Below are 229,930 nucleotides of genomic sequence, written 5' to 3' on the forward strand. Positions count from 1 at the left end.
CTTCACAATGACATCTTCTGCAAAGACAGGAACTGAGAACATGTCAAGCAACTCAGGAACAGGAAGTGATATGGAATGATTGATTGCTGAACTGCTCATATTCCAGGTTTGAATTTATGACATGTACACTCAAAGGTTTACTATGAGTTACTGCTGCGTAAAACAAATACTATTGCTTGATAAAAAAAAAAGACAATCTCTCATTGTTACCTTAATTATTTCTTTCCTGGCTAATATCATGTCTAAATTAAGTGTTTTGTTGTATTCATTTTCTCCCACACAAGAGTCATTATAGGCCGTTACAACCGCTGAACCACATTCCTTTGAGTTTCCATCGTCTGCTGAGTAACTTAATTAACTCTCGTTAAACTCAATCTGCACCAGATATTGCTGTGATTTCCATAAAAAGAAAAAGTTATACTTAAATTGCTATAAAACCCATATCAAGGCCATACTTTTGTCTTTGTTTTTGCAGAGCTATTACTGCGCTATTCCCACGTTTCTTTGTCATAATCCTTGATCTTTTTAGGTCATTCAGCCTCTTACATTAAACCCTGATAAACTCATTTCCAGCTTTTTGTTGACACAGATATGAAGGCAAAATAATGGTTTGCCAAATGATGTATTTGGTCTGTTGGGTGATATAAAGACTGGAGGATGCCAAATGTTCTGTTTAGTCTTTACTGCCAGATAAGAAGTTCTAGCTTGTACTTACAACTAAGCATACATAAGGTGCAGTAAACTGACACGCATGAGAGTATTATCTGAAAGTACATTTCAGGCAGAGAAGTCTAGTGTTGACTTGACAAGATTTTCTTGTTTTTTGTTTGTTGGAGTAAAACTTTGTCTACACTATTTACACAAGCTTCCTACCTGTGAAATACAACACTACACCCACCCAGGGTCCTCTACTACATGAGCCAAATTGGCCAGAAGGGAGTGCTTTTGCTGAGAGCCAAGCCACATCTTACACACCAAATGGTCATATGAGCATAAATCTGTGTGTGTGTGTGTGTGTGTGTGTGTGTGTGTGTGTGTGTGTGTCTGTGTATCAGTGTTTTTTGTTCTACGCACCTTTTGAATTTGTACAGCATCCAAATTCTCAACACTGGATCAGTGTTAAGACTCAATGTTGCCAGCAGCAGTGACTGACAAAGCCACAAAATATTTTAAGAACCTATGTGTAGAAATTGTCTTTGAATTAAAGTTGTCAATTACATTGATTTATCAACACATATTGATACCGAATATTTTAAACTGTTTCAATACTCATTTTCTGCAGTATCGCTACACTGGCACCAGATGTGCTTTCTCGCTCTCTCTTATTATTGTGTACAGTCTGCAGCTACCTGAGAAAAGAGGAGTTGTTGTTGTTGATGTGTTATATATACTATTTAATTTTTTTTTCAAATTGTATACCTTTGGTGCCAATTTTTTTCCAGTGGTATCAAAAATGGTATCTGTGTTTTTCAAGGTATTGAATCAAAGTTAGAAATTCTAATACTGGAAGTCAACACTACTTTAGATTGTAAGCAATCAGCATCATTATAAAGTTGTTGTTATCTATGAAAATACAAAGCAAGAACCTCTGAGGCTGAAAAGTGAAGCCAACATGACACTCTTTGAATGACCATTCGAAGTGTTCTCCAGAAGTGAGTCAATCCCCACAGACCCCCCATGTTAAAATGCCCAATTTAACAGCAAAAATAAACATGTTCATAGCTAAGTGCAGAAAATATTTGTGGTCTCTGTGGTTAATGTCCCCACATATGACTGTATGCGGGTGGTTTGATACATTTTAAATATAATTCACCCATTTACATTTTATTATGACTTAAAGCTACGCATATTTAAGGGAGTGGTCACTTTGAGTGAGCCGCTGTCTGCAAAAAGTGTTTTTGGCCTCTCAGTCAGATCCATCCCTCGCTCCTCCCCCATGCCAAATATGGCCACTTCTGGCCCCAAATAAACAAAATAGCTATGGCCGAAATGCCGCACTTAAGGCTTCAAAACGGGAGTCCACAAACCAATGAGTTACGTCACAGTAACTACATCTATTATTTTATAAAGTCTATAGAAAATACTACACTTATGGGGCTTTAAAGACAAATCTAATTTTTACTGCTAACTAGGGGTCAACAGATTATCAGCCTGGCAGGTTATTGGGGTAGGTATTTGGCATTCAGCAGGTTTTTTTTTTAATTGAAAAAAAAGTGTCAGCATGGGACAAACTTTTACTTTTGTAAAACCTCAGGGAGCTATTTGTATTTATTCATTTTTTAATTTAAATTGTCGCTTGACTTAATAATAAAAAGTTGCTGGGAACTTATGATGGTGAAAGTTTCAGTTTTGATTAAACATTTGCAAAAGGCATTTAAACAAAGTTTTACGTTGGAGTTTGTTAAATTCCAAATTCTAATTTTGACATAAATATTTTCATTTTTATTGTATGTTTATATAGGTTCCAAATATCTGTTATTGGTCTCATTAACTACTAATAATCTGCATCGGTATTGGCTCTGGAAAACCCACATCGGTCGACCTCTACTGCTAACCTCTATTAGTTGAAGTTCTCACATTACTACGATGACATAGAGGCGTACCCAGGAAGTGGTTGGTACACCCTTACATCTGCTGTGTGTTGTTACACGTGAAACAGAGCACCTCTCACAACGCAACAGACTAGAAACTTTGTAACTAAATTAGAAAATTGGCTCAATTTTTAAACTAGGCCTTCCACATATCCGAATATGAGCTGATTCATTCATTATTCTGCTTGATATATGATCCTTAAGTATGAGTAAACCAAAGAAAATGCAACTCAAACATGGCTAATTTATCTGTCTGCACCTTCTCATTGGGTCAGTAAGGTAGCTACAGTGCAGTATGGATTTATAAAGGTGTCATTGTGAATGAATTAGCCTGACCTACACAAATGTTTAAGCTCCTTGCCAGAGTGAAAGTTATGTTTTTGCATATGTTTGCATAATTTCCGTGATCTTTCCTTACTGTAGCCTTTAAATACATTGGCTGCTGAACAAAATCCATGGCACAAAGACTCGGAAATGTACAACCAAGTGACAGGATCTGGATTATGTGTCACAAATTCCTACATGACTAAAACAACAGTGCTGAGTCAACTCTTGCCTGCGCTGGTGCCCATCGGATTTCCCCAAAACTGCACAATAATCGCCTAAAATAGAAATTCTTCCAGACTGAACATTATTAACCCACTGCAGTACACACACGCGATGACAGATAAACTATCGCAGCATGTTTTAAGATACAATTTTGGAGATAAGGACGCACTTTTTCCTCTTCTCTGACAGTTGTTAGCAGTTTGTATGTGGTTATAGCCTGCGGCGTGCTTCTGCTCCATCTAAACACATTATCTTCAGCGTACATTAAAATGTATATGCGACACTTTCTCCATTTACACCACCGAAGCAGTCACTTGAAGTCTCCGGGTATTGTTCTTTGGCTGAACATGCTGAAAGCTAAGTTTTGTCGTCTCCACCCATACCCTGCTTTCCTACAGCGCCGCGTCCTTGTAACAAACTACACCTCAGTTTATAAAAACTACGCCACAAATGTCACCTGGAGGAAACGTCCACGACAGCTACACATCACAGCGACGGTTTCAGCTGGTTATAAGAGCCCCGGTGGCGTAAAATCCGCATCTGGATAACCTTACATCGGCAATGCAGCGACTGCTCTGACAGAGGAGTGAAATATGCCTCTAACTTAGGCCTTAAAGGATACTTACTTCAGCTCAAACACCGTCGCGAGTCAGCACACACAGCTATTCCACACGCGCGAGACAAGCCTAACATATACATTCAGACTGAAGTTACTGTTTCATCGTCTCACCAGTGTTTTCACAGAGAGTTCATTTGTATTCCCCGTAGGTGATGCAGTTTAGTCCCTCCCATAGGGTGTCCAGCGGGACACAGTGTATGGAGGAAAAAAAAGAAAAGGAAATAACTTCATATGTGGCACATTTGTAGCAAGATACAGGTTGAGCACTTTAGCGCTTTTATTTTAAATCGGATTTTTTTGTTTGTCACAAAATCATAATGTATGTTAAGAAGACAGACAGCGTGCATGTTTACCACGTTTGTGTCTTTCTAGTAAACAAACATGCACGAAGAAAGTGGACTGAACTGTTTTTTGGGAGGTCGGAGCTGCTATTTGTAAAACATGGACTTTAAAGGACAGGGCAAGACCAGACTGGTCACCGTCATGGGGGGAGATACACGCAGGAATGCAGGTCGACAGGGATAATTGGGACTGTCGTGAAGCTAACGTGGTATTTGTTTTTCACTTAAATCACATACTTCGAGAGTTCCGGTCAGCATTTTCGTAATAAAATACTTACTAACAAAAATCCGACACGGAGTTTTTGTCAAAACACCAAACGCATTTCTTATACCCGTTTTAGAAGCAGCTGTGTATTGCATTCGTGAATTACTCATTAACTACCTGAAAATTGACGGATGAAAAAACGACACAAGCACATCAAGCTTTTAACTTCACAGAAGAATGCAATTACCGGAAGTAGATGCCGCGCCAGTTTCAGATGATTTAACAATCATAAGACTTGAGGCGATGTTGAAGACGAGCTAAAACCCAGCCAACATTTGTGTAAGGGCCCCTCGCAGAGAGTAGATGTGATTGTCAACACGTTTCATAATGGAAATGGTCAAAATCATTTAAAGTTTTGAAAAAGTCACGGACCTTTGCTGTGTATAAAGAAATGATTACAATAATCTTCTGTGCATAACCTTCCATGTAATGTTACATAACAGCAAATTATTTTTTGGAAGCTAAAAACGTAACTAGCTCTTTCATTTGTTGATATGTGACAATGTTTTGTTTACCATTGTGTATGTTGCATTATTTTCTCTCTAGGTTCATCTCTCACTTCCTGTAGGCCAGCTGAAATTATGTTTGAATAGAGTTTGAATCTGATATGTTTAAAAAATGCTGTGCAAGTTGGGTAAAGAAAAAAACCTAACTTTATTATGTGTCCTTGAAAAGTCATGAAAAAGTTTGGAAATATTGTCCATGAAGATGAGTGAGGACCCGGCATATAGGGCCCATTTTTTAGCTCATAACTACCCTCATGGGCCCCACATACAAATGATCGCCGGGAAAAGATACTTAGCTTTTTTGAATTGACTATATAACCATATAATTTTTTTTGAAATATTTGACTATTACAGTTAAGATTTATCTGCACACATGAAGGCCTAACAGGCTAATATTTTAAACATCTCCATGTACAAATGGGAGAAGCAGACAAATACTCTGTCAGTGATGTGATTCTCTTTATAATTACATCCATGGTGATGACATGCAAACTGACCAATAGTATCTGTAAAGTGATTATCACTGACACTACAAAACATACAACCTCACTCTTATCAACAAAGTTGATGAGATTAACATTACTACAAGGGATTTAGGAACCTTTCCCCACATGGGTTTTTTTGGAGCATTGCCCCGTCTGTGTGACAAGATAAGGCCTAATTAGAAGCTTCAGACAACTACCGCTTATTGTGCATTGGTTCACTTCAGCTCACTGCAATGTTTGTTTCACAAGTTCCAAGAAAATAAAGCATTCCTGTCACATCTATATGTCGCTCTTTGATTGCATTAGTAGCCAAATACTAGTGATTTCTCCCTATGTCCCCTACAGATATGAATAAATCAAGATTTATGTAAAAACTGAACAAAGTGGTGACAGTTTGAGAGCCCTAGATTATTTGCAATCATGCCAGCTATTGTCAGTAGTGGCACCGTTACTGGGAAATAAGCCCTCTACTTTACTGTAGTACATTTTCAAACCACATGGAGGTGTTCAACCACATTTACATCAAAGGTCTAACCAAGAATTTAAGTGACTTAATAACCTATGTTTTAATTTAGATGTTTGTTAAGCATCCATCGGATATATACATGATAAAAATAATATACCCCGATTACAAATCCAACCTTCAATGACTGTATGCCTTTGTGTTTCAGAGCAATTTACTGTAAATAGCACTTTTTCTCTCAAATACCCACTGACGTAACTTTGAACACAACTAGATATAAAGAGAGCGGACATGATGAACGTGAAAAGTTCGTAGTTTAAGTGATTAAACGCACTGGATAGGACATGTGTATTATACCATGGCTTTACAAATTATTCAAAAAAATTCTGGGCCAAATGTTTCTGTAGATTTCTTGTTGTAATGTGTGAATTTTCGAGCAGTTTTGCATTATATTTACATTTCCAGGTGAGCATACTCAGGTTTCAAGTCCTCTGAAGAACAGCAGACATACAGAGTTGGTGACTGCTTATTATCCGATTTCTCTTAAATGCACATGACCCAATGGGATGTTTGAAAGACTACATACAAAACTGCTTTAACATCGAGTTCAAAATTAAACTGCATTTCTTTAATTTTATGTCTTTTAGTGGTTTTCACACATTGTAATAAATTGAATAGGTCACAAAGCACAAAAATGATATATTTATTTAAAAAACATTGCACAATAAATCAAGACAAGTCCTTCTGAGCCATCTACCCCTAACAAGACTTTCTAATGAATAATTTATAGGAAGAATAAGGCTTTTTCTCCACATAAGACATAGTACATGCAGGGAATCTTATCCAGACTTTTTGCAGATATGTTTTAAAATGTGCAACATGGTTGAGTCTTGTCACTTGAGCTCACTGTGTGTGTATATAAAATCTGTTTAACAGTTAATGAACCTTCTTTATTGTTATTTATGAGTACACTTCTAGACATTGCCTTTGGCCACACAGACATCTCATAATGCCATTGAAATTTTAATTTGAAAGGTATTTGGCTGCAAAAGAAATAACCTCCTCAGCACAGTGGTGAATAAGCATTTTCCTTCAAGTAAACCCCTGATCTGAAGTCTGATCTTGCTTAAACTCACACTTTTGCTATTGTCTTTTATTCCAAAAAGCAGAGATTAATTGTACTTGATGATAATTATGACTTAAAACATCCTTTTTTTAAGTAGACCTGAATCACCCATTTAATGTATACATCCAAAGAACTTACACTAAGATGAAGAACTCAAAACGAAGTTGTAAGTTAGAATGGAAAACCCTCCGCTGCCTGACAAGTGTTCACAAAGATAAGTATGAGCTGTGAACATGATCACAGACAGAATTGTTTTTAAATCTCTGATATAAAGCCCTGCTAACTCAACCCTGAATCTGGTCCTGGGACTCAATGAGCAAGATCGCTCATCCTTATAGACAGCATGAGGTACAGTGACCCTTGGAAAGGTTTCATCAAAGCAAAAAGGGTTGTTTTTAAAATTATTTTAACTTGGACTATATTTTTTGCTCTCCCCTGGAAATGGAAATTCAGGCACCTGGTTGAAGTGTCCTTGTAAGAAGATCCCCACTGTACCAATGGTGAAGAGGAGGATGGCAGCCCAGAAACACACCTTGTCGATCATCTTCCCGATCAGTACCCAGCTTTCAATTTCCTGTATTTAGAAATAAAGTGAAGAGGGATTAAATAACCAAAGTAAGAGTTTAACAGTTGCTCAAATTGCTAAAAAAAATCATAGACCAGAAGACATGTAATAAATAGACACATCCAAAACATATACAAACTGCTGATGTTAGATGAAGTGTAAAGTGACACTCACAGATCCAATGTTACTTTGTTGTCTCGTGCTCTCAGCAATGAAGTTGCAGGCATCCACACATTGCTTGATCTCAGGAGCAGCTTGAGCCAGACTCTTATACAGGTTGGCCGTGCTGCTGACATCAATATTATCCACTAGGGGGAAGAAGACACTGAGAGTTAACGTAGTCACAAGTATGACTCATGAGGCAAAAATACAGGGGTTGAATGACATATAGTACACCTGTAATAAAAGAGATATGAATACATGGGATACAAAGTACACAGAAAACATCATCTGTGTCGTAATACTTATACCAACCTATACAAAAAATGTCGATGTGTTCGAAAATCAGACTGGGGACCTTAAGGTTGGTCAGATTTTAGCAGTGGTGGAAGAAATACTCAGATCTTTTACTTACGGAAAAGTAGCGCGCGCGCACACACACACACAGAGTACAATACTAGTGATACAAACGGTCTATATCACATTGAGATTGCATTTATTGATATTTTATATATAATATTATACTGGATAGCTTGTGATTTTCACCCTGCAGAGTTTTATGTACATGTGGTAATAATATAATTTATTTAATGATTCTACTTTTTTATTGTCATCTAAATCTAGAAAGTAAGTAAACATTTGAAATGCACATAGTGGAGTAAAAAGTATAGTATTTCCCTCTGACATGTACACATGTAGTACAAATATAAAGTAGCATAACATGTAAATAGGGTCAATTTAGCTACTTTCCACAGCTGGATTTTTTTATTTTTATTTGTTTATTGTTTTCAATTTAACCTTTATTTAACCAGGAATAGTCCCACTGAGATTCAAAAACTTTTTTTCAGGGGAGTCCTGGCCAAGACAGCAGCATGACTAATTTCACATAAAAGAACATCAGATTAAAAACACAACAGCAAAAAGTTAAAAACAAACAGCATAAAAGATTTTGGAGCTGGGTCAGTTTTGGACTAGACGTCTTACCAATTGTTCCTTTGAGACCATGCCTCTCTCTTTGTTTGTCAAACATCATTTCACTGCGAGGTTGTTTCAGCACATATTCCTCTGCTCTCTGCATGAGGCCAAAGGAGCTGCGCCGCCGCTCCCTCACTCCGTTTACCTCTGCTGTCATATCGCTGTCATCCACCAGTGGGGACATGCCCAGGAAGCGTGGGACCATTTCCAGGAACAGCTGGCAGAAAAGGTAACGGTAGTGAGTTTGCATAAAATCACTCTTGAAAAGACAAATGTGACCCAGCTGCAGAGGATGCACTCACATGTTTGATAGAGTGGGACATGGTGTGAGTGCTGGGGCTGCGCAGGGAGAAGTTCAGCACCACAATTTGATTAGTGGCAATGAGTGTAGTGACAGACATAACAAAGATCAGGTACCTGAGAAAGACAAAATATGTGTTGAAGACTCAAACTGTATGCATTAAAGAAAAAATAACCAGCAGAGGTCAGCAGAGAACACACACTGACTTACTTGCCGATGAGGGGCACTGAGAGAGAAGTCTCAGGGACCTTCTGGGCAATAAGAAAAAGGAAGACAGTCTGAGCCAGCAACACAGAGATGGACACAGTCAACTTTTGTCCTCCGGCTGTGAAGGAGACAACAGAATCTTAGCAGACACACCACATTAAAATGCCCGCGCTTTGGCTCCTGAAACATTCTCTGTGCTGAAACACTACATGCAATGCATTACAGTGATCCCAGATAGCCAAATGACCTGGCCCAGCATTGGCCCAAACTCAGCACGCTGGAAGAAAGAGCTGGGCCACATCTGGTTGCCTGACTTGGCTGAGACATTAAGCCAGAAAGCTGGCCCAATTCTGGCTGCCAACATTGCCATCACAGTGCCATTATAAAAAATGACCTGGCCCGGCATCGGCCCAAAGTCGGCAAGAAATAAGCTGAGCTGCGTGCAGGTGCCCAACTCAGCTGAGACCTGAGATGAATGACGCCACAAAACCAGGACAAATAAGCCCAACCCATTCCTGCTGCCAACTCTGCCATTACTCAACCATTATAAAAAAAAGTCGGCCCAAAGTCGGCTTGCTGGAAAATTTAAGTCAGGCTGTGCCCATGTTGACGCCCCAGAATAAGAACCAATGAATTGTTCCGAGTCCAGCTGCCAACACTGCCATCATCTGGCCATTACAAAAATGACCTGGCCCAGAATTGACCCAAACTCTGCTTGCCGGAAGAAACAAGTCAAGTCTTGTTCATGTTGTCCAACTTGGTTCAGGCTGGGGATGACTGACCTGCCATCACTGGGATGCTACAAAGCATATTTCATATATACAAATATATATAATATATATATATATATATATATTATATATATATATATATATATATATATATATATATATATATATATATTTTTTTTTTTTTTTAAATGCAGCAGTTACAATGAAACGTAATAGCATCTGACCGCAGTTAGAGAGACAACAATATGCTGAAAACAAATGCACAAAGGGATACCAGTGTTTGTTGAATGTTTTCAGAAAATAGAATCAGAAAGACAGAAAATACAATTTTTAATTATGTCTTAGAATAACCATTTTAATGCTTATAAAATAAAGCCAATCGAATTCTGGTCATTTTTATTATGGCCAGTATAGGAGAGAATAGAATATATTCGTTTTTTGTTTTATATCCAAGCTACAAAACATTATGTGACTCGGTATTTCATAAGATCCTTGCAATATTGCCCCGTTTGAAACAATAACAGTCTGTATAATAAATCCTGTAGGGAACTGGACAAGGGCATTACTGACCTTGTGCAGGAAGAAAGTAGGCCAGCACCACCAACGAGGAGATGAGTGAGCAGGGCAGGATGATGTTGATGATATAGAAGAGGGGTTTCCTTTTGATGATTATATTGAAAATGATCTCCTGATATTCAAGGTCATTTGGAGAATACCGTTTGTTGATAATCTTCCTGGCTGGACGATGGACGATGGCCCACTCACCATTCTCTGTGGGGTGAAAACATAGTAAGCTGGAGAGGAATTGTGTGTTTTGAACGTTGGACTACTGAATGCGGATGCACTCCACCTGTGAAAGCCTCGGGGTCGATGTCTACCCACTCAATAGTTTCGCCCGTGTCTTCAACAGCCAAGGAGAGGTCTACTTCATTGGCACTGTACGTCTGGGATCTAGTGGTCACGGCATTAAGTACAGAAGAGAAAATAGCTGGATGTAACCCCAGTTCTACGAGCATGCACGTCGCCCTGTGATGGATTTTCCATGCTTGTTTGACCCATCCAGGCTCTATCTCTGAACCCTCTGGCACATCTCCAAGGAAAACGCAGGAAATATTGATTCATTGTAGACCAGCAAAACTATATGAAAACATGAATTAAACTCTCACACAACTTGTGCAGTATAAATCAAAATCTTACTTATCCAGCTGTTTGCTCAGTTCTTCCAAAACACATGCATTTTCACTAAAATCTAACTACATAAAAGTGAAATTAAAGTGAAACTTATCTATGTTCTCTTTAAAGCCTGACTCCACTTCCAAGGTTTTGCTTTGTTTTTAACAAAAATGCATGTGTTTTTGAAGTAGGCAACTGAGCATATGACTGGGTAAATGAGACTTGGATTGTGCTTCATGAGTTGTGTGAGAATTCTGATATGATTTTGCTGTTGTTAAACATGTTCCACAATCACTAAATGAGTATGTGAGCCATTTTCAGTGGAGACATGCCAGTTTTCTTAATTAATTCAAGGCATGCCTAGTTGATATATAAATGTTCATTTTGAGGGTGAAGGACTCCTTTAAGTGTAACGATTTATTTTTCTAAAGATGATCCTAAGTTTTACAAATCACATGCGTGTTAAAACTGTAACAAAAAGAATTAATATCTAATTTAAAAAGTGGTATCGCTCATCCCTCCTGTGTGGGGAGTGCAAAGATTTGTCAAGCCTGTTAGAGGGCGCAGCACATATATATCTATATACACTATGTAAAATTGTTGATTTATTAGTAACTCTATTTTATATTTCAAAATGAGACAGTTTTACCACACCTGAATGCTAGCGTGCAGTTTTGATAATCAAATGGGAAGTAGGTAATCTCAATGGCGCAAGTGCTGCGATAGATAGCAGGAGGCAACCAGTACATATATCCACTGCTGTAGACCAACACATTGGCGTAGTAAGCCACATCAAATTTGCCGTCAATGCTGCAGAAATTGAGGATAAAGAACAGAAACAGTTGACATAAGACTTTACACAAAAAAGGATAACACTGAAAGCAGGGAAAAATGCAAAATTTCACTCCTTTTGTTACTGCCTTACTTGTTATCAAGAACAATGTCAGGAAGCCAAACAGAGCTGGATGGGATACGAATTACACCAATGCCATAGTATTGAGATTCGTTCCAGGCAAGGCGATAATCAGTCCAAGTCTGGAGATGACATTTGAATGAGAGGTCACCAGTGACATCAAAAACTAGACAAAAATGAGGACATAAGAGAGAAGGACCTAATCTGGTGGGCAAATGGATACTTACTACCAAAACTCCTGCACAAACAAAACAAAACATATGAAAAGGGGGAAAACTCACAATCAGGAGCCACACATTGGTCGTAAGAGTCTCATCCTTTTCATTCTACAGTAAAAGAGAAGAAGTGGAGGTGTCAACTAGTGTCCGTACTAATTTCTTAGAATCACTTATATTTTGGGTGTTTTGGGGTGCTGCAGCCAGGCTTTGTAGCAACAGGTAGGAAGAGTTAGCTCTCACCAGGGAGATAAGGTTTGTGAGGGTCAGCTTGATCTGAACATCCAACTTGTCCTCAGGTTTAACCACGGGGCGAATATTCTTGCTGTAGCCTTTGAACAAGTTGCTGATCAGCTCGGTCTCCTCATTACACTGCACTGCATGACAAAAAATAGATTGTTGCAGATACATTATACAGAGTTTATGTGCACATGTCTTGGAATTATGTCTGATTAGTATTTAACACTTTGAAACCTAAGAAAACTGCCTGATTGCTTTCAATTGAATGGGGGAAGGGCGATGAGCAACTTTAGAAACGGCCCAAAAGTTAGCATGACATTTGTGAAAGAAGAAACGTTTGTAAATCAGAAATTACCCAAAATTAAGCCAAAAAAGGAAAAATAAAAAAACAAACAAAAATAAAATAACCATAAAATAAGACAAAAAAAGAAGAAAAGTACCTGGAAAAAAGTTACTAGAAATTAAATTAAATAATTAATGTAATAATAACAATAATAATAATAAGCTTTATTTGTATAGCACCTTTCATACAGAAAATGCAGCTCAAAGTGCTTTACATACAAAATTTAAAACCTAACAATTTATGAGAAACGTGCAAGAGTAAAATTATAAAAGCACATTAAAAGAATAAAACATTTTTAAGAAAGTAAAACCATAATATGTGATTAAATGAATTAGACGACTGGACTAGTTAAAAGCATAGAAATGGGTCTTGAGCTGCTTCTTAAAACTATTTACTATCTACAATGTATTCATTTTCTGTGGCATAATTTTAAACATATTATTAGAAATAAAACATTTCCTTATTTTTTGAGAATCTTTAAATTTTCTTAATCTTTTTTTTTGCAGGACATTTCTTGCTCATTGCCTTTTTTCCCATTTTTCTAAGGAAATCACGCTAATTTGGTTAGATTTCGAAGGTTTAAATGCATCTGAATGCAGCGCAAGAAAACTTGAATGATGACAGGAGTGGGGGAAACATCAGAAACAGTCCTGGTAAACTATGTCCATCCATTAAAACAACAAAAACAACAGCAACAACAAATGGGTAGATATGTCTCAGATCATCATAGGGACCAAAAACACAGGTGACCAAAAATCAATGAAACTTTTCGAAGGCAAAAAGTTAACTTTATTTCAGTATAAACCTGAAGAGAGAGTAAGAGAGTAAGGCAGAGGTTATTTCCGACACATTGCCTCTTCCCTCCCAGCTGTCACTATCCATAGCTCCGATTACACAGCAGCTGGGAAACTCTAAACTGGAACTTTAAGTCACACTCAGGTCATCTACAATAATCATCAATACCATCGTTAGGCAGTAAATGTTGACAGTACCACATATTACAAAGCTGTAATGATCTCGTCCCCCGTGAGCGATTCATTCTTTGGATCGGTCTGCTCAAATCAGACACAAATATGTCACGTCCCTTTGAGACACAATTGCAACTCTCCCATGGGACCATCTGTGTTATAGGCAGAACAATGACAGTGGTGAGATGTCTCACCTCCCAAGGGTTTGTCAATTAGAAATTCTTAAATATTTTTAAATATTACACTTGACACATTGATGAGAAACACTTTATCCTGTGTTTCACTGTGGCATCCCTTTAGGCCAATATAGCTTTGAGTTTGTAAACAGATCCATAGTCTTACTCAAATTTCATCATAGAGGAAAACAAAGGCAGCTCTTCCACAGCAAGTTTGACAGCTTGACGAAAAGAAACTATGAAAAATCACTGCCAGGCCCTAATATTCCTATTTATGTGTAGTATGTGAAAATAAATATATACTGACCTTATGGCAGCCTGCCTACTGTATCAGGTTTTGGCATTACAACAATATTTCTATAATACTATTAACAGAATTGCATTAAATGTTTTTGTGTCCTTTTACAAAAAAAAAAAGTACCTTATAGGATAATAGGCAGTTTAATCAGTGTGCCGGACAAAGCCCCCCCCCCCAAAGTTCTTATCATTATTATTGTTGCATTCATAACAAACAAGAACAATAGCTAATGACACAAACAATTTCTCTAACGAACAATAACAGTAAAAAACAAACTATACAAGAATATGGCATGTGCAAGCTTGCAAACTTCTGTTTGCCCCAAATGGCTTTTGCCTTTCCACTTTCTCTTAAACATATTCTCTCTTAGGTTTGATTTTTTTATGTACAAAAGGAAAAATAAACAAAAATTGTTGCCGAAGGTCAGATCTGCCACTGCATATCTGCAAAAACAGTTTTTTGAAGCAATGTTGTGGTTGTAATACTGTAAACAGTAAGAAATGTCACTTCAGAGAAACAGTGAGAAAAACACACTGCATTTTTAACGTATGCCTTATGACTTGCGCACTATGTGTTTTACTTCTAAACACCGTTCGGTCAGCCAGCTCACGTGGATCAGTTATATTATCATGTGGAATACAAAGACCTGTTAATGTTTGGCATCTCCTCTTTGACCTGGTCACTTCAGGCAGCTGACCGAGAGAGAGACAGGAGAGTGGTGATGGTAAACGACAGGCAGAGCCTACAGGTGACTACTGAGGGGATGATCAAAAGGTCAAATGGGTTGAATGTCTTAAATAATAGTGGGATGATATTGCCAAAGTGAAAAGATGTTTTTTTTTATGATATGGCTGAGTTGACCATGTAAGGTGACCTGAGGGCAGGTGGTATTGTGGGTCAGAACAACATGGCCAGGCAGATAAACATTACAACATCATTGTTTGATAAAAGCAAGCACCCGATAAAGCTCACCCGAGTTGACCGTGTGTTATTGTCCAATGCACGTTCCTATTCACGGGACCATTTTAAACACGAAAGACAAAGGGATTTGATTTGATCTAGCAGGAGTTCATTCCTAATATCAGACCTAATTTCACACCTCGACTGAGTCTGAATTAATACCAAGTTTGTACTTGCAGCTGTTGCTCTTAGTGTATACAGATCAAATGGCTGACAACAGCCTCAACTCAAGTTCATCTCAAATTCTTCATATGATGATAGTAATAGTAGTCAATTTGATAAGTAACTTGCTACGATAATGTGTTTATCTGTAAGAGTGTAAAAAGCTTATCTAGGGAGCATAGTGCTGCTGGAGTGCACCATAACATGCCTCCGCCACTTTTATTCTCCAAGCGAGGATAGAGTATTCTTAGCTTACATCATCTTGAAATTCAGATACATCTATCAGAGACCCAATCAGCAAATGTCAAACGAGAGGGGCACTGAAAACAAAAGGAGTGGTCAAAGTTGTCATTTTTACATTTAAATTGTGTTGATTCATGACATCAAGTCATTCACTGAGTCATGAATCAAAAACATTTCACTTTAAAAGCTGCCAGAAGCTGCTGGTAGCCGTTGAATTGCATTATTCTTTGTCTATAGCTTAGTGTTAAATAGTAAAGATAAAAAGGCAGCAAAACGTTCTTTCATCTTTTGGAAGAGCTACAAAGGTAAAAGTTTATGATGCTGAACCGCTACAGCTACAGTTGATAACTTTCATGAAAAGAACGTTGTGTCATATTTGCTGAAACTGTCACTATATTCTGAAAGAAGTACATGAGATTAGATAATCAGTGAAAAGTCCCACCTCCCCTTCTCATGCCTCTCATGGCTTTCACTAGAATCAGGCCGCGGCACAATCAGCAATAATCAATCAGAGGAGTCTCCACCTCAGCTGTCAATCTTGTCAATCACTGATCAAATATAATTTAAGATTCACTGCCTGTTTATCACTAAAATGTTTTCATAAATATATTTCAGTGTACTGTTTAGCTGTAAAATGACAGTGTTTGTGAGCTGGCGGCCATGTTGGATATGGACCAACTTTCTAACTTCTACTAATGCTAGTTAGCTCATAGCATCAACGACAATACCATAGGCCTGGTTCCACAACAAAATGCATCTAAAATTAAAAAGGGTGTAGTAACTACAATACCGGCATGCAACAGCAATAAAAAAACAGTGCAAGTGTTACATGTCCCGAGGTTGGTTCCCAATGAACAGCTGTAAAGTTGTAAACAGTAGTAAGTTAATACAGCGTGTGCTCCTTTTTAGCACCTTACCCTTAAAACTTCAGTCCCCAGTAGAATCATGACTAAATTTGACAACTACCTACTGAGATAAAGAAGCATAAAATAACTTTTAAAAAGTTTAGTAATCTTAACAAGATGGAACTACTCATAAAAAACAGTTATCATTGTTAGTTAGCCAGTTACACTGGACTAATGTTTAACCGTGTTCATGTCTGCATGCCCACACATCATAGCAATACTAAACACTACAACCCTGTCTACGAGTCTGCATTTTTCCCCTTTTATGTCCTCAGTCTTATTTCCAGCATCCTAACGTAGTGTGAGCAGTGTATAGACATCAGTCCAACAGCACTGCTCCCAAATACTTGAGAAATGTGCTAACAATAATATAAGGCATCTACATTTCCGGATGAATCTTGTCTGTGCCAGCACCTTGTGCCTTGTGTGTTTAAAAACTACTCGAGTGACCTCTGCCAAGGAGATGGACTCGAGGAGCAGTTGTCCACAGCTGTTGAGAATTCACAACTTTCTTTCCCGAACGGCCAATTATATGTTTTTAAACTTTCATCACATCCAGTCTTTCAGTTCTGCCTCCACTGCAGCTGTAGCCTTTCTGGCCTGCTGCTTTTGCAGATTTCCATCAGTGACAACGAGAGCAGCTTCACACTTCTACCTTTATTGATGCTAACCCAATGTTTTGTGCCATCTGATAAGTTGCACTGACAATACCCAAAGTAATACTTTCATGGGTCGGGTTATGGAACAGAGGATCCATGTTGACACCAGTATTAAAAGTGCACTTTGTATATGGTTTGCCCTGCATGCCAAATTTTATACAAGTCATACAAGCTTCTAAATAAAGTGCGTGGTCTGATGTTCACAAAAAGCCAACTCGTATTCACTTTACAGCAGTTAGTAAAATACTATACGTTGTAGATATATTTAATTTATGCTTGCAGATGTGCTATCAACAGAAGAAAAACAATTCTTGGCTGGTTAGAAAATTATCATCTGCACCAATTTGACATTTACAACAGTGTATGTATAGAAGTTTTCGCAAGTTTTAAGGAGGTCTAAAATATGGAAACTTTTGTTTGTCATGCCGATCAGTGGTTGTCTCTCTGAACACTGATATTCTGCCTGCACGTGACAGCCAGAGATTTAATTTGATAGATAAGAAGGCAGCCAGCCAGTCAATGAGGATGTGCCAAAATTTTGCCACTGCGCCACTTACCCTGCACCATTAAAGTCCCGAGAATAGTTACAACTCCAAAAAGTATCCAAAACCTGCATGCTGCCATCATGTTCCAAGACCTCTCCGCTGCACGACACTGCACTATATTCAAATATTAAGTTTGAGAGAGAGAGAGTGAGAGTAAAGACAGAGAGAAAGAGCCCTAAATCCCCCCACAGAACGCCTCGACTCTCGCCCACCCCGGCTGTCGCTATCTGTAGCTCAGATTACACAGCAGCTGGGAACCACTAAACCAGGACTTCAAGTCACACTGCGGTCACCCACAATAACCATCAACATGATCATTAGACAATGACTATCTGTGGTGATGGCAGTAATAAATATTGAAGTATTTCTTTAACAAAATGTAGGCAAAAGCGCAACCTTATGCTGTTTATCTCCTACGTAATGAATCTCTAATAACCTTGTATTATTCCAATAAATTGTTAATAGTTTTGCTCTGATATTTGTTAGATATTATCAGATTCTTGTCATTTTTGATTGGAGAATCACCAGCAGCACATTTTTATAATGATGCTGACTCTTCATTGGTCCTGCATTTGCACCATGTGCTAATATGTTGCTGTGCACTTGTGTGTGTCAGAGAGCAAAGAAAGCAACAACAGAAATACATACACGCTTGGGTGCAACAAGGTGTGCAGACCTGCTCTCCCCTTGCTATGTGTCAGGGGTATTAATACATACAGCAGAGCCTTGTCACTTCAACAGCAGGACTTCAGTAGTGACAGCGTGTCTGCAGACCACAGTGTGGTGGGGTTAGAGGACTGTGGGCGGACAATGCTCGTAAAACTCATAAAACTCCACCAAGACAGAAACTTGGATCAAGATCTGTTGGATAACTTTTTGGATTTCTTACAGAAGTGGATCTTGCTACAAAGGTAATTTTAAAAAAGTACACACCAGACAATCAGGGCATTTCACTCATTTCAAATCCAGGGACTAAATTTGCTCTTATTATTAGTGCTGTGAGTAATATAAGTCGTGTCACTCTGCCGCGACAAGGGCAACAGACTGATTTTTGGAATGTGCCATGTGAGTTTCACAGTATGTGATGTACTTCTAAATATACAGTTAGGGAAACAGAGATGAGCTTCTTTAAGGTAACTAGAGCCTCCAGAAGGCAGATTGTGTGTCTCACACTCAGTTCAGAGTTCAGAGACAGAGGAGAGGCTGGATCTGTCCGGCCTCAAAGACACTCCGTCCACAGAGCAGAGCTGCAGAATAGTGCTGTAGCAAAATGTGCATTTTAGATTCATCCAAGCATTAGCAAATCAAAAGATCAGAGGGTCAAAGGTATTTTAGGGTTAGGGTTAGGGCATATTGAGAAAAAGGTATATTCTTAAAATATGTTTTCTGTGGATGTTTTCCCGCAACAACCAGCTTCCTAGCTTCCTCTGTACAGCTGAAGCCAAGAATTGTTCTCTCAACTCTACGTGATTATGTTTGGCAACTCTTTAACATGGCACAGGGGCCCGTTGGTGCAAAATGTCAGACAGGCGTGAGTCAAACAAGTGCTATAAATACAGCCACATCCAGTGAAGCCTCAGTTCAACCCATTAGAGAGTTAGAGAGTTAATGTGCTTGGACCAAGAGCTGTATTTGAATATGCCTCGACAACATTTTTTTAAATTGGCAGTGCCTTCTGTGCATCCACAGATAGAGTTGCAATAACAGTCATGCTCATATCAGTAAACGTATCATTCTCTCGTAGAATATAAACCTCTGTTACGGTATACTTGCTGCAACTCGAGGTCTGAAACTTCAGGGTTGTATCTACAGTAGCTGACAAGTGCAAACTCGTTACAACAGCCCCAAAAACATTTCCATTTGTATTTGTTTGGAAAATGGAAAGAAGAAAGAGGAGATCTTTGCAGTAAAACACTTTCTGATGCTAATCTGCACATCTTCAGTGATGCATCCTGAGGAAAGTGGGTGCTTCAGGTCTCTTGAGCATCAGACCCCCTCGCTCAAGCGACCCAAGGTTGATCAAGCCTCAGCTTGTGCCCTAGCTGCACTCGTTCACAGATCCGCTCTCCTAATCCAGAGCCGCCTGGAGGCTTTCTCTGCCGTCTCTGCGCTGTTACAGATGGTCCTCCTCCTCCTCTTGCCTGTAATGTCAAATACAGAGTAAACCCTGAAGACGGACTATCCTGCAAAGCCTCTGCACATTACCTCCACAGGCAAGCACCTTGCCGTCCAGCCTCGTCTGTGACAGTTGCTGACTAGATCCCCGTACTTTCCAACTTGCTCTCGAAAGCCTTCTCCACATGGTCCCTCAGAGGCACTGTTAGCTCCAGCAGGACTATGTTTTGGTTGCCTCTGAAACCAGGACAATGTCAAGTCTAAGGTTAGTCTTCACGATATGCTGATGGAACACTAAGCTGCCATTCCTGAGCCGAGCTGAAGAGCCCCTATGTTGCTTTAAATGTTAGTCATGCCTTCTCTCCATCTCTGATAAAGCTGATGGCCTGATTTTAATTTTTTTTTGCTTCCGGCAGCGACTGATGACAGCGCAGATGTTCTCAGCGATGGTCTTGAGCACCTGGTCATGCCGCCAGCAATATGCCCCCTCTCCCAGAGCCTTTGGACAGCAGCTCAAGATGTGTACGAGTATCTTCTTTATCTGGCAAAGAGAGCGTGTTGACATATCAACCACACCCCAGCAGTGCAGGTTGGACAGATGTCATAGATGGCCAAGACTAGGAACCTGATGCAGGTCTTTCCACGAGATCTTCTCTCCAACACCTTCTCCCATCTAGTTGACACCCTTGCTGCCTTATTCCCACTGCCCTGCTGGCCCTCTCCTCCTCAACCGGAGCTCTTACACCTTTTTCTGGACCAGCCGAGGTCGCTCCTTTCCCCAAGCTTTGTCATAATGGGGGGTTGCGACGATACCAAGCTCAGCCCATCCTCTGGCCAATGCTCCTACTGGGACTGCATGATCGAGGTCAACTGCAGCCTCCGCTCTCCACATCCTGCATAAAAAGGTATACATTGATATTGACATTTGGCTTAGCCTTTTACATTATTACAAAGAGCAACAGATTAACCTTGTATAGCGAGTGCTAGCATTCCCTCTCTGGCCTGAAATCAAGCTGTTCCACCAAGCACTTCTGCTAAAGGCCTGGAGAATCTCCTTTTTGTTTACTGGATATGCAGCGTCTCTTTGTCTTCAGCATTTCTTTGTTGTTTTTTTATCGTCTGTGTCTTTTTGACACTGAAATGTCCTGTATTTGCAGCATGTTTGCTTTGTTTTGGCTTTCTACAGCATGTTTTTTTCATTTTGCAGGACATTTTCGTTGTGGTCTTTGCTTTGGATTTTTTCGTATGCGAATTTAAATGAACAGTTCTGAAGCCACAGGACGTTTCGTTTGACGGAAATATTTGAGGCCGTTGTATGTTTGCCCATATTGGCCACTGAACACAAACCACTAGGGGTCACTGCCACAAGATTCAGTAGCAATGGAGTACTCCAAGGATGACATATTTCTGCAGGCTGATGTGAAAGTTAGCACTGCTTTGGTTCCCTCATCAGAAAGCATATGGGATTTTTCGGTAGGGTTTTGGACTTTTGCAGAAAATAAACTCTGGGGCAACCAAATGTTTATGATACTTCAATATTTGGTTCAGCAAGATAATCCTACTCACCAGAAGTAAAAAGCCAATGTTATACATGAACTATACCACAGTTACAGAACTTAACATCCCTACCACAACGAGACTGTGTTCAGCATGATGACATTCTGAGGTCTTATTTGGCCACTTAGTACATTAAGCTTCCAAATTTAAGAATGTAGTATTTAATGACATATTTTATGTCACAGAACAAAAAATGAAAGTCTCTTATGCGTGTGTTAACCAGAATAGTTATTTCAGCCAGCTTAGCAAACCAAAAAAAACCACTGACCTTAAGATGAGGGAACCAGGAGTGCTAAAACGCTAACTCATTTCTGGGGCTTTAAGAATCATTCTTGAAGCACTCTATTGCCATTACATCAAATCATCCTGCTCTGGGGATTTCTGTTCTAAAGTCATTTATACGTTTGCTGAACCCAAAAGACAATATTAACAAACTGCACCAAATGTTTGACTCTCCAGATGCGTTTCTATAACATAAGTGCACAAACTGGTGGAAAATCCAGTCTGGCAGTGACAAATACCTCCTTCCTGTTCTACTGAGCCCCTATACATAAACATACTTACACAGTGTGAAGTCATACCATGTGCTTTGGTCTGCCAGTACTGCGCAGTTGTGCATCCTGTCAAGAACAGACAGCTGCCTGCTTTTTTTCCCACAGACAAACATACATTTTTAGGTACTATATTTTAAAATGAATAGTATTTCATCAAAACATTAAGTCTGAGATTACCAGCCATGTGTACTCAAACAGTTCAAGTCTTCTGAAAGGGTCACATGCTTTCACAGGGGATTCACAGACTCCCCTTGTCAGTTGCTGCCTATTTCAGATGGGATCATTCATTGGTTGCAAAGAGGAAAAGCCCCATGACCGGCCCCTCCCAGCCAAGTAATTAATGCCCCTGCTTTCACTTTTTTTTCCCTCCGCTCCTCTGCTGCAAAATACCATTGTTAAGTCCTTCTTCACGAGCACACATGTGGTTTGGCTTGAGTGTGGAGTTCAATGTCTGTTCACCTCCCCCCACCGCAGGGACAGCAAACCCAGTGATAGCGACCAATCACCGGGTATCCCATGATTATCACTATCAGAGGTGATAATCATGGGAGCAGCTTTCGTACACTACATCATTCCTCCTTTTTTACTGACTAATGTCTCAGACTTTAGACTCCAATAATCAGTTTTATGTACAAATTAAAAGGATTTTTTTCATATTTATTTTTGTCCTACATAGATTTGCTTTGTTTTTGTCATACCTAGAATTAGATTATCATGAATGGACATCTTTGTTCGTTTGCTCGGCTAGGATAAACTTAGTTAGACTTTGTTATTCATTGACAAACACGGATTTGGTATCACGTTTCTCTCTGTACAGCCTCCAAAGACAAATTGTGGGAAAAGCAATCTCATTTTAAATTAATCAATACAAAGGTTTACTTTAGGTTGCAACAAAGATAAAAACTAAAAATCCTGGGAAATACATTTGTTTACTTTGAGGGAGTGTCCTGAGATACCCATATGTCTCTCATTTAAACCAGCATGTTTTGAGAAACGTGTGACAGCACTGCTGTAACATGTGGTATTTGCGGTGGTGCTCCTAATGGTGTCTGTGAATGAGTTAGAGAGGGAGAGGGAGCGGGGAGAGGGAGGAGGGAGGAGGGAGGCGGGAGAGTGGTGGGAGGAGAGGAAAGGGAGCAAGTGTTTACTCGAAACTGACCAGGAATATAGCTCATATATAGAAGATGAATCTGGAGGAGGAGGGTTACTGGCGGACAAGCTGCGTCGGCTCTGCATTATCAGCCAGTGGCCACACACTCGGCTGATCTCTGGACCCTCAGATTGAGCAACACACCAGGAGACAGGCAGCTTCAAAATCAATCAGAAACAAAGACAGCAGAGAGGAAAGACGTGATTCAGAGAAAGGAAAACTAAAAAAGAAAGAGCAACAGCAGGCTGACTTGTGACAGAGTGAGGAGGGAACACAGCTGTTGTAAAACAGAGTTAAACATTGATCGAGGCTCTGTGAGGTATAATGGCTGAGAGAACTTTTTATTTAAGGTTTTGGGGAGGAGTATGATTTAAGAAAACAGGGGGGTCAGGGGCAGGGGTCCGGCAGGGAGTAATTGTGGTGACAGCCAGTGCTAGGGGACAAGGACTCATGTGAGACACAGAGGAATTAAAATATAAAAGAGAAGGAAAAGAGAAGAACTGACAGACCCAAAACTGGAGTTCAGCATGGGCGTTAAGAGCAAGGCGGCTGCTGCTATCTTAGTCCTGCTGCTGTTCCTTGGCTCCCTGTGGCTCCGTGAGTATTTCTGTGTGTGTGTGTGTCTGTGTGTGTATTTTCTATGTTGCACTAATAAGCTATACAATCCCTCCCTTGTTTGAAATGCACACACTCCAGATCAGGAATGTGTCACATGGTGTGGTGACTGCAAATTCAAGCATGGTGGTCCCAACATTTTTTGCTCACTCTTTATGCTCAAAAAACATTTTAACATCACTGAAGTATTTTGTGATGTAAATGTGTGATTGACATGTTATTGGAATGTGAGATAATGCAGTTACTCTTTTTTTTTTATTGTTTTGCTTTCTTTTTTTTAAAACTTAGTTTCAGTCACATCAGATAAAACATAGCCTAAAATAAGACTTTAACATCACTTTATAGATGAAAATTCTTATAATGGTATAATGTCATCTAAAGGTTTATGATGCAAAACATCACCAAACTGTTACTTTTAGTATGAATCTTTGTCTATTTGAATATGTATGCAAGTATCTTGGCTTAAAATTATAATACACACAAGAATAGCACATGGATAAAGAATATTTTTAAATTTTTCATTACAAGAAAATAACTTGGTTCTTCCCATTTCCATCTAAAAAAAAGCCTACACGTTCTGTAAACATTTAATCATTTTGGGGAAAAATCTGGTAAGCTGTGTAACAATGCCGATACTGGGACCATGTGATCTTTTTGTCCAGCTTGGATTAAATTAAAGATTTTGGAGACATGGAAGGGAAGCTCAGTTGGAAGCACAAACAGCTGGCTTTGCATCTTCATACACATAACTCAGTTAGGAAACTTCATCTCATTATTTACATTTCTGGCAATATCTACAGTAGGTCACTGTCAAATCAGAAATACACTTTTGTTAAGCGGCCTTTTCGTTTAATTTGAGCTAAGAGAGTTTAGCTAACTAGCTGAGACATCTGACAGGAGGCTCAGCAGTGCAGCAGAGAGTTTCAGGGTCAGTTTGGAGGCTGATTTTTTGGGGATGTTTCTGTGATTGACTCTTGTGTAGGATCACTCTATGCTGGCAGCTTTTGTAAGGTTTCCGGATACACCGATCCCTAATGTGTGTGGTCTGGACATGTCTGAAAGGGCCTCTGAGGGAATGACAGGAGGTTCCAAATAAAACAGAGAAATAGTTTGACATCAGTAAGCTGACTTCACTTGAGAATATACCACAGTTGATTGAACAAGGGCATGCTGGGACACATCAAACAAACACAAATTAATGGCCCTGATATGAATTTGTAGATATACATTATATCACTGTGAAAAAGCTTTCATATAATATTAATTTTCATAACTGCTACTTATCTTTCTATATTGAACAATAATCAGTCAATCTGTCTGAACAGATCTCGTGGCTCAGTGAAGGCATGTTAGAGAATTCGCTATGGTCCGAAACTGACCCGAGCAACTTGCACACATGATTTGTGCTGAGGAAGTCAATGTTTAAGACGGTCGATTAAAATAACAGGGTTAGCTTTGTCACATGCTGGAATGAGCTCAATAAAGGATTACAACTCAACATTAAAATCTGCTGCCGGAAGAATGTTATTTGCTGCCTCATGAATGTCTGTTTTTGTCCAATATAATGTACAGGATGATCTCGAACGTAACTGGGACTAATCAAGAATGTAAGAAAAGCAGAGTCAGCCTTTTCATAATCAGTTTTTCATGTTAACAGGAAAACAGATCTGTCACATGAAAGTGATGCTTGTGAACAAAATACTTCAGCCCTTGAGTAATGATTTGTATGTCATTTACTCTCTATTTTATGCGTAATTTATAAAGAAGATTATTTTTCACTTATGCCTCCACAATGAATGAAGAATCCAAAAAAGGAATTTGAGAAATTGAAGTAAAGGCGGATTGTGTGTAACAATAGCAAAGCTATATCAAATCATCATTTACAAACTAACACAACTCATGCAGTAAAACCCAAGTGTCACTTATCCAGTTGTGTGAGAGTTTGCAAACAGATATTTTAATATATTTTTGCCTTTGTTAAATGTGGAGCCCTATGAATACAATTAATTAACAATGTTGCGTTTTTTGGATTCATCGTTCACTGCGGAGGCATGCGAGAAAAACAAGTTTCTTCAAAAATTCAACTTAACGGGTGAGTGACTGACATTTAAATTATTATTTGGGTAGTGAAGTATGCCTTTAATTAACCATCATAAAAAAGTATACTATCACGTAATGTACAACAGCTATAATCAATATTTTGAAAAAAAATGTATATCAATGGGAGTATAGAGAATTATATGGAGTCTGCAGCCTTCAGCTTCTGAGAGCTTTATAGTGAGTTTTAGCTCAGTGTCGAGTCAACTTAACCATTTCAGTACGCTCTCACGACATGGTTTTCAGCCATTGCAGGCAGCTGGTTTCGGTGGAACAGCTCTAAAAACCTACTGTAAGTCAAATAGACAAAGTTAGTGACTAGGTGGTAAACATTTTGGAGCATGAAGAAGCTAAAGAGCAAGATGTTTTCTTTAGGAGGGGGCAGAGACCAAAAACAGAGCTACTAAAGAGTGAATACATTTACCAAATGGCCAGAAACATGACTCCAACTGAATGATAATGATAATGGATGTGGAAATTAGCAGCTGTTCACTATATTACCTCTAAATCCAATGACATGTCAACATTGCGTTCAAAACTTCTTTCCAATGCCCCTAAGTGGCCACAAAGAAATTAGTTATTACGGGTTTAATGTGTGAAAATTGTGAGTCAACTGACCCATAATTCTTCATAATTAATATGGAAATGGACACCATACATATTTAATTTCGATGTGCTGAATGCACCCTGTATCAATGGGAAAGTCTCTGCAAACAAACACTAATCGTAGGATTATTTCTTTGTAATGTCTCACTGCAGAGGGGAGTTTGGATTACCACTGGGATTCTTGTTTAAAAGGATATAATCAGGGGAATACGGTAAGAGTAAACGCAGATTATAACACACTTATTGCATTTCCTCTATAAGGCAGATTTTTCTGGAGCAGATGGCTAATTTAAATGTGATGAATCACCTCCGCTTTCTCGCTCTTTCTTTGTCCCCCGTCAATCGCCCCTCACGCTCACAAACTTCCCATCCCCCACTGTCAGCTCCACCAGCTGTACAACAGCAGTGGGGCCGATGGGGCTGAGGGCCCACAGGTCATAGAGGGGTGCCCTGGTCAGAACTTCCAGGTGTCACTGCTGCTCTCCCACCTGGTGCTGGCTGCACCGGCTTCCTCCTCTGACGTGTTGCTGCAGCCGTATCTGTCCAGCTGGGACGAGCTTGTGAAGTAAGATAAAGCAGGAGATATAGATCTGTTTACAGCCGCAGGACAGAGTCAGGTCATTTATGGTTTAGGGTGTAATATGGACTCTGTAAAATGATTCATCCTGTTCTGTGTTACTCCTCCAGGTTTATGGAAGCTCTGGGCCCGATGGTGGGTCTGATATCCAAAGAGATAAAAACCAAGACCTCAATAATCCGCCAACTGGCCCTGCTGGCAGACGCGGACCCTGAAGCAGAGCTGGGCCCAGATGTACACTCGATAAACAGCGTGGGCACAGAAGCTGGAGCAAAGGACAAGCAGGAGCCTTTGCAGCACACTGGTGCCTACCACTCTGTGCGCTCCATGATCTGGGTAGAGCTGAAACGAGGACTGGTGGACTTCAAGCACCAGACGGACTCAGGATGCCGGACGCTTCTGCGTCTGCATCGCGCTCTGCTGTGGCTAAAGCTTTTCCTGGAGAAGCTGGCTGAGACACCAGTGGCCGGGCGGCTGAGGAGCCCCTCAGAGCTGTGTCGCGAGGCCTACAAGAGCACCCTCGCTGAACACCACACCTGGTTCGTCCGCACGGCCGCCGAGGTGGCCTTTACCGCCATGCCAGAGCGGGCTTTCTTCTTCAGGCTGGTGTGCGTGCAGAACCAAGAGGAGATGAGCGCAACGCTGAACAGAGTAGTCCAGGCTTTAGGAGAGGTTTATGACAGGACGCAGAAAGCCCTGGAGGAAAATGGCATGCTGGACTTGCCATAGAAAAGTGGACCATCAGATTTGACTTTATTTGCACTGTCCTCATGGTATCCTGGACATCACACATCAAGCTACAAATGTGGTGTAAACCTCCCAAGGAAACATGAATGGACCTTTTCAGCTAAAATACACATGTGCCATATTTTTCCTCCCAACCAAAGTGCTGCGTCAACAATCAACTGCTACTGAAAGTTAGTTTGCTTTTAGTCTGTAGACATTCCTAAACAAATTTTATGACAACATGACTTCTCTACTCAAAGCAGGGGCACCCCCCGGCAAAAACAGTTGGAGGCTGATATTTCTGTCTTTAAGAGGCTGTGGCACTCTCATTTTTAAATCTAGCATGAAGATAGCATTTTGTGAAACAAGACAACCTAAGGCATCAGCTGGTACCAACTATGTTGGCATAGCTTGTCCAAAAGGGTGCTAAATAATGCTCCAAACGTAGGCAAATTTTGAAAGGTAACAACTGGTATGGTCAGTTTTCAAAGGGGCCCCTAGATCTCTCACCTCACGATATCTGTATAAGAAAGGGTTCAGTAGATACCAACTCTCCCCTAAACTTGAGATTGCTTGTTCCCAGTAAGTATTTTCTTCCTTACAATCAATGTTCTCCTTCAAATTAAAGCTGTTTATTTGTCTTTTTAAGAAAAAGGACAACCAGCCTATTTGAAGAACAATGAATCGCACATTAAGACAAGATTGTTGTGAAAGTTGAGGTTGTCAAATACCACCACTTTTGCAGTGCTTTCAGAGTAAGATCCAAACGCCAAAAGCCACTTTTCATGTCCGAATTATATCCCACTGAACAGAACCTGTCTCGGTGTCAATATACGGTGGCGGATGACCAGACAGCACCTGCCACATCCGCATGATAAGCGGAAATCCAGCATCACTCGTCGCTCAAACATAACCACAGGTAGCATTCTCCCACCATGTGCTTGTGTTGACATCATGGTACTGACATCCCAGTGCGAAAATAGCTGACGCAAAAGAATAACTTGAGCATAATAATGTATGTAGATGCAGAAGTCCAATGCAAAGCAGCAATATGTGACTACTTGGGATTAGACCATGATGGCCACCCCAAGTTGCAACCTCGGAGGCAGAAAAATTAAGGCAATGCCAAAGAAACTATCAGTTTCTTGAATAGTCTCTGGTGGCAAAACAGATAAATCCCCATAGTGTTGAAATGACCAACTTAACAGTAGAAATAAACATGTTTACAGGCTGGTTCAAAAAAAAAAATGTTTTGGTCTCTACAGCTAATTCCAAGTTTTAAAGCTGCACCTATTTAAGAGCAGGGCCGCTTGAGTAACAGGCTGTCTGCAAGTTGTTGCAACAGTCTGTGAGTCAGATCCACCCCTGACTCCTCGACAGCTCCGACCTCTCATCCAAATATGGTCACTGCTGGCTCCAAAAAACCAAGATGACAAGGGCCAAAATGCCAAACTTGAGACTTCAAAACAGCCATCAACAAATCAGTGGGTGTTGTCATGGTAGCCACATGCATTATTTCATGCAGTCTACGATGTCACCCCAAGCCTCTCAGTGGCGCCATCTGCCCATCCCGTGAAAAATTTCTGGGGGCGCCTCTCCCTTAGAGAGGCATTTTTAAGGCAGCTGATGATATATTTAGGCTGGCTGAACACAGACTGTGACTTTTTTTAAGAAGGTGGACTCAATAAAATGAACAGAAACCCATTTCAATACCCTGCAATAAACACAGCATTTGATACGCTTATTATGTTGTGGAGACTGTATCAGGGGGAGGGGATTTTCTAATGGACTGTATGAGATTGTAAAGTTCACATTTTTGTGCCTACCTCTGCCCATATGTGATTTTTACATTCAGAATTCTATTGAAAATGACTGCTGTTTTAATTATATTGAATGCTTGTTGATTTAGTCTGCTACCTCAGAACTGGCTAGGTCTAGATGCCTCGTAGCCCTAAAATCTGGGACCAATCTATCCTGATTAAAGAGCTATTACACAAAAAAAAAAAAAAAAAAATCAACATTTGCTTAATGAAAGAAAATATGGTGCTTCACAGCAGCTGTTCTGTGAGTGTTGAGAATTAATTTCTCCGTTATACATTTTTTTTTTGTATCATGTTGAGAATGAATAAACATCTGTTAAAAAAAAGAGGGAAGAGAGAATCCAGTTGCCTCTTTTTCTGATGGCGTCTGCTCCGGTAATGTGATAACTCTGACATTTAAATGCCACTGAACTGTTGTGTAATGTTATCTACCATCCAGCAGAGGTTCCTGTGCTCTGCCACTGACTAGTCTCCACTCTGCTAACATGGAGGATTTAATCTGCTCTGTGTGGCACTCTTACCTGGACACATTTTGAGGAAATGGGAAGGTTTGCAACCAAATATAAAGTTTCTCCCACCTCATTTTATCCACGTTGTAAGAAAATATAAAATATAATGGTTTATATAATAGAAGAAGTCCTGATCTGAAGAATACCAAAAGGTTGTGGATTATTCAAGAGCACAATATATAAATTGTGTGTGTAACAAAGAGAACAGCATGTATAAGTATCAGTCACTGCTGCTTCTCTCAATGAGGCTATTTTAAACCCACAAATACCTCTAATGCCACGTAATCCTGGCTCTCTCCCTTTTCCTGGACTGTGCTCTCTCTTTCTGAGGAGGAGACAGTGAAGACGGGACAGATAAGGATTGATCCTGAAGCCACGGACTGAACAGTAGACGGGAGCCGGTTGAAGGTCAGTGGGCGGAAGTACACTTCGGTTGTAATCTTGTCAAGCGGTCGGCTGCAGACTTTATAAAAGCAACTCCCAAAGGAAAAAAAAAAACAAACCCTAAAAAAATGATTCACATATTTTTGAACTTGGTTCAAGGAATATTTAGGATTTTTTTTGAACAATTATGTGTTGTGCTAAAATCCAAGCCAAGACTTCAAAACTGTGACCTTTGACCTGTGAGGTGCGTAGGAGGATGACATGTTGCTGTTGGTATTTCCACTACGTACTCACTTTCCCTTAAGACTCCTGTGAAGATTTAATGCAGAGATTCTCACTAGTTCACATATATGAACATAACCTAACCTTTTTTGTTTTCTTTTTTGTTGTTTTTGATTTTCACTTGTTAGGGACCGTTGGTCATTTATGAGAGGGGACGGGTTGGTGCAAAATATGAGAGGCTTGGCAAATACTTTTTTGAGCTATACGGAGAGACTAATGTTTTTGGGGTTTTTTTTGCTCGGGGGAGGGACACATTTACAATATTATAAGGTTATTTATAGCATTAAGGTAATTTTTTTATTATTTATTTATAAGGTTATTCATTAAATTTGAATACATTCTGATCAATAAATCCTGTTAGCAGGCTTTAAATGCATATTTGTTTTGGGGTTTTTTTAAGCTAAAATTAGACCACTTATCACGACAAGAAACTGTAAACGCAGAAATTATCCTTTTTGATTTCCAACAACCCTTGAACATCTCATGCAATGAATGCCTCTGTCAGGAAAAAAAACAAAATTGAAGCTTGAAAGAGTGACATTTCAACAAAATCACTTCCTTCCACATGTGTCATTTAAAAATTCACCAGAAAATAAATCTTGCACTATGGACATAGAGGGTTTTAGTCCAGTGACTCAGGGAGGCTCAAGGAAAAAAACAACATAAAAAAAACTTGAGTCACACTTCAGCCGCCACCCTCTTCTAAGAAACAAGGCAGCGTCCCTCACCATGCATCAGCATGAGTGCACAGGTTGTCCACTGGTGCTGTAGGCTGTGAGGATTATGGTGAATGAGCTTACATTAGATTACACCCACTTGACACTACTTTTGACTCTGGCTTCTTTTTCTGTCCCTTACAAAGGCTATTCTGCACTTGACTACATTTTGATTGATAATAAACCACAATAAAGGAATCCACTTTGGCATTATGGCCAGTCCAGCGTAATCTTTACCGGGACTATATCATAACAGAGCGCCCCCATGAATGAGTCCTGAAACCTGGAAATGAGTTAGCATGTTTGCACCCCTGGTTGCCATGTCTTAAGGTCAATGGGTTTTTTTGAATTCGTTTCTGGTTAGATGCCTAAAATAAGGTCTGCGGTTAACTCAAGCTTAAGAGACTTTCACGTTTTGTTCTACAGCACAAATGATGTAAGTTAATAAAGTTTTTATGTGTCTTTAAAAAGGTGGTTGCTAACAAGAGGTTAAAAGATGACAGAACGTCATCACGCTAAATACTTATTACATCTTATTGCTTAGGTGTGGTATGGATGTAAAGTTGTGACCATGGTGTTATTACTTTATAGTAGTGATATTCACAATAAAAGTAAAGTAATTTACTGGGAATCGATTTTGTTCTTGTATACATAAAGTGCCAGAGTGCAGAAAACAAAATCAAAATAGAGCTTGTGTATCAAAAAAGTGCCAGTGGAGGATCCCTCGCACCCCCCGACAGAGTTCCTATCTAAGCCCCTAATGTCCTAAAATCCTAGAAATTCCCCAAAACCATAGAAATGCCCTAAAATCCAAGAAACATGCCAAAACCAAACAAAGACCCTAAAATCCAAAAAACATCCCAAAAATCCTAGAAACGTTTTAAAATCCTACAAATGTCCTGAAAACATTGTAAAAAAAAAAAAAAAAAAAAACTAGAAACAGGTATGGGGCTGCTGCAACTGGCCCCTGGCCTCCTTCATTTTGCAAATGTGGCCCCCCAAGCAAAGCATGTGAGTATCCCTGGTTTATAGTACAACATTAGTTTTTTTTTACTTTTGGCAATGCATTTGGCTTCAAACATAAGAAAAGTGGTGTCCATTTGTGAACATATTCAAAAGCTAAGGCTGGGGTTGGCAAACATTGCTATTGAAAGAGCCATATTTGGTTAAAAAAAAAAAAAAAAAAAAAAAAAAAAAGAAAGAAAAATTCTGTCTTACCTCTCATGATGGTGTGGTGGTTCGCACTGTTGCCTCTCTGTGATAATGACAGAAGGTAAACATGATCACTTCCCCATCGATGACTGAGCAACCAGAGTTCGTCATTCAGCAGTAACACATTCACATGATGGCTCTCAACCAAAAAAGAAGAAATGTAAACACAGCTGTGAGTTAATAAAGTGCAATACGACCTGACTATATACAACACGTCCAACTCGTGTTGTGAGTGTGATAGAGACAGGGGAAATCCAGCACTATAAACCAAAAGTTCTTAGCAGAATCATATAAAAACTCATCTTAAAACTATGAGTTTTAACATCAGAGGCCTTTACTGTGGGACCTGGAAACAACCCGGTACAAACAAGCTCCAGCTTTTATTAATAAGACAACTTGTTTCAAGAATTTTCAAGAATAAATCGCTTTCTTTGGTGCCTTACGTCCAACAAATCTCTCTCTTTTCTAGTTTTACGATCAGTTGCATGTCTGGAATAGAAGTGTGCAACCATGCAATGCATCTTTCAGACTTCTTGTTAACTTTCTTAGAAAAACATGATGGTCCGAGTCTCATCTAATGGATGCTTCTCGTTGTTTGCTAGTTCCTCGTAAATCAAACATACCGGAACAAACAGGAGCGCTTGTGGCGAAAGTAGCCGCCAAAGCACGGTTAAAGTCGCGGTTTTCCTCTGAGAGACCAGCCAGCTCATTTGGGGTTCAGAGACAACACCTGCGCCAGGTGCCATGGTGCCAGGCCCAGGCCAGGCCGCGTAAACTGGACGTCGTGCGCCTATGACGCACATTTTAGTTGACGAAATGTAAAACAAGTTTATTTTTAGTTTTTGGTTATACGTTTGAAAATTGGGGAATTCAAGAATCGTAGGGGGGTGGGGGGGTTTATTTAATTATGTATGTATGTATGTATGTATGTATGTATGTATGTATTATTATTATTATTATTACTTTGATGCTTTTTAATGCATTCGGCATTGTATTTACCCTCAAAACCATTGTTTTTAAATTTTCCAAATTAATAGTGATTTGAATTCTTTGCAACTGCTATTATTAAATTTAGAGAATGTCAAGGTACTTCTAAATAAATATTTAAATAATTTTTAATCTTTATATCATTTAAAGGGTTTTTTTCAGTAGACATTAAATTACAAAAAATATAAAAAGTTGCTCATATTGCATTTGCAGTATCTGTCAAAGTTAATGCAATGCAATGTGAACTTTTTACATAATGTGCAGCCCTAAATCTTCGTGTCAGAGACAGAGTCAAAAATGAGGTGTGAGTCTGAGTTCCCTTAAATGACATTTATTTATTTCTCTATCTTGGTTTGCAGTAAACATGAGCAAAAATATACATACAGTAAGAGCAAAAAATAAAGATCCAGAGTAGAATTATCATCCTTTTGGGGGTGAGAGCATCTCAACAAATGCTATGGATTTCTCTCTTGAACTATCCTTGCACCACAGTCTTAGGCAATAATACGATTTAAGACGAAAGGGGGATAGGTGGGAGTTGTGAGGTTTGCTGAAATTATTTGAAACATGATTATTAGACTCTCTGTGACATTTGTGTTGGACCGTGTTGAACTTGAAAGTTCTCTGACAGCTCTCTCTGATGTGTTCACTACCAACAAACATCTAATGACTGTTAATTCTGACACAATAGACCCCAGTGTTCAGAGAACTTTCATCAATTAAAGGAATTAGAAAGGACTCATGAGAAAATATGTTTCTACATTTAAAAAAAAAAAACAACCTTTTCCAACCAACATTTTGCCATTCTTAGAATTAAATGCTGAAAACCTACCAGGTAGCTCCCATGACACAATACAATCCAAGCCCATACATTCTCTCCTTTTTACAACAAAATAGCAGTAAAAATACTCTTTTTATGAATAAAACAACACTTTTTATAATACTCCATCGTGATAATGCACACTGGCAAAACTGCCTGACTGCAATATCTAAACGTTCTCTCCTATTTCTTCCTGATGACACACTGATTTTGTGACAGGCTTTCAAATCATTACATCATACAGCCACATAAGAAATAAATATATTGCTTTTTTTTTGAGGACATCTCCAAATTATCACAGAAAACATGGAGATAACAGGAAATAACATTCTGTGACACTGGGGAACAACACTGTCTGTCCACCAGGAGGCACTGTTATGTTGTAGTGAAACACCTTTTGTGCGTATGATTTCCATTATTATATAAGAGTAGGCCTTTTAATAACACAGGGTGTTTAACCCTCCACCTGGATCCTACATTATCTCTGCCGAGGATGTGTCAATGCAGTAAATTAACTTTAGACTGTCATGGAGATCTTTGGTTGAAGAACTAATCTTCACATGCACATGAGCAAAACAAGGATGTCCAATTAGGTGATGGAGCAGAATGTTTTATTTGCCTTGTTGTGGTCGATTTGAGAATGATTGGGGTAAAATAGGACTGAAAAATGAGCTTTGTTTTATACGTTTTGAAGACAGTGATTCACAGAGGAGGAGTGACAAAGTAGGGTAAAGAAGTTGAGCATGCCTGCTCTGGATTATCTGACCAGATTAAGAGATTACAGCGAAATTAAGTAAGTGTTGCAGGAATGCCAGAGGAGAAATACATGTGAACTTCTCAGTGGACGGTCATAAAAAGAAAGAAAGAAAAAAAAAAGCCTCAGATAACTGGTGGAGCACATCCTTCATTATGAATTACCTTTCGGATATAGATCAGAAACTCAAGATTCTCAAATCAGATAAATGAGGTCGATATTTGTGAGAGAAACACACGGCTCAGAGAGAAATTAAACAGTGGAGTCGAGCCAGACCTTAATGTGAGCGAACAGATGCTTGTGTTTTGCTGTGATGACATGGCAGCATCACAGTGGTACAATTTTGCAGCCGTGCCAGAGTAATACGCCTGAGATTTAAAAAAAAAAGAAAAAGAAAAATACAACTGTGACTCCACAGATTTCTCAACATTTACAGGTGTTCCTCACAACGCTGTGTGCCTTTACTGCACAGTGAATGCACGTTAAGTAAACAGCACCATACTCAGGCCTAATCTAGGATTTTTCAACAGGTTGGTTATTCAAACTCTAGTTATCGTGATGCCTTCTGATTGATTCATACAACAGTGGAACACTACGAGAAAACAACAAATTCAATGACATTTTTTTTCTATTTGGTCAAGGTCGCAATCTCCAGTTTTGTTCATCTTCCTACAGGACTCTAAAACAAAACTACCCACTCACATATTCTAGTCACCATTATGTAAACTATACATTTTGATTATCCTGGGTTAACATCTGAGAGGATGATAATGGGTGTAGATTAAAGAAAGGGAACAAACACAAACTTTCTACATCCTCCAAAAACTCCTCCAAAAACTGTACAGAAATATATTCAAAGCACACCTCCAGTGCAAATCAATACAAAATATAATATGACAATGGCATCTATTTCTGATACATATGAAATAGATGCAATGCACGCAAAAAAAAAAGAAAAACCTCTAAATAAAATGATTAAAAATTGAGACACAAGAAAATGGCTCTTGGTTCAGCTTTAGGAATACAATTATAGACACAATGACAGGGAACGTAACGCCATCGTGCAGCAGGAGGATCATTGTTGAGGTATTCATTTGATATTCAGATGGTTGGTTGGGAGCTGAATGGGAGTTTTGGTGTCGGTCAAACTCGGGAAATGTAAGTCATCTGAAACATGACTGATGTCTCCTTTCATAATTTATTTGACACCAGTGGCGTCGATTTGAACATTCCCAGCACGTGTGTTTCACCGGCTGCTCTCAGGTCCAACAACCAGCGTGAATATCAAATGATCCAAAATAATTATCATTTAATGGAAGTCTCCTCATCCGACAAATGGAATCAGGCATTCATAATGTATGCCACTTAATGAATATTGCACATTGCATGCAATTTCCCGACCTACAGTATGAAATGGGATCTGACAATGGATCACACGTGAAAACACACACACACACACACACACACACACACACACACATGCACAAACACACACACTCTTAAAGGTTTCAACCTCTGCTGTAACTCCTGTTTTTTTATAGATGTATGTGAAATGCACACTTGCTGTGTGTAGTAGATTACAGTGTGGCCCCTCCTGGTGGTCAGTGGTTTAACGAAACCTTATTTCACACTTAGCAGAGAGGTGGGACACGAGGGGCCTCCTGCCGTCATAGCACACGAAAGACGATACACACATGCAAAATGGCTTCATCTCTGCATCCATCCATCAAGATATACACGAGTCTGTTGGATTATTCTTTTAAGTGCAACAAAATAGACGTACTGATATAAGGTTATGATACCGTATAAATACTGTAGATATACACATTTTGTATTGTAATTTGTGTATATTCATATATAGAGGGAGACTCTGTAAGGAGGCGGCAGGAGGGGAGCAGCAGTAAAGTGTTAATGTTGCTGATCCTTGCAAACTCTGAAAACACATGTTCACGTCCTTTACATCCCCTAGTTTTGTCATGCAGTATAAATAGACGTCACCTCAAACTAATTTACAGAAAAGAATTTTGTCCCAAAGCTCACAGACAGAAATAATGACAGGATTGCCACCCTTTTTGTTCTTGCGCCATCTCATCGCACAACTGGACAAATATTGTCCCCCAAAATCTGGAGGGGTTGTAAACAAATCCTATGAAGGGTGTGAATACTGAAATTTGTTTCTGTGTATGTGCAATGTTGCAGAGAATGAAGAAAGTAGTTTTCAGGAGAGGAATAATGGTCAACCTAATTAACAGTGTTGATCCTCAGCTTGAAAGACACTCTTCCGGCAAACTTGTCTCTTTCATTTCCGAGGGGAATGTTGTTGGCGTTGATCTTGCACTCGATGTTGACATCTTGATTGGCAGTAATGTTAAGGAACTTGACGGCGACCAAAGGCTGGGAGTAGTTCACCTGCGAAAACACATCCAAGGATGTTTTCACACACAGGAAGGGATGTATTCTGTCTGGCACATCTTTAATAAACTGGAGATACATAATAGCTGCTTGATTATTAGCATACATGTTTACCAAATTAAAGCTACTGTTGGTAACTTTTGTGAAATTAACTGTCACATTTGCTAAAAATGTCACTGTATTCTGAGAGAAGTACATTAGACAGATAATCTGTGAAAGAGTCCCTTCTCCTCTTCGAACTGCTTCTAATGGCATTCACTAAAATTGATCACACCATCCCAAAAACAACCAATCAGAGACAGGGACTCTGTAATGCAGCTGTCAACCATGTCAATCACTGACTGTCCAACTGTCAAACTAGGCAGCATTGATCAATTATAATTTAAAAAATTCTCTTACTGTATTGCCTTTTTGCCACCTCAAATGTTTTCAGAAACATATTTTAGTACACTGTTTAGTTGTAAAATGAGAAAGTTTATCAGTGGTGGGTGGTGCTAGGTACCTGAGCCGACTGTTTCCAACATGGTGGCTAGGACACAACATTTCTTGTTTTACAACCAAACGGTACACTAAAATATGTCTCTGAAAGCTGTAAAACTGTAAAATGTGAATGTTTGTGACCCGGCAACCATGTTGGAGACAGTCGCCCAAAGTACCAAACACCAACCACAAACCACAAACTATCTCATTTTACAAATGAACAGTGCACTATGGCCATGTTGGAGACAGCTGACCAAAGTACTGAGTACTGCTCACCAGCCAGGTCACAAGCTTTATCATTTTACAGCTTAACTGTACACTAAAATATGTTTCTAAAATCTAGCTGCAAAATGATAAAGTTTGTGATCCAGACGCCATGTTGGAGATAGTCACCAAAAGTACCAAACATCGCCCACCACTGACCAAATTTTTCATTCTACAGCTAAACAGTGCACCAAAATAAGTTTCTGAAAACATTTGAGGTGAAAAATAATCAGTGCAGTCACAAAATCTTAATTTCTATATGATCAGCACTGCCTAGCATGACAGTTTGATCACAGTTCATGGAGCAATTGACATGTTTGACTCCTTGGCACTGATCGGTTGTTTTCCTTCTTTTGTGGTAGGCTATTAGAAGCGCCACAAGGCAATGGAGTACGCAACGGATCTGTTATTTTTAATTTTTTTTAAAGAGCATCTGTCTCATTTAGTGCTATGTGAATATAGTGACGGTTACCAAAAAGTTAACAACTGTAGCGTTAAGTCATTGATAATACTAATTTGATTAATACTGTTGCAATTTAAGACACCATTTTACCTGAGCTTTCTTGCCATAGTAAGGGTAGTACATAAGGTTGAAAGTGCCATTGGGAGGGAAGTACATCAATTCTCCAATTTTGTCAGAGTCTTCTTTCTGAAAGGGTGAAACAACTTCATCAGTTACAGCATGACAGATCACTTCATATATGTAAGAGAAGAGGAGGTGAGCCTTGTTAATCTCCTCCTCTTCTCTAAATCCAATTTCCCAACATGTCCACTTTCTACGTCTTCGGTCTATTTAATACAAAACCCATACTACTGATATATCTACAATCTACCCTGCCACTATGTATTTAAACATTATCTAAAGACTAGAAACACATTTTCTGTCCTGTTCTTACCCATTGATCTTTGCCAACTTTGTATCTCTGAGAGGGAGCAATTTAATGGAACCAGATGTAAAAAAAAAAAAAAAAAAGAATAGAAGGAACATACACAGGTGGTGTAAGTGGCATGCAAAGGATAGTTGAAAGGATACAAAAAGACATAAAAGGGAATGGAGATGAGCGATAGGTGGCATATTGCACATGAGAGTGAGGCACTATAGTCATGAATGGGCTGAAATCCAAATTGTTGTGTTACGCCTTTCAGTGTGGAAGACAAAAAAGGGATTACCTTTGCACCACAGGTGACATACGGAGCCTGTCCGTCCTTTCCTGGCAGCATCCCAATCACCTGGTAAGACACAAAGACAGCACAACTCCAGTGAAATTGCCATTTCACTTTCATTTCATTTCACTTTCACAGACAAATGGAACATCAATTGACATAAAATACCAGAAATGAAAGATAAAATAAAAAAATTAAAATAAAAAATAATAATGTCAACATCAAGATTACAGTTATTAGTTATTGCATACTAATAACTATAATCTTGATGTTGGCATTATTATTTTTCCTGGGATACTCTTTCTTTATTCCAAACCATTTTCATTATTTCAGTCACTCCATAGTCTCCTAGCAACACCATCCCTTTCCCTTCCCTCTTTCTTTTTCATACCCGATTCATCTTGATGATGATGCATGGCTTGCCGTCCTGGTATCCATAGTAACGGTCATTGATTCCAGAGCAGTCCTCCAGAATGGTGCGGTTGAACTGACAGGAGCGCTTGGGGTTGTTCTTGACATCGCCACTATCCTCCTGTACAAAGTACTTGTCCGGGGTGCACTCGTCATTTTTCTGGGCCTGGACGGAATTGTTGTAGGCTGCATGAGGAGATAGAGGGGGTGGGGTTTATTTGGTTTGTAAGGGCTTATGACTCAACTAAAACCCTGGTGCAAGGCAATCTCCTGCCCGCTGACTGTAAAGGAATTATCTCTTATTAGGTAAAAACAATTCATTCTAGATTGTTGGATAATCCCACAGCAGTAAGCTTTTTCAGTCACTGTACGAGAGGCGGGCAGCCAGACTTACGTGCCAGGAACCTGTCCAGGGCCTGAGCGTACATGTCCCAGCTCTCAGTGTTCTGGATCTTATAGACAATCTCGTAGGTCTCATCTGCTTTGGGTCTAATCACCATGCCTGTGAGTGACAGAGAGACAGCGGCGGGGTCACGACTCTGCGCCACAGACTGTGACCTGTGCTCACGCAGTTTGTATCATTAGATACTGCACCTGGTGTGGAGAGCCTGTCCTGCCAGGTGGGTTTGTGGTCGTCCAAAGTCTGCAGCATTACATACATAGTGAGTGCAAACAAGCCGGCCAGGAAGATGTAGAAAATTACATAGAAGAGAAGAATAAGACCTGCAGACAAAGAGAGAAGAGAGATGAATTAACTGTATGTAATACCAGTGAGAAATGCAGCACTGTCTTAGAAGCAATAGATAAAAATGTTCACTTTAATCAAAGTTATTTTGCAGATTTGACATTTAAAACATGTATCTTACACAAGCGGAAATAAGTAGGCCTACTTAGAAATGCTGAATCTAAAGATATAGCAATCATTTCAGATAAAATAAATCAAGCAAATATTCATTATTTCATTCAACACTACAGAAATACTAATGAAAACATATTAGAAGTATATATGTCTCACAAATCTTGTGTTCGTATTCTAAAGGAATATCTAACTAATCCTATTAAGCAAGCTGGTAGCTAGATAGCTAAACCGCCAACTGTCCCTGCTAAATTCAAGAAGTCGTGGTTGTTCCTCCCCAAATTATTAGCCAATTGTATGATTTTATAAATGATTGCTTTACTCCTAATATCACTATAAATATATATATATATTCATATCTGTAGCCGAGAGACAAAGACTTCACTGCAATCAAATATTATTCAGTTCAGTCCATTTTTAAATGTGTAAATAGACCTTTGTAGTAACTGCAATACATACATACATACAATACAAGAACATTGTAATGTACTGTAACACTAATAACTCGAGAATGCATTTATACTAAGTATTACACAAACAAGCAATGCTAATGTGTGCAATTTTCAAAACAGTTACTGTAAATGACAACATTTATGGCATGCATCATCTGCACTGCATCCATAATGCTGAGGAAATTAAAATAACTAACTGTAAAGATGTTTTATGGTAGCTTTTTTTGGACATTTAGTGTTATTTGTGAAATTACAGTGAAATTACAGCAAAGGCTAACAGTACATGTTGCAATTTCCACAGTTTTTGGCAAAGAAGCACTGAAAAACAACTCCCCTCGCCTCATAATTAAATTTGATCAATGTGAATACTGCAAAGGACACCAAGTCTACACATGATGTCACATTTCCTTTCTTTTATGGGTTGCAAGTCTGAAAGAGGCATGAACTACATACAGACAGAAAGTTAATTGTATTATTATGCAATGCCAGTCTGACATTCTTTTGCAATGACTGCTGGACTTCACAACAAACTTGTTGTGATACCGGCTATACATTACAGTACAATAAGCGCTTTTCTATTTATGCATGAAGAAAACTTTGTGTAAGTGCAGTCAATTTAATAATTACTGTAATGCACAATTTTAAGTATGAATAATATCTATATCTGAGTAGATAATGGAAACAGTTTATTTTAATTAAATGCTGCTGCCGTGCTGTGTCTGTGTGGTCACTTTCGGACCAAACATGTTCACAGGAGGCCGGTTAATCCTCATTAAACGCGAGGAGCTTTATTCCATCTGCCTCTCTCTTTCTCACTCATACAGAACGACTGTCCTTTAGATAGTTTAAACATTATTATTTGCAAAACATGGTCTGTCATGAGGTTAATTCAATCAACTCACTGGTCAAAACATAAACGGTTTATGGTTGCTTGCCTCACATTCTTGCATCTACTAAACCAAGATTGAAAGACTTGTCTCTGATCAATTTCATTATAGTGTTTCCCTGTTGACAGAGGAGGAGGAATGATGACAGAGGGAGATACAGGAGGAGGGAGAACAAGGACCCCCTGGAGACCGGGCCACAGGGTCAGGAGATTACAGGCCATCATAGACTAGGTCTACTTCATTAACAATGTAAGAAGAGCATAGTGATAATGTTACATCAGACAGAAAGGGCTGCAAATGTTGTTTTTCTTGTCAATTAATTTTTCTTTCTGACTGTCAGAGAGTAGTGACATCACAATTTCCTAGATCTCTGAGTGCAATCTTCTGTTTGCTTGTTCTGTCCGATAAAAAACTAATTATATTAAATTTGCATGACATTTGAGGAGCTGGAGCGCAATATGTGGCTGCATATTATTTTTCCGATGATTAAATGACTTGTTTCAGCATTGTCTAAGACACTGAAATAAAATAAAAAATCTGTGATATTGTACCACTCTGCTATATTCCATTCAATGCATAGATGTTGGATGTGAAAAGATCCAGTGATATAATGCTTCCTACTTGGAAAAACGATCAAATACTTTTGAAGCAGCTGTTTGCTCCCACCTCGGGCATTCCTGTCTACATAGAGAGCAAGAAAACATAAATAGCATTTTCTATGACACATCCCTCATATTAAGCATCAACACCTGAGGCCCGTGTTGTGTAGCAACTGAGTGCCCTGACCCTTGTGCCTCTGCTGGATGGCCCCCAGTGTGGAGCTCACTCGCTCTGTCAGCAGGCGCTGCATCTGCCTCCCCACACAGCCAGGCTTACAAGAATCCGTAACAAAATGTCAAGGGGAAGCTGCTCCTGGGGGGGGGGGGACAATTATAGAGGGGTGTCTTGATGATTTAGAGCTTGTGTGCATGTTTTGTTTTTTTTCCGCCAAATTGTTTCTAGAATTATCGGAATCCAAGGTGAAGAGAATGAATGGCTAAGAAGCTCTGAGCATCCCGTCTGTCGCATGGAAAAGACCCAAGCTGAGTCATTAAATATATACAGAGTCAGTAGTCCTCCAGGCCCCGGACCAAGCCAGAGGCACTAGAGCGAGAGAGAGAGAGAGAGAGAGAGAGAGAGAGAGAGAGAGAGAGAGAGAGAGAGAGAGAGAGAGAGAGAAGATGTGACAAAACAAAGTGTTTAAGTGTTTTTCTCTGTCATCCAGAGGGGAGATGACACCACCCAGGGGAGACTGGATGTGCACACGTGCATATGAGGGTCAGGCGTGCAGGCAGGGTGGCTTTCCCCCTGGCAAACAGGGTGTTAGGTTCACAGTCTGCCCTCTCAGTCCACGCTGATGATAGACAGTGAAGCATCTCTCTTTCACCCTGGGTTTTGTTTGCAGACGGCAGTTGAAAGCAGGGAACAAAAGGCCTGGGTGGGATGGTTCAGCATCCTGTTCTTTCTTCAATAATAATGACAGGAGAAGTCTCTTTTCTTTCAGAATTAATTAGGAGGACACGCTGCTCAATCGCTTTGTAAACTGGTGATCAAACAGATCTCTGAACTCAAAATTAAATGCTCCGGAGAGAGAATAAATAGCTATGTGCTGTGGTTGGTTTTAATGGTAAACCATTTATTATCTTGTGTATGCTGTGCAATCTTGCACTAAGATCAGCATCGTGGTTTTGTTTCATGTAAGACTCTTCCTAAACAGTCTTTTGTTGTTTTTGGAAGTAGGAGGTGCAGAACACTTAATGAGTCCTCTTTTAAATGGAGGTAGTTGTTGGACCATGTTCGCCTGGTGTCAGCTGGTGGCAATGTAACATCAAAATTGCAGGACTGTTCTTCTTCATCAAGGCTATTTCCATATCATTACAGCTCTTTACACAAAGCAGAACACACGAGCAAGTGTTCTGCGTTTCATCCTCAAAGAAGCCTTTGATGTGACGCACTGCACGTACATTATGCTGCATAATTATAACAACAAATTTGCCTTTTAAAAAGACTGGCAACCTGACTAGTGTGTTTTCTTGTCTTTTTTTTCCCCTCAGCGCATGTTGAGAGAGAGAAAATGGATGGATGGCAGTCAAACAAGTGGAGGTACAGTATGTACAGTGTGAGCATCATTAGGGAGAATGATGAAAGGTGAAATGCCAAGTTTAGCAGGCCTACATGAAGTGGCTAACGACAGAAATAGCCTAATTAACAAGCCTTAGAAAGCACAGCTTAAAAAGGCCACCAGACCTTAAAGCACCTGGGACGCACTGAGCTGGATTAAGTCGTACACTGCGGGAGGATTCCAGCAAAGGACGCTAGAGTCAATGATTCCCAACTCTGCACTGATATAACAATGTCCATTCACGAGGACATTATCACCACTGCAAGTCAAATGACTCCCAGCATTATTCCAAATATTAAAACTTCACTGCAATCATGTCCTAGGTGCAAAGATCAAATCTCAATTCCTGAAAGTGGTTTACTTTGCTAGATCCTACCCTCCTGAATTGATACCTTCCCCATCAGCCAATGAAGTCATTAGATTAGGATTAAATCCCTCACTGATTTACACTCACTGGGAGGGGCCGGGTTGGAGGTGATACAAATAGCATTTGGCCCTCGGCTTTACCCAGATTAAAACGCTCCAATGTCATTAGAACAGAGCCATATGCGCCCTATCATTTCATGAATCTTTGAAACAGTTGCAGGCTGGTTTTGTGTGGCAGGGGGAGGGAGAGTATGTGGCCATGCTCCTGTGTTTTACAGGCTGGAATTGCATCCTCAAAAATCTCAGGGGTGGGGGGAGAAAAGCCTGAAAATGAATGACATCATGTTGAATACTCATTAGACAAACCTGCAGGCAAACCTCTTTCTCAACTTCAGCAAACACATCACCCTGGAAAAAAAAAAGTATCCTCTGCAGCAGAATTCATGATGAAGCTAGCTAGGACAGGAGCTGATGATGTGCACTTTGCTGCAACAGAGTGGAACCTGTCTCAGCAGTGCTGCAGTAATCTGGTTAATTCAAATGTAAAATAAGAGCATATGCCTCCACCCTTATGCTGAGCGCATTGCGCAGTGAAACCAGTGCCATAAATTAATAAATAAAGAAAGAAACTAGGCAGAAGGATTTTTTTTTCTCCCCCCTCCACCGGCTTCCACAGGAGCGGTGCCGCATTCAGGTTTAAGCACCACACTGTAGTGGACAGCGACAGCCATCTCATTACCTGAAAGCAATATAACCAATTTGCATCAGACATTATACTCGTTCACCTCTGAAGGAATCTCCTCTTTACGCACCATGTTTTAAGCTTTTGGAGAGGCTTTAGAGACTATGACAGAGACCTGTTACAGAGCCGAGGGACAGTGTTTGCTGCATTGCTGTAGCTGGACAGTACTTACCCCAGCTGCTCGCCGTCCTGCCCAGAAACTCCCTCGTCCTCGGGTTCCATATAAATTCCTTCCAGCCGTTTTTTTCTCCATCCTTTGCCATTTTGTCATAAAAGTTAAGACCCTAGAGCTCTAATAAACGCGCACTAACGCGAAACAGAAACAATTAGCCAGACGGCAGAGATGGAGAGGAGAGAGGGAGGGAGAGAGAGTTACTGTACCACCGCGGCTAAGCGAGATGATAGGCAATCAACCAAGACGCACGAATGAATGAACGCGAAAGAAGTCAATCTGATAACACAAAGATGGATAGTTTTAGTCAGAGGTAGCAATCCTACACTCCAGCGCAGACCTAGTAGCCTATGTGCCCTCCCCCCCAGCTCTTGTCTGCATGCCGCAGAGTTTTGATGAGTGGTGCAGAAATCTAGTGATACTGCGGTAAAGCACTCACTCCGCCTCTCTCTACAAGCACCCCCACTATCTCCATCCCTCCCCCCGCCCATCCCCTCATCTGCCTCCATCCCCAGCAGAGCTGCTCCCGCCTCCTTCCTCCCAGCCTGACCAATCATCTGCACCGCATCCCCCCTTCCCTCATGCGCCCGACGCGTGAGCGACAAGGCTCGGAGCGAATCGCGCGGTGGCTGAGGGCATGCTTTTATTGGCTCCCAGGGCCCTATCGTCACGTCCCCAAAGAAAAAAACAAAATGATATTCCTCTGATATTCCTACAGGAGTCATAAATGATAAACTGGAGTCCCTATTGTTGAGATTAATCCTAAAAACAGCATCATATCTTAATCATAAAGGGACCTTATTCAATATATCATATTTCTTGTTAGGTTTGGCATGGATCTGGTGTCATAGGGGCCTGCAATAGGGTTTGGTTCTTTTTCGCAGTCACACAAAAAGAGATCCTTTGGATAATAATGTTCATTGTTTTTTTTCTTTTTAAAAAATATAATCTTGCATCTGAACACGTTGGATTACAATGTGATTTTTCTAAAACTCATATTTGGAGAATTGTGAGCATATTTCAGCACTGGATGTATAATGATAGCTGCATGTGACACACTATAGACACCATTCAAGTGAATTGCTTGCCACAATGATAGCCCAACAAATCCTGCAGCAGTGACTGTTTAAAATTCAAATTATGTAAAGGCCTGATGGATTAATTCTGATTCATTTGTGTGTGCTGTATTGACTGTAATGCATGGACTCACAGCAGCAGCATCAGCAGCAGCAGTGCAGGTGGCGCCCTCACGTGGACTTCAAAGGTGCTGCAACATCTGCTGCAGAAGTGCAGTGGGAACACAATGTCCACTTCCCCTCCATCTCCACTGTAAAACCACACAAGGCATGAAAACATGCGCAGATCCTGTTTGTTGTGTAAAGTTCATTATATAAAATTTATTTTTAATGACAATATCAATGCAAATATAGCACTACAGTGATTTCCAAGGTACACCGTATCTTACCATATCAATATAGTATGGCACTCATATAATGGCCACTGTTTTAGAAGACACACAAAAACCAACAGCTTCTGTAAACTATTTTTTTGGAAATGATACCTAGGGTTCCATATCAGTCTGTGAAAAGGAATCAAGGTGATTGACTTCTGGAATTAAAGTGGGCACAATAGTTAGTATCATTGGGGACATTTTTCAGTGTAAGGAATCTCTGCATGCATTGCACTTGCCCATTTCCTTCAACCTGACGTGTGTTTGCTTGAAAATGGACTTGGTAAGCTTGAAACAACCTGGACCCTCAAACACAAGCAGGTGGGAACTAAAAAACCGAAAAAGAAAGGCCAAGCAGTGACTCTCAAACATTTAGATTAGGTCTTCTTTTCACTGGGTGTACTGTACTGTACAGCTTGGTGCTAACTATCATAAAAACGACAACAACCAAGAGACATTCAAGTGCCTTAATACTATTACAGAAGGGCTTACTCTTCAAGGTACAAACTTCATTTCACGTGGCTTTCAGAAAGAAAACAAATATGTAACAATAACCACTATATTAATAATGTTTCTCATGGTCACACCATGTAGTTGAATGAACAACACCAGTAGTTCAAGATAGCAGCAAAGTATTCAAAAATGTCAAGACGACGAGCTGTTTGAAATCTGTACACAAATAAAAATGAACGTAGAAAAAAAAGGGTATAAATTAAACACAGCTTAAAGGGAGTCTTGCATAAATTTAAATAAACAACTGTTGGACTGTGCCTTTCTTTAGAGGGCTTACTGTTTATTAGTAGAACTATAAGTAATGCATGGACTGGCTGCAGCAGATAAAGTACTTAATTCTTTTAGAAAAAACAAGTGAACAAAGTTATGTTTATACAGTATATGCTACATAATATGTATTGATTACAAGTATGAAAATGGAAATAATTGCTACATTTTCAATACAGTTGTACATATCTATTTACAATACATTAGGGCTTAATTTCTCCTAAGCGTATACCATGTTTTGTGCAGATTGTTCCAGCATTCTGTTTGAGGTGATCAATACTCACAGTCTTATCAGTTGCACCATATTGTACAGTCTGTGTTGATGGGTGTCAGTGCTTGTTTTTCTGTGTGGTGGAACAATCACTAATGTGCATCTGTGGATAAGCATGAGCGATGAAGTTTTTGTACCATTGATCTGTACCTATATTTGGCTGGACTGCACAGTTTGTGCCATCTGTCGCACCGCCTTTCTCGAACTGTACCCCCAAAGCGATATATTCATCTTTTTTTTACACAACCACACATTATCATAGTGAAGATCTGCTGTATGTAAAAGTTGGACATGATCATCTCTACACATATTCTTTTACAATACTGTATGTCTATCGTGACATGCAGAGAATGACACAGTAAATATGACTTGTTCAAGTCTTAGATATGTATTTTAGGCTAGTTGACACAAGTTTTTCATTATGTTGCTCCACCGTCGGAAGCATATTGCTATAAAATTGCAGAAACGTTGAGAAAGTAAATAGATTTACATTACAAATATGCAAACAGATACAGTAGGTAGCTTTTACTCCTCGGTGATGATTATTTGCATCCACAATGACAATCTATTGATACCAACATATGCATTCACGATTTTCAAGAAACACTTCAATAACTTATCAATGAGTCTCGCCTTTCCTCATCCACAGAGTAGTTTCTATGCGCGTTGGAGAAAATATATGATTCCTTTATGTCTCAAGTAGTCAGGAGGAAATTTGGCAACACCAATCTAAGAAAACATCCCAAACGTTATTAAGTTGGGGTCTTCGCTTTGTGGCAATAATACTGGCGTTTAGTGGCAAAAAATCATTGGCAATTAGAACATATCAAGGACATAGTACAGAGCAAGTACAAATCACCCGGGTAAGAGATTAATTTAGTCTGATTGTAATAATTCCTTTCTTCACCTCTTTTTTTTTTTTATGTTGTTTTCCCAAATGGGTTCAAAGTCTCCAATAACCTTCATCACTGTTCTCAGATCAGTTTATCACACAAAACTCTCTCTTGTTCCTCTCTGGTTATTATGTGTTCCAGTTACTAAACCCATCTGACTCTCCTCCTCAACCATCTTCAACTCATCTGTGTGTTTAGTCTCCTCAGTGCTGTACTCACTGGCCTGTCCTCCCACCTCAGATTGCCGTGTCCCACACGACGGCCTGCGGCCTCTGGCAGGGTGGTGTGCCAGTCTTACGGGGCTCAGGTGTCCGTCTCCAGCTAGGGAGGATGGGCATGCTGTCCTGCTTGCACAGGCTTTTGTCAGGGCGCCTGTGGGCCTTGATCTCTTTGCACAGGCAGCGTTTACGCTCGATGACTTCCAGCAGCTTGCCGTCTCTCTGGCTCTGCGTTGCGGACGGGGTGGTGCCCCCACTGACAGGAGGCTGTCCCTGTGCCAGCTGGGCGAGCTGCTGGAACTGCAACTGCAGATGGTGCTGTTGCTGAAGCTGCTGGAGCTGCTGCTTTAACTGCAGCTGCTGCTGGTGGAGCTGAAGCTGCTGCTGCTGCCGAGACACACTGGGGCTGCTGGGACTGCAGGGCACTTGAGGCTGGGCCAGACCATGCAGCTGAACACATAGGGGGAAAAAGTCAAGTGAATTTATATTCTGTTTTATGTTACTGTCATATTTCAGTTTCTAAATGCATAATGACTGCAGTGCTGTCTGCAGTGACAGCCAACCCTGGCACATGTTGACTAAAACTGCAGTTCCTGTGGACAGCCACGAGGATGCAGCGCTGCTTCATCTATCACAGGTTGAGGGAGGGTCAACCAGCCGCATGAAGACAGTCTCTGCAGCACACTCAAACTGCGTCAGCACTTGCTATGCAGCCAGAATCTGGGCAAAAATGTGCTGCTAGAAGACTGCAGCTCATCACTCCAAAACATAGCACAGCATGTTCTCCCATCCACTATTCTCTCTCATTTCCTGATTACATATCAGCCTGCGTCATGTACCTTTGCGGCTCTGATTCTTTTGAGGCAGGCCAGAGCCTTATTCTGCTCAGTGGGCAAATCTACCAGCTATAAATAGATCTGCAGGAGCACTGTCTCTAGCAGAAGGGGAAGTAATAATGAGACCAATATTAATGTTCACTCCCAAATCTACCATGAATGAAGTTAATAGAGTCTAAAGTTATATGGCTGGGTGTTATATATTAACCTGATTCAGGGCTTCTCGTGCTGGTAGGCTGCTCTGTCTCTGGACATCTCCTCCACCCACCTGTCTCACTCCAGCAGCAGAGGAGGAGCGGCCCAGCCGCCCCACTTCTGCAAAGAAACAAACATTACACTGTGCGCCTGATAATGAGAACACTGGAATGTAACTTTTCATTTTAAGACACAGACGTCTAACTGCACTCATGTGAATTGAGACCGAGCTTTTGTACACTCTGTGCTCATTATAGTTTCTAGCTACTTGACAAGTTGACAAGTATAAAGTAACCTTAAGTGAACAAAGAGCAACACGATGTCATTTATACTAGTTTGCTTACTCAGAGGTTTGTTCCTGTTTCACTCTGTCAATCAGCTGCGGATCTCTAATTATCTTGTAAACAGATTTCCATTAAATGTACTGTGACAGGGAGACAGAATTGAATTTTAGTAGAGATCCTAATCTGTCACCTCCGCCATTTGACTTTTATTTTTTTTATCCGGACTAAACTTTTTTGTAAAAATGTTTTTCTGATGATACAAAAAATAAGTGTAACACTAAAGTGAAAAAAGTGATGTAATTAAATGAAAATTATATCTGATGGCAGACAGCATTGGTGACGTCTGCACACTCTGCCAGTTTTATCCTATGATATCCCTTTTATTACATTACTGGCAATATAACTTGCACCCTGTCTGTACATGTACTTAGCTCATATTATCTTACTAAACTCAATCCAATTATAAAGTGTTTTAAACAACCCAGGTTTGGGGCCCCATGGGGCCAGGGCTCATGAATTTATGTGCGCAGGGATGTGGGCCTGTTTATGGAACACTTCTTTTACTGGCTCTGCTTCAAGGTAAAAATCGCACTGATTCTCAAGGTAAGCAGCGTCTGTTTCTAGGGAAAGGCCTTGAATGCAGATGCAAAGAGGCACAGAGCGTCAAGGCCAACGTCAGTACAGGAGGATGCAGTGGAGAGGAGAGGAGAGGAGAGGAGAGGAGAGGAGAGGAGGGGAGGGGAGGAGAGATGAGGAGAGGAGAGGAGTCTCTTTTTCTAAATTTAAGATTGTCACCACCACAGAGCCAGCAGAAGAATCACCATGTAAATCCGCTGCGAGTTCCTTTCGAAATAGGATGTTGTGGTTCGAGGCTATGACTAAAAGATTATGAGCACTTAGTGTTTCCTTACCGCCATTGCGACAGGCAGGGAAAGTCTGGCAGGGAAGAGGCAGACCAACCCTGGGCAGCGCTCTGAAACCCGGGCTGCTATCCACACCAGCCAGCGACTCAGTGTGACCAAGCGCCCTGCTGGTGGCACCACTGAAGTGGACTGGGATGCCTGAGTGGCCTCCTCGGGACCCCATGCAGAGGTCGTCCTTATCCATTCTTAATAGGGCATCAGCACTGCCATTCCACGAACGCCCCTCATCCTCTGAGACACGGGAAGGAACAGGATGAATATTTCAAAAGCGTATTTAACTTAAAATTACTTCAAAAGCTTTTTTTGAACACTGTATTCAAAATGACCTCTGACTTACTCTCTGTCTCTCTGCTCCCATGGCTGAAGGACAATTTCCTCTGCATAGGCCAGTAAGATCCCTCATCTGCAGCTAAGCTGCCACTGCTGTCCCATGGCATGAAGCCAGCTTTTGAATGGAGGGATGACGACCCTCCGTTGCTCTTGAACGCCCCCTCACCTATACCAGTAAGACTCGAAGGCTGTTGTAGAGATGGTGTCTGAGAGCTTCCTCTCAGGCTCTCGTAAGCCGGCGGCCTCCGGAAGCCACCAGAGGGGTAGGTCCACAGCAGGGGACTGTCTGAGGAGGGAGGCTTGTACGCTGGCAGGCCGTGAGGTGTGTGAGAGCGAAGATGGGGGCGAGAATGTGGACGCTGGGATGAGGATAATGGCGTAGGGGTTGAGCTGGTGCTGCTTTGAGACGTGGAGGGAGTGTGATCCATCTGTAAGGAGTACGGCCCTCCATCCCTGTCCCTATCCCTGTCTCTTTCCCTGTCCCTATCCCTTTCTCTGTCTCGGTCCCTGTCTTTATCCCTATCTCTGTCCCTTTCTCTATCTCTGTCCTTGTCTTTCTCCTTGTCTCTACCCCTGTCTCTATCTCTTTCTCTATCTCTGTCCCTGTCCCTATCTTTGTCTCGGTCCCTGTCCCTATCCTTGTCCCTGTCCCTGTCCCTGTCCCTGTCCCTATCCTTATCCCTCTCTCCTTTATCGGACTTCAAAAGGAAGCTAACGGACTTGCCTTCCTTGCCTGTACTCGAGGTTTGGGTCTGAACCGTGGCCTGGCTCGAAGTCTGAGAACTACCCTTGATGGGAGCGGGGGAGTCTCCTCTGTCTGGCTTGCGATAGTGATGGTAGTGCGAGGGGCGATGGTGAGGGTGGTGGTGGTGATGGGAGAATGGGGAGGTGGATTTGGAGGAAGGAGGCAGGGGTGTGGAGTGGCTCCTTGCTCTCAGTCCAGGTGCGGGGCCTAACTGAGACTCTCTGCTGTGTTTGTCCTGCTGGGATGCACTTCCTCCCGATGAATCCTTGGAGCCTGATGAGGGAGCATTAGAGGTCGCGGAGGAGGTGCTGGCTTGAGTTGTCACGCTGGATGTTTGCGTTTTTGCCGAAGCAGACTTGTTTTGCACCCCGACCCCGCTGGAGGCGGCTGCTGGCTGAGGGAAGGCGAGCAGCGGGGGCCGGTGTTGTAGAAGATTGGGGAAAGGTGCTGGGATCTTCGTGTTGGACTCGGGTTCTGATTTACTCCCTTGCAGCAGGTAGGGAGTGGGAGCTCGCGGAGTGTGTGGACTGGCGGAGAGGACCTGGGGGACAGGGGTGGAGGATGCAGAAGAAGGCAGAGGAGACGAGTGGGAGATCGACACCGTAGCTTTGGGTTTGGAGTAGGAGGGCGAGGAAGAGGAGGGGCGTGGCAGAGAGGAGGAGCTGCTGGAGGAGGAAGGGGTGACATGGAAGTGTTTAGAGCTTTTCAGTTTCTCGTGTTTTGAAGGGAGGTGTCTCTGGGACTCTCTGTCCTCTTGCAGCGGATATTTCATCTCCTCATAGATGGCCTCGCTCTGGTCTGAGTCAGAGTCAGGCGTGGTGGCCACAGGGGTGACAGGGTGGGGTGTGGCCGTCTGGCTGTCTCTGGTAAACACTTGGCCTACCATCTCTATATAGACCGGCTCATCCTCCCCGTCTCCTGTCTGGATCTGAGAGTCTGCCGCCTGGAAAGGCATGGATGTGGCAGAGGCAGGCACACGTGGAGGAAGAGGGTCAAAGGAAAGCTGGGTGCTCGGACTTCTCTTGGGCTTTAAAGGAGGCACCTTCTTTCCTCCGATCTCTCCAGAGTCAGACTTCTTCATGGCTGTAGAGAAGGAAAATGAATGTCGAAGGGATAGTTTTATTGAAGCAGGGTTGTATGGGGTCCTTATGTTACATACAGTAATCGCCACTCGGTATGACTGTCAATTTGGCTGGCATACGACGTGGAGGCTAAGTAATGTGCTACTGTGGAGGGGTCATCAACAAAACGGATTTTAGCCACCCAATAAAGTCCCACCTAAAAAAATCAATATCAGTTTAAGTGTACACTATGTTGAGAGTATTTTCACTGTTTTACTTTAATGTCAAACAGCGATTTCCAACAGGAAAATTAAGCTGTTACATTGCTCTCTTCCAAAGCCAGATTCCTTTGAGGAAAATGATAATTTAACATCACTGAATACAGGCGCTGCTGGTCAGCTGCAGCCTCCATCAGTTAGTTACTTTGTATCATTGTGTGACTTTGGTGTCTAAAAGGGTTAGTTCAGATTTACCAAAATCACTTAGTGATATTAACTAACAAACTGATTGAGCCAGTGATACACCAGCAGCTCCAGTGTTCAGCAAGCTAAAATTACTGCTTTTGTAAATGGAGTCTGGTGGCTTTGACCAGAGCTTAGATGGGGAACTGAAGCCGTTAACAGCTTTCTCGTTGGAACGGGCTGTCTGACGGAAAAGTAAAGCTGACAATACAGATTTTCACCTGATTTTGACTTTTTTAAGTGGAACATTTTTATGGTGGCTGAAATACATTTTGACCCATGTCCACAGCAGTACATTGCTTCTCTTCTGTGTCGGACTCCAGTCTGCTTCTCCAAACTGGGCCATCCCAGACCAGCTTCAACTGTAAGTGACACACTGACTATGGGTAAGTACCCTATAAAACCCCAATAAAAAACTCTTAACTATCCCTTTAAGAAAAAAAAAGACCATTAACTCTGTAGAATATGCACTTAAAAATACATTTCTTACCATTTTTCTTCTCTGAGTGTTTGGACTGTGAGTGAGAGGATGAGGAAGGGGGCGGCGTATCAATAGGTCCTCTGCCGTCAGTGGATGAGGAGCTCAGACGGGTGCTGGGGTGACGTTTGGGTTTGGCCGGGGGGCAGCGGCCGCCATGTTGGGATTGGGTGTCAGAGTAATCTCCGTTCTCAAGACTTGTATCCCCGGCACCTACAGCATGGCAGGACTGCGAGCGAGGCGCCATGGCGGAGGCACAAGAGTGAGGGGACAGGTCCTGGGAGGCCGGCATGGTCATGAAACCCATCCGGAAGTGTCGCCGGAAAGAAGCCAGGTCTCTGACTTTGCCAACGGTGGCTGAGGGGTCGTTTTGGTTGGAGCTGCAGTTTGGAAATGAGATGGGAAAATGTTGATGGAAAAAAACATTGAAGCATAAAGAAATCATAGTTAAAGGTAAAAACATTCATGTACTCGCATTTATGTTGACCTCCCTCTTTCCTCACTCTCTCTCTCGTGTTCAAACATCGCCTGTGCAGTAAAGAAATGCCTGCAGGGCTTTCACTGCGAGAGGGAAAGCCCTGGAGGCTCCTTCATCTTTCGCATTCGCATATCTTTCCATCTAAATTCCTCCACATCTGCTTCCTCCTCTAACACGTTCAATTAGGAAATCAATACCCTGTCAAAAACAAAGTACTTGTAGTGTACACTGCGCTGCTGGAATTCCCTTATTCTTTATATCTTTGTATCCTCAGCCCACATCTGTAGTCTGCTCTCATGATCGCCAAGAGCATTTTCATCTGTTTCCATGGGAACAGTTGTGATTTTCATGTTTTTGATAGTTTGTCTTTGAAATCATCAATGATACGAGCTCCTGCAACGATAAATAAAACTGACAAAGGGAAAAGCCAGACAAAATATTGTAGCATTTTACTAAACTGAACTACAGGTGGAATGTATTCCTGGATTGTATGGAATGTGTCTATGTCTGTCTTTTTTTTTCTATTTTTCTTATCCCTAACTTATTTCCCTCCACTGTACTGTGAGCATTGCCAACCCGGAAAAAATTCCTTGTTCCTTATTTGTTGAACTTGGCCAATAAACGTGATTCTGATTCTGATTCTGAATTGCATTCCTTCTTTTTGCTGAAATACTTTATTTATAACTTCAGTGTATTAAATACCTGTTATTCCATGATTACCGTGGGATCCAGATGCTTAAAATGTATATAAAATATATATAAAATATTATCATGTCTATAGGATAAAATGGCATAATCTTGTTTGCAGTTTACAAGAGGCAAAATAAGTTACTTATAAACACACAGAAATATTAGTTTCATAAATAGGGGAGACCGGGGTTGGTTGGCACACAGCTATTTTCTGGTCCTTTTAAGGTCATAGAAAAAAAATTCAAAATTTTTGCTTTCTTCACCTGCACTCATCTACTATGTTAAACATCCAAAAGTCACTAACTTTTTTTGGTGAGAGTCACATATCAGTATTATAGTATTGAAAGTTAAAAAGTGGTCTGTGGATTAAACCTATTATAAAATTGTATTTAATAGAGATATTGGAAAAGTGTTACTTCTGGTTATCTGCACATTGATTTTCAGGTTGGTAGGCACCATAGACTGTATACACAAGAGACGTAGCCACCATGACGTCACCCATTTTGAGAGATTAAAACTACTTTGAAAGTTTAAAAAACAACAATTGGATTGTTAGTTAATCATTATTATTTTGAATTGTCAAAAGCAAAAGTAATTAGACATTCTTACTGAAGAGTTGCTTAAAAATGTTGTTTGTTTTTAAAAATGGGCAGATATTCTAATAAATGGTTTCTACTTCTTGTTTGAATTTAATGTTCACATTGTTTCTGTTGGTGGCTTCATTTTTTTGTTAACTGCAGCGTTTTAACCAACCCCATGATGAGGCTGGTTGGCACAAATGCACAACTTTTGTTTCAAATCACCTAATTTTAGGAAACATTTGTGTACAACAAAAGTTATTTATTCATACCTTAACCTTTCATTTGCTTCTGGTTAGAATATTTTAAATAAATTATGCCAGAGAAATACCGCAGACAGTGGGAAGTGTGCCAACCAACCCCAGTCTCCCCTACAGCCCAGGCCCTGAAATTAAGCAGAATAATTAATTTTTAAAATATGGACTGTGAACCAGAAAAAAAATCTCAAATGTGCTAAGTTGCTGACAGTTTGAAGTCGAGCACAGTTCAGGAGTCACTGTCAGTGGCTCAAGTTGCTGACATAAAACTGTGAGCTCTGGTGCCCCGCTGAGTTCATCAAAGGCTTACAAAATGGCTTCTGATAACCCTCTGCTTGCTCCTCTGCTTTAGAGATAGGTGCTGCAATGCTGTGGTGTCTCCGGGGGTGTTACGCTTCTTCACCTCACAGCAACACAAGATAAGTCCCTTTAAGCTAACTTTGATCGAACAGGGTAGAATTACTTTTCCCTGTACAACACATTTTTCATTAACAAGTCAACTGTGAAGTCACTGTACTTCCACAAAATGTCAGAGGAGAGAGAAAAAACATTCAGTGGTTGAAATACCATCACAGGGAGTCTAAAGATATTATAATTTACTGCAGCAATGCGGGGAAAAATCACAGCTTCATCAGGCTGATTCTTATTCCAGGTTTGTGTTGATCAGCCACAGGGAGCACATCTGGATATCCACATCTGTGTCTACACGTTTGAGGCTGCAAGAAATTGTGTTTGTGAGTGGGTAATTACACAGCTCAAATGCACCATTATTCTGTGATTTATTATTGTACATAATGGCGACACATGACTACGGGTCACGCAGCGCTCTCTTTTAGATCACTTGCGATTCCTGTGGGGCAGCGGAGCACGGAAGAGGACAATTGGAGCTTACAATTTGCAGTCAACATGGTAAGCAGCAGAAGCAGAACTGAGGCGGCTCATCACCGAGAACAGAGGCTCCTATTTTCTTCCTCGTCAAATCACCGTGTGAGGCAGTGTGTCTCTTTGTGTGTGTGTGACTGAATATGTGTTTTTATGTGTGTGTTTTGTAGCAACAAAGTGTGTTTGCATCTGCACAAGTATGTTTATGCCCTTGAATGCCTGTGGAGATGTACTTGTGACTCCTCACAATCGACATAGATACTACAGGGCCAAAATTAGCCCAGAGCACAGGCTGAGCAGCTCCTCCTGTTTTTTCTTACTTCTTCTTAGAGCAGAAGGAGCTGTCTTAAACCAAGACCAAAGACTAGGCATTTCAAAAACTAACCAGACTCTCACTTCTATTTACTTCTCCTTATTTCTGCTATACATTATGCGCCTAACCCATAATACTTAGCATTTAAAGCAGTTGCTTGGCATTTTGGGAAATACATTTACCGGCTTTCCTGCCAACAGTTAGATGACAGATGAGAGACTGATACCACTCTCATGTTTGTCAGCTTTTTATGACTTTGGAGCAAGCAGACAATTACTGAGCTTAACATAAAGACTGGAAATAGGGAAACCGGTCTAACATCACCTCTAATGCCCTCTTTACACCTGGTATTAACATGCATCCTGGGCGATCGGATCACAGATGGACCGCTCCAAGTCCAGGGGTGAATGCACCCAATGTGTCCTGCCTTCTATTGCTCAGACCACATTTGGAGGTGGTCTAGATCACATAAGGCCAAATTCTTTGAACAGTGTGTGTGCAATAGCGTTTAAGGCCACATAAAAGTGCCACTTACTCAGCTGCGGTCCTTTGCTTTTCCGACTTCCCACCAAATAAGCAAACTTGTGGATGCTGCTATTAACCGGGTTAGAACGTAGTGCTAAATGACTGTCTCCTGAGCTGCACTACTCCCAGCAAACAGTCTGATCAGCAGCCAGTTAGCATGTGCTTACACAGCAGCACCTGAAACAGTTCCAGTAAATTCACAGCAATGCCGAAACAACTCAACTTTGTTGTTAAACCTGTTAATAACCATTAGGTAACAGTTAGCCCTGTCACTGTGTGTACGGGCGGACTCTCACCAACTGTCCTCTGCACAGAGCTCACTCCTGCAGCAAGTATGGCACGACAATCCTCCCACCAGTTAAAATCAACATACTTGGTATTATATCATATTTGGTCTTTGCAAATGGAATTGGTGCACATATTTATTTGCATATAATGCGGGAAAGTGAGATCCAATCACAAGTGGTCACTTGACACACGCGGAGATGAATTCTACTGTAACAGCAAGTGTGAACACAGACATAGGCTCTGTCTACATGCATACACTGATTCTTATAAATTTATATTTTCCTCTACTTGTTGGTCTCTCGTCTACATGCAAAGAGATTTTTAGGTCAGTAAAACTGAGATGTTTCAAAACTGTGCGCCTACGATTTAAATTCCGTCAGAAACGACGGATTTGATTAGACCCTGTTAAACTAGTAGCTGGTGGGCCACTTTCTAGGGTGCTATTGCTGTCTCTAAGGAATCGATGGAAAACTTTTGCATGTCCAGACCATTAGTTGTATGTTTCATCATAACCATACCAACCAGTTATGATTAATCAATTACAATATTTCAAAGTTTCTTCCCATTTTTCTTTGTCCAAAGTCCTCACCACAGTTTATCGATCTGCATAAGTGTGAGGTATCTCCAAATCATTTCTAACTGATGTTAAAGTTCACTCAAGAACAAAAACCCTAATAGCAATCAACCTGCAAGAGGTCAGCTGTTGCTCTCCTGTCACCTCTTGAACAACAACCTTTGGTAGATTTATCTTTGGACAGACTCTTGAATACTACCTCCTCCTCAGAGTGTGAGATATTCCCAAAAGCTTTTAAGAGTGTGGCGATAAAGCTTCTACTGAAAAAAATCCATTTGAGATAATTCTGCCCCTAGCAGCTACCGTCCTATTTCTAATTTACCTTTTTTGGGGCAAAGTTTAAGAGTGGGTTATGTTTAAGCAGATGACTGAGATTAAAAAAATATATATATCTTTGACAACATCCTATCTGGTTTGAGGGCAAATCAGAGCAGCTAAGTCGGATCTTGTTCAAGTTTGTGACGGGTTAAGGTTGAGCAGCTGACATTGAGTGTGTAGCTGTCCCCATTCTGTTGGACCTTACTGACACATTTGACACGATACACGACACTTTAATTGATTGCCTTAAGTTATGGGTTGTCTCTAGCATGGATTTAAACTGATCTGATTCTTTGTCTGTCACCGGAAGAAAATTACATAAAAAGTGAAACTGCCTGGTGTTTGACTCAAAGCAATAAAGCAAAAGCTATGTCTATTGATTCTTCTAAGAGTATTACTGTAGTACTGTTTGCCAGACTGTGACACACACAGACGCCCGTGTAGGTGCACCTAAGCCTACCGATGACTAAAATAAGTTTTCCATTTACCTTTATTGTCACTGCATGCCCACAATGAATAAACACACAGATAAAAACTTACAGAAGCTACCGCAACAAGAAAATATTTTCTTTGTCTGTCTGAAACTCAAGAGTCATGTTAGACATCGATTTTAACTTTCAAGTTCTTTATTTATGTGACTTTTTCTCTGTTTATGAGGCTGCACTGACATAATGAGGAATACATTTTCATCCAGCTGCCATGACAGCTGCAATAAATTGTATTCATAACAAAACTGAATGAGCTCAAATCATTCAGAACATGTTTTTAATGGCCTGAAAGTGCTTTGAAACATGTGCTTAAGATGTTACGGTTTGGAAAACAGATGCCTCTCCTTCATGTGTCTGATGTATCCATAAAAGGAACATAACAGAGATGTGAATCTTGGACGGATTCCTTGTTTGTCTCAATCTATAGTTGGCAATACAATAGTGATTCAGGATTTAGAGTATTAGGTCAATGAGTTGATTCAACTGGAAATATGTATGGAAAAATATATATTTTGAATGTAAATATGTCCTTGTTTTCACTCTATTTTATGTCTACATCTAAACTATCTCCTGTTCTAGGCTATTTAACAATGTCCCACTTTCATAAGCACATCATGTGAACCCAGCATGAATACCAGTCACATTCAGACAGGGGTACCCAGCAGACATCAATAAACTCATGTATCCATAGAGGAAAAATATTATAGCCTAAATCATGACTTTGGACTCCACTTTGTACAGATGACTCGAGTGTTCCCACATAACATTTAAGAAGAATTATTACACTTATTTGTGTATTTCACCAGGAAGTTACCTTTAAGTACCCGTATAACCAGTAAAACAGAGATTCCACTGATTACTTAAAATATTACTCATTTTTTCTATAATTCTTAATTAAATGATACATTTCCTTTTAGTTCACAAACATCTAATAATATTTAAATTTTACTTTTATTCATCCCTCTTTCAACAGGATTATTTGTTAAATTGTGTCATCAAATATCAATTAGTAAATTGCTTTAAAGTGATTTGCAGAGCTTTTTTTTTTTTAGTGCTCCATATATCTGCACACAGACTGGCGATGTCAGGCTCCACCCAAGTCAGCCCATTCACCCTGGTCTCATAATTCTGTGCAAGAATTAATAAAACCTCAGCTGGCAGCGAGGTTTTCTTCCACCAGTCCCCACTACTGGGAATAGTCTGTCTGCCTGTATTAGTGCCATAAGAAACTCTATTTTTAAAACTCATATTGAAACTCACCTATTTACCATTTAGTATCTCTGCAGCCGTCTCTGCTTTATAAATGTGATTTCTCTCCTGAGGGCCTCAAGATCTCAAACTGTCTACCAGTGCCCTTCATACTGCTTCCTCTGTCCCTCCTCCACCCCCTCTGCATCCCTCACTCCCGCCAGCTCTGCAGTCGTTGCCGGTCTGGCCACCAGTCCATTTGGTTTCTATCCTTTTCCTCCCTATGTGGTTTCATCCCCTGACCCTGCCCTGTTCGGAATCATCACTGGTCATGTCCTGCTTCTCACCTCTGCTGCTCTGGCAAAGCTCGACTCTGCTTTCATCGCTCATCATGTCCCGCTGTCCCACTTGCTGCCCTACACCTCCACTGGCTTGATGCTACCATGACGTTGATCTCTGCTGCCAACACGAGGGCCTCCAATTACTGTTGTGAGTCAGAAGCACTGGACGACGCTTCTAAACAAACTGAGCTGTTGTCTTTCATATTCTCGCTCTCCTCTGCATATTTGGTGAATTATAGGTGACTCATATTTGAACAGTACATCTCTGCTCTGTCCCTGAAACACACGCAATCACTCACTCATAGGCAAGCACGCGCTTTTCAAAACAAAACTGTCACGACCAAGCTGTGGTTAAAAGTGTGATGTTGTTGACACCTTTTTTTTTTTTTTTTTCCCATTTTTGTAGAGTGCTTGAATTACTTCTATTATAATTGAATTTGTTTGTTTTGATGCTTTGGTGTCTTATAGCAAGTCTGTGGAAAATGCAGTTTAAATAAATTAGATTTCATTTGATCCTAAAATTACTTTTATCATTATTATTAATATTCTGCCTATTATTTTTGTCAGGCCATTATTATTATTAATAACGATAACATTATTGACAACACCAGCACTTAGTCTGTGTTGTGATTTATTATGATTGCCTTTCACTTCTGCTGGAGGGCGTCCAAAGAGAAAAGCTGTATCTGATGCATCAGCAACTAACTGTGTTGTAATGGTGGAGAAATTAGAGCCCTGAACACACAGACACACAAGCACACACACACACACACACACACACACACACACACACACACACACACACACACACACACATAACCTCATTTAATGAAATCTCTTCAATCCTACTGAAACAGGGCTGGCCAGCCGTGGGGAAACAAACATAATATATATAATAATATAATAATATTACATAATATAATATGTCTTGTCTAACATACCAATATGACAATCTCCATTACAGGTGAAAGTTCACAATTCCTACTTAATATAAGTATATAAGGAAATTTAAAGACGTATTATTAGCAAATTGTACTTAAGTATAAAAAGTAAACGCATTGAATTCTTAAAAAAATATACCCAAAGACTGCTATATTATATTATACAGTATGACCTTATTATATACAGATACATTAATGTGTAACTAGAATTTTACTGTTATGGAGTAGTTTGGTGATTCCCAACCTTTGAGTTGAGCCACCTCCAAAGGGTCACAAGATAAATGTGAGAGGTCTTGACATGCTTAACAAGGTAAAAACAAGGTTCTGCTACATAAATCTATTATTTATGATTTTTTAAAAACTTTTCTCTAATCTTTGTTTTTGTGAAATATTGGATGATTGGGCTTCAAACTCTTAGTTTAGAGGGAATTAATTTTATAATGGAACTGCTAAAAACTCAGACATCTGAATAAACTGGGAGCCAAAAGAGTGCCCTAGGGATGTTGTTTTTCTGTAGGCCAAAACCACGAAGTTAGTGTTGCCCTGGTGCCCTCGTCAAAAAGCCTATTTTTCCATTGGATTTTGGATCTTTGCAGAAAATAAACTCTGTGGTAAACCAACGTTCATGATATTTACACGTTTTGTTCAGCAAGATAATCTTCACAAATTGACACCATTTTCAGGATTTTTGTAGCCTACGCTATAAACAAACTAAACTACTGTATGGTACATTACATTACGAGGCTGAAAAGCCGTGTTCGATGTGGCTGAATGTGATGATGTTCTGTAGACTCCTTTAGCCACTTGTTAGCAACTGTTGTTCTTAAGACTCATAAAAGCTTCAAAGATAATGAGTGGGGTATTTACTGATTAGTCTTATGTCATAGAACAAAACATAGACATAAAATTCTCTTAATCCTGTATTTAACCACAGAAATTATTTCAGACATCTAACGAACAACCCATTCAATAAAAACATTGTCTTTAAAACGAGGGACGTGCTAAAATTATTATTTCCAGGATTTGGGGCTCATTACTGGGGCTCTGTATGGTTTAGTCCTTACAACACGTTCTTGTTGGAAGGATGGAAATTACAGGTCATTTTTTAGAGAGAGCAGCTGTCAGTCATGTCAGTCACAGCTTGTGGACTGCAGTCAGGCTGTCAGACTGGGCAGCGCTGATCAAGATTCTGTTACTGCATTGCCGAGTTTTTGTCTCAAAAGTTTTCTGAAAAATATTTAATTGTAATGTGTAGCTGTAAAATGAGAATGTTTGGGACCTGTCCGCCATGTTGAACTAAAACAAAGCAGTGGCCAACAACCGGACCAACCTTCTCATTTTACAGCTAAACAGTAAACTAAAATATGTTTCTGAAAACATCTGAGGTGAGAAACATTCAATGCAGTTACAGAATCTTTATTCATATTTAATCAATGCTGCCTAGTCTGACAGTTTGACCAGAGCTCATGACGAGTTTTTAAATGATTGACAGCTGCTTTAGAAACTCCTTGGTTCTGATTGGTTGTTGCTGCTGCACCTCTGATTCTAGTGGAAGTACCATTAGAGGCAATAGGAAGCAGGGGTGGTACCATTTGTTTTTTAATAGATCATCTGTCTCATGTCCTTTTTTTCAGAATATAGTGAGAGTTTCAGCAAATGTGGCACAGTTATTTTCATAAAAGTTACCAACTGTAGCTTTAAAACTGAATTAGGAAAACTGTAAGAGTGCATAACATTCATATGATTGATTGTTGAGTGAAAACAAATGGTCTCTCCGCAGCTTAAAGGTTAGAGCCTCTGATAAAAGTATGTAAAGAAAAACTTATCAAATATGTATTGAGACAAATTAGGCAACAGCTCTATTTAATTTTCCTTTTCATCTGTCTTGGCCCCTTTTGCCCCGTTGACATTTTAGCTGACATCATAGTAGTTTATCTCATTTACAGAACATATTAAGTTCATTATGAAGTTCTGCTATGCAAATTTGTCCAAGACTTTTCCAGCAAACCCCTGTGACTTCATGAACTGTGCTTGGAATTAAGATTTTGAAATTAAACTCATTCACGCCGGCTAAGAGGTTTATATCCCCGCTGAACTGAACCCTAATGTAATCCCATATATGCAAAGCTCCTGTGAGCTCATCCTCTCACCTCTTTTTACTTCCCTCTTGGTCCCTCTGCCTCCAGTCCAAACGGCTCTTACGATACAGCAGGTTCATGTCGCTGCAGGGTCGCTCCTCCTCGCAGCCTATCACAGCGCAGTGTAGCCGCTTGCTTCGCCTCTCTATGTCACGCAGGAAATGCTCGACTGCCACATCCTGGGCAGAGCCAGAGCTCATGGTATAGAAGAAGACTCGGGAGAGGGGGACGTATGTGACAGGCGGCCTCCTCCAACTCACCTAAACAAGAAGAAACAAGGGCAATGTTTGAGCTCATTAATCATTTAAAAAAAACATGTTTAACAGCTTCCCAGCCTACTTGCCGCAGACAAGATTGACAGTGATTGCTTTGCGATGGGGCGATGCACAATGAAACCCAAATAATCAAACCCAAATTACTGGCAGAACTTTAGGGGAGTCACAGCTTATCATGCTCACCGTGTCAGAGCAAACAATCCTGCCCATTACTCCAACTGGCAGCCTTCAAAGCAGAGACACAGTGATGCATGATGATGGAGGTTGCAGTTTTGTTTACCCCCAACCTCTAGTGTATCACATGAAAACTATTTATACTTTCATTATCCAGTTATGAATATTTGAGTAAGCATGGTAACTCAGCTGCAGAGCGTCTCTGGCTGCAGGCCCTGGGATGGCCTAGCTAAGCCTGTCTGCTAGCCAGACAGTAATGCGGTTTGTCATATGTAGCGCATGCATAGCTTCCTACTCACGCTCACCCCATGAGAAGTCAGGCTTGTTGTGGGGCAGATATCTGAGGGCCCAACGGTGTTTTTCACGTTGGAGAATGTGAGTGTGCAACGCAATTGGCTAAGAAAAGCACAGCTGTCAGCTGATGCATGCTCCCAGTGTTTTTCCATCATAAATAGCAACAGAGATTCAGTGTTTTTTAGCAGTGGTCAGTGTAGCATTATCATTGGTGCGTCTTGCATCGGTTTGTTCTGAGATGAACGGCACTGTTGCTGCACAAAACTGAATGGTCACCTCATAAAATATGCATTAAGCTTTACAAAAAGCTATGGAATTATTTTTCTTTGTATTTTTTTTTTTTGCTAACAAAAATCAATGTTTTTTTGGTTGTTTTTTTTTTAAATATATGCTTTTACCAAAGGGTTGAGATGTCCTTTCATGGTATTGATAAAATAGAAAGAAAAAAATCTAATGACAAACCTTGTACTGTCATTATGACTGTAATTTGTTATATCAATTTGTTAGGATGGCATTAGTAATGTTACCATTACAAGTTATATTTCCAAAACATCTCAAAAATGGTGAAAAATCACAGATGTTTTTCATCGAATATATAATGTAATAACAATACATATATGGTATTACAAAAGTGAATTCTCATCCTATATATTTCAGAAAAATAGCAAATTTATCATCTTAGCATACCTTTGCCATAAATGGACAATTCAACCATGCAACTAAGCATTGCTTGAGAAAATAAAAAAATCATACTTACAAATTTATTTCATCATATATATATTGGATGACACTAAATGTATCACTTAATTACAACGAATGATCTGAAGTTAATTTAATTATATTGGCTTTGTTTCTCTACCTTTACCATTAAGGGTCAAATTAACCATTTGGTAGAGAATGTTAGGTTAGTAATCTTTATCACTCACATTGTCAAGTCTTGTGTCTCACAATTAAGTGTGATATTATAAACAAAGGACACCCTTTTCTTTCCTAAAATCGCAGTTGTGCATTCACAACATGCTACAATGAAACTGCAAGTGTATCAAGTTTAATGAGCTCCTAATTTCGCTTTTACACTCTTGGACTGAAGATGCAAGCAGCATGAAAAGGGCAGAAAAAATACATGACATTTACACTCTCCAGCAGTGTTACAGCTCCTCTAATTCTGCGCATATCCAGGACCACTTAAAGCACAATTACCACCAACTGCACAACATCCTTACTGTTTGAACAACATCTCAAGCATCTCTCACTATAAAGGCAAAAAAAGCCAACAGTGGGAGCATCAGGCACTGTCACCTAGTCCAAGCAGCATGTTGAGCTGTATAGCTGTGTGTGATTCTTTTGTCACGGCCCAGTGTGTCATCCAGTGTGTCAGCGTGGCTACTGCTATTCTTGTACCCCACAGCCCTCGCCACAACCTCGACCGCTGCTGCTGCCATGCTTGCTGACTCAATGTTAATTAGGTTAGGGAGCTGCGACTGTAGGTTGGGCTTTTGTTAGCTGGAGCTTTGATTTGGGTTTTCGAGGATCTGGCAGCTGAGCGGGCAGCCCTGCAATTGCCGCATTACATGCTGTGGGTTGGTGTGCAATTAGCCGAGCTTAAAGAACCAGGAGAGCTTCATTTTACATACGCGCATCTTCGTCTGATCAAATTTGTGCTGCAATTATTGTTTTTACAGACCTGACACAAAACATGCGGTGCACTCATATAGGCTGGCAATCCCTGGAGTCACTTTAAATCCTGAATAAACTCAGAGCGTTTAGCAAGTTGTTTCAGGAGCATCTGTAGGGTCAGGAGTCGCTTGAATTCGTCTCATTAGAACTATGAGGCAGATGGAGCTATGATTCATTTAGCTGGATCTGCATGCAACACTGCAGACTACTCATTCATGCACATAAGCAAACAGATCACACACACAGATCTGCCATACATGCTAAACACACACGTGCGCACAGGGTGTGACGCGGTAATTGCAAATGCTAAGCAGCTGATTTGAATGTGAGTCAGTGATCACTGAATTTAGATCTTAAAAAAACAAACAAACTGAAAACTTGTTAAAAAGAGCCATGTTCTCGTCAAAGCAAGATTCTGCTTTGCAGTTTTACCGTATCTTCTGTCTCAAATCTTTTTGTCATTCCCTGCCACTGAATTTAACACTTCTGGAACGCTTTGTGCTGCAGCCCTCTGCCCTCCAGCCTCCTCCTCAGCAAGTGGCCCTGTAGTGTTGCTGCACCTCACTGTGAGAGAGGCAGTAAGGCTGCAGAGTGGAGGGACACATCACAGCACTGGCCTGGCCTTGACATACAGGTAATATTTCCAAGAGTACATATTTAAAACACACATTTGGAGTGTATTTTCCTTTTGTGTTTCCACAAAAAAAGTGATTTGAAACAAGATGCTGCTACTAGCCTGTCTCCTTTCTTAATTACAGAAAAATCATTCATAAAATATATTTGCCTTTGCAAAAGCTGCTTGAAAAGAAGCAATTAGGCTGACAGGGCAGGTAGCACAGAACATCTTGTTTGTCATCTTCTTTCGTCTGCACACCAAGTCCTGGGATGTGTCTGTTTGCATCCTTTGGAGGTTAAATAAAATTTGCACAAATAAACTTTGTTACTTAGTATGTGACAGTTAGGGAAGAAATCAGTAAGATTTTGTATTTCTATGTCTCATTTTATCAGTGGGGTCTGTATTTTATAAACACAAGATGCTTGAGTTTATTCAGCGTCTTCCAGACACCATAGCCATATCTGTCCCCACTGTAAAGCATCATAACCTAACCCCACAGCCACACTGTCCACCGCTGTCTCCACACTCCAGCCAGGCACATTGCTACAGCTCAGTCTGAGAAAAAAACAGGGAGCGAAGACGAGAGGCAGAGAGGAAGCAGGAGCGAAACGTTCAGGAGAAGAATGAGCAGCTAGAGCGAAGGCAGCGGGAGAGAGACAGAAGGGAGGGGGCTCAGTGAAAAATGGGGGAAGCCAATATGTAGAGAGTCACTGAGGGATCAAGCAGGCCGAAGATAAATATGATTAGGCGGGAAAAATTGGAGACAGGCTGATGGAAGGAAATATTGAGGAAGGGAACATGGGATTGGAGGGAATAAGCAAATGGAGGCGAGGAAAGAAAGGATAGAAAAACAGTGAAAGGCAGCCAGACTACAAGAATGGGGGAGGGAGGTGAAATCAAGCCTCTCACACTAGTCGCTGTGTGTGGTCTCCTAGCAACACTGTCAGCCATGCATCTCCTCCTTAGCCGCTGAATATGCAACAAAAGGAGGACGTCAGCCTCGTCATATGTGATGATTCCGGGGCTAAACTTCATTTATACCTAGTCCCCCCCTAGTAACAACATATCTCATGTATCTTAAATGGAGATAGAATCTGTTACCAATGGCAACCATACAGTCTTGCTGCTAACGTTGATGACGTTCTGAGCAACACAATGAAACACTCTCCAGGTGTTACAAAGGCGGCTGCTTCGACATGAATACTCTTTCCAAAATATCAGAGTAACACACTCAAAGGATGGACATGACATGTTTTTACTGAATGCTTTAAATTCTTTCAAGGTTCATTTGAAATATTTTCTTTGTCAGTTGAATCCATCCGCTCACATAAGCTGCAAGTCTGGATATTAAAAATCAAGTATAGGTTTTCACAGCATAGTAACAATTCATGACCTGTCACAATGGTAAAGAGGGCCTTGAAGCAACATACATATTAATGAGAGCTTGGAGAATAAAACATTAAAACCCCTTTTCCACCAAAATTAGCATGTGTATGCAGGCAAAACACTAAATATGTCCTTTATGGTCTTTTACCATTGCCAGTAGACCAGAGCTGTGTACACGGCTCTGCAGCAGATGAGTATGCCTTCCTGTGTGTGGTTTGTTTTTTGTTTGTTTTGTTTTTGGTGTTGCACATTTAACATCACGGTCAGGCTGGCAAAAAGGTTATAAAACAGGAGAAAGCGGCTTTACTTTGGTTACTTCATATTATACATCTTTTATTTATTCAGTCTCTCTCTCAAATTTGATGTGGATATTTAAGCTCTGCTCGGGCAGAGACAGACCGTATTTTGTAGTGGTGCGTCATCGCATCTTAGCTGTAAGGGGGCTAACATTAGCGTGTTCACCAGGGTGTTGTGTTTTCATCAATGCTGATAAGGGCTGAAGCTGATAAATACCTGTGGCTACCTCAAAGTCATTTGACCCAGGTGTGAATGCCGATCACTATCCCACTACATTAAAAAGCCAGATGTTAGCGGGTGTTAGCTGGTTTTCTGTGCAATGGGAAAGGGGCTAAGGACAAGAATGCTAAAAAAGGCGCCCCACGCACTCACACCTGGTTCCTCTCAGGAAACTGGTCGTGTTCACTGATCTCCGAACAAATGCCTCTTGTCAAACACCAACTTCCACGTGTGCTGGATGGTCTGAACTAAACAATGAGATAGATAATGAGTACATGATTCAGTTGGTAAAACATTCCCAGCCACTTGTTTCTAATCTTTGTTTTCCTTTATCAAACATACCTCCGGAGCAGAGGCGTGTGTGACGTGAGAAAATGAGTCATTTCATCACCGTTTAACAGTTGGTAAAGCAAAACCAGCTTTCAGAAGATAAATACTGAGTAGCACCAGGAATTAAGGTCCACAGAGGATTCACTGTCTTTCTTTTTGTGAACATCTGGTTGGTGCTTTTTTTCAAGTATAAATGCAAAACTAATTTGTTTCAAACTTTTCATCTTGGGTGGTGGCTGTGATTATGGGTCATGGTAGCAAGGTTGTGCTCATGATATCTGTCCACTGATGTTATTAATAACAAAGGCATAATAATGAAGTTTTTAGGATGCATAGAAATAGATGGAGACCTAAAAATAGTGTTACGAACAATTTATGTGACTGAATTATATCTTTAAAGCAATGGTTCGATATTCTGAAAAAGGGACTTTCTTGTCAAGCAGAAATCTCCAGGCCTATAAAAATTAAGCCAATGTGAAGGGCCAAAAACTTGAATGGCCATTTGAGGCTGGCAGCAGAAATACACTTTTTTACATCCTGATACAAAAAAAACAAACAAACAATTGGGTCTATAGCAATTTCCCCAGTTCATGACAGGAGGGTGAGTTTTTATGTAACTCACCCATTTCAATTCTTGTAAGGTATAAAGCCTGGGTAGATGGTTTAATTTTGACGTCACTGGGCATAAATCCCATAAAGTTTAAGCATACTGTAATTCAAGTGGTCTGAGAGAACACCAGACACATTTGGCTCTGATTTCATGCTTTAGCACATCTAGCCCTTGATGGAAGACTCTGGCCAATCACGGGCCATTTTCAGAAAGAGCAGCTGTCAATCATGTCAATCACTGCTTGCTAACTGTGGTCAAACTGTCAAACTAGGCAGCACAGATCAAATATGAGTCAAGACTCATGACTGCATTGTCTATTTCTCACCTCAAATGTTTTCAGAAACACATTTTAGTGTATTGTTTAGCTGTAAAATGAGAAAGTTTGTAACCCAGCTGAACCAAGCTGAAAACGCAGCACTGCCCCCCGGACAGAGCAAACTCCCTAAGCCTGTTAGCTTAGCTTAGCACAAAGACTGGATGCAGGGGAAACAGTTAGCCTGGCTCTCTCCAAAGGCAGCGAAATCTGTTGCTTGATATCAGATAGAATTGCCAATTCGTTACAACTCGGTGAAGTGGGTGGATTCACAGGTCTGGACCCAGGCAACCAAATCTGCCCACCAGCACCTCTTCTGAATCTCACTAATTAACACTTTATATCTCTTTTGTGCAGTCTGTACAAATCAAGGCTGCGGCGGTACAGGGCTCGTTATGTGCCGGACTATTTCTTGGCCAGTTCCAGTAACTTAGTCTTTGCTGGTTGCCTGGCAACCTCAACAAGACTTAATGTACAGATTAATCAAACAAGAAATAACAGGTCAATTAGTGTTAATTAGTGAGCTTTTGAAGTGCTGGCGGGTGGATTTTTTTACCACCACAAAAAGCCAGCCTTTTTTCAGTCTTTGTGCTAAGCTAAGCTAACAGGCTGCTGGCTATAGCTTCATATTCAGTGTACAGACACGAGTTACATCAATCTCCTCATCTAGCTCTCGGCAAGAAAGAGAATCAGCGCATTTCACATAATGCTTAACTATTCCTCTCTGACAAAGTGACAAAGACTAGTTAATATTCCAAAAGTTAACTTTGTGCTGACAAAGTACAAACATGCTTGCAAAAATATTAATGGCCAGATGTCTCACACTCTCTGTTCACAGAAGCTCAACTTGCACTGAGAGATACTGTCCTGAACATTTAGTCAGTCGGATCATTTATGCTGTATCACACCACTGACCGTTAACATTTAGCAGAAGTGTTCTGATGTGGACAGGATATCCTTCAACACTGACACACTCAAACCTTTCATAACATCATCTACCTACTGTCAGTGACAGTGAGGTGTCATGATCCACATATCTGCCTGCAGCTTTTTAAGGACACATGAGTTGCTCCTGTCAAAATTTTAATAAATAAATTAAGTGTGATCACCCTGCTAAAGAGTAACTACGGTATTTTTCAACCTGGACTCCTATCTTCCCATGTTTTTGTGCCTAACTAATGGAGATAACAATTTTTTCAGTTGGTCCAGTATTGAGACAGAGCGCTGCAGATGGCAGCTGCCAAACAGACTGCAATGTAACCACTTGGAGCAGGTGTGCCCCCTCAATTTATGCCAATTTAAGGTGCTTTTTGTCACTAACATGCTCAGATTGTCATTATGAGTGTCTTACAACATTATAGACAGGATTGTAAAGAGAAAGTAAACGTACTTGCTTCCTGCAACAAGTCACCTCTCGTGAGATTTCAGAATTCTCCTTTAATGAGACTTAAAGGTGCAGAAAACTGTTAATTTCTCTTTTTGTATGTTTGTCAGACAATTCTAATAACGATAGGACCTGTATGTGGCAAAAACAAACACATTTAGTGGATATAAATTGACAGGCACACCTGCTCGAATGGTGACATTGCAGCGTGTTTCCCCGCTGACGACTACAGCGATCTCTCTAAATATTGAACTAATTTCAGACATTGTTGTTTCTACCAGTCACTTAGACACAGAAACATGGTAAAATGGGGTCCAGGTTGAAAAAATATCACTTGAGTTCCCCTTCAAGTGTTTGAATCTCCACTTTTCTTACAATACACTACAATCTTCAAATACTGTGTTTGATGTTTAAGTCTATTTGGGGATCAAAAGGAGTGTCTGTCTATCTGGAGTGCTAAGTTAGAGTGTATGAAAAATGATCATTGACCTCAGCTCAACTTAATAAAACATACCTTTCACACATGCAATTGCTCCCAAAGAGAAGCTAAACTGTTAAAAAAAGTGGTTCAGACAGGCACACAAGATGCTGCAATCGTCTGACAGCCGTATTGCAAAGGCAGACTTACAGACATGTCAGCCTTTAAACCAAAATCCTTGAAAAGCTTGTGCTCTGCCAGGTCAACCTACAGGCCAGAAACCCTTTCAAGCAGCATCCATTGCTTTGTGGGCTTTTGCACACAAGTTAGGACAAAAACAAAAATCACAAAATCAATCTAACCCACCTTGACAACAAATCAGTCACCTGAGGTAAGAGTTTGCTCCAAAATCCAAACAACCAGACAGGCGCTACACATAGTTTGACCCCTCTTCTGTTTGTATTTGTTACAACGGGAGTCCTCCTTTCCCTCTTGTGTCTTGTTTTCCTCACTATCTGCTGTGGTGCGCTCCTCCAATCTCCTAAAAATTGTTCACATGCTGGATATTCTGATCTGCTCAGCAGGCTCAAAGGCTTTGTATGAATTTAAAATATGGGGAAGAAAAACCTGGGAGCACATAGAGCCTAATTAATATGTATTTTGAAGTGTGTCTGTGGTATGAAAGAAAATGAGATTATTCAAATAATTCCCTCATTGTGCATCACTAAACCAGAAGTCACCATTTTCACCCCTGGGTTATGTGGCGCTCTTTGCTGCTATAGAACATCGCCTCAACTTCTCTTCTCCTCTTCCTGTTGTGTGCTGAATGCTCTACAATATTGCATTGTGTAGTGAAATGCCTGTGGCTGATGAGAATGGACAGGAGGAGGAGGAGGAGGAGGAGGAGGAGGAGGAGGAGGAGGAAGATACAGAGGCTGATGTACCACTCCAAGCCAAGGATGGAAGGCACATGAGAGGCGTAGAGGAATTTTGCTGATTTTTTTCTCTTGACCTCTTTTCTGATGTTTTGGATTTGAAATAAAAAAAAAACAAAAAGCATTTTATAAGTGTGGTCACATGGTGTAAATCGTTACGTCATTCTTTTTGGGGTCAAAACCCAAATACACTCAATGAAATATACATGCACAAGACACTTCGCACTCCTTAGTGTTGTACAACCTGAATGACCACTAAATTTTTCATTGACTGCAACCAAAAATACCCAACAAAAAAGCTTTCCCTGTTCCCTCTTGCCCTGTGCTACCAGGACACAGCCCTGAGCCACAACAAAGTTGTGGAGATTGTCTCAACTATGCGCCTTTCCTGCCAACAAATGAATGTTATTGTCAGTGTGTGTGGGTAAGTAAACATCTGTAGTGTACTATCATGAATAGCTCAAAATATGAAGAGTTGAAATTTAAGTAAATAAAGAAAATCTCAAATAATGCAACACTCATTATTAAAGATATATTTCAGTGATATAAAGAGGGTCCTCACATAAAACTAGGACATTTATGCAGGAGAAAGACACAAATAGTTTTGAAACTGGTGCTGCGTGACCAGAGAAAACAGAGAAAAAGGACAGCGGCATTCACATTTTTCAAAAGGTAAAAAACACCTAACTACCTAAATGCACTGCACCATACAATATCAATAAAAGGTTTCCAGTAGGTGATGTAATGTGACGTCATCTGTTTGACACAATGGAAGCCAGCTGGTAACAAACAATCTCATATTACAGGTAAATTGCGAGCCAAAACATGTTTCTGAAAATAAAGTTCATCTACACATACTATCCACATTGTCTTAATACAAAGCTGGTTGAAAATCAGTGAAGTACCCCTTTAACTCTCAGGTCAAAAACAGACGGCCAGTATATGACCTAACGATTTCCCACCTCAGCTTGCCCTTGACTTCATCATCTTCTGCTAGAATCTGCAGTAACCAAGGTGACCCCATGCACTTAGCATACATGAACACCTACAGATCCACTAGCCCTCATGCAACACTGGACATGTTTTCATTCAGTCTGTGTTGTTTATTTTCTCCGCTGCACACATATAGGTTTTAAATGTGGAAATGTCATATCATATCACAGAAAAAAAAAAAAAGTATCGTGGAGAGAGAAGAACAATGAAATCAGAAGAAAGCTTTGGGATGCTCCAAATGCGTGCAACATGAGCACCGTCACTAGACGTGGCGTGACGAAAGAGTGCAAAATCACTGTGTTCGCATTTTTCTGCAGGGTTCCCTCTAGATAATCTTTTTTTGTGAGACATTATTCAGCACTGTACATGAATAAGCTCGTATGTCCATCACATTAGGGAAAGAAAAAAGAAAGAGAGAAAGCACAGGAGAGATCACATCATAAACAAAGTCTCTATTTTGTTTGCTCTTTGTATTTGGCTGCTAAAAACCCAGACTTGTGAGGTATGGTGCTGCAGGGAAAAGAGTGAGAACTGAAAAAACCCCTCTGTGCTCGTGTCCGTGCACGGAGGGGAAGAGCTCCACTCTGCAGCTGCACACGCTTCACTGAGCCAGCATCCCTCTCTAACCAAGATCAGACTTATTTTAGATGTGGATTACCCAGCAATATTGCCTGCCTCCCTGTTAGTTTGCTCAGTTTGAAGTCTCTTTTTTTCCCTTTGATATTTATTAGAAAATTCAGATCATAAAAAAATAACCTCAGACAGTCTGTCAGATATAAGTGATGGTGCATGTTTGACACCAAATCTTTCCACGGTACATGATGTTCTTATCTCTTATATGGCAGTGAGAAATGTCTTGTGTGCTCCGAATATGCTCGACACAGACTACGGACGACATGGATGATCTCTGCGAGTCAAATCCGACCTGCTTGAACCGAAGCTTAAACTATTTTATGATCCAGAGCAGCCATGTGCTTACTGAGGACTGATTCAAATCCCACTGTTGTGATCAGTTCAACTCACCTATGAAAAAAAAAGTTAAAAACACCATAGCCTAAATTGCTTCAGGCTGTCCCTACCTAAACAAGACAAACCTCATAAACTATTCAGCAACAATTAAGCAAAGCCCACTTGCCCAAAGCAAAACAGGGATCAGCTGAACATCACTGTAAACCTGACATATGATTTGCCTCCCAGCAGCTTGTAGTGGGTTTGACTCATATCATGTGAGAGCTGGTAGTTTTAAATTGCTTTAGAAAGCCTTGTTTTCAGTGCAATATTTAGTGAGAAGCTAGAGAATGAAAAACGGACATGACTCGGGTAATTCCCATCTAAGAAAATCAAATTGTGCAAAGAAAAATCAAACCGATCTACATTCGCATTGTCCCAATGTAGATATTATTCAATAAACCTGCTGGTGCTCTTTCAGAGCTGCTTTACTTCTGATTGAAAGATGGAGCAGCAACAGCAGCAGCGTTGGTGTGATTAGCAAAGCCAGGTATAGGCCACGAGTGGTCTTCCAACATTTGAATCATCCTACTCCTTGTGCTCAAAATTCCCCTGATAAGCGAGTCATAGCGTAGGTTGCACAGGATAAGCACACGCAAACACACACACACACACACACACACACACACACACACACACACACTCTCACACACACACACACACACACACACACACACATACCCACACACAGCTCTCCCACTCATTCATCTCATTACATACAAATCATGTCTCTTATGGCCCGCTTGTTTGCACCCCGCTGTGTTCAGCAGAGATTTTGTTTCGATACTTTTGATGCACTTGTTCGAGAAAATAAACAGTGGCAATTTTTCATGGGGTGGGGATATTGGGGGGGGGGGGGGGATATGGGTCTTGAGGTGGTACACCTAAACCAAAAGCCATAACATATTTTTTTTAATTATTAATATGCTGCTGAAATAAAGTTGAAAACTAGTTGAAAACTTTGTCAATATGAGAGTTAATATTATTGATACTCTTTGGTTTCTTGTTTTTGAAGGAACAAAACATTTACTGGGAACAAAGTAAATTTAGGGTAAACGTGTAGGTACCTAGAGAACCTCTCCTAGATATTTAAATTGCTATTGGACCAAATGGATCAAATTAGGGATGGACAATAGTATCGGTACATCACCAGGATCGGTAGGTATATGCTTTAAAATGAAATATCAGAATTGGCCTATGCTGATTTCTGCCAATATTACAAACTCGATGCTCAAAAAGATGTATCCACTGATTTACAGATGTCTCATTCGGCATGTAAGTCAATAGGAAAAAGTCTTTTTGCACAGCAGGATACCAATGGATGCCTTAGGTTGTCTTGTTTCACAAGATACTCATACCATCACAAGTGTGACGGTATGAGTTTAAGTGACAAAGCTAATCGCTGATCGCTTAGAAGTTCTGTTGTTGTTTTTTTGAAATATGTGCTTAAAATCAAACCAGCACTTTTTAAGAGTTGTTGAGTATCAGTAAGTCAGACATGTCTAAGAGCATTTTGAGGGTCTGTACTGCAAACTGAAAAGCAAGAGAAGTGGTAAAAATGTACAGGTTCGTTGGCCTTACAGGTGTGATTGGCAGGTTTTCAGCTCAGGGTCTCACTTGAGCAATTCCTATTCCTGTCATTTCTGCTGTTCACTGCACTGACAGTGATGAAATGAAAAGGCACTAACTGGGGCAAATGGCAGGAGATGGCAGATTACGCACTGCGGGGTGTCTTACACAGGCACTGTTTTCTTATATGTTGTACTCCCCAAAATAGCAGATATCGCTGACTTTAACAAGATGATTATGAGCAGCTTGTGTGGAGACTTGCTTTGACCCAAGTGGCTCTCATCCAGGAATGAGAGCGTAGCGCTTGTATAGTCTCACCTGGTTTTTCACCTAATGGTGTTTGATGCACCAATGTTCTTGGCACATGGCTCTGAAATTGCATTGTTGATTTACCAGTAATTGGGTAGAAAAATGGCCGTTTTCAAACAAATCAGTCAGATTTTCAACTTAATTTACACAATATTGAAACTTATTACAGGGCTATTAATTAAAGGAAAATGCAATTAAAGGAGCAGTGTGTAGGATTGCGGCTGTGATGACTGCAGAATGCAATCCACTGAAACTTCTCCCATGTGCCAAACAGGAGCTCACAGATAGAAATCCTTCAGTGTTTATTGTTTAGGAGGTTTTTACCATGAGCTGAATTATCTGCAGAGGTCACTTCCTTATCAAAACAAACTGACCAGCTGACATAAAAAGGTGAAAACACTAAATAAAGCAGTTTCAAATCAGTGTTTCTCCCACGCTGTTTGGCTGGTTACAAATGAGCCACAAGCCCATCACCTGCAAATGTGTGCTCGCATTTTTTCTCTGATAACTTAAGATCCAGACATTCAGGAGATTTTAACAAGGGGCCGAATTATCTGCAGAGGTCTCTTCCTCTCAGAAAAAGACGCATCAGTTGATTAAAGTTACGTGAGTTTTTACCCCACGCCATTTGGCTCGTCACAAACGGGCTGCTAACCCAGCAAATGCTATTGTGGGCTCACCTTTTTTTTCTCTGTTAACTTAAGGTACACTGAGCTGGTTTTTAACACGACCTGCAGAGGTCTCTTTCTCTCCCAGACAAATGGACCTGCTGATTTAAAGCGCTAAAAATACTGAATCAAACAGTTTCATGCTAAAAATCAGTGTTTTTCTGATGCTGTTTGGCTTGTTGTGGATGGGCTGCTCACTACAGTGGCCGGTGCAAAAACATGCATGTCCCAATCCAGAGCCAGTCTTTAGTTTGTCCATTCTGGGCTACTAGACCTGCCTCCATGAAGATATAAATGGCTCATTATAAGGTAAATAAAAAAAAGATAATAATTCCTATTTTCATGTGATTATCCACTAAAAAAAATATATTATCTTCCATTTCTACAAGTATATCTCTCGAAATCACACACACTGGACCATTAAAAGAATTGCTAAAGAGAAATAGGGCAGAAGGGACTATAGAGCAGATGCTTTTTAGAAACAAGACTTTAATATCACCGTCTTTAAATCTCCAACATCTTGGTATTAATAAATAATTTGAGTTGCAGCTCCTCTCGCTGCCACCAATCAGCTGGGAATCTTTTCAGTGCAAATGAAGATTGCTCTGACATTTACAACACATACTTAAGTCATCCTGCATTCTGATTTGCATTTCTGAAGTCACTGTGTACACTCACCTATTTCATACACGGTTGCTGAACCCTGAGGTTTTTTTCCGTTACTTTTATTTTTTTGCTGGTGACCTTTACGAATGTCGCAGACAATGAATTACCGCTGTGAGATGCTCCTACAACCATCTCTGCTCCACATCAGTTTCAGACCCATGTACGCGGTGACATGTTAGGACAACAGTGCTTGTGGATCATTATATACATTACGCTGTTTGCAACACACAGCTGCCAGAAAAATAACATGTTACTGCATCCTAATGATTTGTGAACATTAGCCAAGGTCTTTTGAAGGTCTTTGGCATAAATGCAGCATATTAATGAGAATAGGGACATTAACACAAGACTCTAAACCACTTTGGACCACAATGAAACATGGATAATTCACAATAGAGTTTTGCGCACTGCACTTCTTGCCAATTATCGTTCTAACATAATGATGCTGAAATGACTTTGCTAAGGGCTTCTTGGTAAAATAAAAAAAGACAAATGGCACACAAACATGTGTAAAGATATTTGCTTCCTGTCCTGAATTCTTGCGTAGTTATCCATGTGGAAGACGCTACATGGATACAGATAAATGGGCGGTGATTAACATGGTCTGAGACTGGGACCTCTGTGCCAACAAGAGAGGAGTAACAGTTGGCTCTGAACTTTATTTATTTTGCATGGTACCATACAAGCGGCTTCGAAAGGTTTAATGAGAAGAAAACGGAGGGGGAATGAACAAAGATGAGTTGCCTCAAGGAAATCATTACCACACATCATTACTCTTGACTACACACTGCAATGAAGACTGGATGCTGCATGATGCTTACAATCCAGAAAGAAAGCATTTAAAAGGGAGCGTTTAATTTGAATTTTTCACTGGTTAATTTTGATATGTACTTCCCAGATGTCCTCCGGTCACACAGGGGACACGCATGTATGAGCTTTTGAAGTGTGGCGCACCCAGCAGTCCGACAATGTGGCTGCGGAGGGAGCTCCCAAATAAGCACCAAGAAGTCGGTGGGTGCAGGGGATGTCTGTCCATTTCAAATTTTGCCACGTTTTTTTTTTTTTTTCTCCAGCCTCTGCATCCAGTGAAACACACGAAAAAACAGAAACCTATCAGACAAGAAAATGACAACCATTTCTAAGAGAGTGGGCAATCTCTATGCAATTCTGATATCTATTTAGAGAGGAGGAGTTGAGAGTGGCTGAAACAGTCAAATGGGATTCAATTCCTTTTTTTTTTCTCCCTCTCTTTACTGGACAGCCTGTGAGTAAAGAGCCAGGAGAGACAGAAGACAAAGGGGGGATGACATCTAACAATGTCTAAGGCAGAATTTGTACCCAGGACATCGCTGGTAAATGGCATGCCCTTTAATCAAAGAGCCACCAGAGAGAACCTTTACACCTTTGGACCTATTTATAACTCACTGTGACCGACTCAAGTGCATGAAAAAGTAGATTTGATCCACAAGAAGCGCATGGTTTAAAGGAACACTTCACCCACAAAATAATCTATTAGTAAGTCAAGTATTCAACGGGTGTTACCTTGAATTCAGGAGAACTTTGTCACATTTCTCCACTGGGAGCGGAGAATCCAAAAAACGTTCTTCACGAACTGAAGTCATTGGGGTCCACATTAACAACATCAAAACATCTTTTGCAGACTCACACAACTCATGCAGAATAGTCCAAGTCTCATTTATCCAGTCGTTTGCACAGAAACTTCCAAAACACTCTAAATACATCACATTGTAAAACATTTACGCCCATGGGTAGCGTGCCCCGAGTGTGCCTGAACATGCGTGTGCATATGAGCTCCACTTGCTGCTTTGTATCAAAAGTTCAAAAGCACACGCTCGAGATTGTTTGGACTAAATCGTACTGTTTTTGGCAAAAATGAATGTGTTTGCTGTTGTCAAATGTGGACCCCCTGTGATTTAAATTCATCACAAATGTTCGCCTTTAGTAATTCAAGGTAATACACAGTAAGTAACTGATATACAAATAGCCATTTTGGGAGTGAAGTATTCCTTTAATGTAGCTGAAAAACTGATTTAACCATACATGTCCTTAAAAATAAATTCTTGTTAATATGCAATACAAATTCAGTGCAGAAAAAGTTTGTTTTGGTAATTGAATCAATTTGACCTACATTAGTGACAAGACGGTTTAAGATGAAAGGGGTACTCTAGCTGTTTTTTATTTCTCTGTCTGCGGAAACAACTGTGTGATGTCTTTTTGAGGAGCTTTTTTTTCCAAGTCTGAGCAAATAACTCTGATTGCGTCATACTGATGTCATCGGTGTTATCTAATCTTTGGTCTCCAGCATTACACATTCCTAACATACAGCCTGTGTTACATGTTGGGGGCATGCTATTTACCACAGAGAAAGTGTCTAACAAAGACATGCTGTTGACGTGCATTATGGGAAGTGTAGGCTCCAGCCTTACAAGTCACTAAAAGTATCTCTGCTGTTTAATTTCTGACCAGTCTCTTATAACCTGTTACTTTGCAAATCTTCCGATCTAACTTTTCCACTTTGAATACAATATTCTTAGTTCTTAAAAACACAAACATATGTCAGCTTTACTAATTGACTCTAAAAAAAAAACTATCAGTGTTACACATTTTCTAGGCTCTACAAGGAAATTTAGCAACATAAAACACACCTCAAAGACATCTGTTGCTTTATCAATAGATTTACAAGACTGCTGATACCAATTTAAAAATGTCATGGCACTCAGCCAACGCCTCAATAAAATAAACAAATCCAAGATACCAACCAAGCTCTACACACATGAAGAGGAACACTACAAGCTTCAATGTCTCATCTTGACAGTTTACCATCATCTTTGCGCAGACACAGATGTAAACAGAATCATAATTTGTATGGCTGGAGTTACACTGATAGAGATATTTAAGCACAAACCAGTCATGTTTTTAATATAGGGTGCACTGGCTGCTGACTTAACCTAACAATTATTCATTTTTTAGATTGTTTTGGTCTATGAAATATAAAGAAATAGAGAAAAAATGCCAGCCAAAGAGTGACATTTTTAAATGTCTTGTCTAACCAAAAGTCTTAAATCCAAAGTCACTCAGTTTACTTTTATATATAACAAACAGAGGCAGAAAATTCTCCCATTTGAGAACCCTGAACATGTGAATGTGCAGCACTGTTTCACTCTTTTTGCTTAAAAAGTGACTGCCATGATTATTCGATTATCCAAAAATAGCTGCAGATTATTTTTCTATCAATAAATGAATCAGTTAACTGACTAATCCTTTTGGCTCTACGGGGCTATTCAATCACTTTTACTAAAGTGTTGTTTACGCAGCATGAAAGTACAGGGGGAAGTAAAGCAGAGTGATGGGAGGGAAAACTGTGGCAAGATTCAATCCTAAACCACTAGGGGCAAACTTTAACTGCCTCTGAGCTCAACAGTCGTCTTTTCCACTCACAGTAAACACAGTGAATTACTTAGATCGAAAAACCAGAAATGTCTCTGTTGTGATGATCCCAAAAAAACGCACACAAAGCCAGAAGCACGGTTTATAAATCCTTAATTTTCCAACTGACAGCCATCACTCACATTGCTCACGTGCTGCAGCGGAAACCGTCCTCCTCCTTCATTTCTGATGCCATCTCCCCCTGACAGAGCTGAGAGAATCAAGATGGTGAAGCCACAGATGGAAGAAGCACCTGCTCTCCCCTTAAAAACCCAACAATGCACACTGAAGCCAGCTGAACATGTCCACAGTAGTATTGATTTTGAGACACCTGCACGACTGGCCAGTACTAGCCATTTATATCACTTTTACCAACCTATTGACCTGCTGCTGCTCAAACTCTGGGGGAAACAATCTGTTTGGCCGTTTCAGGAAACCCAAAGCAACAAAAAAAAAAAATCCATTAGTGCTCATCCAGACAGGGGTATCCACTCGACTAGAGAAATGGGCTTAAAATGTCAGCATCTGCCACGTCTGTCGCACATCCATCAGTCCCCTCGCTCCATGTCTTCCCTCCCTGTCAGTCCCTCGTCTCTGACCCTGTGTGGGCCTTCCCTCGCCCTCTCTGGATCCGGTATATTTGTGTATTCAATCTTCCAAACTGAATTGCTCATCCTTTTTGGAATCAGACATGATGATCACTGCCGGTCAGAGCCACTGAATCATCCACTTTATGGAGAGGAGTTCAGACGTAGTCAGAATCCTTTCTGCTTTATTGAAAACATGGTCGCTTTTTATTGTTTCTGCAAATGCACCATGAGCTTTTGCGTAATTTCATCAAAGTCTGTGGTTATTTTTTATATAAATATGTCAAAAGCTATCCTGATTTAGCAGGATAAACCCTCGAGGAATAAAGGGGTTGCAATCAAACATATTCCATTTGTTTTGACACTGTAAACTGACACGCAAAGTTGCAGTTTTAATCACATTTCTGGACTGAATCTGTCATCACCAACGGTTAACGACAGGTTGTGCGAGCCCTGCTTTTCCCTCTGCATTCAAGACACACCGCACAGTATGTGTGGCTCACAGCATGGACTCAATGACCCCCTACGTCACAGCTGCTCTAAACCATCCCTGCTCCCCATTATATGGCTTAAACATAACAGCATATGGGACAAATAAATATTTATCAGCATCTGTTAGCCCATGCAAGACTTAAAGCCATATAGGAAGATTTTTGGTCCTATTCAGCTCCAAGGTCAAGCTATACTGACTGGTGATTAGTTTCATTCTATATTACAGTTCAATATCAGGCAGATGGTAGAGTATCCAACATGCGAGAGAGAAAAAAGCATCATAATATTTCTATATTCAAAGAATGTTTGTAATATTCAGCAGGATTTGCAGAGTTGTTGTTTTTTTTACATTTGCACCCATCCTTTTATAGTCTGTTTGTTTTGTAGCCTCCTGACATGCTTCTTTCAAAATAAAATGCCAGTTCAATATAGATACAGATAACATTTCCACTCTATGATAATTTCATTTGAAGAGAGATTAAAGGCAGCCAGGTAAAGCCACAACTAAAACATTTTTTTAAAATATTATTTTAGCAGCCTAATAACAAGTGTTTATTGATATTTTTAAGCAGGTAGTGGGTGGGGAAGACAGAGCTCATTTTGAGTGATGTTCGTTTTGAGTGGCTGTCACGCCCGGAAAAAAACTGGGTGGGGGGGGGGGGGGGGGGCAGGGATGACTAACCTTAATTTCACGTTTAATTCACAACCCCTCGACCCCTTTCTCATTTAGCATCTAAAGGTGGGATACTGCGGCAGTTTTACAGCTATCATGTGATGGTTATTCCCTTTAAAAAACACATGTGGTGATCCAGGCAGCCCCTCATCCAGACGCCTGCCTCTCCCGCACCTCAAAGACGCGCCAACACATCCTCACCTGGCTGCGCACAAACATCACCAGTGTATTCACAATCAGAGTAACTACCGCCCATTCACACACACGCACGTACACGCACACGCACACACACACACACACACACACACGCAGCCGTGCTATATTATCCGTAAACATGCAGATGTTTCCCATCACGGCCTCGCAGAATGAGCCACTGATGTGGTGTAGGCATTTGATTGATAACGCCGCGCTCCGGCATCACCAGTCAGCTGATGGAGGCTTGTTTTTTGGTGAAATATTTATAAGGTCTTGTCACGACTGAAGTTAAAACGCGGGCTGTGGGGTTGCTCTGCCGTATCTCTCCATGTCTTTTGTATTTTTGGGGGGCTAAAACACAGGCCTTTTATTCCCCATCGTGGGGCTGTGAGGCTTCAAGGTTGAATAATTTGCCTTGAGAAGACGCAGCGGCTCACTGTCAAGCTTGTATTGCTTAAATTTTACGCGTAAAATGCCATCAGGCCCGTACGTCTACTCCGCAATACAGCATCGTATTCTCCGCTGCTAATTAAGCAGACAGTGCATTTTAACTATGACAGCTGGCTATATAGGCTACATGATGTAAGCAAGTGATGCGGCGATTTATGGAGCAAAACATGATATGGAGGTGCGATGCCTACCTTAGTGTAGCCTATGGCTGGCGCAGAGGCAGACTATGCCGATATCCAGTTGCCCAGGCTCGTAAAAATCAGACAACAACAACACCACGCCGGTTGTTGATGACACAGCTGTCTTGGTAGACGGGAGGGGAGGAAAAAAAAACCTTCCCCAGATGTGTCAATTGACGTGGAGATGAAAAATCAGTTATTCAGACGCATATCACCGGACTGACGCCTTTTCTTGACGTGAAAGGTCTTCCATTTTTATAATAAACAGCGCACTGTACTACCGAGGCTCGGTGTAGCCTGGCCGGTGTGAGATCTGATTGAAAACCATGATGCAATTCAATGCGACGTTACAAAATTTTCCTCTGCAAACACTCAGGTAAAACGCCATCCTAAATGTAACGCTTTAGAAAAAACGGCTCCTCCGTAAAAGGAACATCAGTTCAGGCATGAACGGGGGAAAAAAACGTCAAAACAAAAAAAAAAATGCGCAGATGATGAGCGCGCTGTGTTGGTTCAAGCGCTGGGCATCCTCACTGTGTATTTGCATCCATATTAATATTCATACAGTACTTCCTGAGAGCAGAGCAGTGGTTGTTTATAGGAAAAAAAAAGCATCCGAGGTCTCTGAGTCCAACTGCGACGGGAGGCTGTTATCTGCTGGCTGTTATCAGCACACCGAAATTAAATTTCCCTTCACGACTCATATTTAGCAGAAGGATCCGGCAGCAGACTCAATAAATGTCTGGATGGATTCTTGATAAAGTTGATTTTTTTTCCAATAATAAAGCTAGAATATATTATATTGATACATAAAAACAAAGCAAAACTGTCTTATAGAAATAGGAGCTTTATGGTGTTGTGATGGGAGATAAAACACTATTAAGTATAAAATAAGCTTGTCATAAACCCACAGACACATAAAGTAGGCTAAGCCGTCATGTTGGTGTGACAGTTTGTTTGGACTGTATCTACATAAGCTGTTATTTCAATTAAAGCCAGGAGAGAGAAATTAAATCAGATCTGACTGAAAAAAAATGTGGAAGTTCTGAGTCTATTTGCATTTTCGTTTTTATGGGGGTATGGGAAATAACAAATAAACGGGGGCACATGACCAGCCAACACAGGCTGACACCCCCCCTAAAGTCTATGGGAGATTGTATAGGTGAGGACAGAAACTTTGAGTTTTAAAGGTCCAATGTGTAGGGTTTATGGATTTATGGGTGTATATATAGGTAGCAATAGGAAACTTTCTAACAAGAAGTTTTCTTTACTGTATAATCCCCTAAAAATAAGAATCATACCTTCAAATGAGTCATTTATGTCCACATAGAAAAGCAGGTCCTCATCCAAGTCTGCCATGTTGCACCGGCATGTTTTTACCTGAGCAAATTAGTTTGATTTCTTTCGGAATAGAAAAAAAGGGAAAAAAGGCAATGAGCAACGTGGCAAGACATATTCAGCGAATCACGACTAATTATTCAATTTAGAAAATTAATAAAAAATAAGCTAAGGAATGTCCAGAAAACTATATTCATAATTATCATTACAATATACTGAAAATTATGTTACAAGATTATTTTCACGCACTTCTTCCCCTAAAACCATTCCCTAGTTTGTTTGTTTTTTACTTTGCAGCTGGTAGCAATCTGCAATCCTCACCACTAGATGTCAGTAAATCCCCGTAAATCTTACACACTGTTCCTTTAACAATGGCATGAATGATAAAAAGGGCTCCCTCTAATCTTGTAGGTTATATCAGGAGAATCTTTGGACGGTTACTGCCATAATTAAAGCTGTGCAGCGCTATGCAAGGGTCAAAGTATGTCAGTGAGGGGTCATTTTGACCAGCCAGTGAGACAGAGAGTCCACAGCTGAATAGATCAGTGACGGACTCAACTGTCATTTACAGCAGATAATTCAATTTCTATGTAGTGGTGGAATAAATGCACAGATATTTTACTTAAGTAAAAGCAGTGTAAAAATACTCTGTTACAAGTACAAATCCTACATTCAAAGTAAAAGAGTGCAAGATTTTGCATCAAAGTATATACTTAAAGTAGCAAAAGTAGAAGTATTCACTATGCAGAATGGACCATTTCAGAATAATGCATATTATATCACTGCAATATAATTATTGATGCATTAATTTGTACACTACTTTTATGTTGCAGCTGATAAAGATGGGGCTTTTCACTTTTTATTATATTCTGCCTGGGAGCTTGTGAATTTCACCAAGGGGTCAATTTCCATAATAATACATCCTCATTTGTTTGCTGATTATATTTTGTCCACACATATACACACAGAGGTGCTGTCATTTAAATTGCCTGATTAGACAACTTCTCAGGACTGTGTGGGTGTGCACTTGATTGACACCTTCCTCATCCTGCTGTTCCCTTTTGTTGGATCCATTAAGGCGGGAAACTTACACTGCTGCCATTCTCATTGGTTCACAGAGTTTGTTGACATCACACAGCTTCCGGCAAAGCTCCACCTAACTTCAACCTCACTAATCCACTTGAGTAACTGAAAACACCTGTGTGTGTGTGTGTGTGTGTGTGTGTGTGTGTGTGTGTGCAACAGAGGTGCCCCCAGTATGTCTTCATTCATATCGTATGTATCTCTATATGCATGTGTTAGGCTTTTCATTTTTCTTCAAATAAGCTAGTTATGTGTTTCCTTATACATGGCCGTTACCACATATAAAGGGCTTGCCGTTCTATTATTCCTCGCATAACGCTCCTACAGCACTTTCGACTGAAAATAATGACGGCTCATGTGTTGGATGCAATGGGAATAAAGCTGCTAATGTTTTGAACATCTATCGCTATGCTTCTTGCAATCTTTTTGTGAGAGGAGAATCGCGTAACATCACTCAATGGAAATGCAGTCGTCTCGCCATTGTGTTTCTATCAACATTTCAAAAATACTGCTTAATTTTTTGTGCAAATCTGTAATGGAAACCTGCCTACTGTCTTGATATCAGTGGTTAAATGCCATATGAGCGCAGTGCAAAGCAGCAGCAATGAGCAAGTCAGTGAAACACAAACATGCGCTAATACACGTTTAGCCAGACCAGCTCACCACAACAAACCACAGAGAAGCTCGGACTACAACACACAGAGGGAGCGTACCTTCAGTTTCTGCTAAGGACACCATTACTTAACCATAATTTTTAAATAGCAAATAGTTGTTTCCTGCAGTATGCTTTGAAACTATGTCATGTACAGAATCTTTAACAAAGCCTCCATTTCAGTTTCCAGTTTCAGCAAGACCTGTCAGTGAGCATGCACAATAGCAAAATTCCCTTACTTTATTCCTGCTGTTTCCTCTCTGTTTTACATTAATTGGTTCAGGGTGCAGAATCCCTTCACTGTGAGAGAGGCTTGTATTGTGAAACAGCTGCAGGAAGTGTCACGTTTCACTAACAGCAGCTTATCATAGGGAAGGCACATAAAAAAAGTGAGCAAGAACAATATTTCTGTAACAGTAATTCCAGTGAAAGAGAAATTTGCATCCATTCATGAGGATATAAATAAAGATGTGTTTTTTTTACATTTGCATTTCGTATCATTAAGTTACATAATACCATCAGGACAGGCTGACATCTAATCTTTTTGGCCACTAGAGTCACCCAACGCAAAAAAAGACAAACAACACCGAGCCAGTCGTAAAATCACTGCATGTCCTCCAGGAGATGCTATACAGACTCAGTACACAAAGTATTCAACGATAAAACTTTGTCATGTTTATCTCTGAAATCACTTTGTTGTGTGTCAAAGTATCGGGGGAGTGGATTTGTTATCAGCAGGTTTACATGATCTGGTCAAAGTGCATCCTGCATGTTGTGCATTTCCTCAGCTGGTGAGTCTGCATCCATTCAAATTAACACTGGAATAAACTCTTATAAGGTGAAGTATTAACATTTTATCCTTAACTGTACGATTATAAAAGCTGTTTAATGTAGTCTTGATGACATTTACACAGAGGTGTCTTGTGGCCACACGAGCTTGGCTGTTAAGTTTTATTTGTGAGCAAATTTAAACTAAGTTCACCTGTCAGCTAATTCACAAGTAAGTTATTTCAGAAGGCTGCAGTCTTGCAATGCAAGTTTTTAAGTCTATGGCTTTACTAAAGAAAGATTTAGAGCAAAAGCTTAAGTCCTCATTACTGATGCAATCTGATCTCTATCATAAAGATGGCTACCATAAATTCCATTATCATCTTAGATAAAGTAACATTTGTCATTTCTACAGGTATAAAGTATATGATTTATATAGTCATGACCTTTAGTGAATGAAAGCACAGTTTCAAATGTTATTGATAGCTGAAAATTGATGGTATGCCCTCCAGGTTACAGGAATGGCTAAAGAAAAAACTCAGTGGAAGGAGTTTTTAGAGGTAGTGAGTACTCTGCAATGGGTACTATCCTTTCTCTTCTTAGGTAAGATCCCTCTACATTAAGCCTTTTTTGAGCATGTTTAACACGAGAATGTATGTCAATTATAATTGCAGCTATAGTTACATTAGCTCGCCTGTTAATTCTGTAATTCATCACTCAATTATTTTAATCTGAGCTAATTGAAGACATCTCTTGTCCCTCTAAAAAATGAACTCTGGTATTGTCCCACACCGCACAATACAACTTCAGGAGTGGCCTGTATTATCTTGATGGTGTACCTTATGTTTACCTCATTGTGGCCGCTTCCCACTCTGTACTTCATATGGCTGGTGATTGACTGGGACACCCCTGAAAGAGGTAAAGAAATTGACATCATTACGGTATCCACAAAAATGGAAAATCATAGACATTGTCTTAATTCCATATTACAAGGCTATTCTGTGTTGGAGGAGTGACAGAATCAAGTTTACTTTAAAAAAGCCAGTATGTACACTTTTTTCAGTGTGCTGTTTGACACTTGATTGTCAATTGACAATTTTATCATGATGCATTCCACAAGGAAATTAAAAAAGCACAGCTGGAAATCATTCAAACGAATGAAATCATTAAAACAAACCAAATAAATGTGATTGTAATGATTGTATTATTTCTGTTAGTATACAAAAAAAGTATACAATATGCTAACCTTTGAAGTAATTCGTTTTTCATATACAAGAAATCATCATACTTCAACATCTTATACTTACACTGTTTACATGCAGCCATGCATACTCCAAAAAGCATACTGTTACATGTTGTTTATCACGTCAAAATACGGAAAAGTGGAACAGCTGGACCTTGTTCTAGTATATAGAAAGTTTACCCCAGAGATGGTGGACTTGTTGGACAATGACAAGACAGCTTCCCTCTTCTATTGGTATTTTATTACTACTAATTACAAGACCGGTATCAAATTCTGAATATTGTCATATTAAGAATAATACTGGAATATTAGTGTGCATGTAAACTTAGTCACTTACTGTTTTAAATATGCTTCATTTTGTCACTTTTCCAGTGTCAACACAATAAACAGCCATGTTGATTTTTTTGGTGTATTGACAACAAAAACAATAAACTACTGAAATTAGTATATGATGCACACTGCATACAGTTAGGGTTAAATTAGGACACAGTATTTTTTAAGTTTTTTAATGTCTCCATCAGGGGGCAGGAGAACAGCATTTGTGAGAAACTGGAGAGTTTGGGAGCACCTCAGAGATTTTTTTCCAATTAAAGTAAGTTTCACTTTGTATCTTTTAAAGCATCCGTCATATGTGGCATTCTCATCATCTGTTCATATTTGGTGTGAAAACATGATGTGACAGTGATTGAATGAGGCTGGCCAGCAGTATAACTATTTTAAAACAAAATATTGCAAAGACATTAAATATGACTCTGTTGCTCTGCTGTGATTCTTTATTGTGGCGTATTATAGGGTAAAAGTTTGGATTTACGGGTAACGGCAGAGATCGACTGAAATTAACTCTGTTAACTGTTCATTTTCTTGCTCAGTTGGTGAAGACGGCTGAGCTGAATCCAAACAAAAACTACATCTTAGGTTGTCATCCACATGGCATCATGAGTGCTGGAGCCTTTACCTGCTTCAGCACAGAGAGTTGTGGCTTCACCGAGGTGTTTCCTGGAGTGCGAGCCTCCCTGGCGATACTGGCTGGACTTTTCAGGATACCACTCTTTAGGGAGTACATAATGAGCGCAGGTATTCAGAACAAAGTTTGACTGAAGGACTGAACTTTTGCCATAAACCATATCAACATCTGAACCTTTCTGAAATACATCTGAGACTGCAAATGGAAAGACAAACTTATCTACATGTGACTGTTACTGTCTTACTTTGCCCGATCAGGTCTTTATCCAGTCAGCAAAGCGAGCCTCATCCACCTCCTCTCGAAAAGCGGCAAGGGGAATGCGGTGGTGATTGTGATAGGCGGTGCTGCCGAGTCTCTGGCATCCTCTCCTGGAGTCAACACAGTGGTCATGAGGCAGAGAAAGGGATTTGTCAGGATCGCCCTGGAGTTTGGGTGAGAGCTCTCTTAAAAACATACATGAACAATTAACAATGGCTTTCATTATGTTCTTAGCAGCCCACACCTGGACACACTGATTTAACCTCTGATGACCTTCCACAGGGCTGATCTGGTGCCTGTTTACTCATTTGGGGAGAATGAGCTTTTTCGACAGGTGATTTTGTCAGAGGGTAGTCTAGGTCGGAAGTTACAGGACCTGTTTAAAAAGATCATGGGTTTCGCCCCGTGTCTTTTTGTTGGTGAGCACATGGCTTTCCTGCCCTACAAGAGTCCCATCACCACTGTTGGTGAGTGTTTCATTACCCTGCAGATAAGCCTAAATTTCTGCACTGAGCCTGTTTTATACTAACGCTCTGCTTCTTTCAGTGGGAAGTCCAATCTCTGTGCCAAGGCGTGCCACACCTACTGAGGAGGAGGTCGACCACTATCATGGTCTTTACATGGAGGCCCTGTCCAAGTTATTCCATGATCACAAGGTCAGCTGTGGACTTTCTGAAAGTCACAAGCTTAAGATCATTTAGACATTTCACTTCCAAATGAACTACATAGCAGTTTTTCTCTGCTGCTTTTAGCGGGGCTCAGCATGAATGTTGGTGTGGATCTGATGTGATGCAGGTGTCTTTGTTCATACTGTAAGTTCTGACTGTATTTGAAAATATTTAAATGAATTTGTGCTTTGAATAATTAAGATGTGATGCCCAGTATGAGGGGAAGTGTGTTCCCAAAGCAGTGAATGTCTTGGTATGCTATCTTTGTCATTATCATATTTAAAGATCGGTGCATTTCTAACGTGATTACAGGGTAGCTAAAAAGGTTTGCTGAAAAGACAGCAGGTGTACAATAAATTATTGCTCATGTCAAAATGTGTTTGCATCCTTGCTAAACTTAATCCTGCTGGTGCATTTTCATGAATTGCGTAAATGAGACACCTGTCAACATGAAACTGTGCTGCAGTTCTTACCTGTGATTTACATTTGGAATGAGCAGGACAATAGGAATATTTATACACGGTGGTATTGTTATTTTTACTTAAAAGAATGTTGAATAGTTGCTGCATCACAACAAGGGTTCTACTTTTTTTTTTTTTTTTAGTTGGAAGCTGTGTCAAATGAAATGACCAGCCAGCATGGACGTGTAATTAGAGGGTTTACCCAGCAGAGGGCAGCCATTCATCACATCTGCTTACCAGAAGGGTTGGCAGTTTCAAGGCCTGTGCCACCACAAAAAAAAGAAGTGCGCATCCACTACTGGCTTGCTTAGCACCACTGAGATAAGCTAACATTACAGTTTTGCTGAGAAGGGACCCATTAATGTTTACATCTTGCCCTGTCATAAGCTTGAGTTTATTATGAGTGGATGCACGCTTCCTTCTGCACAGTGATGCGGTTGAATGACGAAGTTTGAAAGAAAGGAAACTGCTCACAAGGTCTGTGGATAATCTTGAGTAACCAGGTCCTGATTTCTGGAAAAAGACATTACTGTGAGTTTTTCCAACTTTTTTCTTTCTTTCTTTTTTTGTTAGTGCTTTGAGCCGCACAAGCCAGGAGCGCTGTAGTTCCATTATATTGGAAAGAAAGCAGACATCTCTACGGCCTATGGATGCAAAATATTGGATTTTTGCTGATATCCGATATACCGCTATATAACAACTCATCTGGTCAATAACTCATACTGATACATCCACTTTTTTCCCCACCTGATTTTAGTGATCATCGAGTCTCCTCTGTACTGGAATTCACCTCATATTACGCAAACTCTCATCATGATGGCCCACCAGCAGATAGACATAAAGTACAATACTTTTAAATGTATGCAATATTCATTTGTGCAAAATAAGAAAATTCTTCAACTTAGGTTTGATGTTTTGTACATGTTCACTTTGTCAATTAAAAAAAAAAAAAAAAAAAAAAAAAATATATATATATATATATATATATATATATATATATATATATATATATATATATATATATATATATATATATATATATATAGGATGGATTGTTATATCTGCAGAAATCAGCATATTAGCCAATTCTGATATTTCATTTTAAAGCTAATATCTGCTAATATTAACATGCATCCCTATAATGGCCAACATCACCAACACAGCAACTCACATAAAAACACTAAAAACAATCCAGACTGATAAATGGCAAAAAAGGTAGGGTGGAAAAACATGTATTTTTGATTTTGGGTTGACTGTTTTTCTGTTTCATCAGGTTGCTCTGATCTCCTTTAAGTAACACAATTGAATTTTATTTGATACATCATTAAAAACATATTAATATCATTTGATCACAACTTTATTGAGGAACCAGTTTACATCAAAAGTTTGTTCTTGTCGCGCAATAATTACAAAATGAAATATTTTGGAAAGGAAAAAAATCTAATGATTACCAGAAGAAACAAGAACACAACACTGCCAAAGAGTGAAGACTGAAAAGACCAAGTGAACCTTCTAAAAGAAGTCCATATCATCTGGTGCATCCAGGTCGCGATATTCAATGATGTTGCGTGGATCGCCGCGTGACATTCTGAGATGATCGAGGGTGCAAGGAGAAAAAGACGGACCCAAGACAGAAGAAAATAAATGACCATAAAAAGAGGTTCACAATTTTCCAATAGCAGAAAAGGGAGACGGCTCATGGCAAAATAAGGATCACACGTACAGTGGTCTCACCTGAGGTTGCGTGGCTTTCCCAGGTAGCCACCTTGTCCACGGAAGTTGTCGTAGTTGCCTCTGCCTCCTCCATATTGGTAAGGGGGGTTAGGAGGTCCGCCTGTAGAAATGAGAAATTCAAAATCAACTCAAAAGTAGAGGTCTGATTGACACTTACATTTCCACTTAATTTTAAGAAAGTGCAGTCAGAGAACATACCACCGTAGCCCATCAGTGGGGGACGAGGCTGTCCAAATGCCATTGGACCCTGAGGACCTTGAGGAGGAAATGGCATGCTGGGAGAAAGCAAACCTGTAGGACAAAATCAAACACAGAAAAAGAATTCATATTGTGTAAAATATATGAGTCCATTATTTAAGTCCTGGTTGAATAGCAGTGAACTGATCCATTTATTCAGCCAGTCTCTGCTGAAGTACTAAAGCCTTTATTATGAATATCTGAGTTCGTAGACATTTTGTGTCAAGCTTGACCTGGGCCTGGAAGAGGAGGAAGTTTCATCTCTGGCAGCGAAGGTCTCTTGGCATCCATCAGGAAATTGTTGAAGAACACAACTTCTTTTTTCACTTCTTCAATTTTGTCCCCGTGTTTGTTCAGGATGTGCTTCCGTACAAACTCTGGACCCTTGAAATAATTTAAAATGTGAAAGGTCTAAGCATCACAAGAATCAAGCGACAAAATCATCAAAACGTGTCAAAAGATTTTGACAAAATGACATTTCATCACTTCATCATGTTATGCTGTCCTAACGAGGGCTGGGTAACGAAACCCAGTGTCAGTGTAGCACTGGTTCCTGCACCAGCGGTACCTCCACACTGAATCATGAGGCCAATTTGGGGGCCTTGTTACGGTGCCACACTGTGCAAGTGTGCAGCCGAGAGAGAAAAAGAGAGCATGTGTCTGCTGGTGTGTGCCACTAACTGGGGCTGCAGCGACCAGAGCAGAGAGTATGAAGTTATAAACAACAGCGCAGAGTGAGAACAGTTTGGGCTATATGTTAGTGAATAAATGCTACAATCCTTAAGACCAAAGCAAAACTAAAAAAAAAAAAAAAAACGATACCCAACTCTAGTCCTAATTACTTTGTATTACAAGATCTCACCTTGAATTTCTTGCCACTTAATGGGCAGAGCCATTTGTCCTTCCCCAGCTCCTGAGTGTTGGCATTTACAAACTTCTCCACCTCCTCCTCGGGATCCTTACGGCCCATCTTCCTCGCCTCCTCCTCAGACAAGACTTCTTTTAAGCTGAACAATGGACTCAGCTTCTCCTCCATCATCTTCTGCCATTGTTGCACTGTAGCATAAAATTGTGACAGGTGGGAAGGTTATAAGGAAAGTTTAAATACATATGGTTTTAGTTTTTTAAGCACCCAATAGGGAGGGACACAAACTCATCAAGCCACCGTGTCATTATACAAAATGTATTTTTCCCACATATTTGTAATTTAAAAGCTTTACATAATACTGCAGCTTTCTATCTACATTAAAGATAAATAGTATATATGTACAGTTCATTGTGCACTGAAGTGTTACACACATATGAAACATATTTTCTTGTGTGCTTTTTTAAAGATTAATTTTTGGGCTTTTGTGGCCTTTATTCACAAGACAGCTATAGTGTGAAAGGGGGAGAGAGAGGAGAGGACGTACAGCAAAGGGACTGAAGTTTCAAACAAACAGCTGTGGCACGGACATAGCCTCTGTACATGGGGTGTCCGCTCTACTACATCTAAGATGTTACGTGTTAAGTTGTTAAGAAAGTGCAGCAAAATTGCATCAGAGCCTGTGGCCACGATAAGGTGATAGAAAACTGTAGTCCAAACTCAGCCAATATTAATACAGTGATTAAAAGATGCATTTAAAAACAAGTAAGCAAAGCTAAACAGTAAAATATATTTTATCATGTATGAACGTGTCTTCTTTTGACTGCATTCATCCATGCTACACAACAAATAAGGGAACAACACTGACCTTCTCCATGTGTGATGCGGTTAGGAGGGATGGGTCCTCGAACATGGATCATGCCACAGCGATTCGGCATCTCATCCTCACTGGGATATTCACAGGTGTTGTAGTAGTCGATTGAATGCACAACACGCAGATACAAAATCAGACGATCTAAAACCTAGAACGAGGTAGATGAGGAAGAAACTTTACGAAGACTGAAAGTTAAGATTTTAAATTATCCAGTTTTTAACATCTGAATGATAAACACTGTATCAAGGATACAAGTAGAAATATTTTTTTTAAATGTGCATTAAGCTTCAATTTTATACCAATTGTAAAAATTTTAAGATGTAAAATGTGTAAAGTATATCATTACTAAACATTACAAATACATGGCTTATGTTACAAAAAGGCTAATTGCGCTGCATGTAAATTCAAGAATTTACTCATAACTGCGAGAGTCAAACCTTGGCTAGTTTGTCATCCCTCTCCACAGTCGTCTCTGTTGGGTTTCCCTCCTTGGCGCTCTCCTCAGAATCCATCCCACTCCCGGAGCCCAGGAGCTCCTCCTCCTCAGCACTCACCTCCTCTATCAGGTAATCGGTTATGTTCTTCAAGATGGGGTTCTGGGCTGGGAACTTTTGAAATCACAAACCACGTGTGAATGAATAATTCAGATATTACAAGATCATCTGGGAACAGTCTGTTTAAATTGTAGGGCAGTACCTCTGTACTCTCTTCCAGGGACTTGATGCTCCACAGGTCTCCTTTCTCATCCAAGGCATGAATGAGCTTGGCAGCCAGCTTGATGTCATTGCGGAGCACCTGCTTGTGCTGAGTGATGCCATTAATATTACGCACCCTGCGGGCCAGGTCTCTGTTCACCCCTGGTGCCAGTTCACAGTCGCGCAGCTGTGAAAGGTAAGAGAGTAAGACAGGAGTTTTAACGACCTCTACTGCTATTTAGGAAATTATACAAGTACCTAGAGACCATCTGATGAGGGAATCACACCAGCAGCAGCACCAACCCATGACTGAAAACCAATGTGGTCCAGGGGCATATTTCTGTTGCCCTTGCTCAGTATGGGGGTGGTGGAAAAAAATCCATATACCATAGTATCGCAATATTTTATGTAGCATTATCGTATCAATACACAGACCCCATGTATCGATTTTTAAAATTATATAAATTAGTTAAAAGTTTAGAATGTTCTGTAAATTTAGATCTTTACCGTGTTACATAAAACTAGTATTGACAAAATTTTCCTTTGGAGGCAGAATTTACAGTTGAAAAAGGGTAATGAATTGCAGTATATCCTTATATGTGTTATTAAAATACTCAGTATGTTGCTTTATGTTTAAAATTGCAACATATTGTATCGTGACCGCGGTATTGTGCTAATATCGTATTGTGGAGCCTCTGGTGATTCTCACCCCTACATCAGACCACACCCATCTTTGAATTCGGCCTTAATAGTGATCTCAACTACTCAACCTCACACCTGTAATGTTTTATGATTGTATCTCACACAACTGTGACATCACCCTGTTGACAAAATGTGTCCACACACATATCAACACGTGGCAAAGTACTCAATACTGCGTCTGGGGTAGTTCCTGCAAAAATAAGTGTCTACACGACTACATATTGCCATGACGACACACATGGACATAGACACACAAGGTGTAAACAATACCGGCTCTGTTGTCATAGCTAATAATAAAAACAGGTGCAAAGTACTTCACTTATTTCCCATATATTTAAGATGTTTTTGTTTATCAAATATCAATGATTTCATTTAGATAAGTGTGGTAAAGCATGCATTTTAAATAAGAACAGAGAGTCGAACATAATGCTTTACAAATTCATAAAATCCTACGATTCGCTAACACAAGACAGGTGAAAAGTCCACACATAGATAATAAAACAGATAAGTCATCAGAGGCTGCATCATTTTGACACAAAATACCTCTGTGTCTCGTTGTGAAGCTCTATGCTCCATATCAAAATCACGCGGTGACAGTAGTGTCAACAGCTGAGTGTCACACTTACTCGGATATTCTGAAGGTTCCAGCAGACCTCTTTGATGTTGACGCTGCGGTCGAACGTCACCCAGCAACGTCTGAAAAACCTGTAAGAGCACAGGGTTCGTTTAACAGTGAGTAGTCTCTTGCTTTGCACAATGTGTAAATGAGTTAATCCCACAAACATCATTTTCAGTGTGAGAAATTAAAGGAATGTTGTTTTTAACCGACCTGCGCTCTGGATGGGGGTCAGACAAGCAAACGCGCAGAAAGCCGGGGTACCGCCGGCAAAGCTGAGAGAGAAAAACAAAATGGTATTAGGTTTAAACAAAGTGTCAATCGACATCTCCCGTGTCACACACCGCCACCTGTGTTCAACTCACAGCAATAATCTCCGCCTTAGAAATGGTGGGAGCGATGCTCCTCATGAACAGAGAGCAGGTCCTGTGGAGAGGACGCGGCCTGGGGGAGTCATCTTTGGGCTTCTTTTCTTCTGTGTTGTCCTCCCCAGCAGTCTCCTTCGGTTTCTCCTCTTCATCATAAGGTGGGGGATATCAAATTGGTGGGAATGACCAGGTGATGAGTTATCAATAGTGGGGATATAGACACTGTACGGTGTTTCTGGACATAAAAAAACGGGAATTCTGAATCCTCACCTTCACCCTCCTCCTCCTCTTCCTCCTCATCCTTGTCTTCTACCTCTTCTTTCTTCACAGGTTTATCAGAGCAGTTGGAATTTGAGTCTGAATCCGAGTCGGAGTCACTCTCCGAGGCGCTGGCTTCATCATCGCTGTCTCCGCTGCGCTTCCTCTTTCTTCTCGGCTGATGAGTGAAAATGAAAACAATTCTGGCTATTTGGTTTTGTCTCTTGTTAGCAATTAATTTCAATAATGGAAGTGACGCTTACTTTCTTGGGTTCAGGCATTTCTTCTTTGGCAGCTTCTTTCTCTGCCTCCTCTTTCACATCCTCCCCTTCTGTCGCAGCAGCTCGCTCTGTGCTGGCAGAGTCGCTCTCCTCCTGTGGCACAGTTTACCGTCACCAACACAACACTGTGAACTCTCTAATGCCTGACAAAGACTGGCAGAGAACAAAACCTACCTTATCGTTTTTATTTTTCTCTACTGTGGGTTTGCGGTCACCGTCCGAGGTTTTGAGATCCTCTCTCTTGGGAGGTTCTGCACCCCCTGAAGCAGATGCCAACTTCTCCCTTTCTTCCTCCTCTTCAGACGGCATGTCCAAGATGCGAAGGTCATGATCTGTCCCTCCCTCCATCTTTATCACGGCTGAAAGCAAGCAAGAAGGTACATGGTTCAGGCCACCCTCACCTTTAGGTTCAGTAGTAATTATCAGGGTGTCTACAGATATCAGACACTTAAATTTAATGCTTTGAAGACCTTTATTTACTCTTTATTTATTTAACACAAAGACTATACATAGAATACACAAATAGGAGATCATTACAATAAAGTTTACTTATCACACTTTTGGTCTTCACGTGCCCATTTTAAACCACTTAAGGTACAACTTCAATGGTGAGTTTTATGCATTTTTTATGCATATACTCAAAACTTTACTGTTTACAGTCCAATGAAAAAAGAACAAGAAACATATAAAAATGTTTGATAAAACAATAATAACGAAATAAAATATAAACCCCAGTTAAAATCAAAAACAAAAGAAAGGAAATGGAGAAACAAATAAAACAAACAAGAAAAAAAAAAATACACACAAAAAGTTATATTAAAAAAAGGAGGTAACTAGAGCTCTGGCATCACCTGTATCATAAGGGACCATTGTTCACTAAACCTGTCCATTTTCAACTGTACCATTTCTGTAATTTATCCATATTAAAGACATTTTTCAACCCGTCTCTCCACTGATTCATGCTGGGGGGGCTGCAGCTTTTGTATTTTTTTAATTTATTTTTTTGCCGCCAAGAGCAGAGTCCTTAGTAGATTAATCGTTTTTCTGTCCATCATATTATCCAGACTGACACCCAGTATGAATGATGCTTGGTCTAAGGTGAAGTCAGTACCTAACCTCTTTGTGATTTTTCTTCAAGATCATTTTGACCAAATTTAAGAATCTTAGTCAAGCATTGCAAGTATAAAGCTTATGTGTGGCCCAGTGCAGAGTTTGGATTTATGTCGGCATACAGTGATTGCAGTCTACATTTTGCCAACAGGCAAGTGCAAGTCAAATAAAATGACAGTGTTGGGTTAGTCAGTAGGTTTAAAGATTTTTTACATCAGAAATGTGGACTTTCACGCAGAAGAGCATGACTCATTTTAGCGAAAAGATAGTAAAAGATGGATACATGAAAGTAAATGAAGTGTTTGGGGTAATTAAGAACTTAGAAGTTCAAATTTTAAACTATTTAATGACTTTTAAGGCTCAATATTTATAAAATTGAATAGTCTAGTCTCACCTGCATCCAGAACCTTGATGATGGCGGGGGTCTGTTCAATGTCCAGGGAGACATTATCAAACCAGCTGTTCTCCATCAGGAACACGAAGACATTGAGACGGTTGCGCAGGGCACTGTGGGCCTCTGCCTTTAGCCTGCTGGCCTCATCTGGGTGATACTTGGACCTGAACCTGCGTCCAGAGTCGGGATCCACAAAAAAGTGGGGAGGGAATGACGGGGGTTGGGATGAACGGGATGTAAAAGTTAGAGAACAAATACATATTATATATCCACGTTGCAACTGTGGTGTCATACGATTACACTGAGAAACATGATTTACTTTCAATTTATTTTTTAAATGCTGATGTTTGTTGGGAAAAGTTCAAAATGCCAATTTCAGCCAGTAAAATGTAAGTAAATGTACTGTGTTCTGTGTAGCCTAGTCCTTGTGTTAGGTCATTCAGTGTGTGCATGTGTTGACTCTGTGATTATTACAGATAAATTACTGCACATTGTTTGTAAATTTGAGATTAACTCCCCAAAATTAAGGAAAAAACACAGCAGAGAGATTATAAAATGAAGCAATCACATATTCAGAATTTCACATTCAAAATGTTGATCATTGAGTGGACTACAGTTACCTTTTCTTCAGCCAGTTTATTAACAAATAAATACAGAGAGAGGGTCTCCTCTGTGATAGTGCGCTCCACTTCACCCCAATGGTGTGTCTGTTTGCACACAAATTTTGGGATTCGATTTGATCCGAATGTAAAAAGAAAGTAGCGTAGAAAAAGCAGAAAAGAACAAAAAAAAAATCTCTACGCGCGGAAAGATTACTTGACTGTCTATCTAAAATCCCTGGTACTGTGTGTCTAAGAGCAACTGCATTGTGCGCAGTGCATGCCCTTGCTGTCTAAAACCGATTCTTGCTGATGAGTTCCACTTTTTCTCATCTTCAAAAAAACGTCGTCAACGTAGTAGTAGAAAGGGAGGAAAAATGGGTTATGGCAAAACAAAACAATTTTGCATGATACCTGTGAAATAAGTGTAATAAGCATTAACAGGCATTATACAACTGGAGAGGTATAAAGGTCAAAGAGGAAAATCAACCCAGTCAATGATAATGACAGTATGTGCTTCAATCTTACTGTTAAGTGATTGTGAATACAATTTAGAGGTGTGCATTTATAGATTTTTCAACATAAAGAAGATGGGACGGCTGATACACTGTTATGGGTATACTTCTTGTCTGTCTTCATTTCGTCAGATATTGGTTTTATCAGCACCTTTGAAACCCCCTTTTTAAACTCCTACAACACATTTACGATCACATAAACAATCATTTGTGCACTAAAGTTGAATTTGGGTTGATTTTCTTCTCTTAAAAACTTCAATGTGACAAAAGTCATTAGTGACAAACTCTATTGTGGGCCAGGTCCTACTACATGGGCGGGACTGCACTTGGGTTATTTAAGCAAGCACCTGAAATGTGTCAAAAAGGCTTAAGGGACCAGTGTGTAGGATTTAGGGGAAAACATTGGCAGAAACTGAATATAATATAATACGCATGTTTTCTCTAGTATATAATCACCTGCAATTAAGAATGTTTGGGGTTTTGTTACCCTAGAATGAGCTGTTTATACCTATGTGGAGAGCGGGTCCTCGTCAACGGAGATAGCCACGTTTCTACAGTAGCCCAGAACAGACAAACCAAACCATGGCTCTAGACAGAGCTATTTGCATTTTTAAGTCAGCAGCCCTCAGTGACAAACCAAACAGCATCTATAACAGCTGATTTTTCACCTGAAACTGCTTTATTCAGTGTTTTTACGATCCGTAGGTCTGTCGTTTAGGTGAGGGAGAGACTTCTGTGGATAATTTAGCTTCTGATAAAGACCCCCTGAACATCTGGATCATATCAAGTTATCAGAGAAAAAAATATGAGCACAGATTAGCAGGTGCTGGGCTCGTGTCCTGTATAAGACAGACTGAAGGAATCCTAAGCAGGAGTTCATGCTTGCCACATGGGAGAAGTTTCAGATGGTTGCTGTCTGAAATCCTCACCGCTAGATTCCACTAAATCCTACACACAGCTCCTTTAAGTGAAGGTATGATATTCAGTCAGTTACAACAAATAACTGAGTTATTAGCCATCAAATAAATATGACTACCTCAATGCCCCACAATACACCCACCATAGGACCAGGCCCAACCTATTAGACTGTTATTTTAAAGCGGTTTTCATCTAAAATAATTATGAAATGTAAGCCAAAAAAGAGGCTGTCAAAATCTGGCGACGGCAATCATAGATTAAATAACTATACATTATAGTTCAACAAAATTAATGACTATAGTGCAAATATATTAAAATCTATGCATATTCATGATTAGTAAAGACAACTGAGATCGTACCACTCTTCATCTTTATGAGCCAAAAAGAAGTCCTGCATCTGCTGCCGGCGGAAGTCGATCTTGTACTCATTGTAGCGTTTGACTGCCTCAGTCTCATCCACAGAATCATCCAAGGACAACAGGAACTCCTTAAAGCTCTTCATTATGGGAGGAGGTGGACCCAAATCCATGTCATGGATGTTACCGAGCCTGAGAGAAGAGAGACAAGTCGGATGGAGTTTTGGAAGGGCAAGAAAAAATAGTGGCTTTTTATAATTTATGCATTTGTTGTACGATGAGCGACTGTGCTGTGTGTTTGTTCTCTCTCTCGTCTCTCTTTTTTTCTCTTTTTTTTTTTCATTTTATCTTCTTTACAGACTATATCTTTGCATGCAACTACTTTCCCATACTTTGATGTGTTAATTCTTACTTTCAAATGTTAAGTATCTCTAAGCCAGCATGTTTTTGTTAAAAAGGCAATAACATACATTAACCCCCTGAACCCTGAGCCAATTTGCCTGATTTCTTTCAAAAACTTGGGGAAAAGGAGCAACAAAAGGAGAAATAACCCTAAAATTAGCAAGAAATTACAAGAAATGTAGGAAAACGAGAAACAAACAAAAAAGAAAGTTATAAAAACAAAACAAAAAAAAACAAAGCAACATGACTTGGAAAAAGTGCTTAAAATAATTCTGTAACATAATTTTAAGTATGCAATTATATATATATATATACATAGTTTTTCCCTAGATTTTGAAAATCTACTATTTTCTTGCAATTTGTTGCTTTTCCCTGTTTTTTTGACAGATATTGCACCAATTTGCAACATAGGGTTAAAAGGGTTAACAATCAAGACAAGACAAATCTAATAGCTGTAGGACATATTGTGAAGTTCTTATTGAATTCTCAAAGACGTGTAAAACATAATTCAATGAATGCTGATCACATCTCTCACCTCGCCTGAATGGGGATGCCATGATGAGGCTGCATGAGGTGCAGGTCAGGATGGCCCCAGTGCTGTGGTGGACCAAAGCTGGGCCCTCCTCCACCACCATAACCCAAGTCGTATCCTCCACGGTAAGGATCTCCACCATGGTCATCCCTGCCGGGGAAAGACAAAACAGTTTACACAACAGCAAGAAATCCATTTAAAGTTTGTACATTTGTGTTGCAGCTGATCTCACCAGTCTCTTCTCATGCGCTTCTGCTGAGGACTCATGTCGTGTCTGGGCGGAGTGAATCTCTCCCTACGACCTCTGTCATAATCCCGGTACTCTCCTCTGCTGCGCCGTTCCCTGCCCCTGTCCCACTCTCTGGAAAGTTGATTTGAGGAGATATGAGATTAAACAAATATCCAAATTTAGTTACACTCAGTGTGAAAACACCAGACAGATATAATTTAGATTCTTTTTTTTTTTATGTGAAATGTTGGCGTAGGGTTTAACTGAATCTGACTGACTAACAGTCCTCTCCACATCTCTCTTTCTTACCTGTCGTTCCAGTCATCTCTGCGTCTGTCTTCTCTCTCTCTTGACCGGTCATAGTCACTTCTCTCCCGTCTGAATTTGTCTCTTCTCCTGCGATCATACTCATCATCACTGTCTCCCATCTCCATGAAAAGAGGGAAGAAGAAAAAATTAACTTACAGTGTAGTATGACAGAATTATAGATAACCAGACTATGAGCTTAGTCATTGTAATTTACAGACAGTCTTAACTTGTGGACATTCGTGGTTGTTAGATGATGACTGCCTATAACCGAGCAAGCACCGTGACTTAAAGAAGAAAATACCATTTAGCTCGTTTAGTTAGTGTCATATATCATTCCAATATTTACATTTACTTGTACTCCTTGGTCTGATTATTCAAATTGTTGTAGAGAAATGCAGTTGCATGGGGGGAAACAGTAGCTAAAAGATGAGGACACAAAGATACTGAGATGGCCTCCTGACAGAGAGACGGCTGACGTCTTTCTCAAGTTGCACAAAACAAAAAAACAGTTACTCATAGTGTGGAACGGGGACGTCCAAAAACAATATAAATTGAGTAAAACAACCTGTAAAGTGTGCTGGGATAAATATGTGGCTTCTCGAGTCCAAACAAAGGGGAGAGCTATTGCTTTAGCATGGGTTAGCTAACATTAGCTAATAGGCTAACGTCACATTAGCTAACGAGAAAGGTATAGTTCTTATTCATTTAATGTAAGAGACTTTACTTGTATAGTCTTTTTTTTAACAACAGAACAACCGCTTTCCACCACTGAAACGATACAACACACGGGTGCACATTAATACCTTAATATAAAAATGCGTGGACGGTGTTTGCGCTCCTCCTCCCCTTCACCACTTCCGCTCTCGTCTTCTTCTTGATATTATTGCGGCGGTAGACAAACACAAAATTACGTATTACCGCCACCAGCTGGTTTAAAGCTGAAGTGTGGATCAGAAATGTATTATCATTTTACCATTTTATTTCCGTTTTCGTCGACACGAATTGATGTGTTACCACTGAATGAAAATTTTAAACTCAATAAGCTTATTCATGTCTGCACTATTTCAACAAATTGATATATTGCAGATTTCTGTTCAGTGTTTTAAATAATAATACGGGTAATAATAATAAGAAGAAGAAGAAGAAGAAGAATAAGAATAATAATAATAAGACCATCAAAATATTAAATATATCATGTTTTTGAATACTGTCTTGCTGCAAAGCATGAGTTTGTAATGTCTGACTCACCAGGTGTCATCAGGGTTTAAGATGCTTCAGTCACAGATAATCGAGCCCTATTTTTATGCAAATCTCATTGAGTAAAAACTCATTTCAGATAAAGATCTTGCACCAGCACATAATTCCTAAAATCCAACTTGCAGCAGATACTGAAGCAAGAATGATAATTTATAACAGAAATATTTATGAGAGAAATATTGGAATTAGTAGATAAATGGTCATTATAATACATTTTTATTTTTACTCTACCCAAGATAACCAAGCCAGAATTAGATATTTATAGTGGTATTTTAATCTTTAGCATTTCCATTTATGCTTTTCCACTTTTAGAAGGATAGGTTTACATTTTTTTCAAGTCTTACAACACTTGTCGCATGCCCGTATGTACAATGAAAGAGCTAATATTGCTTTCTGGCATCATTCCTTATGCACTGATCCTTTCTTGGAGCCTATTTAATTTAATAACTAATAATTTAATAACCCATAGGGGATTGATCTGAAGATAACAGGGTATGAGATCTAACCCCCTTGAGTTCAAATCAAGAAGTGGGTATTTTTCAGTTACTTTCTTTTCAGTATGAAAATAACTCTTGTATTTCCTCGGACGGTGTGTCTTAACTGAGCTGTGGTGGAGGAATATTAACAGAAAGAGACTGTAACTTTTCAGGTCATTTTGAACCCCTTGTTTTTAGAAAGCATTTATATCTTCCAAATTACATGTTACCAGCAGTTGAGTGGCATTGTGAAACAGGAGTAAAAGAAAAAGTCACAGTGAAAGGACATGGTATTTGAACAATAATATTTTAATAGATTAAGCTCTTACATTTTTCACGTCATTATCCAATAAACTGTTAAGTACATCCTTTTCTGGAGCTTTTCTTTGTTCTTCCTCTGAACCTTAACTGCTGCCTCATATAATCCAGGATCACCTGTGGCCACTCGTGAGTCGTCTGCCCTTCATCCTCTATGATAAATGCAGAATGCATTTGTTGTGGGAAGGTATGGCTGTCCCTGGATCCAAATGGAGAGACTCCTCTGGGTCCACCGTTGTCTTCCAAACGACTGGAGATTCGGTGTGGATGGTAAGAAGGATCCAAAAAAGCCTAAGAACATGTAAACTATTACTATAGACTCATGATTTGGCTCAATGATACTAAATTGTTGTGGTACATTTAATATTATACATTTTCCAGTGATGAAAGTCAGGTAGAACATTGAAAACAGAATAATATATAGGCCTAAACTAAAAAAAAAAAAAAAAAAGCGTTTACCTCATAGTGGTGTTGGGGAACTTCTCTGGAATCCAGCAGCACAAATGAAGATACAGTTAAAAATATCAAGAAAGGAGATCTCAGCACAGAGGAGAATAATGACAAAGATCCCGGCATCTTCTAACAGCTGCACTGGTCGAGAAAATGTAATGTTTCTAAATGCTTCAAAACGCAGCACACAAATTTAGTCCTGAGGGTCTATATGCAGAATAACTCTTCAGAGGTTCCTTTGGTTTACAGACTCATTTATGTGATGTCATGTACGCCATGTCCCGTCTATTACAATCCATGTCCTCAGTAATAATAAGAATAATAATAAAAACAATTGCTAACCTGGTCCTGGATTTGAAACGTCTTTTCTTCAGAGCAGCAGGCGACCTGGTTAAAGACGACTGTGAAAGAAACTGTGAAAGTTAAAAAGCACGGAGCTTGTTAGGAAGGATTAAAAAGAGTGAATTCATCAACTATAGGCAGTCATAATTAATCACCATAACACCCACAGTACACTCCTGATAGGCCATGTCAGCAAAACTGATTTTTTTAAATAATACTTGCTTTTTTCACCATTTATTTAAAATATTCTGACTTAAAAATAATAATAAAAAAAAAACCCCACAAACTCATGACAGTGGTAAATAAGACGATTTTTCTGTGAACTACAAATGCTGCCTTTTAACCAGTTACATTAAAATTTATCTCTTAATTAAAAATTCTAGGGGCACATGCAACAATATTTTTACAACACACACTACACACTAAGTTATTTTACAGAATAATCTGCAGCATTATAGCAACTATATTCAAACTGAATGTAACATGGAATGATAAACCAAAGTGAACAATGTCATTGCTCAACACCCGCTAGTATCAGTGGGGGGATTGCGATAAACAAATATGATAAAATTAAGAATGTGTTATATCATTTGAGCTGTCTCAAAATACCTCAAAAACTAACATGGACATAGTCAGCATCATCCTGTACAGGATTCCATTGAAAAATTCAGCTTTTTTAAATTTTTCTTTTTTTTTTTTTATTGGAAGGTCAAACATGAATATTTGATAACAATTTAACTTTGGAGTTTCTTCTTTTAAATAAAAACAAAACCCAGAACAGTCAGATAACTTGTTGTATAAAATATCATGTATTTCATAATATGTGCAAAACAATGAGTTTTGCACATATTATGAATGTGCAAAACTCACATTCATGAGTTTTGCACATTCTTTTGCTCAGTATATCAAATGTGGAAAATTATTGCTGAGACACAGATATTTCTTTGTCTTTCTTGGCAGCTAAAAGCCCCCGTACACCAAGAATACACAAGCGTCAAAATTGAAGGGGCCGGGGTGTCCAGTGGGTGAGTGGGTAAAGTGTCCTTGCCGCAGCATTTGCTGGTTCCAGCTCGCGGCCCTTTTCTGCATGTCATCTCTCTCTCCCCCTTTCACACTATTGATCTGTCTAATAAAGGCAAAAATGCCCCAAAAAAATCTTTTAAAAAAATGGAATGAACGAATTATTGCTAAATTTAGTAATAATTGTTAAATGTTATTTTTTGCAAGTTCCATGGCCTTTACTAAAGTAAAAAATACAAAATATGCTTTGACAAATGGGCACTTTGCATATCAAGGGACAAAGGGGCAGGTGCTCAAGCACAGCCCTCTGCACATACCTGCACACACACACACACACACACACAAAATGTATATTTATATGTACAGTATATATATATAGAGAGAGAGAGAAAGAGAGAAGGAGAGAGACAGAGAGTACGCTATAGTGATTTTCCAATATATTCATTAATTACTGCAAAATAACCTGAAAGACTATTCAGCAGGGTGCCTATAGGCTAATTAGTTATTTTCCATTGGGATGTAAGATGTGGTATTTATCACCAGAAGACTTTCACTGGCGAGCTCTGCTTTTACAAAGCTCAGTCCTTTCATTATTATTCATAAAACCACCTGCAACTTATGACTCAGTGCCCTGAAGGAAGATGGTGAAGAGAGAACATCTAAAAACACAAGTCTTTATTCCTCCCAATGAAAAGTAATTCACTCTACAATTATGGCTTGGTGTAATAATTATATCATACTGAGCACAGACCTAATATTAATCTATAAATATCAAAACACATCCTAATAAAATACCCACTTGCTTCATCATGGCTGTATTGAGAACACACATTATCACGTATGACAACAGGCCATTGTAATCGAGTGTGTTACTTAACTTTTCTTTTCTCATCGTAACAAAAAAAGGTGGCTACAAAGTCCCATTTCTATATCATTTAATCTTCCACAAATCACACATTAAATGCAGCTTTCCAGAGACTGTGTTTAGAAATCCTACAGATTCTCAAACCTGCTTTAGACAATCATACTTGACACTGTACATTTATTATTTAAGTGTGATAAACTAGGCACGTTCTAAAAGAAGAAGAAAAAATAATAATTCTGGGATTATATTTGTGCATTTGTTTCAGTTAACAGTCTCTAAAACTGAGACATATAGAGAAAAAAAGAAAGTACAGTACAAAGTCATTTGAAGCAAATAGGGGAAAAAAAGCTGTTCTATTTTACAATACAGACTATTGCCAACAAGTCCCGATCAAACGTTGATAGTGTTGGGTCTTTAAATCGATCATCAGCAGAATATAAAGATGGAATGTTGTGATTTCAGAGTCCTACTGATTCTCCTCTTTGACACTAAATACAACGTATTGACAAATCATCAGACACAACGTAAATATGCATCCTGTCAGTGTTTCCTCTGCTATCATATGCAGCTGTAGTGTTTGGTTAGACAGGTTAGTCCTCTGATGTGTTAAACATCATAATATGGTGACAGATTATCGGCCTGGCCAATTATTGAGGCCGATATTTGGCAATTTGTTGAATATCCGTATTGGTATTTTTTTTAATGATCCCTGATAAAAATTCATTAATGAAAAAGTGCAAAAAGCGTGTCGGCATGGGAGGAACTTCTACTTTGTAAAACATCAGAAAGCTATTTTTATTAATATATATTTTTTAAATCACATTTGCATGTGACTTTATAAAAAAGTTGCTGTATTTGATACTGGAGGTTTCAGTTTTTTATTAAACATTTTCTAAAGGCATTTAAACAAAGTTTTAAGTTGGAGTTTTTTAAATTCCAAATTCTAAATACAGACAGAAAGATTTTCATTTTTCTTGTAAATGCATATTGGTTCCAAATATTGGTTATCAGTCTCATTAACTACTATTAAACTTTATCGGCACTGAAAAACCGGTCAACCCCGTCTCTGGATCAGTCACTTGGATCATACATGACAGTAACTCTAAAATACGACCCTGATTTCTTAGTTTCTGTAGATGAACGCAGAGGAAGCACTGATCACATCTGTATAATCCCGTTCAGATGAACAGGGAGTGTGGGTAAATTTGTACAGTGCTTAAAAACACCCACACCCTGTAAAGTTAATATACATTAAAAACAAAAATTCCAGTTGTGAGTTTAAGATCCAATAACAACTGTTGGGAGCAGTGACACAGTTTGGCTGAAACAACACTTGAAGTTTTAATTCGCACTGCTCTTCATTTAACTCAACAGCGTGGAGGTCATCATATAAAGCAGAGAAACAACCCACATCTTGTTTGACTGCCGCCGCTCTTGCCCAAATGTTCGGGTGCAAATCAAGCGTGTCTAAGCCGGCTGTCTGTGTCAGTACTATAAACATGTGGAGACACAGGCTGTCTCTTTCTTTTTTGTCACTATAAAAAAAACAAAAACGCTGGAGCACATTTACAGACAAGGTGACGGGATGGAAGCATTCTAACAAGCGGTATTCAGTACAGCTAGACACGAGGAAAACAAAGGAGTGTGAATCCTGTCCCTTCAATTTCCCAACATTTAATTTATACATACACATGTACATCAAGGCCAATGTAAGGCAATGCTCTTTTTTTAAACCTAAAAACACCTCCAGGGTCCCACAGTTCCACGTGTTATCATTCTGTGATATATAAAAACTGAAAATGATCGATTAAAAATATACTATGCAGGATTTTCCTTCCTGTTTACTTATTTTCTGTGTTTGGGGTGTATATGTAGCCCCACAGTGCTCAGGAGAAGTTGGGCATTATAAAAAAGAAGTGACCAGGTGCCAGATGCATGACGTGTCTGCACAAAAAACATGGACGCCTTTCCCAAACATAAACAGTTTTTTAAAAATTATTATATAAAGGTTAAATGAGCTGTGACAATGTGTGCACCTCATGCACTCTTTAGTCCTGTGTGCACATGGTTTTAGGCTTAAATATTTAGATTAAATAGAAGTTGACGGACAGGTAACACTGTTTTCAGGCTGTTTGCTGCACAGCGCTCTGTAACATGTCAATCAAAGGCACCTTTCTAAAGTTAATTTTAAATTATTTACGAATGATGAATTTCATCATTAATCATATTTACATCCCTGTTACTGATTGTTTACTTTGATCCTGTGAAGCACTTCAGTCAGTTTCAACACGAGTGCTATATGTATAAATCATCCTTCTGATATTTAATAATGATGATGATAATTTTACCATGACGATGGTTGGCTGAAGTGTGATACATTAGTGGCGCGGACACTACAGACATCCACAGCTGTGAATAATGACGGCTGCTCTGGCATCGCTGGAGAACCTCGGCGATGCAACACAATCTGTAAATACCACTTTCTTTACCGTATTTAAAATGCATTGAAAGGTCTGCGGTAGAGGGGCACAAGTATTAAAATGCAGTCGTATGCACGGCTTTATTAATCTGGCGAAAATGATGCACATTTCTGCTTTTTAGTTTTAGTGGTGAATCTAAACAGAGTTTTATGCATCTGGCCTCAGGTGCCAGACTGTAAACAGCAGGCGTCCAAAAGACACAGAGCTGAGTAAAGGCAAAAATGAGAGTGAATCTGGGGATGGCTTTTACTCTTATTGCATTTGTATACAAACTGTAACCTACAACCCTGCATAGTATACCTTTAAATATTCATGAATATATATTTCACTAACTCAAAGACAAAAAAAAGCTAAAAAACTCATGAGACCAAACCCCATTTATTCTCACTATGTTGTTCATTTGCAGTACCCGCTCACCTTTACTGTGTTGCTATAAACCTGAGTTTGTTCAACATGACAAACTGGATAAAGCTAAAAAATGTTTCCTTAAACTGACCACACAGAATTATCAATAACCATGTGAAAGCAGCAGAAATGTGTAATATCTTTGCGATATTCTATAACAGCGTAATTTAGTGTTGAAATTGAGAAACATTTCAAAGAACTGAAATATATGTTTTTTTTAAATGTAAAAAGAGAACTAAGGGGATTTAAAGATAAAAAATTAAAATATTCCCCCTCCACGTGCAAATTTTTGTTAGGAAACGATGCAAAACTGATCAAAAGGGCAGTCAGATATAAAACAATCATGAGTAAGACAACAGAGGGTCTGCGAACTTCACTCAGTTAAAAACATTACACTGAAGCCTAAAAGATCCAATAAAGTGTGAGCACAGAATTCGTTCTGTTTAGCTTCATCTACTTGGGACGCACTCTTACTTATACAGCACTTATCAGATTTAAGCGGCCCTTTCTTTTTGTGCAGCACTAGTGGTTAGGTCACGTGGCATGGTCGAGTTATGAATTACAACATGCATTAAAAAAAGGAGGTCTACAGACAAATATAGGAGCACTGGAGTGAATGTGTGAATAGAGGTGGTTGACGCTCATATTTTGTAAAACTCATCAATTCATGTGCTGCATGTGCTTTGACACTAACTAGTAGACCTCCTCTGGTTACTGGGTAAAAGATTGTGTTATAATAAATGTCTAGCTATCCACAAATCTGCAAACTATTTGAAAGTACAGTGTGACAGCAGGACTGATGACACAAAGACCCCTCTGAGGTAAAACTGAATGACCTCATTCCAGCCATCAGACCTCCACTCTGTCCCTACCAATCAGCTGAGCAGTGTCGTCATCGGTGTGGTGCCTCTCCTCTCCCGCGTCATCGCTCTCTGAGTCTGTGTCCTCCAGGGGGGAGTGGTAGCCTTCGTAACCCAGGATGGGGGAGTCGCCGTGTGCAGGGGAGGCGAGGCACTGGGCAGTAGTGGTGGTGGTGGTGGCTGCGTAGGCTCCTGGGCTCCCTGAGGGGGACCCCGGGTTGGAGGGTCGCAGCAGAGGAGTGCGCTCCGAGTCTGCATCACCCTCAGTCCCCTCTTCCTCCCCACGCGCCCCGCTTTCCTCCTCAGACTCAGACTCGGAGTGCTCTGTGTTGTTGCGAGTGACACGCTGCTTGCACACAGGACACGTCTTCTTGGTCTGTGTGAGCCACGGGTCCACACACTTGCAGTGGTAGGCTGACGGGCAGACAGAGTGGCAGTTAGAAACAAAAACTGCAGTGTAATAGGAAACTGCCATTTTAGGTTTGGAGGAAAATGGGTACTATTTCTTTGTGAAAGTTTTGAACACACATATGCACTGCAAACCCGTAATTATCTAGATCAGTGGTTCCCAGCTGGTATGTGTGGTCCAAAAGTGGGTCACAGGTTGATTCTGAATGGACTGCAAGTGACTTGTGAAGGTATCAAATTTAAAAAAAGAAACAATTTATTTTGAAGAACATCGAATTTGCGGCACAGAGCTTTTATTTTGAAGTTCCATTTCTGTTTGCTCTTGCCATAGTTTTAATTCTTTGTGTTCTTAGCCAAAGTGTCTTTTACATTTTATGAAATAAAATTAAATGTGTGGTAATTTATTGAATGTGTGGACCTTGAACTAATGAATAAGGAGAAATATGGACCCCGTGGCTGAACCGGTTGGGAACCACGGATCTAGATATTACCCAAAGCTGCATACGAGAACTCAAATGTCGGGGAACATCAGATTGAACCCATGTGTGAATATAGCAGGTTATTGTTACAAAAAAATTCACACCTATTAAGTAGGCACGTTGGTAACGTTTCTATCAACTTGCGCAAAATCAGAGGAAAAAAAACATTCAAGGGTGAAGAAGGAGGGTCCTTTACAACAGCAATAGAGAGATGACCACAATCAGAAACTTCTGTCGAAACTATCAAACAAATGCAAGGAATTACAAGAGACTCATTGGTTTGTGACCAAATCACTAACCGGCCACTTTGCCGCAATGTAATCCATGTCATATCCTGCCACCTGCACACTCTAACTCAGCGCCACCCCTTGCCTAAACCAAACTGAGTATTTCCAGAGGCGAGAAAACTTCTCACACAGACAATCTCTTCTTGTGTGCCACATGTGTGAAAGGAAAACTCCAGACAATTTCAAGTCCTGATTCTCTGGACAATATCCACAGTTCATACGAGAAAACGTCTTTGTGGAGTATAATATTGTACTTTATATGATACATTAGGAAGGGATACAAATGTTGAATTGCATGAAAGGTGAATTCATGTACATTGTGTCCAAATAGTACAAAAGCTTGTTGCTGCAACTGTGGCAGATGTGCAAATTATGGCGATATTTTGCAACATTATGAAACCATATAAAATATTCACCATGTGAACAAGGTAACACTCGCAGCTTGTCTCCCTCTTCGTATTCATCCAGACATATTGCACACACATCATAGTCATCCCCTAAAACAGAGGTGAAAAGTTAAATCAGTCAAATTTAATAAAAATATTATTCATTTCAGTTTTTTAGAAACATATCATAAGAATATGTTATACAAGTAAAAAGCTTAACAGATGACCTGATATGATATGATAACCTCATATCACATGCAAGGAAAAGATGATTGTTGCAACTGGTTCTTAATATTTTTATGAACACGACAGTTAAACTTATACAGTCTTGTTACCTTTGGTGAACCTGTGGGTTGGAATTCGCTTCAGTTGTTCCTTGGACAAGCGATTTTTCCGCAGCCTTTTTCTGTACTGCACACATCGTATAATCTGAAAAACGCAAAAAGACAATGTCACAGATTAGAATTACAGGGACAATCAACATGCATGGATAGGGATTTTATAAGTGTTCGTGTAGGACCCCACTGCTCAAGGTAAGTAAGAAAAGGTTTTCTGGGCCTTTTCCTTGTTAAAAAAACATGTGTCTATTGAATAAATTATAGCATCTCGGGAAGAAAATTAGCTGGCTCTAGGTTTGCTGAAATAGGTCACATTTTGTGTACTAGTAATCACCTCTGCTTCCCATGGTCCAAATAGTCTTTCTTTATAACCAGGATGATGATACAAATACACTGTATGATTGCACTATTGTTCTTATAATTCTATTAATTTAAAACAACACAGAATTTCAACAAAGGACAGTGCTACATACTGAATAAACACCCAGGGAGGCATCACATCATAGTCATACTTACCAAGACGACACACATCACAAGAATGATCATGCCAACTACTCCAGTGAAGGGAATAAGGTAGTACGACAGTGGAAAAGCAAACTCCGGCTTGAGGATCACGTAGGCCCTGCAGGTACCAACATTAACATGAGCTCTAGTACGAAAAAGGTTAGTATGTATTGATCTGTGGCTGTGCACTTCTAAAGCTGACAGTTAAAGCTCGGTTTGGTCTAGATTCCTGTTTGGTTTGACAACGTATTTCAAATAAATGTATCTCCAAAAGCATTACAATGGTTCTTCTTACCCTTGTTCTGGAATTATAAAATTCCTGAGAATTTGGGAGGCATAATAGCTGGTGAATACAGACGGGATCTCAATTTCTTCTGCAATAGTTTCTGTAAAATAAAGAAAAGGGTAGATAACAATTTTCGCCATTTTAGTAAAGTACTGTGAATGTTTTTTTTTTTTTCTAGATTTTATCAAATAAAATTACCATTGCTGTAGTTCATATTGAGCAGAGTCTCTGAGTACATGTTGTGAACGATTGCAGCACTGAATCCAGCTTGCTGTGCGTGCAAGACCTGAAAAACAGTTCCTAGCATTAGACCAGTTTGCTTCACAGACACTACAAGATTTTCACTGTCACTCAAACTTGACTTACCTTTATATCGAAATTGCAGTCATAGCGTCTGATGAGAGCGATGAATTTGGTGGTGTTGGCATCATAAGATGGAGGCAGTGGTGGAGGAGGGTCTATTGGTGTACAGCCATTAAGTGGACGGGACACCACCAAAACTCCCTTTCACAAAAAGAAAAAAACATTATCAAGGACTGTGACCTGTTTTCCTTTATACATCCTTTCTTTTACACTCTGCTCTCACCATTAGTCCATCCTTAGGAAGCGGAGAGCCAAACAAGGCAGGCAGGTCTTCAAATAACATCGAGGTCATATTGCTATAATGCTGCCAAAAAAAACAACAGATAAATAAGAGAAGCCATGTTACACATGTTGTGATGTAATGTTATGTTGTCTTGGACCCCAGGAAGACTAGCTTGTCGCCCAGGCGTCAGCTAACGGGGATCCTTATAATAAACAAATACACAAAATATTTAGAGCTTAATCTGAAAGGTAACTTACAGCATAGATATAGGCATGTGTGGGTGAGGGAACCAGTACGATGCAGAGAACCACAATAAGGAGTCGAGCTCCCACGCACCATGCACCAAAGTGAGACATCCTTGGTTGTTTACAGTTGCATTAAACTGTGAAAAAGACATGAAAGTACACATCGTAATTGAGAGTGAGTTATCGGTCACAATGAGGGGAAATGCCTCAGATCACAGGTTGAAGCTGATCTGGAAGTTTGATTGCAGCCTGGCATTAACATACGAATGCACACAAACAATCAGGTGGTAAAACTGCATAAATATGCACATGGGTATGCAAATAAGTAATTGTAAACTGGCTCATCGGCATACATTATCATGTACTCTAAGGGAGTAGCAGAACAAATCTAAGCCAAGTAATGCAGGGCTACATGACTCTCTTCCTATGTGAGAATACACACGTCCTATATTTTTATTTAAAAAAAAGGAGCATATAAGTCATAAAACACTAAGTGCTTTGCAGTGACTTTTTTTACTGCCGTCTGCACGGGTTTACTGGGAAATTTGATCAATAAGCTCTGCGAGCAATGTTTTGTTGATAAGTTAATCAATTTGTTTTTGTTGGTGCTAAAATGTCAAGTCTTATTCTTAAAATTGAGTATTTAACAAATCAACTGGAGACTATAAGTCATAAATTCTTATGTTACATTTTGTTTTCTATTCTGGCAGAATTATTTGTTGTAATTTTTGTTTGTTCTGATATCAATATTTAAATATTAATATGACCTATTGAAATCTTCATGTTCCCACACTCATATTGAGTTTCAACTTCGCAGCCTCATTGATTATCTTGTTTACAAATCCAGGCAAAATGAACGTGGGTGATTAAAATCAATATCTCTATAACTATAATTGTGTTCAGTATTTCAGTAACATCCTTCTGCCATGTAGTAAGATCTCGGGAGAACAAGAGATGTCTTCATGGCTGAATACTAAAAAAACTAAAATCTTGAGCACAACACAACTACCTCATTCTCGCTAAAAAAAAAAAAAAATCGAAGGTGTCTTTGTCTGCTTTGACAATTTGATTCTGACTATCGCAAGACACGATCAGCTTACAATTTACATTTGAGAGTCCCTTTGTTGCTATAGAGAGTAAAAAAACCGCTCCTGATCCCAGATATGGTTGACACTGCTGTTTTTGTTTGGTTGTGTCTGTACTTATTTGTGCACAAGCTTGAAAGCCCAATTGCATTAGAGTACAAATAACTGAAATGCAATTACGGACATGTTCACGTGTCCACGGACCTTTACTGTACTTTATGTGGGCTATTTTATGGAACTGGATAGCAATCAACCTAAATTAATGTTTCTTGTTTGTACTAATATAAAACCAAGCAAAAATCGACTGTACGTGGGTTTAATCGCCGTCAACATTAGCGGTTTTCGTTGCAACCAGGAAGTTAGTGGAGAAAGAACCTGCTGCTATTGTTTTGTTTTAGTCGCAATGCTAACCCTGCTAGCTATGTAGCTAACTAATGTTTTCTCATCGCGTCCTGAGAAACAATTTTATTAGCCACTTATACTACTCCTGACAGGCGATTAGCTAGCCTATAATTAGTTACGTGAAAGTAGTCTGACCCGCTGGACTGCCTATTAGCTTATTCATGTCATGCTGTATTTTTTAGGTTCAGTTACCAACAACAAATAAAGCAACAAAAATACAAAAGCATATAAAAAGTCAGCGGGTAATGTTATTGTTATTGTATGTTACCTAGCGTTACATACCTTAATGTTCTGCTAATGTCGGCAACGTGAAGGTTTTAATCTAATGTTAAGTATCTCCAGTCGTCTCAGTTGGGTTTCTCACATGTCCTCGAGTAAAAAAAAAAAAAAGCTCACGTTTGTTTTTCTTAACGGCGTCTCCCTACTTTCTGGACAATCCAGTACTTCCACAAGAAAACGACAAACAGGAAGGATTAACGTTAGCCGACGTCTTGCTAGTGTTAGCAGATGTAAGACACCAGTTACGTGACAGACTACGAAATGTCTTCTTCGTAGTCCGCGTTCATCATAGACAGGAGATTATAAACTCGTCTTTTAATATGTTTGTCGTCGGTGAAGCAGACACTTTGCCTTTTTGCTCGGTTTCCAAGAGTTGCGTTAGCTTGCTGCTAACGTTTTGGTTTGTTTGTTATTGCTTCTTGCGTCCTGGCTCTTCTTCGTGTTGTGGCGGCAGATTGACTCACCAGCATCCTGAGCCGCAGCGCCACCAGCGGCCACAAGCACAAACAGCAATGAACTAAAACCCTGCACAGTGCGAGCTCTTGGCTTCTCCTGGCTCATGGTCGACCACCCGTGGTTCAAATGAATCTGAAATGGCTAATCAAAACCGTATGGACCCCAACTAAAAGGACTGAAGGAACTATGAAAAGTCTTACATTATGATATTTTGTAATAGAGTAAAAAACATAAAATATGCAAAAGGAGTTTTAACATGCTAAAGATTTCAGGTTGCCTTTCATAAAAACAGGTGCAGACAGAGACAGACCAGTTTCACTGCATTCAAATGAACAGATACCAATCATGAGTGTATTTCCTGTTACTCAGGTATGTCATTTGCAAGAGATTGGGTCACTGATAAAAATCATACCACACAGTGACATTGATTTAAATCTAACAGGTTATAAGGAGACCGTAGGAAAGCTGCAGCATCCATCAGAGGGCATTAGGCATTTAAAATAATACATTTAAATGATCTAAAGAAAACGACTGAAATAAAGGGATTTATTATTAAAAATAAAGGCATGAAATTATATTAAATTAACTTTTAAAAAGTGGAATTAAGAATAATATTTAAAAAATATAGCTCTTTCAAGTTTGCTTTAATCTGTGTATTTGTGTTCTGCAGTTGTTCTTGTAGTTCCTACACATTCCCATCAGAGGGCGATATGGCACATAAAACCAGCAGCTGAGAAGTAAAGAGAACTAAAAAATAATTAACTTAAATATATATATATATATATATATATATATATATATATATATATATATTGTCAACATCTCAGAGGAAAATAATTAACTTTTAAATTGATCAATTATGTAAACATATATGTATTAATAAAATAATTAAATATTAAAATACACTAAATTATGCAGCTTTCAAATTTACTGTGTCTATGCAACAGAAATAAAACAAAGGCAGTAATTTAATGAAAATGTTCAATAAAGGGGGCTCAGAATTAACTTTTACCAAAAAAGAAAGAAAGAAAAAAAGAAAAGAAACAGCCAGCTTGGGGCAGAGTCCTTGAACTGGGACAGCTGCACAGACACGCAAAGACTAGCCAGTGCACTGGCATGAGTCACCACAAGCTTTGAGCTCAGAGGCACGTCACTGTGGCCGAGGTAATGCTGCAACCTTGGGTCTATGTTGCCTGACCGGGCAACAGACACATGTTTCAAATGTTAATGCTCAATTAAATGTGAGTCAGTTATGGCTGTCAGCTTCATAGACATGGGTTAGTTATCACCTCTGTTCTGGAGGCTTAATGATGTCACTAATGACATCATTGACCATTAGTGGTGTTGAAAATCTTTTTCCTCACGGTTCAGCTAGAGAAAGGCTATGTAGTCTTTACACCCTTTAACCCTTTGCGGGCATGCGCATGTGCTGCACATTTGTTCATCCATCATGTAGGACGCAACACACAGTAAAATTAAATGGCAATCTATTCACTAGAATTTGATATTAATAGTGTTTAAGTGTACATTTCGGTGTGATGGCAGAGGAAAGGTCAGGGGGTCACCCATTAAAGGTTTCATCTTCTTAGAACCAATAGTAAATTTCTTGGAAATCTGGTAACCTCGATTTCCATGAAATGTCTGTGAAATTTGGAAATCATTTGGGAATCTTTGACATGGTGCACAGTGTTGAAATTTTAAACAAATGTTTGTACTGCATTAAAAATCAGTGAATTACCGCAATCACTGAAATGATCCTCTGAGGGCCACAACTAACAGTATCAAATGTCAGTCTGGTTCAAAGCAAGACCTCTTGAAAACTATTAGCCAGTGTGTTCGCTAACTGTATGATCAACTGAATATACTGTAAGACTGCAACTCCTACAGTAGGTCTGGTGACTTCAGGGACTAAAAACAGACATTTTCAAACAGAGCGCTGAATGATGACCACTCGAAAACGTTGTGCTGCCCTCTGCACATAGCCTTAAACCCTCTAACAACTCTGAATGTAGAGACTTTCACATAGAAAATGAATGAACGTTCAGAAACTGTCAATCACTCATGCTACTATAATTCTTGAGAGGGAATAAAGTCTGCTTTCCCACACATGCTGTAAAGCCATAAACTAAAAAAAAACTCTTTTCTTTTCCATTCCTTTTTTGTTTGTTTGTTTAAAAATATTTAAAAATACTTTAAGTTACTACACATATCATTTAAAGAGCATCTATATGATCTAAAACAAAGTATAAATATTTTAAAAAACTGCAATAAATACATTTAATAATATGTAGCACAGCAATATGATATGAATATGTAAATATGGTATTCAGCTTGATAGAACTGTTTTGACGTAATCATTTGATTTTATTAAAGACATTTATTTGTTAGTTGAATTATCTGACGCAATTTATGTTATTTAAGACATACATTTATAGGCTAAATTAACCGACATGATTTGCGTTTCTTTTTCTTTGAGGTTTTAAACCTAACACTCAAATACTTTAATTATCATCAATTCAGTGATGAAAATGAGTGTCCTGCGTCCTGCTGTTATCTGTGGCAGGTTGAGTTCGGGGAGGCACTGAGGCTGAAACTCAACAGAAACTCAACACGTTTTTTCAAAAGATTCATGTCTAAACATTTGAATGTTCAAATCATGCAGATTTGTTTTTCAGCTCTCAAACATCCCAGCATGGAGCAGTTTGCCTTTGGGAGTCATAATTGCCTCATCTGAGATTCAGCTGCCGTAGACTCTGGCTCCCAAAGCAGACTGTACAGACCCTGACCCACAGAGTCCCACTGCACCGTCATAGTTCTGTCACTAAAGGATGAAAGCATGATTATGTAAATATAATGGGAAAAAGATAACACCTGCATTTTATATCAAGTAGTTAATTTCCCAGCATACAGCAAGATACGGTGCACAATGCTCAACCAATCAAAAGGGGGATTAAAGTCTTGACCTGCAGCAATGTTTGTTGTAGTGCTGTGTGTGTTATAAATATGCATTTAGGTTAATGAGATAAAAAAATGTAATTATGCAAAACAAATAGAAATTAAATGTCAACACTGAAAACTAACAATTCTTCTTCTTCCTCTTTTTAGTTTTTGTCTGAAATCCTTTTCTAGCCTTCAGCTGGAGCTATCTTTAACAAAATGCCTCAACACACACAAATGGCTCGGGTTGCTTTCATCAAAATCTCTTATTGACTCTTTTGCAAAATGCATTTAGAGAAGCGTGTGATGCATAATGCTGACATATCCAGGCCCATCCAGAACAGCAGTAAACACAGGTCTTTTAATATCTGTTTCCAGTGAAGCTGCGTCCATGTTTGTTTTGTTGTTTTACTGTGGGTCAAATGGAAAACATGAGGTTTGTAGGTCTAGAACAGACGTCAACAAAATCTATTTGGGTTTTTATGTTTTTGATATTGTTCTTGTATCAAACATGTAAAACTGTGACATAAAACATGTAAAACTTCTCTTGGGAATCTTTCGAAGAAGAATAAGTGGAGAGATTTCAAGGTGAAATTCAGAGTGAACTCAACCGGAATATGACCAATCAAAGAGTCCTATTTTTGGATTAAAAATCTAAGATTATGAACTGATGGCGAATCCTACATGATGGCCCAGTATCGCATTTTTATTTTCAATAATTCTGACAAAGTAATCCAACATTGCAGGTGAAAAAAATACAAAACAAGCAAGACCATTTAATGAAATATTTAATCCACCTCAAACATCTCAGCTGCATTAAAATCAGAAAAAAACTATAAGCTGTTAATTTTCAAGGTTCCCAGAGTTACTTCAGAGCAAAGAGCCAAATATGAGCTTCCACGACAATGTCTTTTTGTCTGTCTCATCTCCTGTCATGTTTACTCTTCTAATATGGCTTTTTCAGGACCGCAATGATGGACCAGACACGCGTTCCCATCTTTAGACATCCAGCTCTCATAGAAAATGAGACACGCAGCACCTGGGAATAAACAAAAACAATGCATTACATTTCATCAGCAAATATACACAATATATTCACACACTGCGACTGAAATAATATATCAAATTAAGTCATTTCATTGAATTCATACTTACAAAAAGCCTTTTCCACAGCCCAGAGGTCCAAAGAACAGCTCTGTTGGGAGGCAAACCTTTCTACACACTCCACTCAGCGAGGGGCAGGACCAAGGGAAGGACGCCGCCTCAGTCTCCGCAGCTGTAATGATGGAAAAACATTGAAGTCATGTTTGAATGGACAGTTTGGACCTTTTGAGGTGGGGTTCTATGAGGTATTTATATTAGATACAGTAGATGTCAACTGTCACGCCTGCAGTTTGGAGAAGCTGGCCGGAGACTGACACAGAAACTAAGTAATGCACTGCTGTGAATGAGCATCGGAGAGCATTTTAACCACCTGCAAAAACGTCCCAACTTAAAAAAAAAATGTTGTCAGTTTCAAGAGTTTGTTATATTTAGAACATTTTTACTGCTTTACCTCAATGTCAGAAAGCAATTCAGACGAGGAAATTAAGCTGTTATATTGCTCTCTTTAAAGCCAGACTCTATAGAGGGAAAACAGTGGTCTAACATTGCACAGGAGCTGCTGGTCTCGATCAGTTTGTTTGTGTTACTCACTGACTTTGGAGTTTTAAAGTTTAAAGGGTTCGGATTCATTCAAAGTCACACTATAACATTACCTAACTAACTGATCGAGGCAGTGAAAGATGAGCAGCTCTTGCGTCTAAGTCCCAACTCGCCAAAAACCAATGTTTGGTCACACCAAGGCAGTATAAAGCCGGTATATACCTAACCATGTGTTTTTGTTGCCTAAACATCAGAAAGTAAACCTATAAACATAGTTATAAGTTCATTTTCCAAAGAGACTGCCTGCACTTAACATTTGGAAAATGTTAAAAAAAAAATTTTAAAATTTTAAAAATACATGTAATGAGTGTATATTGATACAACGTTCCAAACTGAAGCCAAAAGGGGAACCTAGAACAGGATAGTTTAAAATGTAGGGTCACTGACGGGTATTTGACAAGTCCAGAGTGAGAATGTGCGGCCTGTGTTCAGCATGAAAAAAATCACTGTTTTTGTCAATGGAGTCTGGTGGCTTTGAAAAGAGCATAGATGGGGAACCGAAGCCGTTAACACTTCTTTTTTTTGGTGGCTTTATACACTTTCCTGCTGTCCCCATCCACAGCAGCACGCTGCTTAGCTTCAATGTTGGCACTCCTGTTGCTTCTCCAAACTTGGGGCGTGCTGGCTGACAACTATTGTATATAACACACTGACTATGGATAAATGCCTCATACAACCCCACTTTGAAAAATCAAAACTATCACTTTAATATCAAATGATTTTTCTATAAAGATGGCTTAATCTGTAATCTCTGGAAGCATACAGCTGTGCAGACGGAGCTACGAAAACATGCAATATTTCATCAAGACTCACCATTAAGCAGTAAGACGGCCAAGAGCGCCAAAACAACCACACGATAACAAGACATTCTTGCGTTCTGACACTGTCAACGCTCCAAAATGAGGATTTAGCCCGGCTCTGTTTGTATTTTGGTCCGAGGGGAGGAGTGAGGGTAATTCGAAGCAGCACACTGGTCACTGGGTTTTATATTATAGAATTAGAAGAATTCTTCAGAGAGCATGCTTTTTCATAATCACATTTAAGAAACCTGCAGCACTCTGCCAGACTCGTGACCGAGTGTTGTCATGAGACAAGAGAAACATTCCCAAGAAGCTGCTTGTTTTCCTCTTAATTTAAAACCCATGAACATCCTTATCCCTCATGTCAGACTGAGGATGTAAGCACAGAGGCCAGTTGTCATCACGCTAAACATCACAGAAGCCATTTACTCAGAAAATGTCATTAATGCACCTATTTCTGTAGAACATTTTGTAAACAGCATTAGCGTAAATTCCAGGTTCAACATGTGAAAGTCTTTCCAGAAGGAATCAATCGAGGTTTCTTTTTAAATCATAGTACACTGGAATAACTGATTTGAATTGCTTTTGTATTTATTTCGGCAAGGTTATTTGGATATAAATCTAAAGACCTTGGCACATTCTTCAAACTGGATCTACCCCCGTTTTAGAAAGGATTTTCTAATGTTTTATTGAGAGTATCTATAACATTGCATCACTGCATCTTATGCTGTGTGGTTGGTTATTTCGCTTAGTATTATACGCAGTGTTTTCGTCATCTCCATCAGGGTAGCTGGGTTAGGAGATAGGCTGCGTCGTCCACTAATAGTGGTTTGATCTTTGGCTCCTCCAGTCGACATGTCAAAGTACTCTGAACCCAAAATTGTGATTCCTTATGAATGTTTACTAAATGTGACATTAAGTGTAAAACGTGCTGTAAGAGGTCAGAAAACTAGAAAAGGCACTATGCACGTGCAAGCTTATTTACCATTAAAACCTTTGTTCATCTGACCCACAAATTACAACAGTACAGGTGATGGTGACCCAGGAGGCAGTGTGGTCAGGGGTCTGGGCACCTGCAGGGGCGTCTAATAAAATCCACAAAGATAAATCTTATTAACAAACCAAATCCAGACTACCACTGCTACCACGAATATGCCTGTTGCTTCTGTTTAGGGTTGCCAGTAAAGTAGACGAGTTGAATGAAGGTGTATATCACATGTAAAACACTAGAGAGGGCGACATCAACATAACAAGACATAACCCAAAAATTAGCAAGAACAACCCCCCCCCCCCCAAAAAAAATTTTTAATTAAAAAAAAAAAAAGTAATTAAGTAATTATTTTACATATTTTTATTGTTGTTATTATTATTATTATTGTTGTTGTTGTTGTTGTTGTTGTTGTTCTAGTTACCTTGCCAAGCTTTCACACTTTTCCCAGGACACACTTCATTTTAACCTTGTCCTCCTTACCTGATTCACCATCAGATTTGCTTCTTTTCATCAAAATAAATAGAAATGAGCAACTCAGTCCATCTTTCAGACCCCTCTACATGCTTAGAAATAAAGCCTGTGATTTTATGACTTGGTAAGGAGTGATGGATCAAAAGCTCGCCACAACATCAGCTTCACATGTACTCAGACATTGCAAGTAAAAACAAGAAAAACAGTTGTAAATTGTTAAAAAATGGCCAAAGCTCAGCTGTAAGTACGATCAGGCGAAATAAATGCCTGAACAAATTATTGCTGTGTTTTGCATTGGCTCAGAGGTCGCGACCCCTCAGACACAGTTTCATCAGTGTTGCATCAGCGTGTCTCCAAAGGGAAGTCATTACTGTTTTCCGCTGGTCTCTATTCTCAAGGTGCTGTCCAAAGAGGTCTCACCTGACCTGTGGAAAAACACAGTGTCTAATTGCTTTCTAAAGGAATAGCAACCCCAAGTGGACAAATGACCTCTAATGAGTGTGCTTATCTGTTTATGGCTTGCATCATCACTGCTGAAAGCAAATTTCTGTGTGAGGCATTTCATAAATTAGAATTCTTTACTGATTTATCTGATTAGTAGAGGTCACACAATAGTTTCGAATTTAAGGGAAACATTTAGAAGAAATATTCCGGACTGCAAAGTGCTGTTTGTTTTTCAGCTATGGAGTCAGGCAGGAATCTCTGGCAGTTATTTCCGTAGCTTACAGTCACTTAAACACAACATGACTGTCTTGCTCAGTTTTCTACCTCTGAGAGGCCTTGTCTCAGCTGAATGGACAGACAGCAGTTCTGGGGCAGCTCTTTGTGATCTGAATCCTAAATGGCATTAAGGATGCATTCAGATTTAGTGTCATCCGTGGTGCATTTGCGGTTATGCAGCTGTGCTATCCCTTTAAATGAGTTTATCTCCCCTAATAACATCTGATGCTAGTCAAAGTTTTCTGGCTTCCCTCTCACACAGGTGATTGAGAAAAGACGCTGCAATGATTGTGTCTTCTGTGATGTTTCGTTGAAAATTCGCCTGCACTTTAAGTATGAATCTCCACCTATGTTTGCCTCTAATTTTTCTGGACTTCTTCAGTAGTGATGGGCAGAAATAAACAAATTAATCTTTGTTGAACACCTCTTTTAAGGGTCCAGTATGTTACGGGTCAAACGCCTGAGTGCTCATGATGTTCCCCACTCACCCACTTGCTGTTGTCACAAATTACGGCTCCACCAGCCACCAGCCAATGTTGCATTCACATACTTCTCTGATAGTCGTTCTTCAGATATTGGTGTGTTCATGAGCTTTAAGTTGTAACATGGAAACAATATTGGGTGCTTCAACATTTATGTGCTGTCCTATAACAGAGCGTCACAGAGAAACAGACACCAAAAAAAGTATCAAAACTGAAAAGGTTTGACACATTTACATGAATCAACTCCAAAAAACCAACACTGTAAAAGGATAAGTCTCCAAGGCCTAGTCTACATGTACACAGGTATTTTTAGAAACACATATTTTCGTCATATATTTCATCGACGGTATTTAAAGAAAAATCTCTGTGCACACCAAAACTCGCTTTAAATATACAGTGTATTGTAATTATATATGTATGTATACCCTTTACAAAGGTATCTACATCAATCAACAATCACATTTGCAATTGTAAAGTGGTTCAAGGAAGGTACAAAAACTTTGGTAACCGTGGTAACAAGGGACACATTGATGAAAAACACGCTAGTGGTCCATCTTGAGCTGTGTTAAAAGGCCTGAGGTGGCACACTGCTGTGTCACTGTGCGGTGGCTGCACGGAGAGGACAATCAGGCAGGTAACTGTAGACTAAAGGGTTTCTGAATGTGTGCGTTTGTCTCTCTGTATTTATTAAATAGGTTTATAGTTGAGAAATCTTTGCCTGCAGCCTAGACTCAAATGCCTCATAAAACCTAAAAAGTTGGATTTATATTCTAGCTAAAGTTGCACATTCACTGATACTAAGATGTTGTTTTTTTGTTTGTTTTTTTTACCGTATTACAAATAAATGTATGTCATACTGAATTTGGTGTGTGTGTTAAAACGCAAATGTCTTTCTTTTCAGGACTGAACTGAAACATGAACACGACAGCACTAACATTCACGATGACTGCATACGCCGTCATGGAAAACAGCAAACACGGGCTGTTTGCTGTTTTCCTCCTGCTCTATTGTGTTACAGTCATTCTGAATTCACTGCTCATTACTGTCATACACCAAAACAAAGACTTGCATCAACCCATGAATGTCTTCACCTGCATGTTATCCATCAATGAAATATACGGCAGTTCTGCGTTGTTTCCTTCAGTGATGGCTGTGCTTTTATCTGACACACATGAGATACCTGTGAATTGGTGTAAAGCTCAAGTCTATTTCCTGCACACATACGCAAGTGCTGAGTTTTGTATTTTAGCCATTATGGGATATGACAGATACGCTGCCATCTGTCACCCGCTGCAATACCACAGCATCATGTCTAATGCAAAGACTTGCAAGCTTGTTGCATTAGCAGGTCTGTACCCGCTCATTGTGTTTGGATGTTTTTACACACTAACCTTACAGCTGAGTTTCTGTGGCAAAGCGGTGCCAAAATTATACTGTGTGAACATGGAACTAGTGAAAAATGCATGTTCAAGCACATCATACATAAGTATCACGGGACTTGTGCTTATTATGTTTTTGGTCATGCCTCAGTTTATGATGGTGATTTTCTCTTATGCACAGATTTTGAGAGAGTGCAGGAAATTATCAAGAGCATCCCAAAGAAACGCTTTTAAAACATGTGTCCCACATTTATTATCTTTGCTGAACTACACTATCGCTTCCTTTTTTGAAATTATACAAACCAGATTTAATATGAGTCATGTTCCTATCAAGGCACGGATCTTCCTGTCTTTATACTTTGTCATCATTCCTCCTATTACCAACCCAGTGATGTATGGACTGGGTACGCAAATAGTAAGAGTTCACATACTGAAACTGTTTGTTAGATACAAGATCCTGCCAACAAATTTAGTAAAGATAGTGACTGCATCTTAAAAACAGACCAATTTTTTTTTATTCTGCCGACATTTAGAATTATTAGTGTTTCAGAGGGTATACTTTTATTCAGGATTGTATTTGCTTTGCCTTCCTTTTTCCCATCGTTTGGGTCTTTATATTTATTTTAATGGCTGTAATTATAAACTGAATAAAACAATAAATCTTGCCATCCAAAGTCATGGTTTTTAATGTGGAAATGGAAAACAAAGAGGCTTATTTTTAAGCACTATATGATATACTATTGTTTAATTTGATTACATTCATTGATTTTGTGTTCACACATAATTATGGTGGAAAATACTTTTCAGTGTCAGAAAAATTATGGAAATGTGTACAGTATACTGTGTAATATTTTACTGTACAGGACAGCACTTTATGGTGATTATCAGTAAGGCATGATTGTGCATTTATGTCATTATCGTGTCTCCCTGCACTTCTAGAAAGTTTAAAATAACATTGTTTTAAGCTTTTTAGACAATAATACCAGCCAGAAAGCTGAAAATTCATGAGAACATAAAGACCGGACACAGAAGGTTGGAATCACTAATCCTTTACTTGTCCTCTTAATTTCATGTGTCATTTAACAGAACATTTGATTGTAATTTGTTGTTCTGCAAATTGTAAGTGTGCCCTATACCTGAAATAAAAGTATAGATACTGTATATTTTTATGGGGTTCATTTTATCATCATTAACTCAAAAACATGAATAAATACTTAAATATGTGTTTCAAGAGGAAATACAAGATCAGAGCAGTATTTTGTTAAAGCAGCCAGTTCAAGATTCACTTTTAAAAAAGGTCATGCAACACTGCATGTAACAGCACAGATGAATGATATCTAGATCTGCCAAAAGTCTGTTTTAATCTTTTGAGTCACTTTCATGCATGTCGGGTGTCACTGGCTGCAGAGCTTCAAAACTAGAAGAATTTTTTAGCACAAAGCATGCTTTTCATTTATAAAAATTAAAAATTTCAATAATGGATTTGTATTTCTATCATATGACTCTTGCATAGTTGCATTAGAAAAACTAATTTGCAAAGCCTGAAACCACCTGCTGTGAAGAGTTACAGTCTATGAAGTTTAAAACAGGCTCATGCACTATTAATTTCAGGTCCAGCTAAGTGTCCAATGTTTGTCTCTCATTTAATAGTCTGCAGTAACTTTTGCAGCAGCTGGAGCTCACACTAACAAACACAAGAGCAGGCTTGTGGTATATTTCCTAACTATCAAACATCATTCACATTGAAGGAGCTAGCCTATTACTAGCCACTGAGGTGTCTTACCCCGGCGTGACCTGGTCGACACGCTTCGCTTTTGAGATACTGTGACTGTGTTGCTTCTTCAAGAATCCACAGGGAGTTCTTGTTGCAGCATGACAATACTTTTATTGCTTTCCGTTGCACTGATCATGAACAATAACCATCTCTAACTCTATGGAAGACCAAACACACAGCTTCACCGCAATCTCTCAGTCAGCGCCACAGCGGTCAAAAACCGTTTGCCCTTCCGGGATCAACACCTGACGTCAACAGGATTCCTCCTACCTTTGTAGGTGCGCATAGGCTGGTACTACTACAGCGACACCCCGTGTTCACAACAGTGAATAGCACACAGAAACCATATGACACTTAACGCATATTTGGCTCCTACACATATTATAAAATAATGAACAATAAACTGTGCAAATCCAAAACCTACGGCAACAGCCTAGAATAAATATTCAAAATACAAAAAAATACAATACAATGAATAAAAGTTACCATTGTGATATTTTCTGTTGTTATGGTTACTTTTTTTTAATTAAAAATTTAAATCTGAGCATGTGGTATGGGTAAAGTGACAGTGAAGATGATGATGAAATGAAACACTGTAATGAGGGTTTCAGCTTGTTTAGGATATTTTCTGTGCTGTACTAAAGAAAAACTGAAGGGTTATTCTTCTGTGGAGGAGACAGATGTAATCTCTGTGCTCAGGGTATTCCTCTCTGCACTGAGTGTCCTGCTGCACACTACAGTGCGTCAGTGGCATCATGCCAGCGCCCAAACTTAAAATAACACTACTGTGTGTGGGTGGGTTCAACTTTGAACACAGCCTGTTTTTCTCTAAATCAGATGACCCTGCTGTCGCTGTGGATGGATCTGCGCTGCCTGCTTTTAGAACAAACTATGGAAAAAGCTGCAGATGCACTTTTGCAGATTTTTCTGCAAAATTTATCCTAACCACAAGAACACAGCAGATCTTTAGCATCTCAGAAACACAAATGAAACTGATTAAGACAAAATCTAACCGCCATACCAACTTGTGAAATTATATAACACAACAGGAAGAGGAACAGAAACAGAAAATAATTTGGCTAAGTACCTGTCAGTACTTATGTATATAGGCCTTTATGTAGTGACAATGTACAACTTAATGCCAAATCCAAACAAAGCAAAGGCTGCTTGGTTTCAGTTTTTGGTTTCAGTTCAGCTCATTGCAATGATGGCACCTGCAGCCACAAGCTGATTTAAATGTAAGCAATCCTCCTGCAAAACCTTTAGTGCAGGAGGGTTATTTAATGTTAAATCTTTAACTAAATAGTGCATACTTTATGGTTAATGTTCTCCTCGCTGAGTTATGGAGCCAGAGGTGCGAAATGCTAAATCATTTCCGGTTTTTAGGAGTCATTAGTCCTTTTTGATTATTCAGTAAGCTGACAATACAGCTGGGTAATGAAGTTATGAAAAAACTTTAGTTACAATAAAGTAGCAACTGTCATATAATGAAGTTAAATGAACTAATGGTATCATACAGTTTCATAAAATAATGTTAAAATGAAGTTAGATACAGTTCTATTTTAGTATCGTTATATATATAAATAAATAAAAGCTGAACTCACCGTGCTTTTACTTTGAAGCATCGGGTCGTTCTTGGGCCGGAAGTTTTGATGTTTACGCTGCACAAGATTTTGCCATCTGTATCATGGATCTATTATAAATCGGTCTGTATCCAGACTTCCCTATATTAACACATCCATGCTGTATCCAGCACGCTTCCCTATAATACATCCACGGCGTTTTGGTCAACAGTTGGATGTTAGCATTAGCAGACAGCTGAAGGTGAGGATTTATCCTCTGTGCGCTGGCAACAAACTAACAGCTCTCTATATATCGCAAAGATGTGTAAGTCAATGTGACCAGGTAGTCGCTGACACAAAAACAAAAGCCGCCATTAACAACAAAATCCCCGAATCCAGGTTTTATCATTCCTGCTTGTTCCCGCCATGCTAGCTGGCTCGTGCGTTGGCCTCTGCTGGTCTGCAACTCGCTGCAGGGGGTTGCCATGTTTGCAGGCAACATGTAACTTTTCAATAGGCTGTCTGATTTATTTATATATTTATTTTTAAATCTTAAATTAAACAAGTCAAGTCGTTTTAACTTAATTCCAAGTCAATTGTGTCATGAGTACCAAGTCAAAGTATTTTTGGTCATATAAAACCCCTTATTTTGAAAATAAATAAATAAATACCTGTGACTCTTGAAGGCTGCGAGGTTGGTCCCTGACATAATGTCATTGTAGTTGTTTCTTAAGTAGCAATGATGTGTGGAAGATGAAGAAACCTCCGCGGACACCGACTTGGTTGCATAATAATCAATGTATTACAACAAAGTTCAGCATCCACCAGGCACCATGGTCTGCCTGGGAGAGGATTCAGGACCAATGCGAATCTCTCTCTCACAGCTCATACAAGTCTCTTATATAGGTACAGGCATCAATACATTTGTCAGTAAAGCAACTTCTCACCTGCTGTGATCAATCACAAGACCCCACAAATATCTCCTTATTTGAAAGGAGCCTCATTCCATGTTACTTTAAGCCTGGTGCCAGTATTCTGTACACTTGGCTTCCAGGCCGAACCATCCCTAAACCTTTGACCTCGAGACCTCCTTACCCAACCAAAATAGGAACCTTAAGAAACGGAGCATAATACACCACATCATATTTTAGTTTAGTTCATCTCATGTTGTAGCATTTTGGTTTGGTGTGCTATAGCTTAGCTCAGTCATGTCCAAGGCCTGTGGACAGATATTACTCAGCCCTTGACTTGTTTTTCTAAATATAGGCTTCAATATAATTAACAAAAATCAAACAAGATGAGATGACAATCACAAAGTTTGCAGACATGCACTAGATATGAACAACATAGACATGTACAGATAAACAAGCTCATTAGCGATCAGTTTTCCCCCGTGGAAGAAATTAGAAAGCTCCTCGTAATGAGAGCGATGATGATCAATAACACTGGCCGATAATAACAGGACAGTATAAAAGCTCTGATCAGTGTAGTCAAAAAACACACAGGTGACACACACCTCACCTCAGATTGTGCAGTAATGTGCTGTATGTTCTGCATGACTCAGATGCTTTGTGAAAGATTTGTGTTGCCATGAAAAATTTCTCTGAGGTGACATTTATTCATCTGTCCGACTACCATGGAATGGAGGACCTGAAGTTGGTGTACTTCTGCATTTTCCTGATCACATACGTAACCATAGTTGCTGAAAATGTAGTGTTGATCGGAGTGGTCTATTGTGAAAAAACTCTGCATGAGCCAATGTTTTTTCTGCTGTGTAACCTGGCTGTGAATGGTCTGTATGGGAGCACTGCCTTACTGCCTGCATTACTGAGCAACTTGCTGTCACACTCGTATGAGATATCTCTTCCTTTCTGTCAGACACAGATCTATGCCGTGCACACATATGCCATGACTGAATTCACAATTCTAGCAGCTATGAGTTATGACAGGTATGTGGCCATTTGTTATCCGCTGCTTTATCGCACCATCATGTCACAGAAGCTTGTTAAAGTCATTGTTTTTACATGGTTGTACCCCATGCTGGCATTTTTCATCGTTTTGATTTTCACTCTTCGGCTGCAGTTTTGTGAGAGAACCATGGAAAGGTGTACTGTATGAATTACGCACTGGTGAAACTTGCCTGTTCAGACACATCTGTTGCTAACATTGTTGGCCTAGTATCTGTGGCTCTGTACTTACTTCCACAGATTTTCATCATCTTTTATACATATGTACACATCCTGAGGATATGTGTGCTGTCATTTAGCAAATCCAAGCTCAAGGCCCTCCGGACCTGCACCCCCCACCTGCTCGCAATAACTAACTACTCCATCGGGTGCTTTCTAGAAATAGCACAAAGTCGATTCAACATTAAGCACCTTCCTTACCAAATCAGGCTGTTTTTATCACTGTATTTTTTGATATTTCCACCCATTTTTAATCCGGTAATCTACGGTTTGAGTATTCAAGTCATAAAAGATCGACTGGTTAGGCTTTTCACCAAAAAAAGCAGGCAAGTGACGAATAATGTAGCCAGGAGGGCTGTTGGTGCATGATGGTGCATTCAAAGTGTTGTGCACGATGCTGTGAGGACACATGACTGTCTCTGGAAACACATGACATGCAGAAACATCAGAAACAAAACCAGACCAGCCTGCACGGAGGAAAATATTTGGAGAGCTGGGTGCTTGTCATGGCTGAAGCAGGCTGAAGCTCAGGCTTTGTACACATAATGTTCTGAGTTTCAGTCTGTTTGTCTGTGCCCACGTGGACACTGGATAGCTGAAGGAAATATACTGCTAGAACTTAAAAACACACCTTTATTTTTCACACTTTGTCCTGTCTGCTCTGCAAACTCTAATATGAAAACTGAAAATAAATGCAAAAATGACTGATGCTTTTATTTCGTTAATGGATTTTTCTTAGGGTTTACATGATAAATCATACATTTGTATTGCAGTGTTTTGGTTACGTTTATGTTATTCTTGACTCTGTAAGATGTGCATGTGCTCTTTTTGTGAGTTAATGCTCTGAGTGCCATAATGTGCTGAAAATGAATAAGTTAAAAGAGTGTTTTTGTGATAACTGAAAGCTTGTATATGATATTTAACAGTGCGTGCAGAATCTAGTGTCATATTTTGTACAATTTTCGATTATAAAGTATACATTTCAGCCAGTGCTTGACATTTTATCATCCATTGTCAACAAAGTCATGTTTAAAAAAACAATTCCCCAAACAAACATTCCTGGAAACTATAATGACTGTCATCCAGGGAGTCACAGCTACCTCCCTGACATCTAAACACACACATTTAAAAAAAAAAAAAGAAAGAAAAAAAAATGTTGATTTTGTACTGGATTTGCTGTTTAAGCCTTAAAGACAGGGGTGCTGTTGTGGGTGGAAAGTGTTTCTGATAAACCTGGGCCCAAAAGAGAAAGCACAGCCTCAAAAAGTCTGGCACGAAATGTTTGGTTTTGTTTGCATTTTTTTTTTTCATTTTTAAGTAATTAATGTCTTAATTAAATCAAAATTGACTGAATAACAAATCAGGACAAAGATTTAACCTTTTATTTAAAAAAAAAAAACAAATTGTGGAATCTCTCAAGCACAAAATGGTTTAATCCACCCCTGACAAAATCTGACGGCGGTGCAAGGATGGCGTAAATGGAGAAGGACGCTGAGGTTTTTGAATGTTGAAGCGGGAGATCGGATGAGAAACTAAATAAAATGAAAACTGACTCATTGAGCCATAGCAAGAGTGAGCGGAGACTTATATTTGTGGGAGTGAAATTTGGGGGATTTGATTGAGGTGGCAGGATGTGGATAGTGTGATAGTAGTGGAATATGTGTCAAAAACAAATGGAAAAGGTGTTGAAAGTTGAGATTTTGGGGGGTGGCATGTTTCTCGGTGCATTAGAAAGTCCTAGTTAACGGGGGTGGAGGCTGGATGATTTAAACCAGTAAAAGCAGAAAGATTTATCCCTGTTGCTCGTCTTTTCTTACACTGTTGCCTGGGCAGATCCTCCTCCGCGTTATTCTTTGCGGATCATATCATTTATCATACCCTACAGAGTAAAAATGCCTGAGGCTTCATCACAATGAGGGCATGTGTATCATATATTAGGACAATCCTCTGAGTCAGCCTTTGTTGCTCTCTCTGATAGGAGTAGTGTCTAAAAATACTCACATACATTTGATTGAGAAAAAAATAAAACATGACAATGGGTCTACTTATGTGTGCCCATGCCATACTTTATTCAATAAAAAAGTAATGTACTACAATGTGGCACACTTGTGCAATGTCAGTCAATTTCCAATGGCATGGTAATGTGTTTTAGTTATACAAAGCATGCTTGTACATTAAACACTTAATAAATACAGTTATTCCTCTTAACACTTAAAAAAATCAACTTCTGCAATTTCCTGGGGCAAATTGTAAAATAAGTCTTAAAAACACAATGCGGTTGGAGGAAGGAGTAGACACCAGTATTCGCCGGACCGAACGCACTTCAAAATACAAAACTGTTTTACAAACAATTAGGTAGACGGCATGCATACAAAAATAGACAACTATTCTGATCACACCTTTGTAATTTACAATACTAGTTCATTATTGCCAAGCGTTAAATTCTTGTGCTCCTGTGTTGAGGAATAGCTTGCTTCCTATATCTTTTCTCGTTTCTCTTGGAAAAGTACAATGTACATTCACAATCACTGAGGCACAGCACTTGATTTACAATTTTGTATAAGTACCCCAAAACATTGTGTAGTCACTGTTGTTGTAGTAATATTAAATATATATTTATATATAAGCTTAACACCCTGTACAAACATGTCCTTTAATCATGCATAACAAAAATTTGTGTACATCCAAAATAGCTTTTAATTCGTCCGTCAGAAAAACTGAAGGGTTATTCTTCTGTGGAGGAGACAGATGTAATCTCTGTGCTCAGGGTATTCCTCTCTCTGCACTGAGTGTCCTGCTGCACACTACAGTGCGTCAGTGGCATCATGCCAGCGCCCAAACTTAAAATAACACTACTGTGTGTGGGTGGGTGGGTTCAACTTTGAACACAGCCTGTTTTTCTCTAAATCAGATGACCCTGCTGTCGCTGTGGATGGATCTGCGCTGCCTGCTTTTAGAACAAACTATGGAAAAAGCTGCAGATGCACTTTTGCAGATTTTTCTGCAAAATTTATCCTAACCACAAGAACACAGCAGATCTTTAGCATCTCAGAAACACAAATGAAACTGATTAAGACAAAAAATCTAACCGCCATACCAACTTGTGAAACTATATAACACAACAGGAAGAGGAACAGAAACAGAAAATAATTTGGCTAAGTACCTGTCAGTACTTATGTATATAGGCCTTTATGTAGTGACAATGTACAACTTAATGCCAAATCCAAACAAAGCAAAGGCTGCTTGGTTTCAGTTTTTTGGTTTCAGTTCGGCTCATTGCAATGATGGCACCTGCAGCCACAAGCTGATTTAAATGTAAGCAATCCTCCTGCAAAACCTTTTGTGCAGGAGGGTTATTTAATGTTAAATCTTTAACTAAATAGTGCATACTTTATGGTTAATGTTCTCCTCGCTGAGTTATGGAACCAGAGGTGCGAAATGCTAAATCATTTCCGGGTTTTTGGAGTCATTAGTCCTTTTTGATTATTCAGTAAGCTGACAATACAGCTGGGTGATATGGCTTTCAAATTATCGGGATACATACGATATATACCTCGATATTTTGAAATCCCCTCTAAACTAATGTTCTAAAATACAAAGTTATGAAAAAACTTTAGTTACAATAAAGTAGCAACTGTCATATAATGAAGTTAAATGAACTAATGGTATCATACAGTTTCATAAAATAATGTTAAAATGAAGTTAGATACAGTTCTATTTTAGTATTGTTAGAAATAAATAAATAAAAGCTGAACTCACCGTGCTTTTACTTTGAAGCATCGGGTCGTTCTTGGGCCGGAAGTTTTGATGTTTACGCTGCACAAGATTTTGCCATCTGTATCATGGATCTATTATAAATCGGTCTGTATCCAGACTTCCCTATATTAACACATCCATGCTGTATCCAGCACGCTTCCCTATAATACATCCACGGCGTTTTGGTCAACAGTTGGATGTTAGCATTAGCAGACAGCTGAACGTGAGGATTTATCCTCTGTGCGCTGGCAACAAACTAACAGCTCTCCTTATATTGCAAAGATGTGTAAGTCAATGTGACCAGGTAGTCGCTGACACAAAAACAAAAGCCGCCATTAACAACAAAATCTCCGAATCCAGGTTTTATCATTCCTGCTTGTTCCCGCCATGCTAGCTGGCTCGTGCGTTGGCCTCTGCTGGTCTGCAACTCGCTGCAGGGGGTTGCCATGTTTGCAGGCAACTTTTCAACAGGCTGTCTGATTTATTTATACATTTATTTTTTAATCTTAAATTAAACAAGTCAAGTCGTTTTGACTTAATTCAAGTCAATTATGTCATGAGTACCAAGTCAAAGTATTTTTGGTCATATAAAACCCCTTATTTTGAAAATAAATAAATAAATACCTGTCAGGTTGGTCCCTGATATAATGTCATATTTTAGTTTAGTTCATCTCATGTTGTAGCATTTTGGTTTGGTGTGCTATAGCTTAGCTCAGTCATGTCCAAGGCCTGTGGACAGATATTACACAGCTCTTGACTTGTTTTTCTAAATATAGGCTTCAATATAATTAACACAAATCAAACAAAATGAGATGACAATCACACAGTTTGCAGACATGCACTAGATATGAACAACATAGACATGTACAGATAAACAAGCTCATTAGCGGTCAGTTTTCCCCCGTGGAAGAAATTAGAAAGCTCCTCCTAATGAGAGTGATGATGATCAATAACACTGGCCGATAATAACAGGACAGTATAAAAGCTCATCAGTGCAGTCCAAAAACACACAGGTGACACACACCTCACCTCAGATTGTGCAGTAATGTGCTGTATGTTCTGCATGACTCAGATGCTTTGTGAAAGATTTGTGTTGCCATGAAAAATTTCTCTGAGGTGACATTTATTCATCTGTCCGACTACCATGGAATGGAGGACCTGAAGTTGGTGTACTTCTGCATTTTCCTGATCACATACGTAACCATAGTTGCTGAAAATGTAGTGTTGATCGGAGTGGTCTATTGTGAAAAAAACTCTGCATGAGCCAATGTTTTTTCTGCTGTGTAACCTGGCTGTGAATGGTCTGTATGGGAGCACTGCCTTACTGCCTGCATTACTGAGCAACTTGCTGTCACACTCGTATGAGATATCTCTTCCTTTCTGTCAGACACAGATCTATGCCGTGCACACATATGCATTACTGAATTCACAATTCTAGCAGCTATGAGTTATGACAGGTATGTGGCCATTTGTTATCCGCTGCTTTATCGCACCATCATGTCACAGAAGCTTGTTAAAGTCATTGTTTTTACATGGTTGTACCCCATGCTGGCATTTTTCATCGTTTTGATTTTCACTCTTCGGCTGCAGTTTTGTGAGAGAACCATGGAAAAGGTGTACTGTATGAATTACGCACTGGTGAAACTTGCCTGTTCAGACACATCTGTTGCTAACATTGTTGGCCTAGTATCTGTGGCTCTGTACTCACTTCCACAGATTTTCATCATCTTTTATACATATGTACACATCCTGAGGATATGTGTGCTGTCATTTAGCAAATCCAAGCTCAAGGCCCTCCGGACCTGCACCCCCCACCTGCTCGCAATAACTAACTACTCCATCGGGTGCTTTATAGAAATAGCACAAAGTCGATTAACATTAATCACCTACCTTACCAAATCAGGCTGTTTTTATCACTGTATTTTTTGATATTTCCGCCCATTTTTAATCCGGTAATCTACGGTTTGAGTATTCAAGTCATAAAAGATCGACTGGTTAGGCTTTTCACCAGAAAAAGCAGGCAAGTGACGAATAATGTAGCCAGGAGGGCTGTTGGTGCATGATGGTGCATTCAAAGTGTTGTGCACGATGCTGTGAGGACACATGACTGTCTCTGGAAACACATGACATGCAGAAACATCAGAAACAAAACCCAGACCAGCCTGCACGGAGGAAAATATTTGGAGAGCTGGATGCTTGTCATGCCATGTGGGATTCTTGGAGCATTAGCCGGCTGAAGCTCAGGCTTTGTGCACATAATGTTCTGAGTTTCAGTCTGTTTGTCTGTGCCCACGTGGACACTGGATAGCTGAAGGAAATATACTGCTAGAACTTAAAAACACACCTTTATTTTTCACACTTTGTCCTGTCTGCTCTGCAAACTCTAATATGAAAACTGAAAATAAATGCAAAAATGACTGATGCTTTTATTTCGTTAATGGATTTTTCTTAGGGTTTACATGATAAATCATACATTTGTATTGCAGTGTTTTGGTTACGTTTATGTTATTCTTGACTCTGTAAGATGTGCATGTGCTCTTTTTGTGAGTTAATGCTCTCAGTGCCATAATGTGCTGAAAATGAATAAGTTAAAAGAGTGTTTTTGTGATAACTGAAAGCTTGTATATGATATTTAACAGTGCGTGCAGAATCTAGTGTCATATTTTGTACAATTTTCAATATTAAAGTATACATTTCAGCCAGTGCTTGACATTTCATCATCCATTGTCAACAAAGTCATATTTAAAAAACAATTCCCCAAACAAATATTCCTGGAAACTATAATGACTGTCATCTAGGGAGTCACAGCTACCTCCCTGACATCTAAACACACACATTTAAAAAAAAAAAAAGAAAGAAAAAAAAACAGTGATTTTATACTGGATTTGCTGTTTAAGCCTTAAAGACAGGGGTGCTGTTGTGGGTGGAAAGTGTTTCTGATAAACCTGGGCCCAAAAGGGAAAGCACAGCCTCAAAAAGTCTGGCATGAAATGTTTGGTTTTGTTTGCATTTTTTTTTTTTCATTTTTAAGTAATTCATTCCTTAATCAAATCAAAATTGACTGAATAACCAATCAGGATAAAGATTTAACTTTTTATTAAAAAAAAAAAAAACAAATTGTGGAATCTCTCAAGCGCAAAATCCACCCCTGCCAAAATCTGACGGCAGTGCAAGGATGGCGTAAATGGAGAAGGACGCTGAGGTTTTTGAATGTGGAAGTGGGAGATCGGATGAGAAACTAAAGAAAATGAAAACTGACTCATTGAGCCATAGCAAGAGTGAGCGGAGACTTATATTGTGGGAGTGAAATTTGGGGGATTTGATTGAGGCGGCAGGATGTGGATAGTGTGATAGTAGTGGAATATGTGTCAAAAACAAATGGAAAAGGTGCTGAAAGTTGAGATTTTGGGGGGGTGGCATGTTTCTCGGTGCATTAGAAAGTCCTAGTTAACGGGGGTGGAGGCTTGATGATTTAAACCAGTAAAAGCAGAAAGATTTATCCCTGTTGCTCGTCTTTTCTTACACTGTTGCCTGGGCAGATCCTCCTCCGCGTTATTCTTTGCGGATCATATCATTTATCATACCCTACAGAGTAAAAATGCCTGAGGCTTCATCACAATGAGGGCATGTGTATCATATATTAGGACAATCCTCTGAGTCAGCCTTTGTTGCTCTCTCTGATAGGAGTAGTGTCTAAAAATACTCACATACATTTGATTGAGAAAAAAAAAAAAACATGACAATGGGTCTACTTATGTGTGCCCATGCCATACTTTATTCAATAAAAAAGTAATGTAGCTACAATGTGGCACACTTGTGCAATGTCAGTCAATTTCCAATGGCATGGTAATGTGTTTTAGTTATACAAAGCATGCTTGTACATTAAACACTTAATAAATACAGTTATTCCTCTTAACACTTAAAAAAAATCAACTTCTGCAATTTCCAGGGGCAAATTGTAAAATAAGTCTTAAAAACACAATGCGGTTGGAGGAAGGAGTAGACACCAGTATTCGCCGGACCGAACGCACTTCGAAATACAAAACTGTTTTACAAACAATTAGGTAGACGGCATGCATACAAAAATAGACAACTATTCTGATCACACCTTTGTAATTTACAATACTAGTTCATTATTGCCAAGCGTTAAATTCTTGTGCTCCTGTGTTGAGGAATAGCTTGCTTCCTATATCTTCTCTCGTCTCTCTTGGAAAAGTACAATGTACATTCACAATCACTGAGGCACAGCACTTGATTTACAATTTTGTATAAGTACCCCAAAACATTGTGTAGTCACTGTTGTTGTAGTAATATTAAATATATATTTATATATAAGCTTAACACCCTGTACAAACATGTCCTTTAATCATGCATAACAAAATGTTGTGTACATCCAAAATAGCTTTTAATTCGTCCGTCAGACTTTACTGAGCGGCTGTACACAACTCCAGCATAATGTTCAAATTCAACAGAAGCAAGGGGAGGCGGTCATGCATGTAAGCGATGAGTTATACAAAGCTCTCCGACAAGTCTTTGACACAGACACAAAGTGCTTATTTGCCATAAACCCTGTTATTTAATCAAGCCAGACGTCTTTTTTTTTTTTTTTTTTTTTTTTGCTTTTTGTAACAGCCCTCATCTTTAAAAGTGGAGAGAGACACCAAGTCTTTGTGCTCCTGCACGGTGAGCAAGGTTGGAGATGCTGAAAAAGGGAAGGCGCGCCGAGCAGGTAAAGGGAGGTTTTTTTTGGTGCCTTTAATCTCCAGCAAAGGGATGGCAGCTGTGTGAGGCACAGGCAGAGGCAATACGTTTGAGGTTTCATCACTGATCCTCACAGTCTACCCTAAAAACCCAGAGACCGGTTTGTGTCTTGAAGAGGGACATTCTGTAAGGAGGTGAGGGTGTCCATTAGTAATGAGCCAATAAATCACACACTTTTGGAGAGACATAAATGCTTAATACATGTTACCTTAAGTGAGCTGTGGAGGATCCGGAGGCGATGAAGCTTGTCGTTGAGCAGGGGGTCGTTGACTCGGCGCACAAATGAGCGCTTGTACTCCAGGCGGCTGGCTGATCTATGGTCAGCCGAGGTGGACAGACTGGTCTGCTCCAAAGCACGGTACAAATCTCCCAGAGAGTCTGCCTGCATCCTGCAGTCCCGTCCATGGCCTGTAAAAGGACAAGCAATAATCAACAAAAATGTTACTGCAACCAAACCCAAGAGCGAGATTCTTTTTCTTTTTTTTCTCTAAATTATCACCTTATACTAAACAAGGTGATAATTAATAAAAGTTCTCTGTATGCAGGCTGTTAACTTACAATTTTGCTGATAAAAAAAGAAAGAAGGAACCTCATCCACCATATGAAGCTGTAGCTGTAACTGCAGTCTCTCTCTGCCCACACATTCACACCAACCGAGTTTATGCTACCTGCCCAGCGTGAAATGGCAGAGAGCCGAAGCTAACAAGTGGCTGTGAAGGGACTCAAAATATTGCAAGTTGACACCGAGGTCAGCGGATATTGAGGACATTTTTCTGGAAAGAAATGTGTTGTTGAGGTTTTTTTTTTTTTAGATGTAACTGTTTCATGCTTTAGGTAATAAAAATTGCATAACATTTATCCCAGGGGCTGTTTCAGTGATCTGAGGTCAGTAAAAGTATTAATACCACACAGTAAAAGTACTCAAAGTCCTGCACTGACAATGTTAAGCATGTACAATCAGAAAAATTAGATTATTATATAAAATAATACAAAAAAAATGCAGAAAATGGTCCTTGTAACTGTTAAATCATTAGATTAGAATTACTCATGCACTGACGTGACTATTTTCTGTTGTAGTTGGGTGAAGCAAATTTTGAACTATTTCACATAGGGCTGCTATAATTCTGAATATTCTGATAATTATTTTCTCAATTTATAAAATATACGTCATTTTTCTTAATAAAACTTATAGTGAGAAAATAGTGAGAAATGTCACCAGAATCCAGTCTGTTATCTTCAAATTGCTTGTTCAGTCTGACCAACAGTCTTTAAATAACATTTTTAATAACTTTAAATTTATCAAGTTCACTGTAATTTAACATGAGCAAAAGGAGCAGATTCTGACATTTGAGATTCAGTTAGTAAATAGTACTAACAAAGTTTGAATTTTTATTTGATTGACCAATCAATTCATTGACTTAGTAACCAATGACTACAGCTCTCAAATACCTGCAGTGGAGTAAGAAGTGCAATATTTTGCCCCTGAGCTATAAAGATTTAGAGTACAAGTATGTAAAATAAAATAGAAATATTCAAGTACAAGAACATCAAATTCTTCTTAAATACAGTACTTGAGTAAATGTACTTAGTTACCACCATTGGTTGCATTGCACTGCTTGCTACAGTGACAAAGATGTAAGCAGATCAGAACTATGTGCAAATAAAAATATGTGGTTTTGTAATTTAACCAAGCCTTTAGTGTACTTCCATACAAAGTTAGCATGTTTTTAGATTTTATTCATCTTATTTTTTTTCTTCAATTCAGTTCACTTTCAGTTAGTTTCCATAGTGGGTTTGCTTGATTTGCTTGAGTTTCTTTTTTATGTTTAATTTCAGTTTAATTCTTATTAGTTTCAGCATGAGTTTTATTTTTTTCTTTTAATTTATCATATGGCAGTTATTTGTCAGAGGCAAAATTTTAAGTTCAGAATAGGTAATACAATACAAATATTTTAGTTTGTTTTGCAAGTAATACAATATCGTATTAGTATTTGTGTTTTTCAGAAGTCTAGTTTTTATTTTTATTTGTTTACTAAAACGCTTAGTTTTTACTTTTTTTTAATTGAATACAACAACCTTGTTAGTGCTACCAGTGTTAACATGTATTAAACATCACATAAAGGTCTTGATAAAGAAATTATTTTTTTTTCTGTATTTTAATCATGGAACCTTTTTTATACCATATGAAAATTATCTGTATTCTTTTCTGATTACTCAGATAATGTATGAATATATGTTTTTCATGAGCTCACAGGATGAACATTCCTAATACTTCATTCTGTGGTACGTCTCTTCATTATGGCGTCTTGTTGAAGGAAAACACAGCTCCTACATCATTCTGATATAAGACCAGCACCCTCTACTGTTTACATACACTGCCCTCTGTTGGCAGGATACAAACACTGCACTAGTGCTCTGAATCTGGTAGTCGTCACTGTTTCGTGTTTTGGTGCGTTCTGAAGCTTTGGGGCTGTGCTTTGAAATGTATCATGCTTTATTTGCCGCCTGTTTTGTGTTTCTTTCTTGTCTTTACAGGCAGTAGAGGAGAGAATGAACGGTGGAGCAATAGATAAATGAGGACAAGAAGAACGGACCCTGAGGCGCGTTTCTTTATCCTGTTCAGAATTCAACATTAACATGGGCTGAAAGGATTCCTCCTCGCTTCACCATTCAAACACTGCCGAGAGGCACAATGACATCTCGATCGGGCGAGAGAGAAAGAAAAAGAAGGAGAGAAAGAGTGAGCGTGAGTGCGTGAGAGAAAGTGGACTGCCAAGATAAATCACTATCAAATCAGACACTAAATTTCATCTCACTTAGGCAACTGCCCTGGAGGTTTTTGAGGGACGGCAAATGGGCTGGCTTCAAATCCCATCCAATAAAGCAATAATAGCGAGTATTCAACCTCTGACATTTGCTGCTTCTGACTGCCTGTTAGCAGCTTTAATAAAATAACCAACGACAAATAAGCACACTTGCTCAATGCTGTGCAGAAGACTGATCTGCACGTAAAGTGTGCATGACAGCCTTAAATTTGTTAATTTCAGGTTGATCTCAGTTATATTGTTAAGTGGGACACCTTGATCTCCTCTAAAGGTCTACTGCAGTGGTTCACAACTTTGTGCGACATACCTCAAACACCCCTGTCAGATTAGATCAAGTATCCCTTCATCACCCCAAACCTCATGTCCCAATTGTACTGATTAAAACTGCTGTTTAACACCGTTACTATATAAAAATGGATGTTGTTACACTGATTTTTCCTTGCAACACACTGTGGTCCTGACATTGTCCGTGTTTAGAATTTTTAGTCAAATTTGTACCAGCACCACTTAGAGTGGCAGAAGCTGGGCAGTTTATTCATGACTTCTTCAACTTCTCTGCTCACTTGCAAACTAGTTTTCGTGCAGTCTCAGTCGCGGCGCTTGGTGTTGAAGTGCTACAAGTGACTCAGCTCGATGGGATGCATTTCCTGTGCAGCTGGTTCATACTGAAAAAAATCAGCCAATTTCTAATCTTATTTGCGGGTGTATTTTCCTCCTGAACAGAAAAGTGTGGGTACCTGTTTTTACCACATGGTAATTTGTAATTTTCAAATTAACTAGATATTTAACATTTCTGTCCAAGTAACCATGGCAACTGCAGGAGTACTCCACAGGTTAATAGGTACGCACAAACAAATGGTCATCATTACGTGTGTGATGTAAGGTTGCAAGGTGAGTCACAGACTGCTGCAGGGGTGACATTTTTCTGTAAGCCAACACGGAGGTTAGCGTCGCCCTGGTTCCCTTGACAAAAAGCCGATGGGATTTCTCAATTGGATTTTAGATTATTGCAGAAAATAAGCTTTGTGGCAAACCAACGTTAATGACATTTACAAGCTTTGCAAGATCATGTCAGCAAGATGATCTTCACAAATGAACACAACTTTTATGAGCTTTGAAGCTTAAATGCTATGCCAGAAGCAAAAACAGCATGGTCACATGATTTAACATCCCTACCACAACGAGGCTGTGAAGCAGGATGACGGTTTGTAGTCTCATTTAGCCACTTGTTAGCAACTGTCTTTTTAAGACAAGACAGCTTCAAAAGTCACAGGTGGGATAGGTACTGATGTATTTTACGTTGTGAAACAAAACCATAAAAATCTCTTCAGTTTATGGTAACCACAAACCTGATTTCAGGGTTTTCACCAAAAGCTCATTCAAAAAAAACACCGACCTCGAGACCAGGGACCCTGGAGTGCAAAAACTCTGTTCAGGTTTTTTGACTCATTTCTGGAGCATTCTACAGCTCCCCAAAAGTGAAACCAAAACATCTTGATGGCCCCCTGGTAGCTGCCTGAAGTCACAAACCCCACCCCCTCCATGTTAGCAAATGGGACATAAGCCAAATTTAAAAAGTGCCTGTTTAATACATTTTTCCAAAGTTTGGTTTTACTTAGTTTTTTGATGCTGATAAAAAGGAGATTTGAAAACATGATTGACAGCTCTGTGTGTGTCAATAGTTGTGCTTGTGATCAGTGGTGCTGCACACGATTGGGTCGGACAGGTGTATGGGCCAGAACTCAATACCACAGTTCCACTTTCTGATCACGACTGGGCAAACTCTGGCTCCAAATGACATCACAACTGCAAGATGGCAGCAGCCAAATCTACAATATTATGGCTTCACTTCTGTACCGTTAGAGAAAGTTGAGACGCGTCATCCTTCTTTATATACAGTCTTTGGTTGCAACTAATTATTATTACTGTTGTGATAAATGATTTAAATGTATGATTGATTGATGATGAAAATTGTTGTCATGGATCAACTGATTGATTGGCGACTGACTGTTCTGGTTTCAGTATGACACTATCTGCTGTAATCTCAAACCTGGTTATAAATTTTTAAACCTCTATGCTTGTGGTTTATGTGTAAAGATGTAAAACAGAGATGCTGTGTGTCTGACCGCTGCCTCTGGGCCGGTCCAGCTGGTAGTGATGAGGCTCCCTCTGATCCGATGCAGCGGCGGTGGCGGCCAGGATAGCATGGAGCCCGCTGTCCCTGGGTAGCGTGAAGCTGCGGGGTTTCCCTCCTGCGTCTGAGTCGATGCTGGACCTGAGGGGCAGAGGCAGGGCTCTGTACTGTTCTTGCAGCAGGCTGCGCTGTGCAGGCAGGGTGGACTGCCTGCGGTACTCCATCGCCAGTTGATCTCTGTCCTCAGACAGCAGGTTCTCCTCTACCGGAAACGTCTGCAGGTAGTGCATCCTCGCGTTGCTTTCCATCTGGTCCTGCCACGAGTTCCGGTGGCCGCTCGTCTTCTGCCCGGGGGAGACGCCGTTGTTGCTGCTGTTGCCGTCCTGAGGCTCAGAGTGGAAGTCGTCATGAGAGGAGCGGGACTGGAAGGTGTCAGAGGAGGAGAGGTGGCCACGCTTCGGCTCCAGGTAGGGACTCACCTTAACACAGTACACACACACACACACACACACACACACACACACACACACACACACACACATCTATCTACTGAACTACATGCTGACAGACTCACTGAAGATGCTCTGGGATAGGTGTCATAAGGTGGCGGTGGACTGTCCTGTTTGGACATCGAGGTCATCTCCATGTCCTCATGATCACTCTCACTCCAGTAATCTGTCATGAAAAACACTGTGTCACCTTTTTATCTCTATGGCAGCATCAAAAAACAAGCTATTTAAATGCAGCATTACAGCACAGGTGGGGCAGAGTCATTGTTTTACAAGTCACAAATCTCAAGCCTTTGCACTCAAGTCCCAAGTCACCTTAACTATGAGTTTCGAGTCCTAACAAGCCATAATGCAGTCTTTGCCAAATGTAAAGTTTGTTGGAAGTTGTTACATGTCTGTTATTTTCAACCCGCAGTTCATAGTTTTGTACTTGAACAAAATGTCATTAGTATAATTTTTTCCAACTGCTGCTCAGTAACGTAACGGTATTTCTCTCCTCCAATGTGATTGGATGCTGGCGGATCAGTTCAAACAAAGCAGATCTGGAGAATCTATTGTCGACTTGCTGGGCATGAAAAGCGTTAATGTTAGTTGAGGGAAATGAATTGATTTTGGCACACTTTATTAATAACATACTTTTTAAATCTCTGTATGGGGGAAGGTATCGAGTATTTTTAAGTCAAAAGGCTCAAGTCCAAGTGATTGGTGTTAAAACTCTATGTTGAGTTGCAAATCTATTTTGATTTTTGAAGTCGAGTCTAAAGTCATCAAATATGTGAGTTGAGTTTGACTCGATTCCAAGTCATGTGACTTGAGTCCACACCTCTGCATTACAGAAAAACCTTTTAAAAAACATTTATCAAAACAGAGCACCAACATTCAGTCCCAGTGTTCCTACACATTTACCATTTTAAAATTACAGACTTTCTCAGTAGATTTTTCAGACTAAATAGCTCGCCCGGGGCACACTTGCATTTACCTACGGTGACCATTCAGTCCACACTACACAGAATGCTGGATGTTCAACTGTCAAACATCTCTGCCCAAAAAGGGAAGTAATCTCACTGGTGCTACCCATGATCATATTATTTTCCCTGAACATATTGAATATGTAATATTATATTATTGTTCCCCTGTGTTAAGTCAAATGATGTAATTTTCACTGTCTGTGCAGGCTTGTTTATTCACCGTGTCAATGGAAATGATGATGAATACAGCCATAAAAGTTTCCTTACGTTGAAAAGATACTTTTCTGATAACGGCATCTCTGCATAATTAATGCATTTTCAGAAGAGCTTAATATTTGTTTTTTGGTCATGAAAGTCTGGATTTGGTTCAGATAAAAGGTATTTGGAGCAGAGCTGTTTTGCAGGCTGTGACGTGCAGGCTTGGAGGCAGCTCTGCGTAGGAGTGTGCGTTTTGTTGCACGTCATATTTTTGGTTGTGCTTTCGACGACATCAAATTCGCTTTAGCTCTCACACAGTGGAAAACATTTTGGCTGCTTTGGCCGTCTACTCTAAATGCCCTGAAAATCACACTGCTTTTATGATAAATTTTTAGAAATTCTCAATTTTAGATTTTAGAAAACAGAATAGCGACACATATTTTTCCATATCTTCTCTTCTTTTCCCTACTTATCCTGACATGGAAATGACTTTTCCATTGTGCATAGGAAGCCTGCACACCTGTCAGAATCTTCCCACCTGGACTTCTGTAGCTGAGTTTAGAGAGCCTGAGGTCTGTCATGGCTTATGAGACCTCAGTTACATGTTTGCAGCTGATACAAATAATACATACATATAATTTTGACATGTTTCACCTTTGAACTCCTGTTTGAGGTCAGAGGGATCAGCTGTCCCCATTAATAAGCGTTTTGACATGTGTAGCTGCAGCATGCTGCAGGTGTGACATAAGCCCAGACCTGACTGCTGCTGAGGCTGAACGTGGAGACACATGAATCCAAGATGTGAGAACTTCCTGTTAAGTCATCTGGAGGTGTTAAGGGTCGAATTTAGCAACTTGTCTGGGAAGGAAAAAACCCTGTCTTCATAAACCAAACGACAAACGCGATCTCAGCCGCCCACCTTTGCAGGGTCTCTACGTAGGCTCCTCTAAATAGCACAAAGGATGCTTACATTACTTCCTGTCCATTTGTGAGATGCCAAAGAACACCAGAATATGAAGATAACAAGCACGCCTTCAGCCCCTAAAATTAGCATTTATATTCAGCACAAAGCAGAGATGCTTGAATCAGATGTGAAGTGGAAGTGCAACTGGGGAGAGGTGTTAAAAAGCCTCAGCTACTGATGTAGAAATAAGTTATTTATTCAATTCTCTCTTCTGTTGCAGCATGTATAAGATGGAGCTTTTTTTGTGAAAGATTGCTGCTGTGGACATGTGATATGGAATTAAGAACTCGCCAAGTGAAGACTAGGCAAAATAATTCTCCATGCATTCGTCATTACATATTTATATCAGACTCCTCAATCATGGTGTTTTACATAAGCGTCGACCTGTAACAGACTGTGAATCTTTTGCAGCGACGTGAACAGTCTGTGACTAATCTCACCTTGGTCCTGACGAATTTTCTCCTGCTCTGAGTAACCTGCCACTGCCATACTGAGACGACTCAGCCACCTGTGGGGGGGAGAATAACGGTCATGACGCACAGTGACTTGACATCCAATAAAGCAACGTGTGCTTGTGTGATGTGTTTGTCTCCGTGTTTGACCAATCACCTTGCAAAACTGCTCTTTTCAAGCAGAGTGGGCAGTGTGATGGGGTGGGGGGTTCAATTTCCGGCCAGCAGGGGTATAAATGTGGTTGCAGAATGGGGATTGGGGGAGTTTACAGCATGACTATCACAGCCTCATTAACTCACCGGGACATGTCGTCTACATTTTCCGCTGCAAAGTAGAAAGTCTTTATCTTCGGATGGCAAGCCTTGAAAGCGCTGAAAAGAAACCCAGAGTATATTTAATCATATGTATGCACAAGAACTGAGAGGTATATAGCACATTAACATATGAATACAGAAGACTGCCGAGGTAAACAGGCGCACAGTCTCTCTCTCTCTCACACACATACACAGTAATTCAGACTGACACAAAAACAGCAAGACTTTGCATCATAGGATAAACTGCTCTGCTTATTTCCAGCAGCTGTATGAAGGTCTAAGTCTGTTTCATTAAGCGTGCGTGCAAACACAATCCTGCAGCCAGAAGCTGAGTGGTGTGATTAGGATACACAAAGGTAAGCCATGGTTATAAAAAGCCTTATAATGACTCTTAAAACATCTGAATTGGCTGGCTTTTAACCCATTACTGAACAACAAACTCATTAAATGTGCCATTAGTTTTTTGCCACAAAGCATACTGTATAAAGTGGCTGAACTATATTGAATTGTCTATGTTGGATTTGCAACTGAATTTTAAAAAGCAAGATTTGGCTTTTTTTAAAACCAGATCAGATTTAACTTCTGGCCATCTGAAGGTCTAGAAATGTAGAAAAAACTTCTACACCTACTTGCTTTAAAGACTCTTTTTTGTTGCTGTTGTTGTTGTTGCTGGGTTTATTAGTGCTATGGCACTTGTGCTTCTGTTTTTTTTTGTACCATGCACCCGCAGGCGCCACACACTGCATTTAAAATACATTCTAAAAAATCAACTTTTGAAAATATTTTTTAAGGAATGAAATGGATCAACACTCATTCTCAACAAATAATTAGCCCTTTCTCTTGATACTGCCCTCAGGTCCAAAAAGCGCTACATGTTTGTCCAAGACTTGGTTAAATTATCACTGATACAATAGGATGTATGCACTTCTTGTTTTACATATCTAGTCTACTTAGTGTTAAGTAAGTAAACCTGAAGAAGGTCATGCATTTTGTGTGTGTATCTGTCTGTCTGCAGCTTATCTCACAAACTACACGACCAATCAGCCTAATATTTTTTGTGCCCATGTATGATTGTATGCTCAAGGACCTCTCATGATTGCAGTGATACACAATCCTTGAAAAACCACCTTTATTGACTACTTCGTTTTATGCCGCAAGTGATGAACAATTTCTTCATCTTATAATCTTGTTTCCACTAGGGACAATGTTCATGGTGGTCATGTTAAATGATTGTTAGTATTTTCATTTGAAATTGACATTTTACCTTGTTGGCATTTAGGAATTGTTCCTGTCCAGATTTGTATGCCAAGGTAAGATAATTGTGGTTTGTATTAATACTACCAATCACAGCAATGGTTTTTGATGACATGCAATAGTGTTCGCTAGCTGCTGAAATGGCTTTATTGGTTAACTCATCACTTGTGGTGGCAATACACTGGGCAACTTTGTGGTCAACATGACAGGGCAATGTGCTCGCCAACAGGTTTTAACGTACACTCGATGCCTTTGTTTAATTAAAATGCATTTCTGGCAACAGTCTAGCCTAAAAACATGCCTTATCTAGTCTGTTGCAGGCCACATTGTGACCTTTATCATGGCTCAAAAACTGACATCTATACAAAGGTTTGGACTCATTTCGTCTCATCCTCTACTGTCATGCACATACAAAGCCTGCACTCCCTGTTCCCCATCCTACACTCTCACAGACACACCTGATCTCTACTCTACTCAGTGCACCTTTCTAGATATTAGATATTAGTAGATATTTTAACACCATCATTGCACTATGCAATGAGCACTGCTGTTATGCAGGAAATTTTGATTGCTGTTTGTAAACGGCATTGCCAGTGAATGTGAAAGTGAAAGCAAAAGTAAAAGTGAACACCAGATTCTCTCATTTAAGGCGGCATTTCACCTTGCTATGTTTGCATTTTTTCGGCATTGTGTCCACAATTTTTGCAGCTTCCTCTTTGATGTGTGCTGCTTATGGCAGAAAAATACACCACCACACACTTCTGGTGGGTCATTAGTAATGACTGAGAGGGATTACTTTTGTATGAACCAATACTTCATTTTTTCAGGGAAATCCTGCATAGTATACCTTTCATCTTTTTCATTATTTTATTTGTGGTCTCAGATTTAAATTAATATCCTATACAAAATTATAATAAAACTATGAATGTACACATCTGCTGTCCTCCTGTCAGCATACAAAAATGCTGCTGCTCAATGGTGCTTATGCATATTGTTTGTGAGTCAAACGTCCTCTGTAAATTGTCCGTTTTGCATGGTCAGTCCCCTAAATTATTCAATATATATGCCAATGGTTTTCTTGCCAAGAACCAATTTGCACAAGGTTACCTCTGCACCGATAACACATTTGTAGGACTGTATCTGAATATGCAATATAAAGTCTCAGCTGTCATCTTTGTCTTCAAGAAATTTGTATCTAGTTTTGTCCCATTTTGAGGCTAAATGGAAAAGCAATGCAATTCTTAGAAACTTGATCCGTTGTGTTCAGGTGAAAATCAGTACTCACTACTTCCTTCTGCATTCAGTGGCACGATCTATCTTGAACTCTGGGAGGCTGACAAAGCCCTCTGCCTTCTCATCCTGTGACGAGCAAAAGCAGAGTTAAAACAGTGTGCCACATAATGAATCAAGGCTTAATGCTGCAAATTGCTATTTTGTAAAAAATCATCATATTCACCTCCTCGTTCATGTACCAGTACAGGCACGTGTCTTTCAGGATGAACCAGTATTTCTTCCACTTCTGCGAAAAATAAGTTTTAGCATCCTTCTTTTTCCACAGCCAGCCCTCACAGTCCCCCTGACCCAAGTCTCTGCAGGAAATCCGCCGCTTGCTGATTGAAGACATGGGACTTCCAGCTGCAGGCGGCACCAGAGGAGCAGAACAGACGACGGGGTCAGAAAACACAGCTCCAGAAACACCTGCTCATGTTTGGGTTTGAGTACATGTGAGCGCTCAAGTGAAACTCCTTGAATAAATGCTCTTACCTTTACTTTTCTTCTTTGACCTTGACAGCAGTGAGGAGCGTTCAAACACCTGCAAAGTAAACAAGAATGACGACATGCAGAGGACCCCCGTGCTTCTATGCTAGCTTTCAACAAAAAATGTGGAGTTTTATAGACACAAGGGACTCACGTGGTAGAGGGAGGCAGAGTCGGAGCTGGATGTGGACAGGGAGACTTCCATCTGGAGCGCAGGGACAAGTGTGTAATGGGTGGGGCTGCCTCCCCGATCGGTCTTCCTCCTGTTCTGACTCAGGCTGCGTCCCAGCAGGAATTCGTCCCCCGGGGTTTTATCTTCACTCGCAAAACGCAGGAGGGAATTCTCTGCAGAGAAACAACAGAGGCATAGTCAATGCTACACGCACTTAATGAAATTGAACTTCAAAAAAGTATCATTTACATACTAAATGCTCTTTACAGTTCCACAGAACACATCAGAATTATGAGATGCTGCACCATTTCAGTAAGACCGTTTCAATTTAAGGTCCAGTGTGTCATATTTAGGGAATATATTGACAAAAATGGATGATAATATAATAAGTATGTTTTCTTTGGTGTATAATCACCTGACAATAAGAATCATCAGTTTTTTGTTACCTTAGAATGAGCTGTTTATATCTACATAGAGAGCGATCATCGTCCCTGAAACTGCAACGCCATGCTTCTACAGTGGCCCAGAACAGACAAACCAAATGCTGGATTTATATAGGGCCTTTCTTGTTTTTGGGTTGACCACTGTAGTTAGCAGCCCTTCTGTGACAAGCTGAACAGCCTTGGAAAAACACTGATTTTAAATGTAAACCTGCCGATAATTCGGCTAAACATCCAGATCTTAAGTTATCGGAGACACTAGAATTACTGTCTGACTGTTAGCTAGCTGCGCATCCGCATCTGCAAACAGCGTCGGAGAAACACTTATTTGTTATCAAACTATTTTATCCTGACTCGGAGGTCATGCTTGGCACATGGGAGAAGTTTCAGCTGGTTGTAATCTGCAAACCTAACCGCTAGATGCCACTCCATCCTACACATTGCCCCTTTAAGTCACGTAATTTTGCATGCAGACTTTGGACTTTTAGCTGCATATTAGTTGCTACAATAGTTTGTCACAATAATGATCAAACCTTTATGTAATCGACTGTAAGAGCTGTCAGATGCCTTTAACAATCTCTCTTTCTGAGATCAGTGAATGCTGATGTTTCAAAGGACTACCTACAGAGGACGGCTGTTGTCAGGCAGGAAGCCCTCAAACTTCCAAATACTGTCTCTTGTAGATAAATATAGCTCCATCACTTTTTTTTTTTTGCAAAACCCAAAGGAGCAACATATCACCATCATCCCCAGAGGAAACAAACACATCACTCAAGTCTTTCTTTGAGACTGAAATAAAGTAATTCAGTCTCCTCCCACTCCATTTACCACCTGGTTTGACAGTCACCAACAAAATGTGAAAATATCAGGATATATTTCTACAGTTGCCAAAGCAACAGTGCACTTTTTATATCCGAACAGAAAGAAATGGCAAAGCTAGGGGCGAGAAAAGAGAGGGATGAAAAAAGGAAAAAAAGGAGCAGTGATAGATTGTGAACACATGGAGGAGATCGAGGCACGAACTGATATCCAGCATGTTATCAGTTTTGACAGGCCAGCTCATCCTTCTACTTTTTGGCTCGGAGATCTGAGAGGGTGAGGATATTATGAGATATCCACCCACTCACCTCAGCTCCCTCTGTCCCTCTCTGTCTCCCTCCTTTCTCTTTCTCCCTTTCTTTCTCTCTCTCCCACTGCCTCCCACTCACCTCTCCTGCTCTCCCTCTTCAGCTTGGCCAGGTCTTCGTTGTCTCCCACCCAGTTGTATTCCACTGGCATTGAGATGGGCCTCAACCTGCCTGCAGCAAGGAGGCGCACGGAACGTCAATATCACACAGCTGCCCACACACACATCAAACGACTGCAGACGTCTCATAAAAAAACATCTCAAAAGCAAACAGACGTCACACTCGCGGGGCCTTGAGCTGTTGGCTCTCACGATTACAGCAGCACGTCTTCAGACGGGGACGAGGTCTTACCATAGGTGGGAGTGCTCCCCCTGCGGACTGATGACGCCTCTTGGTTCTGGTCGTACTCGTAACAGTACAGTATAGAATCTTCCTCCACCAGAGGAAATCGCTGCCGACATTCCTGGTCAAGGTAGGAGTTTGGTGACTCAGATCCCTCAGCGACATGGACATCTGATTGAGGATCGTCACCCGATAGATTTCCTTTGTCATCTCTGTGGTAACCGAAAGCAGGAAGCAAGTTTAATGTCAGTGAAGATCAGGACTGCTAGGAAAGAAAAGAAGCAATGCCATCATCAGAATGTACTGTAGGCTGAAAAGTCAACATCTTCTGCATGTAAACTGTCAGAAAATAGCCTCGTTTTTAGTTTAAAGGATAAAGCCGGGGATTTGTTGTTGTCAACACATTCCATAAAAAACTCCAAACCACATTGTGTTAGTCCTCCTCTTCAGCCTCTGTGGCTCTCAGCCCCAAGCCCATTTGTCCCTGTGTACGTTTTTAAAAAGAGATCACATACACATTTGGTGTATTTGTATTGTATCTTGTATCTTGTATGTATCTCTGTTGTGGGTAATAAGAGAATGTAACGGTGTGACTCACTGGTGTATTTATAATAGCTGATCAATATATTGTTTGTTAAGTCTTCTCGTTGGATTTGTTGAAAGAAAGTTACCAGACTTTTCCTTGAAGTTACAGCAAGTGATGGTACCGCCATTCTAGCAGCTCTGCACAGCAGAGCATGTGGGCCAGAAGGTGGATGCTGATGGTGCTGCAGCACCTCTCATAGCCAAAGAGATTGAAAAAAACGGTCTTTTAAGTGTTGGCTATTTTACCCTAACTAATGGGCTATCAGATATTAAATCTAAAATGTGAGAATTTCATGAATCTATCAGATTTGACGTGACAACATTATCATGTTAGGTGAGGTCAAAGTGCACGGGTTGGGATCAGCTAAAGTTCTGCAGTAGCAGAGGCTAATCAAAACTATAAACAGGATGAGGAAGATGCCAGGACAGATTTGGAGCCGCTTCTTTAGATCCATGAAATCAGCCCACTTGGACTTGAGGGACTTCCACTGGGGGGTCATAGCCATCGGGGTGGAGTTTCAAGTTTCAAGTCCCCAATGATGAAGCGTCGACAAGCTAATGCATAATTTGCCCAGGGTACATGGCATGAGTGTTTTCACTGACACACACACATTTAAAATTAAGTTTTAGAGAAAAAAAAAGTAATTTCTGAAGCATGGGAGCATACATTTTTTGGACTAATGGTTAACGGATACACCAGTGTAAGTGCATCTGAGCAGTCTCCTTGTACACAAATTTAAACTGTGAAGCACACCTCTACAAAAATATGTCCACGTGTGCATGCACAGTGGGGCTTTGGGCTAAATGCTAACATAAGCATGCTAACATGTTCGCAGTGACAGGTACCATGTGGAGTTTCTCTTAGTTATGTTTACATTTAGTGTTTCTCACCTGTTTGCATTAACTGAATGTTTGCTAGCTACAGTAGCCGTCTTCTTCCTCACTGCCTTTGTGGTGTGTTGCTATTTCTTTGTGTTACCAACACCAATTGTAAATCAGTGGAGTCACATGAAACCAATAGCAAGGCATGTGTATGCAGTGTGCTCATTGGTGTGCATGTGTGTCCTAGTGCATGTGTGTCCTAGTACATATGCATGATATAAACAAAGTGGGGTCCCACTTGAGAAACATTGCTCCACAGCACTACTAGTGGTCAAAAACTCCACATGGTGCCATTATTTGGTAAATCATGCACTATTGATGATATTATGTGAAAGTGTGAGTTCACCTGGGGGTGTAGGGTTCTGCAGGAGGAGGGGGGATGAAGAGGTCCTGCAGGGCGCAGCTACTCCTCCTGGATGGAGTGCTTAAAGTGCTGGTGGGCGTGGCAACACTGCTGCTGGGGCTCTGAGGGAAGATTGGCTGTGTGTGAGTGAGTGTGTGTGTATGTGTGAGCGTGTACAAAAGAGAGAGAGAGACAGGCAGACAGGGAGAGAGAGAGAGAGAGGGGAACAGTTACAGGGATTGACACATAGAAAATTTGGAGTTCACAGCAGTCCAGTCAGTTAGTCAGTCAGGGACCATTTGTTCGGTTCAGGCTGTGCTGCTGAGCATCTCAACCGTGAAATGAGCAGTGTACTGTACGTTTCTGATGCTCCAGTTCTAACTGGTGCACACAAGAAGACGGGTCGCTGTGCAGTCTAGTCGTCCCTCTCATTCAGGTCAAGGGAAATCTGGTCATAGCCTATATAGTCTGTAAAACAGTACATGGAGATTGATAACACCTTGTTTGTTTTTATGATGCCTTTATAACAAAATATCTTTTTAATTATCTTCTTGTCACATTTATGACATCATAATAGGAGGCTGCAAAATCACTGACTTGAGAGAGAGAGAGAGAGAGAGAAGTAATCCAATCACAAGATGCCTGTTTTGCAGTGATAAAACATGGACTTCCAAAAACACTTGCGAGCTTATTAAATGAGTACAAACTGAAACTCTTTCAACAATAGAATACTAATTTGTCACTGCTCAAACTATGCTAATATGTTGCGTAACTCACAGCTGACTAATATCAGAGATGTATTATCGGGAGATGTGCTCCATCATAAGACCATTATGTGTGTCAGAGTTACTGCAGGCCTTCCACAGCACAATGTTCTTTTTAATAACTTAACAGATGATACCTTGACATTGTTAATTTTAGTCACATCTTGGAGCAGAAAACATTAGTTTCTGTGTTCTTTTTTTTTTCCTTTTCTGTCCCCTAAAATGCCAGCAGGAGAGCAAATTCGATTTAGGTGGAGAAGAAGAATGAGGATGTGATGTGAAGGGGGAGGAGGCTGTGCAGGACTGCGCTTCAGGGCCTCAGGGGGGAGAAAACATTTTCTCTGGCCTAGGACTCAAAGAAAGGCTGGGATACATTAATACACATCCCTCTCATTTCCACCCATTTCTGGCTCAGGCACATGATCCCAATAATGTGGCCGGTTTGGCCGAAGTAGGACAACAGATGCCACTGAGGGCTGAAATGTCAACTTGTGAATGAATGATGCTGGAACCCTCGATCAATCAGAAGCAAGTGGTGGTGCATTAGGGAGGTGTTTGCAGTAAAGGCAGTACCTCCAAAATACAAAGTAACAATATCTCTCTAAAATATTTACACTATTACTAGCTATCGTTTGTTTTATATGGAAGCAGAACACAGAAAACAGGAGTTTTACATTTTAACAGCTACTAAATACTTATTATAAATTTAAACACCACTCAATAATACATGGTATTGAAATATTTTACTTCAAAATACATGTATCTGAATTAATTTGTTCTGAATTTACCTCTTTAGAATTAAAATATGAAATGTTTGATTTGCAATTTCAAAAGCTGAACTGAATACATTTTTGCCAATGTTCGCAGATTCAGATTGAAAGTTAAAAATGTCAAAACACACATCATTCATATTCGTTTAGTCAAATTCAGATGCAAAAATTCCAGTTAAAAGGGATCTTTTTTTTAAATTACTGAACTTGAATTGTTGGATCTGACTTTGTGAACATTGACAATATATATCTAAATTCAGCTTTTGAAATTGCAAATTAACAAAATTCACATTTTAATTTCAAAGACATGAATTCAGAACAAATGAGTTTAGGCACATTGTTTTTCAAGGTGAAATATTCCAATGCTTTGAATTCAATGCTATCTAAATTACAATATTAAGTACTCAGCAGTTGTTAAAATCAGAAATGCTTTTGTCCCTTATTTGCTTCCATAGTTTTAGGGTTCTTGTTTTTGATAACACCCTATTGTAAAAGTGCTATTTCAGTTGAACCCCATCCTCAGTTTGTACTCTAAAAATGTGGTAATTTATGGGCTGATCTGGGATTTTGGTGTCTCGTGTCTGTAGTCTTTGCAGTCTTATATTTAACAGACAGAAGCACAGCGATATACACATACAAATACATAACTATACACAAACAGACATAAACAAACATATCTGTGGAGGATGAATGCAGTCATCATACTTGCAGAGCCAACGGTTTCCATCTCATGTTCTTGAGCAGAGCAGGGGTTGATGTGAGCGTGCTCTGTGGGCGTTTCTTCAGCGTCAGGGTGACACCTGCAGGGTCCCCACGCAGCAAGTTCACCAAGTTCTTCAGCTGCCAGCCCACCTTACAAACAACAACAGCATGATAAGGGTTCAGGCATCCCCGTGACTCAAACTACAGAAACATTAAGCTAATATTTCACTATGAACATCCAGTGGGACGCAGCGCCGATCATTTGGGTCATTTCATGCAACTTTTCATAGGAATGACCAGAGTCCTGCCTCCAACGCGTTAACCAGGTGTCTTTATCTGGTCTCCTCCCAGATTTGAGACTGAAGCAACATGGCAGCTCGTTTAGGAATATTTGAGGCCAGAAATTAGCCATGCACTTGCTGAATCTTTATATTAGATCGACAGCAGTTAGTTCCAGAGTTTTTTGTGAATATCCACAAGCGCAGAGTCATGCTGGACGCCCCTGATTTGCATAAAGTAGCCTAGATTCAACTTTATGCAAATAAGGAGCAGACGCCCCTTCACTTGAAATACAGTGCAGAGCTGCTAGAATGCATTACATGAGTGCACACAACAATAAATAAGAAGCATGGAAATGACGGATCTTGTAGACACATACCATGAGTCTGGGTCTGTCTGAGGTTCAGACATTTCAACCTAAATCTCCCCGATGATTCCTCTAACGCTAAAGCTAGCCATTTTAATGCATTCTGTGCATACACCGGTCAACCTAGCATGAATTGAACCCCTTTTCAAAGGATTTTTAACTATAATGTGGGAAAACCATGTTATACAAAATATTACTTTAAAACATGTCTGAGGAGTTGTTGGGTGTTTCCTTTCACATGTGATTTGGATGACTTTTCATTGCACCTAACCCTCCTCTGTGCTGTTGTGGTCGTTACTTAAATAATACACGTGGATCCTGATGGTTGGAGTCTGCAGCACAGCCTTGGTATGCTGATGAATGATGCTGAATGCAAAGTTGGATGCCTAAGGGCATCTTGTACACCTCCTGTGATATCAATCAGCGGTCGCTGTCATGATGCGGTAAGCCCCGATGTTGTATGTTATGAACAGCTGCATGCCTTGTAAATAGTCTTTAACCCAGTTCTGATGACATTTGGCACCACAAACACATCCCGCCCAGAGAAACACAGTCTGTAGCTGAACCAAATATGCCAGGTCCAGTTTGGGGAGGAAATATCCTCTCTTGCTTGGCTGACTGCGCCGAGTTTCTTGCGTATTCCAGGCTGCCTTAGAAACCGGGCATTTTTCAGGCACTGACCTAGCAATCACTTTGTTCCTTTCCAAGTAATTTTTCACCTTGACAACTACTACACAGAAATCCTGCACACAGAAAGTGCATTAAAGAGACAGACCGACATTTCACTCCAAAACTGGCTTTAATCTATGATAAAAAAGATTATTTTGCTGTGTAAAGCCAACAAAAATGTTTATTTAAAGCACTGAAACCTATGATATTTACCCTCTTTTTTTCAACTATCCACTGCTTTGTCTTGTCTCTAGATATGTTCTGCTTTAGGGTGCTTCTTATAAAATGTGATGCCACTGGTTTCATCTTTTTGTTTTATTTCCTTCAGGGGATTCTGCTTACCCTCTCCAGTGTTAAAATTTACTGTCCTTTTTATGTGTTTGATGCCTTCTCTATTTATTGACCTGCACCAGAAATTCAATCTATTCTTGCTGCCTGGAGTTATTTATGTCTCACATGCTGTCTTTATTTTATAGTCTTTTTAATGTTGTGCTCAGTAGCCCAAAATAATTTGCCATTTCTTTCCAGCTTATTCTACATGTGTTATAACATTTTCTGAGTTTATCATAAGGCAGCTTTTGCCTTGGAGGATTTTTCCCTCCTTAGTTTCCTTTGGTTGATGTAACTCCTTCGCTTTAGCTGTCATTGTTACGTCTGCTTCTCGTGAAAAAGGATGCTAAAATCCAGTGATCTCTGTTCTGTGTCTTTCTGCTCGACTTCTCCCTGCTGCTTTCTGAACTTTTTCAAGCATTTTTATTTTTTATTTGGTATTTTTTTAAACCTTGATGTTTGTGTTACTGTCTCTCAGGCCACAAGACTGTTTTTTAAGCCCTTGCAGTCCTTTCCTGCTCTGGTTTCTCAAGTTCTTGTGAAGCGAGATGGTGCAAGGAATTCTGAGCTATCACCGACACATCTAGTTCAATGCAGCATCGCCCTGTTTCTCCGAAGGTTTCATCGTGGCTAATGCCCTAATCCTTAATGGGATGTTATGAACAATCAACCACCATGAATTTGTTCTTAACTCTGGGCCACACTAAATTAGATGTATTATGATTGACAGCGCAGTTCTGGATCAGCACACACGTCAACTGAGTTTACATATTGCCATCACCCACTTAAGCTGTCAGACTCACTCAGCTGCTGCTCATTTCCAGAACAGCCGCAACAAGACATCTCTCCATCACCACCACCTCCTCAGCATCCACCTGTAAACTCTGTCCTAGTTCCATGTACTAATAACATACAGTAAATACAGCATCATAATCATCACTTTATGCTGTTTTTCCAGCTGTTATACAAGATATTAAAAAAAAACATTAATAAACATTAGATGATACAAGAGATGTGGCAAATGATGATCAAGGTGCAGATTTGAAGCCCTGCTGCCAATCAATCAAAGAAAGCAAAATGCTTCATCAAAAGCACAACGTAATAAATAACATAAATCAAGGAGCTCTATGTGATACTCAGAACATGAATATAGCAGCAAACAAATATTTCTCATGTAAAGATACAGTGAAGTAATGCCATCCTAAACAAAAAATGAAGCCATGCTACCTGTGTGTGCTGTGCATGCATGTCAGTACATGTCAGTCCCTGTGTATATATCCCATCTAAACACTGAAGAAGGTGGATGAGTCAAACAAACACCGGACTTTCACCTGGGAGCTCACAGTTTGTTTCCCATGTGAAACAGAAAGTCAATAAAGTTATTTCAATAACACCATAGTGTGTTAATATGTGTAGCATGCTTCACTAGCTGATGATATAGGCCTATGTCATGTGACGTCACATTAGGATACAATATTGACAAGTGTACATATTTTAAACCATTATGGGGTTTTTTTTCTAAAAAGAACCATGTGCGTTTGTTGCCTTAACCTACGAAAGTAAACGTAAAAAGGAAGTGTTTTACCTACATTGTAAGTTTATTTTGAAAAAGACTGTAATGAAAAGGAACTGTACGTTTCCTGCCAAAATTAAAATGTATTTTGAAAAGACACAATGCATGTAAGAAGTATATACTATACAACTGACACAGAAGGGTACCTAGAGCATCACATTTTGACATGTAGGTCCATTGACAAAGCAGCAGTATTTGACGAGTTGGGATGAGAACAGCTGACTGAGCTCATATAGCTGTTACTGCTGATATCAGGACAGCGTCGTCGCTGAAGCAAAGCGCACACCCTCCAGTTTCTTGCCCAATTAATACCGTTGGTTTTGTCAGCACTGTAGCTGTTGTTAGCACTGCTCAAGCTGCTAGCACCATTAGCTGCTAGCCTCTGACTCAGCCACCTCCATGTTGAGAACCCTGTGCAGAAAGCCTGAGTCAGACTCTAAATCCTAAGTACATTCTGAATGTCGTATACAGCCCCTTTGACAATATTAATTACACCTCTGGTGTGACAGGTTAAATGATCTGTCTTTACAAAAAGGTCTGTTGGGATAGAAGTGCATTTCTTTTGGTTCCCCATTAGAAGCACTGACATCTTCGTGCTCTCACTTTTTGGCAGTCTTTAAACTTTGCTTCACAGTGAGATGAAAGAGTCTTGACATCTAAATCAACTCTGTGTTTGCACTTATTCTCTATAAAAATGGCTGAATTCAGTGGGTGAACTGACTGACTGAAATGAACCTGACTTGAGCTGTGCAATTACCATACGTCTGGCTGTTGCATACACAAGTAGCAATTATTTTAGACAAAGGATGCTATATTTAAATTGTGCACCACTGGAAGTTTTTGCTTTCATTTCCACTAGATTTATGCAATGCTATGTACAACAGCAACAGGCAGTTTGTGCAGTTTTGTCTCAAAGACCAGTGACGTGACCGGCCAATTATTTCTGTCTGGTTAGTGCTCCTTTGAGGTTGAACACAGCACAGTAGAGAATAATTTATGGTCACCACACACCTTTACAGTGGTGGAATGTAACTAAGTACATTTTCTCAAGTAATGTTCTTAAGTAGCCCATCATTTTGAGGTACTTGCATTGTACTTGAGTATTTCCATTTATGCCACTTAATATATCTACTCCACTACATTTATCAGATAACATCAGTTTCATTGCAGATTCAGATTATTAATACAAAGTATAATCAACTAATGAATGAAGATTTATTATAATAAGTTAAACTACAGAGCAGGATAAGAAGTAAATAGCTGTAGCATTAAAGTGATGAACACATAAATGCAAAAGTAGTTATCCAGTAATATAATATATTATCTTGAAATTGGCCATTGTGCATAGTAAGTACTTTTACATTTTTGTACTTTGAGTACATTTTGATTCTAGTACTTTTGTACATGTGAGTGAGAGTTTGAATGCAGGACTTTTACTTGTAAGTGAGCATTTTCAGACTGTGGTATTACTACCTTTACTTAAGAAAAAGATCTGTGTACTTCTCCGACCACTGTTTTTTTTTTTTTTTTAATCAAAATAAGAAGACTTTTGAGTCCCTGGTGGTCAGGGGATTTAAGGCAACATCCCCAACCAAGGACCTTTATTGCATGCCATTACAATAGATTTATAAATACATAATAACACCAAGATACTGACTGTTGCCCATTCATTCTAAAGTAGTTGCTCGCCTGGCGCGTACACCCAAAAAGTTTCTAGCTTCTGGGTTTACTTCTGCAATATACGGCCCACTGGTTATGCTCATTAGTGTTTCTCCCGCTGGCCCCGCACACGAGTTTCTGCTCTGCTCATAGACTTTGTGATGATGTCACAGATTTTTCAATCACTTTCTCTCAGCTTGAGGAAAAACGGACAAACAATTCATAATATAAATATGCATTATAGACCTTGTTTGAAGTTCAGTGTGTCCTGTCAAAAGTTTTACAGACATCTCTCTCAGTGGTGGTCTATGGGGCAGATGCTTTTTGAGCAGCAGTGGATTATTTCACTGCAATACTGTGAGTGGCCACTGGGAAAACTTGCTGCAAGGTGGAGCTCCTTTCCTGGGGGCCATTTCCCATCCCTCTTTCCTTTGTTTCCTGTTATCTCTCTACAGTGTATCTCAGAGAACGCAGAAACCCACCAACCCACTAGACACCTACAATACACCCTGGGTGTCTAGCAGTTTAAACGTTACCGACAGTAATAACATTGAAAACACTGCATTTTGGCCAGAGTTCTTAAGGGCCCTAAGCAGGTACCTCCTGATGGACTGTAGTGCTCTTCTGAGCACAAGTTCAACGATTTCAACTGACCATCCAACTGACCCTGTGACAGCCAAAGACACATATCCATCCAGAAAGAGTAAAATATCCACATCCTCAAAATCATACAAGAGGCACTACAGCCATCCACTTATACTCTAACAAGTCCAGTAGTGCTGTGGTGGCTCACTGTTGCAATACAGATATGAATGTGTATAAAGGTACCACATACACATTCACAGCGTGTTCACATTATCTGAGGCAGGTATTTCTTTGTGGACAGAACAGGCGTGGATGAATTAAACAGACATTTGCATAAAGAATCTGCAAATGCAAAATGCATATAAAAGAATCTTATGCAAATTCAGACAGCAAATATGAGAGGCACATAGAATAAAAGTGTTTTCTTACCACTGTCTGATGGTTGACCTGAATGACTTCATCTCCAGCATGGATTTTCTTACAGCGATCAGCCAGAGACTGATGGAGAGACGGAGAGGCAGGGACATTAACTGCAGCTCGACAACAGGGCTTACTGTGATTTGACCATAAGTGACACACCAAACTCTTCTGTATTATGCTGCAGTGCAGTGAGGTCAAAATCTATACAATTGAACACAAAGAGGCTTGTACTTACTCCTTCCGTTGTCCCGGTGATTACATGCAAACCATCATATGTCGATTTGATATACATGCCCTGAGGGAAGATAGCAGGAATATAAATTACTTCATTTTAAAGCAAACTTAAACACAAGGCTCCTATAACGCAATGCATCTCGACTCAGCCACACATCCATTTGCAGAACAGACCAGGGTCACATATTTGCAAATCATAGCATTTGTTTAATCTGCTTGGAGAGCAAAATGGGTAGGAGTTTAGATTTATCTAAACTTTTTTACACAGCAGTGAAAGATTTGATGGTTTTTCATACTGAGCTCAGATTTGTTGTGTTGGACAAATGTTAAATTTACTACAGGAAGTTCCTTAAATATCACATTGGTGTACTTTTCAAACATACACGGCACAATCTGAGGTAATATCATGTTGTGAATCTCACTTAAATGCTCCTTTGAGCAGATTAAATCAAACGTGGAAGATTATTTATCTGCAAATATCATTTGTCTGTTGCATAAAAAGCTAAAAGTTTTTAATTAAAGGGGTCTAAAGGGCATTAAAAATGCACTTAAATACATACACACACAAACACCCATTCCGCACAGATGTGCGTGAGTACACACGTTCTCTCACACGCAAACACTCACATGGACACACAGAGGCAGCATGCCAGTCTTCAAGATGAGTGGAAGAGATTTATTTTTAGGCCACTTGGCCCACTGTTGTGTTCAGGTCTCACTGAACGGATGAGAGAACTTCCATGCCCCCTGCTAGCATTTGTGTGGGGGTGGGGCTTTTATTGTGGCCCCAAGCAGGGCGCTCGTGTCTGAGTGTAGGTCAGTGCGAAGATGGAGTCCAACAAAGTGCTGGTGGTTATACAGTGGCGGCTATAAAAAATGTCTTCTTTGCTGCTAAACACACGATCTACAGCTTGTCCCAAAAGTAAGAGCAAAGAGTTATTTGTTGCACATAATCTGAAAATTGAAGCGTTTTGTATTTTCTTAATTTCAGCATGGACAACATGTTCTTTTTATGTTGCATTTTACTGGCTGACTCATATGCCCACAAGCTCAGCAAAACCCAGTTTTGGGACAGTGAGCTGCATTAGATACTGGACAGTACAGCAGCACACAGTCTTCATGTTTAACTGCAATATTCGTACTATTTTAGAATGTGAAATGATACCGTGACTCATGTAAAAAGTGCCAGTTTAAAAATTCAAAAGCCACTTGTCTTTCCAGACAACATCCCAGATACTCTGGGCAACCGGATGAAAACTGTTAACTGCAAGGACTTTGTATTAACCCCAGTAACAGAGTGATTTATTGCAATTTTTTCAAATGACATTACCCTCACCCAGAATGCATTAGGGTTATGTTGTCTCATGTATTTTTTAGGAGTTCTAAACCTAGGAAATAGAATCCAAACTATTTGCATGGCTTGATATTTCAAGGGGTAAGTTAGCAATATGTTTTTTTCTAATTTGGGTCAGCCAGCCCTTCCAGTAAATAGCCTGTCCCCTTGGTCCTGCCCCAAAAACACCTACAGAAGAAAGAGTTGAACAACAACAACAATCAGGCAAGGTTAGTATTAGTGATTAAGCAACTAAATTAACTAATTTTACATTGAGTGAGATACATGCTGCAAGATAATTTGCACATGCCATATTTGAATCACACAAAAGTCAATATGCTGTCAAAAGTCATGCTGCTGTGATTTCTGTAATTAGCAGGTTTCACCATCATCCAGCATTATTAGAACGAGTAGTTTTGTACTTTACTTTTCTGGGTAGCTTTATCCTTTGTTATTTCATCAAACCTGGAAAACAATTTAAAATCTTGAAATTTTTAAACATATTAAACGAAACTCAAGCATACTGAAAAGTATACTGAAAGCCTGCTTATGTACAGGTGCTAAGTATGGGATCACATTGAGCATTTTTTTTTCTTTTTTTTTTTACATATTGTGTTTACCATGAAAGTGAGTCTGCGTGGTGTGATGCTGGTTGAGTCAATTATGTATGCAACTTGTGGTAACCTTTTCATTTACAAGCTGCAAAATAACATGCGTGCTTTCAAAACAAGTAATATCTAATGACATTTTCTTAACTGTCTTTATGATACAGCTATAACTACTGGCATGTATGCAAATAAGGGTACAATTTATAGGCTATGAAAAACGGAATTGCAGTGAAATTGCAGAATTATAACTACTTAATTTGCTACATGGAAAGTAGTGATTATTTCATACAAACAGTTCACCAAGGGTGTAGGCTTTGTTTAAACATTGAGGGACACCCATGGGGTTTATGGGTCCCCGTGCAGAAACATTTAACCATCAACCATTTAATTTTCTGCCTTCTGGCACTTTTTTATGCACAAATTGGTACTTTTTCTACACCAATTTATGGTGTAAATGTCTTAAAATCTGTCAAAATAAAAGTCCTGTTTTTATTGGAAAGGACAAATGCACATGTTCTAAATATTAAGCGGGACATGTCCCCTGTGTTCTCCTGAACACAGGATGCACGTGCACCTATGCAGTGCTCACAACAATGAACAGGCAATAGGAAGGTAGCAACAATAACATCTTTGTTGTGGAAACTATTTAGTAAAAAGTAGATTTTACAGTATTAGGGCTGAAAATATATATTACTCACCAAGTACCTGCTATTATATTAGCTTCACAAGTCCTAACTGAGTACTTATATATCACCAACTTACAATTAATACCAATATAATACCTTGAAAATCTCTTTTTAATGTTAAATATTAATTTTCTCAGTTATTGCACTACAACCATTTCCTCTTATATAAATATTGCTGGGTAATTTGTTAGTTATTTCTTGCAATTACTGTGTAATTGAGCAGCCTGTAATTTACACAGACCATCCTTTACTGACACACTGGGTAGGATGACCAATGAGCAACCCACATAAACTGTGCAAGTCTGACTGAGGGTCTTACCAGTCCTTCAGTGGATTTTATGTTGGCGAGCTGAACAACTTCCAAATGTGCAGCCTGGGACACCATGGGATCCGAGGACAGGGAGATAATGTGGTCGCACACCTCAGACAGAGTTTTACACTGGGGAGGACATTTTAGGGATGAGTATTATCTTAAAAGTGTCTGCATTATCACTTTATTTACATCCGATCCGGTGTGATAAAGTCTGAAACTCACCACATGCAGGATTTTGTTTTCCGTTTCGTACACAGAGCAGTCCTGGGGAACATTCAGAGAGCACTGTTACCTCAAGAGAATGTGTCAAAATGGAGTTATTATTGGCATTTCGGCTGTAGGTGGATGTAAGCAAAAACCGAGCAGCTTGGCACCTATAACCCCCAACACTCCCACACAGGCATGCACAAACACAAAACAAATGAATCACCATTGCGGAGGCATGTCTCTCTCTCTCTTTTTCTCTCTGCCAGTCTTCCTCTCTCGGCCTTCAACTCTCTCCCTCTTTCACTCCCACCTTCAATTTTTCCCACTTACATTTTTCTCTTAACTCTATATAAACATTATTCTCAACAGAGACTGTCCTAAAACCTATTAAGCATCGTGTCTGTCATTATTTACTGATCTTTCAGGGTCGCACAGGGCTAGCTGTGCTCGTCATTATGTTCAGGACAAAGACAAAAACACTAATATTAAAACTGAATCTGTTATGAGTTTGAAACATTTCATCTGCACTGCAGCTTCGTTAGTTTGTAAATATCTAAAATGCGGCACTGCTGTACGTGACAGCATATCTGATGAGTGAAAAATTTGTTATATGTAGTTCTCTTTTATAGCAAATTTAAATATGTATTTCTCACAAGCACTGACAGTTGCAATTTATAAAACGAGAACATTTGTGCATGATTAGAATGAACATCCCATTCTCATATCAGTGACCGATGAAGTTTGAACAGTTGCAGAACGTTGTGCGCCTGCTGTTGTTTAAACCTTTAATCTTTACTCCTGTTTGAATGCAATGTGTGCAAAAAAATAGGAGCTGTGCTCTCGCTCTGGATTGGATGTGTATACAAGGAATTAAGTGAGATGCTGCTTCAGTTTTTTCATGTATCAAGCACAATAAATTATTTTCTGAACTTCAGCTTTTAAAAACATATGCACATACACTGTATATATGACATGAAGAGGTTTCTAAAACTACTAAATATATGAAAACCTTTTGGTAAGGGTGCATTTTTTGCTCATCATAATACTTTCATGTGGGGAATCAGGTTACTTTTTGAGAGAAAACTTGAGCTTGAGCTGTAATATTATACTCGGCTACACAATGTCTTTACCTGTTGTACAATTGTAGTGAGCTCAAGACACAGCTGGATGACGTTGTTTCTGGTCACGGAGTAATCTGCCACCGCAGCAAATGGAGACCTGAAAAAGAAGGAGCACCTGGAATGAACCATTAGATCATTCTTCCTATGAGACTAAATCACTGGTAAATCTGTGGGAACATTTACAGACAAACAAGGGTATACATCAGCACACATACACATGCATCAGGATTGCATTATTTCTGGAATTACCGCCCGAGAAGCGTGCATCTACCCATGGACAAGAGGCTCCTGCTCATGACAGTGCCAGATGTAAAAATGAATTGCGTCCTCCTCGGCTAGTGGTGTTAGCTAGCGCGGTGGTGCTAGTTGAGCTAGCAGTAGATGCAAACTTTGTTCTGCACAGTGATTGGGTTGGTGGGTGTAGTTCAGTAAAAGAAAATAGTTCCTATATGAAACTGTTCACAATAAGGTCTTTGGATTATCTCAAGTAACCGGGTCATGACCTCTGGAAAGAGACATTGCTGTTGAGTTCTTCAAATGCATTTTTTTGGCTCTTTGAGCAGCATCTAATTCCATTATATTGGAGAGAAGGCAGTCACTCTACAGCTGATATCTCCAACACTCTGCAATTCACACCAAAGCAGTCTCAACTGATAAATAACACTACAGCTAAGAGGAAAAATATGTACTTTTGGGGGCCGAACTGTGCCTTTAAGGGTTCCTCACCAATATATACTCGACACAACCTAACAATCACTGCTTTAGTTTAAATTTCCACATTTCTTTCTGTTCTCCAGAGTACATTAAACATGACTCCAGAGTCATATTTGAACTGCAAAGTGTAATTTTGTCAGTGATGACGCATCCAAACATGAAAATGAAACGTCGGTTATTGAATTTTAATTAGGATAGATGCCTTTATGACTGCCTATGGGAAAAGAAACAGCAATTCACTTTGTTATTTCTGTTGAACGCTGTCTGCTTTGAACTTCCAAATTCATCAAACAGACACACACAAACAGATGCAAACACACACATTGGCACAATCCCGCAGAGAAGCAAAGGGATAAAGCAACATATAAATAGACTTGCTCAGTGCCTTTTTGGCCACCCCGTCAAAGTCTACTTATATAAGGCCTTTACTCATCTTTTCTTGTCAGCTGATTGGTCATGGACAAAACATTTAAAACAAAACTGGTCTGTAGTTAAAAAAAAAAAAGGAAAAAAAAGACAAGAATCCCAAACCACACAACATGAACCAATGCATGATGCTACATAAATATGATGGTCTTGTTCCTTCATGGAGCAGGTTTTTATAGAATCTGCTGTATGTTATTCAGTAAATGTAAAGAAAACGTCACATTTAAAAAGTCCATCGTTTCAAATCCAGTGCAATCCAGAGAGGCTATTTCTGCCTCAAAATCCAAGCCTAAGTACATGTGTATACTTCAGGGCTCCCAACTGAGAGAGAGTTCTAGCACTTTTTATTTATGCATTTATTTTTTTACCCAATGGATTGGGTAAAAAAATAAATTGTTGATTTGAATATCATTATTGATTTTTTTTCTTGTATTTATTTATATCATCATTTAATGGTATCTGAAGCTTTGACAATTTTGTTTTACAAACATTCATGACAATAAAGCAAATAGAATTGAAAAAAAAATGAGAGCGAGAGAGACAAAAAGAGAGAATCAATATGCTGTGTGCCACTGTACAATGAAATGAGACTTTTTTATTTTAAAAAGACAAATTTGTGGTTAAGTTGTGATGATTGGACAAAATTGCAAGGTTGCGCAGAATACACAGTGATTGGCTGAATTTGCATAATTGTTGTGATCAGGATGATCACAACAATTATGATTACGCTAATGATTTCTCATTAGCGTAAGAGCTAATGAGAAATCACCACAAATAAACAACTTAGCCAAAAAAAAAAAAAGAATAAATAAAATAATACAGTAAATGCAGGGCTTTTTTTTCATATGACTTTTATGTATGTATCCAAGTGTTAACACATGCCTTTTAACATGATTAAATGTATTACAGGTGCATCTTTTTGCAAATCTCACCTGTCCAGCCATGCCAGGAGGCTTTTGGCTGCAGCAATCAGGTCCACCACGGAGGTAAGGAAATCGTTGGGCAGCTTGCGCGTGGCTCGGCCATCATAATGGCCGCTGCGCCTCCTGCCTGTGATGAAGTTCTGCAGGTTCTTAGCAGATGCGTTGAGCTTATGAGAAAGAGTCTTCAGATTCTCAGTCTCCAGCCCGTAATTCTAGAGGAGAGAGGAGAGCAAACTCACTCTGTTTGACCAGTTTGTCAGTGTTTGTTTTAAGTGTGATGCATTCCAAGAATTTCTCCAGTGTGGAGACTGAAACTGCTCTGTGAATAAAACAGATCACTGACAGAGGCGCGCACCTTGTCACACTACAGAAGACACTGCCCTTTGACAAACAGAAAGAGGAATGAAACCACTGACCCATCCACCCGGCCCCGCTCCCCTGCATCTGTCACGTTGCATGTCGAGAGATAGCGTAACACTCATTACTCCGTCCACCAAACTGCACGAGGGGGCCAGTGGGCGTCTGTCACGTCAGAGTTTCTTGGGAGGGGAGAGCATGGCAGGAGGGCCACTAATCATATTCAATACAGCAGTGCCTGCGAGACTTAAAACTAAATCCCAGTTACATAAGGAGCTTTGGGGCTGAAGCAAGGCCCCCCGTGCAGCGATGCAGGATGAGAGGACTTTAGATTCAGATTGCATCTGTGACCTCAGTCCACTAAATCTCCATCCAGTCTCTGTACTGTATGTGTCTCTTGGGCTGACACGTACCCATCTTCATCTCTATTCCACCCGCTCTCCTTCATTCCTACTTCTCATAAATCCTTTACTATCTTCTTCTTCTCTGTCTCCTCAGTCTAACTGGTCACATTTAACACCACCACAGATGTGCATTTCGGGAGAGCTTAAAATGTGTGATCAATGCTCAGCATTAACATCCATGTATACTTTGATTGTTTGACTGTGAAAATCAAAATACGGGTCTGAAAAGACGGAAATTACAGTATCTTAAAATAATGATTCAGCAGGTGGATGATAACAACCAACTCATAAAAAAATATTTCTCAAATACAGAGAGAGCTTTAAATTTCCATTGAACTTCAATCAAACTGCACTTGTTAAGTGCTGTGGGGAGTTCAATTCCTTAAATGTTCTACCTCAATACCAAATATCGCCTACTTGCAGCTTCTCCGATTTGGGAATTTGCTGCATTTCTCTGATTTACAGGCTTATTTATCCGTAAGCCTGTCACGAAAACAACTTCAACAACTTATCGAGCTCAGCAAAAACAATCGAGCTCATGTTCATATATCACATGGTATTGCCCTTGTGTTTGCATGTGCACTTGTTCACACAGAGTGCACCAACATTTGAGCCAACGTGATGCAGCAGGATTTACTGACCATTATAAAATGTGGTTGCAACATTTAGGTTGAATGGACAGATAAAATAACATGCTGAGGCGTAGTTTGCTGTCATTTCTGGTCGAATAAAAAGTTCATTGCTCTTTGAAAGGGTTTGCATTATTATGCTGTTACAGTAGCATTATATATCAGCAGCATGAAATGGTCTTAAAATGACAATCGATTATCGCAGTCATTTCAGGGGTAACTTATCGTCCAACAAAAGTATTCTTTGAGGTTGTATTAAGCTCTGGGAAATTGTAACAGCGATGTTTTCTGACATTTAATGCACCAAATGATTCATGAACAAAATAAGTCTGCAGATAAGTTGATAACAACAGTAATTGTTAGTTGCGGCCCTAATAAGAAGCCAAATAATAAACATCCTTAACTTTAAACAAGCAGAGAAATACATCAATGAATAGTTGGAAAAACCTATTTTCTCCAGAGCACATTTTTTTCCACTAATACTTCTTGTTGTACTTCTACTTGCAGATTTCAGAGTTAGTGCATTTGAAAATGAAGTCGACGAGAGAGGTGCATATCATTATAAGTGATGCCATCCAACCTCTGGGAGAATATGATTTTATTCTTTGATTAAATCAGTGGTCCTCAACCAGGAGTCCTTGTGTGGGTTCCAAGAGGATCCCCCAAAAAATACAGAAAAGTTTATCTTCTTTCTAAAATTGAGCCCGATGTGAGTAAGAGTCAGAAGAATGACTATTCTGATTGGTTGCACTTCCTCCACAGTTACGTGTATCTCAACTGTTGTTCACAACAAACTAATAATTGGTCTGAATCATCTGACAACTAAAATCTTCTCAAGAATAGAACAGAAATCCTATCACGTAACTGTCCATGCCCTGATGTGTATCAATTTAGGGATCAGGTTGAGAGCCACTGGACTAAATCGCATTGTTTTTGACCTAATTGAATGTGTCACCTTCTTTTATCCGAAGCTTCCAGGTTCTCTCCTGAACAGGTTAGATCATCGCTGGTTTATCTTATGTCCTTGTGACCCTGGCGACCCAAATCACAAGTAACACAGGTCTGAGATTGCTGCAGTGACACGTGGAGTTACAAGTAAAGATATTGAGCTTTCACTACATCAGCAGCACATTAGTGCAGTCATCAAGAGCGGCAGTTTATCATGCTGACACACACGAAACTTATGTTTCTGAGACTAAGAGCAGAAATCACTTCAAGAGGATGCTGTAATCCGCGTCAGCACTAATGACGCCTGTAAGATTTGCCCATAGAGGATACTTTGATCAGATTATTATCTCTGGTAGATTTGCTGTGATGTTTAAAAACTGATGCCTGAAACATTTTCCCAAACGAAAATTCACCTATCCCTGACATGATTGGCGGATGATAGCTTTATGCACTTTATACGGCTAAACATCATCACTATCAGCGGAAATTTTACATATCCAAAATATCACTTTTTCATGACTAAAAAAAACAACCTTATTTTCTATCTTGACAACTCCATGTTTTTGGGGTTAATCCAGTGATTTTTTTTAAGAGGCACCAAATGTGCTGCAGATATTTCATCCAACAGCAGTGGTCTGAGACTCTGAGGTGGCAGAACAGAGTAGTGGGAAGACAGTGTGGGAAGTTTGGACTCACCAAAGCACAAAGTAAGTCCACAGCCTCCAGTATGAGCTCCTGGTGGCCGATTCTGGACACTCCCAAATCCTCCAGCTCCTGGTGGGTGATACGCAGCAGCTGGTCCCCCCCTACTTTCTCCCTCTCAAAGGTCTTGATGTACTGCTGCAGGCAGTCGTCCAGGCCTGAGGGATTCACACAGGACGACAGGAAAAACTTTCAGCACAGCACGACAACATGAAAAATAAGTTTGCTGGCAGTATCAGAGATTCCTTATGAAACCTGTATTTGCATTAGATGTTCTAATAGGGCTTGATATTGCTTTTCTTGCCAAAATATGTGCTGTAAATCTGTAAAGTGTGAGCGCAGGTTATATTTTGTTGTGTCTGAAGTGTGAAAGTGTCCATGTCAAGTAAGAAATCTGACAGATTCCTCCTCCTCAACAGTCCTGAGGTGCAGTTTCAGCTTTTAACTAGAAAAAGCTTTCAACTAAAAAGGGGGCTGCGTGTGTGTGCTCAGCTTGTGTTACATCTTTCACTGCTGCAGCAGGTGTGAAGTCTTTCGGCGAAGCAGTCGATAAAGTGCAGCAGACTAAAACAAACCGAATCTGCGGTCTGAGGTTTAAAACTGCACTAACTCATGCATCAATACAGTATACACAGGAGGCCGGACATACAAGATTTCAATCTAATACAAAAACATCACAAACCTCAAGAATTCCCAAAAATGAACCCTTCTAACATTAACAACAAAGATTGCATGTAATCTGCAAATGTGCATTTATATCAGAGGCGTTGCACTGGAATGCATTTTTTTTACTTTTTTTTTTTAATTTACTTTCATTTCAAGCAAACTATTCACCTAAAAAAAAAACAATTTAAGGGCTGCTATTGTTTTTTTTCAGTATCGATCAATGTGCTGATTCAGGGTCGTAATCATCTATTTAATCTACATCCTTGACACAGATAAAGAGGTTAGGAGTCAACTGATATTATTTTTTTAGGGCCAATATCAATACCGATTAGTAGTAGTTAGTGAGACTGATAACCGATATTTGGAACTGATATGCTTTGACAGTAAAAAATTTAATAATTCAGTCAATATTTAGAATATGGAATATAACAAACTCCAACACAAAACTTTGTTTAAATGCATTTAACATTTACCAAACGTTTAATCAAAACTGAAATGTTCCAACGTCAAATACAACAAGTTCCCAGAAACTTTTTGTATAAAGTCAAGAGAAAATTTAAATGAAAAATCAATAAATAAAAGTAGCTCTGTGACAAAGTAAAAGAACCTCCCATGCTGACACTTTCTTTGCACTTTTTATTTAATCAATTTTATGGGCGATCATTAAAATAAAATGCCCATACACATAATCTGCAAAATGCCAAATATCAGCCCTGATAATCTGTCGACCTCTAAAAGATTGATATATATTTATAAATATATTAGTCCTTTAGAAAATCCATTGTGTACCGGACAGCAATCATCAGATGAATAAACAGACAACAGACATCATAAGGTGCAGCATCCTCACACACAGAGAGATTCAGTTATTTTTGCTCACAGTTTGTTTGACAGTGCAGTACTGTGGGCACAGATGATCTGGAGGGATGGCACCCTGTACCGTCTGCCTGATGGTAACAGCCCTTAAACACTAAAGAGGGGACATGAAAACTCTAGATCGCCTGCCTGTTCCTGGTCTGTGACTCCACCCTCCAGGGGGGGTCTGGGGCAAATTCCTGCCCAGGAGAAATTCTTAGAAACTGAGAAGCTAAACTGACTATTTTAGAGCATTTTGAAACAAAAATCAGGGGTCCGCAAAGTTTTGATGACTGAGTGGCAATTTAGGGAGCCAGCATATGATCAAAGACCTCGGAGGAAAAGTGCCCACATGACTGACAGGCGACATATTGTACTACAACATTTTTTATAATATAATGACACTTTACAAAAACTATTACAGTTAATAGGGATATAGCATATATAATATTTATCTTGCTGCAGCAGCTACAGCTGCCGAGAAACCACATACACAAACAACATGCAGAACTTCTGTTTATGGTAGCACTAAAACCAGTACTAATAACATTTTAAAGGCTTGGAGCTGTACATTGTCAGCATTTTTGCTTTAATAAATGATCAATTATTAAAATAGCTGCCATGTTGGCAGACAAATAAATTGTCTAATCTTCATATATGTGTATAAACATGTATATGTATAGGTGAATTTCACTAGAAAGGGCTCTGAATGCTAACCAGCTATCCTTAAACCACTGAAGACAGAGAGAGTAGCCTTGTAGGGCTTTTTCTATACACTCGGTCTGTCTCCATCTTCTCGGTAAGAGGGACAGAGACACACACACACACACACACACACACACAAACACTGACAACTCTTTGCTCATCTCGTCTTCTCATCGCTGTGGACCAATCATACATGTGACTCAGTGCTGTGCCTAAACCTGATCAAGCATTCAGATCTGGTTCAGCTGGCAGCTAAACGGTGGAGAGGAAACATAGGGAGTTTCATGGTTTTGCATCAAATTTAAAGGCTTAACTAATCGGCCTCTTTACCAAGTTAATTGAGACTCATTATGTCAATGAAGTATTCCCCGTGTTGCCATAGAAACCATGAAGCAGGGTTTTGGCAGGGATGACCACAGGACCAAATAAAGAAATACATGGAGAGAGGAGATGATGCTTTCTAAAAAGTGATGGTAGCATGAGATATCTAGCTGAAAAATCTGTCTGCTGGTTTCATAAGCAACGATACAAAAAACCATATTAATCACTTTTATATTGTATTGTATAGCATCACAAAGCATCATTTTGATGGGTGTAAATGAAGGTTACTATATTTGAAATTTGAGAGCAAGACACAAAAAATGAGATGAACATGCAAGTTTCAAACTGAAATGTCTTGTTTCATACTTGTCCTACTCTGACCGTAACATCATGCACTAGAAAGACCTTCTAGCTGGGGTAGCTTTGACTATGCTGATTGCTCTAATCTCTGCTGCATCAATTTTCCTGCCCATGACATGTACGGACCAGATTATGAGGCACGCTGAGGAGAAATTAAAAGCGCAGCACTGACACATCCTGATCTCCATTCTTGATAATCCACTGGTAATGTGAGGTAAGGGACACATATAAGGCTGCTAAAATGGATTTCTGTTAATCTGACTTGTCATTGATCGCTGTCAGTGACTCATGTGTGCAAGAAAAGACTGAAAAAGAATAAATACAATGCTGGTCACAAAACATGAATTATGTTAATGCACCCTGCCAGGAACAGTAAAGAGATTATACTAAGCCCGCATTAAACGTGTGCCTCAAAACACACACAATTCATAAAAACAATCCTGAAAATGTATATATATATGTGTGTGTGTGTGTGTGTGTGTGTGTGTGTGTGTGTGTGTGTGTGTGTGTGTTTACACAGACGCTTCTTTGAGAACAAATTTGATCTCAAAGCTGGAATTCTTTTCTCTTTTGTGACGAGGCCCTCTTCTTTAAAGCGTCTTTGTCACAGCTGGGAATAGGGCGTCTTGCTCAAACAAAACACTACCGGGGGGGGAGGTTGGAGAGCGGGATTGTGGGAAGGTCACAGGGTGCCCCTATTTGGCCTCCAGTGACATCACGGAGCTGTATGCTAATAATGGAACCTGTGAATGCTAACGACGAAACGCTGCCAGTCCTGAAGAGCTGAGACAAGAATGAACCCCCCTCTCCGTTTCCTCTCCCTTTAGTGTCTCTCAGTGCCACTCTGTCCCTCACTTTAAATTACCATTACTGGGCTCTGGGCACAGAATCCTCTCTGCTCCACTTGTCAGATGTGGGACACTGAAGAGCCCTCTCTCATATCCAATCTCCGCTCCTCGCTCCTGATATTTCTCACTTGCGGCAGCTTATTTACAGATCATCTCAGATCTCATTTGAACTGTTGTGGCCGTTCTGTCTTTGCATTTAACCACATCCCGGGTCTCCTTTGTCTGTATAAATCCTCTGTGACGCTATAACGCGGTCTTTGCCGAGCACACAAAAAAAGCCCTGTTTTAAAAAAAGGCAGCACCAGATTCAGGTATTTGCAACACACAACACACACTAAGAGAGGTCTGATCCTTGCAATCATAATATGTCTGAGCCAGCAGAAAAAGACCTACAGGCTTAGAATTATGACTAAGAGGGTGTGAGTGTGCGTCGAGGCTGTAAGGATGTATGTTTCATCTGGAGCATCTCTGAAGGGCTGTGGCCTGACACGTGAGCACGTGGCTCTGCAAAACAACACACATTACTGAAACAATTACTGTACTAACACATAAATACACAGACTTGGACAGCATCCTCCCACTGAGTTTAACATCCCTGCTTTTCTTGTACATATTTGACAGTAACGGAGCGCCAGTGGCAGTTACTTTGTAATGCAAACAGACAAAAAGCACTAATGAGTTATCTGTGCCCTGACAGTGTTTTATTTGTGTGGGCCATTTATAGGTCTTAAACAGACAATTTTTCCTTGGAGGAATATCTCATCCAACACAGCTACAAAATCACATCAATGATATATATTTAAAAATATATATCATTGATGATATTTAACTTTATATTAAAAGGGGATTATGCCCATTTTTAAAATTAAGAAATGTTATCCCTATGGTCTAAGGCAGTCAAAAACTATAAATAAACATGTTCAGCAGTGTCAAATTTGTGATGTCATTGGGTAGAAAATTTGAAGCTGCTGACAACAATTTGGGAAAGATATTCTAGATGGCATTGACAGCACCCAGAGTACATGGTTACATCTTCTTTTTCACAACTGAAAACATTACAGTATAATGAAGCTCATTTGGGTACATGAAAAAAAAACACAAAGATTTTGTAGGTTCATATAATCGGGCTTTCACTCATTGTCTATGGAGCAGCTCCAGACTTTATACCCAATGGCATCACAAGTTTGAGACTAATTTCTCTGGTTTCTGGCTTTAAGAGAGAGCAGCTCATGTTCGCAAATATTGATTGAACTTTCCCTAGACCATGAAAATAACATATTGGAATTTTGAATTTTAGGTGGTATTTCCCTTTGAGCTTTTCAACTAAGAATGAATGTCTGGGCCTCCTTTATTTACCACTCAGTTTAGTCAAAACATTACTTTCTGTCTTCGATGCTCAGTTGGCCTTCAGAGTGCTACATAACCAAACTGGATCCTATTTGTGCATGAGCATTTATTGGTCTGCTGGATGCATCCCAAATTTGAAGATATGCACTGACTTACATTAAAATGCTCTTGTGCAAGCCTAACTTAGCTAATATACTCTTAAATACTAACGGATAAGCATCACCTTAGGCTTCAGTGCACTATGAGGTTTTAAAACGAGTTAAGCTACTTGTCAACTGTGACTTCTTAATGACTTAGAACATCTGTGGATCAGCATTTGGCACAGATGGCTCTCATAATGTAGAGCTGTGATAGCTCTTACTTCATAAATTGCACATAAAGCTTGGTCTTTAACTTGAAATACAGAATCTGACTCCAGATCTGTAGAGAAGGGGTATAATTCACGTGTAAATACTGGCTCTCCGTTATGTTTCTCAGCCTCACCGCGTTAACAATACCTACCGCAGGACACAATAGAGGTTTTAAACCGCTCTGTGCTGTTTGAATGTGTTAGGCTCTGGAGAACATGTTGGTGTGAACGGACAAGTGGTCTCCACATTGTCAAAGCCTGGGGAAAAAAAATCGATCAAATGATTTAAGGCTGTAATTAAAAGCCTTTCGCAGCCGCACGCCTGTGAGGCGAAAAGCCCGAGGCTCAGCAGGTGTTTTGTTCTCTTTTGGCATCTCGGGTGCTGAATCTGTGCTGAAATGCGTTTCGACTCGCAGCGCAACACTGTGTTCAATCGCAGTTTGGTGATATCAGTGTTTAGCTGTGATCGTGCCCGATGCCTTACCTTTCATCCAGTCAACCACTTGACAGGAGCTCCACTTGCTCACAGGCTCCATAACCAGTGCCATGGTAGAAGTTTGTCTTGTTCACGCTTGACAAAAGAAAAAAAAAAACACTCCCAACAAAAACACTCCCACTCAAAAATTTAAAAAAAAAAAAATTTAAAAAAGGAATGAAATTGGAAATTAAAAGCAGAAAATTAAAGGGCTTTCTAAATTCTTCTCTGCTAGGTTTGTGTGTTTACAAACAAAACGAGGTAGGTCTAAAAGGTCCAAAATGTCGCTTTGACGAGGCTGAGTGCTGCCCAGCAGACTTATGCACATTCCTGTGCTGTTTGCGCGCTTGAAAGAGCTCTTTTACTTGTCATTCATGTCAGGCTCAGTGGCGGTGGTGCTGGTGGGTCGCTGCTGCCCGACACCCCCCCCCTCTTCCAAAATATATCCCAGTACCATCCAGAGCAGAGGAGAACAACGCACAGACTGTCACTTCACACTGGTGTCTGGAAAGGTTGGGTTCGCTCTGAGCATCCTCCCTCATGCACAGACATGGAGTCACAGCCCTCACCGTGCGAAGTGTGGGGCTATGAAGGGTGATTAGTGCCACAAGGCGGCAAGGGGAGTCAGCAGGAGTTGAGTCTTAATGGGAATTAATGACGTCCAGATTATACTGGGTTTGATATGAATAGGAGCTGAGTACATGAAAAGCTTGTCTGAGTGGCAGCACTTATTTGCACTGCGGTTCATGCTTTTGGTTGGTTGATGGGTTTTTAAAACCCGCATCAACCCACCTGTTATGAAAGCCGCTGCTTCACTGATGATTTTTTTTTTTAAACTGTGATTTAATGTTACATTAAAATTGCTTATAATTAATGTGAAATTAACAGAAGTGCACATGTCACAGATTCGGTGTAGACAGAAAAAAAATGGAAAATGGAAACCCTGAGTGCAGCAGTGCTGATTATAAAGTCGCTTGCTGTTTATGTTTGAGAGAGAGAGAAATACAGGGAGCAACCCTAAAACTATATTAAAGCACCAGGGAAAAAATCCTAATTAAACAAACAAAAACAACACCAGCTTTACAGCTTCAAAATGCTATATTTAGGTACAGCATAACAGCAATTTGTCTAAGTTTATGAATTAATGTCCTTGTGAAAAATAGATGGTATTGTGATAGTCTGACTTTTGAAATCCAAGTTGTCCATAACAGTGCCCATTAGTATACCCCTCCATAAAGGGATTCAATCCAACCAGTAGGAGTCGCTAATACTGCAAAGAGAGTACGTTGCCTCTCTGGCTTCTCAATCATGAACACTGAACTGACCAGCCAGGAAGCATTGCATCTATTTTCAACACATTCCCTCATTGTTTGCATATGGATAAAAACAATTGCAACTATCAAAATTCAGCTTATTATTGTAAGCACTGATTGCAGATACTTGTAAAAAGAACAGTTCATTCATTCTTCATAATGCATACAACACAAGTATGGTCAATTTGTGGTTATATGAGCTTAAATCCGTTTGATTTCATGTAAACCGGCTGAAACAGCATTTTCCATGACAACATATTCTATCAAATGAAAAAGCAGCCTACATCGGCAGCCTGTGCCAGCAGCCTAACAGCGCTAAATCCACTTTGTACTGCACTAATAAGCAATATCACCATATATACAATACAATAACACAATAATAATAAAACAATTTATATTTTTGTTCAGCTAGCAAAGCCACTAGTATCTAACAGGTCGTGAGCCGGGCAAGGCAACATAAAACAGCACACACAATAAAAGATGTGTTTCTGTTAAAAGATACAAACACAGGAAGACAGCAAGTAGGCTACTTGCCTGTCTTTGATTTGGTTAGGTCTCCAGTCCCATCTCAAATGCACAGCTACCTGGTTTGTTTACATGATGTAACATCATATTTAATGGATTTAATTCTGCATGATAGTTGGACGCTTGCCAGCTGTTGGGACATGCTGTTATGTTCCACTCAGGAGCTGCTGCTGAGTTAACTGCGTCACCTAGTGGTTAAAACTTTGTATACAAGTTTTGTTTTGTTTGACTCAATATCAGACTGGTTTGATTTTTTTTTTTTTTTTTTTACAAAGACCCTACCCTACATACAACACAGTGGCTATACAGACAATGATTTCTTTCCTTCTCCCCTAAGCCCTCGGGCACTAATCACCCCTCATACCCTCTCCACTGTTTCCTCCTGCCGTCTTTGTCGCTGCTCACGCCTCCATCACACAAAGCGCAGTGTAGCGGTCACTAACGAGAGAAAGAAGCTGACATGCGACTAGCTTTTTTTTTTTTTCATGTATTGGTAAACAGCCTCAGGCGTTAAGGCCACGTTCAGTGCATGGATACTCATCATTATGCAGCAAATACATTTAAACTGAACCTCATACCAAGTCTAAATACACAGATCAAAACATGCGCACTTTTCCTTTCTACATTGTTCTCCCTCAGACATTGAGTAAAAAAAATAATTTGATCCAAAAACTTTTAATTCAATTGTAAAACTAATGATTTTTCTACATAGGCTGCATTTAAAATTTAAACTCTGGGAGCAACCAAACAGCACAAAATGACAAAAACAGGAAAAGACATGCTTTAACCAAAAGCCAACCATTTACTGACATATTTCAGAGTGTTGCCAATAATATTAAATGAGCAGGTGGATGGTAGCAATATAGCAGAAACCCCAACGGTGCCAACACTGACATTCAAGATAATCAATAATCATGAATAAATACAGGGACAGGCAGCCATCCACTGTGAAGCTTGATAATGACTGAATGTCACCTGTAAATTGAACTTAAAATGACAAAATGCGACCAAATATAATAAATATATAATAATACATATAATAAACAACAGCTGTACCCCTTTTTTTTTAACCTTTATGAATCATATTTTGCAGAAGATACCAGCCAGAAGGACATTTCAGCATTACACTGGTGTGCACTCAGTATGCAGTAACATCTATCAGCCTTGAATAGCAGCAGTGCCATAAATTAAGATACGATTTGTCTCGTGCAATGGAATGAATTACCTAAAAGGAAAAAAAAAACACCAAGCATGCTCATATCACCTTGTCCTCATTAGAAAAAGTTGAATATATTTTGACAAAATGTTTAGTATTTGCCAAACAAGAGTACTCTTATTTTAGTTTTTTGTTTAATTACAAAGTCTTGCCTTTTTACCCATGTGCCTGTCTACTATAAAGCACTTTGTGTTACAATTTTGCTTGTATTAAAAGTGCTATACCAATAAAGTCTGATTGACCGATTGACTGAATGTGCTTTGAATGAAACAATAATTTTTTATTGATTCGATATAAACAGTATGGACAGGGTGCAGAGTCAAAAAATGACTGGTCCAAGAACTTGCAAGGAAATTCTTGTGGCATGTTGATTTTCTCATGTTGGTAATAAGAGTACTGCAGATAAAACAAGGGCGCAGCGACAAAAATTATTGTAGGGTTTTACTTTTCATGAAGCGTGTGACTTTTAATCAAAACAGGGCCTATATAGTCACAACATTCTTTACTTTTTATGGGAAAGCGTTTTGAGTGAGTACTTGATGCATTTGAGACAAAAATTACGTTAAAATAGGATTTTGTTTTTTAAACTAAAACCAGCATGATTCTTGGCTACCGGCTGCCATAAAATTATGACTAATGCTACAGTATTCTCCCACTCACATTTCCTACATTTTTAGTATTTCTGTCACTGAAAATATTAAATATGATGCCGTGGGTCCACATTTGCCATAATACTCCAGAATTAGCCATAATTATTACAAACACACTTGCATGTCTATTGTAGAAAATATTGCACCTTGGAAACAGGCAAGAAAGAACAGGGAAAGTATATGACAGAAAAGTTGGATAATCTTTTTTAACGAATCGCTACAAGTTATATTATGAATTAATGACTGAACTGACAAAGGGATTTAGGTACTTAAAAGAAACATGGTTGTCCCACTTTGCCTGAACATGTCATCAGAGTGAGGTCGGTTTTAACATTCAAAGTTTCTTAATTATTTGACTTAACGCGTTTTCCTAATAAAAATATAGCAAAGAACAAAACCAAATTTTTAAGGTTGCACTTTAGGTTATCTGCAGAGTTCTCAGTGGTTTTCTTGGTTGGCTAATCCCACACAAAGTGTCCCACTTTACCTGACTTCACCCCACAAAATAAGGTGTAGGCTTTCCAGCGTTTTGTTGGGGTTCAAGTGGTTACTTGAGTCAGTGTCAGCTGAAGCTGAAAACCACAAAATCTAAAATGACACAAATCTGGTAGTGTGGAGTAAACTTACCAGACCCATGTAGCCTGCTCCTTATCTCTGCCTGAGGCTGCTGACTCCAGGGTACGTCAGCTTCTTCTTTCTTTCTTTCTTTCTTTCTTTCTTTCATGGCAGCTAGTTCCTACAGGCTGGACACACAGGAGAAGTTTCACTCAGTTGCAATATGAAGCCAAAATCACAGCTACACGCAACTTAACCTACACACAAGAGCTTTAAACTTTTCACTGCGAGCCAAACAACAATATAGGAGCGCAATGCTAAAGCCCTGTTAGCTATTCAACTGCTTTAATTAAGCCGAAATGGTCCCAGCTGTGCACCCTGATTTTATTTTATTTTATTTTTATTTTTTGAACACATTATGTACTGAGTGTTCATCTTGTTCCAATTTGAAAATCATTCAAAAAGTAAATTACTGTTCATTCATATTATTATTATTATTATTATTAGCTAAACGCACAGTAAATCATCTGGCTGAGAAATGCTACTGTAATTGATATGCTCTGACAAGTGTGTTATGGCAACGTTTTCTAAAAAAACCTAAGATGAACAGAAGGTGCAAACAACATTTGCACTGTTATTTTCGGCTTTTTTCACAGCAGACATTTTTACTTGTTGCAGAAGGAAAAGCAGGTACCATCAATGATTTCGATTTTGTTTTGGTAATGTTTTATGCAGTAAATTGATGCTTCCTTGATGCTGCATGCAGGTTTTGTTTGCTGCATAGTGAGGCACTCAGACCTTGCTCATCATTAGCCTCAGGCACAGTAATTAACTTTTTAGACTGATAAACTGAGGGGTACTTTTTCATGCGAGCTCCATTGGTTCAGACATATTTCACAAAATAAAATAAGCACTTTTTTTAAACTCAACAAGAATGGCTATTTTTCAGTGGTAAGAACAATTAATTAGGCTTACCTTTTCTTTATTTGTCAGCTAGTCATTACAGACTAAGATTTTCCATTAAAAAAATATGAGAAAATATGATTCCTTGTTACAGATTAAACTACTCAACAGTATTTAATTAAATTAATAATAATACCACTGAACAATTGTATAATACAAAATAAAACTATTATGTAAGGATCCTTTCTGCATGAATATATTTTAACTCTTGATAGTATATTTAAATCTTATTGTGTGGTCTGTGAGGTACTCCGCAGCGACTTTAACCTACTTCCACAGTCAGGGGCATTTCTATGATATGGGGCTTAGCCCAGAACTCTGTAAGGGAGTCCACAGGCAGGATCCTGCTCTAGGATTTTTTTTCCTATGAGCAAGTTTTATTTTGATGCTTTTAATGTTTGTAATACTGTTTTTAAAAGTATATATATATATATATATATCAGATAAATTATGATTTGTAATGTTAAAAATATTACTTTGCAACAGCTATCATTCAAAGTGGGAGAATTTTAAGGAGCTTGTTCTTGAGTGTTTCCCTTTTGTATACATACTTTTATTCCTGTACATCACAAGGGGAAACTTTTTTGTTGCTATACCACACTTATGTTTTAGTTACTTTGAAATTTTAATACAAAAGATGACGTAAAAAACTGATGTATAACTAAAGATTAAAATACCCAGCTGTATATAAAGCATATAAAATAAACCCCAATTGTATCAGCTGCAACATAAAGTGATACACTTTATGCATACGACCACAAAATGCTTGAATTACAGAAAAATGACATTTGTGTTTTTGATCAAAAACATATTGAGGGCTGTAATGCATGCATGAAACGACATTAAATCCAGGGCTTTTTTATTTTTCTTTTTTTCTAATACGGCCTATTCTTTCAATTTAGACTCGGAGCAATTTCTAAAACCTTCGGAGCTGAAGCCTTGGACGCCCAGGCCTTATAACGCCACTATCTTTAGCCACTGGTGGTCTTTCTTCCTTTAGTAGAAAAGCTGTCTCATGTTTGAGCAGGCTGCCTGCTGTTCTCACCTCCGGCCGGTAGATGGCAGAGTCTGCTGCGTGATGTTTCGCTTCTCACGCGATAGCACGAGAAAGAAGAAGAAAATTAGACTTCCTGAAATAAGGGTAAGTTAACGCGTTTTCATGACAAACTAGAAATTAGTAATACATGTTGTAATAATACCTTTATGTAATTACCAGTGCGTTTATAATTGGAATTATGAAATCGATGTTATAATCGTGCGTCAAACTCACTCGCTTTATTCACGGGTTGAGCCGCTGCGGTGAGTCAGTCTGTCACAGTTTGTGGTCTGTCATCGTAACTTTATTACCATATTCAAAGTTTTAAGCAAACTGCCTCAAGTTAGCTGAACTTAAATCATAATAATTAAATCTCGTTGACCACATTGGCGCAGATGTCATGTGGAGAGGCAGGTGTAGCATCGAAGTGTGTCCCCCTTTACACAGCGTTTACCTCCTGTTCCTGCGCAGAGACCCTCGGCGCTGAGGGTTTAGGATCATGTTTGGGTCGTTTTGTTTTTGTTTATTTATTTACACTAGAGTCAATTGATTCAGAATCAGAATCCGGTTTTATTGCCAAGTACATTTACATACACAAGGTTTGTGACTTTGTTTTTTTTTTTTTTTTTTGGTGCAGAACAAGTACCATAAAAGGAGAGAGTAAAAATAGTGAACTTAAATAGAATAGTGCATAAGATTAAAAACGTAGAAGCAATTTAAAAATAGAAAATGTCAAAATAGAATATAAAGGACACAAAATGTGTGCACAAAAGGTGCAATGGAGGAATTGTACAGTTTTTCAGGAGTATAGTTAAGTGCAAATATCTTAATAAAATTTTGGTTCAGGTTTTTGTAGGAGAGTATTATCTACGGGGAAACAACACAAAACCAGTGTTGTGTAAAAGACTGTACAACCCAAAATTCTTTTTTTTTTTTTTTTTTTTTAAATAGTTTGGCACTTATCACTTCATGGTCTTATTACAAACCAAAGTTATTATTTATTTATTTATTTATTTATTTATTTATTTATTTATTTATTTATTTATTTATTTGCATTATTTGTTACTTGACTTACATAGTTTTATTTCAATTTTATATTTTATCTGTTTACATATATTTATTTTATATTTTTGTTATTCACTCCTATTTTCCACACTCCCTCTTTTCTCTTTTTAGCATAATAAATGTTCATGTATTTAGCAGAAACTAATGTCTGCACCCTGGAATAAGACTTTACACTCCTGTTAATACATCAACAGGCAAAATTGTTTGTTATTAGGTTATTTTCTGTTCTGTATCAACCTCAATTGACTGTGTCACTAAACATTCACAAATAAAATTCTGTAATAGCAAATTTCAAATCAATCACAATATTTCATTATCAGTTTTCATTGGCAGCGATCATTTAATTCAAACAAGATGTAATAATTCAATTAAAACCAACATTGAATGGACATTTCTGTTACATTACATGCATTTCTCTTTTTACAAAGTAATGCAGTATCAAAGTGTAGTGCAGACACGGGCTGAATAAGCTTCCAACAAAAGCTCTGAAAATCTGGTGTGGTTTCAAGTTTCTTGTGCACCCCAATACAGAATTTGAGACTGATATATTGCATTAAGGAGGAGGTTCAGAGAGAGAGGTGTACTATCATGGATCGGTCAGAGCGGATGGATCTTAATTTTCCGCAAAAAGGTTTATTTCCAAAACTCAAATAGCAACATAAAGAGGGGAGCAAACACAAAGGTTGTGACTCTGAAAGAAACAAATAAGAAAATTAGAACTTAGAGCAAATTAAACAAATGTCTATTAAGAAGGATAAATAATGTTCTCAGTTAAACTTGTCATACACACGAGAAAGAAACTCTGCTCACCAGCTCTGCTGCTCCAAGTGATGATCATGAAAGAGTGAGAGAAAGGCGGTGCAGGGTTAAAATAGGGAGTGAACAGGTGAACACTATCTTAATCAGCAGAGAACTAAGAGTGGAAAAAGGACCAATCAGTGTTGAGGAAAGAAGAGGAAAGGAAGGGAGATAAGTGAGGGAAAGAAGTGTCAAAATAAAGGAATGTTTACTACATATTGCATTGTACTGTGTTTTCTCTTCTGCAGGTATGGACTGCTTACTGAGACCCTGGAAAACAAAAAGTGATCACTACATCTCATCACATTAGTTGTTAGCTGAGCTTTTCTACAACATGATGGACGACAGTGTATTGGAGGAGATGGCCACGCTGTCAGGCAGCTCATCTATCGGGGATGCAGCGTCTGGTAGAGGAGAGAGTATGTCTAATGAAGATGACGACCTTTACTACATCCCTGAGAGAAGACCCTCTTTAGACCTTGGGCCGAGTCCAATGGATGCCAGCCACTGGTACTGACATTTTTCACTTACAAGCCCTAAGGGTCCTCTCCCTCACACATGGAGAATAGTGGAAACATATCTTAAGTTATAAAAATAATAACTGAAAGTATCCTGATTTCATTTGCATTCAGCTGATGGCACTGTACAAATTTAATACTACTTCCTAGGGATGTTCTTAATGAGAAATTTTTCCTGAGGTTTAAAATAGAGTTTAAACTTAAATTAGTTGACTGCTGTAGAAGTAAAGCATTTAAAACAGTCAAATTTGAGCACAATTTAATCTAAATAAGTTAAACATTGTCAAAAAAAAATGCGTATAAGAGCCATATGGAATTGTTAATCACATTTTTCAATAATAATAAATTGTATTTTAATGTATTTTAATGGTATGTGTGGTAACTTTGCACTGCGAATTAGAAGCATTGCAAAGTATTCTACAAAACACGACAACTCACTAAATAAAAGGTAACAAATAGTATTTAGTATTTAGTGAAAACAATACTCTTTAGGAAAAGAAGTCCAGGGTTCTCGCAGATCCTGTCTTTGACCATCTGATGCTAAATGTTAACGCATACTTCACCAATTTTCACCAAAAGATTAGATGCGTCATTAGGAAAAAAACTAGTGTTATTGTCACCATATACCTCATAAAAGATGCATATTTAGAGTCAAGGAAGGATAATAGAATAAGTCCATGCTTTTTCATCAGCCTTCATAAGTCCTTCAGTTCCCAATTCAAATACCCCAGCTTTGGACAGCCTCGGTGCGGCCTGAGAAAGAGCTCTCAGGTTAAAATGGGCTGCTTATCTGGCGTGTACTCGAGAAGCCTGTGATTGCTTTTTATGTGGCCAACAAGCAATTAAAAAGCTGTCATTCTTTTTTCCTTTCAGGCATTATGTGGACCAGGCCTCTGCTCCAGCTCTGAGCTACAAATCAATGACAAGTGAGGAGAACTTGAGCAGCTTGGATGGCCAAAGTGAATCCTCCACGAGGTACAAACACAATCAGGCTTTCCACGTATCCTTAAAAAGCCTACAAGGAATTGAATTCATCAACCTAAAAATAAGGTCTTAACTGGTATTTAAAATGTCCGACATCAATCTTTCAAAAGTCTTATATATGCAAAGTCATGAAAGTAGGGTTTTAGGATCAGATTAAAGAAATAATTTCCAAAATGCCTCTTGCATTAACGAAACCATATCAGGATAGGGGAACCAACAACAATCATGTTTTTTTTTCTGGTCAGGATGCTTAGAGCAGAGGGTCCAATGTATGCTAGCTAACCGTCGATGTGCCCTGGACAACGTAGGAAAGCACAGATTCAATGAATATTGGGAATTTCACCATAATTTTGCCGTAAAGAAAACCGTTTTATGTTACACTTAACATTCAGAAAAAAAATGCCTCAAATCTTAAGCAATTGCTGTCAGTTGATGTGTTTTTTGGGTCTTAAATTTGATTCCAAATAGCATTTTTAAAAAGTCTTAAAAAGTCTTAAATCTACTTTGCCTTTAGCTTTAGAAACCCTGAACAAGACAAAGAATTCAACAGAGCTTTAATTAGTCTGTAAACTTTATGTATTCATCTAGGTAAACCCAGAAAGCCGCTGTACATGTAGTATATACCTTTAAATATACCATATTACTTTCATAGTTTCATAGTTCAAAACTGTAATGAGATATTGAATATACTTTAAACCGTCCTGTCATTCTGCTTTTAGGGTCCAGCTGGACAGAGCAGATTCATACTCAAGCTGCTACTCCTTGGACAGTGACGATTGTGAAAAGAGAATCCCCAAGTAGGAAACACACCCATGGCATGGCTCTTGCACCTGTTAGTGTGTAATCATGTAATAAACCGACACTAAAATATGTTTAATTGTCTCCTCTGTGGCCTCACCAGGGTTAAAAGCAAAGAGGATATGGTCTCACAGCTTCCTGATGCACCTGAGTTAATGAAAGACCCAAATGCAGTCAGGCATCCCTCTCTGACGGTGGCTTTCACTTTCAAGGTTAGTCTGTGTTTTCTTTTGTCTCATCCCTTTGAAAAAAATGAAGAAAAAAATATCCTCTAGTTGAAAACGCCAGCATTGAATTTGATCTTTTCTCTGGAATCAGGCTATTTCTCAAATCCTCGGGAAGCTGTCTCAGGGGGACCTTCAGAGATTCAAGGGGATGCTGTGGAAGCGTTACCCACAGTCATTCAACACTCCTCCCCAAGGCATGGACCTGGTGGACCTTGTGGACCGGTTGCTCGAGTGTTACGATCTGGAGGTATCTTTGCAGATCACCAAAACCCTTCTTGAGGAAATGGGGCTCACGAGGATGATTGATTTTCTCCAGAGTTTGTGCAGAAGAAGTAAGTAGGCTCATGTTTTTGTTTTTAATTTCCCCAAATGACCATTTGTATTTCAATTTCTTAATCTGTTTTACATTAAATATGTGAGGAAAACTTTACTCAGCTCTACAATTGAGTACAAAGAGACGGTCAATTTTTCATTGTGGCAGCCGCCCACAATAAGTCAATGTATGGGAAATGCTGCAAGCTCGATGAGCAGGGACAGCCAAATGTAGCACATTAAGTTTAAAGTGTATATTTTTTAAATTAATTTAAATGTACATATAATATACATTTTAGTATTTAAGTATACTTTATATAGCACCTTTCACATTATTAACTACCTATTTATGTGTATTATAATGCTGAAATAAAAGTCAAGAGAGTTGCAGAAGATGTGCGTTGTTTTTGGAAATTTGTCTCATGTTAAACAGTCCCTAGAAGTGTATGCTTTAACTTTGGCCCATGGTCTAGTGGTAAAAAATGCATTAAATTATAATACTTGTAGAATAGTAATACCTCAAAAAAATGCACTACCTATCAAATTGGCACCCAATTATTGTGTCCACTTGTCCTCCAATACTCCGGATTGGTTCCTTTGGTTTGTGACTTAACAAACCCTGGATGTCAAAATCCAGGGCTGTTTAAGGGTGTCATGGTGCAATGCAGCTCCAAGGCAAAAACACTCAGTCATGGCATTGACTGCTTGTTTTGTTCATGATACATCTTGTAGCATATTAAAAAAAGTATATGGACATGTTAACAAGGTTAAAAACAGGGCTCCTACGAGTTTTGAGGGTAAAAAGTGGACGCTGATCACGTCATTTATGTATATCAAAAAAAAATTATGTTTGAAATGGTTTGCTTTGAGTTAAAGAAATGAAAAATAGTGCTTGAAAGAGTACATGAAAGTCCTCAATATGATTTTGTAAACCCTGGAAAAAACTTGATTTTAACGGTAGGGTGTCTTTGTTTAATCTCAACTAAAGGGATGGATAATATAATTTATATTCACATGACAAATGAGATAAAAGTCAAAGTGCCACCCAGTTCACTGTTTGAAAGAAATGAGAAAATCTCATGTATTAATGTGCTTTGTTTTTTTTTTTTCAGATGAAGTACGTCATGATTTAAAGGAGACTCTGAGGAGGACGTACAGTGAAGCACCTGAGGTTTCGGACATGCAGGGAGAAAAAAGGCCACTTGACGATGTTTTCACTAATCTCTTCATAACCTCAACATGTAATAATGGCCCAAATATTGAACACGAGGTCATGACCATACCAAAGCTGGACAGCAACAGCAAAGAAGGGAAACTGCTTTCCACTGGAGATATTTTGAGCGCTGAAAGACTGGAGCACTCACACTTTAAGCTGATGCTGGTCACAGGCGTGGCAGGGTCGGGGAAGTCTATGGCAGCCAGGAGGTTAATCCTCGATTGGGTCGAAGAGCGGGCTCACCAGCACGTGTCCTTCTTGTTTGCTTTGCCGTTCAGGGAGCTCAAACAGTTTGAGGAGTCCAAGGTCTCACTGAGGGATATAATACAAACACTCTACCCGGAAACCAAGCAACTGACGGATGACGATTATACAAGCGATGACGGCAGACTCATGTTTGTCTTTGACAGTCTGGATGAGTACAGTGGGAAGGTTGACTTTCAAAACACTGTGCTCTACAGCGACCGCACAAAAACCACCAGCCTGAACATCATCGTGGTCAACCTCCTCAGAGCGAGGCTGGTTTACCACGCGCTCTTCGTAATCTTTTCACGGCCGCATGTGAAGTACTGCATTCCCTGGGACACGCCTCACGACGAGATAGACTTGCGTGGTTTCTGCGACTCTGAAAAAGACGAGTACTTTAAGAAGAAATTTAAGGACCCAGATCAAGCAGCTCGAGTCATTGCGTATATCAACTCCTCCAAAACCCTCCGCATCATGTGCCACCTGCCCTTGTTTTGCTCACTGGTGGCTGACGAGCACCGGCACATTTTTAGGGAACAGGGGACACACGCAGGGCTGCCCAGGAGCATCACCTACATGTACACAAAGCTGCTGCTCGCACTCATTCGTCAGCATCGTGTATTTAGAGCTCCGCATCAGAGCGCAGATGAAGAGAGAGACTTCCTCATGAAACTCGGACATTTGGCCTTCACTATGCTAGAACAAGGCCAGTTCAGGATCAGAAAGGAAGACTGGACAGAGCACGGGATCAGCGACGTGGAGGCAGTGACCAACACCGGCCTGTGCATCGAGTACATCACAAAGCCGATGGTGCTGTTTAAGGAAAAAGTCATCAGCTTCATCCACCCCACCATGCAGGAGTACCTCGCTGCCCTCTATGTGTTTCTCACCTTCAGAAACCAGGGGAAGAACATTTTTGACCAGCAACTGAAGGATAAGTTCAAGGGGATATTCAAGGCACACAAAGGGATGGAGCTATACAAGAGCGCCGTGGACAGAAGCCTCCTGTGTGAAGACGGCAGACTGGACATTTTCCTGCGTTTCCTGTTTGGAATGGCTCTTCAAACCAACCTGGAGCTCCTCCAACCGTTCTGCACATCTTCTGTAAAGTGGCCAGCGTTCACTGAATATGCCGCTGCCCTCATCCGGAAGAGGATCAGAGAAAATCAGCATCCTGGCAGGAATAGCAACCTGCAGTGCTGCCTGGAAGAGCTGGGTGTGTGAGCCTCAGAGGCATGTGACTTCACACTAAAACATTTAAAATACAAAATAGCTGTCAAGGCTTCTGCTGAATTCCAATAGGAAAAGAACTGTTTGAGACATGTAGCTGTCCTGATGGAGACATGTTTCCCTCCTAATAATAGACTGTATATAAAGATGGACAACATGACAGCTCCGCCAAAGTGTAACATTTCAATCTAGATCGCCCCCTGGTGACTGACTGCAGTATAGGTCGTAAAGCCCGCTCCTCTATGTTAGGCCAAACTAAAAACTCAAAGTACACACCTGATAGATTTTTCCCAAAGATGATTTCTTTTCTTTGATTTCTCTCATCACCCTTACATTTGCTGAAGTGATCGTTTATGACAAGTTTAGTTTGAATGAATTATTTAGTTCTACAAAAAGATGATTTTCCGCCATGATCGAGAGCTGTGCCAATCTATGTACTCACATTTAACGGGGCTACTCACAAGTGTTTTGGCGAGAACTCCACCACTGCGGATATCACTACTGTGCAGACTTTGGCTCCAAATGACTTCACCAGCGCAAGATGGCAGTGCTCGTATCTCGGATATTTTTGCCTCTCCTAAGCCCGGTGGGGTAAGTGGGGAGCACTTCATCCATCTTTATATACAGTCGATGCTCCTAATCAAACAACGTGCATGAATGGAGCTTTAGAGTTCACTACTTAGGTTTAGAAGTTGGAGATGTACAAAAGTTGTGGAAACAGAATGATGAATTATGTGAGTTAATGTGTGGTTGTATGAATTTAAAGAAGGTGAAAGTTATTTTATATTTTTCCTATTTTTATACCATCCAGTGCTTTTGATGGACATTATTAATTATTGCTTGTGCTGCCAGCTTGTGCCTGATATGACTTTGTCTTAAATCGTTTAAACACATTAACATACACATAAACACTATTAACACAATACCATGACGAATGTGACTGTCGCATTGCACCATAATTTAATAGTATAATACAAAATATTTAAAAACTGAATTATTTTGTACTTTTACGTTTTGCTGATTGTTTTTTGGCTGCTTGCATTGTTTAGGTTTGTGATACCTTAATCACATTAAAGAGGTGTAGTTATACATGTTTAGTAGTTATACATGCTGTGAAAGTACTGACAGTGATACTACAGGGGAAAGAAACTTTAAAAAAGTTAATAAATAAATAAATCATTTGGGAAACATCCAGAGGGTCCCATCGGCTCATGGAGTTTGGCTTTGTCTCTTCATGGAATATATTTTCATGTGGTTTAAAAATATACAAATTTAAGATGGCTTATTGTTGTGAGAAATTTACCCCATAGAGCTTTCTGCCAGAAAGGAATTTCATTGTAAAGGAAAAAAAGTCATGGTTTGGCTTCAGTTGAACTGATTGATTTATTTTTAAATTATTTTTTTACTTGCACAGACTTAAAACTGCAGAAAAAATAAATGTATCAGGAGAGGTCAAGAAGCTAAACGCTTGTACAAATTCCCCTCAACTTCAATAGAACAATAAACAAAAAAGAAGAAAAAGTAAAAAAATAACTAAACATTATTTTATGTATGCTAGAAAGGACTTTCTACCAGAAAGCCCTTAAGGCAAACTTCTCCCATGTGTGCTTATTGTCAGCAAGCACAGATACAGGAAGGATACACAAGCGTAGCAGAAAACTCAGCAAATATCTGTCACAGTGTTCTCTATACATTCTACAGTCAGTACATAGTAGTTTTGTGTGTTAGAGTCATCCAGTAATTTAGGGTACATTCAGTTCCACAAAATGTTGCCTCTGAATGTTTTAGGTTTTTTTGCATGAAGAGGATGATCCTATAAATGCTGCATCCAATTTTTATTAGAAGAGGATAATAAAACTCCAGTTTACGTTTGCTTTAACCTTGTAAGACCTTGATCAATCAGTTTTCTTGTGCTGCATTTAGACACCTTTTATTAGAGTTTAACTCTGTGAATCCTGGGATTTCTTTTGAAAACATGGGAAAAAAACATAATGAGCAATTTGGCAAACAAGCAGCAAATTGTTAGTAAAAGGTGACTACCTATGGATTACTATATAGTATCAAAAATGAAGGAAAACAATTTTTATAATTATCTTAATTCTATTTTACAAATTATTACAGAAAAAAGACAGAAAACTGTATTAATCTTTAAGTACTTTCTTGTTTTATTTTATTTATTTTCTTTGTATATTTATATCAGGAAATTTGCCATTTAAGTAGCTAGTCGCCTTCTTCTTGTGTTTTTGTAAGAATTTAAACCTGTTTGCTCAGGCTTCAGAGGATTAACATATTCCCTCCCAGAAGATGAGAGGGAGTTTCTCTGCATATTTTGCAAAATTGTTCTCACTGTTGGAAAGCCATCAAGGTAAAATGAGGACAATTGTGGAACCAAATGGACCCCAAGCTTTGTACATTTCTTCACATAACTTTTCTTTGGCATAGTTAACCAACCCAGCAGCAGCATGACACAGAAAGGTACATTCAAAGATAGAGCTGACTAAAATTGTTTTCAAGTAAAACATGTCTCAGAGTATTTAGTTTTTTACTGTCGTGTTATTTTGTGTTTTCTCTTTCTTCCTCCATTACAGTTGCTACTTACAGCTGCTGTTAAAGTTACTTTCTTTCTGCTCATCCCAGCAGTGTTTGTCACGACACAGGTGAAGGTGGATTTCAGGTCCTCTGGTGTGACTTTCTTCAACAGCAAACTCCTCTTCAGGATCGCACCGTCCTCTAAAGATGATCTGAAACAAAGACGGTTGTGACAGATCAGTTGCCGGTTGGTTGCGAAATCCATCATTATTTTTGTCCTGCTTTCTAACAGCAAAACTTCATTTGCAGAACCTAACAAGTTTTGTAATGATAGTTTCACTCAATAGCTAAACTTTATGATTTGTTAAGGTCATATCCACTGAAGTTAAAACTCTTAATACTCACTCCTCTGATTCTATTATTCTGTCATTGCTGGGGGTGTCTTCAGGGAAAGAGTCATTGACGAGCCAGTAGATGAGTGCAACATCTTGGCAGTTTGTAAGCGCTTCACAGTGAAGAAACAGCTGCTCACCTGTAAATCACAATACACCAAAACCCATCATAGACAATTATTTTGACAATTATATTGTTTCATAAAAAAAATATCCAAAACATATTCTGTGAGATGTAAAAAATAAAACAATTAAAAATCACTTATTCATCATCAGTGTGGAAGTGTTACCTGGATGAGCTCTTATTTTGACGCAATCTGGCCCGATGATCTTTGGAGAATAATCCTTGGAAACTAAAGGAAAAAAATAGATTAGCACAAAAATACTAATAAGTACTTCAAAGTAAAACTTTGTTGCCCTCAAAACATACAGTACCTGGTAATGCATCTGCAAGCAGCACACACAGAGATCCAAAAGCTGTTACAGAGATACCACACATTCACAACCATTCCCATAATACACTGAAAATGACTGATATTGGTATTATTGAGTATCATTACCTTTGATGGCAGACGACAGGTTCATATTGACTCCTCCAGTGAGACCTCGTTGCTGTTAACTGCCTGTTTGGGATTCCCATATATATACCAAGATAATTCACTTCCCTACGCCCACTCAAATGCGTGAACAAGGGGATTTCCTCACTAACTAGCCCACACATGTTTTGGGCTGTTTGTTGACACACGCTAGTTACATAAACCAAGAATGCTGACTAATTTACTGCTCTCAGTCTTGTGATTCCAATTGTGTCAATATATGTCATCCAGTTGTCAATAACTTCAGTGTTGGCAGAATACACCTAAAGGATGCACAGATAAAGACATCTTCACACGATCTAAACCATGTGACATTTATTAACTGATCTTGGTAAAACATTGACAACAAAATCTAATGATCATGTAAGCCTGGTGCGCAGTCCCTTTACTGTGCGGGTTTGAAGAAGGTTGGCATTATGAGGCATTTACTGCAGCCAGTACTTCAAACGAAGTTATGACTAGAAAAAACACATGTAAAGGGACCTCGGATTGAACAGATCACATAAAATATCAGCACTCTGACTTAAGGGATACTTCAGATTTTTTTTTTAAGTGGGGTTGTACAGAATAGATATCCATAGACTGTATATTACAAACAGTAGATATCAGTCAGCACAGGCCCAGTTTGGAGAAGCAGACAGGAGTACCAACAGAAGCTAAGCAGTGTACTGCTGTAAATGGGGTCAGCAACTAAATGTTTTTAGCCACCTAAAAAAAAAAAATCAACATCAGTTTAAGTGTACTCTAAATTTAGAAGATTTTCACTGCTTCATTTTAAGGTCAATGATTTCCATCTGGAAAAATTAAGTTGTTATATCGCAAAAATATCGAGAAAAGTTTATTTTAGCTCAGGAGGGGCTGGTCTACTGCTATCTCCATCACTTAGTTAGTGTTATTGTTTGTTGAATCCAAACTAACTTTTTAAGTGCCAAAGTCAGACAACATAAACTAACTAAGGCCACATTTAGACAGGAACGGCCCCAATAAATGCTTTTTTTAAAAAATCCGCTTTCATATGATAACATTGTGAGAACAGCTGATTGTGAGCAGCTCCTGTGTTCAGTGCGATCTTTTTTTTCCAGTGGAGTTTGGTGACTTTGACAAAAGCTGAAATAGGAAACAAGCCAATAGCTGCTAACCCAATGGAACTGACTGTCTAATGTAAAGGTAACGCATTGAAAATACTCTCAATATCAAGTGCAAATAAACTAAATATGTTTTGTAGCTGACCCCCATCCACTGAAGTGCATTGCTTACCTGATGTAATACTGTAGGTAATACACTGACTCTGGATAATGACCCATAAAACAAATACTTCAAAAAATCTGAACTATCTCTTTAAAGTATTATAGTTTCCTCTTCTTATCAAATTCAGATTGAAATGTTAATGGTTTTAGTCAAGTTACTAAACGGTATAATAGCTTTGGTTTGTGCTTCCTGGGCCGCTTTAATTTCACAACAGTTGAAAGTTCACTAAATATGTACATGGGAGAAGTTTGCCTAAATGCCAGAGAGCCATTTCTGGTACATATCTGTTCATTTTAACCAAAACTTAACTGAGAAATCCCTTTCTAGCAGAAAGTCCTCAGAGCAAACTTCTCCCCAAAAGCACACAATATGACCGAAAAATAATATTTTCTCTATTATTTAGCCATACAGATAGTCTGGGTTTTATTTGGCCAGGCTTTGTGATGTCCATCACTGAGATTTCTGCTGTCACCACAATACAACGGAGGTGAACTGAATTTTGTTAGTAGTGCTCAGCATTGAAAATAAAAAAATAAATAGAGCAATGTGACACTCAGGAAACTCTGAATTGTCCACATAACACTGTCAGCAGATTCACAGGGACTATTTCTTTGGTAAAAAAAAAAAGTAGCTCCAAAGAAAACAATTGGCACAGCAAAACCAAACCTATAAGTATGGCTACATAGAACTACAGGTGACGTTTTTTTTCATGTGTAATTTAGGTGAACTGAACTTTTAAGTACAAATAGTTCAAGTGAGAGTTAAAAGAACAGACCTTGTTTGTGCATTCAAATCGTACAACTGTGTGACATGAGAAACCGTACAAAAAGTAAAAGTCAAAGTAAACATGACTATATGTTTTTGTCCCGTTGGTATGGATGAGTGTCCCTGAAAACAGTGAGGACATTTTGAAATCCTGTAACATCCAGTTCTATGTGAACTCTTAGAGGAATACTCTGTTTTAGCATGACTACAACCGTCTTCCCATAATGATGAGGCTTCCCGTCACATGACCTCTGACTGGCTGCGCTTAGGAAACTCTCACTCATGTCACCAGAGTTCAAAATATGGAATCTATGTCAAACAGTGTACGAGTGATTACGTTATTTGACGCAGTGGCAAAATGACCGCAAAGGAAGTTTGTGGATTCTCTGTGTCTGTGTCTGTGTCTGTGTCTGTGTGTGTGTGTGTGTGTGTGTACTTTGGAGGCACAGGGAGAATTATGTTGGTAACCATTCAATCTTTATTACTCATGTGTGATAGCCATCAGACATGAGGATAAAAACTCCAGCACGGTCCTAACTAAAGAATTAACAAACACTTAAGACATAAATTAGTAAAAAGCACCTCCCTAATGATTTTTTTTTTTTTTGGAACCGCTTTACTAGGCCAAAAGATGCACAAACCAATTATCATTGCTGTGTGAAGCAAATCCTGGGAAATTGACACAGACATCCAAATTCAGATTACCAATAAAATTCAAATAAACTGTAAAATACAGATATGTGCCTATAAATATATACAAAAAAGTATAGACACTTTTTATTGGTGTTTTAGTTCAATGTTAGGCCCTCAGTCTTTTGAGCCAGTGCATATCTTCTCTGTATGGCGTGTTATGTCCATTTTCTGAGAGTCGCAGGTCACTCGAGACCCAGCACGTAGTTGATGCCTTGCACAAATCCAATAATAACAGGCTGCCAGGCCACCAAGTACCGCAGCCAGTCTAAAAGTTGTCCATACATGACGTGTGGCCTCTCCCAGCTAAAAAAGTGGTTAAGAAAAAAAAAAAAAAACTTCAGCAGCAAACAAATGGTTAATAAACGGATGCCTATATAAATCCTTAACACATAACGACTGTTGGCACATGACCAACAGGAAGTAGAGGCCACTTTCACTTTCTTTAAAGGGCATTATTTATTATATAAAGTTGCTAAGTTGATACAGTTGTCTGAAGTGTAAACTTTGAGCCACAAAAAGGAACAGGAACTTGTTATTTAATCTATAAATGTTTCATATGTTGTTTGAAAAAGGCTGCGATGAGCTGCCTGAAAAATACACCGAAACTTTAGTATCAGAACTTCCCCCTCTGTTACAAGAAAGATGTTCTTCTCCTGTAACTTGGCCTGACAGGGTTTCCTGAACACCAGTAGGATGTCATCTAAAAAAATTTTAAGAAGCTAATTTAGGTTTGGACCTGCTTTTCATTTATCTATGCTAGTGGTTCCCAGCTGGTGGGTCACAGGTCCACTCTGAATGGGCCGACAGTGACATGAGACCATCCCCAAAGCTACAAATATTTTTCCTTGATCCTCCTTGAGTGACTTGGGAAAAATGCACGAAGTCATAAAGAGAAAAAGAAAATCACCCAATTTTTTTTAAGTCTAGAAACGATTTTTTGCAGAAAAAATAAATAAAAATAAACCAAGCTGTTGTTTTTTTTTTTTTTATATATTACCCCATATTCTAAGGCAAAATAAATAACAAAATAAATATTTGCCAAAAACTTCAATGGGGGTGGGGAGTGGGTGGCAATTTTTTTATAAAAGAAAACATGCCTTACAAACCTGCTGGCCCTGCTTCCAAACCCGGGCCCGCAGGTGTGGAAGGCATGTTTTCATAAAAACTGAAAAATAAAAAATTATCGTTTCTTTCCTACAGAGGTTTAAGCTGAGTCCCCAATGTCCTCAAATCCTAGAATCAGCCCTGGTTTTAACTAACTGCACCTTATTCTTTCAATATATTTTACTTTTTTGTGTTTTAAGCCCACGTTTTATTTACATATTGTCAACTAAAATTGAATCAGTGGTAATTTCTCCTAGGTGCGGACTTTGAACTAATGAGGAGAAATCTGGAACCAGTGTCTGGACCGATCGGGAACAATTTTTCTATGCAGTCTTAACATGCACATTACTCTTAAAAAACAACAATTCAAAAGGATACGGATTGCTGAACATCCTCTTCAGATCCACCTTCTCTTTGCAGTACGGGCACATCTGCTTCTTTCCGACGATGCACCATCCTCTTATGCAGAACTCATGGAACCTGGATGTGGAGTTAAGGCTCAGCCCTGAAGTATGTCAGCAACAGTTCAAATAATGGCGCAAAATGTTATTACATTGGAAAGTGTACTTTCGGCAGCTTATTGTTGAAATATGAAAATGTTTTGCATATCCAAAAAATATCCATTATGCACCAACCTGTTTATCAACATGAACATGTTAAAAAAAAAGAGCTTTGAAAAACCATCACATTAGTACCATATAAGGACAGAAAGTTACTTCCTCAATTGGTTTAAAGGTCCAGCATGTTGGATTTAGTAACATGTAGCAGTGAGGTTGCAGAACTGAAACTTCTGCGTGCCAAGCGTGTGGGAGAACTACAGTGGCGAGACATGCCAAAATGAATCGTACTGCAATTATTTTTACAGATACTGAGACTGTGATATGAGTTGCATTTTTAGTGGAATGGTAATTTTTGCATTTCATTAACTGAATAGAATATAAATAACGATGTTATTTTTGCTGGCGCCTGTATAAAAACAAGCATGCTCCTTTATGTCTGAAATATGAATTATCTTTATGAAAAGAGTCAATTTATTAAGTTTCACAAGCTTTCTGAGGCACACCGAGCTCTCCTTCACCTGACAATGAAGCTGCGAGGCGCAGGTTGGTCTCTTTCAAATCTGATGCTAGCACTACTGTGGTGTGTGCCTCATGTGTAATATAGCCTATTCTCCCAGACGATCACCGTCTTTACCATCATGTCGGCCTGTTTTATCCTCATGGACCTTGCTGTTGCCTTCTAAATCTTGCTGACTGGCTCCGATGCATCACTAAGAAAACTTTGGACCAGCAAATCTAACCAAAGAGAGAACATTAGCTCTTAAAATGCATCATATCAATATGTGCATCCTTTGTGCTTGTATTTTTGTATATAATAAAAACTTTTCCTATCATTATTGAAAACAAGCCTGAAAGTACCACAAATTACATTGAAAATTCAAACTTGAAATATGTAAATAAGTCATCAAATAAACAAACTGCAGCCTGCAATATTGTATGGTGCTGAAATTTTTATCTGCCTATCTGCCAAAAAAGTCATATCAGCAGCAAACTAATATTAGCCATCATATTAACATGCTGATATATGATTTGGGCTCTATAATTATAACTCACAGCAGGCAATTCTCTATTATCTGACAACAGTTGCGTGTTTTTTACCCTGGACAAGCAGCAGGGGATAATCATGGAGGAAGTAATGCAGATTCAGATGAACAGACTGTTTTAAATTAATTCCCCTTTTGGCAGCAAATTGAGTGCACAATACAGTTCCGACACAAACGTGACGACACCTTTTATTGACGTGCAATACCCCCGTCATGCAGCTCAACTTCTCTCTCACTGATAAATACATAGTAGCATTAAAATAAATATCACAAGGAAGGATACACATGGTTGCAGGATAATCTGTACGTGTTCTCGATAATCCCCTCCTCACTGACATCTACGAGGATGGGCTGCCCGCACACAGCACAGATATTGTCGGAGAGGTGCTTGGTTGGCATGCCGGATGCACTGTAATACTAAAAAAAACACATCACCAACAACAAATTAACACAAAAAAATGACCTTCACAGAAACAAACAATGTCTGCAATCTGTCTACTTACCCCAACAGTTGAAGCCATGAAGTCTGCACACATCTCTGCAAAGTCTCTTCCCAGGACCCCGTAGTACAGACCGTAGAATAACAGTGAAACGCCAAAGTCCATTGCATCCTCTGGCTTTATCCTGGACAGAGAGGGCACGGCTCAGCTCGTGTGCACCATCAACTTTTATTCAGTTCATAAAACAGATACAAGTCTGATTTGATATTTTCTGTGTACAGCAAAGTTTACGTTTTTGAAAGATAACATGAAGTATATTTTTTTATAAACCAAACCACCTATTAACATATCTGTTTATCATATCTGCTTTTAAAAGCAAAAAAAAAATGATGTCATTTTGATTGATAATGTTCTGATGATCAGCTGTTCCAAGAAATCATGAACTTTAAGCCAAAACATTCCACCACTAATGCAAGGAAGCATTCAAGTTAGGGGGCAGTTCTAGGTAGGAAGTTGTAAAATGTTGAACCATCTCATTCTGAAAGCACACACAGGAAGCTTTAAAGGGTCCAGTGTGTAGAATCTGGGGCATCTCCTATTTGCAGAAATGGTATGTGATATCCATAACTATGTTTTCGTAAGTGTGCCAACACCTGAAAATAAAAATCTGTGTTTATGTTGCCTTAGAACGAGCCATGTATATTGAGATATTCGGTCAAAAATATTGTGATATTTTCATTTTCTCCATATTGGTGAGTCCTAGTTGCAATCTGCAGCGTCACGGCTAGATGCCACTAAATCTTGACACTGGACCTTTAAAGTACATTCCTGTTAGTCCCTGTTTTAAATTTACAACAGTGAAAACTTACTGATATGTAACACTTTAAGTTCATTTCGTTTGACAACTGTAAATATTATGTTAAATTGTACGATTTAGTATAGTGTATATTTAGTATAGTGAGTGATGTCTGGAAAGTTTTAACCAATTAGATGGTGTATTATGGTGCAACCTCGCTAATGTAATGTGACCATAACAGATCTTGTTAAAGGTTATTTCTCAAGAAATAAATAGTCACAACTCTTTGTTCAGTCAGATGCATTCATGAGTGGGCTACCACAGGCTTGTTTAAAATTCTGCTAAAATTAGCAACTTCCACTTCCTTCTGGAGACTGTGTCTGAGGCAGAAAATGTCAAAACTAATTTCTTTAACCATTATGAACAGAAAGGAGAGACATTTGTCATTTCATTGTCTAAAGGGAAGTATGTGTGATAACTACGCATGTCTGTATGTCATAGTGAATGTAGTGTCATAGTTTATTTTACTTCTCATTCAACCTTTAAACACATTTAAACAGGTACACATGAGGTCAGTCATGGATTGTGTAAAAACCATGTAGCCAGCAGTCAAAGAGTGCTATTTGCTCTTTTTCCTGATAAATAAAAAAATCGTGGTAGATGCCAGATTGTAGAAGTGCTTCAGTGCTTAAAATCAAGTAACAAACCACAGAGCCAGATTCTAAAATACTTCAAATAAAGAAAAAACGAAAGAGTAAAGTTTAGGGATTCAGATGTTGCAGGAGCAGTGATGATCAAAAGGGGTACTTAAAAAAAACAAAAGGCAAAACTACATCCTCTAGTGGCAGTAAGGTGCTAAACGTGGGACAGAGACCAGGAAGGAACAAAACTGAATATATCCTTAAATGGCAAGCTGAAAAAGATTCAACAGCACCCTGCAGCATTAAAGGTGCAAGTCTTAAATCCTCTAAAAGTTCTAGCTACCCTTCATTCAAGAACACTGAAATGACCTGGAACTATTTACGCCACAGCAATACCTGCCTCAGGGTGTCTGACACGCTGAGTCAATAGACTGGCACTTGGACTTAATACACACATCTACAATTAAAATTACATAATTTATTTATTACACTTCAAATGTGCAATAGGGTTTTTAAGGTGCAAAAATATTTTACATCACTGTCTTAACCACAGCATTCCTCTGTGCAATTATTCAAATGTGCAATATTTCTCTGACTCTTGAATGTGGGCTATATTTAACATGTTACTAATACTGTATATATTCTTATTGTTATTTTTACTCATGTATAACTCTGTTGTTCATTGTAGCATTGCATACATATTTAGATTTTATATTTTGAACTTACATACTGGTTTATACAGAGTATTGTAGCATTAGGCACAAAACACTTGACACACTCAGCACAGTGTCGATATCATAATTTAAATATTCACATATTAGTGCTAATTGTCCATTATTGCATTTCTTTACATTTATATTTTTACACACTTAAATATTCAGCATATTATGTGTAATGTTTTGAATATTTGCTATGGTTCTCATTGTTTACTAATTATGTATTTCTAATTTCTAATTTAAAAATTAATTTTTAAAATACTTGTGCTTTTTTTTTAATCTACTTGTAATAATTCTCTATGGTGGCATCAGAGCGACTGTAACCAACCACAATTGCCCCCCTCCCCCGGGATCAATAAAGTATTTCTGATTATGAATACATACCTGAATATTAAGTTTATACCAAAAAGTGTAAACATGACGACACTGTAGCCAACTATTCCTGTGGCGTAGCTGATCTTGTAGAGCAGGAGGAACCACTTATACACCAACCTACAGTAGCCAAAGAGAGGAAATGTTTGTTAAAGTACATCAGTTCATTCTGCAATAATAAAAAGGAAGATCTCCTCGGGTTTTTGATTATGTGTAAATGACATTTATACCTCGGCGTGGTGCAGGCCAGTGGCTTGCGTGTGGCACGGTAGGAGATGTATGCTGTGATGACAGAGAAGATAAACCACGTGGTCAGGAACCTCCACCAGTGAAGTTTGGTAGTAAAGTAGAGAGGAACTACCCACATCTGGAACAGAGTCACCAGCTACAAAACAGCAGAGCGTACGTGTTAGAAGACGCATGTACACCAGGGAGAACAGAGACACATAAAAACAGAGACACTACTGACAACATTTCGTATTTGGATAGTTTGGGATATGAAAAAAATACCATGTCTGTACTTATATAAAGAAAACACTATTGATACAATCATTTTCTGTCACATGGACAGAAACTGAAAGAAAATGCAGACTTGTGAGGGAAAACACTGCACTAATGTACTATCCTATCAAGATGCTGAAAAACAGATCCATGCTTTTATTTCAAATCCATTAGATTCCTGCAATGCTCTTTTAACTGGCCTCTAGCAAGAGTCAATCGAGGAAGCAGCTTATTCAGAATTGTGCAGCAAGACTTTTAACCAAAACAAGGAAAAGGGAGCATATTACCCCGGTTTTATTATCCTTTTAATTGTTTTTAAAACTCTTAATGGTTTGGGACCGGCCTACATTGCAGACTCTCTGTCGTTCTATAATCCTTCACGAGCACTCAGATCTTTTGCAGCTGGGTTTTTAAATACACACAATTATACGCACAAGAAAACAGGCAGCGCAGCTTTCGTTACCTATGCTCCAAAATTATGGAATACCCCTCCAAAAGCTGTAAGAGAAGCGGGCTCTGTGAACATTTTTAAATGACAACTGAAAAGCTATTTGTTTATTTAGTCTGGCTTTTTATTCATGAAAATCACATACGGCCTAGCTCAATTGTATCTGTATCCAAAAAACATTTTCAAAATTTGTCTTCGCATGATGGGAATCACAAACTCTACAACCAGAACTTCAAACATTTTGCTGGTGTCTCTCGTGTCTTACATTGTATGACTTTGGATGTCTCTGTTTCCACTGCACAAGGACTAGCTGGGCGACGACAAGAGTGACTATCAGGATCAGGACCATCTCTGCGTGCATGGCCTCATGACCTTTGTGTTTGGCATGCATTCTTGCATGCTCCACCCTGTAGTAAAAAAAAAAGGAAGAACATACTCAGCTGATGTTACATAGCTAGGGAACCACAGTTTGTTATTTCACAACAATGCAGGATGGGCGTGACCTTAAAGGTGCACTGTGCAGCTCTGCACTTTGGTGTCTCCTAATGGCAATGACTGTGAACTGTTTGAAACATGCAAACTTTAAAATACCTACAAATTATGACATTTTATTGTATACCAAGATTGTCCATTGTCACAGTTCAGAGTGTTCTTAATCTAATCAATTAGGATATATGGAGACATTAACAAAAACCTTGTAAATTAAAAGTAAAAAAATGCTTATATGTGTAACACTCTACCCATAAGTTCAAAACCTTCATTTTCTCTCGACAAATTAGTTTTAACTCCATCTGAATGCATTTCAGAAAGAGAATAATTATATGGTACGTAAAAATAAATGAATGATCCATTAAAAGTGTGGCAGAGATACTAACCTCCACTTCTCCTCTGGCGAGAGCTTGGACACATCAAACTAAAGAAAGGAGAAAACACAAAAAATAACTACTACCATTGACACTTTGACAAAAAAACAGCTGGACAAGCAAATAAGCAGATCACATCTTAGCCATATTGGGGGAAATTACGCACTTGAAAACTATAAGGAGGGGACACTACTGTAGTGTGCCTTTGCAGAGTGCACTGTATGAACCTTATTTAAACCAAGAAACAATAACAATTGGACCCTTTCACTCAGAATCTATGATAATTTGCAGATACGAAAAATCACAATATAAAAAAAGACAGAATCAGAAAGTCATAACTAATAAAAGCATCCACTCTTACAGAGTTGGATTTAAACTCCAGATCATACATCACATACATATATAAGAGATGCTAAAATAATCTGTTTCATGGAAACATTTCACTTTGGTTGTGCAGTAAGTTGAAATGCACGTGTGACAAAGCTCTGTCATATCAAACCAAGATGTATCAGTAATTAACAAGAGTCAAGTTATTCAAATGAGCAAAGTGCGTTTAGCACTCAGTCTCTCCCAAGTTGTTGGGCTTGTTAAGCTACTTAACCAAGACTGAAATTAACAGCTGGCAACAAGAACTGATGCAATGTTCTTTTGTTAATTAAGTATTACAGTATACCAGGATATTTAGAAATCCCGGAGCTCAAAATACAGATGCCCGTCTTTCAAACTGATACAGAGAGGTTGTTTTGTAGCAATATATAGTAACTAACAACACCTGCCATGAGAGGTCAGTCTACTGGTGAAACAGAAGGCTGTGCTTAGAAAGATGGAAACTGTGACTGGTGGGGATAACGTTACAGGAGTAGTAAAAAAAATAAATAAATAAGAAAAAAAAAAAAAGGCCTCTGCTCCTGCCAAATGGAACGCTAGTTGCTGCAGCAACAAGTGTCACCAAGTTCTCCAGCAAGAGGGCCGCACCCTGCAATACTTGTTTGAGTAGGCTAATTGCATATTGGAAACACAGCATTGTGGGCTAGACAATGACACATATGCTACAATGACTTTAATACTAGCAGCTCAGCTTTTACATTTTTTGAAATGTTTTTTCCTTAACAAAAATACTGTCATATCATATATCCCACTGAAATGTCAGCAAGGTATGAAAAACACTTCAATCATTTTCATTCAATCACTTAGGGAACCAAACATGAGGATCTAATGTGGCTTTTGTCAGCCTATTGTGATGCCAGCCACGCAGATATGCAGCCTCCGCTGCACATTTGGTTACTACTCCTACACATGACTGAGTGTAACAGCTTTTAGTTTACTCTGTGGTGTCTCTAGCACACTGTCCCAGTGTCACATTTGGTTTGACAGTAACTGAAATAACACAGGAAGTGGTTTGGTCTTAGTCCTCTGCACAGTAAAGGAAATACGCACGTGACCTTTGACCCGACCAGCCACATAAAGTGTATTTGTTGCGCTAGTTTTTGAACGCAGCTGTGAACATAACTGTGAAAAAACAGTCGTGATTAACGTTATAGATATTAAAAAAAAAAGTCTGCTCTACTTTAACATGATGAAAGCAACTACAAGATTTAAACGTTAGCCGGCTAGCTTGCTTAGCATGGCTAACAAAATGCTCTCAGGGCGTTTCTCGCTTACACTGCGGTTTTGTCAAGCAAGCGCAATCAGCTGGATACAATGGACAATGCATTTTATCTAGACTTCATTCCTCTGCTTGGTAACAGACCGCTGAGCAGCAGCTAGCTAGCTGCTTAGGCTACATCCGTGATTAATAGCTAGCTAACACAGAGTTCCGAGTTGGCAGCTAAATCCCCTGAATAAATTCACTCCCATCTGATGTATTCGTCCTATAACCTCACCGAGGCTCGCCACTCTCACCTGGTGCGGTTCATCGTGATGCTCCAGTCCATGGTCGTGCTCTACACCATCAACCTCCACCTCAAACACCCCGGCCATCTTCGGAGTGCTGCCTTACCGTTCCGGGTCCATCAGCGTCAGCAACAAATCTAACAGGGTCACATCCGGTTTAATTGGGCTTTTCCCCTCTTCAAAATAAAACTCGGATATAAATGTAGGTCAAATACTGAATATGTGACTGTCTCTGTTTTTTAGGCAGAATGTCAAGTCAAAGCTTTCACTTAGTGCTGGATATTGATTTTTCCATGATTTTATGTTTCTGATTTTTAGACGCGGAAATATTGACAGAGATGAATTCAAGCTTGATATGCTTGTGTTTGGGGCATTAAAGGGACAAATCAAAAAAAAAAAAATTAGATGCTGAATATGAATATCATTAAGACCAATAATCTACTCATTATCATATTTACTGTTTTGATTTTTCATTTCATTGTATTATAAGAATACTTTCCAAAAATATGTCTTGCATCCCAAGATTTAAACAGTTTCAGATGAATACAAAAATACAAAAAAAAAAACCACAAAATTTAATGACAAAACCATATGGTACTTGATCTGTGTGGTACTTGGACTATATTACAAATCACATATCATAATTAACATCAGATACATTACGAAAAGTAGATGTGGTGCAAACAATAGCTCCGTATTACATTCAGAATTTGACCCATGTACTGCAAGGCCTACTTTAGTATTTTTTGCAGACTGAGGAATAAAAAAAGCTCCCCAGAGGATTTAGAGCCACTCCAATTGAGCCTGAGTGGCTCTAAATCCTCTGTGAGTTCAGCAAAAGCTAATTTTTACACTTCTTGAATGGTGCAACATGTCAACTTGTAAATTTGTGCCCTTTACTATGTTTTTGTATTTTATTGCACTGTAAAGCACTTTCAAATTCCTTGTTGTATAAAATGAGCTTTGCAAATAAAACTGCCTCGCCTTGGGTTCCCTTACTAATTGTAAGAGAAACAATAAATAAATTGAGAATTTTAGTTGTTATGGATGCCACCACAGCTGTTATTGTTATAATGAGGAGTTTAAATATAATAAAAATATATTGATGTGGTTATCATGTAAGTTAGGAAATACATGGGCTACAATTCTGTGATTCTTTTTTTTTTTAAATAATTTTAGTAACGTTCATATGTGGTTGTTTTAAATTTGTATAGTGCAACAAACAGTACATATGACGCAATTATTATATGTAATAAAACTCCTGTTTGGAGAACATCCCGCCTGATTCTCCCGGAAACAACGCCCGGAAGACGCAAAGATGACTGTTGATTGGTTTAAAAATGTGATGGAGTCGTCTGTGATTGGCTGAGCCACTGACGCAGTGCAGTGTAACTGGTCTGTGTGTCTTTGGCGCCCAGTTTGAGATCCAGTTGATTGTTCTCACAGAGTAATAACCTGCTATAACAACTCGGGAGTCATTTTTATCCGCTTCCAGGCCGAGAAGAAAACATCGACATCTGCTGTGTGAGGAAACCAGCTGCTCTGCTGCAAACATGCATGTCATTAAGCGAGGTACAGTATCAGATCATTTTAACTTCATTGCTGTCAAATACTGTCGCATTATGAAATGTTACAATGCGGGGGATGTAAAGACTCTGGAAAACTTCTTACTACTTAAAATATATCTAAGCTATGATAAATGTTAAAACTATAAAGAAATGTAACAGTGTATTATTCCTCCGCTCTGTTTCAGTCGTATTACAGTGTGCTGTTTGTGTCTTTGGGTGGTGTGTTTCCGCCAAGACACCAAACAAAGAGTTATGAAAGGACAAAAGCTGACAGTTAAGTTTTCTCTTTGCAGGTTTGTTGGCGGTTTTGTCTTTATTTTTGACTAACCTTGGGGGTTATTTTTAAGCACAAGCGACAGAGCCGAGTCTTAAAATCGATAATTGACCTAATTTCGCTCTCTATCCTTTAAATTTTTCCGCGGTGTTTTTCAAAATAAAGGCGCTGACACACTTCCCTCTATATGTGTGAAATAAGAGTTATTATAGTCATGTTTGGAATCTGTGGAGTTGGCGCGAAGTAGCGAGGTTTTGTTGTCAGCCTCAACTGGTTAGACAGGTGTTCAGCGCGGGCTGCATCCCAGTTACTTGATCAATAGAGGGCAGGGGTGTCGCACTGATCGCTGGGCCCTGGTGCAAAAGAAGTCCCCTCTTTCTTTTCTTTTCTTTCTTTCTTTCTTTCTTTCTTTCTTTCTTTCTTTCTTTCCCTTGCTTGTACATCATGACAATGTATATTGGTGCTCCAGCAGCATAATCATTCACTCATTTATCTCTTGCTGCATTTAAAGCTGAATCCCAGAGCAGGTGTGCATTAAACAATCATGCATCTTTAAGTGGTGAGAAGGGCCTCTGAGAGCCTCCACTATTTTATATCGCTTCTGTCTAGTGTAAGTCTATTTCCCAAAAAATTGCTGGTTTTCAGGAATCAGAAAAAATACTGTTTTTTTTAACTGAGCATTGAACAGGTACAAAACAAAAACCCTAAGTTGAAGTATTTTTCTTATTTTGCAAAATGAATGAATTTTACATACATTTAAAAGCATTGTATTTAATATCTCCATTTGCTGGTGGGCCACCACAATAAGAGTATGCATATTATGATGTTAATCACTAAAAAAAGTGGGGGAAATGTGGATATATCAATATTGGTATCGCACATAAGCCAGATGAGTTGTTACATACCAGATATCAGCAAAAAATCCTACATTGTACATCCCTACTTAGAAATTTTCATTTCTAATGATTACCCACCTGAGTGGGACTTGGGTAATCAGTCCCACCCCCCACTACAGTGCTCTTGGTAATCCAATTAACAGCTATGGCACTGATATTTCTTGAGTGTTTACCATTACAGTTATATTCATCAACGACTAATTTACCTCAGAAATTGATCAGATATGTTTGAGGACTAATAATACTTTTGTTTTGTTTTGTTTTCCAGATGGGCGCCAGGAGGCGGTTTCCTTTGACAAAATAACATCTCGCATCCAGAAGCTTTGCTATGGACTCAACCCTGACTTTGTGGACCCTGTAAGTTTAAAGCACCACAAAGTTAATTATCAAAATTAAAAAGGAAACACCAAGTGATGTTAATGTGTGACAGTGTTGACCCCATCTCAGTGATGTTCTACCACATGTAACCCTGCGTATGTTGTTCCTGCAGACTCAGATCACAATGAAGGTGATCCAGGGTCTGTACAGTGGAGTCACCACAGTGGAGCTGGACACTCTGGCAGCGGAGACGGCCGCCACCCTCACCACCAAACATCCTGACTATGCACTGCTGGCTGCACGGATTGCCGTGTCAAACTTGCACAAAGAGACCAAGAAAGTATTCAGTGGTGAGTACAAGTTTTATGTTGTGCAAAAAAAACCCCACACTGCTCACACTTTTGCAACATGTGTGATTTTAGTGTATGCAATAAATGTGCTTATAAATATGACTTGTACTAAAATAATAACACCATTAATGCAGTAGACATTCATTTAGCTATCTTTCGGTAAATGTGTGTGGTATGAGGTTCTCCTTAGAAAACTGTTTAGCCAGGTTAGTTAGCCATCCATATCTTGATGCATCTCATCTTTTGATTAGTTTAATTAATAGTTTATAGCTGATAACAACACCAACACTTTAATACATCATATTTTCTGTATCAAATACATTTTTTTGGGTCTTTACTCTGTTGTACAGTTTTTAAAGTGTTAAAATGATCTGATATATACTTTTTCCTCTTTGCTTTTGTAGATGTGATGGAGGACCTGTACAACTACGTGAACCCGTTAAACAAACGCCACTCTCCCATGATCTCTAAGGAGACGCTCGACATTGTACTCGGAAACAAGAGTGTAAGTCACATTCAACAAAGTTTGTTTTATTTCCATGTTTTCAGATCTGAAGTTGCTGTAATAATGTTTAGCATTCTTTTAACATACCACCCTCTGTCCTTTGCAGCGCCTCAACTCAGCCATCATTTACGACAGAGACTTCTCTTACAACTTCTTTGGCTTTAAGGTAATTTTTCATTCCATTTTATGCTCGATGTCTCAGGCGGAGACATGCATTAAAAATCTAATTTGTCCCCTTTGCGCTAATAGACTCTTGAGCGGTCGTATTTGTTGAAGATTAACGGCAAAGGTGAGAACCGATTTATAGCTTCTTGAAAGTGCAGAGACTCACAAGTAATTTGATCATTTTTAATAGTTTGATCTCTAATAATCTCTTTTTCTCTGCAGTTGCTGAGAGGCCCCAGCACATGCTCATGAGAGTGGCTGTTGGGATTCATAAAGAAGACATCAATGCTGCCATTGAGACCTACAACTTGCTGTCAGAGAAGTGGTTCACACATGCGTCACCTACTCTGTTCAACGCTGGCACCAACAAGCCACAGCTGTCAAGGTAAAGCCTCGGAGCAAAGTTTACTCTGATGCTTACTCTAAAACTTGATTTATTTTTTATGTTTTCCGAATCTAATTTGTGTTTTTGCAGTTGCTTCTTGCTGGCCATGAAGGACGACAGCATCGAGGGTATTTATGACACACTGAAGCAGTGCGCCCTCATCTCTAAATCAGCTGGAGGTATTGGTTTGGCAGTCAGCTGCATCAGAGCGACAGGCAGCTACATTGCTGGGGTGAGTTAAATGCGCACCATGGGGATTTAAATCAAGCGGATGCGGAGGAGTTTTAATTTTTGTGTTTTTTGTATTGCTAACAGTGGTTTCTGTGTTTCAGACTAATGGCAATTCCAACGGGCTGGTCCCTATGCTTCGAGTCTACAACAACACAGCACGTTATGTTGACCAGGGTGGCAACAAGGTAAAGATTTGCAGTACAGAGCTCAACATTGTTTCTCTAGAGACACTTTTGGTAGTAATCACCTACCTTGTTTTTGTTCAGAGACCCGGGGCGTTCGCCGTGTACCTGGAGCCGTGGCATTTTGACGTGTTTGACTTCTTAGAGTTGAAGAAGAACACGGGTAAAGAGGAGCAGAGAGCCAGAGACCTGTTCTTCGCCATGTGGATCCCAGACCTGTTTATGAAACGAGTGGAGAGCAATCAGGTGAATATATGAGGGAGTATTCTCTCTGACGCACATCTTACATCCGTTTGAATTAAGACAGATTTTCTATAATCTACTGTATTTTTCTTAAGGGTCTCAGTTTTAGGCTTCTGTTAAAGCTTGAATAATACAGGGAGAAAGTCATATTGTTCCTCTCTTGCTTTTGTAGGACTGGTCTCTAATGTGTCCAAATGAATGTCCTGGGTTAGAAGATTGCTGGGGAGAGGAGTTCGAAGAGCTCTACACTCGGTAAATCAGGCACACCAAACTCTGTTCTTTACAAACTACGTATTTCTCAATTCTGACTTGTCCCATGGATCCAATCTGTCCTCAGCTATGAGAGGGAGGGCCGGGCTAAGCGTGTGGTGAAGGCTCAGCAGGTGTGGTACGCCATCATTGAGTCTCAGACAGAAACGGGTACGCCATACATGCTCTACAAAGATGCCTGCAACAGGAAGAGCAACCAGCAGAATCTGGGCACCATCAAATCCAGCAATCTGTGCACGGAGATCGTAGAGTACACGAGCAAAGACGAGGTGAGGGGCACGAGGTATTATTGTCTCTGTAATATTCAGTTTAATCATTACATTATTTTGCTTATGCTCATTTGGTTTCTTTCTCAGGTTGCAGTGTGTAACCTGGCATCTATTGCCCTCAACATGTATGTCACCCCAGAGAGGACTTTTGACTTTAAAAAGCTCGCGTCTGTCACCAAAGTTATTGTCAAGAACCTGAACAAGATTATTGACATTAACTACTACCCAGTGATCGAGGTATGCTTTGTCGTCTTCTCTATCAGCCATGCAGTCGGGTTTTATGCACTCTGTGTAAACAAACGTGTCCTCTGTCCCGCTCTACAGGCTGAACGCTCTAACAAGCGTCACAGGCCGATTGGAATCGGCGTGCAGGGTCTGGCTGATGCCTTCATCCTAATGCGTTATCCATTTGAAAGCCCAGAGGCTCAGCTGCTCAACATTCAGATCTTTGAGACCATCTACTACGCTGCCCTGGAGGCCAGCTGCGAGCTGGCGGCGGAGCTCGGCTCTTACGAAACCTACGCTGGCTCTCCTGTCAGCAAAGGAGTGAGTCATTTCCACAATGTCTCAAATCCATCCTGATTTGTGTTTAAGCAGTTTAGGCTCAAACCCTAACTGATTTTGTCTTCCAGATCTTGCAGTATGACATGTGGAATAAAACCCCAACAGATCTCTGTGACTGGAAAGCACTGAAGGCAAAAATTGCCAAGTAAGTTTTCCCTGAAATCTGTCTTGTTGGTATTTTTCATCTCATATCTACTCTATGTGAAGACTGTAGCATGTCTCTAAACCAGCTCCTCCCTGTGTCCCTGTGTGTCCTCAGACATGGTGTGAGGAACAGTCTGCTGTTGGCTCCCATGCCCACAGCCTCCACCGCCCAGATCCTGGGCAACAACGAGTCTATTGAGGCCTACACCAGCAACATCTACACCCGCAGGGTGCTCTCTGGAGAGTTTCAGGTCAGCACTGAATGCATTCACTGCTTTGTGTCTCCAAAGTTGTGTGTCCTTAGAGGAAGCAGATCCTTAAAAAGCCTCACAAGGCACTAAATGTCTTGAAATCAATCTTTCAAAGGTGTTAAAGATGTGATGTGTGCAAAGATGTGGGAAGTACACATAAATATTTATTTATTTTTTAACAATAATGTAGTTAATACCTCTTGAATTAATGCTGTGCAAATCAGAACAGTGGAACAACAACACTCATGTTGCTCAGAGCAGAGGAGCCACTGTCTGCTGGCTATTTGACACTGCACTCTGGACAACATGAGGAAGTGCAAAATGACTATTTAACCAAGACTTCACACAATGATAGAAACCAATACAAGCAGGATGGAGGGCACGCACACCCAAAACACTTTCACAGGTGCTGGATCAAAAAAATCAAGCTAAGGCAGGAATCAGACAGAAGATCCGCACACTGTATTAAAAGCTGCCAGTAATTTTAATAGTGCAACATTTTGATCTAAGAGAGATCTTTGTCAGCCATTGTCAAATCATCACCGCAGAGCAGAGCGAGCAATAAAAAAGGCACAAGCACAATCTCCCAGGTGATTGCAAATCAGAGCAAACTCGTACAAGGCAATGCACCTGAGGGTCTGTGTATTTTATGCTAAATGTTTTTCAAACTTTCATGACTGAAATCAAAGCAGGGAATCTCACATGCAGCGTGAGAAGCTTAAAATTGACAAGTAAACTGGCCAACAAATGCCAGGTACTTCCCAAACTTTGTTCTCCCCTCGTCTGCACCACAAAACAAAAAGTCGTTATGTTTAATGTTACAATAAATATTTGGGAGAGTTTGAAATCTAAGTTCTTAAGTTTTGGTTATTGTAAAATTGGTCTTAAATTTCATTCTGAGGACCCTGGCAGGAAAGGCCGCTAAGTGTTTTTTTTTCTGCTTCTCCAATAGATTGTGAACCCTCACCTGCTGAAGGACCTCACAGAGCGAGGACTGTGGAGTGATGAAATGAAGAACCAGCTGATCGCTCAGAACGGATCCATCCAGGTAAAGAGGCACACGTAACAAAATATTAGCTGATCGACTAATTCAGCATCACTGCTCAAAATGTTCCTTCAGAGTGTATAAAGGAGTTCTACTTCACATCTATAGGTCTCAAAAACAGGTGCTTTTTTTAGATCCAAAAAAAAGAGGGAAAGGTTAGACTTGTATTTGTTTTCCCAATAAGTCATAACGCCAAAAACACCAAGGTTTCAAAAAAAGTTAAAGAGCCCTTAAGAAAGTGGGTCAGCAAATACATGTTGCATGGTCTTCATCAGGGCTGTAAAAACAAGAGGCAGCTCACAGATGGAGGCTGGTGTCGGGTGACATGCAATCACAGGTGGAATCAATGAAGTGACTGAGCACACTCTCAGGTCAACTCCAACAAAGCACCAGTGCACTCAAGACCAGAAAATTCATCACGCAATCAGCAACATCAGACAGTCCCACAACTTCATACAAAATCATCCATAAAAATAGATATGTACCAAATTTGTCATGGTACAGTGTGCCTTCTTTTATTTATTTATTTATTTATTTATTTATTTATTTATTTATTTATTTATTCATTTATTTAATTTTTGGTCACGACTTGTCGACAAAGCAAATTACAAGTCTAATCTTTCCCTCCCTTTTTGTTCCTTCATAATGGTTTAATTTTCAACCCATTTGTGTTGCAGGATATTGAGGAGATCCCTGATGATCTGAAGCAGCTGTATAAAACCGTGTGGGAAATCTCCCAGAAAACCATCATTAAGATGGCCGCAGATCGTGGCGCCTACATTGACCAGAGCCAGTCCCTAAACATCCACATTGCCGAGCCAAACTACGGCAAACTGACCAGCATGCACTTCTACGGCTGGAAGTTGGTAAGTGAGGAGTGAAATGATATAGGCTCGATACATGCTGCATCACGAGGCCAGAAACATCTTAACAACCTTCGCCTCCACTCTGCAGGGCCTGAAAACGGGCATGTACTACCTGCGGACGAAGCCTGCCGCCAACCCCATCCAGTTCACCCTCAACAAGGAGAAGATAAAGGAGGCCCAATCAGCAAAGAACGATGATAAGGAGACCAAAGAGCGCAATACTGCTGCCATGGTGTGCTCCTTAGCGAACAAAGACGAGTGCCTGATGTGTGGCTCATAAATTAAATATGCCCCCCCCCCCTTCACTCCACCAGCTACTCCATTAAAAACTGTTTTTGGAAGCAAATGATGCTAGGATGATGTAATGAGGGATTTACATATGCCGCTGTCTACAAGTCACAAATCATTGCTGTTTTATTTAATGTTTTCCGGATTTTCGTAAGTTGTACTGTATGCATGTTTGTATAGAATGAATAGGGTGCAATGAATTAAGAACGCCCTTAGTGTTTTTTATTAAAACATTTTTATACCATGTGGGTCGCATTAATGTTTGTATTTCAAGTGTGGGATATTAAACTTGTTAAACAGTGGTTTTGTGTTTCATTATTTATTACACTGTTCTCAAGAATACGTTAAGCTTTCATTACTCCTCAAAACCTGATCATAGAGTAAATACTTTATTACATGTATTTAGACCTTCATTTATTGAGGAAAGAACAGTCATGTTATTTTGGCATATAAACCTTTACACCCTCAGCAAATTGGTGTGATTTCTGTCAAACACACGAGGAAAAAGCAATGAGCACCATGGCAAGAAGTGTCCTGCAAATTACAAGAAATTAGTAGATTTATTAATATTTTAAGCTTTATTATAAGATAGGGAGAATTTTTCAGATAACCATATTTGCCATTTTATATTTAAAATTATGCTACAGAATTCTTTTTAGTGGTAATTTCCCTATATGTTTTTTGTTTTTGTGCTGTTTTTCAGGTGATTTTGTTACATTTTTACTCATTTTTGGGTCATTTTGTCTTAGGGCTTTTTTAAATTTGTTTTTCTTCTGAAAAAATCACAAATATTTGCCCAGGTTCCAGAGGTTGAAAAGGTAAGTAAATGTAACTATTTTAAGTTATGTTTACTTTATATGTATAAAAAACCTGAAGACTTAAGATTAATAGTTATGTAAACTTACCTTTTTTAAAGGGATTCAGTTTTCTAGATTTTTTAAGTAAGCTCAACTTGTTGGATTTTACAGTGGCATGCCTTTATTAATAAAGCTTGTTTATTAGTAAATTAGAGGCAAGAAAGATGGCCTTTTCTTTCATCAGGGATGCTGTAATACAATTGGGATAATGACTGGCTGGTGATACCACATACCTGTGCATGTAAGACAAAAAATTTAATTTCCTGGTGAAAAGTCTATGATGACATAAAATATTTAATTATCTGTGGTGACGGAGGTGGATCAGGACAACAGAACAGACTCCAAAATGAAATCAGCGATGGCATCAATCATGCAACACTGCAACAAACGGCTTCATGCCGAGGTGTTTTTCCATAGGAAGAGTGTCTGGGGACAGGTGATGCTGCAGGTGATGAATTAATGAACTGGTGTGTTCATGCATGCGGTCTAATGGGAGCAGTATGTGTAAAGCAAGCTGAGACCTGCACTGTCACACTGTAGCAGGGTGTTGTTCTGCTGCTGACTGTAAACGAAATGATCGTTTACATCAAAGTCAGCACAGAGTTAAATTTCCCCTGCACTATGTTCATGAAATACAGAGACTTGGAAATAAATGTCATTTCAAGTGTTTTACTTGTGTTACAGAGAAACTATAGTGCCAAACATTTAATTGAAGACAAAGCCACTTTCTTCTGATATTATTTTATTAAGGGAAACAAGAACGGCTAACAGAGGCTCTTTGCTGCTGAACAGTGAAGTCTGAAAAATGGCAGCGAGGAGAGGGACATCCAGCACAAAACCGCAGCACAGCTAGTGACACATTAGTGACACTTAAGCAGTTAACCAATGTAACAGCCTGTATTCTACAGTTGTAAACGGTCATTGATTTTAGTGTCCTAACTGAGGTATTTTCTAACTGTAAGGCACTGTAACCCTATTTTACTGCCACTGATGTAGACCGAGGTGCACTGGTGTAAGTCTTGCATTCTGAATTTAAGGTATTGACTTTTTTTAAATTAAATCCATTGGCAACTTTAATATGTGATGGTAACTGTGAGAAAATTCACTCTGAAAATGAGAAAATCTAAAATGTTTTTTTATCAACTGCTGCACAGGCATAGAGTTCAGGAGGATGTAGGGTGATTTAAAAAAATGAAAGTGGCTAGTGACTTTTGTTCTGACAAAATGTAAGATATTTACACCATAAACTGGAGCATAAAAGAAAAAAAAGTATAAAAATTCACCAAAATGCAGGAAATGCATTTACTGGACCCTCAAATCCCACATTTCATATCTGTCCTCCCTAGGGTTCCTGCAGTCAAGGAAAACCTGGAAAAGTCATAGAGTTCTACAATCTAATTTTCCAGGCCTGGAAAAGTCATGGAATTGATGACATCCATGAAAGCTTTGAAAAATCATGTGATTCTGTTGCGTAACAAAATTAAAGTTATATTGAAATTACAAGTATATGTTCTGAATAGTCATGGAAATTTGATTTATGAATCTGAAGTGTTTGGGGAGAAAGTTAATCGTTCGTCAATAATTCTTTGAATAAAAAAAGAAGTTAAATAATTAGCACATTGTGTCTTGTTTGTTTAATCAGTGCAACAACCAAACTATAAAAATGACAATTTGCTATTTTACAGGCAATTATGAGCAAGACTATTCCCAAAAATGTCCCTCTTATCAGATATTGAATAAGGTCAACAAAGAGACCAAACCCTGAGAAAGTCGGTGAGGTCCTTTAAACGGGACAACGCTAAAGTTACGGTCTCACTAGCATCCCATCAATCGATCCCTCCCCTTCTTGGGAACCAAAGCCAGTGTCCTGGGAGCTGCTGCTGCCTGTTGGCGAGGGAATAATTTTGTTGGCTACAGGGTTTGCATTGCTCTCCTTGACACCAGACTTCTCTCCTACATTACGCTCAAACTTTCTACCCTTCATCCATTTTGCCTCCACTTTCTTTTCTTGGAGCTCTATGTCTTTGAACCTGTTTGCCACTGTCTTTGTGTCTGTCTTTTCACTGTCCACTGTGGTGCTTTCCTTTTGTTCTGGAGTTGTGTCTGTGTGTTTTTCACCTACCTTTACCCCTGCGAGTATCTCCCCTTCCGTTCTTTTTTCCACCTCTTCCTGCATGGCCTCGGCTTTCACCTTTTCTTCTACAAGATTCAAACTTGTACTTGCCACCACTTCCTCTCTCACTTCATAATCAACATTTTCATTTTCATCTCCTCCTACCTGCTCTTTTGACTCTGTGTCCCTCTCGTCTCCTAGCTCTGTTTTCGCTCTGCCCTCCTCCATTTTCACCACATCATAGTCTGTTACCCACTCTGATCCCTCTGCTCCACATTCGCCCACCTGATTCAGTTGTGTGTCTGACTCGTGTTTTGTATCTGAGTCGACCTTTTCTTTATCCACCCCCTCTTCTCCGTGGTGCACTGTCACTTTAAGTGCTGGATTTTTGTCATCTTGCCTGCTGTTAAAACCTCTGAAATTGTTCTTGGCACCAATGATGTATTTCCCCAGGAAGGAGGAGCCGTCCTTGTTCAATGCATCAGTGTGTCCATCGTCCATCAGAAGCTGCTGGACCACCTTCATATCAGTGTGCATCCTGGAGATGGTTTTTGTCAGCTCAGTGATCCGATTACCAATATCTGAGGGACGAGAAAACTCCAATCACAATACAGTCTGGAGGCACATAAAAGTTAAATAATGCTACAGACTGGGGGTTTGAATAAAGACTTTATCATAGCTTAACCTGTAAAAACTTTAGAGAGTGTGACTCTTTGTCCTAAATGCCATATTTACACAAGACACACTACAGGATTGGACACAGCTGCAAATATTAACAATTTCATTTTTTCATTTTCAAAAGTCTGTTTCATATTTCGGTGGTGTAGTCAATGCCCTCGCAATTGCACCCTTATGAATCACATGCCCCCTGCAAGCTCGACCACAATGGCAAGCCTTTTAACATTTAATCTGTGAGGTGATTGAAAGAATAGATATCAACAACTGTTTTTTGACTGGTTAGAATTCCAAGTCAACATGTCCATTATGTAATTTTAAAATACTATTCTTTGTTGTTGTCAAAAACATAACATTTACATTATTTATAATTTTAGACTTTTTATCTGATAGCCTGGAGGGCAGCATGCAACAGGCCAGGTTTTTTTGGGGGGCAAACAGGAAACAACTTTTTAATGCATTACTCTCTGACCGTTAAGCCCTGAAAGATTTGTGACAAAGTTGTCGTTACCTTTTCTCTTGGTCTCCTCAAATTCCCTGCGAGCTGACTCAATGTAGCGTTGCACCAGAGCTCTGATCACCTGCTGCCGGTAAGGTAACTGACTGTCCTCAGATTTCTTACCACTGGTCTGAAAACACACATATAACATCACACATTTCAGTGCACAGCAAAGAATATGTAGAGGATATTTTTATTTACTACAGTCACACTAACTCCCAAATATGAGCATGAAACACACACTTACCATAGAGGTTATAGGGGGATATTTTGTCTCAGAATTGCAAGTGCAGCAGCAGCAGATTTTCCGAAAGATACCCCTGGAACAGAATTTACAATAAAAAAATAAAGATATGGATACACACTGAGGTGTTTTCACAGGTGAAAGGTGTTTTTGGAGTTTTAGAGCTCACCTTATGATGTAAAAGACAGCTTTTGGTGAGGGGATGATGTTGAAGGGCACTGGCATGGTGAGGCCCTCTCTGAAGTAACTGAGGTACAACTTTGACCTGGCAAACTTCCACTCGACATCTGCATCATCCTGGGGAAAAAAGGTGTCAATTCCAGTCTGGTTTCAGGTTTTACTGAAGTTGTGACATCAAAATACCACCATACCTCAATTTTCTGAAAGGAGTTGGTGATCATAGCAATAAGCATGTTGAGAAGGACTATGACTATGACAAGCGTGAAGATGCCGTACAGAATCCTTCCGACAAACTCTGCCAACACAAACTGAGGCATGTCCACGTAGTCCTGGTTGGCCACACCAAACATGGTCCAAAATAAGAAGTGGAATGTCTCATTGAACCTACAGCAGCACACATGAGAAAGTTTTCATACCTTTTTCCTTTTTTCCCCACTAACAGTGGTGATGTACAGCATTCAGCCTCACCATTAAAACCACTGACAGGTAAAGTGAACATGGATCATCTTGTTACGATGCAATTTTTGACAGGGAAACTTTGGTTCTTGTCATCCATAATGATGCCATTTGGCACAAACAGCCAACCCAAACTCTGTTGCAGTCAAGTACATCGCCTCATGGTACTCACAGTGGCCCCTGCAGCAGGACAATACGCCATTACACACTTCAAATACTGCCCAGGGATGGCCTGATGATGGGCAGGACAAAGAGCTCAAGGCATCAAATTGCCCTTCAAATTTCCCAGAACCTAATCTGATCAGTGCATCAAGCTCGCAACCCACAGGACTCAAAGGATCTGCTGTCAAACACCCTGGTGCCTAACACCACAGGACAACCCCTAAGGGATGGCATCATAGGTTGGATTTAGCTCTGGGGGTCGCAGTACATCAGTTTAATACTTGATTAGACTGGGATCTGGGGACTTTGGAGGCCAGGCCGGTGCTTTAAGCTCTATCACATTCCTCTGCGATTCCTGAGCAGTTTTTGCAGTGTGGTACGGCACATTGTCCGGTTGGTGGGGCCAATGCCATCAGGGAGGGATGTTGCCTTCAGGGGGTAAACTTTATCTAAAATCAGGGTTTGGGTTGGTGGAGTGTGTCAGCTGGCATCCACAGGAATGCCAAGTCCCAAGGTTTTCCAGCACAACATTGAATTGTAACTATATAGTGAGTGTTACTCACTTCACCTGTCAGTGGTTTTAATGCTGTGACTGATAAGTGTATATGCATATGCATATTCGTTTTTTCAGCACATGCCATATTCTTACTTGCCAAGATGTGGAGAGATGACATAAGGAACATAGACATTGTTGATGCCACAGAGGAAGGCTGTTCCAATGATCATCAATATGAACATAAATCTAGGAAAAGAAAAAAGATTGTAATGTTCTCTGAATTCTCTTCCAGGCCAATGATCGATTAACAGGTAAGATGAAAAGTATCTCACCTCATCATATCATCAATCATCTTCCCTATGGAGATCTGCAAAGTTCCCAGAGACTCGTGTGCTGGCAGGATGTACGCCAGCCGCGTGAAGCTCAGCATGCTTGTCACCGCAAACAGCACCTCTGCAATCAGCTGGGGATCCTCCTGATGCCAGTCGTCACGGACTGCGAGACAGTTTCACAGAACAAAACAGGCCAGTTTAGCAGTTAGAACTTTGAAGACCCCCGAGAACTATTTTGGATGATAGATCTGATATTTCCTCACTAGTCTGAGTGAAGTAGATACACTCCTCTGTGCCGTTATGATCATGGCAGACAAAGTGACCTTTGAGCATGATAAGGACGCGCAACGCAAAGGACGCCAAGTACATGCTGAGCACCATCATGTCCAAGCAGTTCCACCAGTCCAGAAAGTAGCTCCGCAGCCCCTCGATCCACACTTCCTTACACTCGTACCAGAAGAATCCTACGTAAGACAGCATAGTATAAACTTTGAGTTTTATGTTTGTGCATAATAGAGGGAATTTAGGAAAGAAAGTGAACGCACCGACCACCCACACCATGTGGAAGGAGCTGTGCAGGATATTCTGCTGCCGCGAAGCAAATTTGTCTCGATACATCTCCATTGTTATTGATTCTCCGAGTAACGTGATGAGAAACCACAGATAGGAGGCAGAGTGGAGGAGAAACTTGATCACCGGAATCTTTAGCATCTTTCCCACCTGGAGAAAACACAAGAGACGTTAACCTGTCAGGGTCAAAACACACATGTTCAGCATAACTTCTCAATAATATTCGTGATGTGACCTTTGACTTGGGTGCGATCCAGTAGACGAGGCAGAGGAGGGGCATGGTGAGAAAGATCCCAACAGAGACAAACAGCTTCCAGGCCGTCCTGCTGCCTCTCCAGCCTGCCAGGTTCCCGCACCAGATAGATGACAGCACCTGCTGGCAGATTGGGTGGGCCACAAACTGCGAAAAAACACACAGAGTGAGAAACAAATTTTGGAAGTCTTTTCCTGATCACTGATTGACAAAACTTTCTGCATCCACCTACCTGCTTCTGGTTGTAGTTGACAGCGAGCCGCAGACGTGACAGGTTTGGGATTCCCTCCTCAAAGGCCTGCTCATCTAAGGAGTCCTGACTCTCGTCTCCACAGCTGTTCAGGATGGTGGTGACTTCGCTCTGGTTGCGACACATGCCCAGCAACTCAACAGCAAACTCCTGACAGAGCTCCTCCAGGCCCAGGTACTGAGGCTACAGGAACAGAGGCACCACAGCAGAGTTTTAACAACACAGACAGATGACATGAACACTAAATGTGGATGTCTTTGAATCTCACCAGACCTTGAACTCTGGCTCTTTTTGTGAGAGTTTGCGGAGCTCTTTGCTGAGACTGAAAGCCCTGAGCATTGCATCATCAGAGGTGATGGACAGGTAGGCACGGCTGGCGATGCCACGGTAGGTGTTGATGCGAGACAAGGAGAACTTTAGCAGGTCGTACTGCCGGCCGTTACGACACTCCAGACAGGCACAGGATATCTTATGTGGCCACGGGATGATGTGACCTTTTTGGGTGAGCATGGTGACTATATCATACAGGTCCTTCTGGCAGGCTAAGGTCAGGGGAGTCACACCAGGGGCAAACTGGGAGTTGTCAATGGAGTGGTCAAAGATGGCCTGAGAGAAGGAGCGTACGTCCATCTTGTTGCCTTTCTCCTGGTCTAGGCGGTCCAGCAGGCGCTTCACCACTCTGGGCTGGTTAGTGTCTACAGCCACTAGCAACGCCTCGTGAATCTGCCGAAAGTCAAACTTGACCCCCTGCAAGAGTGCGTCCATGCAATTATCATCGCCAAGGCGGATGGACAAGTTGAGCGCCTCCCTCCACTGGCGATCCTCAGACTCATCCAGCTGGCGGATGATGCCATCGCCAGTCTTCAAAAGTCCACACAGCAGCTCTATTTTCCCCTCCTGGATGGCACTGAGGAGCTCCGGAGGGAAGCGCATCTTCCTGTTCATGATCTCGCGCCATTGTTCTGGCTGAGGGACAGAACAAGACAGTTAACAGCAGTATTAGTGCCTGTTTAGACCTGGTACTAACATATTTCTGTGATCCGAACACCAGTGGACAGCCAAGACACATCACCAGTTGCATATACGTCTCCAGCTGACCACTTGTGTTCAAAAGTTCATGACTGTTATCCACACCAAATTATTACGTCCACACTACTTTGTCCAACTTAACACAAAATTTGTAAGTTATAGAGCTCTAGTACCCTGTCACCAAAACAGCCAGCACATCCTGCACTGGTGCTTTTCAGAGACACACTGGGACACATGCATATCAGACAAGCTGTTCAAGTGATTGGATCATAACTCGTCTTGGTGGTTAAAACACACGTTAATACCAGGTGTATACAGGGCCATAGATATCCATTTACCTCAGGTATAGATTTCAGGGGGGACGCAAGGAACATGTCTCCCTCAATATTCAAACGTGCATTTGTATCCCTCAATAAAATCATATAAATAGCAGAAAACTTTTATTTTGACTTTTAAAGATGTCTCTAGAATAAATTGATGAAGTAACTTCTCTGTGACTAGGTAGATAGATAAATCTTTTTTTTTTTTTAGTGCTTCCAATTTGATTTCAGAAGAGGAAATTACACTCTGGACAAAATTAAGACTCGGTCAGAAAACAAAAATGTACACAAAATAAAAAAACAACGCATTCTAAAATTATTGCAGGACTGAATAAACATTTTATGACATCAAAACAATAACCCCTAACTTATATAAATAAAATGTAGAATTGTGTGATAAACTAAAGCCATTTAGAGCATACCTGACGCATTGTAGCTTCAGATTTTGCCTCATTACATACATTTTTTTAAAAACTCAGATCTACAGAATGACAAATCTGAATAAAACTCTTGCTTACCGTGAGATTTTCCATTCCTGATGAAAAACAGCACAATTTTTTAGCAGTGATCCTAAAGTAAAAACACAATTACATTCTCCAGAGACATACAATGTAATTTTTGCCAGCTATTCTAAACTTCAGTGATGAAGGTGGAAGATATCAGCAGATTGCACAACCAGATCCAATAAAAGAAGAACTGAGCACTTTGGTGTCTGCGATCATGTGCTACCGGCTGACTGCATGGAATCAGCACCCACAAACTCAATAACACACTTCATCCCCCATGGGGGTAAGGCCAATTAAAACATAGCCAGTTCAAAGTTATTCATGCTTGGCTGGGCCCAAACCAAACTGTGTCTGTGTTCAAACAGGAATGAACTCTCCGCATTGGAAACAGTGCCACGGTACAATTAAGGTAGCTGTTACTGAACAGGCAGCAGCTGTCATCGTTTCCCCCTGAGGAGCTGAAGGGAGTTCACAGCAGAGTGAAAAACAAGGAGCTGCAAGGAAAAGATACAATGATTATTTTCGCTACTCTCTCTTCATGTAGTTATCTTCAAGGAAGTCCACTTGCTAAAAATACACATTTTTATTTTTGTCTTCAAACTGCTGGAAGGCTTTCTTTCACCTTGCTGTGAACATTTCCATCTCTTTCTTTTCTCTTGACTTGGAATATTTTTTTTTGGATATGCTTTTAAGAAGCTTATGATAATATTTTTTGGCTAGTGTAAAATCAGTCAGATGGCCCCTGTGACTGATAGTTATATAATCATATATCAGTCACAGGGGCCATTTTTCTGCATTGAGTACTTAAAGTATATTTTCCTTATCATACTTTTACATCTGTAACATTTTCGACGCAGCCCTTTACTTACAATGCAGTATTTTTTATTGTGGTATTGGTACTTTTAAGTATAAACAGTGATGGAGGAAGTAGTCAGATCCTATACTCTATTACAAGTAAGAGTCCTGCATTGGAAATGGTACTTAACAAAAAGTAAGTAAGTATAATCAGTAACATGTAAAGTATTAAAAGTAAAAATCCCCCAAAAACTAGAAAATGACTTGAATGTTTTTTGTTTTTTTGTCAGTCAGGTAATTGATTAAGTGACTAATTGTTTCAGTTGTACTTGTATACATTTTTGGGTAATTTAATGTATAACAAAACATATTTTATAAATTTTTTGATACTTTTTTTTTTTTTTTTTTACAAAAATCTAAATTTGTAATGTAACTAGCAACTAAAGCTAACAAATAAATGTAGTGAAGTATTAAGGGCAATATTTCCTGGTGGAATGTGTTGGAGTAGTAGTATAAATTGGCACGAAAAGAATAGACTTCTATCAAGAACAAGTGCCTGAAATTCACACCGTCATACAACACTGGAGTAAATGTACTAGGTTGTATTTCACAGCTGAGTATAGGGTACTAGGGTGTAAAATGTCAATCAGATTGTTTGTGATTTAAGACTCACCTGAGGAATAACATTTTACACTAATACACAAATACAAATGTCAACCACAGCCAAAGATGATCATGTTTCTCAAGAGTTAATGCGTTAACAGTACGATGACATGTTTCATTTTACTCATCTGTAATCTTGTGTGTAAGTGAAACCTGACTGGCTCTTGTGAGCATAATTTTGCACAGCAGAGGGAGGAAAAGGGCCACAGTAGACTTAAGGCTCTTTGTTTAAACTGCAGTTCTTTCGGAGATATGGGAGGAGATAAAACATGACTGATGCCAGTTAGAATTTATTTTCTGTGACAGTCCTGCCTACCTTTGGGGTCGTAATCACTGCCAAAATATTTAATGATTTAACACTTTGTTGTCATTTTAAACACAAAGAGCAGATGGTGACGGTCTGAACTGACATTTATCTGATCTGATCTTTGAAGTTAATAGTATTTGTGATTCAACACTTGTAACTCGAGAAAATTATCTCTGAAAATTTAAGAAAATAATATCACTGCAATTGGCATTTTTTTATAGACCATTTCTTTTATATGTAATTTTCTGACAAGAGTTAAGATGGCATTCATACTGTTATTCATTGTGGTGTCTTCTCTGTTTTCATTTTTTAGCCCCCTTTTCTAAATTCCTTTCATGCAACATTACTCTTGTTATTATACTTTGTTTGTACATGTACATGTGTGCATGTATTTGTTTGTAGAGGTTTGTATGTGCTGTGCAGTATTATTTTAAGACAAAATATACAGTTGAAAA

General features: G+C 39.5%; 15 protein-coding genes, 1 long non-coding RNA gene and 2 pseudogenes across 31 annotated transcripts in view; 7 read left to right on the plus strand and 11 right to left on the minus strand.

Moving 5' to 3' along the window:
- The window catches only part of pld2 (phospholipase D2), a 31,064-nt gene extending 27,156 nt beyond the window's left edge, over positions 1–3,908 (minus strand). Inside the window, exon 1 of one of the 2 annotated variants that reach the window (XM_042498838.1) lies at positions 3,871–3,908. The gene's annotated coding sequence lies outside the window, so the exon portion shown is untranslated. Of the gene's footprint in view, positions 1–3,766 lie in introns of both variants that reach the window. The other variant, XM_042498837.1, reaches the window with a different exon arrangement.
- Positions 3,909–6,534: 2,626 nt separating this feature from the next.
- chrne (cholinergic receptor, nicotinic, epsilon) lies at positions 6,535–33,350 on the minus strand. Of its 2 annotated transcripts, XM_042499173.1 has the most exons (13): positions 33,227–33,350; positions 32,610–32,646; positions 12,428–12,561; positions 12,251–12,295; positions 11,982–12,091; positions 11,711–11,866; positions 10,734–10,834; positions 10,454–10,654; positions 9,156–9,270; positions 8,947–9,061; positions 8,654–8,861; positions 7,685–7,818; positions 6,535–7,519 (listed from the first exon to the last, which is right to left on the minus strand). In XM_042499173.1, the coding sequence occupies exons 1-13, from the start codon at positions 33,347–33,349 to the stop codon at positions 7,352–7,354; spliced, it is 1,647 nt and encodes a 548-aa protein (XP_042355107.1). In that variant the 5' UTR covers position 33,350; the 3' UTR covers positions 6,535–7,351. The 2 variants fall into 2 exon arrangements, with proteins under 2 accessions (XP_042355107.1, XP_042355108.1); XM_042499174.1 differs by lacking the exons at positions 32,610–32,646; positions 33,227–33,350 and adding an exon at positions 17,696–17,862.
- Positions 23,024–29,833, plus strand: gltpd2b (glycolipid transfer protein domain containing 2b). Its single transcript, XM_042499176.1, has 4 exons — positions 23,024–23,656; positions 26,531–26,589; positions 26,761–26,942; positions 27,065–29,833. Exons 1-4 carry the CDS (start codon positions 23,587–23,589, stop codon positions 27,681–27,683), a joined length of 930 nt encoding a protein of 309 aa, XP_042355110.1. The 5' UTR covers positions 23,024–23,586; the 3' UTR covers positions 27,684–29,833.
- Positions 33,351–33,913: 563 nt separating the features above from the next.
- atp1b2b (ATPase Na+/K+ transporting subunit beta 2b) lies at positions 33,914–45,931 on the minus strand. Its single transcript, XM_042499854.1, has 7 exons — positions 45,532–45,931; positions 40,490–40,618; positions 40,290–40,397; positions 39,876–40,081; positions 39,491–39,550; positions 38,874–38,969; positions 33,914–37,573 (listed from the first exon to the last, which is right to left on the minus strand). The coding sequence occupies exons 1-7, from the start codon at positions 45,620–45,622 to the stop codon at positions 37,406–37,408; spliced, it is 858 nt and encodes a 285-aa protein (XP_042355788.1). The 5' UTR covers positions 45,623–45,931; the 3' UTR covers positions 33,914–37,405.
- A 2,473-nt stretch (positions 45,932–48,404) lies between these two features.
- Positions 48,405–90,739, minus strand: LOC121953071 (neuronal tyrosine-phosphorylated phosphoinositide-3-kinase adapter 1). Of its 3 annotated transcripts, XM_042500011.1 has the most exons (8): positions 90,659–90,739; positions 89,311–89,369; positions 64,468–64,715; positions 54,469–54,836; positions 51,719–53,539; positions 51,370–51,612; positions 50,188–50,294; positions 48,405–49,593 (listed from the first exon to the last, which is right to left on the minus strand). In XM_042500011.1, exons 2-8 carry the CDS (start codon positions 89,341–89,343, stop codon positions 49,162–49,164), a joined length of 3,252 nt encoding a protein of 1,083 aa, XP_042355945.1. In that variant the 5' UTR covers positions 89,344–89,369; positions 90,659–90,739; the 3' UTR covers positions 48,405–49,161. The 3 variants fall into 3 exon arrangements, with proteins under 3 accessions (XP_042355945.1, XP_042355946.1, XP_042355947.1); XM_042500012.1 differs by lacking the exon at positions 90,659–90,739 and having other exon boundaries at positions 89,300–89,371; XM_042500013.1 differs by lacking the exon at positions 50,188–50,294 and having other exon boundaries at positions 49,252–49,593.
- Positions 88,494–91,932, plus strand: mogat3b (monoacylglycerol O-acyltransferase 3b). The gene is made up of 8 exons (XM_042500016.1): positions 88,494–88,530; positions 88,973–89,063; positions 89,271–89,378; positions 90,225–90,295; positions 90,573–90,777; positions 90,925–91,099; positions 91,208–91,392; positions 91,472–91,932. The coding sequence occupies exons 2-8, from the start codon at positions 88,982–88,984 to the stop codon at positions 91,624–91,626; spliced, it is 981 nt and encodes a 326-aa protein (XP_042355950.1). The 5' UTR covers positions 88,494–88,530; positions 88,973–88,981; the 3' UTR covers positions 91,627–91,932.
- Positions 91,933–93,393: 1,461 nt separating this feature from the next.
- On the minus strand, positions 93,394–104,935 carry srrt (serrate RNA effector molecule homolog (Arabidopsis)). Of its 2 annotated transcripts, none has more exons than XM_042500014.1 (20): positions 104,852–104,935; positions 104,049–104,167; positions 103,743–103,871; positions 103,514–103,660; positions 102,580–102,768; positions 100,189–100,358; positions 98,859–99,043; positions 98,667–98,777; positions 98,416–98,581; positions 98,143–98,291; positions 97,991–98,052; positions 97,788–97,866; positions 96,461–96,646; positions 96,202–96,372; positions 95,759–95,912; positions 94,888–95,081; positions 94,259–94,409; positions 93,987–94,079; positions 93,789–93,888; positions 93,394–93,642 (listed from the first exon to the last, which is right to left on the minus strand). In XM_042500014.1, the coding sequence occupies exons 2-20, from the start codon at positions 104,165–104,167 to the stop codon at positions 93,567–93,569; spliced, it is 2,631 nt and encodes an 876-aa protein (XP_042355948.1). In that variant the 5' UTR covers positions 104,852–104,935; the 3' UTR covers positions 93,394–93,566. The 2 variants fall into 2 exon arrangements, with proteins under 2 accessions (XP_042355948.1, XP_042355949.1); XM_042500015.1 differs by having other exon boundaries at positions 93,553–93,642; positions 93,778–93,888.
- Positions 104,936–106,226: 1,291 nt separating this feature from the next.
- LOC121952198 lies at positions 106,227–106,975 on the minus strand. The gene is made up of 3 exons (XR_006106435.1): positions 106,892–106,975; positions 106,559–106,583; positions 106,227–106,390 (listed from the first exon to the last, which is right to left on the minus strand). It is a non-coding gene; the product is annotated as an uncharacterized LOC121952198 (long non-coding RNA).
- A 3,117-nt stretch (positions 106,976–110,092) lies between these two features.
- rnf167 (ring finger protein 167) lies at positions 110,093–118,242 on the minus strand. The gene is made up of 10 exons (XM_042499555.1): positions 117,810–118,242; positions 116,053–116,177; positions 115,796–115,876; positions 115,576–115,713; positions 115,408–115,495; positions 115,219–115,309; positions 114,936–115,041; positions 114,417–114,510; positions 114,112–114,192; positions 110,093–112,935 (listed from the first exon to the last, which is right to left on the minus strand). Exons 2-10 carry the CDS (start codon positions 116,149–116,151, stop codon positions 112,511–112,513), a joined length of 1,203 nt encoding a protein of 400 aa, XP_042355489.1. The 5' UTR covers positions 116,152–116,177; positions 117,810–118,242; the 3' UTR covers positions 110,093–112,510.
- Positions 118,243–127,282: 9,040 nt separating this feature from the next.
- LOC121952780 (olfactory receptor 52D1-like) lies at positions 127,283–128,242 on the plus strand. The gene has a single exon (XM_042499606.1). The coding sequence runs from the start codon at positions 127,283–127,285 to the stop codon at positions 128,240–128,242; it is 960 nt and encodes a 319-aa protein (XP_042355540.1).
- A 4,430-nt stretch (positions 128,243–132,672) lies between these two features.
- On the plus strand, positions 132,673–133,681 carry LOC121952782 (annotated as a pseudogene).
- A 4,441-nt stretch (positions 133,682–138,122) lies between these two features.
- Positions 138,123–139,131, plus strand: LOC121952783 (annotated as a pseudogene).
- A 1,684-nt stretch (positions 139,132–140,815) lies between these two features.
- On the minus strand, positions 140,816–187,392 carry LOC121952636 (connector enhancer of kinase suppressor of ras 2-like). Of its 10 annotated transcripts, none has more exons than XM_042499428.1 (24): positions 187,195–187,392; positions 186,970–187,010; positions 185,034–185,149; positions 174,771–174,934; positions 171,746–171,948; positions 169,683–169,770; positions 168,568–168,609; positions 168,352–168,471; positions 165,407–165,466; positions 165,181–165,249; positions 159,293–159,439; positions 157,057–157,175; positions 155,253–155,455; positions 154,983–155,072; positions 153,317–153,507; positions 153,169–153,217; positions 152,861–153,039; positions 152,690–152,763; positions 150,136–150,207; positions 149,824–149,891; positions 147,319–147,419; positions 146,737–147,223; positions 141,994–142,193; positions 140,816–141,909 (listed from the first exon to the last, which is right to left on the minus strand). In XM_042499428.1, exons 3-24 carry the CDS (start codon positions 185,128–185,130, stop codon positions 141,868–141,870), a joined length of 2,865 nt encoding a protein of 954 aa, XP_042355362.1. In that variant the 5' UTR covers positions 185,131–185,149; positions 186,970–187,010; positions 187,195–187,392; the 3' UTR covers positions 140,816–141,867. The 10 variants fall into 10 exon arrangements, with proteins under 10 accessions (XP_042355362.1, XP_042355360.1, XP_042355359.1 ...); XM_042499426.1 differs by having other exon boundaries at positions 157,057–157,190; XM_042499425.1 differs by having other exon boundaries at positions 169,683–169,788.
- On the plus strand, positions 187,041–195,566 carry nlrc3l1 (NLR family, CARD domain containing 3-like 1). Its single transcript, XM_042499433.1, has 7 exons — positions 187,041–187,065; positions 189,072–189,333; positions 190,215–190,316; positions 191,045–191,122; positions 191,227–191,335; positions 191,442–191,682; positions 192,775–195,566. Exons 2-7 carry the CDS (start codon positions 189,158–189,160, stop codon positions 194,346–194,348), a joined length of 2,280 nt encoding a protein of 759 aa, XP_042355367.1. The 5' UTR covers positions 187,041–187,065; positions 189,072–189,157; the 3' UTR covers positions 194,349–195,566.
- Positions 195,567–196,489: 923 nt separating this feature from the next.
- LOC121952640 (interleukin-1 receptor accessory protein-like) lies at positions 196,490–198,113 on the minus strand. Of its 2 annotated transcripts, XM_042499436.1 has the most exons (5): positions 197,836–198,113; positions 197,711–197,752; positions 197,566–197,628; positions 197,289–197,415; positions 196,490–197,095 (listed from the first exon to the last, which is right to left on the minus strand). In XM_042499436.1, the coding sequence occupies exons 1-5, from the start codon at positions 197,858–197,860 to the stop codon at positions 196,897–196,899; spliced, it is 456 nt and encodes a 151-aa protein (XP_042355370.1). In that variant the 5' UTR covers positions 197,861–198,113; the 3' UTR covers positions 196,490–196,896. The 2 variants fall into 2 exon arrangements, with proteins under 2 accessions (XP_042355370.1, XP_042355371.1); XM_042499437.1 differs by lacking the exon at positions 197,711–197,752 and having other exon boundaries at positions 196,491–197,095; positions 197,836–198,112.
- Positions 198,114–200,344: 2,231 nt separating this feature from the next.
- rnf121 (ring finger protein 121) lies at positions 200,345–210,063 on the minus strand. The gene is made up of 9 exons (XM_042499435.1): positions 209,964–210,063; positions 208,074–208,111; positions 207,464–207,605; positions 206,480–206,634; positions 206,262–206,369; positions 203,788–203,908; positions 203,568–203,701; positions 202,060–202,161; positions 200,345–200,880 (listed from the first exon to the last, which is right to left on the minus strand). The coding sequence occupies exons 1-9, from the start codon at positions 210,039–210,041 to the stop codon at positions 200,760–200,762; spliced, it is 999 nt and encodes a 332-aa protein (XP_042355369.1). The 5' UTR covers positions 210,042–210,063; the 3' UTR covers positions 200,345–200,759.
- Positions 210,064–211,410: 1,347 nt separating this feature from the next.
- Positions 211,411–219,070, plus strand: LOC121952332 (ribonucleoside-diphosphate reductase large subunit-like). Its single transcript, XM_042498936.1, has 19 exons — positions 211,411–211,526; positions 212,961–213,049; positions 213,183–213,360; positions 213,765–213,865; positions 213,972–214,031; positions 214,115–214,154; positions 214,253–214,415; positions 214,506–214,647; positions 214,748–214,831; positions 214,913–215,074; positions 215,244–215,323; positions 215,409–215,610; positions 215,698–215,847; positions 215,935–216,156; positions 216,243–216,319; positions 216,434–216,569; positions 217,522–217,617; positions 218,292–218,480; positions 218,569–219,070. The coding sequence occupies exons 1-19, from the start codon at positions 211,508–211,510 to the stop codon at positions 218,758–218,760; spliced, it is 2,382 nt and encodes a 793-aa protein (XP_042354870.1). The 5' UTR covers positions 211,411–211,507; the 3' UTR covers positions 218,761–219,070.
- Positions 219,071–221,188: 2,118 nt separating this feature from the next.
- On the minus strand, positions 221,189–227,737 carry LOC121952981 (short transient receptor potential channel 2-like). Its single transcript, XM_042499875.1, has 13 exons — positions 227,723–227,737; positions 226,129–226,821; positions 225,838–226,038; positions 225,588–225,752; positions 225,328–225,502; positions 225,046–225,246; positions 224,783–224,945; positions 224,604–224,696; positions 223,528–223,720; positions 223,326–223,453; positions 223,160–223,232; positions 222,925–223,042; positions 221,189–222,319 (listed from the first exon to the last, which is right to left on the minus strand). Exons 1-13 carry the CDS (start codon positions 227,735–227,737, stop codon positions 221,430–221,432), a joined length of 3,108 nt encoding a protein of 1,035 aa, XP_042355809.1. The 3' UTR covers positions 221,189–221,429.
- Between the last annotated feature and the right edge of the window lie 2,193 nt (positions 227,738–229,930).

The sequence above is a fragment of the Plectropomus leopardus genome, chromosome 13 (assembly GCF_008729295.1).
Source record: "Plectropomus leopardus isolate mb chromosome 13, YSFRI_Pleo_2.0, whole genome shotgun sequence".
NCBI classification, from domain to species: Eukaryota; Metazoa; Chordata; class Actinopteri; order Perciformes; family Serranidae; genus Plectropomus; species Plectropomus leopardus.

What these genes read in the sequence shown, in the direction of transcription:
- gltpd2b (XM_042499176.1), top strand. Translation starts at nt 23,587, where the DNA reads ATGGGCGTTAAGAGCAAGGCGGCTGCTGCTATCTTAGTCCTGCTGCTG. An exon ending in CCTTGGCTCCCTGTGGCTCC is followed by an intron (nt 23,657 to 26,530) that starts GTGAGTATTTCT and finishes GTCTCACTGCAG; the next exon opens with AGGGGAGTTTGGATTACCAC. An exon ending in GATATAATCAGGGGAATACG is followed by an intron (nt 26,590 to 26,760) that starts GTAAGAGTAAAC and finishes CCCCACTGTCAG; the next exon opens with CTCCACCAGCTGTACAACAG.
- chrne (XM_042499173.1), bottom strand. Translation starts at nt 33,349, where the DNA reads ATGGCACCTGGCGCAGGTGTTGTCTCTGAACCCCAAATGAGCTGGCTG. An exon ending in AACTGCACGCTAGCATTCAG is followed by an intron (nt 10,835 to 11,710) that starts GTGTGGTAAAAC and finishes CGTGACCACTAG; the next exon opens with ATCCCAGACGTACAGTGCCA. An exon ending in TCAGTGCCCCTCATCGGCAA is followed by an intron (nt 9,062 to 9,155) that starts GTAAGTCAGTGT and finishes TGTCTTTCTCAG; the next exon opens with GTACCTGATCTTTGTTATGT.
- atp1b2b (XM_042499854.1), bottom strand. Translation starts at nt 45,622, where the DNA reads ATGGCAAAGGATGGAGAAAAAAACGGCTGGAAGGAATTTATATGGAAC. An exon ending in TCATCATCAAGATGAATCGG is followed by an intron (nt 39,551 to 39,875) that starts GTATGAAAAAGA and finishes GTGTCTTACCAG; the next exon opens with GTGATTGGGATGCTGCCAGG. An exon ending in ACTATGGCAAGAAAGCTCAG is followed by an intron (nt 37,574 to 38,873) that starts GTAAAATGGTGT and finishes GTGTTTTCGCAG; the next exon opens with GTGAACTACTCCCAGCCTTT.
- mogat3b (XM_042500016.1), top strand. Translation starts at nt 88,982, where the DNA reads ATGGCTAAAGAAAAAACTCAGTGGAAGGAGTTTTTAGAGGTAGTGAGT. An exon ending in CTGGGACACCCCTGAAAGAG is followed by an intron (nt 89,379 to 90,224) that starts GTAAAGAAATTG and finishes TGTCTCCATCAG; the next exon opens with GGGGCAGGAGAACAGCATTT. An exon ending in AGGATCGCCCTGGAGTTTGG is followed by an intron (nt 91,100 to 91,207) that starts GTGAGAGCTCTC and finishes GACCTTCCACAG; the next exon opens with GGCTGATCTGGTGCCTGTTT.
- LOC121953071 (XM_042500011.1), bottom strand. Translation starts at nt 89,343, where the DNA reads ATGAAGTACAGAGTGGGAAGCGGCCACAATGAG. An exon ending in CAAGAGGGAAGTAAAAAGAG is followed by an intron (nt 54,837 to 64,467) that starts GTGAGAGGATGA and finishes TCCAAACTGCAG; the next exon opens with CTCCAACCAAAACGACCCCT. An exon ending in CCCTGCCTGTCGCAATGGCG is followed by an intron (nt 50,295 to 51,369) that starts GTAAGGAAACAC and finishes GTTTCTTTGCAG; the next exon opens with AAGTGGGGCGGCTGGGCCGC.
- srrt (XM_042500014.1), bottom strand. Translation starts at nt 104,167, where the DNA reads ATGGGAGACAGTGATGATGAGTATGATCGCAGGAGAAGAGACAAATTC. An exon ending in AGAGATGACTGGAACGACAG is followed by an intron (nt 103,872 to 104,048) that starts GTAAGAAAGAGA and finishes TCAACTTTCCAG; the next exon opens with AGAGTGGGACAGGGGCAGGG. An exon ending in GACCCCCATCCAGAGCGCAG is followed by an intron (nt 97,867 to 97,990) that starts GTCGGTTAAAAA and finishes GTGCTCTTACAG; the next exon opens with GTTTTTCAGACGTTGCTGGG.
- rnf167 (XM_042499555.1), bottom strand. Translation starts at nt 116,151, where the DNA reads ATGTCTCACTTTGGTGCATGGTGCGTGGGAGCTCGACTCCTTATTGTG. An exon ending in ACTGCAATTTCGATATAAAG is followed by an intron (nt 115,496 to 115,575) that starts GTAAGTCAAGTT and finishes ACTGTTTTTCAG; the next exon opens with GTCTTGCACGCACAGCAAGC. An exon ending in TTGTGATGTGTGTCGTCTTG is followed by an intron (nt 114,511 to 114,935) that starts GTAAGTATGACT and finishes TGCGTTTTTCAG; the next exon opens with ATTATACGATGTGTGCAGTA.
- LOC121952780 (XM_042499606.1), top strand. Translation starts at nt 127,283, where the DNA reads ATGAACACGACAGCACTAACATTCACGATGACTGCATACGCCGTCATG.
- LOC121952636 (XM_042499424.1), bottom strand. Translation starts at nt 185,130, where the DNA reads ATGAAAGAAAGAAAGAAAGAAAGAAAGAAAGAAGAAGCTGACGTACCC. An exon ending in CTCCTGGCATGGCTGGACAG is followed by an intron (nt 169,789 to 171,745) that starts GTGAGATTTGCA and finishes GGTTCATTCCAG; the next exon opens with GTGCTCCTTCTTTTTCAGGT. An exon ending in AGGTCAACCATCAGACAGTG is followed by an intron (nt 159,440 to 165,180) that starts GTAAGAAAACAC and finishes GTTGTTTGTAAG; the next exon opens with GTGGGCTGGCAGCTGAAGAA.
- nlrc3l1 (XM_042499433.1), top strand. Translation starts at nt 189,158, where the DNA reads ATGATGGACGACAGTGTATTGGAGGAGATGGCCACGCTGTCAGGCAGC. An exon ending in CCAATGGATGCCAGCCACTG is followed by an intron (nt 189,334 to 190,214) that starts GTACTGACATTT and finishes TTTTCCTTTCAG; the next exon opens with GCATTATGTGGACCAGGCCT. An exon ending in TGTGAAAAGAGAATCCCCAA is followed by an intron (nt 191,123 to 191,226) that starts GTAGGAAACACA and finishes TGGCCTCACCAG; the next exon opens with GGTTAAAAGCAAAGAGGATA.
- LOC121952640 (XM_042499436.1), bottom strand. Translation starts at nt 197,860, where the DNA reads ATGAACCTGTCGTCTGCCATCAAAG. An exon ending in CCTGTCGTCTGCCATCAAAG is followed by an intron (nt 197,753 to 197,835) that starts GTAATGATACTC and finishes TCTCTGTAACAG; the next exon opens with CTTTTGGATCTCTGTGTGTG. An exon ending in GCTTGCAGATGCATTACCAG is followed by an intron (nt 197,629 to 197,710) that starts GTACTGTATGTT and finishes TTTTTCCTTTAG; the next exon opens with TTTCCAAGGATTATTCTCCA.
- rnf121 (XM_042499435.1), bottom strand. Translation starts at nt 210,041, where the DNA reads ATGGCCGGGGTGTTTGAGGTGGAGGTTGATGGTGTAGAGCACGACCAT. An exon ending in TCATGGCTTCAACTGTTGGG is followed by an intron (nt 203,702 to 203,787) that starts GTAAGTAGACAG and finishes TGTTTTTTTTAG; the next exon opens with TATTACAGTGCATCCGGCAT. An exon ending in AAGAGGATGTTCAGCAATCC is followed by an intron (nt 200,881 to 202,059) that starts GTATCCTTTTGA and finishes CCACTTTTTTAG; the next exon opens with CTGGGAGAGGCCACACGTCA.
- LOC121952332 (XM_042498936.1), top strand. An exon ending in CTGAAGGCAAAAATTGCCAA is followed by an intron (nt 216,320 to 216,433) that starts GTAAGTTTTCCC and finishes GTGTGTCCTCAG; the next exon opens with ACATGGTGTGAGGAACAGTC. An exon ending in ACTTCTACGGCTGGAAGTTG is followed by an intron (nt 218,481 to 218,568) that starts GTAAGTGAGGAG and finishes TCCACTCTGCAG; the next exon opens with GGCCTGAAAACGGGCATGTA.
- LOC121952981 (XM_042499875.1), bottom strand. An exon ending in TATCTACTTCACTCAGACTA is followed by an intron (nt 224,946 to 225,045) that starts GTGAGGAAATAT and finishes ACTGTCTCGCAG; the next exon opens with TCCGTGACGACTGGCATCAG. An exon ending in ACTCCTTTCAGAAAATTGAG is followed by an intron (nt 223,454 to 223,527) that starts GTATGGTGGTAT and finishes TTTTTTCCCCAG; the next exon opens with GATGATGCAGATGTCGAGTG.